General features: G+C 51.2%; 6 protein-coding genes across 23 annotated transcripts; 1 reads left to right on the top strand and 5 right to left on the bottom strand.

Moving 5' to 3' along the window:
* The first annotated feature begins 46,312 nt into the window (after positions 1–46,312).
* Positions 46,313–85,845, top strand: Sox13 (SRY-box transcription factor 13). Of its 3 annotated transcripts, none has more exons than XM_051204004.1 (14): positions 46,313–46,459; positions 77,130–77,325; positions 78,471–78,582; positions 78,666–78,752; positions 79,572–79,744; positions 79,948–80,016; positions 80,338–80,449; positions 81,653–81,735; positions 81,897–82,059; positions 82,506–82,615; positions 82,898–82,994; positions 83,349–83,492; positions 84,231–84,447; positions 85,044–85,845. In XM_051204004.1, the coding sequence occupies exons 2-14, from the start codon at positions 77,131–77,133 to the stop codon at positions 85,315–85,317; spliced, it is 1,836 nt and encodes a 611-aa protein (XP_051059961.1). In that variant the 5' UTR covers positions 46,313–46,459; position 77,130; the 3' UTR covers positions 85,318–85,845. The 3 variants fall into 3 exon arrangements, with proteins under 3 accessions (XP_051059961.1, XP_051059960.1, XP_051059962.1); XM_051204003.1 differs by having other exon boundaries at positions 80,335–80,449; XM_051204005.1 differs by having other exon boundaries at positions 80,335–80,449; positions 84,231–84,491; positions 85,044–85,110.
* A 3,771-nt stretch (positions 85,846–89,616) lies between these two features.
* Etnk2 (ethanolamine kinase 2) lies at positions 89,617–104,558 on the bottom strand. Its single transcript, XM_051204080.1, has 8 exons — positions 104,020–104,558; positions 102,186–102,445; positions 99,187–99,309; positions 95,721–95,863; positions 94,407–94,490; positions 92,356–92,501; positions 91,006–91,079; positions 89,617–89,767 (listed from the first exon to the last, which is right to left on the bottom strand). Exons 1-8 carry the CDS (start codon positions 104,272–104,274, stop codon positions 89,695–89,697), a joined length of 1,158 nt encoding a protein of 385 aa, XP_051060037.1. The 5' UTR covers positions 104,275–104,558; the 3' UTR covers positions 89,617–89,694.
* Positions 104,559–107,414: 2,856 nt separating this feature from the next.
* Positions 107,415–113,595, bottom strand: Ren (renin). The gene is made up of 8 exons (XM_051204020.1): positions 113,461–113,595; positions 112,875–112,998; positions 112,162–112,280; positions 111,275–111,471; positions 109,293–109,412; positions 108,755–108,899; positions 108,414–108,512; positions 107,415–107,653 (listed from the first exon to the last, which is right to left on the bottom strand). The coding sequence occupies exons 1-8, from the start codon at positions 113,593–113,595 to the stop codon at positions 107,492–107,494; spliced, it is 1,101 nt and encodes a 366-aa protein (XP_051059977.1). The 3' UTR covers positions 107,415–107,491.
* A 16,541-nt stretch (positions 113,596–130,136) lies between these two features.
* Kiss1 (KiSS-1 metastasis suppressor) lies at positions 130,137–132,230 on the bottom strand. Its single transcript, XM_051204057.1, has 2 exons — positions 132,122–132,230; positions 130,137–130,509 (listed from the first exon to the last, which is right to left on the bottom strand). The coding sequence occupies exons 1-2, from the start codon at positions 132,228–132,230 to the stop codon at positions 130,211–130,213; spliced, it is 408 nt and encodes a 135-aa protein (XP_051060014.1). The 3' UTR covers positions 130,137–130,210.
* A 4,301-nt stretch (positions 132,231–136,531) lies between these two features.
* On the bottom strand, positions 136,532–145,392 carry Golt1a (golgi transport 1A). The gene is made up of 5 exons (XM_051203985.1): positions 145,271–145,392; positions 138,937–139,028; positions 138,094–138,272; positions 137,455–137,518; positions 136,532–136,856 (listed from the first exon to the last, which is right to left on the bottom strand). The coding sequence occupies exons 1-5, from the start codon at positions 145,293–145,295 to the stop codon at positions 136,818–136,820; spliced, it is 399 nt and encodes a 132-aa protein (XP_051059942.1). The 5' UTR covers positions 145,296–145,392; the 3' UTR covers positions 136,532–136,817.
* A 7,001-nt stretch (positions 145,393–152,393) lies between these two features.
* Positions 152,394–265,838, bottom strand: Plekha6 (pleckstrin homology domain containing A6). 16 transcript variants are annotated; one of them, XM_051204155.1, is made up of 28 exons: positions 265,523–265,838; positions 259,602–259,678; positions 256,293–256,354; positions 188,813–188,893; positions 187,631–187,742; positions 185,312–185,416; positions 184,629–184,701; positions 182,521–182,621; positions 179,107–179,309; positions 176,927–177,409; positions 175,166–175,682; positions 174,682–174,768; positions 173,652–173,705; positions 169,992–170,072; positions 169,035–169,103; positions 167,635–167,715; positions 167,276–167,425; positions 166,266–166,361; positions 164,567–164,678; positions 164,186–164,325; positions 161,944–162,073; positions 161,679–161,785; positions 159,214–159,390; positions 158,405–158,572; positions 158,191–158,324; positions 157,564–157,709; positions 153,042–153,165; positions 152,394–152,456 (listed from the first exon to the last, which is right to left on the bottom strand). In XM_051204155.1, exons 1-27 carry the CDS (start codon positions 265,596–265,598, stop codon positions 153,050–153,052), a joined length of 3,738 nt encoding a protein of 1,245 aa, XP_051060112.1. In that variant the 5' UTR covers positions 265,599–265,838; the 3' UTR covers positions 152,394–152,456; positions 153,042–153,049. The 16 variants fall into 16 exon arrangements, 15 of the variants coding, with proteins under 15 accessions (XP_051060112.1, XP_051060111.1, XP_051060110.1 ...); XM_051204154.1 differs by having other exon boundaries at positions 256,297–256,354; XM_051204153.1 differs by lacking the exons at positions 256,293–256,354; positions 259,602–259,678; positions 265,523–265,838 and adding an exon at positions 211,854–212,050.
* Positions 265,839–283,117: the final 17,279 nt, after the last annotated feature.

Below are 283,117 nucleotides of genomic sequence, written 5' to 3'. Positions count from 1 at the left end.
TGTTGGCCCAGAGTTCATCTCAGGGATACAGGGTTTGCTCAGCCAATGTGAGGCCCTAGGTTCTGTCCTGAGCAGGATAAGCATGAATCCCTTCACCCTTGTCTGATAACCCAATCCTGGTATTTCTACTCAACATATTTCCATATTTATTCCCCAGTCAGAGGGAGAAGACTGTAGGGCTCATATCAACCAAGTTCAAAGGTTTCATGTTTTGTTTTTCACGTAAAAAGGGAATGTGGTGCCCATTAAAGGGAGTTAGGTCTCCCAGTAGTTAGTAAGTTGTGTTTTTAGTGAAAATGACCCCCTTAGGCTCATCTATTTGAACACTTAATCACCAGGCGTGGAACCCTGATAGGATTAGAAGGATTAGGGGGTTTGACCTTATTGAAGGAGGTGTGTCACTGGGAGGGGGATTAGATGTTTTCAAAGCCCACACTCTGGCCTGCCAAGACGATAATGGACTAAGCCTCTGGAACTATAAGCAAGCCCCAAATTAAATGCTTTCTTTTCCAAGAGTTGCCTTTTCACAGCAATAGAATACGGACTAGGACACACATCAACCAGCAGGCATCTAGGAGAGCCCTGACAACCTTCGTCAAAAAGTCCCAAGAAGATGGGGCTTGGAGAGATGGCTCAGTGTACTTGCTGCTTTTGCACAGGACCTGAGTTTGGGTAGCAGCACCTACATCAGACAGCTAACATCTGCCTGTAGCTTCAGCTCCAGGCAATATGGTGCCCTCTTCTGACTTCCACAGGACACTACACTTATTTGCACAAACCTACACACAGACCCACGCTGATGATGAGGGATGTCCTTCTGTATGTATGTTTCTCTTATTGGTTGATGAAAAAAAAAAAAAAAAAAAACCACTGTTGGCCAATAAGACAGGAAGATAGGCAGGGCTAGGAGACAAGGAGAATTCTGGGAAAGGTAGAGAGATGGGGGCCTACCAGAACAGATGTCATGTAGACCATAAAGGAGTAACAGGTGTGGGCATTCTCCAGTAAGCCAAGACCATATGGAAACACATGGATTAATAGAAATGGGTTAATAATTAAGATAGAGCTAGCCAATAAGAAGCCCTAGCCACCAGCCAACAGTTTAATAATTAATATAGCATCTGTGTATTCATTTGAGGTAAAGGAGAAGAGCAGCGGGATCTGGCCGGACAAGAAAACTGTGCAACACACAGACACATAATTCAAAATTCAGCCAGGCAGTGGTGACTCACATCTTTAATTCCAGCAGAGGCAGATGATTCTCTGAGTTCAAGGCCAGCCTGGTCTACAGTGAGTTCCAGGACAGAGAAACCCTGTCTCAAACAAACAACAACAACAATTAAAAAACATTAAAAAAAAAACCCCATAATATTAAAATAAAATGAATCCTGAAAAGTCCAGGAAGCAGGAAGTCCCCAGGAGGGTAGACAGAACAAAGCCTACCAGACTTAAGGAGCTCCTCCCATGTGACCAGGACTGGTGCTCCACAGCAGGATCCCTGTGCCAGGGACGGTGCTGGGGTTGGCACCATGACTAAGACCTACGGAGGACTTTGGAGAAATGGCATCGGGACCTGCCTACCACTTCAGCTGAGGCTCTCCAGCCCTTGAGGGGTTGAAATGGCAGGAAGAGACCAAGAGGGGATCCAGAAGCTGACATCTCAGGGACAAAGAGACCTGGACGGAATCGCTTGGCAGTGGGCAGTTGCCAACAAGAAGTGTTAGAGCAAAGGGAGCCGGGGTAATAATACATTTGGAAACCAATGAAACAACAAAGGTGGAGAGTAAAATAGACAGGGAGCAGAACTCAGGCCTCCTCAGCTCAAGGGGCACGTGTATGGGGGGCATGGGGGGCATCTATGTGTGTGGAGAGATCTATGTGTGTTGGGGGGTCTATGTGTTTATGAGGGTCTCTGTACTGGAGGGTCTGTGGGGGGAGGTGTATGTGTTGGGGGTCTCTGTTGGAGGGTCTATGTGTGCTGGGGAGGTCTATGTGTGTGGGTTGGGGGATCTATATGAGTTGGGGGATATGTGTGGGGGGAGGTCTGTGTGTGTGGGTTGGGGGTCTTTGTGAGTTGGGGGTCTATGTGTGTGTAAGAAGGTGTATGTGTATGTGGAGTCTTTGTGCATTGGGTAAGTCTGTATGTGTTGAGGAAGTCCGTGTGTGTTGGGGAGGTCTATGTGTTGTGGCAGGTCTGCTCAGCACAAGTGCATGGTGAATTTTTTTTGCATGGTTTTGTTTTGAACAAAACCTCATTATGCATTCTTGGCTAACTTACAACTTGCTATATAGGTCAGGTTGGCCGCTAGCCTGCAGCAGCCCTCCTAGAGCTCTTCCTCCCAAGTGCCAGGGTTATGGATGGGCACCACTACGCTGGTTTACAATGGCACATTAGCATTGTAGTTAGAAGGGCTGGGGTACGTCTCAGTGGTAGATCAGCACTTTCCTAGCATGTGGGTGACCCTGGGGTCCGTCCTTAGTGTGTATGGGGTTGGCATTTACTAAAGGTAAAGTTGAGGCTGAGGATATAAAATAGGGGCAGTGTGCCTGCCTAACATGACAACAACTGGATTTGATTCCCAGCACTGCAAACATAAACAACATAACACTAAATTGAATGAAAAATTTGAAATCAATAAAAAAAATTAAAGCTTTAATAAGAAGACACAAAAATGGTGACAAAAAAAAAAAAAAACAAAACCAGGGAACCATAAAGTTGAAAGTGATAAGAGAAAACAAAACACATGATTGATGGAGAACAAAAAAAAAGGTAAAAAACACAAAAGAATTAAATAGGAACTCCTGTGACACACTAAAAACAACTAAACCTTGTTGAATCAGCTCAGATTGAAGGGAGTATTTAAAAGGACCACATAATGAATAAGAACAAAAATAATAACAGCAACTACAATGTAAGAAAGGAGGAAGGAATGTCAGGTTGTGAAGCTGGTCCGGGAGACACGCTCTCCAGTTCAGCACCCAGGAGGAAGAGACAGGCGGTCTCTGTGAGTTTCGGGGCTACAAAATGAAGTCTTGTCTAAAGAAAAGAAAAAGAGGGCTGGAGAGATGGCTCGGCCGTTAAAGGCTAGGCTTTAACCAAAAACATAAGAAAGGAAAACGAAACTGAGGTAAGGATAAGCAATGATGCTTACATCTGAAGCAACAACAATTGGCAAAGCTTTGCGAAGTCGGGCTAAGTCAACTAGAGACATCGAAGCTGCCACAGACTCAGCATCCAACATGCCTCCATGAGTGTCCTCAGACAGGGCCCCTGTCACACCCCAGGCACACACGAAGCTATTCTAGTGACTCTTCGCTTTCCTTAAAGATGAGACATAACAAATACTGTTCACACCGAATGAGGAGTCTTGTTACTGCTGTACACTGGCTGCCCGCAGCGGCCCGGCTAATTCCTCTCACCAAACTGGCTAATCTATGTCAAAGCGCAGAGCAGGGAAGAGCAATCGCCTGGCCCCTCACAGCTCTGGCTTTGAGAGATTTGTATATTACAGCTCTGGGTACCTTCTATGTGAGAGGTGCAAACAGAAACCAGATTCCTGCAGTACAGCTCCCTTAAGGGTGCTTCGTCAGACAGCAGAGCATAAACCAGTCCCAGGGGCTGATTGAGGATCACAAAGCCAGAGCATGCAGCACCTGGGGACTGGTGTCTTTTAAAAGAGAAAGAAAAAGAAAGAAAAAGACTGGGGGGGGGGAGGGGAGGTAAAAAAAAGAAAGAAAACAAGAAGATGAGAAGGAAGAAAGGAAGGAAGGGAGAGAGGGAGGGAAGGAGGGAGGAAGGAAAGGAGGAAGAGAGGGAGGAAGGGAGGGAGGCCCTTTTAAATTCCTAGTTCAGTGGGAGTGAGTGGCTTGGAGTGGTTTCCTAGCTCACACCCCTACCTCCATAGTAGTGGCCCTTAGTGAAGAGCAAATGACTTGAGGGTTACACACCGTTGCTTTCTGCAAGAGCCGAGTTAAACTTAGGAACAATCCAGCAGGACACAGACAGAAGACAGCAGCCAAACATTCGAGGACTAGAGAGAACAAAATGACCCGCAGGATGGACCAGAGGAGCAATGGAGGCAGGAAGACAGAGGAGCTGTTAAACATCGTCGTCACGTGTGGCAGTTTCAAAGAAAGTCCACAGATGGTCTGCTCTTCCTCCCTTTAAAAACGGATGCGTCAGCCAGGGACTGTTGCAAAAGCAGAGTTAAACTTAGGAGCAGTCCAGCAGGACACAGAAGACAGCAGTGGGACCCCCCTAATTGCTTGGTTATGTCCTATCATGGATCACAGTTCTCCAAACTTTAGTGACCTGTGACAACAGACACGTCGGGTGTTTCTGAGAGGCAAGAGTTCCACAGTGACGTATATTCTGATTTCACAGTCTCACTGACTGGCTGCTGGGACAGCTAGAGTCTGCTACTGTTGGATACCGAGTCCCTGGTCCTGGGTCCCGCAGACATCACTATACTATCCAGTTTCCTCTTGGTGTGACAGCAGCTTCCCTGACAGAGAGGAGAGGTCCGTGGCGTCTCCATATCCACACGGGTCACTTCCACTTCGTGTTGTTCCTCAGAAATGACTCACTGTACTATGTGCAGCCCGCACGCCAGGGAAACAGATCAGACATCCATACTGTTTTCTTTTGTGTCCGGGTCTCCCTGTATGTCTTTGCTGGCCTGGGACTCACTATGTAGACTAGGCTGGCCTTGAACTCACATATATCTTCCTGTCTCTGCTTCCTGAGTGCTGGGATTAAAGGCGTGTGTACCACACCCCAGCAGGGCTCATCATGCTAGACAAAGTTAACTGATCCAGTTAACTTATCCCAGGGCGCGTGGTGCTGGAGTAGAGCCCAGGGCCTCGGGCTTTCTAAGTGTACTCTACACCACTTGGCTACATGTCTAGCCCAGGCACAAACTCTTCCTGAAAGAGCCATGGCTTCATGGGCCATGCAGTCCCTTATAAAAACTCAACTCTGCTGCCATTGTGGGTGAGCGCCATGAACAATATGGCAATAAAAGTCTTGACTGTGTTCCAATAATACTTTGTTTGCAAAACAGGCTGCCAGCCTGCTGGGCACGGTTTGCCGATCCCAGGATAACTCACCCAAGTCTCTGAACCCCTCTTCCAGACTCCAGTCCCTTGGGACCCGTGATGCATGTCCACTGCACTCTAAGCATTGCTCCTGAGTGTCTCTGGGGGCAGAGTTCTCCTCCCCACACTTGGGATTTCTCTTCTGTTCTTTCTCTTCTAAGTGACAGCTCCAGCTCGTTAGCTGCCAGAGCCAGAAACCTACATGTGACCCCAGCTTGTCCCTCTTCCTCACCTCACACGCCCATCCAATCTCTCACCAGCCTGGCTCCCGTTATCCTAAGTCACACCACCACCACTGGCACCGGATTTAAGATTGCACCATCTCCTGCCTGCGATACCTCAATGGTCTCCTGGAAGAAAGAATGAACAGCTTGCTGAAGTCCACATCCTAACCGCGGCACAGCCTGGGATCAAAGGGACTGGCGCACATGAGGCCAAGTTAAGGATCTGAACACGGGAAGATCGTCCTGGATCGGTCAGTATAATCGCGAAGGACCAACCAGAGAGAAAGTGTCGGGGAAGCAGGGATTGGAGAGATGCCATCTGAAGATGGAGGCAAGGCTACATGGTCCAAGGGATGCCAAAGACATCCAGAAGCTGGAGAAGAGAGACAAAACTGTCCCCGTGGACCTGCGGAAGCACCCAGCCCTAGCCTGTCCCTTGACATCAGCCCATCGAGTCTGACTTTGGGCTTCTAATCTCTGGAACTGTAGCTAGAACAGCTGTGATGTCTGAAGCCACCGAATCTGCAGTGAATCATTGTAGCAGCAACAGGAAGTGACCTTATCTCCCAACCCTTCCTCCCAGCTTGTTCCACTCCAGCCTGTTTGTCCACACCACCCCAAACACAAATGTGACCTATCACTCCCCAAGGAGAACACGTCAGTGACGACTCCTCCCGCTTCCACCCTTAGTGCAAACTCCGAGCTCCTTGCAAGACAGCACCGTCAGCCCCTGTTATGCCCCTGACCATAGTGAAGTTCATGGCATGCTCTTTCCCGGTGAACTGGACGCTCTGCTAAAGAAGTCTTCTCCTCTCTGTCTCTATCTCTCTCTCTCCAGGACGGTTCTAGGCCTCCTGCAGCTTCTAGCTTGAGTGTCACCCCCACAGCGCGGTGGCCCCTGGCCCCTGGGTGCCATTCTGAAGTCAGTCCTGTTGAAGGTGACACCATAGAGTCCACTGGTGAAGTTGAAGGCCGCACATCCGTGTGGGTGACTGACGCGGTACATGTAGCCCCTGACATGTTGGCTGATGCACACTGGTATGCAATGTGTGAATGAGTTGTAGCTCAAGGGATGCTTACCGGGGCGACTGGGGGTGCTCCTTGTCTGTCTTTCCCCTAGGGAGAGTGGGAATGGAGCCCATCAGGGGAGAAAGGCCGTGCAGAGGGAGCTGAATTGCCCTCATTTCCCTGTGTGCTCAGCCATCATGGAGAAGATGCTGGAAGGAATGCCAGACACCACTACCCCCCTGCTACAATTAGCTGAGCCTTTCATTCCCCTCTACAAAGAAGAGCAAGCAAATCAAAGGGAGATAAAAGTGAATGTCCCACAGAGGTCTTTGAGACGAGGGGAGGGTGGTTGGCAGCAAGAGGCAGACGCAGAGAGAAAACCCCACAGTCCAAACAAAGACTAAAGCCAGCAGATCCCAAGGATCAGACGGGGAGACGCACGGGCAAGAAGAAACCAGGCCGCGCGGGACAGCAGCCGGCCAGCCAAGGAGGAGGGTTGAAGAAAGATAAAAAGCCCGTGTGAATGGCCAGAGAAAGGGTGGAGAGGGACCCCTAATGGAGCTGGGACAAAGGCGTGGAAGGACAAGACTGCCACTGTCCCAAAAGCCACCAGGGAAGACAAAGAGGAACTGAGACAAAGTCAGAGGGAAATGGAAGGGAGCCCCGTGGCCCCGTGTTGGTGACAGGGCTGTCAACAACGTGAGGACCCTCCGTCCTGCGTGCAGTGGCTGGGAGAAGTCATCATGGGACCGGCCTCTACTCAATGCCTTCCCCCTGCTTTTGGACTTTATAGAAATGGAACTTGAAAACCAAACACACAGAAACAAGGTAGCAGGCAGCTTTCAAACAGGTAGGGTAGGTCTTTGTCTTCTCTCTCAACGCCATGTTGCTTGTAGTTTCGCACAGCCATGTGTATATAGTATTCCACTGCGGTCGTACCCAGATTCCTCATCCATCAGTGTGTCTGGTGAAGGATTTTAGTTTGGACGCACTACCCCTCATCTGGAACGTTAGGTCGGGTGTGTTTTGAAGTTTTGAACGATTAGAAAGATCACACGCGCCGTACGCCGCATACAACTCCCACGCGGGCCTGCTGCAGCTTATTTTTAACCAAACACATTCACATTTCTTCGGGGATATGGGTGTAAATCCAGCCTGCAGATAGCTTCTCCTTGGTTGGGGTCAGGAGTCAAGTGTTGTCATCACATGCGCTCTGGCTAGACCAGGCCATGCCTCCAAATAAGAGTTTTGGGGACATTTTGCATTTCAGAACTGAGACTGAGGAGCTGTGGCAGAGAGACGTGTTAAGGACCAGCCATAGCCAGAAGTTTGGGGAGGGATTTGGAGTTGGCCAATGGTTCAAGTTCTGGCTCTGTGGGAGACAGGGAGACAGCGTGGCCTTGCTGAGCTTCACTCCCCTGCAGCGGCTGTTTAGACATCGTAAACCTCTTTGTTTTTCTAACCTCAGTTTGTAATCCTGTGAACTGCTGATTATATTTTCGTATGGTTTTTTAAAAGCTCGCTTATTTCTTGTTTCCTTTAGTACTTTACTCCATTCGTTCTGGTTTACTTATCTTGATCATTCCTTATCTCCATTTTCTCCTCTATAATTTTATATTACATTCTTTTATCTCATCTTTATCTCCTTGTTTTTTATTGCTATTGTGTTATTTCTTCCTGACTGTGAGGAGACCCCTGGGGTTTGGAGGAGAAAGTTCCCCCTCCACCCCTCCCTGGAGCCAATGTGCTCTGGGCCTGGGAAAGTTTCCTCCCCCAGGGAAATTCCTGGATGGTGGGGAGCCTCACAATTCAAGTTCAAGCCTTAACTATTAATTGGTGGTGGGACTTTTGAAGACTTGGGAAACGCTTGGTCTCCATGCAGGAAACTGTTCTAAGTGGCAGGGATTTAATTTTAAGCAAATATTTCTTTGTCCTCGACCACGGACCTCGGCGGTCCAGCACAAGTACCCCTTCCTGTCCGCTGAACAGCATTCATCTCTTGCCAGCTCTCACGAGTTTGAGAAGGTGACAGGCTACCATGGTGGTGAGGCTGAGGTGGTTCTGCAACCTTTCCCCTAGGCCAGGCTCTCCATGTCTGTCCTGGGAGCCCTGTTCCCACACATTCAGGGAGATGTAAGTGCAGCTCCTTTCTAGCCAATGCCGACGGGAACTCGGACAAGAAGCTACCAGAAGGATGTCTAGGCCTCCTGCTCTCCCAGCCTGGCAGAGGTGACCTCTAGCAGCCAGACTGCAGAGACCAAGAGGAACGCTGGGGTCTCCTCCTTGGGCCTTGTCAGACGGAAAAGCCCTAGCTTGGGGAGGAATGAAGTTGGTGTGAGGACAGAGGAGCCGTTACATTGTAGCTCAGAGCTCTCTCTGTCTTTGCTGATCCTACTGTCCCAACACTCCACAGGGGATTGAGACCTGCAAGTGGCCGGAAGTTCCTGGGGGGCTCAGGGTCCCCTCACAAAGGACTAAAGTCTCCTGGGGGTGGGGGAGGGGAAGCAGGCTGGAGAGAGCAGTGTGCAGCCTCAGGACTCACTACCATGCATGTCTCCTGTCTCCAGGAACCCTTCGGAGGCCAGAGCTTCCCTCACCTTTCTTGGCCCTGTGTCTTCAGCCTTGGTTGCGGTGAGCAAGGGCAGCTATCCACTCTCTCTGGGGGCTGCAAGGGACACAGCCCAGCTTCTGCAGTGCCCTCCACGATGGTGCAGTGGGGACAGGCCTCATGGGGACCAGTGGGTGTGTCTGGCCAACTCAGAGTTGCCCAGTTGGTGAGCTGCAGTGCTGAACAGGGGTTATTTTTAGTCCATTTAATCATTTTGCTGTATATTGCCTTTTATATTATTTTAATAATCTTTTCACTTATTCTAATTTGCTTCATCTTTTTATTGGCTGCTCTCCTTCCCCCCCCCACCTTAATAAACTGGATGGCGGGGAGCACAGGCCTCAGAGGACAGCCAGGAGACAGGCTTCCTTCCACGCAAGGGAAGCCTGCGGGTCTCTCCTCTCTAACTGGCTCCAGGTCTCCAAGCCAGAGAGCTCATGCCCCAAGGACCCTTCTAGACTGTTAAAAAAAGTTCTACTGTGGAATGTGGGGCCTCTGGGCAACGGTTCTCCCCAAGGGAGACAATGATGCATTCACCTAAATAGCAATGCTGCCTAAATAGGCAAGGGATGGTGATACTTTCACTGTTATAATTGAAATGATAACGCATGTCCGAAACACCAACACATGGGCTATGAAGGCAGTTCAGTGAGGCTTGCTTCGCATATCTGAAACCTGGGCTCAATTCCCCAACAACAAACAACCACAACAAAACCCGGGTACACCTATGACCCCAGCACTGGGGGGTGGGGGACTGTCTAGATGGCTGAGTGGGTGAATGTGGTTGCTGTGCCAGCCTGAAAACCTGAGTCCAGTCCCTGGAGCCTATGTAAAAGTAGGAGAGAGCCAGCTTCACCAAGTTGTCCTCTGATCTGCGCACAAGCACGGTAGCATACATGTTTGCAGGCACATCATGTGTGTGCACGTACACACAATAATAATGAGTAAATCATTTTAGACAGCAACAACAGAAGGTGGATGAAAGAATATGAAGGGAAAACAGCGGTCCTCACCCCCAACTCCCCCTCCCATCTCAGAGTAACTTCACCAGCGAATGCAAGTGTGGGTTACATATAATAGGCCCACAGCTTTAGCTCTGCACAGCCCATTTACAACAGTCGGCTCCCAGGCTAGCTGGAGTCAAGCAGGGGGTCTGTATGAGCAAGCCTGGTCCATTAGTCACAGGAGAGGCAGGGTCCTTGCTGGTCAAGACTCCTGCCCAGGCTCCATCATATCAGGTGGCTGTTATCCCTGTAAGGATGTGCCTAGAGGCTCTTTAGAGCCATCCACCCCGCCCCCCCCCCACAGTTATCTAGTCAAGCAGGGACACACACCCACTCCCCACAACCAGGCCTGCTTGAAGATGGATGGTGCCTGTCTCTGGCTCCACACTTAGAGATACCCACCGAGCATCGCTATGAGTCAGCCCTGAAAATCTGTTGGGATTTTTCCCCCTCCAGTCCTGCCCCTCTCCCAAAAGAAGATGGCAGTAACCATGCTCCTGTCGTGTCTAAATCTGGAGAACACCTTCAGTATGACATGTGTAACCAGCTGGGGGCTGCAGTTTGGAAAGCTGGGCTCCCTTCTAGGATCCTGCAGTGAGGCGGGGGAGAATGTAAGAGGGTTAGCAGGGTCGTCATGGCACAGACAGCTTCTTAGAGCCTCAATCTGCATGTGACCGAGGATATAGACTGGAGGGGAGGGGAAGAGGTAATGGAAAGGAGATGGGCTACTTGGATCCCTGGGCCTGAATGACACCTATCTATCTATCTATCTACCTCTGGCCGAAGGATGAGAGCCATTCACCATCCCAGACACCAATCTGACTTTCCTCTGGCTGAACCGATGCTTGTCTTTGCCTCAAAGACACAGCCAGGGATTTTGGCTTGAAAAGTAAGCAAAGCAGAGGACGGTGAGTGTTGTTAGGCATCTCCAATCTCATTGCAACAGAAGCGAGGGGGATGGTCCCCAAGTCCTTGCTGGGGACACCTGCACTCATCATGCACACAGCCCCACATAGCCACGCATACACATAACTTAAGATAAATCTTTTTAAAGAGAATAAAACTTAACTGCAAGAAAGAGAAAAAAGAAAAAGATCAAAGCAGCTGATGCCAGGTTTGAAGCGAGATCATTTAGGGTCTTTGAGCACAGTGGGTGAAAGATCCCTGCCCCGGCTGACTCCCAGTAAAAGATACTTCCCTTCAGGAGAGAGACCTTGAATAAGCAAACATCTCTAACCATGGACTGATGCATCCCACGCCATCCAGAGCCTCCTTTAGCTTGCTGGCTTCTTCTACTCTAGTGGCTGCAAAAATAAAAGCCGACTTTTCTCATCTTCTACAGCTGAGGCAGACTTGTGACAGGCGGGAACTTATTTGAGTTTGGGGAGATGCTTCCTTTTAATAAATGGAACACATGTGCCTGACACCATTTCCCCTGCCAGTGGTGGGAAAAATTTTTTCTAACCTTGAATGCCAGTGTGTTGACATCCTTATTGTGACTTTAAGAGAGAGAGGGGAGGGGTCAGCAAAAATAAAGTGTGCTTTCCCTAACATCACTGTGCCCCGAGCCAGTGCCAGCCACTGATAACCCCGAGCTGTGTGAAGAACACAGATCCCAAAGCCCTAGTAGACCAGCTTCCCTGTTTCTTGTCTCTGAGAGATCAGGTAGCTAAGGCTGACGCCTTAAGAATGGGTCTTCATGGAGCCACTGATCCTTCCAGCTGAGATGTGTCCCCAACACCCGCCTGCCCTCTGGGAAGGAAAATCTGAAAGTCTGCCCCAGAGCCTCCTTCCTCGAGGGCTCTGAACTCCACAGCTCTGCTCGGTGGCTGCCTGTGGTCTTTCCCAGGTGAAGGGCTTCCCCACCACCACCACCAATACTGTTCCCTCTGTAGGAATCTAGGCTCTTGGCCAAGTGCCAAGGAAGTGAAAAAGGCAGCTTCCCCCTCATGGTACCTCTACCCCTTCCCCCAGGACTCAGGAGATGCTGGGGCGATGGGGTGCAGCCTGCTGTGAGCCAGGGTTGGCCCTCTCCCAGGACATTAATACACCTGAATCCAGAGCTTATGTTTGTCACCTCCCCTTTCTCTCAGCCTGGGACTCTGGGAACGTGCAACCCTGTCTCCAGAGAGACTCCCTAGACAAACTGGGGATGTAGACAGCCTGGAAAATAAAACTCACCCCCCACCCAGGGACGAGCCCTCCACCACGGCTGAGGGTAGGGGGTGATGTAGTTCATCTCCAGCGGTTGGATGATCCCTCTGCCCTCCTGCCCGCTCTTGCCGTTCTGAATTCTTTCCCACCGTCATGCCCTCCACCTCACTCCCACCCCCCACTGTCCCTTTAAATTCTCACACCTAGCCTCACCCCCCCAGTCTCCCCCTTCACCTCTCTCTGCCCTCACCACCCCTACCCCGGTCTTCGCCATCCCCCATTTCTTCTTACTCCATGTCAGAATGCGTTCCTACAGCTCCATGTCCCCTAAACTTCTAATGGTCCCTGGGTCTCTGTCCCCAGCAAGACTGTCTCCTGAGCTCAAAAAAGCCTTGCGCATCTCCCCTCAGGCATTGTAAACCCAACAAGTTCAGATCATAACTCTTTCTTGTCGCCGTCTACCTGAATGTCACCGTTATCCACTGTGTTAAGCTCCCAGTTCTGCTGGAATAGATTGCCAGAAACTTGCTGGTTTGTTTGTTTCGAGACAGTGTTTTGCTATGTAGTCCAGATTGGCTTCAAATTACTGATCCTCCTGCCTCGTCCTCTGTGAATGCTGGGATTGCAGGCATGTGACACCATGCCTTGAAAACTCGGTGGTTGCAACCCCACAGATTTCTCTGTCTGAAGGCCTCTCACTAGTTCAAAATCAAGGTCTAGGCAGCATTGAGCCCCTTCTGGAAGCTCTGGAGAAATTCAGTTCCACCCTCCCTGTTCCAACCTCCTCAGTCTGCTTGCATTCTCTACTGCACACCTTGCTGTCTATTTCCTGTGTCGGGGGTTGAACCCAGGACCTTTCCCTACCACCTGCCTTCATTCTTGGCCCATGGCTTCCTTTCATTCTCCACGATTGCATCAGGTCTGCCTAGATAACCCAAGACTGTCTCCTGTACTCGGGCTCCTGGCTGGCACATCTTCGAAACGGGATATATTCACATATTCCATGGGCTACAGTGTGAACAGCCATGGGAGGGGTCATTTTTCTGCATACTCCTAGGCTTTGCATTTTAAGAGTAATTGCTGCTATCACCGAATGCTTTCTGTGGGTTTTTTGAAGATAGAATTGGAGGTTGAACTCAAAGCCTCGTACACACTACAGTCTTTTGCTGCCCTCTGAGTTTTTTCAGACATTATAGAAAAGACACCAAATTAAATGTGGCCTTCGGACTCTCCAAATCCCCCCCAGCAGGGATCAAGCTGACACTGATCAGCTGCAAACATGGGCTGGCTTTCATGAGAAAGGAAGGATGAGTTAGTAGTCAGAGGGGAAAGCCAAGAGCCGTGGAGATTTATACTCTTTGCCTGGCTAGAGTTCAGAATTACTGTGGACCACTTGTCCTCTCTTGAATAGGAGTGTGCATAGCACAGCCTCCATCACATCACATATTGAGTGTTCGCGGGTCAGACAACATCTTTGTAGCTGGTCAAGAGGAAGCCATTCTGGGGGAGAGGGCCTTGAAGAATCCGTAATCACCTGATAAGGACCTCTGGGCATGCCTATGGGGGATTATCTAGATTCTATTAATTGATATGGTAAGACTCATCTTAGTTGTGGGCCAGGGATCCTGGACTGTGTAAGGCGGAGAGAGCAAGCTGAACGCTAGCGCGCACACATCCATTGTTCTCTTCTGGCTGGGGGCTAGTATCACCCGTTTCTTTCTTCCTTAGGTTGCTTTTACCAGAGGGTTTTATTGCAGCAACAGGAAAACAACAATAACAACAACCACTAAGACACTTAAGCCACCATATCTGAGGAGCGTCATCCGCCTGGACTTGGGCAGTACTTAATTTAGAGGATGCAATACAGCAGATGATATGATGGGCAGGACTTTGGGGTCCTTAGGATGGGGGGATGCATTTTGCCTTCAGGAATGGATATTTGGCACAATGAAAAAACATGCAAGTTTCTCATGGCTGTGACCAAATAATTTGAGCAAGACAACTTAGAGGCGGAGGATTAATTTTGCCTCGTGGTTTTAGAGGGTTTTGTATGTGGCTACTTGGCCCCATTGCTAGGGCCCGAAGTGAAGCCTCATCAGAGGAGAGCATAAGGTAGGCCAGTTCACCTCCTGGTGGCCAGGAAATGGAGAGGAATAAAAGGCAGAGGCCAGGGACAAGGTTGATCTCTCCCAGGGACACTGTCCGTGACCTACCTTCTCTAACTAGGCTCTAGTTCCTAAAACTTCCATTATCTTCCACGATAATGCTGTTCACTGGGAACATACGGGAGCCTGTGAGGGACACCCTATAACCAAATCAACACAACGGGAGGCAGAGGTAGCCAGCCCCTAGTGATCACCACTCTCCATGGACTCACTCTTGTGGGCCTTCCCACATAGCACAAAAAATGTTTGGAGCCGCACAGGGTCAGAAGGATGGTGGGTGCTGACTGGGTATGCTACCCCCACATCCACCCTTTGGATCACTCACTCTGGGGAAGACAAACTGCCATGTGAATAGCCCACATGCTAAGGAAGAAAGACCCGGGACCAGAACTGTTTCTGGAACCAGAGATGATATCGTTCTTGTTTTTCCTTGGCCTAGCCTCCGTATGATCTTCTATTGGGCAAGAACTACTTTAAGAGCTAGAGAGGCAGGATCGACTCATTGAAAGCGTTTTCCCTGAAGAAATTGCCTTAAGTAGCTGCGTTTGCTTTGTGCCTCTTTGATGGTTGTTTTTTCTGCCTGATTCAAGTTCCCTTCCGCTCGCTCTGGAAATCGCTTCCAGTGGCGTGTGTCCTCCCCCGCTAGAATAGGATGGAGGCACCATGAGCGTCTTCATCACCTTTTTACCGCTGTGACAAAACACCATAACTAAGGCAACTTATGGAAGATAGCATTTAGTTTGGCTTATGGTCTCTCAACTGGTTAGAGTCCATGATGATGGCGTGAAGGCGCAGAGGGGTGAAGGCGCAGTTGGATGAAGGAAGGCACGGTGGCAGGTATCTGGAGGAGCACCCGAGAACTCACATCTCACATAAAAGAGGGCAGAGAGAGCTAATTGGAAATGCCACAAGTCTTTTTTGAAACCGCAACCTCACCTCCAGTAACGCCCCTCCTCCAACAAGGCCACACCCCCTAGTCCTTCCCAAATAGTTCCATCAACTGGGACTAAGGATTCAAACATACCAGCCCTTGAGGGCCATTTTCATCCAAATCACCGCAACGAAAGGAAGAGCTGTCCCTCCTGCTCAGTCTGGGCTCCAAGGCACTTAGGACAGTGCTTGGGGTGAAAAGTGACACCAGTTGTCACCTGCCATCGCTTCTCCGCAGTCCATACTCCCAAAGAGCTGCTGCACAGGCTCTTTGAAATTCTGTGCCGCCCACATTGCTCCTTCTTCTAGAATGTTCTCCCTTTTCTTCCTCAGATGACAGAGCACACCATATCTAAAGGAAGTTCTGGGCCTGGGTTCATGCCCATCTGGGATGGGGGTGCTGCATGGGACTGCACAGGACTCCACACCCTATTATGCATGGGTGCGGCATGTTGTCTGCTGAAGAGTCCAATGTGCAGCTGTGGAGGGCTTGGGCCATGTCTACTTCAACATCGTGTCCAGTGTTTGCTGAATGGGCTAGAGTGGGCACCTGGGGGACATTATAATAGCTAATATAGCGGAGATGCTTTGTTGTTTAGGGGGGATGTCAATTTTTTAAAAAGTCTTAAGAGTGGGTGTGGTTGGAAAAGTCATATGGAGCCTACAACTACAGAAGATTCTTACAATACATACATACACAAAAAGCTTAAATGGGATTGCCCTATAATGGGATGACAATGCCCTACTAGACTAACCCCACAGGCTAACAAATAAAATCACAGAACCAGGGATGGATTACCTCTTTTGGATATTTTGAAGTCATTGGCCAGTGAGGTTCCTAGATCTCCCAACATTACAGTCTAGTGTCAGTGTTTGTGGTTGTCCTCCAGAACCCAACAGCAAGCTGCATTTGCTGAAGACACCACATACTTGAGTTATAGAACACGCAGAAACCAGGCTGGTATTGACCTGGAAGCTGCATCCCTATTGGCTAGCTTTCACAGGGATAGAAGGTGTTATGTAGGCTACTAGAAGAGAAAAGTAGTAAATTTTACCCAATTGTGAACCTCAAAAGCTACAATAACAACTGGCCTGGAAAGACATGCCCACTGCTCCAACAGTGACGTGGACATCATGGAAGCAACCAACCACCTCCTGATTGGATTTAAGGTCCATGCCACCAGATGAAACCCATGCCTGGCACCATTACTGGGACCAAGAACCTGAGACTAAGCAGGCCTAGGAGAGAACCTATGACAGTCATTGTGCTAAATAGACAGAGTGAGCTCTGGTGACTTATTGCCACACCTCCAGATTAGTGCCTCTCACAACCCTCATCAGAGAAGCTGCTTTACGAAGTACATGCTGATTAACACCGACCTACAACTGTTCAAGGAATGCCTAGGCCTAAGTGGGACATCTGTAATACATCCCCTCCTCCCAAGGCTCAGGCATCATTGCAAAAGAGGTTGCAGAAGGACTGGAAGGGCGAAGGGCAGTAGATGACTCCAAGGAGACAGTGTTTTCCAGACACAACAAGACAGTTGCCCCTATGAATTCATATCGATTCTGACAGCACAGACAAGACTTGCACAAGCTCAAGCCAAACAAAATCACAGCCCGGGGGACGAGGATGAAGTCCCACTCTTACCTAGTGGCAAGTGATAGCTACTGGGAGAGCAAGAGCAGTTCTCTTTAAGGGTGTGGCCGTGGTAGATCCACCACACTTCAGTAGAAATCCACACATCTAAGAGTATATGGACGGCACAAATCCTACTTGATGGCTTTGGGAGTCGGGGACACAAAATTGAGTGGATCTGGGAGGAGTTGGGGAAAAGGTGAATACGATCATCACGTGTGAAATTCCCAAATAATTGAAAGGAAAAGGATTGAGTGTGGAAATGCATGCCTGTCCTCCCAGCACGCAGGAGGCAGAAGCAAAAGGCTGGCAACAGGTTCTAAGCCAGCCTGGGCTCCATACAAGTTTCAGGCCAACCAAGAGTACGCAGTGAAACCCAGTCTCGAAAAAACCAAAACCAAAGCAACAATAACCAACCCAATGATAATAATAATAAGCGAGTCTATGTATATGAGTACATAAGGAATTAGTAATTAAAAAACACCCCTTTCAGTCCATGGTTGGGTGAATTCATAGTGTATAAACTGTGTGTGTAGAACACTGACCCGGTAGGAGGAGGGCGACCTAGGAACAACCTCCGTGGCTGGGCACTGGGACCAGAGCAGCTTCCTCTTCATCTCTAAGTGGGTTGTGGTGGCTCATGCTACCTCAGGCTGGATCAGTGGGTTTCACCGATCCCTTCTCGCTTAGTGGATGCACACCTTCACTACTGGGACTAAGGAGGGCAATGCTGTGTGCCATGCTTTCCTACCATGGTCCAGGGGAGAGACAACATGGTGGGTTCCGGCACCGGCGGTAGGAGAAAGTATGAATTAAGGGAGAAGGCAGAGGGCAAAGAGGAAGACAGGAGAGAGGCTCCGTGCAGCCTCATGTGACTCCACTTGAGGCTCTCCCACACTGAGGCTCCTAGCACAGCCCCCTGGATAGGGCACATCTTCTTCCCCAGCAAAAAGCCTTCCCCAGAACAAAAGACCTGTCACCAAAAGCACTTATTTAGCAACAATAATAGCAAACATACAAGGTACAAAAACATGTTTCTCAAAAAAAAAAAAAAAAAAAATTCCAACTCAATTCAACAAATATTTATTTTCCTGAAAAAAAAAAAGCAGAGATATATAAAGAAATAGAAACATGGATTTTTCCCCCCTTTGGTTTTGATTGAAAAGCCTATTGGTACAACCAGGAGAACAGCTTTGCCCCCGTGAGCCAAAGCACAATGGGAAAGCATTTTTTAAATAGAAAAGAACACTAATATATAAATACACCAAGGTAATTTTAAAACACAGTGGTGTCTCGGAGCTCCCGTGGGGGATGGGGCTCATACCCAAAGGCAACTTAAACTCTGTCTTGCCCATGGGCTACTTGGGTGAACGTCCATGTCATGTAGTGGGAGGGGTAGCTCAGCAGCTCAGAGCACTTGGGGTTCTTGCAGAGAACTTGGGCATGGTTCCCAGAACCCACACATGAAAGCACCATCACTTTTATCTCCAGTTCTAGGAGATCCATGGTCCTCTTCTGACCTCTGAAGGGATGGTCATGCACGGTGCGTACATACACATACATGCAGGCAAAACACTGAGACACACTAAATGAGTAAATAAAAATGTGGTGTGGGGACAAATGCTAATGATCATTAATATATAGCCAAAGTGCCAAAAAAAAAAAAAAAAAAAAAAGATACATCAGCATCAGTAGAGACATATATGGCTAGCAAAACCCAACGGCAAAGAGCCAGGTATCATGGTATAACACTTGTAAGCCCAGGACTCAGTAGCTGGTAGGAGGAGGATCAAACGTTTAAAGCCTTTACTCCCGGCACTTGGGAGGCAGAGGCAGGCAGATCTCTGAGTCTGAGGATAACTCGGTCTGTTCCAGGATAACCTGGGCTACACAGAGAAACCCTGTCTCAGAAACCACAAAGTTCAAAGCCAGCCTGAGCTACATAAGGAATTTGAACATTGGTAACTAACCTGGGCTACATTGCTTCATGAGACAGCATCTCAAACAAGGAAAAAGAAGAAAAGGCAAAGGAAGGGAAAGATGACTTAGAAGCCAATTCCCGTGAGCCAGTTTGGAGTAGGGAGAGAGAACAAAACTCTACTTTCCTCCCCTCTGCCTAAGCTCCCTCCCTGTCTTAGGGTTTCTGTTGCTATGATGAAACACCAAGATCAATAAGCAATTTGGGGAAGATAGGGTTTATTCGGCTTACACTGCCATATCAAAGGAGTCAGGACAGGAACTCAACAGGGTAGGAACCTGGAGGCAGGAGCTAATGCAGAATCCATGGAAGGGTGCTGCTTACTGGTTTGCCCCTCATGGATTGCTCAGCATGTTTTCTTGTAGAACCCAGGACCATCAGCCCAGGGATGGCCCCACCCACAGTGGGCTGGGTCCTCCCCATCAATAACTAATTAAGCTGGGAAGTGATGTCACACTCCTTTAATCCCAGCACTCCGGAGGCAGAGGCAGGTGGGTCTCTGTGAGTTTGAGGCCAGCCTGGTCTACAGAGTGAGTTCCAGGACAGCCAGGACTACACAAAAAAACCAAGAACAAAACCCAGAACTAATTAAGAATGTGTGTTATAGCCAGATTTTTTTTTTTTTTTTTTTTTTTTTTTTTTTTGCTTTGTTTTCTGAGACAGGGTTTCTCTGTGTAGCCCTGGCTGTCCCCTGGAACTCTCTTTGCAGACCAGGCTGTCCTCAAATTCACTGAGATCCTCCTGTCTCTGTCTCCCAAGTACTGGGATTAAAGGTGTGTGCACCACCACTGCCCTTACACAGCTAAACCTTATTGAGGCATTTTCTCAATTAATGTTTCCTCCATTCAGATAACTCTAGTGTGGGGGTCAAGCAGACACAGCAACAACCAGCACCCTCACATCTCAAATGGACTCAGTGGTCTCTTCCTTCAAGCTGTCGTGAGCTGCGATTCTGAAGGGGTTGCAGAGGAACCTGGGGTTGAATACCATGGGGGAGATACGGAGATTTTGCTGGAAGCTCAGGGGCACTCCACCGTAAGGAAGTCCCAGGGAAGACAATCTTGGCCAAATGCCCTAAAGAAACCCACAGGCTCTGGGCTGGGGAGGTGGCTCAGTGGTTAAGAGCACTCCAGAGGTCCCAGGTTCAATTCCCAGCATCTACATGGTGGCTCACAATTGTCTGTAACTCCAGTTCCAGGCGATCTGACACCTTCACAGGGATGCACTTTCAGGCAAAAACACCGATGTACATGAAATATAAATATACAAACAAACCCTCAGCCTAACCCCAGCAGGGATGTTTACCGTGGCCTTGCAGGCTAAGGGGAAGGTAACCCTGCGTTAGCTGAGTGGGGAAGTATAGTACAGTACCCGGACTTCCTCGCCACAGGGAAGGAGGACCCCAGGGTGGCACCAGACAGGCACAGCCTCCCCATGGTGACCACCTTCCTGCTTCCCTCCCTGCTTCGTTTGGGACCATGGCCAATTGTCCTGAGGTCTCTAGCGGGGACTGAGGCAGTTAGACGGTGGCCATGAGCACTGGAGAGATCTCCAGGTTTGTTTTTCTGTTTGTTTGTTGTTTTCCTTTTTTAATTTAAATTTGAAACAAGGTTGTTTTACATGTCAATCCCAGTTCCCTCACCCTCCCCTCCTCTCCATACCCAGGGTTTTGATTCCAGGGTATCTAGGGCTGCCCAGCATCCTGCCTGGCTAGTAGGGAAAGAGGCTCTCACGTCTCATTCAGCCCTTTCTCCTTGTGGGAGCACTTGTGGGCCAGCTGCCTGGCCTCCCCTGCTCTGGGTCTGTGTTACCCACGCCCACTTGATGAAGACACATGGGGGGTGGACCTGCCACACCCCTCCACCCTGACCCCCATGGACACTTCCACACTTCTGTGGTGAAGGCCATTCCCTGGCTTAATTACTTGCAGATCGTCTTTCTCTTTGGAGTCTCCCAAAGTCCAAAGACTCTTCAATGATTAAACCCAGAGGCATGGAGAGGAAGGGGCCCACCCCTGGGCCTTTGGAATGGGTTGGGCGATTAGGTCATCATTGATCTCTATTGTACAGCTGAAGGTTCTTCCTCTCCCAGAGGAGCGGGTGTCACCATCTCCCCTCCATCCCCGGAGTCCTCAGCCTGCACCTGGGTGGAACGGGGGGCCATGTTGGGGGTTTACTCATCTTCTTTCCTCAGAGGCTGTCTTGCTGCTCCACATGAGTTCCTCCCTGTCCCCAGGCTTCTGAACTCCTGGGCTCTTGCTTTCCCAGGACTGGTCAGGAAAGGAAACAGCCAGAGGCAGGGGCATTCCTAAAAATACCCTGCTATTTCCCAGTGGCTGGGAGAGTGGGAAGTGGATAACAGGACTGTAAGCTACAGTGGACGGGACGGTCATCTTCACTGTCCCCTGGGTGCAGAGGAGGCCCCAGGAAAAAAAAGAGAGAGAGAGAGCTTCCACACGCGTGTCTCCTAGACTGTCCCAAGCCACGGAGATCCACTGTGCAGCTGTGATAGCTGCACGTTTGTCTTCATAGGTCTAAGACATTTTTGCTGATTTCATTTTCCTTAGTAGCAGGACCTCATCTGTCCGGGGTGACCGAGCAGGGCCAGACAGGAGCGTCCCTTCAAAAGCAAGAGGCAGCCAAGTCACTTTTCCCAGGTCAAAACCAGAACCTGGCTGGCTCAGCAAGTAAAAGTACTAGCCTGGTGGCCGGAGACCAATGGCCAGAACCCATGAAAAAGGCAGGGTGTCACGGCACCCATCTGTATTGACTGGAAGCTCACAGCCTGCCGCGCCCCCCACCCCCGCCCCCGCCTGAGCCTGGAGTGTGTAGGCCTGCGGCAGGAGAGAGACCCTTGCCCCAGCTAATTAGCAGGTCATAGCTGACTGAAAGAACACCATTCTCTTATCTTCACGTACAGCCCATTGGTGCACCCACACTCACACAAACATTAAATAGCCCAAACCAGGACCTGAGGCCCCTGGCTCACATCAGGGTGCCTGTGGCTTTACTGAACCAGTACTGGGGTCTCCTTCAGGGATAACACTTTCTCTTCCCTTTTGAAATCGCCTAGAAAGAGCACCAGTTCAGCACCCCCATCCCACCACGAGAGATCTGGGCCTCAGGCCCTCTGATAGGCTGCAGGTCCTTCTTGTGTCTGAATGTTGTCTAGCTCAGAGCAAAGTGGTACCCGGGTAGAAGGATGTTCACAGTTGCCATCATGTGGCGAAATATTATTTATGATTTATTAAAGCTTGCTAGCCACAAGCCACAGAGCCAGGCAGTGGTGGCACACACCTTTAATCCCAGGATTTGAGAGGTATAAAAGGAAGAAGCAAAATCAGTCTTAGAGCCACGCTGAGGACAGGACAGCCCTCTCAGCCTGAGGGAGAGGTAAGATCCACTGGCTTGGCTGCTTTGCTTTTCTGATCTTCAGCTTGAAGCTTGGACCCCAGTATCTGTCTCTGGGTCTTCTATCAATTGGGTTACAATAATACCGTTTCCTGAATACCTTGTTCCCTCCATAGTGCCCTCCCGTCATAGGAGCCAGTCCACCCAGGACTGACTCCCCTCACGCTGCCTTAGGTTGTGAAGCCTTGTTTTCAAGGAGAGATGAGATTGGTGGCTGCATAGTTCGTTCAGATTCTCTGCTTCTGGATCACCTAAACAGATCCAGCGTAGCCCCGTGGCCTCAACAACCAGGCATCAGGTGGCTCCTCTGTTCCTTGCTTGAAAGTCTTCCGCAGCTCTGCAACATCTCTGGTTACCGTAGTTTCCTGAACCAGCCTGTTGCTAGCCGAGTGTGCTTTCTCTGTGTTATGGGCCACACCTGAAGAGCATCTCTATGTCATTCATTTCTTGGCCACTCCCTTCCTCATCACTCTTCCCACAGGTTCTCAGTTTTGAAGTCCCAGGAGAGGGCCTCTATCCCTGATCTCATTTGGACTGCCTTCTCCTTTTGATAGATAGCCTTAGCAGTTAACAAACAAGCAAGACCAGAAGGCCAACACCTCCATTTCTCCTCTTTTTCCAACTTATGCACTGAGTCCGAGGCCAGTACAAAAACACCCATCACAGCGCGAGGCTGTCTCTGCAGCGCCTTTGCTGATGATACCTCTGCTCCCTCATGCCACACCCAGGACACATAATGCTCGCTCTGGATCCTCACCTGTTCTCAAAGCATCTAGCCTTAGTTACATACCCTAACTACCCTCAGCCCTACCCTTGCCCTTGCTGCAAACCGACAAGTCACCCTGTCAAAATTTCCTCTGTAAACTAGCCTCCACACAAGCTTCAGTTTCATTCCCTGCATCAGGGGCAACATGGTTACTCTTACCAAACTCACCCTCTCTTTTTCTATATCCTGGAAACTGACCTAAAAATTGCTAAAATTACTTCCCTGGGTTTTCAATAATCACAGTGCAACTTTCAAGGACTAGAAATTTGCATTCCATTGTAAAATGAGCTGCATAGGTACAATACCTTGAATAATATTAGAAACTCAAATACAGTATGTTTTAACAAAATTAATCTCAAATTTGTACCAACATTCAGAATTTGTATACAATGTACAAAAGTCCAATCCAATGTAAAGCATTTAAAAGTAATAGTTGCCAGTATTTAGGCATTTGTACTGGCCTGCCTTGGGGTTCTGAGGCCCTCAGCTGCTGCCGCTAAGAGCACCACCTGTGCACATTCACTATGGTCTCTTTTAAAGGGGCCCACCCTCCTCCTGCCTGCCTGCCTGCCTGCCTGCCTGCCTGTCTGTCTGTCTGTCTCTGCCTCTCTGCTCTGCTGCTGCTCCTGTCCCTAGAGGCAAGTCTCCCCCCAATCCTTTCCCCCTAAAAACAAAAACCCTCGGCTTGAAGTCTGCCTCGTGGTGTCTCTCTCTCTCAGCCACTTTTTAAAATTACGACACTAGTCCAATACTCTTATCATATCTGTATCCTCCATTCAATAATCTACCCCTTTTATGCTCCCATCATCACTGTGCCCATGCTTTGGGCTCGGGTCAGTGCATGAGGAATCTCATTCAACATCCCCAGGGACCCTGGAAGGAGGAACCCCACCCCAGTTTGGGCCACTGTTACAAAATGCACAGACTGGGTCTGTCTGAAGCAACAGGCCTATCTCACAGTTTTGGAGGCTGAGAAGTCCAAGGTCAGCTGCTAGCTGCTTTCTCCTCTAATTTCACCATTTAACCCCGCCCCCAACCCCCAGCACACACACTGCCTGCCACGTCAAAGGTCACCAGAATCAATGGTGAGAAGCCCCTTTTCCACCTATAAAGAAATTTCTTGAATTAAAATGAAACTCTGAAATCAAGCAAACAAACATTCCTCAAATACTTCTAAGGCCTCTAAGAGTCCACCAGTGGGCATGGCGGCACCTGTGTGTCAGCTCAGCATTTGGGAGACAGTGAGTTCACAGCCAGCCTGAGCAACATCGCAAGACACTATTATTTATTATCTATTTATTTGTAAAGGGATAAGAAAAGGTATCTGGGGAAAAGGCTCAGAGGTAAAGTTCCTGCCACTGATCCATGAGGACCTTAGTGGACATCCCCAGCACCCTGGAAGCAGCAGAGAGGGTGTAATTCCAGTGCTGCAGAGGCCGAGGGACCCAAGGATCCCTGGAGCTCGCTGGCCAGTCACACACACTGGCCAGGCTTGGTGACAAAACTTGTCTCAAAAAACAAAATGAAGAATGGTTGAAGAAGATTCTAGATCCGACCTCAGGCTCCATGTGCACACATATGCACATATGCCAGCACACGTGCACTGACACGTATGGATACGTATACAAGCATACACCACACACACAGACAGGCACCACAGTTTTTTAAAAAGGAGAGGAGAGCATGATAAATGAACTGTGTTGGGGGGGTCGGGGGCCGTGGAAGGAGGGGGGGGGAAAGAGAACAGTGTTATATTCAACTCTGTGACTCCCCACCCCATTACCCTCATCTCCCAGACATAATCCTCCCACTTCCTGTTGCGCTTGAACCAAGACAAAGAATCCCCCAGAGCAACGGCCATCTTAGCATCCGACATCCACCACTCTCCCCAAACTCGCTCGTTAGGCTTGGGAGTTTTGAGGGCTGGTGCATCACACCGGCGTCCCTTCCTGGACACCTCCACCGTGTCCAGAATGTCCAGAACTCGGTGTGGTACAGGAGAGTAGTTCTCTCCCCAGGAGGGGGTTCCAGCATCCTCTCCAGGCTGCTTCAGTAATCTCCTTAACTGCCCAGGCCTTTGCTCTCCTGGGGTCTGTGTCTACAGGGCAAAAGAGCCACACTTGGGTTGGGATCGCTCAGTGAGGTTCAGAAGGGGAATTCCAAGGGATCCCAGCAGCCCAAGCGAGTCTTCCAACCAACTGTCCCCATGCTACATGCTAGGACACCAGATCTCGAGTGACATGAAATCTGTAGTTTATTGATAGCGGTGGAATTAAGACTTCTACAACCACCAATGACATTAAGACCTCCAGAGCGCCACTCTGGGGAGTTTTGAGGGCTGCTGTGCTGTCACCAGCATCCCTTCCCATGCACCTGTCTTAGCTCCCAGATGTCTCTGATGCAGGGGCATTGTGGCTTTGTCTTAGTCCCTGGCAGGTGTCTGATGAACAGTCTGGGAAAACCAAACCCAGACGGTACATCTCCCCCGAGCACCCCTGTTCCAGCCACAGGGGAAAGGGGCAAACACCGGGAAGCCTTGATGTCTGAAAGGTTTTTTTTCTTCTAAGGAGTTCAAAGTAGTTCTGTGTCTGATCTTACCTTAGCCTCCTGGTACCCTGGGGGTGGGGTGGGGGTGGGGAGAGACAGCAGGACTGATTTCAGTATACCCTGAAAGATGGGGCCACTGAGGCCCAGAAATCTCAGACAGCTGGTTCAAGGCCACTAGCAGTGGGGAACAGGAGGCTGCTGAGGGAGCCATAGCAGCAGCGTGCCCTTCCCCCCCTCCACCTGCTCATGACCCACCGAAGGAAGCCTGGTTGGGGAGGCACGAGAGCTCCCTGTGGTTTTCCCAGACAGAGCCCGGGTCTCAGCTTCCCATCTCTCCCAGTGGCAGACCACACACCCTCCGTGCCTCCAGGGGAGCTGGCCCGACAGGCTTCCCTTGGGGCTGAGCCAGCTCATTCTCTGCTCATTAGCAGTTCTGTTTCCAGGTGGATCTACCACTGGGTCATTAAAGCAATAAACAAACTGCTGATTGTCGGGTGGGCTAGACCTGGCACCCACGCTCGCTCATTGTGCTGAGTTCCAGCGGGCCCACACAGCCCCTGAAACAATGCCCCACTTCCTCCCAGGAAGCGGCAGACCCAAGCCAGCCTCCTGGGCTCGCCCACGTGCTCTGGCCAACCCATTGTCTCGGAATTCTTCGGATCTAGCCATTCCCATGGCCAGGGTAGTTGCATCCTCTTTGCAGTCCAAAAGGAGGGGGTCAAGTGTTGGGGACAAAGAGCTGTGGGTGCTATTGCCAAATTTCCAGACTCCTGGTCAGAAGTTCGAAGCTCTGGCTATTCAGGGTTCGTGTCCCAGCCTCTCAATGGAATATAGATGTGAAGTAGAATCTAGAAACAAAAGCAGGAAAGGAGCTGGGACCAAACCTCATAGTCAGAAGTTCTCAGCCTTCCTAATGTTTTGACGCATTAATATAGTTCCTCGTATTTTGGTGACCTCCACCTCTGCCATTAAATTATTTTTGTTGCTACTTAATAACTGGAAATTTCTACTATTATGAATTTTAATGTAAATATCTATGTTTCCTGATGGTCTTAGGAGATCCTTATGGACTTGATGGGGACGCGACCCACAGGTTGAGAACTGCTTCATTTATTCTTCCGACTCAGACCATTTTCCTTAGGCTTGGCTAGACTCGCTACCTGTCTCCAGAGTGTTTTTGTGTGTATATCCCCTACACACACACACACACACACAGACACACACACACACACATGCACATATATACATACACACACATAAACACACAGACACAGGCAGACACACACACACACATGCACATATATACATACACACACATAAACACACAGACACAGTCAGGCAGACACACACACACACACACACACACACACACACACACACACACACACGTGAGGCTGAGGTAAAGATTGTTAGTAAAAGAACAAGAGGAGCCTGCCTAGTGCTGGAGGAACGCTGCACACTGGGGTTTGCTTTCTCAAAAGATTCATCCCCAGAACTGAGAGGACAACCAACCTGGGGCTCCCTCCCTCCCTCCCTCCCTCCCTCCCTCCCTCCCTCCCTCCCTCCCTCCCTCCCTCCCTCCCTCCCTCCCTCCTTCTCCCAGTGCTAGAGGTTGCTATAAATCCTGTATATGCAGGCTGGGCATTGGTGGCACACAGCTTCAGTCCCAGCACTTGGGAGGCAGAGGCTAGCCTGGTCTATAGAGCTAGTCCCAGGACAGCCAGGGCTGTTACACAGAGAAACCTTGTCTCAAAAACCCAAAGCCAAAACCATAAAACAAACAAAACTTCTGTATATGCATTCTACCACTGAGACCCTCTTCAGCTGTTGGGTTTTGCTTCCCCCTCCCTGTCTCTCTCTGTCTCTGTCTCTCTCCCTCCCTCCTTCTCTCTTTCCCTCTCATTTCTGACACAGGGTGTGATGTATCCTCGACTGGCTTCAAACTGCATAAATAACTGAGGATGACTTTGAACTCCTGTTCTCTGTGCTTCCACACTTCCAAGAGCTGGGATTACATTTTGTGTTAACCAAACCCGACAAGGATTTCGTCACTTGGTATATGGTTAGGTCTATGATTAATTTCTCCTCTATTTTTTGTGTTTATTGTGAGGTCAGCTGAAGAGGGCATGGTAGTGCGATGCCAGCGCTTGGGTTGTCATACAAAAGGATCAGGAATTCAAGGTCCTCACTACTTAATGAGTCTGAAGCCGGCTCCAGCTACCCAAGGTTGTATCTCAAAATCAAAGCCAAACCAGCAAACAAACAAAACCATTGGGAAGACATGGAGGTCTATTTCCAGACTCTGTCTTGCTCAGGGTTCTGCAGAGGAACCCTCCTCTGGCTACAACGTTGATGAAAGAGTTTCATAGCAAGTTTGAACTTGACACGAAGCCTACTTTGCTCTCCTTTCTCAATACAGCTTTGGGTAATCTAGGTCCTTTGAGTTTCCAATTTGACAATTTTAGAGTTACCTTGTCATCTTTTGCAAAAATTACTGAGTGATTGTGGTTGCACTGCATCCATAGTTTCATTTTAGGAGCCTTAATGTCTTTGGGAAAAAATACTTATTATTTTATGTGCATGAATGCTTTGATTGTATGTCTATAAGTGCATTATAAGCATGCCCAGTGCCTGTCAAGGTCAGCAGAGGGGTGTCAGATCCTCTAGAACTGGAGTTGCAGAGGTTTGCCAGCCTCCATGTAGGTACTGGGAATTGAACCTGAGTCCTCTTCAATAGCAACAAGTGTTCTTACCTGCTGAGCCAACCCTCCAGCCCAAGAATATACATCTTAATGATACTGACTCTTCTTGGGGCTGGAAAGAAGGCTGAGGAGTAAAGCGCATCTTCTGATCTTGCAAACCACTAGAATGCATTCCTAACAGCTCACAATTGTGTATAACTCTAGCTGAAGGGAGGTAGAGAGTTGGCGTATACCGCATACAATGGGCACATAGTTACATTTTTCATATTGGGGCTGGAAAGGTGGCCTAGTGGTTAAGAGCACTTGTTGCTCCTCTAAAGAATATGAGTTTGGTTCTCAGAGCTCACGTCAGGCCACTCACAACCACCCAATAATTCAATTCAGAGCACCAAATAGCCTCCTCTCCCCTCCTTTGATACCTGTATTCATGTAGCACACACAGAGACACATAGACAAAAATAAAAAGTACAATTTAAAAAATAACCATTCCCTCCCCCCTCCATAAGACAGGGCCTCACTATGTAGCTCTGGCTGACCTGAAACTTGCTCTGCAGACTGGGCCTTGAACTCACAGAGATCCACCTGCCTCTGCCTCCCGAGTGCTGGGATTAAAGGAGTGGATTAAAGGAGTGTGCCAACAACGCCAGGCATTTATTTATTTATTTATTTATTTATTTATTTATTTATTTGAGACTTGATTTTAAAAAAAAAACTTTAAAACAGCTTGGTGGCTCTCTGAGATAAAGGCAGGCAGATCCTGGTAAGTCTAAGGCCAGCCTAATCTACTTAGTAAGTTCCAGGCCAGAGTGACAGTGAGATTTTTGTCTCTTAAAAAGAAAAAAAATATTGGGCTGGACAGTGGTAGTGCACACCTTTAGTCCCAGCACTCAGAGGCTGAGGCAGGGAGATCTCTGTGAGTTCGAGGCCAGCCTGATCTACAAAGAGAGTGCCAGGACAGGCTCTAAAGCCACAGAGAAGCCTTATCTCGAAAAACCAAACCAAACCAAAAACAAACAAAAAGACATTGACTCTTGCCATTACCTGCATGGCTTTGGACTTGACCAGACTAGGGCAACAGGAAATGAAGAAATAGCAGACACACTTATAGAGAAGCAGGGATCTTGTGGGCTGTTCATGACAAGGATACACATTCATACAGGATACACTATCTCCCCACAGATTGTCACCCATGAACATGATACATCTCTTTACATATGTAGACTTTTCTCTCAGAAATGCATTGTAGTTTTCAGTGTAAATGTCTTACAACTCATGTATTAAATTTATCTCTAAATGTTTCAAATTTAGTAGTACTATTGTAAATAGTACTTTATTTTAGTTTTTCAGTGCATACAACTCAGGTATGTGTGTGTGCCCGTATATGTTTGTGAAGTTAAAACCTGGGGGTCTGTGATGCCAGGCAAGTAATCTAGCACTGAGCTGCATCCCCAGCCTTTTACAACTGCTTATTGTACCTTATATTCTATAATTTATTATTATATTCTATAATCGATTACTCTATCTTGTATCTATAATCTACTTGAGTCACTAGGTCTCAAAGTTTGTTGTAATTTGTTGATAAATTCTTAGGGTTTCCCATGTATACTGTATTAACTGTAAATAAATGCAATAAAATAATAATAAAAAAGATAACCAATGTCTTTGTTTTACCATTTCCTAGCAGAGCATATTTATAACATGTAGAAATACTGATTAACATGGAGACACAGGACTCAAACTTTAGCATAAAACATACAACAGAGACTGGAGTGACGGCTCAGTGGGTTACATGAGGAACTGAGTTCAGATCCTGACACCCATCTAAGACTCGGGGTGTTCCAGGTTTCACCTATAAGCCCTAGCACTGTGGGAGCTGGAGGCCGCCCATATCACTGGGGTTTGCTGGCTAACAGCTGAGCAGCAGGTTCAGTAAGAGACCCTGTCTCAAAGGAATAAAACAGATACTGATAGAGTGAGCTCACAACATCCTCTTCTGGCCTTCATGAACATGTACATGGATACAGATACATTTATAACCACCCTCCCCAAACACACACACATGCATACATAACATAAACTTGCATCACACACACAGACGCACATACACACATACCAAACAATTGTAACTGTTTGTGAGTTCTGCCTTCCTGGATTATTCTACTTGATCCTAATATATTACACACATACACACACACACACACACACACACACACACACACCAAACAAGCAAGCATAACTGTTTATGAGCCCTGCCTTCCTGGATTACTCTACTTGATTCTAGCCTATTATTCTTTTTATATATTTCTGAGTTGAACTTAAAAATAGTTCAGTCTTTGTGTCTGTGCTCGTGGGAGATGCTAGTCCGTGGTATGATTTCCTCACGTCATTGGCTTCCCTTCAGGATATTGTCTCACTAGTAGAATGACGGGGGATGTTTCTTTTTCTCGGTTCTGAAATGCTATGTGATTGGGGTTATTTTCAACTTCAACCGTTTGATAGAATTTTGTACTTTTTTGTAGTTATTGGATTTGGGGAGGGACAGTGAGATAGGGCATTCTGTGTGTAGTTCAGGTTGGCCTGGAAGTCACTATATAGCCCCGGCTGGTTTCAAACTCATAGTAATCCTTCTGCCTCAGGGTTTTGGTCATGCTTCAACGTGAGGCATGGCCCAGTACGAGTCACCAGGCCCAGGCCACGTTCTTATTGTGAGTACAAGTTTATATAGGTAGAGAACTATTTAAAATCTCTATTTTCTGGAGCCAGTTTGGATAATACATGTGTTCAAGTAGTTTGTCCATTTCATCTAGATTTATTCCACAACACTGCTAACAATACTTTGTCATTGTTTGGTTTGGCTTGGGCTTTAGGGGTTCCGAGACTGGGTCTTACATAACTAGGGCTATCCTAGATTTGCTATGTAGCCAAAGAGGCCCTCAGATTTCTAATCCTCCTGCCTCTACTTCCCAAGTGCTAGAATTGCAGCATTCGCCGCCATGTTGGTGCCTGAGATGCTGAGCTTCACACTTTCTGGGCAAGCTCTCTACAGCCTGAGTCCCACCTCCAACCTCAACACCCCACCTTACCCTCTCTGCACCTGTAGGGTGTGAAGTATCGGCACCCTGCCTTTTCGTTGCTGATATTGGAAATCTGTCCTGTTTTGTTGTCAATCAGTCTGCCAGAGAGTTGTCGATCTTATTGATCTTCTCAAGGAAGCAGCCTTGGGTTCATCGATTCCCTTTATTTTTGGTCTGTTTTTCGTTTCAGTGATTTCCATTCTTTTCTTCCAGCATTGCCTTGGGGTGGGGGAGACAGGGAAGGGTGCAGGCTTGCGCTGCCATCTCCAGTTGTAATCCACAGAGGGTCTCTGTGAGAAGTCTTCTTAGGCAGAGCTCTGTGCAACCTCCCTGTTTTATAAGGGAACGCAAATCTCGAGTGGAAATCAGTTTTGTTCAGGTCACTTAGCCACCTCATTCCTCCCTTCACTAACACACACTTGGAGGAAAACATGTAAGATGTATTTGGGGGAGTTTACAGTGTACGCCAGGGGCTGTGTTCTAAGGGGGGGAAAATGCACAAATCACTCTTTGCTTTCAAAATCATTCCAGTAAAAATAAAACAAAGCAAACAAACAAAAGCAAAACCACTTTGCAGCTTAATGAGGAAGACAGGAAGTTCTCAGCCAATCCACAACAAGTGCCAAAGCGGAGTCTTCTCGGGGCGACATGAGCGCTCTGGGGGAAAGATGGGAACATCGATGGCTGATGTGGATGAGGATGATGAGGATGACGGATGGTGCAGGGGTTTCAGAGAAGAGAGTGCCAGTAGATCCACCAGCTGGTAGCGCTGGCACACATCTGTGGTCCTAGCCCTTGGGGGGCAGAGGCAGGAGGATCAGGAGTTTGAGGCCAGGGTGGGCTATGTGGGCTATCTCAATCAATGAATAGGAACTAGGGATGGAACTGAGTTAGTAAGAATCTGTTCTGGCATGAAGAAGCCCTGGGTTCCATCCCCAGAACTGTATAAATGTTATGTTATGTTATGCAGTCCCAGTGATTGGGAAGTGGAGGCTAGAGGACAAGATGTTCCATGTCATTGCCAGCTGCAAAGCCAGTTTTAGGCTAGCCTGGAATGAATGAGACTCTGAATAAATAAAATCGATCCAGTATGGACCACAATTCCCTTCTTGAAGAGCGGCAGGGACTTAGGGACTCTGTGAGATCTCTTCCCAGGGCTGCGGTCTCTTGAACTGGAAGAGCACCCTCCAAGCTCACTGTGACAGGTAGCTTCAGATACTCACTGAGCAGGGCCCCCATAGAGCTGTGTGGCACAGCAAGCGATCCAAATGCCATTCTTTATTTTGTGATCTGATCTGCCATACTTTGTAACTTCTGTTCTAGGCATTAGAAACGAGTTACAAGACCAACAAATGCTCAGTGTAGTGGCCTGAGCACTCAGAAGTAGGGATCATTGGAGACCATCTTGGAGACTTACTACCACAATATTCTCATGCACTGACTACAGTTTTTAGAATCTGGAAGCTAGGCTGAGTGTGGTGGCCCACACCTTTTATCCCAATACTCTTCTAGAGGCAGAGGCAGGTGGATCTTTGTAAATTCAAGGCCAGCCTGGTCTACATATTGAGTTACAGGTCAACCAGGCCTACACAGTGAGATCCTGTCTCAAAATAAATAACTGGACAAATGCTAAGACCCTGCTTGCTTTCCCAGACTCCAGAGAATAGCACATACCCAGCAAAGCGGGTTTGTGTGGCTTCAGAAGCCCAATGACACAGTGCTCAGGTCACCTCCCATTAAGCACCCCAATGACAACAGAGGTCTCTCCTTGTTTACAATGACCCAATAGGGACAGGTCTAATTATTTTCTAAAAGTTTCAGAGTGATATGGTGTCAGGCTGGCCACTCTTTGGTTCTTAAAATTTAGGATGCTTTTAGGGTAGAACTAACTACATGTCTGAGAGAATAGATTCCACTGTTGGAACAAAGGCCACTGTCATGAAAGCTTACACAACATCAGTTTATTGCCTCTCATGTGGCTGTTGAGGGACAAGCATTGCAGGGTTTTCTGAGGGCTCCCTGGCAGCAGGGCCCCAGACAGACTCCTCACTAATGTTCAATGCTTTTCTTTTATCTCATGGCCTTGAAAAACTGCCACAGCTCATGCCTACTTTCTAGCCAGCAACGGGAAAAGGAGAAGGGAGAATACCCCCCTTTCTTTTGTGAGACGTGACCAGGAAGTTGCATATGTCACTCTGTGCAGGTCTTGCAGGGGCAGAAACAGGAAGTATGCATCTGTCAGATTTACTGGGCAGAACCAGGAAGCTGTGTGTATCTTCTGCCTAGGGCAGACTCCAGGCACTTGCCCATCCTCAGCAGTAAGGAGGGGCTGAGCAATGCAATCTGCTAATTGGCAGTCATTTTCTTAGCTAAGCTTATATTACCCAAGAAGGGAAAAATTGATACCAGGGGACAACCAGCAGCATTTGCCACAAAAAAACCCCATAATCTTGCCCCAAGAAAAAGACTTAAGCGTTGGTAACATAATCAGGCACATAGGTTTGTAGACTGTAACTGTTTATTGTTTTGCACTGCTGGAGACAGGACTCAGGGGTCTCACACTTGCCAGGCAAAGTTTCGTCACCAAGCTACAGTCTAGCCCCTCAGATAGTGAGCCATTTGGTGGCTTGTGACGTGAGAAAGCTGGGTCAATTTGACAGATGTTTGTTTAGTTTAAGAACAGTATCTCTTTGTTGACATGCCCTATACAGAACAGGCTGGCCTGCAATTTGCTGCTCTCTTCATCCTGACTCAGCCTCCCAAATGCTGAGATTGTAGGCATGAACTGTGCCCTATGTTGACAGGGTTTTGTTTGTGTTTTTGAGACAATGGATTGCCTAACTGAGTCTGGTGGGTCTTCAACTCCTGATCCTTTTGTCTCTACTGCCCAAGGAGATTACAGGCATGTCTCGTGTCCAGTATCCATGTACATAGCAAGTCTGCTGTGCTGTGCTCAAAGTAAGCCCAGTATCTTCCTGAGGGAATGTTATCCCTCGGCATCCTATGGTACACAGTCTCACAGCCAGGAGAGGCCAGCCTTGGGGCCAGTGAGGCAGCTGGGAAAAGCAAAGGGTATGCAGCCTCCTCCCTACCGCATCTGGGCTAGCCTGGAAGCTTCTCCCAAGGGCTGTGTTTCCATGCTCCACATTTAATAAGCTGAGGGAACTGAAAACAGTTAAGAATTGAAGATAATACAACAGACAATAAAAAGATAAACTAAAAAGAAATAAAAAGAATGGTTAAGAACAGTTAAAGGGGAGAGGGGACAGCAGGCAATAAAGTAGGAACTAAAAATAAGCCAAATATACTAAAGAAGAAATTAAAAGATAGAACAAAGACATGATAAGGCAAGGGTTAGAAATAAAAGACAGTGAGAAAAGAGATAATATAATAACAATAAATCTAGAAGATAAGATGAGATAAAAGGGAATAATATGAAATAGCTAGGAGAAAGACAAAACAGATTAAAAATGTCAGAGATAAGTAAAATCATTAAAACCCGAACAATAAAAGACTGAAGAGATGAAAATAATAAAACGCACTAAGAGGCTGGCAAAAGCAACGGAGTCTCCAGCAGGTGTGGTAGCACACATTTATAATCTGAGCACTTGGGAGGTAGAGGCAGATTCCTGGTCATCTTCCTTAACAAATGGAGTTCCTGCCTAAACTGGACCACATGAGACACTGTTTCAAAAGACAAAACTAAGAAAAAAATGCATAGATACATATATGTATGTACAAAGACTGGGCTACAGGAGAGGGTAACAGGGTAATAGATCAATTTCCTCTCAAGTTAATACAGCCATGAAAGCACACAAAGCCCAGGCTTCCACCAACAAAGCCTGAGTGGAGGCAGCCCACCCACAGGGCCCCTAGGTGCTGAGCATCTGTAACAACCGCCAAGGTACCACACTGTAACGCTGTAACATTGTAACACTGTAACACCTAGAGCTAGGCAGAGTGAGGGGCTTGCGCAAGTTAGTTGACTCCCAGCTCTGGAGACTGAAAATCATGATCAAGGGGAGAGTGAGCTGGTTCCTTCCAAGGCCCTGAGGGAGGACCTGTGTCAGGCCTCTCTCTAGCACTTGAGGATGCCCTCTGGCTCTATACAGTATCAGACCCAACATGGTCAAACTGAATCAGGGTGTGCTCTGGTGACCACATTTGAACTAAATCACTTCTGTAAACTTCTGGTGGCCATGCCTTTAAATCCAGCACTTGAGAGTTAGTGCTAGATGGGTAGCCCTGGCTGACTTGGCACTTACTACGAAGTCCAGGCTGGCCTTGAACTCATAGAGATCTGCCTGCCTCTGCCTCCTGAGGTCTGGAATGAAAAGTGTGCCTGACGTGATTTGAGGTTTGGATGTAATTGACTTTCAGTCTCTGCTTTTCATTTCTGATGCATATTCTTCATTTCACTTGAACCCACGTGGCAGAAAAGAGGTCCTATAGGCACAAGGCTATGGTATTACACCCCATCTTCCTTTATGAGGTTAAAACTGCAGATAGCAGGGAAAATCCTGGCCACAGTTCTCTTACTGTGACCATGAGGCTAGGACTGATGGCCTTGGGTTGTCAAGAAAGTACTCTGATCAGAAACACCTCACAAGGCCCCAGATGTCTTCTGAGGAAATATGATCCCCACAGTTTGGGGATCATACCTCATCTCTTTGTCTGTGGGTCTGGTCACCACTGGCTATTAGAACATACTTTCATCTTTTTTTTTTTCTTTTCAGTTTTTTTTTTTTTTTTTTTTTTTTTTTTTTCAAGACAGAGTTTCTCTAAGTAGCCTTGGCTGTGTCCTGGAACTTACTGTGTAGACCAGGCTGTCCTCGAACTCAGAGAAACGCCTGCCTCTGCCTCCCGAGTGCTGTGATTAAAGGCGTGCCCTGCCACCACCACCTGGATAGAACATATCTTTTCCTCTTGTTCCAAAGCATATGTTTCAGTCTGCTGGGATTCTGCAGACTAAGTAATTTATAATAAACAAAAAAATTTGTTTATTATTATTGTTTGAGGCCAGCCTGGTCTATGGAGTGAGTTCCAGACAACCAGAGAAGAAAAACCCTATCTGGAAAAACCAACCAAACAACAACAACAACAACAAAATTCTTTATACGAAATTGTGAAAGATGGGAAGGAAGTCCACCATCTAGGTAGCAGCAAAGTAGAAATCAGGTAAGGGTTCCTTCCCCAATGACAGCAATTTCCATGCATTCTGGTGTAGTGGTGTGTGTGGGGGGGGGGGGGCGAAGAGACACTTCAAAGACTGTTTTATAGGGTTACCATCTCATTCAGGAAGGCTCAGCCCTCACAGGACAGTTAGCTTCCAAAGCCCCTGCCTCTGCGAGCCGAGCTATCATGCTATCACGTGAAGTTGCCAGTTGAAGGGTTGGGGTGGAGTACAAACACCCAGACCACAAAAGCACACTAGCACATGAGCAGAAGCGAGAATTCCTTTCTCTTTGGAGAAGCACAGAACCCCCGTGAAAGAGGGCGGCCAAGGATCGAATGGCTCTAGCTCCTCAGTGGCTGAGGAGACATAAACCCAGGGGGCTGACTTGGATGGGCCCCTCATACCTGTACTTCTGGCACTCTAGAAATGGAAGCCGGAAGATGCCCTTAAGTGTGAGATTAGGATGGACGCCATAGTGAGCGAATCAACGGAGAAGAGATCTGCCCCAAAGCAGTGTCCCGTGTCTGCCCCTCACTCAGACTAAGTAGGCCAACAGAGCTCAGGCCCCAGGCTGCCTCCTAGAGAGTTGATGTTGCCTCGGGGAACCTTAGAGGACCTTTGATTAACACTCTGCTGTCGCCATTTAAAGCCCCTCATAATTCCTGATCCAGGGACTCTACCCTGCAAGTTCTGTAGCTGGCCCCTCCCTACTGCCTCATCCTCCAACCAAGTCTTGAGAAGGAAGCCGGGACTGTCGAGATGGCTCTGACTGGGCGCTGTCTATCCAGGGTGGGTTTGGGCGCAGTTCTCAGGACAAAGTGAGCCCTTCAGAGGAAGGGCTTTCCTGATTCCCGGGTGGGCTCTTAGGGCTCAAGCCTTGGAATCACTTTCCTCCGAGCTCTTGAGACTTGGCTAGTCCTAGCCCTGTTCCCTCCAGGATCTCCCTGGCAGAAACCCAAAGTGGTGTGAGAAGGGAGGGTTGAAAGAAATCGAAAGGACCAGCCTCTCTGGATGGCCCCTACTCCTCCTCCTCCCTTGCCACCCCCCCCGTTGTCATGGAGACCAGAACAAAGCCTCTTTTTCCCCTCTTTTCTGGATTGTTAATTGTCTTTACTCCATGGTGCCTTTGTTAATTGTTGCCAGGCCCTCCCAGGATGGGGATCTAGGTTTCCTCCAGACAGGAAAGAGGGTTTTAAAAAGTTGGGGCTGGGGGTGGGGCACTCCACGCTTGGCAGGGGTGGATGTGCCCCCCCACACCCCACACCCCAGTCAGGGCAGCATCTCCTACAGTCTTCATCAGCTGCCTTTCAGGTGGGTAGGAAGAGATGGGAGAGAATAAAGGAGAAAAGCAACCCTGCATTATGTGTACGAACGTGGGCATTTGTGGTGTCCTCTGAGACGCACGTGGCCTGCCCTTTCAAGTGGGTCAGTAAAGACCCACTGCTTATTATGACCCCAGCATGGAATTTACACACACGGGACTGGGGGAATGGCACAATGGTTACAAGCACTTGCTGCTCTTGCAGAGGACCCAAGTTCAATCCCCAGCACTCATTCTCACAAACATTCCTAGGTTCCAGGGAATGTGATACCCTCTCTGCCCACAGTGGGCACCAGACATACGTGTGGTGCACATACATGCAGACAAAACACCCATAAAACCAACCAATTTAGTTTTTAAAATGTTGTACACAGTGGCTGGGCATGGAGACACACACGCCTTTAATCCCAGTACCCAGGCGGGAGAGGCAGGCAGATCTTTGATGCCAGCCTGATCTACAGAGTGAATTCCAGGACAGCCAGGGCTACACAGAGAGACATAAACAAAAACACAGTTGAGAGGGGGATAATGTGTGTGTCTGTGTGTGTGTGTGTGTGTGTGTGTGTGTGTGTGTGAGAGAGAGAGAGAGAGAGAGAACACACACAGGCCAGGCCCTAGAGTAAGAATAATCAACCCTAGTTCCTCATGGTGACTAAGATGTGAATGAAATTTTAGAAGCATGTTAGAAGTGTGTGTGTGTGTGTGTGTGTAAGGCTCACCCATCTGTGTTAGGGGTGGCATGGGTTGGGTTTCCTAATTGGAAGGCAGAGAGAGAGCTGACTCTCACGTGGAAAGTAGAGAAGGAGAGAGCTGTTTGTTTTTCTGATGTGGCTTATTAGTAACACTCAAGAGCTGGTCTATATGGTTCGAGTTCTGAGCGTAACCCAATGTGGCCCATTTTGCCCACGATACATGTACTGAGACACCAAGTTTTGCAAAGGAGTTTATTCACAAGCAGTCACACGAGGAAGCGGGAGCTTCCAAGTTTCAAATGTGTCTCCCTGGCGATACAGTTTGGAGCATTTATGTGGTCTGAGGAGAAATGTGACTGGAATGGTATCCTTAGCATGCTCAAGTTAGAAATCCTGGCTTTGTGGATCAGTGGTAAGAAACAATGACATCTTTAAACTTGCAAGCAAATGGACAGAACTAGAAAAAAATCATCCTAAGTTAGGTAACCCAGATCCAGAAAGACAGATGTAGTATGTACTCCCTCATGAGTGAATACCAGACAAAAAGCAAAGTATAACCAACCTGCAATCCACAACCCCACAGAAGCTAGATCCCTCTGATGTAAGCAGATGCAGAGATCTATAACTAACCATTGGGCAAACCATCCAGTGAGGGAGGAGCGATAATATGAACAAAGGAGTTAAGACCATGATGGGGAAATCACAGAATCAGCTGACCGGAGCTAGTGAGAGGTCACCAAGTCCGCACTGTCAACTGGGGAACGGTACAGGACTGAACGAGGACCCGAATACAGGTGACAATGGTGTGGCTTGGGCAGTATATGAAGCCACTGGCAGTGGGACCAAGATTTAACTATAATGCACAATCTGACTCTGTGGAGCCCATTCTCTATGGAGAGATACCTTGCCTAGCCCAGACATGGGGGGGGGCACCTTGGTCCTCCCTCAATGGAGTGATGGGACAAACAAATTGACATCCTAGGGAAGCCCTTACCCTCTCTGAGGAGCAGATGGGAGGTGGGACTGGTGCGGGGGGGGGCAGGGACGGGAGGAGGGGGTGGGAACTGGGATTGAAATGTAAACAAAATTTTTAATAATAAAATAATAATAATAAGAAGAAGAAATCTTGGCCTCCAGAGGTCACCTATTAGTCACCAGCACAGGCCCAGCTGAAGGAGTGGCTGTGGTGGTTCCAAACCTTGTTAAACAGACTACAGAGCACCTGTGACTCCCTTCTCCAGAAGCCTCCCCTTAGTAGTAAGAAGACTGGGCGGGCCGCCCAATCTAACCCAGCCTACACGATGGATGCCTCCGATGGATGCCTCCCCTGCCAGCTTCACACATAGGACGGGACCACAGGACATGTGAAGTGGGAAGGGCAAACCAGAAAAGAACCCCAATTCTCCCTCCCTTCTCTGTTCCTCTCTTTGCTTTCTGTTTTGGGCACTTTCTCAGGAAACTGGCCCTGACTAAGGAAAGCAACCCAGAGCTTCTCCAGATTTAACCCTTTCGTGGCTTCCCGCAGATGCACAGATGTTCGCTGTTGCAATCAGGCCTCCAACCTCGACTTTAAAGAGAACTTCCATCCCCAGCTACTCCAAGTCCACCAACATTTTTAGGTGCTAGCTGCATGCGACACACGTTGGAAATTGGAGTGCTGGTCCGTGCTTGGAATCCCAGAATTTGGGAGGACAGGGCTGGAGTGTTAACGGTGGTAGGTAGGGTCTGGATTGGGTGTGTCCAGTATCTTGGCATCTTGTTCAAATAACTGAAATAAAGGCCAGTGCTTGCTTCGGCAGCACATATGGTAAAACTGGAATGAAATAAAGCCGAACACAGATCGAAAAGCTTTAAGGAAACTGTTCAAAAGAAAAAAAAAAGATAGTACAGGCAGCTAAGTCATGACTGTCGCTTGGGTGGTTACAGTAAGAGCCCACTCTGGGGCTTCTTTCAGGGGTTCCTAGAAAAGGAGGAGTTACTTGCTAAAAGCATAGTAGAGCAGGTCTTTGTTTTGATTGACTGTTCCCATGACACATCTTTTAGAAAAATCACCTGAATACCTAATTTTTTAGAATTACCTTGCAAATATTATCCATAGGTATAAGATGGTGAGCAGAAGACTCTCCCTACAAGTTCACCAAATGGTCGTTTTGCCTTGTGAATGCACCCGAAACTAGTTGAGGCAGGCTCGGCCCCCTTACCACTGATATGTCCACCTTCGGGTGGAAAGCCATCATCTTACACTAGGGAGACTGCCTGTCCAGGAGACAGCAGCGCTGTCTTTGCTTCATAGGTCATTCTAACCGCCTGTTGTTATGAGCACCTTATGCTCTGCTTCTGTAACCCTTCCCCTTTGCCTGCCTGGTCCCCCATTTGGAGCCCTACTCCTGAGCTAGAAAAACCCTGTCTTCCTCACAGCCAATGCTGACCCCTTGAACCCCATCTTAAAAAGTTCGCTTTAATTGCTTGCTGTAATTAATTTGGCCATGAAGAGTTGGGTTGGTGATTTTTTTTTCCCTCCTTGCGTCTTTGGGGTTAACATTCGGAGAGTTTAGGAGCAGGGAACCTTACGTCCTTGTTCAGAGTGCTGCCCAATGCACGTGAGGGTCCTAGGTTGTTAAATATGTTGTCAGGAAAGGGTGCATGCAGGTGGGGATGAATTGTTAGAAGGGGAGTGTGGTATAGACCAAACCAAGTGGAGTCCTAGGTTGTTAAACTGTGCTCTATAACTCTGTCTGTCTTATGAGGATCAGGGGTTCAAGGTCATTTTTATCTACATAGAGAATTTAAGGTCAGTCTGGGCCATAAGAAACCCTATCTCAAAAACCAAACCAAATCAACCCAACGTACAAACACATTAGAACATCTGTACTTCTGGCTCTTGAGAGGCTGAGGCAGTTTGAGACTAACCTGCCAACTTAAACCATCATTTGAGTAATTATTCTTTTTGAAAGTGTTTGGGAGGAGGAAAAGATGGTGGGACTTGGGTAACTTTCCTGGCTGATGAAATGGTCCTACTCCATCCCTGCTCTGAGATATCTGAGCATGCTGTGACCGTGTTAACTCCCAGACTGTGTTAATATAATTAACCCTGGATCAGGGGTGGAGCCCTGATCCAACAATTAGCCATAGAGCATATGGAGGACCCAGTAAGATGGATAGAGAGAGGCACAGGAGGGAATAGGGAGGGACTCAGAGATTTGAGGGCTCTTTTGGTTTGGGATGGGTGGAGCGATGGTCTCTTGCTGGGTCTCCCACCAAAAGGGAAGGCCAGCTGATTGCTTCTCGGCTTCTCCGACCCAGGAGGTTTTTCTCTCTAACGTCCGACTCCTGAGTCTTTATTGGGAAATAGACAACTTAGATAAAAACGAGGTTTGTGTACCCTGGATGTACTTAATAGATTGTGATCCTCTAATCTTTAGGAGATCTGCTGTACATGACTTTAAAATGTTTAAGTTTTCTGCACCAAACCATAACCATTTCTAGCAGTGACTCTTGAGGTCTCCTGAAGGATGATGGGACCCTGCAAAGATAAATCCACCTAGACTGTGATAATGCCACTAAGCTGACAAACATCAAAGATCAGTTTGGGACTACAAACTGCTCAGGACAACTTCAAAGCTGCTAGCTAAGGTGGTCCCTCCTCACAGACTACTCCAGCCAGGATTTAAGATAAATTCTGCACTTTCCCATCACACTAAGACTAGAAAACAGCTATCTCTCCCAGGACTTAACCATTATTGCAATTTTCTAAAGTGTCCCCTAAGATGCCATTACCCCTAGTAGTAGGAAGTAATTTTAAGAACACAACACTCACATTCCCAAGAGGTGGGGTGGGTGGTATTTGGTCATTCAGTGGGTTATAGATGTTTGTCATTGTTTAGGGGAGTTAGTTGCTAGTGTGTTATTGGTCAAGGTCAGGGAGGAAGCTAACAAAGAAGGTTAGCTTCAGGGATCTCTTTATGAAAAAGGATATAGGAATATCGCGGTTAAATAAGGATCAGGATAAACAAATAGGCCGGATAGATGTTTATTCAGGGAGAAATAACTTACAACCTAGACAGATGAACACCAGGAAATTCAACCCAATCCTCTCCTGTCCGAGTCACACCAGCAAGAGAGCTTTTCCCCCGCTCTTTGAACTCCTTCCACAGGTCACTTCCTGTGGAGCCCATGGCTCCACCCCCCAATGGGCGTGGTCAGTGCCACAGAAGGACTATCTCACTACATAGGAATGATAAAATAAAAGGGTAGATTACTGAATCTACTTTTAGACTAAAGAGCAACTGCTAGTCTCAAATATTTTACTTCAGTATGGATTTTTGTGCATCTATACATACTTAAGGTTATTTTTGTTATAACATACTATACATATATTCCTAATCTTGTTTAAAGTATGGTACCTATGCAGCTCATTTTAAAATGTAAAGTTCTAGTCCTTGAAAGCTATTATTACAAACTGCTGAGGATAGCTAAGAAATGCAGGTTAGTGGTTGGTCATCTACAACAATCAAGCTTTGTAGTCATGTTAGGTATGTTTTCAGGGTTAAGCATATATATTAGACAGATAGAATCTTCAAATACCTCAGAGATCTACAGAATATGGCATTCCAAGTGTTTTAATAACATGAGGATTTTCATGAGAGTGAGACATGTCTGTTCCTGGCAGCACCAACTTACTTCAGAGAAGACGATGGGCGTTGAAGAACCTATATAAGCAAATTTGTTTTTGTTGTGGCAAACTTAGCCACTGCGTAAAAAACTGCCCTTGCCTTGACTATGAACAATATGTTGTCCAAATTGAACGGGCAGGACAAAGAAAGTTGTTGTAGGGATATGTGTAGTCTAGCTACATTTGAGAAAGCTTGCTACAGGACATTGACTGCTGAACTTTGCCAAGATAAGGCAGGTCAGCCCTTCAAAATTCCTGCTCCACAGAAAAGTCTGTCAGACTGTAGGCCTGTAGGTTGAAGATGGATAACCCCAATGTTGCAGAGAAAACTTGAGTGACTATCCAGGCAGTCAGTTGTCTCTGTCATTTCTATAGTTTTGGAAGTTGTTTGCCCTGCACTTCCTGTTTACTCAGTAAGTATTTTATCCTTCTCAGGTCTCTAAAGGGGGTTGAAGACTAGATCGTTATACCATTTTCTATTCTTTTTGTTTGTTTTGATTTTTCGAGACAGAGTTTATCTGTGTACCTTTGGAGCCTCTCCTGGAACTCACTCTGTAGACCAGGCTGGACACAAACTCATAGAGATCCACCTGCCTCTGCCCCCCTTCTCCCTGAGTGCTGGAATTAAAGGCGCGCACCACTAATGCCTGGCACCATTTTCATTGTTACCAAATTCAGAAAAGAAACTTACAAGAGAGGTAAAGTTTATAAAGTTGAGAGACCCTAAAAGCTTTAAGTTGTTTATCTAAGAAAATATTTTAAGGTCTAAGAAGATATTTTTAGGTTGCTAAAGAAGTTATGATAGAAAGTGGTTTAGGTATAAAACTTTGGATTCACTAAGATAGGATAGATAATAGAGTAGTTTCTCCAAATTTTTCAACAAATGAATTGGACATTTTGAATATAATTCTTCAATGGTAATTGTTCTGTTTATAGTTTTACTGTGTTAGAGTTAAAACATTTCCTTTTTATTTAGACAACACCTGGTAATTGTTCTTATTGCATATAGTTTTACGGAGTTAGAGTCAAAACCTTTTTTTTTATTTAGACAATACATGATAATTGTTCTTATTGTATATAGTTTTATTGTGTTAGAGTGAAACCTTTCTTTTTTTATTTAGACAAAAGAGGGAAATGTTGCGGGATATTTGATCATCCTAAAAACAGACCCTTAATAGTTAATGTTGACTTTTCCCATCTTTTTTTTTTTGTTGTTGTTGTTGTTGTTTCTTTTTGATGCTGGTCACTGGCCTATCTCCATACCTCCCACTAGAGTGACCTCATTAGAGCCTTGCTTAGACCCTGTTCCCTTTTTTCAACCAACTGACAAGCAAGAATGTATTAAGAACCTCCCCTTTGCCAAGTCCTGTCTAGACCCCAGATCTAACCATAAACAAGAGGTATATCCCTGTCCTGTAGAGTTTACCATCCAGTGGGGTACACAGGCAAAGGGATTGGGGGATTCTCAGAGTCCGTGCATGGAGTTCCTGGCCCGGATTTGACCCCTCCCTCCAAGAAAGAATTCCTGAAGAGTTGATACCAGACTGAGTTCCCAGAGGCAAAAGGCAATAAAAGGACTTGTCACCCAGGCAGGGAAATGGGGATTGGTGAAATGTTGTCCTTAGAAGGCTTTGAGAGCTCCCTGGCTGGCCATCCCTCAGGACAGTTAGTTATACAGTTCCACAACTGGCATTCCTTCAACCTGCCCTACTCCTGCAAGTCCCCAAGCCCCACTTCAGACAGTGGCCTCTTTAAGGAGACTCTGATTCCAGTCCCCATGGCTTGCCCTGCCTGAGTTCTCTAGCACCTTCTGGAATTGAAGTTGACCCATTCCTTCACACCACGTGAATCCTGGAAAGGTTGCCACCGTGCCATTCATCTTGGTGGTCCCTGGCACCTGCTTGGGTCAGGTCTGTTGCGGACATTCAATAAATGGGCTGAATGAGGAGAATCCAATCTTCATTCACGCCTTCTTCCTAAATAGGGCAGGAGAAATGGAGAGACTCTGAAAAGGGCAGGACTACGGGAGTGGTCAGAGATGCGCAGAAGCTATCTGTCAGAGATCTGATCAGGTTAAAAATAGATCTGTCCCCCCCCTCAGGCTGATTTCAAGTGAAGACCCTCCTGCCTCAGCTTCCCCACGGTTGGTATTCTAGGTATGAGCCACACCCGGCAGCTCTCAGCTCTCAAGTCCAGTTTTTTTTTTTTTTTTTTTTTTTTTTTTTTAATCAATCTAAAACTGGGCTAGGTAGAGCACGCCTTCAATTCCAGTACTTTGGAGGCAGAGGCAAGAGTTTCGATGAGTCCAGCCTAATTTACAAAGTGAGAAAAAAAAATACATAAAGCTCAATACAGGCTCTCTGTTTTAGCGGAGGCTGTGAGCAGGACCAATAACTTCTTAGGGCTTGCTGACAAGGATGAGGATTCTCTCTGGCAAATCTCTGTAGCAACCTGGCTCGAGGGAGTGGGCCGAATTCACGTCTTTCTCGATTTTCTTTTTCCAGTGGTCTCTACATCTCCACTGGCCTTGGCTTTGGAGAACTCCACAGTCCCCTTCTCCGCACCGGTCCCCAGCTGTGGAGGCCTGGCTGGACCAGCTGCTGGGAGGAGGAGGAAACTCCGTCCCTCCCTCCTCCTCCATCTCCCCACCCTCCCTCCTCCCCCGCCCGCCCGCCCGCCCGCCCGCGCCCTCCCTCCCTCTTTCTCCTCCGCGGCTGTCGAGTGGCTCTCGCAGAAGCCAGTGGCGAGCTCCCTGCTCCGCTCCGGGCTGGGAACTCAAGTGTGCGAGCGCGGCTACTGGAACCCGAGCTCCGGAGCGACCGGCGCGGGTCGAAGGCCAGGGCGGCGCGCTCAGCTTCGGAGGCCCTGGCTCTGGACCGAGCGGGCTCGGAACTGCGCGGGGGGACAGCGCGCACTACCCGCCGGCCTGGCCCGCGCAGCAGCGGGGACTCGCGGAGCCGGATCGCGGAAGGCAGCGCGGCGGCGGCCAGCCGGGGGCAGAGGGCAGAGTGCCGAGCGGCCTGGCTCGGCGGAGGGCGCCGCCCGGCCCGGCCCGGCCTCAGCTCGGAGCCGGCGACGGTGGCCAGCGGAGCCCGGCGGGTCCCGAGCGCCTCCAGCCCACGGCGGTGGTGGTGGTGGGGGGCGTGCCTCCGCCCGGCCGCGCCGCCCCGACCCGCTGCCCGCCGCCTTGCCCGGGCATGTGAGCCGGAGGGCCAGGCTGCTGGCCGCCGGGACGTACGGAGCGGGAGCGCGAGCGCGGAGCTGCGACCCCGGGCCAGCGGCTGAGCGATCCGTAAGTGCGTCCCTCGCAGCGCGCGCCCCTCTCCCCAGCCTTCGGGAAGTTTGACACGCGCGCCCCCGTGTTCCTGGGGACACGCTGGCTCTCCTCCGCGCTACTTTCCGTCTTGGGCAAAGTTTTGCCGGGCGGAGCCGATCCCGCACATCGCCGGCCGTTGGCGCCGGCGCTGACCCGCGTCTTTTTGGAGAGCAGTGGCTGCAGACCGGGGAGGGGGGGGGTGGCTGGCGTGCGCGCGCCGCGCGAGCTGGCCTTAGGGAGTCCTCAACCCTCCCGTCCTCCGCGACCCGCCGGCTCCGCGTCTTTCTGACCAGCCCGCCCTGTTTTAGCATTCCCAGTCCCAGCTCAGACGTCCGCTGTGCGCCCCGCGTGGGGCTCGGGTGCCCGCGACGCGGAGCTCCGGCCCCTGGGTGCATGGAGGTCCAGCGCGCAGCCTTCCCACGGCTCCCGTTCCTTCCCCGCGGAGCAGCCGGGCGCCGCCTCCCGTTCTTCTGCCGCTGCTGCTCGTGTCCCCTCTGCACGCCGGCCTGCCCCTTGCCACCGCCGCCTCCCACGGCGGGGTGTCGGAGGAGCGTCCTTCAGCCCCCTCTTCACGGTAGAAATGAATTGAGCACAGGGCTGATGGGATGAGGAAGGGGGTGGTCGCTTAGTCCCCGCGGTTCGCCATTGTTTTCCCACCCCACGTTCCGTACGTAAACACACACTCACGCGAGTGTGTGTGTGTGCACGCGTGTGTGTGCACGCGCCGGCTGCGGCTGCTCAGATTCCCCGCATCCCCGCTCACATCTCCCCGCAGCCAGCTTAGATGTCCCGGCAGGAGGTGCCCCCATTGCTTGGAGCTTTGGGGGAGAGGGACGCGGGAGTGGGAGTTGCCCCAGAGTCCCTGGCGGGGCCGGGAATCTGGCCCGGGCTGGACGGGAATTTTGAACTTCAGCCCTGGACCTTTCCGGGAGGACCCCGGGCGCTTGAGCGGCGGCTCCCGCCTGGGAGGGTCCCCAGCAGCTGGCGCTCTTGGCAGCGATCTCCGTGACAAGGGCTTGGAGGAAGCCGAGGAGTTTTCCTGGGAAGTTTGCTTTAGCTCTGTGGGAATTTCCGGGCCCGGCGCCCCCGCGCTGGCGCTGGCGCTGGCGGAGGGGTCTGACCTACTGCAGTCAGATGCTGCTGCCGCTCTGAGCCGGGTTTCCAGAGAAGAGACCCTGTTTCCAACGCCTTCGCGCCTTAGGAAGCACGCTTGAGTCTTGTTCCTCACCAAGAGGGGCAGCTTGAGTTTGGCTACTTCCAAACAGCTTCTCTACTTTCTCCAATTTAAAAAGGGGGGGGGGGGCGGATCTGTGCACCTATCTTTGAAACTGGCATGTGTTGATTGATTGGAGGATACTGTTTGGAAGGCTTTAACCTAAGTACCACGGAGAGCCAGGTAATGCAGAGGGTAGAACCAGGAAGCTGGGGTTGTAAACCAGTGCAGCAGCTGGTGGGGTCTGGCCATCACTGTGGTTGGTTTAACACAACCCTCTTGGTCAGGTTACTTATCTATAAAATGAGGATAAATTCTGACAATATCCACCTGGTGGGGGTGGTCTTGAGATGAAAAGTTTTAGTGTAGTCTCAGAACGCTGTGCCTGGCACATAGCAACTGCTAGACAATTGTTAGCTGATGGGGTCAGGGTGTATCTTAGTGGTAGAGCACTAGCCTCACATGCAGGAGATTCTGGGTACCATATTCAGTGTGTGCATTTGGGACGTTAGCTGTTGTCTATTATTATTATTATTATTATTATTATTATTATAACTATGTATTTTAATTATTGTTATTACTTTGCTTTTCCATCCAGGGTCTTTGCAACCTTGGCTGCCCTGGTACTCCTTTTGTAGAACAGGCTGGCCTCGAACTCAGATCTACCTGCCTCGGCCTCTGGAGTGCTGGGACTAAAGTTGGCCAATACACCTAGCTAGCTGCTGTCATTATTGTAATAACAGTATTGTGGGTCCCAGAGCCTAGTTCATACTAAGGAAGTTATTACCATCTCCAACGTGGGCCATTACAATTTAAGTGACCTTGTACTGAGGCCAGAACTCTGGGGTTGTGTCCATTTAATTAATTTTGGCAATTTTCACTTCTGGGGAGGAAGAGACCCCACACTTCTTCCTACCTCGAATTGGTTGTGATCCCTCAGATCAAGCTTCTCGCTATTCGTCAGCTTCAACCTTCTTGTGCATTTATTTCTTTCGTCTTTCCTTTCTCTTCCCAGTGCAAGGCATTTCATTCCCTCCTTTCCTCATTCTTAAAAATTAATCTTGGCACCATGGAGCATTCTCCCTGGAAACAGCCCCAGGAAGGAAATGTCTTCAAGAGGGTATCCCTGGACACCCTGGTCTGTGCCACAGACTCAGGATTGGATGTGCATTTGTGTCTCTGGGACTGGATGGATTTCCACTGAGAGGAACCCAGGTGTCTTGGGCTCAGGGGCAGTCAGGTGGGACAGGCAGGCTGCCTGCCCTGGAGGGTTCTATTCCCTAGGTAGTATCTGTTTCCTGTTGCTGGGGCTCACTTGAGAACTTCTTCTAGGCAGCCTGGCTGCCAGGGTATACTGCATCTGAGACTTAGATAAATGAGGGGCGATGGTGGCACCTCTAACTTTCCAGTGGCAGTTGGAGGGATTTCTAGGAATGTAAGGTAGGTACCGGTTCTTGTCTTTATTGCTGCATGGCACATTGAGGGAGACCGGGGCTCCGCTTCCTCCTCTGACCCTCACCAGGCGTGCCGGGGAGGGTGGCCAGCGTGGGAAAACTTGGTGTTGGGTAAGTCCCACAACGAGGCAGTTTGCAGATGCGAACCAGTGCAGAAGACATCTGCTTTGTTCCTTAACAGAAACTTGTGGAAGCAATGTGCCCGTTACCTGCCAGGTCTGTGCTAGGCAGTGGTAGGTGGGCACATAGGTGGACTGCTTTACATGTAGGGGGGCAGCTGTGCCAGATCATGAGAAGAAAATCCCCAGGTGGGGAGATAGGGCGGTGGGATCATTGGGAGGCCAGAGAAGTCTTTCCTGGGAGAACTCAGGGTAGGCCTGAAGACAGGAGCCAGCTGCGCACAGCTGGGAAGAGGGGCATTCCAGTCTGAGGCACCCGAAGATGCCCTCCTACACCCCCGTCAGAACCAAGTATTCAACTTTGTGGTGGGAGGATTAGGAGGCTCAGAGCCTGGCTGGTGGCACCTGGTGAAGTGTGGTGGTGGTGATGGTAGGTGCATTTTATTGTCAGCACCACAGGAAGCCATTGGAGAGTAGAGTGAAATGACGGACTTAAATGATTTTTAAAGATCCTCATGGCCCAGGTCAGGAAATGATGGCTGAAGGTGTTTTTGCTGTATGTAGTTTATTTTGTCCTTTGTAAATTCAGTATGTGTGCACACATATCAACAATGCCCCAACCCCAAAAATACATTTAGCAGAACAGCTTAGAACTTGGAAAAAAGTGAAAAAACAAAACAAAACTGATATATGTACAAACACGCTGTATAATACAACTTGGTAAATATAATTAATGTATATACATATGGTTTTTGTTTACTTTTAAAAATTACACTGTGTGTGATGGTTGTAGGGATGGTTGATGGGTCTCAGCTTTCGTGTGGAGGTCAGAGAGAGACTGCCCCAGTTTTAAAAAAAATCGGTATGTCCTGGTGCAGACTTACTTGTAAGGCAGGGCAGGGCAGGTGGGGTTCAGGAGAATCCGAGGGGAGGGGAGAGTGACTTGAATTAGGGTAGGGCAGTAAGGCGCTATCTGGACGGCTCACCTGCCTAGTACTAACTCCTTCATAGGTGTGTGATCCAGGAATGCCAGGAAGGGTAAAGAGATGCCCCCAAGCTCACTCAGCTCTTCCAGATGGGAAGAGGCCCAACCTAGGCGTTTTTGCTGGGAAATTAGCAGAATTGGGAACTGTGAGAAGGACCTCAAGACAGGGCAGATGTGGGCCATGTGTCGTGTCCAGTCCTGTATCTGGGCAGTGAGGTGACACACTGGCCCAGAGAAAGCCTGCCTGTTAGAGCTGTGCCCTGGGCTTGTGAGGCTGTCTGGGAACCAACTGTTGGCCTGAGCTGTACCCACCCCTCCTGGGGACCCAGCTTCTTGGTCTTTAGGGGCTGATGCTGGCTTATATGCGCTAAGGTTTCTTCCGGGATGTTTGGGTGACCTTTCTTGGGCTAGCGTGGGTAAGTTTTCAAGAAGCTGATGCCATGGTAAGAGGGTTCCACAGCCCGTCCTCACCTGCATCCCTACCCTCAATGCACTGATGAGTGAAGTTCAGTGTTTGAAAAGGCCTCTGGGCAGGGAGGGCTGCCCCCTTGAATGGAAGTTAGTTTCCTGTTTGCTTAAGAGGGCCTGCTCCTGTCTGAACTTGCTGCCTTTCTCACCCTCTTGCTAGTCCCCTTCCTGGAACATGAAAATGTCAACCAGGGTGGCTGTCAAAATGCCTGTCACCAGACGGGAACTGGCACTCACTCACGATCTCCCCGAGGCATGCTCTGAATGCTGGTCCTTGTCTGGTGACCCTCTTCTGGAGTGTCCCTCCCTTAGTGTTTGAGAAGACTTGAGTAGATCCATCGCTTGCCATTTGGGCAAGGCCACCTCCACTCTTTGCCGCTGTTCCCAAAGCGGTATGTGTCACCATGCTGTCTTAAAAGCCACTTGCACCCTCCTGGTCTATACCAAGGAGACACTAGACCCCTGCTTCTGCTTTTCCAGGAGAACTCTGGGCCTCGTGACCCGAGATTGGCGGGGGCTTTTCCGGCTTTAAGACCTCTCCTCTTTTATGACTTGGCATCTTCGGGTTTGCCTGGAGGCCCCTAGGACTATCATGCTTTGATGCCCTCAAGAGGGACCCACCAAGTCCCAGAGAAGTATCTGGGTGGAGAACAGACAAGTAGTAGCTGCTTGCGCCGCTTGGGTCCAAGAGCTGGCCACAGCTGTGCAGTGTGTGGCCTGGTACCCTGGTGCCCACCGGTGCTCCTGGGACCAGACCAGCTAGGAGAGGAGCCCCAGATACTGAAGAGGCAGGGGCTTATGGAGTACAGGACAAAGAAGAAATGGGGACAATGTCCCCAGCTGCTGCCTTTTTCCTAAGTAACATTCTTTAGCTAGGCCCTCTGGTCTCTTGGAAGCTGTCAAATCTGGAATTCCGTTCCCTGGATAGGAACGGTGTCCTTGGGGATGGAGCAGGGCTGGGGGAGGAGCATTATTATCTCCCGCTTCGTGGTCCCCGCAGAGCACAGGGGTCCTAGGTAAGGAAGGTGTCAGTGTTCTGCCTTGAGAAGAAAGGGGAAGGGGCAGCCCAGGGCGCTCCGCTGGCGCCCGGCCCCTGGTGTTTGGGTCCGGAATCCCCGCCAGGCTTGGCTCCCTGGGGACCCGCCCCGAGGCGGCCGGCCTGTCCTCCAAGCACCCCGCCTCCTGCCTGCGGAACCGGCCGGGCGGAGAACCGGTTCCTGTGGGCCGCCCCGCCCCTCGGCAGGACGAGGGGTCGGCGCCTGCGCGGACTCGGGGCTGAGGCAGGTGCCTTGGGGTCCAGGTGTGACAATTGGACTGAGCGGCTGGTGTGGGGGCTCCCTTTGCCCTGTAGGCCAGGGGCACCGCGGGGTGAGCCGGCAGCCCCAGGCTCTGGGTGGCCCTCCCGAGGCCCACGGCCTTTGCTGGCTTTTTTTTTTTTTTTTAAACTGTGGCTCCTTAGTTAATGATTTCTCTGTGCTGGGGAAGGACCCCCCCCCCCCCCGTTCCTTGATTGACCATGCCAGGCAAGCAGGCTAGCACTGACACACATTCAGGCATTTCTAGTCTCTTAAAGTAGTATCAGCAGTCCATTACTTTAGCAGAATGAGAAAACGGTTTAAGATACAGCTAGATTTGCCAGTGAGTCAGAGAAAGGAATGGATGCTTCCATGGTCGCTGAAAGGGTCCGTCCAGTGGGAGTGACCTTCACAGGACAAAGGACCTGTGAGGTTGGGCCAGGCCATCTTGTGGCAGCCCAGAGTCCCCTGGAACACTCAACAGCCCTGGCTGAAGTGGTCAGGAACTCCCCAGTTCTCCAGCTTTGGCCTTTGTGCAGTGAGGCGAGACCAGATGAGTCTGGCCCTCCCTGCAGGCTTTCTGTGATCCCCCCCCCCAACCATCCCTCCCTTTCCAGCGCTGCTATTAGAGTCTGAAGTTATTCAACCAACCCGGGGAGGCCTGGGTGCTCAGCCTGTGTCCTGAGGGGAGGGGTAGGGTAGGGAAGGAAGGAAGGGAGAGAAAAAGGCTGGCAGGAAGCCTGTGCAGGTACAGTGGGGCTCTGGGAGCTGGAGGGGTGTTGGGTGGGACAGGACTAGGAAGCCTTGAAAGCAGGGGGGGGGGAGCTGCAGCTCCTGCCTTCCCTGGGTCAAGGAACTACTCCTCTGCCCCTCCCCCCTTTTTTTGAGAGGCAGGAGAGGGGTTAGCATTCAGTTTACAGAGAGGCCGGGTAGGGTAGCGAAAACACCAAGACATCCTGGGGAGAGAGTCCGAATATCATTATGACTTTCATATTGTATGTTCCTCTCTCTCTCTCTCTCTCTCTCTCTCTCTCTCTCTCGTGTGTGTGTGTGTGTGTGTGTGTGTGTGTGTGTGTGTGTGTGTGTGAACGCATGTGTACCGCATACGTGGGGGCCAGAGGACAACTTTCGGGAGTCAGTGCTTTCCCGCCATGCCGGTTCCAGGGATTGAACTCAGGCCGTCAAGCTTGGCAGGACTAGTCTTTACCTGCTGAGCCACGCCTGCCATCCATCTTTGCTATTCTACAAGGTTTGCGTGGTCTCAGATCAGTGTTCCGCAGCGTGACGCCCAAAATTGGAGAGTGATTTTGATGGCTTGTACGCGTGGGATTGTGGGGGATCAGAGTTGAGGGGAGAGCTTGTGTCCCAGTGTGGTGCGTCTGGCTGTTTGGAAAGGGTCTGTGGACTTCTGGCTCAGTGGACACCGGAGTAGGACTCCTGATGCCCAAGTGAGGGCGGATTCGCCTCGGAGGGCTTAGATGGACCCGAACACAATGAAAGATGAATGGGGCTTGAGAAAGGGCTTGCCGGATGACTTCAGCACACGTCTTGGCATCAGAGCCTTCCTGTCTTCACCCAGCAGAACGCAGCCATCCGTGTCCTTCATGGGGAGAGGTCCACCATGCTGTGGCCTCCGGGTGACTGTCTGGTCAGATATGATCAGTCTAGGCACACTGCGTGGTGGCATCTTCACAGGTCACAGCATATGGCATTAACCTGGAAGCCAGCAGGGGCCGAGGCTGGGGTGGGGCTGGCTTTCCTGCATGTGACATACAGAAGGACTAGAGGGAGCTACCTTCCTTTCTGGCAGAGCTTGGGCACAGTGTCACACCAAGAGACTGGATGCCCAGCCTTGTCTCTCCCAGGTAGCACAGGGGTATCAATGCCAGCCAAACTGGCAAGAAACGCTTGTGCGGCTTGCCCACCTTTTGTTGCCCTCCCCAAATGCAACAACAGTGTCAACCCAGGAGATTGTGCTTGACCTGAGCCTCTGGGCTGCCAGGACCAGGCAGGGGCTGGCAGGGGCTGTGGAGCCCCATGCAGGGGTCAAGCCACCAGCGCCAGCCAGCACCTCAGGGTAAACAAGGCTGGGGGAGGGTGGCCACGGGAGGCCGGAGTGGGGAGCAGGTGTCTCGGGAGCTGCTGACACAAAGGGCCTCTTGTCCCATCCTCACCGACTCAAGGGGCAGCCCCCTCCCTTTCCCGGGCCTGCCCCAGAGTCCAGTGACCAGGTCAGCTGAGGTGTTGTCTCTGAGCCTATGTTTGTGCTTGCTTGAGACAGATCCTGCAGGTACACCCCAGGAGGAAAGGGGACCTGTGTCTGCGTAATCCCATAGCCCAGAGGCCCCTATGGGCCTGAGTTTCCCCTGCTGGGCAGTGAGCCCGAGAGGTGAGAGGTGTGTGTGTGTGTGTGTGTGTGTGTGTGTGTGTGTGTGTGTGGACTTGGTAGAGGATGAATGTAATGTCAGGAGTGGGGATCCCAGAAATCCATGGGGTGAGGAGGGCTGGGGGAGCGTAAGTGTGACACACCCCCTCCCTTCCTCCTTTATCATACACAGGAGACCTTAGCTGACCTTTACCAGTGGCTCTGAGCATTCTAGGGCCCGGGGAGACACTGCCAGCAGTCAGGCAGCCTCTGTACCCAGACTGAGTCTTATTTCCTCATCTGTAAAACGGAGGCAATAGCAGTAGTGCCCGCCTCGTGCTCCGATGGTTCGCCTGTGGACCAGAGGTGTGGACCAGCCTGGCCTGCGTTAGGAGAAGCCTGCTGTTGTTTCTGGACCTGGGAGAGTATCTGCAGGAGTGTGGGGATGAAACAGGAAACAGATAATTACGATCGAGTAAAGTACTAGGGAGCTGGGCTGCCCAAGGTCGGTCCATAGGTTGCCTCTTGTGGATAATTGACTCTTCTAGGGATTCTAGGGAAGGGCGTGTGTGTGTGTGTGTGTGTGTGTGTGTGTGTGTGTGTGTGTGAGAGAGAGAGGGGGGGGGCGGTGACATAAAAGGGGTTTGAGTGGTGTCGGCCATTGCTGCTCAGGAATGTAGGCAAGGCCCTCTGACAAGGCCTGCCTGAGAGCCAGGAAACGGTGGCGTGAGTTATGGCTTACCTAGAGTGCAGTGCTGGACGCTGACAGCCGAGGGTGGACTGGGCCATCCTGAAGGAATGTGAGGAGTTAGGGCCTGGCTTCTCCAGGTCAGGCTCCAGTTTTTGTCCCCTCTGTAGGTATCCTTTGTCCCCCAGCTCAGTATCATGGTAACGCAACTGCTTGCTCCGGGTTAGGGTTCAGTTTACAGAGAGAGCGGTAGGATGACTTCGTGAAGACACTGGTGCTGGGCGAGGGGGCAGGGTATTTTTAGACTTTTGGGTTCTGAGTGTTGGTTTTGGGCTGTTTTGGGTTTTTCGATTGTTTTACCTTTGCATCTCCCTTGTCTGTAACCCAGGGTCGTGGACTTTCCCATCCAGGGTCTGTGTGAGGACAGAGGGAGCACAGCCAGGTGTATGGCGCCCGGTGGGCACGGTGCTCCCTAAGGTAGATTGCAGTGCAGACTCGTCATGTCTCTAACAAGGAAACGATGGTCTGTGTCTTTTCTTAGGCTTTCTAAAGCTGGTGGGCCAGGCTGTCGATGGCCTGAGTGCGTGGGTGAGGCTGGGGGTCCAGGACTCTGCCTTCGTCCAGGGCTCTGCCACTTCTGCAAGGACTAGATGGGGAGGCCTTAAACATAGGCCGTGCCTGGGGCTTCCCAGAGAGGCTTCTTTGCCTTTCTTGCTGGGGAGGAGCCCTCTGGCATCTGTCTCCTTTGCAGAGGCTTGTGTTGGGGGTGGGGTGTGGGACTATGGGCACCCTGGTCTAGCTCCTGCTGCTGATGGCATGCGTGTCTCAGATCTACCACCTAGTCCCTTGGAGTTTTATTTTGAAAGGCTGGCTGCAAGACAGCCTGGGTGTATATAGAACTTTCTAGGCTCTGTGGGAAAGGCACAGAGCAGTCCCAGGCAGGCCCAGGCAAGGCCTGGTACCTAAAGCTGCCCACCCATGGGGCAGCCTGGGTGACAGGACCCTTCGGGTCTCCTAACAGCCACAGACAGCCTGTCCTAGGCATCTGGAAGGGCGTTTGCTAGGCAGGGGCCGCTGTTCCTTTCCTTGTCACTGCGGCTGTGTCCCTTGTGAAGATAGTCCTTTTATCTTCCTCCCTTGAGTTATGTTTCTGAGGTGTCCATGAGGTGAACAGAGACCCAGTTGCTTTGAGGGTGAATGCTGGGAAATAGGGCTGGGACACTGCTCTGGGCTCACATGGCCAGGTGGTGACGATGGCTTTAGGAATTCCGAACAGTGCACAAACAAGCAAGAGAAGAGGAAGGAGCAGAAGGGACCCTGGTGTCTTCCCAGGGTCTTGTCCATATTTAATGCAGTGTGAGCACAGCATTTACAGCCTGCGTGCAAATACTTAGGTTTTTCTCCAGGTGGGTGCTTCTGGGTTTTCTGACTTTCACCCCTGTTCTCTCCACCCTAATGGGGTCAGGCACCTTTAGGCTGTACTCCGCGGGTATCCAGTAACTGGGACATAAAGTAGAATGGCAAGGAGCAGGCAAATAGGGTCCCTGTGGTCTGGCTTGTGCCTATGAAGGAAGGCTTCATGGTGAGGGGTAGCTGCTAGCCTGGAGGGTGCCAGAAGTGAGCCAGCGGGAACCGGTTCCTCTGGAAGAGACTGGCCTAAGGGAGCCTTTCTCTCCTTGACCTCACAGGGACTAGCGTTGAGCTTGAGAGGAGCAGAAAGGAAGAGGCCCACAGTTTTGTTTTTCAGACCGAGTCTGTTAATAGCAATTTATTGCATCCGGGTCTCCAGCCAAGCACATTCTGTTCTCCAGTGTTGGGGGAAGACACTTGGAAATGGCAAGGCTAGACAGGAAGGAGGAAGGGATCAACAGTTGTGATTGACGGTGATGTCTTGGGCTATGGAGGCGCCAGCTTGAGCCTGGCCTGTGTGTGTGTGGGGGAAGCAGGGTGGGCAGCTCCGTCCTGCACCGTGCCGGAGAGACCTTGGACTTGAGCTCTCTGTTTGTCAAACGGAGTTTGGACTGTGATGCTGACCAGGCCTGTAATGTTCCCTGAGCTCTCTGGAAAGACCCCTATAAGGAAAAGGAGGGCAATCATGTAAGAGAACCCCAGAAGAGGGGGAGCAGGCAAGATGGCCACCCGTGGAAAGGATGGTGCACGAGCAGAACACCCCCTTTTTGCAGTGTGCTGAGCTGGCGGAATTTCAGTCAGTGGCTGCAAGATCAGGCTGCAGATAGAGCTCTGTGGGTGCCTGGACTGTGTGTGCGTGTACACTGTCATGTGGTGGCGGTCCAGGGCGGAGAAAGCAGGGCTGTAATCCGGGGTACCCCTTCCTCCCAGCTGCTCTCCATGCTTCTCTGGGCACATCACTGATCCCCACTCCTGGAGGCAAGCTTCCCACCCCTCTCCATCTCTCAGGTAAGCAATCTTTATTTTTTCCCCCTCATTTCTCCACCATCCTCCCAGATGTTCGGCATTGACCACAGGCGGTTAGCACACTTTCCTCAAGGTCATCCCCGCAAGCCATGATACCAGAGTCACGGTGGTAGAGCCTGATTCCAAGACCTCTCTGCTCATGGCTCTGGTTTGGGGACAGAGGTGGCTTCTTGCACCTCATCTGCATCCTAAGCATGGTGCCACTTGATGGTCATTGAGGGCCAGGTTCATTTTCTGGTGAACGCACTGTATGTTAGACAGTAGGATCCTGGACATGGTTTGGCCCGTTATTGCTCCGAGGGACAGCTGGTGGCCTCTTCACTCTGAGGCCAGTTACTCACCCTCTGTTCTCTGAGCTGATGACAGTCATCCATCCCAGAGCTCATGGCACCCAGGCTCCATAGAATCCCCACATCAGCATATGTGGGACGTCATTGGGCCAAGTACTGTGAGAACCAACCCAGAGACTCAGGAGGGAGCCCTGCTGGGTCAGAACAGAAGGAGCGGCGGGCATTGACGTAGACTCCAATTAGAGGGAGCCCACCAGTTCAGCCAAACCTTGGACTCAGCCACAATGCTGGGACTTTGTTGACAATGGGGAAACAGAGGGTATTTCAGAGAAGTTTCAGAATGGGTGGCTGGTTCATTCAGGCTGAAGCGTCTCTTATTGTCCCACGAAACTTCCCAGCAGCCCCTGTTCTTTCCCTTTCCATTTGAAGCCATTGTTGTTTCCTTCCCATTGTGCTGAATGGCTGGCGACTGAGAGCCTTGCAAGTTACTTGCCAAGGCTAGTGGCTCTAGAGTATAGGGCTCAGGCTAGCGGCGTGGGTGGGAGCCATGGTGCCCTAACCATCTGCCTGACCCATGCCACCCGTGATATTTCTGGGGGTCACCCCTTTGCTTAAGATGCCTGCGTGTCCAGGCTTTCTGATGAAGGGGCAGATGGCATTCCAGGCCGATCTCTGCATGTCATTTTTAGAAGGCGGTGGTTGGTGGCCAGGACTTGTGGGACAGGGTCTCATGTAGCCCTGACTCGTTTTGAGCTCTGTGGTTGAAGAGGATCACAACAGGTGTGTGTTACCATGCCCTGCCTGGTTTGATGTCTATCGAGACCTCATTGTAAAGGGGTTGGGTGAGATGGGAGACAGGGCAACTAGGCTCATCCGCAGAAGTTGGGGCGCCTTGGCCATCCCAGCGTCTCTGGAGAGAGCGACTGAGTGACCTGAGTTGGTGTCCTGCCTCTGCTTCTTCTGAACTGTGATTTTGGCAAACATCAGAGTAAGGCCCTCCCCCCCAAAAATTCAAAGACAAATTTATTAGATTTTAAAGGGAAAAAAAAAAAAAAAAAAAACCCAAAAACCAAGCCCAAACCCTGGGCAGGCAAGCTGTGACTCTCAGTAGCTTCTTGGGAGAGGGAAGAGAAGGGTGTGTGTGTGTGTGTGTGTGTGTGTGTGTGTGTGTTTGGGAGGGGGCTGTGCCATGCTATTTGAGTTAGGCCATCACAGAGGTCAGCTAGCCACATGGCAGACAAGCAACCACACGACAGGGAGGGCAGCTGTAGAGAAAAGATAGGAAATGCCGAAGAACCAGAGAAATCTTGCTTGCAACAGAGACGGAAGAAAAGGGCCCGTTAGCACTTTTTTGAGTGATTCAGAAAGGCAGGCCGACTTTGGAAGCCGCATGGCTGCCAGCCTGGAGGCTGCCTCCTTAGAGCGGAGTTCTCCCACAGTGGGGAAGGGGACCATAAAAGATGAAAGGACTCAGTGAAGTGATATGTGTGTTCTTGTTCCTCATCTGGGGCCAGTGCGGAGGCGGCTGGCACTGAGGCTTGTCCTGGGCAGGGATAGAACTGTCCTCCTCAGCCCTGACAGGATGCCACCCCGGCATCCCGATTACGCTCTCTGGAAGAATAGTTCCTCTCCAGGCACGGTGGGCACAGACTTTGGCACACCTTGGCCGAGTTACACCATGCACCAGGTACCAGTGTGTGTGGGGGGGGGGCACAAAAAGGCTCAAAAAGGCTCATGTGAGAAGTCCCTAGGATGGAGCCTGGCCTGGCCTGGAGGGATCTGGTCCAGGTGTTTGCTGCTCTTACTGCCCGCTGTGTTAATCAGTGACCATTTCACCCAAAGAAACCAAAGTGAGAACTGCTATTCAGGTCCCGGCACAGCTGGGCGAGGGGCGTGGCTCTGAAAGCATAGGTGTGACAAGAAAATGACAGCTCGACTCCCGACAACATTGCTTTTCCTGTCTCCTCTAAACTTAAGGTGGTAGTTCATGCCAGGTAGAACCAGCCGAGGCCTGGGATTCCCACACACAAATTCTGGAAGCTGGACTATGCATTTCAATAATTTATTAGTCTACAGCCTTTAGCTGACCTTTGGACTCTGATGCTGGACTCTGAGAGACAGGCAGGAAGTATAAAGGCTTCGTGGATGTGTAGATAGGTCTGCTTCCTCCTAGGACCATGGCTACATGCAGATTCCACAGATGCCAAGGGTTCACTGGGGCCTGGAGAGTCCATAAGAAGTGGCCCATCACAGAGGTTTGCTCTGTGGTTTGGGACTTGGACTCAAGCTGACTTGGGGAGGTTGCATCCTGCTCCCGATGTCTTGGCTTCAATTCCCTTGTCTGTGAAATGTGTCTGGCTCGAAGATCAGCCCGTTCAAAGATTCCAGGGATGTCCAAGCCTGGGGATGCATGCCACTGAAGATGGCTATGAATTGGGACAGACACAAAATCATAAACTTACTTAAAATGCCATGGGGTATTTGTTGTATCCCAGCACCCAGAATACAGAGGCAGGCAGAGATCTTTGAGTACAAGACCAGCCTGGTCTACAAAGTTAGTTCCAGGACTGCCAGGGCTACATAGAGAAACCGTGCCTTGAAAATCAAAATCAAAAATAAATTTAAAAAATACATATATTGAACAGCGACGCTGTTTAGTTTGAGATCACCCAGTAGATGGCTGTGCTGTTAAGTCTGTTGAGTCCTTTCCCTATGCGGCCTGTTCTGGGCTACACCCTCATGGTGGAAGTTAGGACCTTAGCATACTATCTCTCCCCGAGCCTCCCCCGCCCCATTTTGCATCAAAGGCCTGAGCCCTCCCCTCTAATTCAGTCACTGGGAGAAGTGATAGCTGATGCCCTGTGCAAATGTCTGGGTGATGTGTACCAGACCCTGCTGGGAACTAAAGAGTGTATGTGGCTGTGTGAATCGCTCAGCGTATCAAGTGCGTGGTCAGAAAACAAGTGTGCGGAGGAGGCCCTCCAGTGATCTCAGGCCGGGAAGGGTGTTTCGACTTCTGTTGTGCGAAGAGGAAAGCTGAGGCTTTAAGGCCTCAGGTAGCTCAGCCAGTCTTGCACCTGGTGGAGGAAGGCAGGCTCTCTCTAGTACACCGAACTCTCACCTTCTAGGTCTTCTGCAGTTAATTCCCTCATCCCTGTAGGCAGATCTGTGGGGAAGGATAGTCTTTAGCCGGGAGGAAGAGGGTTAAATTCTTCCTAAGAGCAGAGCTAGGCGCTTCCAGGTCCCCCATCATTGACCCCCTGGCCTCCCCTGGGTCAGGTCTGCAGACTGTGGGGGAAGGGAAGCCGCAGGAGGAGTCTCAGTGAGCCCTTGGACCAGAGACGCCCCAGGCTTGTCGGCCTTCTCTTTCATCAGAGATAAACGAAGATGCTGGTGGCTTTCCAGGGAGTCCCTAGGGCCCTTGGGGTGGGTGCGCTGCCATCTGAGGGGCCTGCACCCTTAAGCTACAGAGTGCAGGCCAGTCTGTGGACACAGCAAACTGTGCTTAGTCAAGAGAGAATGAGGATGCTTTTTGTCAGTAAAATACTAGATTTTAAAAAAAAAAATCAGAAAGTGGGGCTGGAGAGATGGCTCAGAGGTTAAGAGCACTGGCTGCTCTTCCAGAGGGCCTGAGTTCAACCCCCAGCACCCACATGGTGGCTCACAGGCATCTGTAATGGGATCCAGTGGCCTCTTCCATCGTGCAGATGTACATGCAAGGGTAACATTCATATACACAGAACAAACAAACAAATCTTTTTTAAAAATCAGAAACCGAAGTATCAGATGGCCCTTAGGGTTAGTGGGTCTTTGGGGCCAGTCTGTCACTTGTTGAGTAGGAAAGATACCCGGCTGAAGCCAATGTCCATGACCTCAAGTGGATCCTTCCCTGAAGACTGGCATGGTCCTGTCCTCCACAGTGACTCCTCGGCACAGGGCAACTGCTTCTTCACTGCCCTGGGTCCTCTGTAGGGGGGGGGGCACCGGGCAGTAACCCTACTTCGCCTGACCCACAGTGTACAGCAAGTCCATAGCAGAGCTGTTCTGGAAACCAGGCGTCGGTCTAGCTCCAAACAGCCACCCTAGAGGGACCTGTGAAGAAGGGATTTCTGGGAAAGACAACCTGGAGAGAAGACTAAATACCTTCCTCTCTTCCTGCCTCCCAGATGAAGAATCTAAGTACACCTTGTGTCTGCCCTCCAGGTGAAATGCTTTAATCTTTCTTAGAGGCTTTGAGGAAAGACCTGGACAGCAGAGCTGGGCTTACACTGGCTCTGCCCATTTCTACACTCTTCAATTAGTGACTTTAATCATGGCCTTGTGAGCAGCCATGCTGCTCTTCTGACGCCCCGTCTCAGGCTAGTCACCAGCCTGTGGGGTGGTCTTGCTCTTGCCTCAGCTTATATGTGGATTAAAGGTGTGTGAGGTGCAGTTTATGGACAGTTTCTTACTGATCTGTGTATGTTCGTGAGTGGGGTTACTAGGTATGGAACCCAGGGCCTGGACACACGCCAGGCAAGTACTCTACCGCTGAACTACAGCGATAGACTTTGCCTCTTGATTAAAAATAAATAAATAAAATAAAACAGGCGAGCCAGGACGGGGGCACACGCCTATAACCCCATCTCTTGAGAAGTTGAGGAAGGGGGATAATCATGTCAGCCTGGGCTACAAATCCAGGCCCTGTCTCAACAAAGCAAACACTGTGTGTTAAATATACATAGTATCAAATTTACCGAAAAATATACATAGTATCCAGTTTACCGATACACCATTGTAAAATGTAGTCTGGGAGCACTCTCTGCTTTTGTGCTGTTAACGCCATCCCCCCTCTGAGCAGGTCACTCTACCCTGAAACTGCTTGCTCCTCTCAGCGCCTGGAACCCTATCTGCGTTCCCAGTTCCCAGTTCCTCACAAGTGAAAGGGTACCGTGGTTGGCCTTAAATCTGGCTTTTTTCACTTAGAGCGTTTCATGGTTCATGTTGTAACATGCCATTTCCTCCATTTTTAAAGGCAAAGAATCCATTGTATTTATAAATTGCGTATTGTTGCTTTGTTTCCGTCTTTTGGTTGACATAGTGTTGTAGCGAGTCTAGAGATAGAGCTTGCTTTTGTTCCATTCTTGGGGCTCGTGTACACCTGGAAGGGATTGCTGGGTCACATGGAAATTCTGTGTTCCGTCTCTGAGGAGCCACTATGCTATTTTCCACTACAGCCTCGTTTCATGTTCCATACCCTAGTGGGTACTTCCATCTTAAAAAAAAAAAAAAAAAAAAAAAAAGCCATCTGAGGGCTGAGGAGAAGGTTGAGTGCTTGCTGCACTAGCGTCAAAACTTGATTTCAAATTCCCAGTGCCTTTATAAACAGCCACAGAGGCTCACACCTTTGATCCCAGCACTTGGAGGCAGAGGCAGGCGGATCTCTGTGAGTTTGAGACCATCCTGGTCTGCAAGAGCTAGTTCCAGGACAGGCTCCAAAGCTACAGAGAAACCCTGTCTCAAAAAAACAAAAACAAAACAGAACAACTGGGGTGTTGAGACCCTTGTTGCTGCAAGAGCTGTGAGCAGGCCACAGTGAGCTCGCCGCCTGTGCCATTCTGGTCTCTGGGAGTCAGTGATGGACACCATGGCCTGGCTCTTTTATGCCAGGCAAGACTCAGAGCAGCGCTAGGTGAGCAGGAGTTAGTGGGACTGGTTGCCACGTTCCAGGTGACAGCTCTCCCTGGTCAGGATGGGCGACTTTTGCCTCCTTCTATCTTGTGTCCTCATCAGGAAGAGAGATGATTAATAGTAACTGGTACGAGGGCTGATGAATCCACGGCAGAACTAAAGCTGACACTCCAAGTTGCTAGTCAGTGCAGTGCCTGTTCCCTGGTTGAGAGGTAGATGGCAACGCTAGCCGCCTGGGCTCACATCTCCTCAGTGAGAAATGGAGGCTAACAGCACGCCTGCCTCAGACAGCCCCTCTGAAGAGTAAATTAATCAGTAGGAATAAAACGGTTTGAATAATGCTGGGCATGAAGTAAACACGCAAGGAAAGTTAGCTAGAGTCGGGGGTCCTTAGCCACACGCACCAGGGTCACTCAGCCACTCCCAGTAGCTGCCATTTGAAGACTTGTCTCATTGCCTAATACTCATGTTTTAAAAAGTGTTGTGGATGTCACTGCTACAAGTCCCTTCTTGGTGCTGCCTCCAGATCGCTCCCTGGCTCGCTAGTCTTACTCTTCTGCCAAGTCTTGGTTGCTGCCTCATTTTCCAAAGAGAGTTGGTGAGGGAAACAGAGGGGCTGGGACAGGGCAGACTTGTTTGCTGAGAGATTTTAGATGGATTAGACACTGCCTGCGAGGCTGCCTCCTCCTTGCTTCCCTGTCCCTTTGAAAAGGAGCCAAAGCCAATAGAAAACAGCGTGTATAGAATTAAAGGTCACACCTGAGGAATGACACCCAAGATTGATCTCTGGCCTATACACGGGCGCACGCGAGCACACACACACACACACACACACACAGACACACTCTGAGGCATTCTCAGAGGTGTCCAGGTGCTGAAATAAAAAAGAAATGTCAGTCTTGTGGCTGGCCTGGGAGTAGATAATGGGAGAGGAGGAAAGGGAAGAAACTCTTCACTGGTGAATGAATGATGCATGAGTATAATCTGCTGCCCTGAGGGCTCTGAGGAGCTTAGTATTTAGGGAGATGGTGACAATTAGGGTTACTTGAGGCACGGATTAGTATCCCATCTATGAGTCTGGGATGGGGAAGAGAGGCAGAGGGGGAGAAACAGACTGGAGTAGGATACTGGTGCCAGGATTGGTGATGCTGGCCACCTACTTTGTCCTTTGTATCTGCTCAAGCTGGGGAACTAGACGCTTGAGTCCTGGGGCAGCTTTCATACCTGGAAAAGGGTAAATTTCCCATGGCAGCATAGACAGGTGGTCCCAGCTGACTGTTGCTATGACAACTTTCCTGTCCACAGTGCCAGTGGCTTTCTTGGTGACCAGCGCCAACTGACATCTTCATTTTTTGAGATGCCCACCCGTCTGCAGGCAGCAGAGTGAGAGGGAGGAAAAGAAATCGGTCCCCAGCCTGCAGGGATCCTAGGGTCTGTGTGGAGGTCAGTCATGGGACAGGATGTGTGGGCATATGTGGTGTGCAGGCTGGTGTTTAAATGCCTTTAAGGAGTTCCTTCAGAATATATCCTGCTTCGGAGCTACCGCTCTGGGCCAGCAGAAATGCACACTTGCATCAAGTTCATTCATTCAGCCAACCGACCACCACCAAGCGCTGCTCCATCTTCTGCAGACTGTGCCGAGCACTTTATATGTAGCAGCTTGATAGCTCTCCAGCCTGCGTAAAGTGAGTGTGAGCGCTACTTACTACAAGTGGAAACCTGGAAGCTTAAGGGGCACAGTATGGAAGTTCGCTAAGCGAGTCGGGCAGCTCCCGGTTCCTGCCCTCAAGCCTCCTAATCTGTCTGGTTGCTGTGGTTACAGTCATCACAGACAACTGGTTAGCAACTGGACTTTATATTACCTCATTTACTACCCAGAACCACACTCTGTGTGTGTGTGGCCATGTTTATATCGTCACAGTTACAGATTAAGTTATTAGCAGGCCTAGAGAGTTAATAAATTGGCTAATAAGAAAAGTGCCTACGGGCTGGAGAGATGAGAGCGCTGGCTGTTCTTCCAGAGGACCTGGGTTCAATTCCCAGCACCCACATGGCAACTCGTGGTTATCTGTAACCCCAGTTCCCAGGATATCTGATATCCTCACACATTTAAAGAAAGAAAGAGAAAGTGCTTAGCTGGGTGATGGTGGTACACACCTTTAATTCCAGCACGGGGGGGGGGGGCCGAGACAGGTGAATCTCTGAGTCCCAGGACAGCTAAGGCTACGTAGAGAAGCCCTATCTTGATGAACAAATCAAAAACAACCACAGCAAAAAGAGAACTGCTTGGCTTTGGATGCAGGAACCAGAGGGCGGGGTTAGAGCTAACCTGAAAGCCTCCTCCCTGGGGATTAGCTTTCGAAAGGGCGCCATGCAAACTCCCCAAGGAAGCGGGCAACCAGCAGTTCTGTCCGGCTATGATGCCTATGATGGACCACAGCAACAACCAGCACAACACAGCAACCTAAGGGTGCAGTGGTAGGCACACACACCTCGGCAGTAAGCAACCGCTCTTTAATTGGTTCAACAAGAGAGAGATCCTGACAACTCCTCCAGCCTAGTGAGTTGTGGGCCACGAAAGGAGACTCTACAACCACCACCCTTCTAAACCAGCACAATAAATCCCTAGTGACATTCTAAATATCCATCCCTATACACGCACATAGGTGCGGTTCATGTCGCTTATCACCGAAACGTCTCTTTGCAACAGATGGGGGCCATTAAAGAAAACTGCAGCTGATCAGAATACAGAGCTGTGCAGCCCAGGCCCAGTGGATACACCTGCAGCCCAGCTCCTGCACCCAGGGTTCAGGGGTCACTGCAGAAGTGATGGTGCAAAGATCGTAAGAGCCAGAGGAATGGGAAGCTGACTATAAGGCTATCTCCTGGAAATATCAGAAGCCACGCCCATGTCATCTCCCAAACATGGCTGCCTAAATGTGACGTCAACAAGGATGACACCAGTAGACCTGCTAGTGTGTGTGTGTGAGGGGGGGGGGGATGAAGAACTTTAGATAACAAGAGGAGGAAGGAGAGATATTCTTCCCCAGGGAAGGGCACGCCAATTGCATATCTGGTACCAAACGGTCAGCCCTGAACATGTTAGACGTTCAGGTGACATTATACAGACTGAGCAGGGTGTAATTATTTAAAAGTGCATTTGAAGCCAGGGGCAGTAACGCCTGCCTTTAATCCAAGCCCTCGGGAGGCGGAGACAGGGAGATTTCTATGAGTTTGAGGCCAGCCTGGTGTACATAGTGAGTTCTTGGATAGACAGGCTAGGTAGAGAGACACTGTTTCTAAAGAAAGGCGGGGCGGGTGGGAGCGTGCATTTGAAGTAAGAGGGATGCCACAATGTTCAAGAGAACTTCTACCACATGTCTTTTATCCACAGCGTACAACCTATTAGGAATAGATAAGATAAAGCGAACAGACAGAATAAACAGCACTATAAAGAATGGAGATAAACATAAGGGATGTCTCAGTGGTTAAGATCGTTGGTTGCTCTTCCAGGGGACCCGGATTCATTCCTGGCTCCCACATTGTACTCCACTGTAACTCTAGTCCTGGGAGGGCAGGGATCCAGCACCCTCTTCTGGCCTCTTTGAATCACACGTGTACATAGACATACATTCAGGCAAACCACCCATGTATTCAAAATAAAAGTTAAAAGGGGGGGAGGGTACTGGGGTTTCAGCCCTCTTTGATACCATCTAATATTTTGAAAGGAGAGCCAGAGCTTAGTCTGCAGAGCCTAGACTTATCACTGAGCTAAAGCCACATGCTGCCATGCCCAGACACGGTAGAAAGTCTGTGTAAGTAAAGGTGAAATTCCTCTTGCATGACGGGTAAACACAGCTTATTGTACACTGCCTTAATCGTCTTTCCCCCTGGTTCCCACATTCCCCTTGTTCTCGGGATGGGCGTGCCACTGCCCTGGTTAATGGAATGGCGCATCATACTGGTGGGCCCCAGAGGGACATGGTATTCTGAGGAGCTGGAGAGTCTGAAGAGACCTGTCATCCCAGGGAGGGAGATGCCGTAGTTGATGCTCCGTGAGTGACTGGCCCTCTGCTTACTTGGGCTTCACAAGTCAATGTCCTCACGGTGGGCACCTGAGGACCTACACTGTGTAGCATTTGTCGGAGAGATGCTAGTTGTTGGGGACATCAAACGGACATTTAGGGCGTCAGTTCTGGGGGCCACACACATGTGACATGAGTTGCTTAGGAGGCAGGAGCATTGAGGCCAGCCTGAGATCTTGTCTCAGAAATATCAAGTGCTAGGGGGTGCTTCAACTGGAACTGAATTAAATGGAGAGAGGAAGGGGGTATAGAGAGGGACAGCTAAAATTAAGAGCCATTTGAGGGACAGTAGGGAAGCCTACTGCAGTAGAAGCTTTTTAAAATATCTACATACATGAAAAAAATCTAAATGGAATCAACAAATGACAGGAAGTCACAGCCTTTAACTAGATAGCTCTTATCACCAAGTGAAGCCTCCAGGGTCAGGAATGGGTTTCATCTAATTGAGTTGTTGGCCAAAGAGACTCCATGGAACCCTCCAAACAACCCAGACTATTGCGGAGGCTGTAGGTTGCTCTCTACAAAGTGATGGTGGTAAGTGAGCGTCTTGCTCAGCCATCATCAGAGAACCTCCTGCAGTAGATGGAAACAAATATAGACACCCACAAATGGACAGTGTGCAGATGGTGAGAGACCTTGGAACACTCAGTCCTAAATAGGATGTCTCCAGCAAACCCCTTTCTCCAGAGCTCAGAGAACCCTGTGGAAGAGGAGAGAGAGTTTAAGAGCCAGTGCGGATAGAAGATACCAAAGAAACAAGGCCTTCTAGACACAACAGGACTGGTAAATTCATGGAGAGTGAAAGGGATTCCTGCAGAGTAGGGCTTCCTCCCAGACCCTGGAGTAGCACAAACCACACCCAAGCACCTGTTTTCCATAGAGAGCCCGTTTATTAAGCAGGGAAGGAGAGTTAAAGACACTGCTTTCTGACTCAGGCAGAAGACCAGCAAATGACCTTGCAGGTGTAGTTTTTAAGAGGAAAGGTGGGAGGTCTGTGTTAGAGTGGGCTAGGATGTGGTGGAAAGGAAGATAAGGTATGAGTGGATAGGGGACCAGGGAAAGCGGGGAGGGACAAACCACTGCCTCAGGGTAGAGAGGAGACAGACGCGGCCCATAGGCATAGGCAAATGGCGGCTTATAAAGGCAAAGGGGAAACCCTTTGTTAAGATGCGGGTGTTTAATTTTAAATTAGCATGGTAATTAGGTGAACCAAAGGGGGCTTCTGATTGCTAGACTTTGGTAGCCTCAGGAGGAGAAGGAAGTGGCCAAATAAGGGAATAGACCTTGGCGGCTAGCTTTAGGGAAGTAATCTGGTGGTGTTTTTTAGCCAGGCAGAGGGGATGGGGAAAAGGACAAGGCTTGCCAGAGCCTTGCTCGAGTGGGCTAGCGTCCTTTTAGAGACTGTGGCAGCATGCACAGGGCCTGCACAGGTCTAAGCCATATGGGGCCCTAGTGAGGAGAGAGGAAGTAGACACAGGGCCCCACCCCTAACCCAGGACCTATCTCCAGTTGATAACTGCTCAAAAAGGGCAACATTGTTTCCTCCGACTGAGCCTCACTGGGTGTCGTACCTGACTTAAGGGTGGTTCCCATGTCTAACAGGATGGCCAACGCAGAATGAATTTAATGTTTTCTTGTTGTTTGCCTTACAGGTTTTGATTACATATTATGGTTTCCGAATTTGTGTTTTTATGAGACTGCTGTGTATGCAGATGCATTTTTCTCTATCTTTATGTGTTTCTTGTTTCCTTTGGCTCTTTGTGTTTCTGTTTGTCTGTTTTGTTCTATTATATTTTGCTTTTATTATTTTTTTAGATGTCTGTTTTTTAATGAGATGATAGATAGGGTGTGGGGTTGGGAAGATGGAGGATCTAGGAAGAGTTTAGGAAGGGGAAATTGATCAGAATATATTTCGTGGAAAAAAATCTATTCCCAGTATTTTTTTTTTTAAAGGAAGAAAATGAAAAAAAAGCGCAAATATAAACTCAAAAAACAAATAAACAAAAAGGGTAAAGGGCTGGGTGTGCTGCAGGTTATTGAGAGAGAGCTCATAGTGACAAACTAGCATGCATGGAAACCTGGGTTCCATCCTGAGCATTGTGGGGGGGACGGGGCATACAGTCTTGGGTGAGACTGTGAGGCAGAGCCAAAGGATGGAAACCTGTGTATCCGTCCATCTAAGGATGGTGGGCAGGTTCAAGAAGTACAGTCCTTTGCTTTTTTTTTAGGGGGGGGGAGGTCGAGACAGGGTTTCTGTGTAGCTTTGGAGCCTGTCCTGGAACTCGCTCTGTAGACCAGGCTGGACTTGAACTCACAGAGATCCGCCTGCCTCTGCCTCCCGAGTGCTGGGATTAAAGGGGTGCGCTACTGCTGCCCAGGTTATTGTTTACCTTTTAAAAGTCCATCCCTGTCCCTCTCAGGCCTCTATAGGAAGGGTGTATTTGTTCCCTTTCATCATGTGCTTTTCTTGCAGAATGCAGAGCCTCACACCTGCGAGGCTAGTGGTCTATTGATGAACTCCAGAGGGTGGGGATGGAAGAGGGAATCCAGCCCCCCCCCCATCACTAGCACATAAAAAGACATTATCACTTTGGAGAGTACAAGGGTTTTAGGACTCATATGCCTGATGAAGACTAAATATGTAGCCCACAATTCCAGGAAAGGTGTTGGGAGTCCATCTTGCTTCTCTTACTCCCTCTGTCCCCAAACCATATATGTGGCCAGAGTCCTGAAGTGTACCATCCCCCTGTCTCTACAAAGAAAGTGTTAGACTCTTCGTATACAGGAAGAAGGGGGGGGGGTTTGCTGTTTTTAAAGGGATCTCATGTAGCCCAGGCTACTCTGGGACTTCTGATCCTTCAGGTCCTCTTCCAAAGCGTTGGGATTACAGGCATGCGCTGTGATGCCTGACTGAACTAAGGTTTTGAGAAATCGTTTTTTCCTCCAAGTTCCCAAAGCCGCCTTGGTTTCTTTTGACCGCTTTCTCATTAGCCAGAACCGACCTTGTGAACGGAGAACGAACGTAGTGATCAGTTTGTCTTTGTTGGGCTAAACCATAGGGGTAGTGGGAGAGTGGCTAGCATCAACCAATGAGTGTGAGATGTAGCTTGGCATCAAATGAGTGTGAGTTCAGATATCACACCTCTGTGAGATGGGCTGCCCCAGCCTTCAGCCTCTGTGGTGTGGTCTTGAGGAAGAGACAGTGGACCACCCAGCAGCTGAGTAAATGTATACGGTGGGCAAATGTTTACAATTTGCGTCTCCTTCCTTTGGTATAATACTCAGGCCTGTCCCTTAGTGGGGTTTTGACATTGAAGCAGTGTCTGTTTCAATGGGCTAGAATCCTTCTGTCGGGAGACTAGGATGGGCGGGCGGCATTCCTGGCACTATTGGGATGGGGCATGCCTGTAGACACCATCAGGTCTCCATAGAGGAACTTTCGGGGGACACATCGCAGTATGTACTCCAGCAGCTCCTCAGAGCTGTCGCCTCTCTCTTGAGTTGCCCTCTGTATCGACAGTGCTGGGGTACATCTGATGCTGGAAGGGCCAAGAGAGGTGAGGGTAGACCAACTCCGCTACTGCTCCTTCTAGACCAGCTTTCCGCTGTGCTCTTGGGGGCTTGTGTATTTGAGTGCTAGGGAAGAAAGCTCAGTGCTGAGTGGCTTCTAGGCTACAGGCACTTACAGGTAAGGGGCCACCACCTCTCCCAGGCCGGGGGCGGGGGGGCAGGAACCGGAATCTCGCTAAGCCCCCTTTCCCCCAGGTGGATAGATAGCGCTTTGGCCAGCCAGTGGTGTCTGTCAGTCCAGGGGCTGGAGTGGAAGCTGTTCTTACCCAGCTGAGACTTAGACGAGCCACAGCTGGATCCCATCCACCACAGGCCGAAAGGGGTGAGGTACTACCAGGAAAGCTTGGTCCTCAGCCTGCTGCGGCCAGCCCAGCTCCCAGCTCTGAGTAAACACAGAGATAGGATCGGGTGGAGCCAGGAAGGGTGGCAGGGTGCGGCCTGTGGGAAGAATGACAGGATGTGGCACGGGGCACCATTCTGGGCACCCACGCCTTGGGACTATTGTTCAGGGCAGCCTGAGGCTCTCAACTCTCTGGGGTTTCAGAGGAAGTGACTTCCCTCTGGGACTAGGACCTGCCCTACCCATGCTACATGGATCTCTTTCCCTGGCGATGCCCTTGGCACCAGCCACTCTGACAAGCCGGGGGACAGGGCAGCAGTGCAAAATTGCAGTGCCCAGTGGCGCTCTTCGGAGGGTCTTCCTGTGCCCCGGGTCTGAGTCAGAGTCATGCTGTGATAACTGGACTCTATCTCTCTACATCTAGACACGGGGCGGGGCGGGGCGGGGCGGGGCTGTGGTTATGGGAGGAGGAAGAGCTGAGTGAATACTTCCCTTGACTCCCATTCAGCTGGGTCTGTCTTGAGGAAGTTTGTTCGGGGGTAGAAAGAGCCTGGCAGAGGGTGGAAGCCTGCTTGTGGGGAGAGCAGGAGCCTTACATAACATCGTGCACAGGCAGCTCTGTGTGACCCTAGTCATCCCTGAAGGGGGCTTCTCTGTGCCTTTATCCAGACACTGGATTCAAAGTCCCAGGCACCAGTTCAGAAACTCCAGGGTTGGAGAAGATGGTTGGAGCCTCCTGCTCCCAGGGGATGGTGTCCTTCCAGGATACTTAGTGAGACACAGCTAAGGAGGAAGGAGAGAAGACCTGTGAGGAGGACTCTCTAGGCGAGAGGGGAGGGTAGAGGAGGGGTGTAATGATAAATACCTTCCGGCAGGCCCTGCCAAGGTATGTATGCCACTAAGCAAACACGCCGCGTGCAATGGAGTTAGTGCAAGGGGATTGTTGGGGGAGGGGGGAAGTGAAAGAGGGAGTGGGGTGTTAGAGATGGTAGACAGACAGACGGACGGAGAGAACGGGGAAGAGACAAGAGGAAGAAGAGAGGAGAGGCAAGAGAGCGAGCCGTGCCTGGCGGGTGCTTTTAACGGGGCGCACCTGCCGCAGGCAGGCAGGGCTGATGGTGGAAAGGCAGGTGATGTTGTAACTTGCCTGCTTTGGTGGCAGAGGCAGGCTGCTGCAGCATCCTCGCTGGCGGAAGGTCCCTGACTGTAGTTCTGAAGCAGGGCTGTCCAACAAGCACACACACTTGACGTCTCTAGACCTCAGTAACCCATTTATTTAAAAAAAAAAAAAAAAAGTGTGATGCTGGGGTGGGGTGGCATGGGGGACTTCCACGGAGTTGGGCACTGGTGGGCTGCCTTGTATGTGTGGCTCCTAACTAGGACTTGGGTTGCAGGATAGGGATGAACTGAGGGAGCCCATAACTGTCCCCTGTGCACTGTGGGCTTTGGGCTTCTGGGCATCTAGAGGAGGACCCCCCTCCCCCCCCCAGACATCATAGCATGTGCTTTGCAAGAAGGAGTAGAGGAAGTCTTTAGTCCCTACAAAAGGGGCTTGAGAAGGGAGGCTCCTGTGGGGCCTCTAAATCCGAAGAACCAGGAAAGGTTTCTTACCAGTAGGGGTAGGAAAACCAAGAAATGAGCTTGCTGTGTCGCTGGGTGTCATTCACACCCAGGAAGGGCAGGGAGCAGCATCCGGTCTCCTCCATGCTCCAGGCACCGTGCTAGGCTCTGGAGCTACAATGATGGGTGTAACGGGTGTGTTTTCACCCTGCCTTGGTCGGGTTCCCAAGCTACTGGGTGAGTCAGAGTCATCAGGCATTCGAAGGCCAAGTTCAAAGTGCCTTGAGAACGTAACATAGGCACATTACCTTCACCTGGATTCTATTATCCCCTGTTTTACCAAGGAGGAATCAGGCTCAGGGAGGTTAAGTTATTTCCCTAAGGTGGAACAGCGGTGTCTATTCCGAGTTCGGGTGCAGTTATACCCAGGTCTGCGTGACTTGGAGACTTTTCTGCCACCCGCTTGACTCTCTTGCATGTACGGATGCTCTAACCCTGGAGTACTTTAACCCTCTAGATTCCAGCGAGGCGTGCAGGATAGGCAGAGAGGCTACTTACCAGTGCTCACACAGGTCAGCTGGGGTCAGGCAGGAATTACAGTCTAGCCCCGAGACTCTTCCCTTTTCACCATTGCAGATAGGGGACCTTGCCGCCAGGGACAGGGCAGAGATGGGTAGGCAGAGAGGTGGTCCGGGACTCTGTTTCCCAGAAGGACAGCCCAAAGAGGTACCTGCCAAGGCCTGGCCTCTTCATAAGCTCCGAGCGGATCAACCATGAGCCCTGTCCCTGCCTGACTGTGAACATGGATATACCCTGATGGGCAACAGGGTCTGGTAGGGTTACCAGGCTGAGGCGACCAGGTTGACAACTCCAAGCCGGCCTGCTGTCACTGGGAGCCATTTCCTTAGTTAACCAGAGCTGGGAGCCCCAAGGTGCCACTTCTTATGGGCTGAGGATGCTGGGTGGGTGTGGGAGAGGTAGGAGGTGGCCTGAGGAACACACTGGCATTTAGTTGCAGAGTGTTGTGTCTCCTGGTAAACACAAGTTTAAAAAAGAAAATGTAATGCTGGATGTGCTACACTAGTAGAGTGCACACTAGCCTGTGCGAGGCCCTGGGTACAGCCTCCACCGCCACCCTAAACAAGGAGACAAAATTATAAAGACAATCATCTAAGGAGACTGGAGAGATGGCTCAGCTGTTAGGAGCACTGGCTGCTCTTCCAGAGGACCCAGGGTTCGATTCTCAGCACCCACATGACAGCTCACAACTGTCTGTAACTCCAGTTCTAGGGGATCAGACACCCTCACATGGGCATATGTGTAGGCAGAACACCAATGCACATTAAAAAAAAAAAATACAGAAAAGCTAAAGAATCAGATGTCTCTTGGGCACCGAGGCAGGTGGATCTTGGTTCAGTGTGGCCAACAGTTAGGTGCTGTCTCAGGGGGGATAAAAATGTGGAATGAGTCCTAAGAGTGTTTTGTCTAGAGTTAGAATGGCTCAGATTAAGAGCTGGTACCACTCTTGCAAGAAACAAGTAAGTCCCAGTTCCAAGGGGAATCCGATGCCTCTGGCCTGGGGCAAGAGAGCATTCATGAGGGCACACACATACGACGACACACACACACACACACAATTTAAAACAAAGTCGATCTTTAAAAGATGTAAGAGAGGGGGGCTAAAAGGAGGATGTTTCTTCCTAACCTAATCCATCAGTTGTGACCACACTGTTTATGAATGAGTTAGTGCACCTGTGTGCTAAGTTTTGGGACCCTTGGTGTGTGTGTGTGTGTGTTTGATACAGCACATTCCCACCCAGACTGGCTGCATTGCAAGGGCTCTCAGTAGCCAGATGTAGCTGGTGGGACTGGTCTTGGGCAGCCAGGACAGGACATTGACTCTTCCACCTCAGGGGGGTGGATGGATGTCCAGTGGGGCAGCATTTGGCCGCGGGCGCTCATCTGACCGGGCACTCTGGCTGCGGTGGCCCGGACTGCTCTGACTGAGGTAGGAGTTGGAAGCCTGAGGCTGGGGCCTAATGGAGAAGAAAAGCCCTGGGGACCCAAGTCTGGCCAGAGGAGGCGACCTGGTGGCAGCCGGTGGGTGTGGGATGAGGTGGCTGAGAGCCGAGGGATCAGAAGCCCACAGGCCTTCATTGTGCGCCTGTCACACTTCCTCTGGCTTTATTGCTTTTGTCCAACACCCTATTGTCTGGTTTCCTTTTGTCCCAGCTCTCAGCTCCGCTGCCTTTTATTTCCCAGCCAGCCTGGTTGTTTTCATTTCTTTTGTCTGAAGTTCCTGAGAGGAAGGTTTTATTTTCAGCGGTTTGATTAATTCACAGCTTGAGCCCGGGTTTGTTTGTTATGTAATTGCTGCCCTCAGCTCCAGGATAATGCCCCCGCCCCCACTCCTGTCCCCCGCGGGGCCCGGCTCCCAGCCCCTCCCCAGTTGGATGGGTTGAGCTGCCCGATTTCTGCTGGTTCTCCAGGTTGCCCCTCAGACCCCTGGGCCAAGCTGGGCTGGGGTCTGTTTTCTCTTCGTCCAGGTGAGAGAGATGGGGCCCAGCTAGGGTCAGCCAGCCTTGTCTTTGCCCTGTTCTATCCTGGGTTCCTTGCACTCAGAAAGTGGGTGGGGGAGTCTGCTGTCGCCTGACCTGCAGGATACAATCAAATCAGATACATATGCATATATCTTAATCGATTATAATATTGCTGTAGCTATTCATTAAGCACCTTATATATTCTATTGTATGCAAAGCTGTAACATCGTGTGGCTCAGTACACAGTACCAGAGTAGTTGGTGGAATCTATAGACTACGGCATACCCCGTACAGAACTTACGTGGTATACAAATACACTATTTTTATTCTCATTTAACAGGGTTTCAGGTGCCCGCCGTGACCTGAAAGTATTAGGTAGAAAACCTTAGAAGTAAATAATCCATAATGTTTTTTGTTTTGCTCTAGATTTATTTGTTGTGCATGTGCGGAAGAAAGGGAGATGTTTGTGTCTGGGCATGAATGGAAGTCAAGTGACAATTCTGGAATGGTTCTTGCCTTCTACGATTATGTGGGTTCCAGGGATGGAACTCAGATGCCCAGGCTTGCATTGTTGGACAGCGAGCATCTTTTCCTGCTGGAGCATCTTGCTGGCCTTATTTTGGGTTTTAGAAACAGGGTCTATTGGGCCTGGGCTGTGCCTTGACTTGCTATGTAGCCAAGGATGACCTGGAATTTGTGAACTTGCTGCCTCCCCTCCAAAGTTCTGGACCTCAGCACACCTAGTTTTATATGGTGCTGCGGGTGGAACCCAAAGCTTCATGTGTGCTAGGCAAGCACTCTACCACCGAGTTACATTTCCATCCCTGAATGTTTTTTAAATAGCATGTTATTCCTAGTAGCGTAACAGAATCTTGAAGATTCTGGGTTGTGACCCTCCTTTGTCCACAATATGTGGGTCAACTGGTGACATCTCCTTCAGTCAGCTGCTAGGGCAGTTTGCATTCAAGCTACTCCTGCATTACTCAGCAGTGGCTCCAACCTGCAAGCCCAGCGATGCTGCAGTCAAGGTGCTTGATTGGGAGGGTGACAGTTGAGGCTGCAGGGATGGCTCATCAGTTAAGAGTACGAGCTCCTCTTGCAAGACTGGGGTTTGGTTCCCAGCACCCACATGGTTACTTAGAACAGCCTATTCCCTGCTTTCAAACTCAGGCCCTTAGAACGCTGACTCTTGCTTTTGAGTCTTAGTAACTAGTTCCACTACGGATGTGTACACACATACAGTGCTCAGTTATCTTGGGCTCTGAAGGTGCCAGTTAACCCTCTCTGGCTTCCTTGGGTGAGCGCATCGGCTTCCTGGAGCCAGCATAGCAAGAGACAGGGAGTGTTCACCTAGCATGTGCAAGGCCCTGGCCATTGCAAAAGAGAAAGGAGGGAGTGATGGGTTTTAAAAGTTAAAAAATAAGAAAGCAGGCTTCAAAGTAGGCTTGTGCTGTACACACGCGTCTTTGAGGGGCACCAGGAGGTGCTTGGGTTGGGGACACAAAGGTGGGTTTGTAACTGGGCCACGGACCTCCTTCACTCTGCGCCCCCTGACCTTTCTCCTGCAGGATGTCCATGCGGAGCCCTGTCTCTGTGCAGCTGGCCCCGGACAGTGGTAGCACCATGGTGAACTGCACCATCAAATCTGAAGAGAAGGAACCTCACCACGAGGCCCCCCAGGACAAGGCTGCTGCAGTGGAGACCCAGCCTGAAGACCTAGCTCTGGGGCTGCAGGATGCTGCCGGTTCCCAAGCTCCAGCTCAGGTATCTAGTCATTGTCCCCAATCTGCCTTTGTGGCTTCACCTGCTACTGAGCTACCCTTTCCACCGGGCCTGCATACTCTTGTCTAGCTTGTGTGCAGAAGTGGTCTCTGCAAGGACGAGACGGAGCCCAGGTGAACCCTAGGTGAGCTGAGGGAAGGAGCTACCATGCTCAGGGCTAGAAGCTGGGCCACCTGTCTCCTTCCATCCCTACCTGAGTGGCTGTTCTCTTACCCAGGGGGGAACTGGGTTCGGAGAGATGGCCTGTTCAGCTTTCTATTAGGCCGGTCAGGTGCCTATGGTAGGCAAGGTAAAACAGCAGCACATCTTTACATAGTTAAACAAGTGCAACACATCTTTGCATAGTTAAACAAATATTCCACAACAGTTGGATCCTCTGGAGCTGGGATGTGGGCGCCAGGAACTGAGCTCTGGTCCCCTGCAAGAGTTCTCAACTGCTGAGGCATTTCTTCTGCCCCAGGGATGGTTTAGGGAGGCCACAGTGGGCTCCTGCAATCAAGTAACCTTGCTGGAGAAGCACATGGTTTGTAGTGATGACTAGCTGAGGGTGAGCTCTGTTGACTTGCTTTAAGGGACGAATCCTTAAAGGAGGGTCTATTTCGGCTCACAGTTTGGGGATGCACCTGGTGGAGAAAGTGTGGTGGCCAGGAATTGAGGCAGCTGGCCATACAGCATCTGTAGTCTGGAAGTGGGGAGATGACACAGGCCAGGACCCTCTATTCAGGGTTCTCTTTCTTTCTCAGTTAATTCTTTCTGGAAGCATCCTCATAGACAAACCATGTGTTTCCATGGTGATCCCAAAACTATCATCAGCCCATCTTGATGAATCCGCCCCTCATTCAGACGCTTTACTATATGGACCCCAGAGACAAGTCTTGACTTTCTTGACTTGTCTGGGGCTTGTGTGAGATCTAGCCCGCTGCGAGCCTTCAAGCCTGGACCCAGGTCTCTTGCCCCCAAGTGTCTGTTCATTTCTCTGTATCATTGCCAGGTAGTGTGAACCACGGGCCTGGGAATTTGAGAAGGAACAGCCCATAGAGTCGCAGGGTCCCTCAGGTGCTCAGACCGCCCTGTGCTCCTTTTCCTGGGCGTGGCAGGCACTGATGATAACTTAGTGCCTCTTGCAGGACTGTGCCTCACCAGAGAGCAGCGGGTCCCCAGACCCCAAGAGACCAGCAGCTTCTGAGGCTGCTTCGGGAAGCCAGGAGCGGCTGGACTTTAACCGCAACTTACAAGAAGGTAGGGTGCCTGCCCTGTCAAAGGTGAGGTCCCGGCCGGCCGCTCTCGGGGCCTCACCCTGCCCTTACCCTTCCGTCTTTCAGTTGTGCCAGCCATTGAGAAGCTGCTGTCCAGTGACTGGAAGGAGCGGCTTCTGGGAAGAAGCTCTGTGGAAACCAAAGATGTCAAAGGTACGGGGCCTGCGTGCAGAGACCCGGAGGGCGTCTCAGCCAGAGCCTCTCTGGGTGTATTATATATAGCACAGAACCTCATACACCTGGCTCTGAGGTTTATCACCATGCCTCACCTGGGAGTCTCTATACGCATCCCCAGGTGGGGGAGGTCTGCCTTGAAGTAGATCTCCTTAGCCCCCACTCCCCCACCCCCCCACCCCGCCCCGTGGGATGGATCTAGGCTCTCATTAGGGGCCCTTGGGACTTGGGATCCATCCTTCAACCTTTGAGGTCTCAGTGTAAAGTGAGCTGAAAGTTTCCAGTTACTGTTGGCAGTTGAGGGGAGGCTTCCCGGACCGTGTGAGGGCTGCTGCTTGCCTCCTCAGAGGCATCATTTGCTCACTGTTGTTGAGTACACCCACAGTGGGAGCTTTAAACCCATGCTCATGCCTCACCCCCTCCCTGCTGACTGGGAGCCCCGGAGATGGAAGCCTGATCTCTGCCCTTTCCCAGAGGCATCCTGACTATAAGTGGTCCCCTCTTAAGCTCTTGGGAATAAACTGTCCCACCAGACAGCCAGGTTGGAATGGAAGGCAGGGACTTGAGCAGACATTGTCAGATCCTAGACAAACAGCTTCCCACACATTAGCTCGTTCATCCCACAATGAAGTAACTGTCACTGTGCCAACCAATAGATTTTTTTTAAAAATCCGTTACAGAGATGTTGGGCACCGGGCTGGTAGGATCCTGGGCTAGAAAGGTTGTCAGATGGGCAGGTGGGCGGATAGACAGGTGAACTAACAAAACCTCTCCATGGTGGCATTTCCCTGTGAGCAGGGACCCAAGAGAGCCTGGCTGAGAAGGAGCTCCAGCTTCTGGTCATGATCCACCAGCTGTCCGCCCTTCGTGACCAGCTCCTCACGGCCCACTCTGAGCAAAAGAACATGGCTGCCATGCTGTTTGAGAAACAACAGCAGCAGATGGAACTCGCCCGGCAGCAGCAGGAGCAGGTGCCACCCGGGCAGGGGCTCCCGAGTCTCCGTGGGAACGGGCGCTGTCCATGGGAGGAGGCCAGGTTCCGTGAACTGGTGCTCCGTCGGTCCTGCGCCCCGGCCCTGCGTGGCCTCCTGGGGAAGTCGGGCAGGCTGGGGCGGGTGCTGGAGGATAGCCAGGGCCTTCCGTGATTCCCTTTGTCCGCTCAATGCCTCACCAGATCGCCAAGCAGCAGCAGCAGCTGATTCAACAGCAGCACAAGATCAATGCCCTCCAGCAGCAGATCCAGGTGACCATGGGAAGGCGCACAGCGGGTGACACTGGCCTGCTCTGGGGAAGGGGCTGCGCGACAGGCTCCCTCCAGGCTGCGCGACGAGGCCATACTCTTGCTCCAATTCCCTCCGATTCTGGGGTCCTGTTTTCAGGGGGCGACCCCAGAATGCCTCGCTCCCTCTACCCCCTATTGAGACTCGAGGACAAGGAGATGGGTCAGAGATGTGATATGGGGTCAGATGGAATCTTTGGAAAGTTGCCCCTACTGGACCCCAGCTGGATGGGCAGCTCTTTGGGTCCCCCAGAGACTTACAGTGGGTTTCTTTGCCTTCAGCAGGTTAACATGCCTTATGTGATGATCCCAGCCTTTCCCCCGAGTCACCAGCCTCTGCCTGTCACCCCTGACTCCCAACTGGCTTTGCCGATTCAGCCCATCCCCTGCAAGCCAGGTGAGTGGGTCCAGGCAAGGGCTGCCTCAGAGACTGCTGTCTTGAGAGGAGCCCAGCCCCGCTCTTCACCCCGCTCTTCATCCATCACTGCTCAATGGCCTTTCTGGGCCACAGTTTGGGGTCTGTCCTGTGGAAGAAGTCCTGTTTCTGAAGCTTGGCTGGGAGGATGGAAGGGAAGAACCCACTGCAAAGCGAGAGAGAGGGAGGGAGAGAGAGGGAGGGAGAGAGAGGCCTGGGGGTCCTGGAGGGGGAACTGGGGCAGGGGCTGAGGGAAAAGAGGTTGCAGAGGTGTGCGAGAGAGACAGGGATGAGGGATGCTGGGGTCTGGGGGCAGCATGGGGTCTGGGATGTGGGTGCACGGGAACACATGAGCAGTGAGAATAAAGGTGACTGATGGGATGATCCCGTGATTTCTGGTGCCTGTATCTGCCCCAGCAGGAAGGGTAGCCTTCCCGTTCCACAAGTCCACAGCAGAGTACAACCTTGCTTGCCGGCTGGGCTCATCCTCCTCAACATATCCTCATACCTTCCTACCCCATCTCCACCCCAGTGCCCTGACACCTCCCGAGGGCCCTTGTCCCTAGGGATCTGTTGGCAGGCTTATCTAATCTGTGCTGCATTTCCAGGCCTCCCCTGAGACTAGCCCTAGGGAGATAGGGTAGGTAGGGAGAGAACTGTATAGGCCAAGGATAGGTAGAATCTAGAAGACCTGGCTTCAATCAAGTCCTGCTGCTGCCATGTAATGGCTTGGTGGGCAGCCTGCTGTAAGGTCTGTCTGTCCTGATCTGCTGGGATCTCCAGAGAACCCTGGCCGATACACCTGTAAAATGAGATCGGTGTTTCGAGCATCCCTTACGACCGCCTGCGCTTTGTCGTGGCGGCAAAGCGCATGGGGCGTCCCTCCCAACGTAGTTGCTTTGCCCCCTCCACTCAGCAGGTACAAGACGGGAGAGCGCCCTCCCGTGACTCTTTAGATTGGAGAGGGCAGGCATGGCCATCCCGCCCGCAGGGGCCGTGTAGGAAGAGGGGATAACAGACGTCCCCTGTGCCGCTTGAGCCTGATGAGAACAGAGCCCTAGGCTCCGCCCACCTACTCCAGCCCTAGGCTCCGCCCACCTACGTGAGCACGGGGACCTGTCACACAGGTGCCTGCTGTTGGGGCTCATCTGGGACTTCGTCCCTTGCTTCTCTTTCTTTCCACAGTGGAGTACCCGCTGCAGCTGCTACACAGCCCTCCTGCCCCTGTGGTGAAAAGGCCTGGGGTGGCCACCCACCACCCTCTGCAGGTACTCCCCTGCCCACTGCCACCTGGGTCCCTCCCTTGCCGAGCCACTGCCCTCCCTCTTGTCTGCTCTGGGCGTGTGTGCTGACCTCACTTTCTCCCTGAGTCCTGGCTGTCCCACCATAGCGAGGATGTTTCTCACTTTCTGACTTTCTGGGTCCCCAGGAACCACCCCAGCCATTGAACCTCACAGCCAAGCCCAAGGTGCCTGAGCTGCCCAACACCTCCAGCTCCCCCAACCTGAAAATGAACAGCTGTGGGCCTCGTCCCTCCAGCCGCGGGGCTCCCACAAGGGACCTGCAGTCCAGCCCCCCAAGCCTGCCTCTGGGTAAGCTTGTCTATGTGCTCTCACCCAAGAGGACGGTTGAGTCAGACGCCACCGTGGCCAAAGTCCCTTCCCTTTCTTGGTTCCAGTTTGGGGTTTTAAAAATTCCAAACCACTCTTATCCCTAAGCTCCACTCCAGGCTCTGCTTTCTAGGCCAGGGTCTAGGCTTACATATGCAGAGGAGGCTGGCTTCCGCATCCCGTTTATCCTCCAGGACCGGATTGGACAGCCCAGGGTCTGGCCACTGAGTTGCAGATTTGGGGAGTACCGATTCAATCCCAGCCCCTTAGCACCCACCATGCACCAGGCAGTCCCACAAGGGTGTGTGGGAGTGGGCAGGGGCAGTACCACCACAAGGAGCTCCTAGGAGCCACATGGCAGGAAGTCTAAGAAGCGTGGGATGAAGCCCTCAGGCCTCCCGCCCTTCACTTGGCTCGCTCTTCAACAGGCTTCCTTGGCGAAGGGGATGCTGTCACCAAAGCTATCCAGGACGCTCGCCAGCTGCTGCACAGCCACAGTGGGAATTTGGAAAACTCCCCTAACCCTCCATTCCGAAAGGTATGGATCACACTAACTCTTCCCAGAGGGCAGGAGCGTGTGATAGAAGATGTAGACAGACCGGGCAGTGGTGGTGCACACATGTCTTTAACCCTAGCACACGGGAGACAGAGGCAGGATCTGTGAGTTCCAGACTAGCCTGGTCTACAAAGTGAGTTCCAGGACAGGCTCCAAAGCCACAGAGAAACCCTGTCTGGAAAAAACAAAGCAAAACAAACAAGCAAACAAACAAAGTAGACAGGTTGCACAGGAGGAATGATACGATGTCCCTGTCACCTGCAGGATCTCATCAGCCTGGAATCATCCCCAGCCAAGGAGCGGCTGGAGGAGAGCTGTGTACACCCACTGGAGGAAGCCATGCTGAGCTGCGACATGGATGGTGAGGGCTCTGGCTCTGGGTACCACTCCACCCCACTAGAGCCGTGTCTGTGTGTGATCCCTTCTCTCTTTTCTTGGGTCCTCCTGGGGTAAAGCCGTCAGGCCCTGGCATGCATCTCCTGTTTTGCGCCCTGGTGTCTTGTGGCTCCTCTGTGGGGCCCTGCAAGTCTTTAAAGTTCCCTGCTGTGCCTGTTCTCTGGCTGTGGTGGGCCTCTGCTCCCCGCCTGAGCTGAGCTGACCTCTGTGTGAGCCTCCTTAGTGCCCCCTGGTGGCCATGCAAGGGATGTCTCTGCCAGCCCTGGAGTCTGCCAGCTAGCTGACTCTGACTGCCTGACTCTGTCTACCCATCCTCCAGGCGCCCGCCATTTCTCCGAGTCCCGGAATAGCAGCCACATCAAGAGACCCATGAATGCCTTCATGGTGTGGGCCAAGGATGAGCGGAGAAAAATTCTCCAGGCCTTCCCAGACATGCACAACTCCAGCATCAGCAAGATTCTTGGTAAGGGCCAGAGGATGGGCCCTGTACAGTTTAAGGGGTTGAGTCCAGGGGTCATAGTTCAGTAGGACTGGGTCTACTCGGGGTCTACTTGGTGATATTGCAGGCCTTGTTGAACCCTGGTAGAATCTTAGAGGATGTGACAGTTGAAATGTGATGGGCAGCTGGAACCTTGTACCAGTGCAGGGCTCTTCTTGCTCCTTCCCTTGGAACTTTGTGTGTTCTCCAATGCCTCCTAGCCTGTGCTGTGGCAGTAAACGGGAGATTGGTATTACGGACCATCAGAATCGAGACTTTAAATGCCACATGGTGTCAGGACTGAGGGGGCGGGGCAGACGAGGCTGAGTGGGGATGATGCTCCAGGAGCAGTGCGGGGTTACTGTCTTCTAGCTTTGTTGGGCTGGGGGTGCAGCCTAGGACCTGGCCCTTGCTCTGCAGCTGCTCTACCACAGAGCCGCATCTGAGACTGGCAGTGGACACTTGGTGGCCCGGAGTGGCTCCTGTCTTGTGAATGGCCTTGGGAAAACACCTCTCGGGCAGGAGTTGTTCAGCATGAGGATGCTGCCTGTCATTATCAGTCTCATGTAACCCTTGCCCAGCATCCACACTGGGCCAGGCGCTTGCTGAGTTCTTACACCTGTATCACCTGTTGATCGCACTTGGGGACCAGGATCCAGTCAGGGCTTCTAGAGCTTGGGGCCTGGGAGTCTGACCCTAAGTTCTTGCCTGGGTTTGGATCAGGCTCTCGCTGGAAGTCCATGACAAACCAGGAGAAGCAGCCGTACTATGAGGAGCAGGCCCGTCTGAGCCGCCAGCACCTGGAGAAATACCCCGACTACAAGTACAAGCCACGGCCTAAGCGTACCTGCGTTGTGGAGGGAAGGCGGCTGCGCGTGGGCGAGTACAAGGCCCTGATGAGGACACGGCGCCAGGGTGCTCGCCAGAGCTACACCATCCCGTGAGCAGGCCTTCCCTGGTGGCCAGAGGCAGCTTGTGGCTATTGTGAGAGGCTGGGTTCATGTGTGGCTGGCATGGTTCGTGTGTGAGGCAGGCAGGGTTTGTGAGGCTGCCAAGTGGGCATCTGTGTGCAGATTTGTGTGTCATCTGCCTGTGCATGACGCCTGATGGATAATGACTACGTGTGAGACTTTGGTGACTAGGGGTTGGGTCATACCCAGAATGACTGTGGGACACTCGCTGCCTGACAAATGCAGGGCAAGGCCAGCTGCGCAATAGGGATTCACCCCGTAGGAAGGCTCCTTGACTATAATAACCCCGGCAAGTACAGTAGTGGAACCGCGTGGACATTGGCGCTAAAATGAAACAGTATTCCCGTGCCGCCTTCCAAAGATAACCCAGGACCCCAGATTTTCCAGCCAGAGCTGACGGTTAATTTGGCCCTCGGGATACACACACACAGGGCCCAGGGTATGGCGATTCCCCAGTTGGGAGAGGAGTTGGATGCGTGCCTGTGAGGCTTAAAGGACACCTGGTGGGGTGTGCCGGGAGGCCGTGTGGGTACACCGGTAACTGCGCTTTTTCTCTGCCTCTCAGCCCGCAGGCTGGCCAGGCAGTGAGCTCCTCAGATGTCCTGTTCCCTCGGGCAGCCGGCATGCCCCTGGCGCAACCATTGGTGGAGCACTATGTCCCTCAGGGCCTGGACCCCAGGATGCCGGTCATTATCAATACATGCAGCCTCCGGGAGGAAGGGGAGGGCACCGATGACAGGCACTCAGTGGCTGATGGAGACATGGACCGGTACAGCGAGGACGAGGACTCGGAGGGCGAGGAGAAGAGTGATGGGGAGTTGGTGGTACTCACAGACTGACCCCCAGCTAGCTGGGCCTGGCCTGTTTCCACCCAACAGGCGCAGCCAGCCATCCTGAGCTATGTTGGTACTTGGACTTGTGTGCCCAGGTGATGGGTGAAGCTGTGCACTTGTAGATACATTCCCAAGGTGTCTGTGGGGGGTTGTTTTCCTCTTCGGGCACATCTGAGGAGTTGATGGCCTGGCTGGGTGGGATTCCCGTGGCTGTGATGGGCCAAGCTGGCTGAGGTCTTTGGGCCTTGGGGCTAATGCCCAGGGAACACTGGACATACTCCCTTTTGTGGCCTACCTACCTGAGGGAACGGCAGGTACACGCCTGTCCCCAAACATGCTTTGTTTCCATTTTGTCCTGGCCAGACCAGCCGTGGTGGGACAACATGTCTGCCCCAGAAGCTCCTAGCTCATTCTTCTGTCACCTGGATCATTTCATACTCTGTACAGAGGGGTCTGGCTCTCTGTCCTGTCTTTGTCTTCCAAGTCCATGTGCCTCTGGCTGCTGGGAGCGTGTGTGTGTGTGTGTGTGTGTGTGTGTGTGTGTGTGTGTGTGTGTGTGTGTGTGTGTGTGAGAAGGTATGTGCTAAGTGGCTGCTGGGAGCCAGGCATGTTGATGAGCTCTGTGTTGTGTCTCTTGATGCTTCTCTGGGGGCTTCTTCTGTGCTTCTTTGTCCCCAAATTGCTACCTCTTTGTCAGTCTGGTGTCTCAGGTTCTGTGTGTTCTCTCCCAGTGTGCATCTCTCCCTCCCTCTCTCTCTCTCTCCCTCCCTCCCCCTCCCTCCCTCCCTCCCTCCATCTCTCCCTGCTCTCACACCCACTGGATTCTCTGGGTTTCTGCAGGGCCCAGCCTGCCCCTGGGACTGGCAGTTTCCTGACCCTGTGCGACCCCTTTCCTCCCCGCTCCTGACTTTGCCAGTCAGTTCCCACGGAGCCATTTTTAGCTCCTAGTACTGTGAGCACGTGCCTCAGCCTCCGAGGGGCCATGTCCTGAGTCCCAGGCATGGGGGCCAGAGGACTGATGGCTCCTCTTTTTTTGGTCAGTGACAGCCCTGCAGAGGGGACCCCATGGCAGCTCATCTCTAACCCTTCTTCATGAGCTTGGGACGGACGGGTTCCTTCCTCCCCGACTCTGTCCTGAGGAATGGGCTTCACTCCTAATAAACTTCCTGGCTGCTTCCCAAGAAAATCAGAGACCATTAGCACCTAGTTCCAAAGATGTGGGACAGTCCCAAGCCAGGGAGGTGACCCCAAACCCCACACAGCCAGGTGCCCCCTCCTCCCATGACCCTATTTCTCTCCAGACTGTTTCTTTTTATGACTGTAAACATAGATAGTGCTTTATTTTGTTACTAAGAAGATAATGAATAACTTAACCAGCACATTTGTTTTCTGATGGCATAATAAAGACCGACCATTTCAGAATTCAGACCCTTGCTCTGCTGAGGCTGACCTGAATCCATCCCCAAGCCTGGCGCCAGCCGGGCATGGCTGCCCCCTGCTGGTGGTATAGGGAATCACCGGGCAAAGTGTCAACTGGCTTTGACCAGGAGATGAGTGACACACACTGATGCTCAAGAAGGAGCAGCCACTGCAGCGGCCTGGAGGAACAGCATTACCAGTGGCTCAGCCCTCTCCTTTAGCCTTCACTACCCCACCTGAAAGCAAGAGACGTAAGCTTCTCCATGATTCTTACCCCCTTTCTGGGAGAGGGAGCCCCCTTGAATCCGGTGAAGGCTGTGGGCTCATCCCAGAAGAACCATCACACACACTCAGGAGCTCTCTTGTGGGCTCCCTGCCATACTTGTTAAGGGAACAGGGTCTCTAGATGTTCTCCAAGACTCCGTGATGACCTTGCACTTTGAGTGGGGGGATTTCAAAGGCATAGCTGTGACATACATCATCGCTGGATGGAAAACCCAAAGTCTTCAAAATTAGTGGGATTCTATAAGACGAGTTGTGGTTAAATTAACACCATCAGCGAAGCAAAATTGGAATAGCAACTCCAGGGGATGGGCCAGATGAACCGGGTCATGCCCTCAGGGAGGGAGGCCAGGGGGCAGAATCTATTCCACACAGGCTGAGTCCAAACCCCCTCTTTAGAAAAAGGCACCATGGTCCGGAAGGGCCCAGAATCAGCCTGTGAGAACAGAAGGTAGTTATATCCTTAGAGGAATGGTTCAAGGGGGCCGGGGTCATCAAGAGGGAAAAGATAGTGTTCAGTTTCCCAGTAGCAAAGAGAGATGCTGTGTATTGTGAGACTGAACCTGGGCTGCTGATAGTCTCGAAGATATCTCTCTCTCTCTCTCTCTCTCTCTCTCTCTCTCTCTCTCTCTCAGAACCCAGGGACTAATGGTTCAGACTTGACCCTGAAAAGGGGATTTCTTAGTTTTACATGCTGGTGAGTCGGTAGTTATGGCGGGATTAAGACCACCCACTGCCAAGAGCTACTGGTAGGGAGTGACCTCATTGCCAGCCCTGCCCTTCAGAGCTCTGGCTGCCTTTCCTTGCTGTCCTTACACCGTGGTGCCCTGACTAGCCCTGAGATAGAGGCCAACAACAAAAGATCAGCCCAGGGTTCTGGAAACTTATTTGGGTGCTGCTACCCGGCCCGGTTAAGTGGCCACTAGGGGGAGCTGCTTGGCTCGACGCTCCTAACTTCCCACTTTGGGTCTTGTAATCTCCCTGGAAGTCTTCCCAGTCCTGACTTCTCCCTCTTGGAACCTTCCTATGAGAAGCAGGGCATGGCCAGGTGGGCAGAAACGTCTACCTGCCCGCCCCAGCCACTCCCTACTCAATGCTGCATACTTGTCTACAGGGTGATAAGACAAAGGCCCAGGAAGCTGGCTGCCCATGAAGCCAACTGCACAGGATTCTGTCCTTGGTTCCAATGTAGCTGAAAAACAGTAAGAATATGGGCATTTGCTGTGTAATTGTGCCCATGGCCACCAGCATCTACAGGTGACTTTGGGGACCCCTCCTTCCCAGCTCTGGCACCATTTGTATGCCTGGGCACGTCTTTTCCCTTGGGTTCTCCATCAGCACACTCCGGAGGCCTGCTTCTAATGGAGCGTGTGACCTTGAAAGCCCTAGCCGCCGGGGACCACTAAAGCTGTTGCCATGACGCCTGGTACATTTACAGGCAAATGCCAGACAACCAGATTCTTCCCACCCCTGCCCCGGCCAGCTGCGACTAGTCAAGATGCTTGGAGTTTTTCTCACTTGAGTTTTCCGCTCTGGCTGCAAAAATGGCCTAGCTGTCTGTAAGTCAGAGTGGCTCTCTCCCACCCCAATAGCTGAGGGCCGGAGAGGACTGTGGAGGGAAGCCGAAGTGTTCTGTCTTCTGCGGGCCCTTCCTTTGATTGGCCCAAGTTCTGGTAGTCTGCATCACGGCTCCTCTGTAATCAGCGAAGTGCAGAGGCAACTGACAGGGTGGTGAGTGTGGAGGGCAGCCTCGGCCTCGCCCAGGTCCACAGGGTGCCAGGCAAGGATGGCATCAGAGATGTAACTGGAGCAAGAACAAACCCCAAAGGCGCAGAAGGGAGGCTGAGGCTGGCCCAGCTTCTCCACATGCGTGGCGGTCACACGGTCACACGCCAAGCCATTCCCCTTCTGCAGACAGCATTCCAGAAGCATTTTAATGCAGAAAAAACATGATAATTTACAAATGAATCACAGAGGGGTCTACAGCTGCCCCCTAGGGACTGTTAGGCCTGGGAGGTGGAGACTGAGCTGGTAATACTTCCAGTGGCTCGTGATGCCTGGGTGCTGGCCTCTTCTGCTGCTCATTCCCAAACGGGAAGGCCTTGGTTATGTTCACAATAGAAGATACGTTGGACAGATCCTTGGAGGGAAGAGAGGTGGAGGCTGCTGCTCGCTCTGGTACCTGCCACACCATCCAAGGCCGCACAGATCTGTGTGTTCCCTCATTCCCTCTCCTCAGAACCCAGGGAGCTTGGAGAAGTTAGCAGCTCAGATGCCGCAGCTGCTGGGAGCTCTGCCTCCAAGGTGCCAGTAGAGTTGGCTTCCTGCTGGCTGGGCACCTCTCACCTGGGGCTGGCTCACCAGAGGTAGAAATTAGCCCTTCCCCTATTGGGAAGGTCAAGGACAAACTGAGGCAGCCCAAGCTCCAGAGGGCCTGGGCTGGCAATGGTGTGCTCTCACAGGGTGGCAGTGTAGGCCCCAAGTTAGCTGCAGGCACTTCCTCTCCAGGCCTGGCAGAGTGAAGGGGACTCTCCCAACACTAGGTTTCAGCCAGTCCAAACGAGAAAATGTCTTCATTGGCGTTCCCCTGGGGCGGGGGCTTTAATGATTGCGCACCTGACCCACGGGTGCCCTGGCGAGCAGGTCCGGCAGCAGGAGGACATAGAGGAGCAGGAGGCTGGGTCACTTTGGCATCTCCAAGGCCAACATCTGAGGCTTCACCTTGAAGTACTGGTTGAATCGGATCACTGCATACCTGGCAGAGGCAGGGCAAGCAAGCGGATGAGCATGGATGCTGGAAGCTGGCATACCAATTGCTTCACAGTGGACCGCCAGAGCTCTTTTAGTCTTTCAAAGCTAAAACTGTTAACTCTCTGTCACTTTCTGGTCCCAGCCCGGTGACCGTTCTGCTCTGTCCCTGCGCACGGGACTCTGTCACCTCTCATAGTCCTAAGGCATCTATCTGTCTTATTCCACTTAGCAAACTGTCCTCCAGGTTTACCTGCATAGCACGTGACAGGGCGCCCTTGCTTTCAAAGCCAGAGTGATGCTCATGAGGTGAGGACACTTGGCTGCTGCGAAGGCCACTGTCCTAAAACAAGCATGGCTGTGCACTCACTACAGTGAGCCTGCTCTTCTGCGCTTTGGGACACACCCAGGGGGAGGGTTGCTGGATCGCATGGGCGGTCCAGTTTTCAATGTTTGAAGGGCCATTCTTCCACAGAATGGCTGGGCCAGTTTACATTCCCAGCAGTATGCAGGGTTCCAGTTTCCTTGCAAACGCTCTCCATTTTCTGTCTTGGTTTTGCAGCATACTCTGCTGTGTGTGTCCCCGTATCTGAGCCATGATGTCTGCCCCAGTGTCTGAGCCAGCATAGTGTTATACTGAGGGTGTTTGGGGACAGAATGGAGGGCTTGACTCCCTGCCTGCAAGGACAAAGGGGCCTCATTTAATGGCCTCAAGCTGTCACAGTGAGAGTGTGGAAATGGCCCCTAAGCCTAAGGAAGAGATAGATGTGAGTGGCTCCGGGGCAGTGTGGGTAGCTCTAAACCACCCGAGTGATCTGTGTAAGACCCTTGCACTCTGTAGCTCCTCTTTAGTTTTTAACAGTGCTGCGGTGTGTGTAGGGGTGTGTGTCCCACAGTGTAAGTGGAGGTCACAGGACAACTTTCAGGATTTGGTTCTCTCCTCCCCCGGGTTCTGGGGGTCAAACTCAGGTCACCAGGCTGGGCCACAAGTGCCTTTACCCACCAAGCCATCTCACTGACTTCCCTCGGGCCTGCCTTCATTTATTCCGGGCTCTGACTAAGATGGCGCCTGCAGAGTGGGCCCTGGTGCTGGGTAGGACAGCACAGGAGCTTAGTGGGCGACGGGCTCACTTTCACTGGGGAGCTGGGGTTGGGTGAGCTGTGCACTGGAAGGACCCTGGCATTCTGTTTTGACTAGCGTGGTTGTCGGGGCTGTCCTCCCCACACCCATCTCCCCACACTCACCTGAGGAAGTCGAAACTGATGGAGGAGTACTGGTTCTGTATGAGTGCCCAGAGTGCCCAGAAGAAATGCGAGACCTGCAAACAGGCCAGAGAGGGTCAGCCCTACAAGGCCACACTTGTCATAGCCTTCAAGAGCAAGAGCGACACAGCCACCTTGGGGATCTGACAGAGCTGGACGTGGGCCAGCGTAGGGAGAAGTAGAGGCCAGGCCATTGGATAGCGCTTGGGGACTCATTACCCTCTAGTAAAAGACAAGCAGAGCCAGTTGTAGCCAGAGCCCAGCATCCAGGCAAGCAGAAGGGGCTCCAACGATTTCAGGGTCCCCCAGACTACCTCTCCACCCCAGGCCAGAAAGACACGCTCCCCAGGTATCCCTGAAAGCTACCACACCATCACCTTCCTAGGCATGGGGGCGTACCTGTGGGCCTTCCCCACACACCCCAAGCCCCGGTCACACAGTTGCTAAGGAGGGCCCCCTCCACTTCCCTTTCCACGGCTTGGAAGGGAACAAGAATGGGGTTGTATTTGCTTAAACGTTGAGCAAGAGAAGATTTGCTCTTAAGGGAGGAAGAGGGTCAGGTTTGGGCCAGCATGGACCAGGACAGGCAATCAATCACAGAAAAGACAGATTTTCTAAGCTCTGTTATGGATTGTGAAACCTGGAGCTGGCTTGTCTTCCCATGCCTAGTGGCCTCGGCACACACAAGTGGCGTAGGGAGCCTGGGAAGCTAGGCTGGCAAGTTGTGAGGAGGGTCTTGGTGTAGCATGAAACACTAAGGTTAGCTAGCAGAGAGAACCAGCCATCCAAACGGGTTTGCAGAGCTTGGAAGCTGAGGTGTTTCTTGGAAATATTCTAGAGGGGCGAGTGGCAGGCTGAGTAGCAGAGGTGGCAGGGACATTAAGGGAACCCCTGAAATGGGTGTCCCCAGATCCTGTGTTGGTGGAGCGCAGTCCACAACTGGACTGGCTAGCCGTATGCCAGATCGACACAAGCTAGAGTCGTTTTGGAGGAATGAATCTAAATCGAGGACACAAACCCCACTGGCTTGGCCTGTAGAGCATTTTCTGACAGCTTCGGGAGGGCCCAGTCCACCGTGGGCAGTGCTATTCCCTAGGCTGGTGGTCCTGGATGGTATGAGAAAGCAGGCTGAGCAAGCATGGGAACAAACCAGTAAGCAGCTCTTCTAGCCTCTACAGTTTCTACCTCCAGGTTCCCTAGATGATAGATTTAAGGAATAAGGCAAAATAAACCCTTTCCTACCCAAGTTTCATCTGAGCAATGGAAGCCCTCACTAAGCACATCTGACCCTGGGCTGGGGGGGGGGGGAGACTGGCAGGTCCAGGCACTCACCAGAGCAAATTTGTTGACTTGTATATAGAGCCGCTCCACCTCTCTGGGGGTCGCAGCTGTCCCCTTTTGTGCCTCCAGATAATAGCGCAGCCACTGCAGCTGGAGCTCCCGAGCTGGATACCGGCAGTAATCAACATCATTCACACCTACGAGGCAGGTGAGACAGAAGTTGCTGGAAGAGTTCCTCTCAGGTTTGAGCCCAGGAAGTCTCCTACCCTGAGCTGCAGGCTGGCCTGAGGAGGAGCCCTGTGAGGGCAGCTCAGTCAGTAGAGCGGATTTCCTCTGCCCAGCTGGGTACCATTTGCCTAGGGGAAAGAGGAGGCTGAGTGGTCAAAGGCCAGGTACCGCCTGAAATGGTGGGAATCCCAAGGCAGTGCCTCTAAAAAGGCATGTCTGTTCCTGTATAAAGGGATGCCTGGCAGAAGTCTCAGACTTGGGACCACTTGACCTCAGAACAGCCCTTCCATTTGAGGGTCCTAATAATCCCTTCACATTCCAGACAAGAAGTCGGACTTGGCTACCATTTTTAAATGTCGCTGCTCGAACTGGCATCTCCCGGGGAAGTGTCCACATCCGCCACTCCCCATGACTGACAGCCCCGTTTGCACCCTCCTTCCCCGACCTAAGTGTTTTCAAGCCGCTTCCCACATCCTCCAGGTTCGTGCTTGGCACAGGGTAGGCCAGGAATTATAAACAGCTTAGCTAAGGTGGGAACAGACCTGGGCCACATCTCCAGGGTCTCTCCTTCCCCTTCTTACACCCTTCCCATGTGCCCCTGATAGCCCCAGAGGAGCACAGTGGAAGCGTGTGGGTAGTAAAGAATCTCCCTTGCAGATGAGAAAGCCCAGTTGGGTTGGACCTGTAGCTTCCTACTGCCCAGAGGCTGCCTGCCAGCTCCTAAAGGCCCCAGCCCACCCCTTTGGAGAAGGCCCAGCTCAACTGTGCCCTGTGCACTGGATAAGGACTTAACACCTCTTCGAAGGCCTCTCAGTAGCTGAGTACTGCCTGACATGTGCCCTACAGGCCAGGCTTCTGCTTCAGCTCATCACAGCCCAGCTGGGGCCCAACCCCTCCCTCTGACTGCCCTAAAGAGCTGGGCCCCTAGGTGCAAGCAACTGCACAGACCTGATCCTCTGAGGCTCTAGAAGAGATGTGATTCACCAACCTGGGCTGGGCCAGATCGGGGAAGGGCCAAGGGCATCCCACCTTTCCTAAGCCCTAGAGGAGACTAGCATGGCACACCGCTAAGCCCACACACATACCAGCCTGCAGATGGCCCTCCAACTGTGTCCAGCTCCACTAAGGATGTAGGTACTACATCATCTCTACTTTACAGCCACAGAGGCCAGTGACCTGAATCTTACCACTAGTAACAACAAACTTAGGGTTGGAACCCAGGAAATCAAGTTGTGGAAATATTTTTAACTAGCTCTGCCTAGGCTGTTTGCCTCAGGACACCAAGTAAACAGCTACTTACAGCTCATTTGCTCCTGTCTGTGCTCAAGGCCTTCAGGGACAACTGTACAAGTTGCACTGTATATGAAGGGTTGCTAGCCAAGCTGGTGGGGACTGTGCCTGTCCTGAGGATGGGGCATTTTTTTCTTTCTTTTTCTTTTTGGTACTCGATATTGAATTCGGGGCCCTGTACATGATAGGCAAGTGGTGTACCACTGAGATATATCCGTAACTATCTTTAATTTTACGACAGGGTCCTACTAAGTTGCCCAGATTAGCCTTGAACTGGGACCCTCCTGCTTCAGACCCCCAAGTAGCTGAGCCCCGGTTGGAAGGGTGTCTTCCTTAATTCACACGTCAGGCTGAGCAGTGAATGTGTCTTCCTCCTTTGTACCAAACTGCCTGTCGCACAGGCTAGCAGAGGTCGGCTCTGGAGAGGAGGGTTCCTTTCTGTGAGACAGGCTGCTCTTTCAAAGCAGGCTGTGCCCGCCTCACACCCATCACACCTCAAGTCTGGGACACCCGTGGCCCTCCCCCGCACGCACCCTTGGCACCCCATCGTAAGGAGGGCGCGGAGGTCAGGGTGATGCCCCTACCTGCAAACTCATTGAAATGGTTGCCAATGTCAAAAGCCTGGTAGTTGTACCCTGCGTATTCATAGTCGATGAACCGCACACAGCCTGTGAGGACAAGAAGTGACAGCTGCTTCCAGATCTGGACACGGGGCGTGGTCAGACCTCTGCAACACACCCTCTGACCCTCCCTGATCTCTGCCTCAACCTTCTAGGCCCCTCCCATCTGTCCCCCTGGTCCTCAGGTTCCCTCTCTAAAGGCATTTATCTGTCCTCAGCTTAGTCAAAGCAATACCATGTACCGGGTCCCACAGCCATGGGTTCAACTACTATAGACTGAAAATCTTTAAAATTTGATCTGAGGGATGGAAATATGGCTCAGTAGATAAGAGTCAGACTAATTGGGGGTGGCGCATGCCTTTAATCCCAGCACTAGGGAGCCAGAGACAGGCAGATCCCTGTGAGTTCGAGGCCAGCCTGGTCTACAGAGTGAGCACCAGAATAGCCAGGAGTGTTTTGCAGAGAAACACTGTCTCGAAAAACAAAACAAAACAAAAAACAGGCTACTCTTGCAGAGGACCTGAGGGTCAATTCCCAGAACCCACATGGTGGCTCATAACCAACCATAACCACAGGTCCAGGGCATCCAACACCCTCTTCTGGCTTCTGTGGGCACTACACGCCTGTGATACACAGACACACATGTAGGCAAAGGAATCACACACAGCAAATACTGATTTAAAATTTCATATCTACAGACTTTCCCCCTTTGTCATTCCTAAGACCACATGGCTGAACACCTATTCAGCTCGTATTTGTACTGTACTGGATATTTATTTTCACTACTTTCGGGGTGCTGGGGACAGGGTTCTGGGCCTCACATTCTCGCTACAAAGCTCTGTTGTTTTATAGGAGACTTGTTGACACTCTCAAATGTCCCACAACCAATCTTCGGTGTATATAACAAGGGACACCTGTATTCCCAGGGGAACACGAAGCAGGCAATCCCCCTGCCCCACTCCCTTCCTCATCCTCCTGCCCTCTCGAGGCTTGGAGAAGCCACGATGTCCTCAGAAGCTCATAAAGTCATCAGGACACATGGCCTGGGTGTCCTGCCGGGGAAGGCCTTCCCGCCTATGATTGAGTTCCTTCTTGCAATACGTTTTCCTAGGCGGTCCTTTCCCATTCCCTTCCCTGTTCTTTCTCACAAATTAAGATCACCGTAAGCATACCAGTGTTTGCCATGATGAGGGAAAGCCCTTGTCCTCAGACCCCTGAAGCCAGCAGACCAGCCAGCTGGCCCGCGCCCTCACATCTGAGGGGCTTGAGGGGCTGTACCTTTAGTGCTGTCATAGATGATATTCTTGCAGAGCAGATCATTGTGACAGAACACCACAGGGGACCCCAATTGGGACAGGTGTTCCTTGAGCCAGGCCAGCTCCTGTTCCAACACCTCCACTTTAGGGACATCTGCAGAAAGGCTAGACAGTGGCAAAAAAGAAAGAAAGGAAGGAAGTGGCAGGTTGGGAGAGGGCTGACTCAGACAGGCAAGCCCTAAACTCTGGTCCAATCATTCATTTACTGTACACAGAAGAAAGGTCAGCCTGGCAGAGGTCCGCTGCTGTCACACATAAGCATGCCCTGACCTTCTGGCTCCCAGGGTTACATCGAGAAGCAGGTTAAAACCTGCTCATACAAGTAGCTGGCAGAACACAAAAGTCGCTGAATAAGCAGGGCAATGGTGGTGCATGCATTTACTCCCAGCACTCAGGTGGAGTTTGGTGAGTTCGAGACCAGCCTGCTCTACAGAGCAAGTTCCAGGACAGGCAGGGATAGATACACCGAGAAATGATGTCTTGAAAATCAAACAAAGTCACTCCCTGAATGGCAACCCTGGGTGAGGAAGGGGACCCAGGGGGGGACAGGAGAGGTGACAAGTGTTGGAGGCCATGGGGCGAGACAATGGGGCCAGTAGAGTTGAGGGTGAGAGGCAGAATAGGCTGTACCAGGACCTCCCTAGGAGAGGTTGTGTGCCTCCAAGATGAGGCCCGCCCCCCAGTCACAGAACCCCAGGAGGGACTAGAGAAACAAACTTTCTCAACAAGGCAGAGGGGTGCTCTCATGTGGCCCCTCCTACCTCAGCCGCTGAGGTCACAGCCTGTGGTCTAGTCAGTCATCTCACTGGACCATAACAAGGCAAGCTAGGTCAGAGAGACACCAGCGCCCCCAGCACACCGTGTGTGAGACCCGTTTAGCCACTCCCAGCAGCTCCAATTCCTGTGACCTTGAGCTGTGAGTGCTTCCTGGTTCCTGATATCTGCTAGACCAGCTTGGAGGCGAAGCAAAGCTACACAAGGCTACTCACACACACACACACACACACACACACACACACCCATGTCACACCAAAGGAGCACTGTGTGCCAAGCATGCTGGGCTGGGGAATGAACCATTGTGGGTCCATCAATGCAGAAGTTGGGTAAGGACACGCTGTACTCAGGTTCTCTGAACTTTGACCCTTCAGTTACACAGGTCTGTGTACAATGGGAAAGCCAAACAGCATAGTATTTCAAAATTCAGAGCTGCCCTGGGGAGGGGGTGCTGGGCCTGGGCTCCACGCCTGTTTTCTCTGCCTAGGATGGCAAAGATGACAGTAAGATGGGTCCTGGTTCGCCTCCCCAATGGGTAGGGGGTCTAAGATGTCCCCATGCCCCCTATTGAAAAGGAAAGCCAAGGCTAGAGGGGTCTTCCATCCTACAGAACTGGGAAATGCAGGTTCCAGAAAGGGAAAAAGCCTCACCCCAGATGTCTCATAGCATGGGTACACCCAAACCCAACACCTCAGCCCAGCTGGGTTCCCAGGCTATCTGCCATGTTTCCTCACCACAGGACTATGCAGCCTTGATCTGACAGAGGGGACGGCCAAGCTCCGTCCCCAGCCATTCACACACCCCTCCCTGAAGATACTTTGGAAACTCCTCTCTTCCTCTGAGGCTATCTCAAGATAAAGGCCGAGGAGGGTTCCTCTGGTTTGCCCAGGTCTCAGTCTGAAAAACAGGCCTGTGACAGCCGGATGCCGGCTCCCAGTTGCTGGCCCCAGTCTGACCCTACCCTGCCCTGCCAAGGCCACTGTGATACTTCCTATGAGAACAATCTGGGCCTATCTCCAGGGCCCCCTTCGACTGCAATGTCCCTCCCTGAACAGCGGGCCTGGGCCAGCTTTGTTGACAGCACCAAACCCCTCCACCTCTGCAGGGTTAGCGGTAGAGCAGGCTGCCACGCAGAAACATCCTCACCCCGGAAACAGCAGAAGGGATGAAGGCTGGGGTCTCTAAGAGGCCTGAGGCTCCTGCTGGGGGAGGGGCTGCTGCTTGCCATTCACTTCCCACCGGAGGAATGACAGTTCTAAGGGACCAGCTCTACCGGTCCAGTCTCTTGGCTTTCTTAACCTTTCATCAGCCCGGCCACTCTTCATGCTGTCCCTAAGGTAGTCACCAGCCCAGATTGCCCCACCCAGGGCCAAGAAGCCACCGGTGCCACCAAGTCGCCGTCCACAGTCTCTGATGTAGTGTCTGTCCCCCATTCCCACCTACCCACCAGGCTGCCACGAGCAATGTTGCCTCAGATGTGTTCTGTGCATTGGGGGAGGCCACCTACATGCAGTCGGGAAGCACTCCCTGGCCTGGACTGGCAAAGTGCACTATGGGGGACCTGGATCTCCTAGCTTAGGCCTCCCAGTCCCAGAACCTCCCTACCTCGTGTGCACAACCAGCCCCCTCACCAAAGCTGCGCTTATGCCCATAAACCATAGTTGTGGCTCAGATGCCTTCATAATCGTGGCCATGGCGGCACACACTTGTACTTGGGGCACTGGGCAGTAAGACCATGAGTTCAAGACAGGTTAGCTCGGGCTACATGAGTTTGAGGCTAGTGTGGGCTACATAGTGAGACCCTGTCTCAAACAAACAAAAACCAAACACTCTTTCATGACTTCCTGGCTCCTTAGCCTGGTACCCAAGCCCCCTCCCTCCAGATCCTATTTCCCTCCCGTGGCCTCCCGAACATCTGCCCCGGCCTCGCTTACCTACTCGGCAACCTTCAACAGATCCACCCCCCCTGGCTGTCTCCTGAGCTGGAGCAGTCCCTCTCATCTCACACTGCCACCCCTGCCAAGGTGGCGTTTGCCGCCCCTCGCTACCCCGGCTTATGCATTACACGCCCTGCCTTCTTTTGTGCCAAGTACAGGCATGTTCTGTTTACCCAGATAGCAGGGTCTGTGTCACAATCGCCTTTTCTTTTCTACCGTCTTAATCCCAGTCAGTCAATGTGTGTGAAATGAAGGATTGAATAAGTCAGGGCCATGAGGAGTCCAAGATGCTCCATGTAGTTTCAATGACTGTTCCACACTGCCCTGCCGTGGGATGTGCGAGGCAGTTGTAAAGGGTGATTCCTTAGAGACCTTCAAAAAGGCTAAATCTGGATTTTCCAGAGGTCAAAGGCATGACAAGAACAAAGGAGGCTGGCCAGCTCTTCACCAAGGATCTCTCTCTTCGGGACAAGATCATTCACCACAGCTACACAGGGACAGCAGTCAACAGACATTACCAAACTGTACCTGCACTTGCTGAGAGGCAGCCGATGGCCTTCCTCTGCCTGCACTGTGGCTCAGGGCAGAAGGGGCCCAGGAGGGATTCCTCCTCACTGGGGCCTGCATCTCTAAACCTCCTCTAAGAGTTGCCTAGAGCCAAAAGTACAGGGCAGGGCAGAGCCATTGACGGCCTTGAGCCCTCTCAGATCTCTGTACCTGGGGTTGATCTCATCCTTGACCAGCGTGAAATAACGGTGCATCTTATGCCACAGGGTGGGCTGAGGCAGGCTGCCATTGGTGTGGATGGTGTGGATCTTTGCCATTTCTAAGGCGATTAACCTACAACAGAGACGGAAGGGATAGGGTGTCAGTACTGGGCTTGTCCTCTTGCCCAGCCCCTCCTGACCAGAGAGGGTTTGGAAGGTTCTTCTGGATATTCGCTGGAGGGCCACTTGTGGGATCTTGACAGGTCCCAGGGACCCCTTGGTCTCCCAAACAAGGTCTCAGCAGAAGGCAGGAAAATGCAGTAAGACCTTTTCTAGTCCTGGAGCTGGGCCAGTAAAAAGCAGAGGACCATTCCCCTCAGGCCAGCAGCTTGGCCTTCCCTAGCCTTCCCATCACCGCCCCTGGAAACACAGGGGCAACCAGGCATAAGAGCCATACCCCATCCCCAGACTTTGCCCCATCCTCTCTGGAGAGGTGGCAGCGGGTCCCTTTCCGTGAAGCGGTGTTGACCCCAGGCCAGGAGGGAATGTTAGCTTTTTATCAGTCTGGCCACAGTGGGGAGGCTGGTCCAGGGCAGCCCCTTCTGACACCACAGGGCGTTGATGCTGGCGACTGAATACCAAGGACGCGAAAACAAGCCAGCCTTCTTCTATCTTCAAGCTCTCTCCTACAGACATTATCCAAGGTCCTGGGGGAGAACGGAGTGGGCAGCAGGGAGGCCTGCTGGGAGTGAGAAGGGGGGGGGGGGTAGAGGACTGGCTACTGGAGAGGGAAGGGCCCTGATAAGAGCCTAGCACCAAGGCCAGTGCCAAGGTCAGCATGGAGGCTGGGGTCCCAGCTGGTCTCTCCCCGCTGCAATCCAACCCCAAGTGCCTGCCAAGCCTCCGAGCTTCCCTGGCCTGAACCTCCGTCCGTCGCTGGAATAATAATCACTAGGAAGGACAACAAAGGCTCTGGTTGTTTGAAACCTTGTAACAGAGCTGTCCTAAGGCTACCCCCCCCCCTTGCCAGGCCTGGGAAGGGCCGGGGCCATACACCATCAGGATAATGGCAATTTCAGGCTCCTCCCCAAGCCTCCCACTTCCTCAAGGGTGGAGGGCCATCAGCAGCTGGGTAGGTGTGCGGAGGGAGGTCAGAGGCCCTGGGGTCGGTGAGAGCCCACCAAGGACCTCGGAAAAAGGAAGACACAGACTTCAGGCCCAGCCCGTGTCTTCTGAACAGAGCGGCCCCTTCCTTGAATGTCAAAAAGGCTGACGTGTGGATAGCAACCGGAGCAAATTCAACACTCAGCATGTTCATGGCGCAGAGCCTCAGCGGACCAGGCTGGGGTGGGCTCAAGGGAGCTGAGGTAGGGGGTTGGGGTGGGGCACTTTCCTGCAGATACCCCGTGGTCACCATGACAGGATGGGAAAAGCTCCATCCTGGGAAAGGCCTTCCTCCTACACCCTCGCCGATTTCTGGCTCTCCTCCAAACACCAACATCTTATTATGGCACCTAAATCCCCCTTCAATCTTCCTGACAGTGGTAATTGTTTCCAGAAAGTGGATGAGGTTCACAGAGGCGGTGATCTGCCAGCAGTGGTGGGGATCTGCCAGTATGTGAGCTTACTGGCACAAGACTAAGGGGGGGGGGGGACAAAAGCAGCAGAGGGTCCCCTGTGCCCTGCTCCAACCTCACCTCTCCAAGATGGGTGTACTCATTGATTGCCTATGACCCCCACATAGGTGCACACCCTACACACGCGCGTGAGCGCACACACACACACACACACACACACCACCAGCAGCAGCAGCTATAACGCACAACTCAAATGCAATGTTCTGGGGGGCCCCAGCAGTCTTAGAGTGTGGAGGGCCAGCCATGTATGCAGAGAGCCAAGTGCACTTACTTGGGTTGGCTGGTGGGCAGCTGAGGGGTTACTGAAGAGCTAGGCCTACCCTTAGGTGGACATTACTACCCTCAGAATGCAAGAAAAGTCTCCTTCCTCTTGGGTTGGATACTGTAGATGCCAAGCAAAACACCTGGGCAGACTGCCCTGCTGGCCCTAGCATGGGGAGTAACCCTCAGCTTGCCCATGCCTCACTATGATGGTCTAGGGGCCCCTCGTCACATAGCTCATGGCACTGTGTGGGGAGTAATGCTGTAATGCTTGACCGCCCTTCCTGACCCAGCCAGAGCGGGGGGGGGGGGGGGGGGGTACTGGGGGCTGTTCGGTTCTCCCCATTTTGGGCCCTACATCAGTATCCACAGGGCTTGAAAGTTCAATGTAATTCCTAGGCCCTACATATCCAAGTCTTCACTGGGAACAGGGCTCAGTTCTTGGGGGCCTTATGAATGGAGGCTTCGGTCATACTCCAAACGTGGCTCTCTACTGTCAGGGAAACCAAAGGGCCCTCAGCTTAGGGGTGTGGGGGGAGACTATCTCTGGTTTGCTAATGTCAAGTTCTCCCCGGATAAAGATAGAAAGGGGTAGACATCCCGTGTGCCTTCAGAATTTAGCTCAGATTTCATTTCCAGAGCTTCTGGATGTTTCCACATCTGACACAGAGTGGGCAGAGGTTTGGGAAATGGGGGGGGGGGAACAAATACCTGACCTTTGATACATTTATGGGACTACTTTGTTCCCCTGGAACTCATCCTTCTAGTGGACACCACCGAGGAGAGCATATCAGCAAATACTTTGAAAGCAATATGAAAATATGACTTATGTTTCTTCTCCACGGGCACCACTGCACACTGAGGAAGCCAGCCAAGAACCTCAAAACCAGCGGGCGGCGGTGGCACAAGCCTTTAATTCCAACACCGGGGAGGCAGAGGCAGAGGCAGGGAGGTCTCTGTGAGTGTGAGACCAGCCTGCTCTACGGAGTGAGTTCCAGGACAGGCTCCAAAGCCACAGAGAAAAACCTTGTCTCAGAAAACAAACAAACCCAAATCAAAAGGACCTCAAAACCATAACCCTGGGGAAAATGATGTCTTGTACCCTACTCACCTGAAGAGCTGAGGTTCTCTGATGTGCTCCGGTCCCAGGGCCACACCCTGCATGTACTCATAGCACAGCCCGTTCTGAAAGGTGCAGTAGAGTTTGGGGGCACAGCCATGTGCTCGAAGCAGCTGGAAGTTCCTGACCTCATTTTCCCGGTCCACCAGCAACTCTGTCCGCTCCCCATACACCCGGACCAGTACACACTCCCGCATGTCCTCCTCCACATAGCAGGCCAGTAGCTTATTGGTGATGCCATCTTTGAAGCGCTAGCATGGGGAGAGGGCAGCTATGGGTAGGAGGGTGGGAAATAGTCCTCTGGTCTCTTCCCAGAGCTCCAATCAAAGCAGAACGTGCTCATTTGAATGTCGGATACAATCCCAAACCAGCCAGCACCATACTCTGCCTTGAAGTAAACTAAAACCCAAGCAGGGAGGGAGGTGGTAGCCACCCCGAGCCCAGGCACACTCACTCAGCCTAGGCCTGCCTCCGGGGCGTGGGATTTGGCAGGACCGGGATGTCCACACTTGGCAGTGGGCAGGGGCTTCTCCTCTCCTTTCTCCATCGTGACGGTGAAAGAACCCACCACAGGTGAGAATGTGGCCAAGGAGGGCTGGAAATTGCCCAGACAGACATGACACCCTAACCAGCTGCCTCTCACCAAGGCAGGCGAGGAGCTGTATCCCATGCTCCATCCAGTGGCAGAGAGACAGAGGGTACTGAGGTTGGCACTCAGCCCAGAGCTCTGGTGGCCAGAGGTCCTTGAGTCTCTGAATTCCACACAGACAACAGGAACAGGAACACGGACTCATGGCAGCAGGGAGGACGGGGCCATGAGCACAAGTTCTATGGGCACCAGGTGACAGAGCTGGATGGGCCTTTAGAGGCCACCTGAGCCCATGCTGGGGGAGGAAACAGGCTTCGTGCCGGTCAGCAATCTATACGCTAGTGCTGGATTTGATCTCAGGTCTGCCTTGGTCCTGACAGGGTCTTCTGAAAAACCGCTACACACTCAGCCCAGACTCTCCTCAGAGCTGTACCTTACCCACTCAGAAGGTCTGTGACGTGGGACCCTACCCCTCTGTGCCTTCCTGCCAGGCTGCGTGCGGGTGGCTGCATAGGTGTAAACATTATTTTGAAGAGAATGCAGGACATCTGAGGAGTAAGCCAGGGGCCAAAGTGGGCAGCTGTGCCCACAGGTGTGTGTGTGTGTGTGTGTGTGTGTGTGTGTGTGTGTGTGAGAGAGAGAGAGAGAGAGAGAGAGAGAGAGAGAGAGAGAGAGAGAGAGGTATCCAGCCGAGGGGAGGTGAAGGGGAGTTCCTCAGAACTACCAGCCTGAGGCCATGGTGAAGGTGCTTTGCAGGAATTCAGAATTCCACAGGGCTGGTTTCTGGGGCCCACAGGGAATGCTCAGACCCCTGAGGGCTTGGCTCTCCCGTTAGGGTGAAGGAGCAGCACAGGGTGTACGGGGAGCTTTCCTTAAAAGTTCGTGTCTCCTCGGGCTTCAGAGAGGCTGAGTACGCACTTCTGGGCAGCTAGGGGACGTGCACTCAGCGACAGGGGGTGGGACCGCACGCGCACCGTGCTGACAGTGGGCAGGTAGACCTCAAGCTGCATGCTTGGGGACCCCTGGAAGAGACCAGTAGGAAGGGTCCAGGGAAGCACAGGGAGCAAAAAGAGATGGAGAGCTAAGCACACATGCAAACCACGGTCCACACCTTTCCTGCGCCACAGCCGCGCAACCCTGGGACCCGCACTCGGAAGGATGCGCTGACGGGGGTCCACGCAGCCCCTTTGCAGCCCAGGCAGGGCCCCATCCCCGGCCTCGCGCCCGCTCGGCTACCTTGGTCCGAACTTGCTCGGGCTTCCAGTGCGGCCGCAGCTCCCGGATGAGGCGCAGGGCACCGGGGAGGATGTCGTCCTGATCCACCGTGACGCCGAAGCACGGGACGGCGGCCCTCGGGGGCCCTGCAGGCTCCCAGCAGCTGGCGCTGGCCGCCGCCTTCTCCTCCATGCCCCATGAGCACTGCGGGCAAGGCGCCTGCCTCGGCAGGTAAAAGGGCGAGCGCGGCACTGAAGCCGAAGGGGGCACAGCCATTCCCAGCAGCCCCACCCCCTCGGAATCGCCGCGCCCGCCTTAGCCCCTACGGGTGGGCCCTGAGAGGGAGTGGGAGTGGTCGAGGAGGGGCCAGGGGAAGTCCATGACTCAGGAGCGAGCTGCCCGCTACGATCGGGCCCTGCCACACAGCTGGCCGGGGATCGCCGGGGTCCGCCGCGACAGTGACATCACGGGCCGCAGTAACGCCCCCTGCCCGCCCCGCCTCCGCCTCCGGGCGAGTGCAGCCCGCCATCTCCCGCAGCTGGGCCTGTGGCTACCTGGAACTCTGGGTGGGGGTGATGCCCCGCCTCGATGACGCAAAGGGCGGAGCCTCCTCAGGCCCCTCCCCAGATCCCTGCTTGGGCATCCTAGTGTGGGATGACCCGGTTCCCACTGGGGCCCACAGCTCTTTGGCAGCTCTTTCCTGGTAGCCTAGGGTAGGGCGTGGGGCTGGGGCAGGGAGGACTCGTCCTTGTCCCCACCTCATCCTGGAATAGTGGAGATTGGCTGCTCCCAAAGTGTGGGCTTTGGCTTGCCTTCAAATCCCTGGACCCCTGGAAAAGCTTGGGCTGCATCTCTAAGGCTTCCAGCCTTCCAGGCATCACTCACCACCACACACACATTCTATGGAGAGCCACGTTGTGGCGGGGTGAATGTCCCATAGGTAGCCTGGGCTCTAACTAAACACTCCTGGGTATTTTATGAGTACATGAGTGAGTGACTCACTAAATCCTTAACTCAACCTCCCTATCGTCGTTCGAGGCTGACTGGGCACAGATAGCGGGTGAACAGGTGCCTGTAGCCCAGTGCTTTGTTGGGCAAAGAGGTGATCGAAGGCCTGGCACAACCTACGGACCTGTGGAGTGGCGGATGACACAGATCCTAGAGGAAGTCCCCTGGGGGACTTGCTGTGGAGAGGAGACCCATGGAAAGACACACGGCAGCCTCTGGAAAGACCCTCTCTTAACCGTGTGTTCCCCTGGACACCTTCACACCTTCAGAGCAAACCGTATTAGGGGCCAGCCCTCTGCTGTAGCAAAATGGGCTTTGCCTCAGGGACTTCACTGCTTACCATCTCACACTGCTACACTTGAAACATACCCACAAAACAGATGTGTCTCTGTGTTCCCAAGTTGTCCCTTTGACTATTCAGGGACCTCTCACCCACAAGGCCCTTTGATTCTTGCTGCCCAGGACCCAGGTCTCCTGGTACAATTTCTATGCTGATGCTCTTACAGTGGCCGCTAGCCCCACGAGGCTACTCAGCAGTATGGCATTTTGTGTAACTTTAATCTTAATAAGTACGTAAGTGACAGTTTGCCGCCACTGTATGGGATGTTGTCGCAGATGATAGAGGAGGAACCGCCTACTTAAAGTCATACAGCCTCAGGATGCCAGAGCCGGAGAGGACATTGCCTCCAGCCCATTCTTTTGCAATAGGCAAAGAGAACCGTGCTGGACCAGGGATCAAAATCAGCGGGAGTCCGGGCTCTCGCTCTCAGCTCTGTGCCAGGACTCTGCAAACAGCTCCTGTTACGCAAATACCACCTCAGAGACGCCCTGGGACCCTTAACCCCATGACGGTGAAGTCCAGACACCGCGGGCTTCTTTGGAACACTCAGTCCCTTATACTTTATGGTCAAAAGAGGGTTGAGAAGGTACAGGTAGGGAGTGACAGGATAGCCCTCAGCCTGCGGCGTCAACCTCAGGCCCTGAGGTGGAAGACAGCAGCCTGTGTGTGCACCCGATCCAAGGCGCTGGAAATTCTGTCCCTGCACCAGCACCACTCATGTGGGATGAAGGTGGAAGTCCCCAGGACCTGAGTCAGAGTTTCTCAGGATTCTTCCCTGCTTGATTCATCACCAAGTGATCGTGGCCAAATGCCTTTCTGTCTCTACGTGTTTCTCACATGTGAGGTAGGATTGTCAGATGCCTGAAGTCCTGTGTCAGGCGGTGATGGCTTAGGTTGCCTGTGTCAGTGGTCACATGGGGCAGGGGAACATAGAGGATGCAGAGGCAGCTGAGAGGAGCTTCCCAGGGACCTCTATGTGACGTCAAATCGCTCTGCAGCACAGAACCTGGGATCAGTGCTGCCTTCTATGAGCTGGAAGCATCTCTCTGTCTGTCTTAGTTAGAGTTACTATTGCTATGATGAAACACCATGATCAAAGCAACTTGGGGATGAAAGAGCTTATTTGCTTGTACTTCTGTATCACAGTTCCCCGAAGGAACTCAAGCAAGGCAGGAACCTGGAGGCAGGAGCAGATGCACAGGCCATGGAAGGGTGCTGCTTACTGGCTTGTTCCCTCTGGCTTGTTCAGCCTGCTTTGTTATAGAACCTGGCCCCACCCACAATGGGCTGGGCCCCTCCCACATCAATCACTAAGAAAGTTTCCTACACCTGTAGCCCCGTCTCATGGAAGCCTTTCTCTTAACTGAGGTTGCCTCATCTCAGATGCCCTCAGCTTGCGTCAAGTCGACATAAAACTATCCAGTGTATTTACCTACACTCTACTGCCACAGCCCTATGGCTTTTTTCCTCCCAGTGGCCCTTGAGGAACATGGGGCCTATATCTTTGCAAAGTCCCCAACCAAGGTTGTTGTATGAACAAACTCTGTGTGAACCCTTTTGACAGTAGATGGGAGGCATTGGCCTTACACACAAAGCATGTGGGGAGGGATGTCTTTTTTTTTTTTATCACATTCTCCCTCTCTCCCTATGCCTCTCTGTCTCTTTCTCTGTGTCTCTGTGCTCGTGTCTGTCTCTCTGTGTGTGTGGTGGCCAAAGGACAGTTTCAACAAGCCCCCAGGACCTGCTTGTCTCCGTTCTCCATCCTCCTGGGTTGCTGTCCTGCCTGGCCTTTTTAGTTTTTGTTTTTGATGTGGGTTCTGGGGATCAAACTCTGGGAAAACAAGCACTTTACTGTCAAGGCTACCTCCCCAGCTCCATTTGCCATGTGTCTTCTCTCTATGTGACCATGCAACTGTCCCTCCTGCTCCAAACTCAAAAGAACCCATCCGTGTAACATGACGCCTTTATTTCGTGTTTCCTCAAAGCAGGGAACCCTGAGTGCAGACAAGGGAGCAAGCACTCATGGAGAGCTGTGTCCAGTGTCCCAGTGTGTGTGTGTGGGGGGCAAGCCCAGACAAAGTGGCTCTCAGGAGCACCAGCTTTGCCTCGGCCTGAGGAACTAGGGTCACTGGGTGACAGAGGGCATTAGCGGGCCAAAGCAAACCCAATGCGATTGTTATGCCGATCAAACTCTGTGTAGAACTTGCGGATGAAGCTGGCACCCAGGACCCAGACTGGCCCAGTGGGTGGCGGGATGTCTAGGCCATGGAGAGCCAACGTGCATAGGTCATCATTCCCGTAGGAATCCTGGCAAGAATTGGGAGGCTTGCTGTACTGCCCATGACACAACCCCTACCAACACCTGACACCCTCCCCACCCCCAACACACAACTGTCCTCAGTGTATGCCCCACCCCTCCTAGTCCCTCCCAGAGCCGGCTCAGCCCAGCCTAAATTGCAGGCTTCCTGGGGGGGGGGTGCTGGCAGGCAGGCACTGTGGTAGATAGCAGGCAAACAGTGAGTCTACCCTGTGCTCTCAGGCTTACTTAGCTTCTGACCCCAACCAAATCACGGAGCTTCTCCAGGCCCGTAAGAGTGCAAATGGCAGAGGACTAAAAGGAGGGCCAGGAGAGAGCATGGAGAGAGCATTGTCACTGAGTCACTGCATGAGTTTGTTGTTCGTTTGTTTGCTTTGGTTTTTGTTTGTTTTTCCTTTTTGATTTTTCAAGACAGCCCTGTAACAGCTCTGGATGTCCTGGAACTCTCTCTGTAGACCAGGTTGGCCTGGGATTCACAGAGATCCGCCTGCCTCTGCCTCCCGAGTGCTGGGATTAAAGGCGTGTGCGCCCACTGCCCACCTGAATCTGGGGAGTTTTGAAAACTTTGATTCCCAGGTGCCTGTCTTAGGTCTGACTGCTAGGCCAGGCAGCGGCCTGGGTACTGGGATTGTTAAAAAGTCTCTAGGTGGCACGGGCCTCCTTCATGGATCCCTGGCCTAGTAGGTGGTCTGTACTACACAGCTTCTCCCCTTTCCGTGGCCCCTGCCCACCCTCCTCATGGAGTCTCACCTGGAGTACGTAGTCCGCACTGGTGAGTGTATAGGCTCTGCCTCCCAGGTGGAAGGAGATGTCGGGGAGGCTGGGCACCTGACTGCAGTCCACAGCATACTGTGGGATGAAGGAAGCTCTTTTCAGTATGGAAATGTCTGAGAAGTCCAGAATCCCAAGCCAGAGAGTCCTGGACACAATCCCCGCTCACCCTCCGAGGGAGAGACACGCCACACATTCAAGGAGTATGAGGGCCGAGGGGGAGGGATGGCTCGGATGCCTTTGTTTGGGACCCAGGGTTGGAGGCTGGAGCCAGGTGATGATCCCCCCCACCCAGGCCGTTCTCTCCACCCACTTCTTACATCATCTGTGCTCCTCTCCTTGGCTCCCAGGGTTTGCATGACCAACTTCAGGGAGCTCGTAGGACCTGAGATGTAGGATGCACCAGTGTCCACCACTACCATGCAGCCTTCCTCACACAGCAAGGTGGCAGACCCCACAGATACCCTGCGGAGGCTACAGTTAGATGGGTAAAAAGACAGACGGGAAGGCAGGCAGGCAGAAGCCAGGCCCCCCGCCTCCCACCCCAGCCTGCGTTTCTTTCCCAATGTAGGGTAGTGATAGGAAGCCATAAGCGTGGCCTGCTGGTGCACAGGAGGGGAGCTGGGGCCCTGAGAGAAGGTGCCCACTGTCCCTGTCATCAACGCATCGTCTAGAGGCTCTACCTCCTCTCCCTGAGCCCTCTCCCTCCTGCCCTCAAATCGCATCCCATGCCCCCATCCTGGCCAGAGCCGGCAGAGAGCAGATGGTGGCTGTGCCTTCAGGAGTGGCTGACCCCACCCCACCCAATCCCAGTGACAACATCTGGTTTGGGGGGTTGGGAAGGTGATGCTCGCTCACCCCTTCATCGTGATCTCCCAGGAGCCAGTCTTGCTGAGGCTCACATAGTGAAAATTGCCTTGGTAATGCTGGGGGTCGCTGCCTCCCAACACCACTTCCCCCCCCAGCAGGTGCGAATCCCTAAAGTAGAGATCAGCGGGAGTTAGAGACACGCAGCCTTTGGAACCGGAGACTTCAGGGATGAGGGAAAGCAGAGAAGCCCAGGGTCAGGTAGAGGGCTTTGAGGTAGAGGGAGGGTTTAGTGGGTAAACGGCAAGGCTGAAAGCTGTCATCAGGAGGCACGGAGAACCCATTCCTTCTTTCCCTTGCTGCCCCCCCCCAATGCAACAGAAGGATTTCTAGGGCCTTCTGGCAGCCTCCAGAAGACCACCAGGTTCAAGGACACAGGGTAGATGCAAATAAGTCCTAAATGTACGTGTCTTCCTCACATGGGTGCAGCAGGTGTGTGGGATAGACTCCAGACTCTAGAGTCTAGGGAGAAGCCAGGCATCTAATGGGCCTGATAAACGGGAGTCTTGTGGGTGGAGTCTAGGAGTGCTGCAGTTAGGGGCCCCCGTCTCCATCAGATTTCTGTTGAGGCTGAGAGGGACACGGAGGAGGCCTTCTTTGTGACAAGGCTCAGCAACTCGGTTGTTTGGTAGGTGTGGAGGTTAATTTTTGCCCTTCAGGCAACTGAGCCACCAAATGGTGAAGCCACTCAGAGCTTGGGGTAAACCCGTGGCGGCTGGAGCCAGGCTCTTTTTCCCAGCCAAAGCTAATTACCCTCACCTTCCTCTCCATGTCCATGGTTACCTCAGCCCAGGGCTGCCTGGGGCTGCTTCCCAAGGTACTTACATGTGTGTGAAGGAGTTTCTCAGAACCCATGACATGCACGTATGTATGTGTGCATGTGTACACTGGCTAGGTGTGCACGTGTTCTGTGCAAGAGTCAGTTACTTATATGAATGTTACTTCTTCCTAGCCCAAGAGGGCCCCTGCTTGCTGCCTGTTGCTGGATCCTAATCCCTTCCATGGCCCCTATTTCTGAGCCCCATGTATTTTAAATCTTCCCATCAGCTCTTCTCCACCCACAACATTGCTCATGTACCCTCTAGCATTTGGAACACCCACCTCCCATTCCCTGCCTTCCTCTGGATCTTTACCCCACACCCTGCCCCAAATCCCTTCCCTGTCGAATTTCCCAAAGCAGCCTACGTTTTTGACCTACATTTCCTGACACCCACTTCCACTCTTAACCACTTTTTTCTTTTTCTTTCTTTTCTGTTGGCCTCTACTCTTTGAAACACACACTTCCCAAGAACACAGCCTGTAGAAGCTTCTGATTGGTATAATTCACTCAAAGCCTCTCTTTGTATGGACGTCTTCCTGAGTCACGGTCCAGAGATTCCCCGCTTCCACTGAGATTGATCTAGATCCCACCCCTCCCCCACCTCTGTTCTAACCCATAAGGTTTTTCACCTCCAGCTAAGACCATCTTTCTGAACCCAGGAATTTTGGCAGCAGATCCCAGCCCCACTGGGACCCTGACCACAACTTCCCCAAGGCTGAACTGCACCAAACCCTGGCCTAGAATCGGAAAGCTTCTGCAGTACCAGGTGCCTGCTGTGCCCGGGGCATTCATAGTGGCACATTTCTCCTCTCCCCTGCTGGACAGCAAGCTCTGTGAGGATGGAAGGGACAGAATGTCTTGTTCACTGTGCACCCCTCGAGCCTCCCGTGGCACATGGCACAGAGCACCAACCGGATCAATGAGAGAACAAATAAACAAAGGTACCAACAAAGTCGTGGAGCTGGCTGTGCTTGTGCGGCCAGTCCCTGAGGACTGAACGTTTGATTTCCCTTCATTTTAACTGGCTAGGGTGCAGTTCTAGATATGGATTGAGGACCACCTCATGAGGAGCATGGAAATCCTGGCCTGGACTCTTACCATTCCCCCAGCTCTCTGCCCCTCCCAGCCTTGGCCTTGGGAATCAAAGGCCCACCTGCTGTAGTAGACAGAGAAAACTTCCTCCTTCAGCACACGCTGGGACAGAATGTGGTCAAAAACAGGGGTCACCCCACCAACAGCCTGAGCAGGGAAGCCCATGCCCAGAACCCCATCAAACTTGGCCAGCATGAAGGGTATCAGGGGCAGCTCGGTGACCTCTCCAAATGTCTGTGTCACGATGATTCCACCCACCTGTGAGATAAGAACCAGAGGAGATGGAAGTCACCCCAGAGACACACAGGTTCTGTTCAGCAGTTAGGGTAAGAATACCCCAGCAAGCCTGCACATGCCTTCTCCACACATCCATGCTTGGAGTCAGAGAGATGAGGTTGAGTAGTGCTGTGAGGGCTGAGAAAGGGGTCCCACCAGGCAGGTGATCTGCAACCCTACCGTCATAACCAGGGCTCCCCCACCCCCAATTTCACAGGCATGGCGAGAGGAAAGGGCTCACACCGATTCCCTCTAGAGAGCTACATGTGTCTTTCCCTACCTCTGGCACAGCCGGGGGGGGGGGGGGTCAAGCTACTCCACAACAGGAAGGGCGTAGACACTGGCCAAAACAAAACAAAAAAACCTTGCCCTGGCACAAAACCCTGACCCCCAATGTCAGCGATACTCTGAGCCCGGTCTGAACTCATAAGTTCAGGCTCGTCACAAGGTTGGAAACTGTGGGATTTAGGCTTGCCCACACACAACTTAGATGCAAAGCCTTGTCAAGCAGTGTCGGCCTATTTGCTCCACTGCAACTTTGGTCTTCATATCTTCAGCTAGACGCTGCCAAGGAGGCTGTCCCTCAACTTCCCAGGCTCCAAGGCAGGCTGGAGGATACCTGCCCTGCTCTGCATGGGCCCCATGGGTATAAGTAGGGCTGGTCTTACTTACGCTCACTAAGTCCTGGCTGAGGAAACCTTTGACCTTCCCTGATCCGTAGTGGATAGTGAATTCGGTCCCATTCTCCATGTAGCTGGAGGATTCCGAGGAGTCATAGAGGCTGTGGATCTCTAGCAGAGGGACACAGGCTCAGATCAGCGTAAGAGTTATTGACTGTGCAGGAAGTTCAGCCGTGGGGCAAGTGGTGGACATGGCTAGTACTGCCGAAGACTCAGCTCAGCTCAGGCGTGCATGCGTACATGCGTTGGCGTTCCTGAGTCTCTGGCTTGGAAAAAATGTACACCAGTTCCTTGGTTTTGTCTTATGTGCTTATGCTTCTGAGACATTAGTTCCAAAGAATTCTATAGCCATTGCTAACAGGATACAGTGCCAGAGAGGATTCTGGGTACAGAGTAAGTGCTTGGTGTGAGGGCGTTGGCTAATGTTATCATTAGAAGAGCCTCGGGACTTGGAATGGGTTTGCAACATTGTTTCCGATTGAATCCTAGGGACCCTGGGAAATGCCTTCCAGGTGCACAGGCACTTCCCTTAGCTGGCTTACTCACCTTGGTGGCCAATTCAGGAAGATGAGAGACATTTCCTCTCTTTTTCTAGGATCAGTGGCATGGGGCTGAGGGAAAGCAGTCCCCTGGAGGATGGGAAATTGAGCTAGGTGCAACAGGAAGGGCTTGGTGAGGGGGTGAGGGGCACATGCCGACTCTTACCACATGCAGTGTAGAGAGGGCTGCACTTGGTGGAGGGTACCCAGAGGTTGGCTGAACCTGTGTCAAAGATGACTTTGAAGGTCTGGGGTGGGGTGCCAATGCCAATCTCGCCATAGTACTGGGTCTGCAGGAGTAGATGGGAAGTGAGGGCAAAGCACATGCGCCTTGGGTTTGGGAGCCTTGTCTGGTCCCCCTCTTGACTCTTGGCTTTCCGTTTTGCTGAAGTGTGGGGGCTTCCTATTATCCTCTGCTGTCCTGGAATATAGGAGACCCATTGAGGTAGGAAAGCCTAACAGAAGCAGTTAAAACAGCTGGGCATGAAAGCACCCTGGAGGCAGAGGCTTGTAGAGCTCTGTGAGTTCAAGGTCAGCCTAGTCTACCTAGAGAGTTCCAGGCCTGCCGGGTCCGCACCGTGAGACCACGGAATGAAATGAAACTAAACAAACACACCGACCACAAGGGGAAAACCCTAGACTCCTCAGCTGTACGGGGGTTCTATAGAGTAGGCAGGTGTCGAGCGTGGCATGGGAAGAGTGCCTGCTAGTCCCAGAGAGAGAGGGTAAGAGCAGCTGAGCCAGGCACTCACGTCCAGGTAGTTGGTGAGGACCACAGGGGAGGTGCTGTTGCCAAAGGAGAACCTCTTGGTGAATTCACCCCATTCAGCACTGAGCTTGGTCATGTCCACCCCGCGCTCCTTCAGGATTTCCCGGACGGAAGGCATTTTCTTGAGCAAGATCCTGCTCCAGGGTAGAGAGGCAGAAAAGCAGGAGACTCATGTAGACCCCCAACATAGGCAGAGCCCAGACTCCTTGCTTTTGGTGTGTCTACCACTAACCCTTCCCCCACGCTCCCTCGTGCACCCCTGGAGTTTCTCGGGGAAATGTACAAGTGTCTTGAGTCACTTATTATGGCACTAAATAATTCTCGAATCCCTCGGTTGTGTCTTTCTAATTAGATAAGGCAATTTGTCCATCCACCCATCCACCACCATCACGTGCTGAGCAGCACTGTTCCTCTCTGTTCTGGATTGGGACATAAAGGTCATTACTGCCTCTTGACCTCTCCCTTTGATTGATGGGGAGACAGTTCCGTGTGGGGCCTGTAGGTGGCAGCAGATGCCCACAGCAGGCTGCAGGGACTTGGGGACCCCTGGGGTAACACGTACTGAACCCAGCCACACTCAGACAGGCCAGTGTCCATAGATTGCCTGTGTGCCTCACCTGGGGAGTGTCTTGGGCCCGAATCCCAGGCCCTTCGCCCCATATCAGCCACCCTCCAATCACCTTTGACTGGCAGAATTAAAGAGGTGTAGGGACAGTGACCCACTGAGCTGCCCCTGGGCCGCAGGGCAGCTGCCTGGCTAGCACCTCCATACAAACCACACAACAGCCAGCTCCCTGTTTTCCAGCTGAGACACAGAAGGCTCACAGGGTGAGGGAAGGCTCACAGAAATACCAAACAGAGTCCATGCTGTCTGGCTGTCTTTCCTACCCAGAGCTACCCAGGCCTAGACAGCCATGAAGACTGTTTTTGCTCAAATTCTCAGAGCAGGACTACACCTCCATGACTGACTGGCCATAAGCACTGGGTGACCCAGAGCCGGGCATTGGTGGCGCACGCCTTTAATCGCAGCACTCGGGAGGCAGAGGCAGGCGGATCTCTGTGAGTTCGAGGCTACAGATCGAGTTCCAGGACAGGCTCCAGAGCTACACAGAGAAACCCTGTCTTGAAAAAACAAACTAAAACAAACAAAAGAAACGGCATGACCCCACATATCTGGAATTTGAGAGCCTTAGCAAAGACACCAGTCCCCATACCCTGCCTCCCCTTCTCTGGCCGAGTTACCGTTCAAAGGCGGCTGTGTCTGTAGGGAGACTGAAGGCACCGGAGCTCCAGAATACCAACAGGAGTCCCCAGAGAGACACCCTCCCGTCCATTGGTTCAGCCAAGGCTTTCTAAGGCCTATATGCCCCAGAGCCCCTGATCCTTCTTTTATACACACGGCTGTGCTGATTTATTACCTCCAAGGCCCATGGCAGGGCAACACTCATAAATCCTACCCCGTGAGACCAAGCTAGGTGGGTGAGGGATAAGCGGGCCCCGGACGCAGAGCAGAGTGGCTGGGAGTGGGGGTGGGGTGGGGGTAGTGTTGGTGTGGGAGGTGTGCCTAAGCCCAGTGACACTACAGTCCCTGCTGGCCTGGCCCTGCCACCTCTAGCTTAGACAGTGGCCGACGAGGAGCTGTACTGCTCAGGCATGAGATGAGGTCAGGGTACAGACAGCATAGAACCTGGGCTTCTAAGTCCCAACTCAGATACCTGTGCTCATAAGGCTGCACCCTCTGTGTTAACCCTTGCATTACCCTGGCTGCCTCCCCCCAGCTTGGCCTCCTTCCCAGTCTTGCATTTCCATCATGGGTGATCGATTCCTGTTGGCTGCTGCTTGGTGAGGAAAGCAACATCTCATCTAACCTCTGGCGTCAGGGTGCCCCTTCCAGGGGTTGGTGATGGTGGGGCCAAGGTAGTTCTCCAGGGCTGAGAAAGTGTCTCAAGGGCAACTGGTTCCCAGCTCACCCCCTCCTACTGGCCGGCCACTCCCTTACACCCTGCCTCCCTCACAACAGCCCTACAGAGCTACTTAAACTCAGCTGGCCCCTAGGTCCCCCAGGCTGGCAGTACGTATGCCTCCTAAGGTGCCCTTCTCCCTGCTTATCCCTCAGGGACCACTTCGCATTGCCCATCAGTTCCATGAGGTAGAGCCTGACTGGCACAGGCCCTCTTCTGCTGTGCCCTCTTGACAGCTCTCCTCTGGCTTGTCGCTTATTAAATGAGAGAGCCGGTGACAGGCAATGAGCAGGAGAGAGGCCTAGGCTCTACCAAGAACTCTCAGTGTGACACCGAGACACTGAGTGATGGGAGCTGTCATTCTGCAAATATGTTTCTCTTATTGGTTGATGAATAAAGCACTGTTAGCCAATAGGAAAGCAAGATAGGTGGGACTAGGAGACAAGGAGGATTCTGGGAGGGGTAGTAAAGACAGAGTCAAGATGTAGGGACTTGAGAGAAGAGGTCTGGACCCTCTCTCCGGGCAAGATAAGACCATGTGGAAACACTTAGATTAATAGAAATGGGTTTATATTTAAGACAGAGCTAGCCAATAAGAAACACTAGTAACAGGCCAACAGCTTTATATCTAATACAGCATCTCTGTGTGTAATTTGGGGCTGACGTGGTTGTGGGTCCAGGCTGGTGGGAAAACTGCTTGTTACAAAATGACGCCTACAACGTGGGTACTAAGAACTTCTACTTAAAACTTGAAAAAAGCTTAAAAAGGGATTTTGGAAACAAAAGAACAGAGACAAGCAAGGCTTCTCAGTGCAACATTTTTCTTGGTTGGGCTCTGTTTTGCTAGAGACAAATAGAGACTCACATGGCTCCTTTAAGGGAGGTTTCCTGACTCAGCATAAGCAGCAAACCTTGCTAACAATTCAATGGTGTATACGAGAGCTGGCAGTAGCAATGACCGCATCTCCAGGCCGGCAGCATGCTGCTGGTTGGCAGCATAGACCAAGGTGGTCAGCACAGCTCTCAGTGCTGGCGGTAACCGTACCCCTGCCATTTTGGATAGATGGCTGCTAGAACAGCTGTGCCTTTCATTTTAGCAAGGTTGTTTAGCAGATAAAAGACTTGTGCCAGAAAAAGACAAAGATTTACAGTAATGACAGATTCTGATAAAGAAAAACCTCTGAAGGTTTACAGTGTGTTTTAAAATATACGTAGGCTTGGGAGAGAAAAAGAAACAAGATAAAGTGGTTTAAAATTGGTTAGAAAGAGAGTTGCTGGATGTGGTGGCACATGCCTTTAATTCCAGCACTTGGGAGACAGAGGCAAGCAGAGCTCTGTGATTTCAAACTGAACCTGGTGTACAGAGTGAATTACAGAGCACCCAAAGTTTCATAGAGAAACCCTGTCTCAATAAATGAAAAAAAAAATAGAAGTAAAAGAAATAGAGTAATAAAAAAGCCAAGTAAAAATGAAAAATACACAGAGAATCTGGATACTGTATGCTATTGTGTTGTCTTTGTATCGTTTGACTGCTGAGGAAATAGCAGCAACTGTTAAAAGAAATGCTGCTGGATTAATCCAATTTATAGATTTTAAAAATGCCTTGACTTCAAATTTTAAGTCTAAGGACAGGTTCTTGTGGAAAAGAATTTCTATTTTTGTTTCCACAGAAAATGAAAAGCTGTGGATTCCTTAGAGACTAACAGGATTTGATCAAGCAAGACCCCCTGAAGCAACACCCTCTCAAATGTGAGCCCCTCGTGAATTTTTAGATGTCTGGGGACAGGGAAGGTGAACTTCCTCCAAAGAAGGTGCCATGATAGATTAAATAAACATGGATTATGCATGTCTCCAGGCATCAGAGGTCTCTCTCTCTCTCCAGCATTCACTTAGCATTTGTTATGTCAGGCTCTTTGCTAGTGGCTGGAGATTTTTGTTTTCTTTTGTTTACTTGTTTATTTAGACAGGGTTTCACCATATAGCCCTGGCTGTTCCAGGGGACTAGCTTTGAAGACCAGACTAACCTTGAACTCAGGGATCTGCTTGCCTCTGCCTCTCACATGCAGGGATTAAAGGCATGCAAGAACACACCTGACTTAGATGCTAGAGTTACAAAGTTGACAAAAGTCAATTTCTGCTTGCGAGCCCAGAGTCTGGGGGGTGAGGAGGGGTGAAGGATTGCTATTCTGACACATGAGTAGCCAATGCCCAGAACTAAAACAACAAATGAAGGAAAACAGTAAGTAGACATACAGTTGACTGTGGCGAGGACTTCCAGAGGGCTACCCCACGGAAATCACACTTGGGCTGTGAGCTGATGGCTGCACGGGCAATGAATAGTCAAAGAGGGGAAGAACACAAGACTCAATAAAAACCGCCTGCAAAGACCCTGTAGAAAGAGGAGACGTGGTGACATAAGGCTCAGGAAAAAGCCTGTGTTTTATAGAACAGAGAGACAGAGTGGAAGGAGATGCTCCACTTCTGGGGGGCAGAATGCCTCTTACCAAATGCCTCTGTGTAGCAGGCACGGCCATAGGTGCTTGATAAACTTGATGGCACCGTCCCTCACATGTGAGATAGTTCCATCTTTAGATAGTTGAGGTAACTTGCCCAAAATCATAATGACAGTGTGTGTCAAGAGTCAACTCTAAATTGGGTGGGGACCCAGAACCCATTACGGAGCTGAGTTGGGTTCCAGAACAATCTGGGTTCACCAAACACATGTTAAGCTGTTGGAGGTTTTACCTACAAAACAATAAGGAGCCTCTGATGGCTAGGAAGGGAATGATGTAATCAACACATTTTGCAAAGATATCCTGTCTTTATGGACTAGCAAGGACTTGGGGTGGGTCCAGGGTGACATAACCCATGCCAATGAGAAGGCCATACATAGTACTGGAGTGTGCCTGTGCTGCCATGGGTGGGCTTGGGACTTGGAGGGTTTGGGAGGAATTTAGGCAGACAAATCTGCGAGGCCCAGCAGTTCATGGACATAGAGACTGAGGGGGTGACAGCTGAGGGAGACCCTGGGTTTGAGGGTCTCTTGGAGTGGGCTTCCTTTAAGAAATCCCAGAGGATGGGCTGGAGAGGTGGCTCAGAGATTAAGAGCACTGGCTGTTCTTCCAGAGGTCCCGAGTTCAATTCCCAGTAACCACATGGTGGCTCACAGACATCTGTAATGAGATCTGGTGCCCTCTCCTGGAGTGCAGGCATACATGCAGGCAGAACACTGTGTCCATAATAAATACATAAATAAATCTTTTTAAAAAGAGGAGGAGGAGACAGGAAGCAAGTCCAGAACTTCAGCTTCAATGGAGCAGTATGGAGGAGCACCCTGCAGAAGAATGACCAGATGGGCAATTGGTCTTTCTTTTTTTTTCTTTTTGGCTTTTCCAGGCTGGCTTTCTTTGTATAGTGCTGGTGTCCTGGAACTCACTCTGTAGACCAGGCTGGCTTCATACTCAGAGAGCCACCTCCCTCTGTCTCCCGAGTGCTACAATTAAAGGGCAGTGCCACCATGCCATGAAGTGACTTCAAACAGTGACTCAGACCAGGATAAGAAGGAGAGGGAGGCAATCCAGTAAAGCCATGCTGCACACACACACCCTTGCTCCAGAGGCTGTGATCTTCTTCAGCCCGAGGTTCGAGGAAACATCGAAGGTCTTGAGATGATTATTGGAGTGTAAATGCCGACCGGAAACCAGAGGATTGCCCAGGCTGATGTTTAGTGGCTGGAGCGCAGAACTTCACAGGAAGTGGGCTTGCCTGGGCTCTACTCTCTTAGCACCTAGGGCACACTGTCCGGTGAACACAATTGCTGTTGGCATCTTCAGCTGAGGCTACTTGCTAGCAACCCTCAAGATTGAGCCTGTTGACATTCTTTCCCAGAAAGGGGCAGGGGCGGGTGGTGAGGTCATTAGATCCTCCCCTGAGATTCCAGCTGCTCCTTCCTAGGCCTCCCTTCTGGATGTAGGTGATTCAGCCCAGCTGCAGGTAGTTGTGTGGTCTGTGGAGAAGCTGGGGTACAGAGACTGTGGAAGATTACCTGAAGGGGGCGCTCTGCCTGTGCAGCTCTGGGGAAGCCATCGGCTGTGCTGTGGTGAGATCCTTTGATGGCGTAGCTGCTTTGGGATCCCTCATGCTTTGTAAGGAAGCCTAATAAACTTGGTTCACCGGGATGGACTTCAATGGAATCATACTTTGGCCTGCTGGTGGCTTATCTGGAGTGAGTAGATAGATATTCATATCTCCTTAGGGAAAGAAAGATCATAAAACAGTTCCCCCAGTTGCTCAGACCCAGATATAGGAAATATGTATCTGGCTTTACCCTAGGGTTGAGCCAGTGATAAGGAACAAAGGAATTTACAGTCTTAGCAAAAGTAAAAAAAAAAAAAAAAAAAAAAGAAAGAAAAGAAAAGAAAGTTTGAGGCTGAATCTCTCTATAGGCCAGTCTGGCCTCAAAGTCATGACCGTTCTTAGTTTCCCAAGTACTAGGATTACAGGTGTATGCACCCACAGCCAACACAAAATATTATTGACTGGAGAGCTGTGGGCCTAAGGAAGGAAGCCAAGACAGGACAGGCAAAGCCAAAGGAGAACATAGAATGAGAAGCGTGTGCAGGGGTGGTGGACCACAGCTAAGGCCCAGGCTGGGGTAGCCAGTGGGGCGTGTGGGGCACTTGCTGGCCTGAAGGTGGAGTGGTGTCATGTGGTAAGCGCAGCCTTGGATGTGGGTGATGGCTGAGGTAGAACAGAGCTGCGGCTGTTGGGAAAATGGGATGCCCAAGGAGCTAGAGAGTTCTACACCAAGTGAGCAACACACGTCTAACGGTGTAGTTTAAGACAGCCGTGAGCGTGTGGCCCTCCTACTCCTGCTGTGCCAGCATTTCTTACTGGCATGCGCTGTCACAGTCAGCCACCCAGGGGACCGGGAGGTCAGGGTACAGCCAGGTCACCATCTGCGTGGTTAGTGATGTCACTGGGGAGGATTACAGGAGGCACGGGGTGGAGGGAGTCTGCAAGTTGGGAGCCAAAGTCTGTAATAAATGACAGGGCAGGACCTACAAGTCCAGTAATAACACAGTGAGTGGGCGGGGAGGGTCCAAGAACACAAGCAGGGCTGGAAGACCAAGGCCATCTCCTGCCGTCTACGTCATCCTGGGAAGCAAACGGACCAATGCCCCCAGGGACACAAGAGGGAGCCAAGGCCTAGACGGACAAACAGTGTATCCTGACTCACAGACCACGGCTGCAGCCACCCAGGTGGTGGGACCCTGCCCCCAAATCTCACACCTTGAGACCCTGCTGAGATAGAGTTCCTCATGAATCTCAGCCGAGCAACTGGAAACCGATGGTGTCTTCCCCCCCCCCCATCATGGCTGTTATCTGTCATGGATGGAAAGAGGGCTTGACCCACCTACCTTCTTTTCTTCCTTCGGCCTAGAGGAGAGGGAACAAGCCCAAGGAGAGAACAGATGGGAAGGGGCGGGCCACCGGAACCCGTGATCTCACCAGCTCAAGCTTTGGCCCCTTAGCAGCCCCATGACATAGGCACAGCTTACCCCCACCGCTCAGACTAGGATGCTGATGCTGCAGAGTGGAGGGAGAACAAGCTGAAGGCTCCACCTTGTTACCTCCCCTGTGGCGATGGGTGTTAGGATGGGTGGACAAGCTGACAGGAGTCAAAAGAGATAGATGCTGAGCTTCAGCCCGGCTAGAGGGAGTGATGCCAGACCTCCACACAGGGCCATAGCTTCTTGGCACTCCTCTAGCCCAGGTTGGACCACAACACAGGTAGGCAGCAGGTCTGGGCCTCTGTGGACCCGGCACCCTGTCTCCCCAGCACAACCTCACTCTTGGTACCCGTCCTTACCTCTTGTCAGGGTGTGACGCACACCTCCACCTGTGTGAGTGCGTGGCCCCAGGACAACCAACACACACAAGTGTGAAAGGGCCGCGTGAATAGTTTCACTAGGGGAGGGGCAGAAAGCAGCTCCTAGCTGTGGAAGAGGATGGGGCGGCAGAGTTAAGCTGCCAAGTGGGCAATTAGCCCAACAATGGCAATGCCTTTTATTTATTTTTAAATTGCAAAGATTGTTCTATGTGTATGGGCGTTTTGCCTGCTTGAACTATACGTACCATATGTTTTAGTGTGCTGGAGGCCAGAAGAGAGAGTCAGGTCTTTCGGGAACTGAAGTTAGAGAGGGCTGTGAGCCACCACGTGGGTGCTGGGAACTGAACCCAGACCCTCTGCAAGGGTAACAAGTGCTCGTACGTGCTGAGCCATGTCTCCAGCTGGACTGTGTCCTGTTTGCTCCTTTTACTTGCACATAACGCAGCGCCTGGCAGTGGAGTGCTGGACATGGTCATCATCTGGTTTGGACGCTGGGTATCCCCTCTGAGCAACCTGTTGAGGCTGTGGAAGTAACACGAGCCAAGACCCTGAGCACAAGTCTGGATGACTGGTAAAACCTCCTGAGACACTACAAGGGAGACCCGAAGCCCTTGCAGAACTTTGATGAGGAAAGCCGGGCCAGATGCTCTTGTGCAGCCAATGATGCTGAGGACAGGGTTGAGACACATGACAGGGTGGCTCCTGGCTTTGGTTCTGCAAGAAGGAGCATGGATGCCTGGAGCCGTGTGATTGTCCTGGGGCCCTCGCTGGTCATAGGTTAGGAGGTTCTGCAGGTGGGAGGGGTTGAGCTGACTGAGGGCCTTCCAGCATTACAGCTGACCCTTTCTGTCCCTACTGGGCTCTCTGCCATTTCCATTGCTGGGGAGGAGGGAGTTTCAGGCAAGCCCTCTCTCCCTCTGGCATCTTGGATCATGGGACAGAGAGTGTTCAAGATCCTTATCGAGTCATCTCCCAGGCCCTTAGTTCAGGGGTCTAATTCTTCTCATAGACTACCCATGATGCCATTTCTAGGACCCAGCTGTATTACATCGCCTCAAGGTCAAGGTTAAGGAAACGGAGCAGAGCAGGGGCAGAGGAGAGGGTTTTCTTGGCCCACATTCTCTGCGCATGGGGTGGAGTGGATGTGAGAAGCAAGCAGCAGAAGCACAAATCTAGCTGAATCCAGCATTCCCAGTGTTCAGAAGCCGCAGTCAATACATCCAGGACTGGGCACGGGCCTTTGACATCCAGGGAATCTCTCTCGAGACAGTGATGTCAAGGGTTGGTCTTAATTTAGTTTCCAATCCCATCCACCTCCATGATAATGATACAGTAGTTTAGATGGGGGCCATGGTGGCTTGGGAAGACTGGGGTGGAGGGAGGGAAGGCTGAGTGCTAGCAAAAATCTTGTTTGTGGTTTTGAAAGGGACAAGGATTCTCTCCTGGCCATGAAGTGTGTAATAGGACAGGGTGCCCAGGGTGTTAAGTCAGTGGTGGAGAGAGGACTCATCCAGTGTAGTGTTTGGGAGTCAAACATCTCCGGGCCATCTCTGTTTCAGTTTGTAAATAGCAAATGGATACAGAGGAAAATGGAAAACAGACTTGACTTCCTCCCTGTACCCTCCTCCATGCCCCTGCCAACGATCTGCTTTGTTTCCCATCCTTGCAAGGACCCAGCTGGCTCTTGAGAAATTTTCAATCAGAGAGCTGATGCTGGACTCTGCAGGGATGAGCAACCAGGGCCTTGAGAGAGAAAAGCCCAGAATAGAGTTGAAAAGCCACCCAGGGCTGCCTTGTGTGGGTGGACTCGAGGATGATTACTCAGAGCCCCAGGAAAGGTGTTGCTGTTGGAACAGAACCTTGGGGCTGGGCTGGAGGAGAGCCCTGTGTCCTAATCTATTCATTGTGGGGACCTTGGTGGGTTCAGGGTTTAGCCATGGGGTTGGGATCATCCTAACCTGAGACCTGGTGAAGCCATGACTCACAGAAACTGAAGGTAATTCTCACAGCCCTCAGGAGCTGCAGGGGTTGTGGAGGAGAAGGTTGGCAAGGGAACAGGGAATGGTGGGAAAGCCAAGTGAAGGGTTCCTGGGGCAAAGAACATTCTGTGTAATGGAGCCTGACACTGCATCCCGGCACAGGAAAGCTAGAAACACAAACTCTTCCCAACTTCCATTGGGGATCTTTGGTATTGAGTAAGCCAGGGGCAGGGGGGTTACAGAGGAGGATGTGGCAGAGAGAGGGCTCATCAGTGTCCACACAGAGACTGGTGGGCGATACAGGGGGGATCTGTAGGAGATGCTGGGGGTGTGAGCTGAGCTTCACCAAGCAGGAAGCTCGCTAGGGAAAGAATAGAAAAAACTGCTCCATTGGAGAACCAGCAGCATTCTCCAATCTGTTCTTACTGTTAGCCCTGATCCCCAAGGACCATAGCTCCCCCACCCCAAAACACACACCCCTCCCTTCCCTGGCCATTCTGCCCTGCTTGGTCACTGGGCGTTGAACATTGTTGGTCACTGAATGTTGTTATATGCATCCTGACATTTCTCAATGTTAATTTTCATGAGTTTTAATTGCTCTCTCACAGTAGAAGAGCCTTTCTTTTTTTTTCTTTTCTTTTTTTTTTCTTTTTCATATTCCACCCTCCAAGTTTTGGCAAGACAAACTCTTGTGGGTTTTGTTGTTGAAGACAGAGTCTCTCTATGTAGTCCTGGCTGCCCTGGAACTCACTCTATAGACTGGCCTCGAACTCACAGAGATCTGCCTGCCTCTGCCTTCCGAGTGCTGGGATTGAAGGCGTGCACCACTGTTCTGGGTCGGATCGTGTTTTCCTCCTGTGTATTACGGTTACCTCTGTGGCGTATGCTTTTCCTGTCCTCCACTGATGTCTCTTTGGGTCTCATGACCCTGTGAGATCTGCCGGATTCTCCAAAGCCCTTTGCACCTGGCCCCACACCTGGCCTCTGGACTGCTGAGTCACGAGGGGCTTTTCTTTGCTGCTGTCCCTGTTGCTTGGGGATTTCTTCAGTTTCCATTCTCGCCTAGGGCTGGCAGAGGCTCTCAGAGCTTCTTGAAAAGGGAGAAATAAATGTTTCTAGGCCTGGAGAGTCAAAACATCTCACCGCCTGTGCTTACTCTAGGCAGTCTGGTTGCAAACTGAATTTTACCATGATCTGGATGCGCTATAGGCACACACACACAGACACACACAGACACAGACACATGCAGAAACACACACACATACACAGACACACACAACACACATACACCAAGCCTGCAGACTATACTTCTCTTTTGAAATCTTTCTGGAGTCAGTTTTCTTTTTATATCTTTTTAAAAATTTATTTACCTTTATTATATATGCATTGGTGTTTGCCTTCATGCATGAAGATGTCAGACCTCCTGGAACTGGAATTACTGGCAGTTGTGAGCTGGGAATTGAACTCCGGTCCTCTGGAAGAGCAGTCAGTGCTCTTAACCACTGAGCCATCTCTGCAGCCCCCTAGTTTTCTTTCCTTTCTCCTTTCTCCTCCCAGAACTAAAAGGATTTTGTAGCTTCTGCTTTTCTCAGATCTTTATATTTTATTTCCTGGTTTCTTTTTGTTCATCTTTCCCAGCATTCCTTAACTGTATGTTCTAACTCTTTTTTTTTTTTTTTTAATTTTGCTGTAAGGTGTTTAACTTTCCAAGTTTTCGGTCTGCCTTTTCTTACTTTTATTCCATCTATATTTTTATAGATGAGAAATTTTCCTCTTACCTCTTCCCTAGTAAGACATTGATTGTAGAACAATTTTAAATGCCATCTCTGATAGGAAAAGTTTTGTTGCACAAAAATGGGAATATACTTAATACTACTGAGCTACTACCCACTTAACTCATGATTATGATGGTAAATTTCATGTTTTAATTGGACATTTAAAATGTCCTTGGCTGGGTATGGTGGTGCACACCTTTAATTCCAGTACTGAGAAGGCAGAGGCCGGTGAACCTCTGTGAGTTCAAGGCCAGTTGGGTCTAAAAACTGAGTTCCAGCCAGGGCTATGTAGAGAGGTTCTGTCTCAAAATAAATTAGATAAAAAATAATAAACAAATACATGAGAAGAAAGAAAAAAGAAAATGTCCTTTGCACTTTGTGCGTTGTCCATTTTCTCCGTTTGCTTTCCTGGGGTCCTCTGCCTCCTTATCTCTCTACTCATACAGTTAGCGCCAGGCAGGTAGAAGGGTCTGGAAACTGCACTAACAATGCTCACACCTGGCTGTGCCCACAGCTGGTCTCTGCGCTGCCATTGTCTGGGGCACTCTCCAATATGGCAGGTCTGTTCCCTGGACTTGTATCTCCTGTCCAGAGACATAAACCTTGCTGCTTGCTTGGGTCCCTGGAGCAGAGAGAGAACAGGAATTCAGGCAGTACAGGAATTCAGGTGTTACCGAAGCATCCACACAGCCCCTCCCCACAGCCAGTTTCTACCTGCCCAGACAGGGCTCTCCCCAGTCTCATGCAGCCCTCAGGAGAGGAAGCTCTGTGTTCCAGGGAAGGTTCCTAGCTAGCAGGAAAGGCTGGGCGTGTTGGCTGGATGTGAGCGGAAGGGTACCACACTAAGGAGGTGTGATGTCTGGATACCGAATTTTCAGCCAACCTCCTGTTTGCAGCCAAGTTTCCCCTAACACCTCCCATCCAGAGATGCAGCTCTGGGTCCTGGGTTCAAGAGTCTGGAGTGCTTCTTGGCTTTGTAGTAGCAGCTTCCTTTGCTCCGCCCCTTCCACCGGATGTAGTTTCCAGCCTCAAAATCTTGACATTGTTTCCCTTCTTTGTAAATGTGTGGTAATTACCTTTGTTATTTTGTTGCATGTGTGTGGGGAGGGGGTTGAGTGCTAGCATGCATGCTTACCTGTGGAGGTCAGAGGTCAGCCAGTGGGAGGCTTTACTCTCCTACCAAGTAGGTCTCTGGAATAGAACTCAGGTTGTTAGATTTGGAAGCAAGTGCCTTAGCCCACTGAGACATCTCTGTTTTTTTGTTTGTTTGCTTGTTTTGTTTTGTTTTTTGCTTTGTCTTAATTACATTTATTTATTTCCCTTCTTAAACCTTCTCTCTGTCCTTGGGAGTTGTGGCGATTAATTCTTGTCCTGAACATGACTGGATTTAGGATCACCATGGAAACACACCTCTATGTGTCTATGAGGACATTTCCACAGTCTTTTAGCTGGGAAGTGAAGACTTGCTGTGAATGTGGGCTCCAGGCTGAAGTGAGCCGATGTGACAGCCGCTTCCAGTCTTTGCCATCCTGCCTTTCCCGCCTTCGAGGACTGTCTCATCCCAAACTGTGAGCCAAAAATAAACCCTTGCTCCTTGAGGTTCTTCCTGTCAACAAGTAACACTGCTCAGGCAAAGCGGCGAACACAAGGGCTTGCCCCCTCCCTGCCCCCCCCCACTCCTCCACTGGCTTTTGAAAGACTAAAACGAAAGGCCTAGAATGTGGACAAATCAGCAGGCACAAATGGCTTTTTACTTCTTGTGATGGGATGTGCTAAAGGGATAGTGGCTTACTACGTCAGACCGATACTAAGGAAATCTCAAGAAAGCACAGCCTGAGGTGATGACCGTAACTACTCCCATCCCACAAGAGAAGCCAGCAAGGAGCCAGGTTGGGCTCTGACATCTTTGAAGAGGAAAGATGGGAAACAGAAGCAGTTGGGAGAGAGAGCACACTAGCTCTTTGGACTTGATGTCCTTAGCCTTCTTGTGACCATACACGAGCCCAGGCAAGCTGCTGACAGAGAGAGGGCCTACATGGCAAAAGGCAGGTGTGAGGTGCTCCTGTCCTGAGGACCAGGAGTCTCATCTGTGGTGTCACTCTGGCTCCTGGGTCTGCATCCTAAGGCAAATGCTTGGGCAGACAGGAGTGGGGTGGAGGGTGTTGGGTGGGGGCTGGAGAAGGAGAGACTATAGGAAGACCACCTTGAGTGCAGATAGAAGGTGGACATGTGGGAATATGTCTTCCTCTTGACTGTATGCCTTTTCAGGAACAACATGTGGGCACATTTCACCTACCTCTCTGAGCCTGTTTTCTGTTTTGTGAGTGCAGCTTGTAATTCCCATCTCATATGCTATTGTGAGAACAGAATGAGGTACCCTTTGCTTGACAAACTATAGGTACTCAACATTGCTTGTGAGCATATTAAGCATGATGCTAGGGGCCAAAATCTCCCTGTTCCCCTCCTACCCCTGGCTTTCCCCCTCAGGGATGGGAGGACCACCCAAGAAGGGTGGAGCCTGGACGAGTCACCCCCCACAATGAAGGATGCTCTGCCCTCTAGATGCCTTGCCCTAGGGAATTAGGGTCAAGAGCCCCTATGCCTCTCTGCCTTCAAGTCTTTGAGCTCTGGAGAGGGCTCTGGCACCCTTGGGAGTGTGTTATAATTATACCCTTTGCATTTTCCTTCTGCTTTTGCTCTTCCTTCAATCTGGAGACCAGGTTGGCAGTTACGGTTGGAGTTACACAAACCCAAAGAGCTCTTGTGTCCCATAGAGACCCCAGCCTTTCCAGAGACACGAGGCTGAGAACTGGGAAGCCCAGAGTCTTGCAAGTATGCAGTGTCTCTCATCCACTCCAGTCCCACACAGAGAGAGGCCTGCTTTGCCACAGCAGAGAACATACCACACTGTCCTGGCTCTAAAGTGGCAACCCTCCTGTCTGCCCCAACAGCAAAGGGATGGGTAGAGGGAGTCACAGGAATTTCACAACAATTAGGCTAAGAGTGGAGTTCAGAGACCCATATAGGCTTAATTAGCTACAGGGCTCATCAGAAAAAAGGACTGGCTCCCAAGCTATCAGAGTGCCCTTCCCAACCAATAGCAACAATGTCATGATACTGACACACATGCTTCAGTGCGAACTCACAGCAGACCCTGGAGGGCAATTTCAAGGATAAAGATGGGGATGGGGGCAGGTTGTCATGTTCTCATGACAGCCTATTGTGTTGCCATAGCAACATAGCTCTGCCTCCATCCTGTGTAGTTCTGGTTTCTGTGATGGGCAGAACTCTGTGTCATTTCACAGCATGGGGGGGGGTAAGGAGACCCTATAATCCCCTGGAAAGTTAACTAGGGAACCCCAAGGCTGTCAGCTTAGGCTGACACGTCTTGTGGGCAGGAGGGTAGATTTCCTGGGGTTTCCTAATGACAAGCTCTCCTTTTTTCTACCCAAATTTGTATTCCCCAGCTATTGGGTTCCAGAGAGTTGACTGAGATGGGAACCCTTTCCTCTTAAAGAGGCTTGAAGGTGCAGCTGTGACTATTAGGCTCACTGTCACAGGCTTGTACCTGATGAGTCATTTATCATTCAGGTCCTCTGCATGCTACTATGAAGGCCAGAAGAAGGCATGCCCATGCTGGGATAGTCCCAAGCAAAGAGCTTCCTTGGGAGAGAAGGGTACTGTAGATGTCCCTTGTACCTCAAAGTCTTACAGAAGCCTGGAGGTGGGCTCAGGTGATAGTTAATCCTCTGCCAACAGGGCAGTGACTGGCACTACCTTCCAGACCATTCTGTCCAACTGACTGGCTACCAGGTGGAAATGAAGGGAAGGAATTTAATGGGTCTGTGTCCTACTCCACCGCAGTTCAAAGTGTGCAGCAAGGCTTCTACCAGCAAACAGGGGACATCTCAGAACTGTAGTTCTTGCCATTTGCTCTTGTTACCTCACTGGCAATAGGTCTTAAGTTTGTATGCTCTTAATTTTCCCTTTCCTAGCGCACACTTGATATTTAGTGTCTTTGTGTATAGTTTTGTATCAAGCCTAAATCTTTTCTTTAGACTAAAAGGGAAATTGTAGTGAGACATCCACCCTGTTGCAATGACCACGCCCATTGGAGCATTGGGGACGGGTGCTGGCGTGAGCGGGAGCCGGGGGTGGGGGAGGTGGGGGTGGGGGAGGTGGGGGGTGTCCCAGACCCCAGTTTGCTCTTGTACTTCCTGGTTGGAGACGGAGAGCATCCTTGGGACAGGAACCTGCGGCAGCCATCTGTTTCTGGTGTAAGTGATTTCTCCCTGAGTAAACATCCATCAGTCTATCATTTTCCAGGTTCTTATTTAGCTTGCTATACAGAACTAGGAGGACAGCTTCAGAACATTTTAGAGAAACTTGATCTCCGGCTTGGGAGCAGTGGGCACACCTTTAATCCCAGCACTTAAGAGGTAGAAGCAGCCTGTCTAGCTCCTAGTGAGTTCCAGGCCAGCCAGGGCTACATAGTGAAACTATCTTGAAACAAACAAAAAACTCCATTCTAATAGACAGGTATTTTTCAAAAAAGAGCAAAACTTGATCTTGCTGAAGTATCCAAGTGGTATCCAATTTGGGCACCTGTTTAGGTTTTAAATTTTTCAGCAATTCATTTTTTTGAAAATGTAAAGATTTAGTTTTAATTAGTGTATGTCTGTCTGTCTGAGTGTCTGTCCTTTCGTGGGTAGATGTCCAAGAGGCCAGAAGAGGGCTTTGGATCTGGAGTTACAGGTGGCTGTGTCCACTGAGTGTTGGGAGTTAAACTGGAATCTTCTAGAAGAGCCACAGGCGCTCTTAATAGCTGAGTCATCTCTCCCACCCCTTATTTTATTTTATTTTATATTTTCAAAGAATTGAGCTGCAACAGACTGGGGAGCAGCAGGGGCGTTCCTTAACTATTGGTGTCAAAAGCCCCGACTTTGGCACCAGCATCTTGAAATCAGCTAGGAGACAACTGAGAGAGGAGAGGACCTGACCCATGTCAGGGAGGAACTGCATGCAGTGAGACAGCAGCGTTACTTTATTGCCACAGTCCCGAAGTCCCCTGCCCCAGCCCTGCATGCTGGTGGACTGGGGCGGCAATCCCCCCACCGCCCTGCACTCAGCCCTGCGCTGCACGTGCTGCCCGCGCCGCCTGCCGCCTGCCATAGCGCAGGCCGAAGGAGTTCCAGTTGTAGGCTGACAGGTCCTTCTCCCGCTGCACCAGCACCGCTCCGCGGGGTGCCGGGATCAGGCGACTGCCAGGGGCGCACACCGGCCGCTGGCGCCCCGCGGAGCTCTCGACTGGTGGGCACGGGGAGGTCCGACGTGCTCGCAGTCCTGCAACCCCAGGTTTCCTCTCTGCGCACCGAGGGCCCTTTTCCCAGGCATTGATGAGTTCCTGGGGTCCTGGCCGCTGTCCTAGGACAGAGAGCACAAGCAAGTGAGGCTGAGGCGACAAGGCTTGCTTTGGACACCAGCTCCGACCTCCTGATGCTGGCCCTGGGTCCTCAACCCCAGAAGCTCGGCTCTGACGCCAGTGCGGAGCCAAAGCGCTATTTGGTTAGGGTGGTTGGGCTGTTTTCTCCTCCTTCCTTCAGTAGCTTTGCTTTCAAGTTCTTGCCAAAATTCTCCTAAAATAAACTTTATTAAATTGCCTCTCTGAAGAAGCAAACAGTTTGGAAATCAAGAAAACCTAAGTATGAAGGGGGACACCCTGCTCTGGCCCTCTTCTGGGCTCTTGGTCCCTCAGTTGAGTGTCTGTATCTGGAGTTTGGGTGGCTCAGGAACGCCTGGAATGTGGGGTGGGGTGGTAAGGGAGGGAAATCCATTTATCAGAATGCTTGTAACAGTCCTCTGCACATAGTAGGGCCTCAATAGGTGCTCATTAAATAAAAGCTAACGAAAAACTTGGCAAATCAAAAAAGTGGAGCCAAGGTCATCGTGTCCTCACACCTGCGACCACCAGACATCATCTACGTGGCTCTAACAGGTACAACTCCTCAGGCAGCTGTGATGCCTTTCCTGCCTGCTGGAGGCTAACAAGATCGGCTCTGAAAACACTTCACAGGCAAGGATCATTAAACTCCCCGCGCCCCTCCCCATCTCTCTTTGGCAGTAAAGCAGGGCAAGTAGCTCAGCGTACACAATAAGTCAAGTCAATTATAGCTGGTTAGTAGCAAAGAGGCCTGATGTGAGTGGGTGTTGGATGGCATTGAGCCTTGCTCCTCAATACCCTGGCACACTTTGGAGATGAGTGTGGATGTGGTCCAGGATTAATAATAACCACCTGGGAGGCCTCTGCTACCGTCACTGTGTGGGAGAGAAGACCTCAGTTCCTCACACTGTGTGGCCAGACAGAGCCAATAGCCGGAGTCCCTGGGTGGGGGTGGGGGTTATTCCTTGCCCTGGAATGACGACACCGTTGGTGAAGTGTCCGCGGCCCTGCCCCCTTTTGCTTTAGATGACATTCGCATGCCTAAGATCTGAGGTCCAGAGAGGCTGAGCAAGCTCTAATATGTACAGAAATCAGATGACCAGCAGCCATACCCTTGGGGTCCCCTGGCACCTGCTGGGATTGGTCAGCATTTGGCTGAATAACTTTGGGGAACACTTGGCCTCTCTGGACTTTAGTTTTCCCAGCTCATCAGTTCCCCCAGTGAACTCCTAAGGTTGACAGGCATTAAGGTCTGTGTGTTGAGGTTTTTGTTTTTCATTTGTATGTTTTTCAATCATCCTTAAGGGATCTGAGGTCATGAATAAAAATAACTCACACATTCAGCTCCTTCCCAGCATCCATACAGAGAAGTGGTTGGTATAGAACAATAGAACAGAGAACACAGCAGGAGATGATCACAAAGGGGCTGGGGTGAATAGGCCCCCTGCCCCCAGATGAGCCTTCTGTGCTCCCGGCACCCAGCTGTCCATCAAGTCCAGTAATTAAACTCATGTCAGTAGCCTGGCTACAGTCTGGAAAGCATGGTAAGTAAGTCACATGTGCAATGACTCGCGTGCCCCCTTTTCCTGGGCCTACCTGTGGGTTCAGGGTTTGCCTTCGCCACAGGTGCCACCTTCACCAGTGGCTCCCCAAAGGTGGCGGCACAGAGGAGAAGCAGCAACTGCCAAGACGCCCATGCAGTCATTCTGGCGGCAGGAGGCACGTCCACGATGTGTCCAGAGGCTGAGCGAGACAGAGGCCAGAAAGAGTAGGTCAGAGTGAGTACCAGGCTCCATACCAGAACCTTGGTCAAAGAGAGAGCCTGGGGGAGAGGAGAAAGTCCTGTGACCAGAGTCGACCTGCGGAGGGATACGTCCGCCCGAAACAAGTCCGCGCACGGGGAGCAGGACTGAAGGATGGAGGAGGGAAGAGAACAAAAAGGAAGGGCCAGGCTTGGTGGAAGGCGTGAGGGGCTTTTCTGGACAATTGTGGGGTTGTGGGGCATGGATTTGCTGGAGAGGGATGCAGGAGAGTAAGTTGCAGTGCATGGGAGTGGTCAGGGAAGGGGAGGTAGATGAGGTCAACGGAGTGTGCTCTGAGGCTCAGCTGTTCTCCTGGGAGCCTGGGACCAAGCCCTTCTTCTCCTCTTTGTGCTGGGTTCTGTACACACTTTCCTCAATCTGGCCCTGTCCCTCCTGCTATAATAGAAACACACTTCCTTATCTCTTCCAGGAAAAAAAAAAAGGAAGAAAAAGGCAATCATCTTGCACATTCTCAAAGCTCTCCGCAGCTTTGGAGACCATCATCAAACTGCTTTATTGCCTATGATTCAGGACAGGAAGAGCCTTTCTCTCATCTAGCTGCTTCCATTCTCACGGGCTCTGGGAGCTTGTCAACTAAACTGGCCTCATCAGTTTGACTGCTGAGCTAGGAGCTGTGTACCCTGACCCTCATCTAGCCACTCTGCCTTTCTCCAGCTCCAAGGCCAATTTCCCTTCGAAAAAGTCGTCAAGCACTTTGAAACTGTGCAACGAATGGGATTAAGGACAAAGTGCCCAGGAGGCTGGTGGTACAGTTGCATCTAGATTCTGTCTGAGGACAGGAGTGGGGTTGGTCATTTTGACCGACTGGTAGGACTGGGTTCTCAGCACCATGCACCCCCTCAATCCAACTGCAGACTTGCGCATGTGGAGGATAAGAACCCTAACTTGAGGCAGAGATTGTTCAACAGTTAAGAGCACTGACTGCTCTTCCAGAGGACCCTGGTTCAATTCCCAGCAACCAAAAGGCAGCTCACAACTGTCTATAACTCCAAGATCTGACACCTTCACACAGACATACATGCAGGCAAAGCACCAATGCAAATAAATTATTTTTTTTTTAAAAAAAATCTTGCTTTTTCCTCATCCCACCAGTCATGAGTAGGCCACACCCATCTCCAGGCACCATTGATTAGCCTGGCCACCAGGTGCCTGCTCAGATGGCTACTAAGATGAGCAGACTAAAAGACAGATACATTTTGCAGCTGCCTTAAGTCCTGAATAGAATATGGAGTAGAGACCAAATCCACTAGGCAGAGCCTTGGTTATCAGGGCCAGTATAAGGCACTGCTGGAAACTATCTGCAGACTAGGACTGTGCTAGGTGCTGGGATGCTGAGGATGCTGAGGATGCTGAGGATGCTGAGGATGCTGACACAGGGTACTCCTGATCTCAATCCAGTGTAAGAAGTTGATGCATAGCCAGCTTAGATTAGTAGCTCATTTCAAAATCACACCAGACACATGTTAAAGTGTAGGGGATGGCAGCTGAGAAGCCCATCCTGGAGGGCCCAGGCTGGTGGTATCATCTGATCAAATGTGCACCAGATGAAGAGGGCTCGCAGAAGCCACTCACCTCAGGGGATCTGCCTGGGCTGGAATGGCAGTCAGGGCTGGACATGGGGGCTGCTGGATACAAAGCTAGATTTCCTGTGGAGAGAAAGCCATCCCAGGTTCTATCCCAAAGGGGAGGGGGGAAGGCAGGACTATATCGGCACGCTCTCAAGATGGTGTCTCCTGGCTTCTCTGGGCAGAGCAGGGTGGTAAGTGAGGGAGATTGGTGACCCTGATGTCTGCCTCCCTGTCCCTGTAATACTCTACCCCATCATGGACAGCACAGTGCTTCTCCTGTGTAGCATGCAAGGACTCTGCCTGCCCCTAACACAGCCACACACACACACACACACACACACACACAGAGACACACACACAGAGACACACACACATACACATACCATGCACATACCCCAAATACATACTACACATATCCCCCATTCACTATACACATGCCACACACACGCCACACATACAGACACCCCAGGCCCTGATAACTCTTAATTAACTGCTTCGCCTACAGGGCATGTGATGTATACGGTAAAACTGAACTGTTTGAAAATCGAAAAGAACACACACCACACACAGCTCAGGCCAGTGTATTCAGCCAGGCATCCCAGGATAACTCGGCTAGCCTGGCAATCAGGAGCAATCAGTGGCCCTTGCTTTCAGCTTACCTGATGCTTCAGGTGGCCTGGGTCAGGGCATAGCCCCAGGTGCTGTCAGCGGCATACCTACCTTGCCTGGGTTCTGGCTTGAGGGCTGGAGGGCAAAGAGCCACTCGGATGGTTGGAACAAACCGAGAGAAGCCACTGGCTCCTGGGCTTACTCCCTCTGGCTCCCTGATCTCAGCTTCTTTTATGAAGTCTAGGTGGGTGACGTCTCCAGGCACGGTCCCACCTCTGCCCTCCCAGACCCTCCCCGGGATTCCACACCCTGCCACTGGCTTCCACCTCCTGGCTTTATGTCTGGAGCCAGCAACTTCCTCGCCCCCAGAAACCATCCAAGGCTGCTCTCACGATCTCACTAATTTTTCCATCATCTCCATCCTCTTCACAGCCCCTCCCTTGTGGCTGGAGACTCATTCTGCCCCCAAACAATGAAGAGAAAGTGCCTGGGAAGTGCGTCAACGTCTTGTCCCTCTCTGCCAACACACACACACACACACACGCACACGCACACGCACACACTCTCACACACACACTCACACACACACACTCACACACACACTCACACACACACACACACTCACACACACACACACACACTCACACACACACACGTGAATAGGAGGCACAGGCTGAAGGAGGAGAGGAAGGGCACAGCCTGACCCAGAGGCTTCCTGAACCCACATGCTGCCTTCTCAGAAAGAAAGCCAGGTCAGATCAGCCTCCATCAGGCTGGCTCTTGGGCTGTGAATTGAGCGTGGGGGCAGGGCTGTGGGGGGGGTCTCTCCTCCTTTCCTCCTTAATTACGGGGCCCCTGCATGTAACACAACATGGTCAGGTGTGCTGGGCAGTTATATAAGCAGTTGGGTATAAGGAGGGAAAATAAAGCTCATCATAGCATATTGTACATGAAATTCTGCCTCCCGGGTGGTTGAGGCAGAAGGATGATTAAGTTTGAAGCCAGACTGGGACATACAGAGAGTCTCAGGCCAGGCTGGGACACATCCCCAGCACTTGGGAACCATCGGCAGGGTGTCCATGAGCTTGCAGAAGCCTGTTCTACATAGTGAGACCTTGCCACCTCTCAGTGATTACAATACTACTACAAAAGGAAGGTACTGTTTTGTGCTTGGTGTTGCTGAACTGGCCTTGAGAAAGTAGATGCAGAGAGTAGGGAGCCCTCGGCCCTGAAGGGAAGGGGCAGCTTCCTCGTTGGTAACCCTGGCACCTACCCCACTGCTAGGCAAATGGAGGAAGGGGGAGAAAGGGGCTCCTCCCCTCCACCCCCTTCCTTCCCTTAAGGGTTTTGCTCTTGTTGTTTCTTTATTTTATTTTAGACAGGCTCTGGCTGCAGCCTTGGCTGGCCTTGAACTCACAGAGATCTGTTTGATTCTGCTTCCCAAGTACTGGAATTAAAAGATGGCCACCATAGCCTGTCCTTTTAAGCCAGTATGGTGATTAAGCTAGTATGCTCACGAGTTCCAGGCTAACCTAAGACCTTGTCTCAGAAAAACAAAACAAAGAAAAACTCTTTGACCATGAAATGTCGGGCTGTGCAGAACAAGGACAAGCTCCTCTGTGGGTTTGGGTTCTCTGAAGGCAATGGCACCATCCATCTCCATACAGAAAGTGGATTCTGCACCAACCCTACCTGTTATGCTCCGTGTAGAGTGGTCCCCTCACAGCTGAGATTCTTGTCCCCATCATGGCTGAGAATCTCTTCCTGATGCTGTGTGGGGTCAGTGCCCATAGTTTGTCTAAGGTTAATTGAGGCTTAGAACCATAGCAACCCCTTCAGGATGTTAAATACCAACATGAAAAATACATCAAGGACAGGGTCTGACTCTCACGGATTGCACCTACAGCTCGCAGGATCGGGGTGGAAGGTGGTGTTGCAAGCCCACCCTAGGGCTGGGGTGGATATCCTGGACTGGAGACATCAACCCCGAATCTCAGACACGTTCAACAGCTTGGGGATTTAATCTTCACTCCCCTGCATAAATTCAGGTTGGGAATGTTGGTTTCAGCCTCAGCTGGGTATCAGGGCCAGGATCTCAACTCCTGGCCGCCTCTTGAGAGAACTTGGGGGCTTAAGATCAGTCACTTGGCTCCGTCTTTCTTCTGGACTTGGGGATGCCCATGTGGGATGGGAAGTCAGTCAGTGCTGGGGAGGGGGCTCATGAAGATAACCCCCATGCCCCTTCCAGCCCCTCCACCAACGATCCGAGTTCAAGGAGCGCATCTCCGCGGTTCAGACCATTGAGCTGGAGCCTTGAAACTTCTGCGACAGCTGTGGGAGCCAAGAATCATTATTCCAGACAAAGAGTGGGACGCGGATTCAATATCGAGGCTATTACCCAGCTGGCCTTGAGATGGGGGAGGGGGCTATGCTGCACTACACCTGGAGAGTGGGGGGGGCACAGCTGCCAGGCGCCCCAAGATGTGGGTTCTGGCCCCCTTCCTGGGTGTACCAGTGTTTGCCTGTCAGGTACTTCAGAGGTGGGCGTGGGCCCAGAACAGGCTCTGCTCCCTGCTTTACTTGATGTCAGCAAGTGTCGTAAATGCCCGTGGCCCAGACTCAACCATGTGTCCCAGAAATACTTGTTGTCTGGGTCACCTAGAGTTATCATCATTTCTTTGTCTGGGCAGCTGTTAATGGCTGCCCCTCTCCACCCACACCTTAGCCACTCCAGCCTACAGAGCCCTCGCTTTTGATCTAAGCACATGGAGAAGGGAGCGGGGAGGGGCGGATGGTGAAGCTGGGGTGGGTGTGTCTCAGATAGTGGGGTGGTGTGTGTGTGTGGGGGGGTCTGCTGCAGTACTTTAACGGGTTCCCTGTGACCTCCCAATACAGATAGCACCGCCAACCCCCCGGCTCATGTCCTCACCGTGCTCAGGAAAGGGATGTTAGAAGCGCTGCCCAGGAATCCAAAGGCCACAGGGAAGAAGCCCCTAGGAATAGAAGAGAGGATGGGGTCAGGGGTGGCCCAGGAGGGGACGGGGGAGACAGCAAGGCTGACATGTCCCTGCTCAAAGGCTCAGACTTTGGCTCCTGGGACAGCGGCCACTGGGCCCTGGGGACAGACGTGCCCTGGGCTCTGTGGAGAGAAGTAGTGGAGTAAAGTAATGAGAATTGTCGGTTGGGCTTGGGTCTCTCGCGGTCACATCGCGGCTGTGCCTCTTACTGACAGGTCCTCACTCCTCTGAGCCCGTGGCCAGTGTTCAGTCATGCTTAGCAGTACTGGCACCTGCGATGGAGGGCTTCCCACAATGCCAAGCGCAAAGGGCACACTTCTTGTGAGTTACTGATGCCCTCTTTGCTAGATGGGGTGGGGGACATCTGCGCTAGTGGCTGAGCCTCTGGCATGGATGGCGGCTGGAGGTTGTGTCCATGTGGGCCCAGCATTCCCTGCGGAGGCTGCCCCAAGTGTCCTCCATGAGTGGGGAGATGAGAGATTTGAATCTTGGCCTGGGCACTTCTTCCTAACCCAGAGTGCACTGGGGCTGAGGGGGGGGGTGATACTCACTTGAAGAGGCTAACAAATCCATAGGCCTCCAGGAGCATACCCAGCAGGGGCCATCGCAACAACACCATGGCCACACCCCCCAGGAAGAAGCTGGTCCCCTTGAGCTTGTGTCGTTGGAAGAAGAAGGAAAATGTCCTCCTTAGGCCGATGATGAGGGAGAGGCCGGTCACGAACAGCAGCTGTAGGCCCAGGGAAGCGAGGACAGAGAGAGCGAGCTCCACCCCAGTTCCCCAGTTTCAAGCTCTTCCCAGGTAGGCTGCTGTGGAGTGGGACCCTCCCCCTTTACAGCCAAGAAGTTGGTACCCAAAGTCCCTAAGGGGACCCCACTATGTGGTTCTGCCAGAGCCTTCAGCAAGGTTCCTAGTGGTCCCTTTATGGGGGCCCAGGCTCCCACAGGATTGAAGTCTTTCTTCTAGTATGTTCCGTGTCCCACCCACGCCTCCATCATGCATTTTCTTTTGGCATTCCAACCACCTGTGAGGGCTTTACCCTTCAGTTCCTTCCCAGCTGTCTTTCATCCACTCCTTCCTCTCAGCCCTGGTATCATACGAAGTGTTTATCTTACTCTGGCTTTCCCCATAGCTACCCTGGAGGTGCCGGGTAGAACCTTATCTTTGAATGCAGGGATTCAATGGTGGGGATGGGGTCTAATTCACCACAGGGACACCAGGACCTCACCTGGAGCTTGGTGTAATCATCTCGGGTTTTCCATGCCCACAGATCCCGCTGTCGTCCCCCCTGCCCCTCCCCCACTCATCTACCCTGAATGGTTATGATCTGAATGAACTTGGGGCTGACCCTCCTGGGCCATCCAGGATAGGTACTTAGTGCTGGGGGACTCACATTTCCAAAAGCCAGGAGTACGGAGTCAAAGTACAGGAGTATCCCAAAGAGGATGAAGAAGGTACCGAAGCCGGTGATGCCCACACCGATCTCTGCAAGAAGCAAAGAGACCCAGCTTTCCTTCCTTCCGCACGGCGCAGGTCAGGGGTTCTGTGTAGGCTCTCAGGGGAAGGCTGGCCAGGGGAAGGAAGATAGGCAGGAGCTGTTGGGCTCCTGGGAAGCTTTGCCCTCACATTTTGTCAATGCTGCTCATCTCTGCACCTACAGCACATTGTCTTCAGGGCTGAGCCTGGGCTGGACACAATAACCTTTCTATTCTTCCTTACAGCTGAGTGCTCCAGGGCAGCACCCAGTGAGGAGACAGAAATGGCTGAAAACTCAAGACCGTGAGCTCCAGGTCCTGGCTGGCTCCCGGACCCGTGTATCCTCTCCTCTCTCCTCAGCCCCCAGTGCTGACCTGCCACAGGGGACTGGGAAAATAGAAGCCATCGGTTAGCAACACACTCAGCCATCCTGCGGCAGCGGCCTAAGTACCTCCCCACCCCTGGCCTCCCCTAACTTCAGCTCAGTAGAGTCATTGGTTCACAGTGTTGACCGCCACTAACAGTGTTCCCACTCATTAACAATGTCCCACAGGCATCCTCAAAGATAGGGGAGTTAACAGAACCAATGAGCAGCGGCGGAAGTATATATGGGACTTGTTTGGTCAAGGGCTAGCCTCTGGGCATGTGACGTGTACTTCTGACCCTTCCCTCAGAAATAATAGATAGCACAAGGGCTCTTTGGCCTGGTGTCCTTCTCATCTCATGGAGACTTTGACTCTGCCACTGTGACAGACAACAAATGACCGTTCACTATGCTACCTTTAAAAACTAAAAACTAAATTAAAAATTGGGCTGGAAAGTTGGCTCAGAAATTAAGAGCACAGGCTGTTCTTTCAGAAGACCAGGTTCAATGCCCAGCACCCACATGGCAGCTCACAGCTGTCTGTAACTCCAGTTAACTCCAGTTCCAGGGGACCCGACACCCTCACACAGACACACATGCAGGCAAAACACCAATGCACATAAAATAAACATAGAGGAAATGAAACATAAAAAGTTACTTCTGTTTGAAGTGCCATTAAACACACACACACACACAGGCACACACAGGCACACATGCACACACACACCCTTTGAGATCCTGCTTTCAAAGATGAGCATGTCAGTACAGGTCAGTAATATGCAAGCACTTGGGAAGCAGAGGCAGGAGGATGGAGAGTCCATATCGTCCTTGACTATTTTAGATCATATGGGCTATAGGGCACCTGTCTCAACAAACAAATGAAAATAGCCTTCTTCCAGACCTTCTGGTTTATATCCTGACGTGTGATTTCTGAGCCACATGGTAATTCCCCTCTCTGATATTTGAGAAGCTACAGAGCTGTTTTCCAGAGCAGCCAGTTCCTTTCCCTGTCCCCAGGGCATGAGGTGTCCCACATCCTTGGCAAAACTTGTTTAAAAAATATTATTTTTAGTTTCATTCCTACTTATGTGTAAGTATGTGTGTCTGTGTGATGTATGGTTGTATGTCATGTGTGGGGGAGTCTGCAGAGGCCAGAAAAAGGCTGTCGGGTACCCTGGAGCTGGAGTTTCAGGCCATTATGAGCCCTCTGGGCTGGGGCTGGCACATGGGTCCTCTGGAAGAGCAGTGAGCACTCTCATCTACTGAGCCGAGGTTGGTCTTGAACTTGTAATCTTCCCTCCTTAGCCTTCTGCATAGCTGGGACTGTGGATGCTCACCCCCATCCCTGGCATGTTTTAAGTTTGCATACTTGTTACAAAATAATATATACAATGTTATAAAAATATATCAGCAGGGTGTGGTGGCACACACCTTTAATCCCAGCACTCAGGAGGCAGAGGCAGATGGATCTCTGAATTACATACAGCCTGGCCTACAGAGTGAGTTCCAGGACAGCCAGGGCTACTTAGAGAGACTCTGCCTGAGAGCAGCCACAACCACAACAAAAGTCTGTTATTTCCTTACACTGGCCAGAAAAGTATACATCATGACTCCAGTCTCATGAGATACCCTTCTGCCATGTGGACACATGATCTGACCGTGGTTTTGCTATTTGTTTTGTACTATTAAAATATCTGTATACCAGCCCTGTGTACCTTAAGAATGGAGTCAAATAAGTTTCTCAGGTTTGATTTGTGTTGATGTCATTAGAGGTAGTCAGGACCACTCTGAGTCCCTGACAAGATTCTGAGAACCGATATGAGGAACGCTTTGTGTTGAGGATCCCGAGACCATGGAAAAGTCCGAAATGATCCACCGGCACAGGCACATGAGAATTCATGCCCTTCTCAGTGTGAGTGGCTGCATCCCCGGCGCAGGAGGCTGAGGCAGCAGGGTTGTGAGTTCAAGGTCAGCGTGGGCTACAGAGTGAACACTGACACAGGACAAAATGGTGGTGCATGCTGCAACCCAGCCTCAAGAGACAAAGGCAGGAGAATTTCTGCAGGTCTGACGCCAGCCTGAACTACATACAGAGGGAAACTCTGTCTCCAAAAACCTAAACCAAGGGACCAATCAACCCAACACTCTGTCTTCTCATATACACGTAACAATTGCTTTGGAGCTTGTGAGGTTTAATGTTGCTGTGTAGCCCAGGAGAGTCCTCCTGCCTCAGCCTCCCCAATGCTGGCATCACAGGTGTCCCCCATTGAGCGAGCTCATTTTCCTTATTCTCTAATAGTGGTTTGTGCCATGATCACTTTCTGGCTTCATATTGGTGCAGTTCCAGAATTTTCCTCTTCCGGGACCATCCTTTTTTTTTAATAGGACACATTTAGTTAGTTGCTTCCAGCGTTCAGCATCACACACGTGCTCATGGACAAGTGTCAGGAAGTTTGGTTCTCAAAACAACCCCGTCGTTTGCTTCTACTGTTGTTGGGTGATTCAATCAAATTTGGGGAGTGGGGGGGGCTTGCATCTGAAGTTCCTTTCAGGATAGCAGCCAGGATAGAGAAGGAGGTGGTTTTGGGTGGGTATGTCATAGAGATACACAGATCCACAGGAATGACAGAAGTGCTTGCAGGTGATGGTCCCGTGATCCAGACAGAGGTCCAAGTGCGCCCCCTGCTGCACAAGTTACAAAGCAGAAAGCGAGGAATAAGGGAAACTTGAGAATGGCCTGGCTGGCTCCAGGCCACTGCCAAACAAGGGTAGAGACCTCCCCGGCTTCAGAATGCCCAGTTTTGGCTTTCCCTATGTTGAGTGTCATCTTGTGTCTGAGTTCCAACTCTCCAGCGTCGGGTCCCTAGGTCCTGAAGTGTCCCAAACTATTGCTGGGAGGAGCCCCCAGCCTGCAGCCCTTGGGGACAGCCCAGAGCCAGGTGACCAGGGCATAGCTTTTTAGGATGCATCAGGCAAAGCCCTTTTTGCTGCAGGGCATGGCATTGTCACCTGGAGCAGGTGGATAGGTCTCTTTGGCTCAAGCATGTGTAAGAAATGATATAGTAATCGTTTCTCCAACTCATGTGATCTTCTTGTGTCAGCCTGGAGCCGTTTTCTCTTTTACAATCACAATGTACCAGCATTTCTAAGTACTCTACTAAGACACTTTTGTCCTCACATACTTGCCAGTAGGTGTCACCCTGAACTATTTGGAGTGTCCTTCCGTCACCCTTCAGCTAGACAAGATACAGATGTCAAAACAGAAAATGAACACATATATTTTTTCTGTTGTCTGGATCCCACTCAAACTGTACACATGTGTGCCTGTAAAGGCATCCATAGGAAAAGAACACAGCCCACCAACACATGCCATCTTCAGTGCGCCTGTCTGGGATACTTCCGCAATCGGTACTCAACATGACTTTGATCTACGCAAGATTCAGGCCAGTTATTTTGTCCCTTCATAGGGTGAGTCTAAGACTTTCTCACGACAGAGTTCACTGGCAGAGCCACTTGCCAGATGTTAGCGTGCACACCTACAGCAGCCTGGGGGCAAACCTACTTCTAGCCTGACCACCACTAATGATGCACCTTTACCCTTCAGGTGACACACTGGTGCTTCTACCCCATGGGAATGGCCTTGTCTCATCTTGTCTAGCCATGGAGCACTCTGTCCACCCACCTTGAGTACCCCTTCATGTTCTGCCAAATGACCTTCAGGCAGAACTGTTGGAGAGAAAGAAGAGGGGTTGGCAATAGTGATGGGTAGCTAGCTGATGCTCATGCCAGAGTGGGCAGAGTGCACATCTTAACTCCACATAACCGTCTGTGAAAGGGCTGTGCTTAACTCCACTTCACAGAGGAGGTATGCCGCTTACCTCGGCCTTGAATACAGTTGAGACTCTGGAAAGTGACACTGACCACTTCTACATAAACTGTCCCTGCTTTGCCTTTAATAACTGCCAGTAACAAATCTCCAAGCAGGTGCCGGTCCTTGGCAGCGAGCACCCGGCCACTGGTTGAAGTCTCCTCTCTTGGCTCCCAGGATGCTCTCTGATTGTCTTCCTGCTGGCTAGCTGTCTCCCCCTTCCAGTACCTCTGCCACACCCCTCCTCCTTTGCCAGCACCTACTTCCTTTCTTTTACGGTTTGGCTCGCTCAGGGTTTGGGCCCAGCTCCTGTCTGTCCTCACTCTGTTTTCCCATGCCTTCCTGTGTTTTTAAATGCTGCATGTGTACTGACAATGTCTACATTTATCTCTCTCGCCCAGGACTTGCGAGATCCCACTGCTTGCTTGGCTGTTGGCTTGGCTTTCCCTCTGGCAGGCTGCACGCCACTGGTCCCAAGCTGTGATCAGCCTTCCTTTCTTTATCCTGCACCTCCTGTGGAAGTGTCCCCACTGCCACTGTCTGCCAAGTCACGTGAGACGCCTGCCACCCTCCTGTCTCACATCTCAGGCGGCTGCTTCCAGAACAGAAGCGTCCAAGAACTGCCACGCTCCTCCCTGGCGCCCCAGCCACCCTCTTCTCTATCCTGGATCCCCTCCAACACCCCCTGCACAGCCTCCATTAGTCTCTTCGAATCTGGCTCCCGCTTCCAGTCCACTGCGTGGGTACCGGGGAGGTATCCTTGACTCTTCATCCCTTCATACCTCACATCCCATCTCCCAGCAAATTCCTCCAAACAGTCACACAGGACTGCTTCCCATCTGCACTGCCCATGTCCTGACTCCTGCCTTCTTTCACCTCCAAAGGCCTCCTCATTGCTATCCTACCCCCTACAGTCTATTCTTGAGAATTCCAGCAAACAGAGTGCGCTCCTAAACTGCAAAGAGGTCAGACCTCTCACACGCAGCACCCTCTCCGCTTTCCCATGCATACAGGGCTCCACCGTGGGCTGCCTTTGCGGGACTTCCCTTACCCGAGCTCTCCCTTCAACCTGTTCTCAGCTGCACCAACCTCTTCGTTGGGCCTCCACTCCACGGGACGTAATGCTTCGGGATCTTTATGCTGGGTGTTCCCTCTTCCTGGAACACTCTCCTGCAGACAGTTGCATAGCCTACCCTCTGGCTTCCTGTAGTCATCGGCATTAGGGCCTTTTCCAGCAAAGCCTTCCCTGGCCGATGGAAATGAACACATACACACACACACACACACACACACACACACACACACACACACACACACGGGCGCGTCAAACCCCAGGCCCCTTCACTCTGTTTTGCTTTAGGCTGGCAGGGGGTACCTATTACTATCTTATCTGCTACAGTCACTTTTTCCAGAGCTGATGGCCTGCCTTGTCTTGCTAGAAGGGAAACAGGAGGCATGCCTGTCTTAGCATTTTGCTCTGTGTTGGCACAGTGGTTGGTACACCGCAGACAGTTATCATGGGGCCACTGAGGAGAAATTAGGAGAACGTTGGCCCAGAGACTAAGCAACTCACCCAGTGAAACCAACAGCTCTGTCCTCCCCATGATTAACTCATTCTTCCCAGGCGAGGGGCTGCCACCTCCCTTCTCCCCTAAAGAAGTAGGGGTGTTTGGAGTGAGGCTATAAACCCAGGGCCACAGGGCACCTTGAGGGTTTGGGGAGATGTCTGAATGGGCAGAGGCACCATTGTTTCCAGAACTATGGATGAGAGGGGCTCAGCCTGCCTTGTGAACTTGCCTCTGATGGCCCAAGAGCCTGGGCTGGCCCCACCCTCTACAAGGCAGAGGTCACAGTAGTCCTGAGCCTGCTGCTTCAAGGATGCCAACAGAGCAGCTTCCAACTGCTGGTTCCAGAGGTCACACTTGTAGGTCCCAGCGGAAGAGCACGTGTTCACTCATCTTACCAGGGACCCCCTCTATAGCTCACATACCCCTGCACCCCGACCGTCAGTCCACTCACTCTGCCACTCGGTGATGGAGATCATGCTTCAGTCCACTGGGGGGCCTTCCTCATCAGCTGGCTAGTAGTGAGGCCAGCGAACCGATCCTGGGCATGTTCCCGGGAAGTTGACCCTTGGCAACAGTGAAGGAGCTTCTGGTAAATCATTAACTCCCGCCCTTCCAGTTCCCCACGAATGGCTACTTAAAGATACAGGCCTGTTGGGAAAGTAACGTTCATAAGGCCCTTTCTGGCTCACCTCCTCCGAACAGTTTGGACTGGGTATGGAAAGGCAAGGGTCTAGGCACTCCTGGGGTTTCTCACCTGTTTTGGTAGAGAGTATGGGAAGAAATGGAATGCCTCACACTTTAGCTTTCATTAGACAGGGTCTCTGCGCGCTTCTCTGGAACTCGGTATGTAGACCAGGCTGGTCTTGAATTCTCAGAGATCTGCCTGCCTCTGCTGAGATTAAAGTCATGTGCCACCACACTCAGCCTGGCTCATCTCTGAAAATGTGTTAGTCATTGTTTTCGTTTGTTTGGTTTTTTGTTGTTTTGGCTTTGTCCTAGTACATATGAGAGATGCTAGGGGCCCAGACTCATCAGAGTAAAACCTATAGCAGACCTAAGGGGAGACTATGTCATATTCCACTCAAGTTTCTTCTCAATAACCTTGCTGAACTGTTCATGAAACTTGTTTTCAAAAGCTTAACGTCTCACACAAACTTTTTAGTGGTATGATGAATTAATGCAGGGTCAGCTTGTATGAGAAGTACGTTTTGGTTCAGGCATGCACCCTAAAGTGGTTTGCGGAGGACTGGGTTTGGAATCCTGTCCTGTGCAGTGTGGCAACTAAAAGCTAGCCAGTTTTCCATCCATACTTGAGAAAACCTAAGACTCCCTTGCAAATCTTCCTACTGCCACTGGGGGGCAGTATGGCAGCCACTAAAATCCATGAACTCCAATGTCATGAGACCTTAGACTTTCTATTTAAAATTTCCGTGCCTCGGTTTCTTGGCTAAGAATAGTAGCTATCACTTGGAGGGAGGGGAGCTATCATGAGCATTACTGGGTAGCTATATACCTGTGTGTAGATCTGGGTACCTGTGCCAGAGTAAGCACTTAATGAATTATCGCTATTAACATTCTAATACAGTTAAAATAATTCTATTGATTACTATTAATCCTACTAATTCTATTAATTTTATTAGTAGGCGGTTATACCCAAAATTGTGGCTCTAAACTTCTCTCCAAAGATATCAGACATCAGCTAGAAGTACTAGGTCGTCATTCCCATCAGAGGCCACCTGGGACCTGGGAGAAGTGGACTTTCCCTGGCATGATTTTCCGGACACTGGAGCTGGGCGTTCACAGTCCACCCTCCTGGGGAGGGCATTTCACAAAGGCAACCGCAGGAAGGAGTTTGGCCATAGAAGGCCAGGCTGATCCCCAGCCTGTGGCTGTCTCCTCAACTAGCCACCTCGGGAAAGAGTGACATGGCTACAGACCCATGGCTGAGCAGGAGAGAGAGCCCTGGAGTCTGGCCAGCCAGAGTGTCTTCCAGAAAAAACAAAACTCATAGGCTAGTGCAAGAGGGATCTTATTGAGCATGATGTCCTGTCCGGTCGTCATGCCCAGCAGGCAGCTCAGGAACATTCTTAGTGTCACCACTACCCTGTTCGGATTGTAAATGAATTCAGGTTTTCAATGTGCTGTGGCTCTTTTCATGGGCTTTTTTTTCCCTTCCCTGGAGAACGTCTTAGGAGCAGTCGCTGTTGCCAGGTGAGAAATCTGAGGCTGCAGAATCCAGTCAGCTGTCCAGATCTTTGTGCCAAGAACACCCCACACTGCACCACACCCGAGGTTATGGGCAAGAGGTCGAGACCCCTTTGGAAGTCAACGACCCTTTCACAGGGGTCGCCCGAGACCGTTGGAATCACAGACACTTCCATTACAAGTCATAGCGGTAGCAAAATCACAGTTATAAAGTAGCAACAAAAATAATTTCATGGGTGGGGGGCGCCTCAACATGAGGAACTGCATTAAAGGGTCTCAGCATTAGAAAGGCTGAGAACCACTGGCCTACAGGGACCAAGGGGTTGGCCGAACAGGGTCTGGAGCCTGCATGATCCGCCACACCTAAGAAATAAACAATCATACACACATTTCCAGAGCAGCTACGGGAGGCTTTTGTGCCGCCCCTGGAAATTGCCGGGCATCTTCATCCCAGGAGAGGCACATGCTGTGGGCGCTGGGGACCTAACTCAAGTCCCCTGGGAGAATGACTTTTAACTGTGGAGCTATCACTCCTGCCCTGAATTATTGAAGATGGATTTTTACTTTAGTGTGTATTTTGCTTGTATGTGTGAGCAGGCATGCCTGGTGCCCACAGAGGTTAGGAGGGAGAGGGCACTGAATTCTCTGGAACTGGAGGTCCTCTGCAAGAGCCGCAAGTATTCTTAACCACTGCACAACCTCTCTGGCCCCACAAGTTTTTGTCTTATTGTTTTGGAGACAGGGTCTTGCTATATAGGCTGACTTCCAACTCGTGATCCTCCTGCCTCGGTTTCCAAGTGCTGCGATGGTAGATGTGTGTTACTGCACCTGCCCGAAGGTGTCTGCCTTAGGCCCATGTTTGGTCCCAACACTTCCTAACTCACACCAGGTTCACAGCTCCCTGAGGCTGTCAGTAACCTATAGAACCTGCTAGAAAGAACACCCCTGCTCATGCTATAGGGGCGAGACTGGGTGTGACAGCCTTAAAGGTAACTGCCTGGGTGTTGTTTTGTTTTGTTTGTGTATTGAAGACACAAACAAACCTCTCTGTAGCCCAGGTTGGTCTGGAACTTTCAAACCTCCTACCTCTGTTTCTGTGGACTGGGATCACAGGTGCGCACCATGTCCTCACTCAAACTTTCCACTGGAGGCTGAATAGAGCCCTTCACACCGGGCAAATGCCAAAGGTTTAGCCTAGAGAACTGAGGTGCTCTTTCTGGTTCACCAAGCATCACCCCAATACACCCTCATGCCCTAAAACGGTCAGAGAGCACTGTGCAGTGACTGAGAATCGCTGGCGTTTGTTTTCCTTCTGTGATGCTACCATCCACGTCAGAGGCAAACCAAGGACAGTGCCAATAGAGAGCCTGATGCTCCCATCACCCAAACCTCAGTCTGATGAGGCTAGCCCACCGCCCCAGCTCCAGACTGATGAGGCTAGCCCACTGCCCCAGCTCCAGACTGATGAGGCTAGCCCACCACCACCCCAGCTCCAGACTGATGAGGCTAGCCCACCACCACCCCAGCTCCAGACTGATGAGGTTAGCCCACCACCCCAGCTCCAGACGGAAGGCACTCTACTGCTAACTCTGAGTACTCACTTTGGAAGGAAGCTGGGAAGCTCATCAGAGGTAGCAACAAAAGAGCCGTCCCAGGTGTTGCTCCTGTCCCAGCCCTCAGCCCTGCCCCCTTTCCCATCAAGTCTGTAAACTGTGGATCCCTAAGGGTGGACACGGATGCAGAAAGGGACACACACCGTAGGTACAAACCATTCATTTTACTTCCGGTACTGATTTATACAAACTTGCAAGAAACAAATGCAGAGCTCATAGGGTTTCTTTAGTGCCTAATCTAGTAAGATCACCACTGAGAGGAGGGAGCAAGCTCTCACCTACCTCAGCCAGGCGCCCCCTTCTCCAGGGGAGGATGGTTGGCTAGACAGATGCTCAAGGGATGCTACAGCCATGTGGTCCCAACAGAGACGCTGTTCATCTAACCTTAACTCTTTGTCTAAGGTCACTTTCATACTAAATAGAGACACTGAGATCATAAATTTCCTTGTATGATTTATTGTCTAACACTAGCAAATCAAATTGGCCCCAAATATGTGCATAAATAGATATGTATATATATATATATTTATATATAGTATTTTTCCTTAGTTTTTAAGAGCTGCCAGGAGGAGGGTGCCTGATGGGGAAGGAAGGGATTCCATCTTGCAATAGCAGCCCTGACCCCAAGAACATGCCTTCCATAAAGGCAGGAGAGCACACTTGCTGCTTGCAAGCTTGCATCCCCAAAAGTCTTTAAAGTGACGGTAGCAGTATTTGATCGCAGCCTCTTGGTTTTTGGTGGAGGAGGTAATGTGTTAATCGGGAAGACCCTATGAGGGTAGCCAGGACTTTCTCCATAAGGGCTGCTTAGCCCTGGGCTTACATTGGGCCCTGTTCATTCATAGCAAGAGGCTTGCGGCTGGGAAGAGGGCCAACAAATGGTCTGGCATCAAGGGCTGGCCAGGATGCTGTAAAATTCCCAAACACATCAGTTCAGATATGGGGTAAGGACTCCATCCTGCCCAAGTCCCAGCAGGGCTAGAACCTCCTTGCTTACTTCACCTGTCACAAAGCAAGCGTGGAAGGCTGACCTAGCACAGGCCAGAACTCCAGCCTGCCAAGGGTTTCTTCTTGGGAAAGACTAAGGTATGACAATGACTGGACCCTCCCAAGCCAAGAATGAAGCTTTCAAGTCTGGATGCCAGACCAATGTGCAGAAACGACCGACTCCCAGAAGGGAAAGTCCTAGAGGGAGATGGGTGAGAGAGAAAGTATGCGAGAGGCCTGGAGCTCATGGTTCACCAAAGAACACAGACGTTCCAAGCCACTTTCTCTGCTTCACCTTGCGCCTTGGGTCTGTCGGGGAGCAGACTGACACCCTTCAAACTGGCTAGCACATGCTGCCAGCAATCTGTTGGCCTGTTCTCAGAGGTGGTCCAGGGGGGCCCATGTGAGGACTGCGTGTGTGCAGTTGTAAACATTTCCTTCAGGAGACTCACAAGCCTGACAACCCTTGGGCTGCCTCCTAAAGCTGACAGTGAAGTCAAATTCTTAGATCAGGACTTTCAAAGGAATGCACTGTTCCTGCAGGATGCAGTTGGGATGAGCCTGGGGACCGGCCCTTTACAATAACAGGGGAAGGGGAAGGAAGCCATTGGAGCAGAGGGACACCCACCTCAGTCTCCTCACGCACCACCGGTCCCCTTTGAATATATATCTGCTTTTAAACAAAAGCACGAAATAGGTCTGCCTTAAAGTAAATCTTTTCTCCCCTTCTTTGGATCAAAAAGGCAAGGGGTGTGGCTTCAACATGCTAAGTATGGCGTGGACAGAAAACGGGTTGGGGCAGGAGCTGAGAAACGGTTGACATCCAGACAAATAAATATATACATATATAAATATATATATGTATATATATATATAAAAATTACATGGGTCTCTATGACATGGTTACTTCCATAAAACATATATTAAGGCATGTAAAGCAACATAAAGAACCAGCTTTATGAAATACGGGCTGAGAGTGGTAGAATAGGCGTATATGTTTCTTGGTATTTTACATGTATTTCTAAAAAATACCTTTTTCCATATATATATGAAGGAGACACAAACACAGGGAAAGCCCTAAAAACGTTGTTTCTCGTGGAGAGAGGCTCAGCTGAGAGCCAGTCCCACCCTATCATTCTTTGAGGGTTTGGGTGCTTGGACTGTGTAGATAGAGAATGTCACCAAGGAGTACTTTCCAGAAGCCTGACAGGGTGAATACAGGTGGAACCCTCCCGATCTGGAGTCCCTCTGAAGCAAGACACTATCCTAAGCACCTAAAACAGTACCTGATACACAAAAAGTGCTTGACTAGTATTTGTTGAATGAATTGCCATCTTTACTTGCGTATGAACCAGCGACTGTCCAAACCATGAAGGAGCAGCGCTGAACCGATGGGTTATGACACAGTTGCTTCTTGGGACCACCACTGATGCTCAGGCTGCAATCTGTGGGCAGTAACCCGGGCAGAGCAGGCCCGGAGAGCGGGGTCTGCAGCCGGCCTTGCTTCACTGCGCTCTGGCTACATTCACTCAAGGCGGGTGGGACAGAGGAAGACTACATACTCTGCTCCCGTCTCTCCATGTCCTGTCCTCCCTGGGTAGGTGGCTCGTAAGAAAGCCCAGCCTCCCGTCCTACTCTGGATGCCTGAGATGAGGGGTAAGGACCTAGAACCTGGTCTCACACTTAAACCCCCATTCCCTCCTCCCAGGGCTAAACCTCAGCTGGCTCACAATACTCTCCAGGTTTGAATGGGTCAGGGAACTGGCTAGGTAAGGCCCCAAGGCTGACAGGCTGACAGACAGACAGACAGACAGACAGACGGTTCTCTCTGCCCATGACGCTGGGAGAGAGACAAACGGCAGGCCTTGACACACATGGGCCATCTCGCAGGCTAGCTCACCCTCATACTCTCTTTCTCCACGCCTTGCTATCAAGCACCTCGACTGGGGCTGACGCGTGCCTGGCGAGTGCTCCTGGGGCCACCTGCCCCTGAGGAAGATGTGACATCACATAGGTGACAGTCAGACCCTCTGCTTGGCACTAGCCTAGGGCTCCACCCCAGGGAAGCCACTTCTCCTCTCCCTCCTTCCTTACATCCCCGTTGCTTGTGGAAAGCATCCACCTTTCTCTTCCTTCAGTCTCCAAGCCTCTCTCCTCTCCCGTATGCTCCTGCACAGACACTGCACAGACCTGCCGTCCGTCCTCTATCCATACCACGATAGCCTGACCCCTCCAAGGAGCCCAGGGGCCTCCCCCTAGCACTCATCATCTTCTCTTTGGCTCAAGCAGGGCGTCTGGTCTCCAGTGAACTCTGGGAAATCCATCAGCAGAGCCACGTCAAAGCCTTGGGCATCGCTGAGGCAGCTGGGGCTGAGGGGGAGGAAGATGATGGCAAGAGTTGGCCTCTCACTGTGTTGTGTGGCTTCCAAGAGATAGCGTCTGTCTTGTCTTCACTTCTACCCCTCACCCATAGTAGCTGAGGGCGTGGTCCCCACCGGGACACAGTCTCCACCAGGGCATGGTGCCCGAGGGCCACACAATGGCATCCAGAGCTGCACTTGAGCTCCCTGCGACTTCCTGGGGCATCAGAGAGGATGACACCTTGGCCTTGCCATTGGACCATGGGATGACAGTGCAGGCTTCAGGGCAAGGGCAGCAGATGTGGATTTCAAGGCATCTGTGCTCCTTTCTAAGCCCCCAACCGGGCTCCCCGAGGCTTTCCCATGGCAGGTACAAGGCCAGGAGGCCAGGAGGAGGAGCCAGAGTCCTGGGTGTGCTGTCAGAAGGTGGCCCTGTGGAGCTTCGCAGCGTTGGCCTCAGCCAGGGCTAGCACTAAAAAAAAGAAAAGCAGGTAAGAAGAGAACACAGGGCTACAGGCAGAGAGCGCGGGAGGGAGGGTAGGAAGCCAGGTTCTTTCCCATCCCTAACGCAAGACTCTGTGCTGCCCAGGCAGGGAAGGTCAAAGCCAGGCTCTAACGCTGCCCCAGCTGCATTAAAGTCTGGGAGTGGGGGCTCAGCGTCTAGGGGCTTCTTAGGGTTCTGTGGCAGGGTTGCCATGGATCTCAAAAGATGGAAGCCAATTAGCAGATGGGGAGTATAGGGTGGCAGGTCCAGAGGTAAGGGGCCAGGGAAGTACCTTCCCAAGCAGCAGACAGGAATGGATTTGGCACCATCCCCTTCTGCTTGCAAAGAAGCAGAGTGATTAGCATCTAAGAAGCAGCATGGCCAGCCACCCACAGCCAGTACTGCTCGGTGACATTGGTGGCTCAAGCGGACAAATGGAGGGGGACACTGCGCACAGGGCACCAGGGTGGGGAAAAGCAATGAGAGGACATGGATGACTCAGTGGGGTGAGGGAAGGGCCCGGCCCCCCTCCCTGGGAGGGGGCTGCATAAAGTACCGTAGAAAAGTGCTTACGTCAGAGCTCAGACCCGCATGGTATGGCTGCTGTCGGCGCCCCGTGGGCGTTCAGACGATAGGGGGTTGGCTGGTGGAGTCGGGGAAGCTGGGGAGGTGGGAGGGCTTGGGGTGGCACATTGCACTGGAAACAGAAATGAACAGGGCAGTGAATAGAAGACAACGGGTATCGGGGAGGACACTGGGCGCCCAGAGCAAGCGAGGCCACTTCCTGGACAGGAAGCAAGGCAGGGAGGCAAGCAGAGAGAGAGAGAGAAGAGCTGGGCTGGGGAGCTTGCTCAAGCAGAGGCAAAGCTGTCTTTATTCCCAGGGTGCAGTGGAGGATAGCGAAGCCCCAGAGGGGACCTGGCCAAACCCAGGCTCTGCTAAGAACCAGGGTGATGGTGCACGAGGCTGCACCCCGTCCTGGGACAAAGACTGCTCTCCCATCCACACTGGGAGAGTCGTATTCCACCCTGTGCAGGCAGAGTGTCACATCGCATCGCCTTGACAGTTTCAGTCATGATAATGATCAATAGTGCAGCAAAACCACATCAGGCCACAGCATCGGGTCCCCACTCAGCAGAGCAGTAGGACAGCCACCATGATAAATCATTTCCAAAGAGCATGGTTTCCCAACAGGCATAAAGCCATCTCTTGTCAACGTTGGTGTGACCAAGGGCTCAGAAGTAGCAACCACAATCGCGAGAGACCCTGCTCTGACAAACCCAGCAGAGGACCTTCAGCCCACTCCTGAGCAAGCATTTTGAACTTTGAAATCGTGACATTTGGGCTGATGGGATTTTACTCTATCATCATTATTTCATGTGAAGAACAGCAAAGGGGTCAGACAATGACAAGGGGGGCCCTCTAAGTGGCCACTAGAATCTTGCACATCCTCAGAGTAGCTGAGGCAGAAGGATGGCGGAGCCTCCTCACTCACTTAGGCTCAGAGAGGAACCAGACCTCAGCCAGGAGTCCCGCTGCTTTTCCAAGCGGTGACATCAAACTTCCAAGTCCTGCTCCCCACCCTGGCATCACCTTCTCTGACTTCTGTGCAACTCAGGACCCATGTGGCTCCCACTATTGCTATGGGCATGTCCCCAAGTGTGTTCATAGCCCAGCTTGCTCAAGTGGATGTGAGATCATGTCTACCCTCACATACTGCCATTTGTGCCTGGGATCTGACAACGCCACATGGTCGCACTCACTTTACACAACTTAAATATGTGTTTGTGCCCTTTCAAGCCTCGATGTTCCCATATGACCCAACGTCCTTGTCACACCATAGGCAAAACACTCACAAACGCTTTCCAACACACTCATGTAAATGTCCGTATCACTAAAGGAGGGTTACTTATGGGCCATGTTCAGATTCTAAAACCGTCAAAAACCCAACAAGTAGACAAGGAGGCTCCCAGGGAAGCCAAAACAGATGTTACAGCATCTGCCTAGTGCAATGGGTAAATAGAGGCCTGTGGAGTCCAGTCATTGCTATTCACAATACTAATAGGTGTTGACCTATCGGTTTTCCTACCCATAGATTGGAAGCAGGGACTAGAAAGGGAGAGAAAGAGGGGAGTTGAAAGCCCCGTGTAGCTCTAAGAAGGCACAGCTGAAGGGAATCCCTTTTCTGAGAGGTAAGGGTAGCAGGGAAGACCACACCTAGTTACAGAGAGAGCCACACAGAGGGGTTGCTGCTCCTGGAGGCCACGCCTTCAGCTGGGCCACGCCTTCAACAGAAGTCAGGAACATAAAGACATTGAGAGCAGTAACAGGCAGGGAAGGGTGGTTATGTGGACGTTATCTCTTTAAGGAAACAGACCTGCTAAATATATATATATATATATACATACATATATATATATATGTATATATATATTTCAAGACTACACCCACTGAAACAAGTTCACTTCAAATGTGTAGCAAGTACACACCGCGCAGGTGCGGAACTACAACAACATGTACATCTGCATGCGTGAGGGGCCACACACACTTGTGAGTGCAACCCTCTCTCACCTTGTACACAGACTTGCCCATAGTGCTGGAGTATACACTGCATACAACATATGGGGCAGGCCTCAGCCATTCCTGACACATGTAAAGCCAGTTCACATGTAAATATGCACACTCGTAGATGTCACCTCCACCCGCATACTGTGCACACACGCGTGTGCACACACACACACGCACGCACGCGCACACAGCAATGCATTCTTACATTCGCCCTCAAACATTGCTTCCACCTACACAGCAATCATCTGCGCGCACACAGACACACATCTGCAGATATTACCAGACACAGATAGTGTACACGACATCCGTGCACAGACTCAGAATTGCTGCTTCTTCTCACTTGGTACATTCTGAATCAGCATGTAGCAGCCAGCTGGACTTGGAGATAGAGCACTCTTCACCGGTTACGTTGTCCACGAAACACACGCCCTTTCAGCTCTACCCGCCATGCCTGTTGTTCTTGGGACCTGTGCCCAACTGTTCTGTGTCCTGGGCATGAACCTACGCATCACTGCATGCACTCAGGGCTAGCTCTCGCTCTGAGGCCTCTGGGCCATGGGCCAGTGATAGCAGGGACAGCGGGCTAAGTCTGAGGTCTGGCCCTACTACCATAGCCACGTTTAGAATTGTTGGCAAAAGCACAATGGCCATTTGCTTTCCGCACACAGACCCTGAAATGTAAGCCCATGTGTTGCCAGGAAAAAACCTGGTAGGTCCTAGAGGTTTGTTTTCACGAAACCTGGACTGTTGCATAACAGTGGAGAAAGCCAGGTGCGTGGCAAGCCGGAGGGGAGTTTTTAAGCATAGTATGGGCTGCCCTTCTGAAATAGGAAGTGCTTTTGCCCAAAGCATGTGGGATTTGGTTTAGTTCCTTCAGTGACTAAAGGAGAGGTCACAGGAGGTCTCCCTGCCTGCAGCCAGACGGGTTCTGCCGCCTGAGCTGCGGGGAAAGGAGATGGTTCTTCCTGTACAGAGCCCATCACTGGAACATCTGCAGCCTCCTGGGCATCCCCCAGTCCTTCAACCTGAAGTCCCTAAGTGACAGCAGGTTCTTTAGGTGTAACTGCTATCTTCCTGGTTGTGACTTTCAGCCCTCTGGTTGTGATGTGCATATATAAGGTTAGAAACAGGATGGAGGAGGGTGTTGCGTGATTTCCCACCCGGTTCTGCAGCCGCCCTTCCCCAAAGAACACTCGGAGACTTTTATACTAATTATAATGCTATTGGCTGGTGGCTTGGGCTTCTTATTGGCTAGTTCTGTCTTAATTACTAACCCATGCATTTCTACATGGTCTTCTCTTACCAGAGAAGGCCTGGCTGGTGTCCTCTCTTCCAGGCCTGGCGTGACGATGACTTTCTGCCTACACTTCCCAGAATTCTCTTCATCTGGTAGCCCTACCTGACTGCCTGCCTGGCCACTAGCCAGGCTTTATTCAAGAGAGTTTGAGAACCCTTCAGCCCTTAACTGACTCACATAGCTCCTACCAGCATTGTGGCACCTGCCATTGTCACGGTACTGAAACCCCAGCACTGTGCACTCGAGGAGCTGCCATCTGCTGCTTCTGACCCGTGTGCCCACCGTCTGAACCAAAGGCAGTGAGGAAGAGGAGGTGTCCCATTTGCCACCTTGTTTGCTTGCCCCTGCCTCGTCGGGACTGCCGTGCTACAGCCTGTAACCTGGACCTCTCATTTGTGTTGGTCACCTTGAGCCATGGCTGATTTCATGACATTCTTCCTAACGTGTGGCCGCCAAAGTTCACACTTGGCGGTGCACAGCACTAATGCCGGCACTCGCGAGCCAAAATCGGGAAGATCAAGGGTTCCAGGCCAGGCTGGGCTACATAGCCAGACCCTGTCTCAAAAACAAAACAAAATTAAATGCTCCTACCGTGCGGGGATGAGCTAACTACTGCCTTACCTTCCCCTCCCGTCCAGACAGCCTCCCCCTCACTCAAAGCCCAGCTAGCTGCATCCCCTCCTCTGGGATGCTCCTGCTCTAGCCTGTGGAAACCAGTCGTGGGGACCGCACCCTAAGGTATCTAAGTGGGACTTGCTCATTTCTTCCTTGTCTCTTAGCCGGAAAGTGAATTCGGGTCAGTGGCCAAGATGGAAAGGGAATGGCTCTCCTGGTCCTCAGTTGCTTTGTCTGTCAACTTATAGCAAGGAAGAAAATCAGACGGAAACCTGTGAACATCTGGCCTCACCCCTGGGAGCAAACAAGCCTATGCTTCCCAAGGAGGCACCAAGCTCTTCTCCTCTCAGGGGCAGATGGCTCCGAGCTCCCTGCAGCCTCTGACCCGTCCTCCATACAGAGGCTGTGAGCACCATGAGAACGGAACCCTGGAGGTCAGCCCCTTTGTACTGAGCCTAGCCCAGACCTGGTGGCTTTAGCGAGTGTTCAATGTGACCCTGAGGGCCGCCTTTGGCCCGGCATCTCTCCGAGCCTGCACCCCTGGCAGTACTGCATTTCCTCCCCTAGACCTGGTCAGCTGGTGTCCCTGGCAGAGCGAGGCCCAGCCCCTCTCACCAGACAGCATGCGGCCCCTGCGGGAGGCCTCGGTCGCCAGGGCACAGGAGATTTCAATCCGCCTCTCCTGCTCCTGCAGCTGGTTCTCTGAGTCCTGGGGCACGTCCACAGAGTCCCCCTCGCCGATGGGCACCACGTTCTGCATACTGAAGAGGCACAGACACACAGACATGGAGGGAGGGACAGCATGGTCCAAATGGCTCGGGGTGGCCTGCAGCTGAGGTCGGTGGGGAGGGCCAGGGGCCTTTGTGTGTGCAGCCTCTGTGCCCAGCAAGGCTGTCCCTAGGAGCGAGGGAGACCCTGGCAAGACTGTTGGGACCCCTACCCTCAATGTTTTCAAACACATTTTCAAAGGTTCAAGTAAACACGTGGGGCAGCCTTGAAGTGGGGGGCGGGCGGAGGACGAGCAGGGGCATCCTCCAGTTTGTACACAAGCCCAGCAGGTCTTTCTGGGTCCCAGGGGCAGCATCCTCATTTCTGCCAGATGCCTGGATATAGTCTGCTGCCCCTGGCCACTGCTTGTGTTTTCGCTACCCTGGGGAGGCACGGTGCCTCCAAGACATCTAGTTCCCAAGGAGCCTAGGTGGAGGGAGGGCGGTGGGATGGAGGCTCGTCTAGGCCTATCACCTGGATTTGGCAATGAGCGTTTTGATCCTCTCTACTTTCTTCTGCTTCTCCTTCAACTCCTCAGGGCTCAAGGGAGTGTCTGGTTCCAGGTCAATGTACCGTTCAGGAATGAGAACTTTGTCTGGAGTGGAGAGCTGTGGAGGGCCTGAGGTTACCACCTACATCCCCTCCCTGGCCATCACACCCCCCTCGGCCCCATCCTGGATCCACTCACCTCCTTATTGATGTCCACATCGTAGTGCTGGGGCTCCAGCTCCATCTTGCGAAGCCGAGCAATTTCCTCCCGTGGCGTCTCATAGGCCTGGCCACCAGGTTCCTCAGCCCTCAGGGCTGCCTCCAGGTTGGAGATGTCTACTTCGTGGATGCTTCGGTGACGGCGCACCTGGGGGAATAGGACTGTCGTGACCAAATAATTTCTACCTATGTCCTCCCTCCAGGCAGTTCTTACTATTCCTGTATCCTTGTCCCCATAGCTGTCTTCAGGGTACCTGGGCCAATGCCCCCCACCACACACAAAAGGCATCCAGAATCATGTAAAAGTGATGGTTCTTCCTACATGATGGATTTTGCACTATTATCTACCAAATTAATTTTTTCTTTTAAGTGTGTGTGTGTGAGCATATGCACATATATTATGTATATGTGGGTGCGTGCTGAGGCCAGGAGAGGTTTGGATCGCCTGTGATTAGAATTACAGGCAGCTGTGAACCATCTGATTCGAGTGCCAGGAACTGAGATCCAGTCCTCTGCAAGAGCAGCAAGCGTTCTCAATTAAACACTAAATGAATGTTTGAGTACTTCCTTTCAGCAGAAAACAGCCATCATTTTTTCTTTTGCTTTTTTTGGCATTACTTTTCATTAAACATAAAGAGGAAACACGGGCTGAGGGAACTCTATGCAGGGGAGTTTCCCAGGAGCCCGGCTAGGCTCTGCTCAGTCTTCTCTCTCCTCAGGCCTCCCTGGCCCAGGCTGGCCATGGGCTGAGAGCAGGTGCAGGTCTGTGGGCAGCTGAGGGGACATTACCACTTTGTAGGCAGGCCGGGTGCTAGGTTCCGGGGCTGGGCTGGCTGGGAGCTGCAGGCTCCTCCGCTTTTCCTTCATGGAGCCGCTCTGATGCCGCCGCATGCGGTCGATCTGCTCCTCCACGCTCATCTTCACCTTGCCCTCTCCAGAGAATACAGCACTCTTGGGGCGTTCTTGCTGTAGTGAGAACAGTACAAAGCTCGGCCAGGTGTCCCCCACCCCACGGTGTTTCCCATCTCTCCAAGTGCTCAAAATATTCCTCCGGTAGGTAGCCTGCCCATAGAGGGCTGAACGATTGATTCCAGAAAGATATGTCAGGTTTATTCTGGCCCCGGGTGCCTGTGAATGTGATTTTATTTGGAAACATGAGGTCACTCTGAATAAGAGCTGACTTGGATTCAATAGCAACTGTCCTTGTAAAACACAGAGAACATGACAACACAGAGCAGGAAGAGGGTGATGAAGATGGATTCATCTACATGCAAACAAATGCCAAGTCGATTAGCTGGATCCACACGTAGGAAGGAGTCGGGGGGATCATCCCGTAGCCCTGTCTGCACCCCACTCACAAATGAAGAACCGATTCCTGTTGTTTTAAGCTACATGGAGGTTTGTTTCGGGAGCCCTGGAAGCCTGTAAAGACTGGGATACTAGGAAATGGGATGTCAAATGATTCTGGTGAAGGAAGAGAAAGTAACAGAAGGGAAGCTGGGAGGGATGACCCACATCTTTTGTCCCTGCACCCAGGATGCAGAGGCAGGAGGAGCTCTGTGAGTTCGAGGCCAGCTATACAGTGAGGTGCTGCCAATAGGAATAAAAGTAATAAAGGAAGAACAGGGGAAGGTTTCTATTATCTTAGAGCCAATTCATTCCACAACAGAACACCGCAGCAGAGGAGGTAGGGAGACGGCTCAGTGGGGAAACGGCCACATGAAGACTTGAGTTTGAATTCCCAGAACGCACACATGCATGCAATCCCAGTACTCCTGTGATGAGACGGGAGGCAGAGACAGAAGAATCTCCAGCAGCCCGAGGACTGGCTAGCCCGGGGTATACAGCAGCTGACCAGAAGCAGATTAACTTGGAAGAATTCTGCCTCATATAATAAATATGACCTGGAGTGTTATACATGCCTGCTATACATGATTCTGATGATGACTTACCTTCTTTGTGTGGGTTAGGGGTGCATGTGTGCACACAATTTGTGTAAGCATACAGACACTTGTGCACACATGTGCAGAGGCTAGAGATTGATTCCAAGTTTATTCCTCCACGGCTTCTTATCTTTCTTTTGAGACAGGGTCTCTCACTGAACCTGGAGCTTACTGTTTTGGCTAGACTGGCTGGCAGTGAGTTCCCCGACATGCCTGTCTTTACACCACCAAAGGTAGAGAGGGTTGCAGAAAACACTTCATGCCTGGCTTTTACATGGGTATTAGGAATCATGTCCTCATAATTGCAAAGCAAGAAATTGACCCATAGAGCCTTCTCTCTAATCCTGTCTGTCATTGTTTCTTGAGACAGGATCTTATTCTGCAATCTAGGCTGGCCCAGAGATCCCTGTATAGCCTGTGTAGCCTCAGCCTCTAGAGTCCTGGGGGTACAGGCATGAACCATCGTGCCTGGCTGGAGATGTGGGACTTCTGAACTAATAATAGAAGAGGTGTTGAGGTTAATGATGTCATGAGTTGAGATTCTGGGGTTCCTGGAATAGAATGAGTACTTTTTCAAGTGGAATGCCATGAAATTGGGCACTACAGTTGTTGAATAGTGATCCCCGAAAGGTTATGTCTGAACCATAGCCCGTTATGCCTGAGACTATGCCCCGTTTTGGAAACAGGTTTCTACAGTTGTAATTAAGAATCTGAAGATGAGGTCATCATGAACTACAGTACCCAAAATCCAATGAGGAGTGTTCTTTTTAAAAAAGGAGAGGACAACAGGCATCAGTGGGGCTCGCCTTTAGTCCCGGCACTCGGGATGCAGAGGCAGGCGGATCTCTATGAGTTCGAAGCCAGCCTGGTCTACGGAGTGAGTTCCAGGACAGGTTAAAGCTACAGAGAAAATCTGACTCAAAAAGCAAAAGCAACAACAAAGAAATGGATAGTGATGTGAGTGATGGACACTGAGCCCGTGGGAGACACTATTCAGGAACCAACATTGGCGGTGTCCTGACTTAGGACTTCTGGCCTCTGAACTGGGAGCATACTGTTGTGCTGTTTTAAGCCACTGTGTGTGTGTGTGGTAATGCGCTAATTCCCAGGAGCTCTCGGGAACTAACTGCACTCTGACCTCTGCCCTCCCCGCTACATCCTGCCCACAGCATGCTAAACACTCTCATGTGTTCTGCTCAGCGTGACCATCTTCCATGACTCCCGCGTGTTCTTACTCCCTCCCCAGTTCTGGGTCTTGAGCGGTCGTGACCACTGGACACAAGCCCTCAGAGCCTGCAGGCGGGCACTTACCCGTGAGGACAGGCCATTGGTGAGGCCATGGGTGGCCCTCCTCACCACTGCTGATGGAATCATCTCTTCTTCAGCAGGGGATTTCGTCCGAGGGGGCACGATGCCAACTATAGAGAGACAGAGCAACCAGTGGGCCCTGGGGGAAGCAGGGGCCAGAGCGTCTGCTTCTTGGAGAGAGGCTGCCCAGGCTGAGGATGGCGAGCACCCTCCTCCAGCATGAGGGAGTACCTTAGCCTTACCTAGGCAAGTATGGGCTGAGACATACCTTTGTTGAGAGCTGCCTGCTTCTCTGCCTCCGGCTCTTGTCTGGTGGGCACGAGGCTGATATCTCTGGCCGTGTCCAGGGGTGATGTCAGATCGGGGTCTTTCTTGTTTGGCTCATAGCCTGTTTTGGTCTGGGGAGGCAGGATGAGAAGATGGCTGAGGTTAGGTTAAAAGGCTAGATACCTGGCCTCCTTCATGCCTTCTTTCAAATCCTTTAAGATACAGAAAGCAGGAAAATGGCATAGATGCTGGCCAGGAGGGGGCAAGGATGGGTTTCACCTATCTATCATAGACTGTGTTCTCTTGGAAATGAGAGCCAACGGGGGGTTTCATTTGGGGCTAACCTAGGTGTCTTGGAAAGTTTGAAGAAGCAAAGACTGTCTGTGGGCTCTGGACCACAGGAGGGGTCACCAGAGGGGACCACAAATCCTGCGGGTCCTGCCGGGATTCATACAGACAAGGTAAAAAGAACCAGGCGGGCCTCGATACCAGGATTCCCGGGACGTGAAAAAGGCATTTGTTTGTGGGTTTCCAGAGCCTCAGGCAGCCTCTGAGCTACTTTTCCTATTGTACAGTCGAAGATTCTAAGCCTCATAGAAAATTCAGCAAGTCAGAAATAAGGCTAGAGTCTGAAACTGTAGCAATCACCCAGCAGAACCCTGGGCCATAGGCAAGTCTTGTCCGTTTCTTGGTGTAACAGCTACATGCAATGGTAACTATTCCTTCCGTGTGTCTCACTGGTAAGGCCTCGGCTACACAAACTGTATATGGCCGAGTCTGGATAGAACATGGGTCTCCCTATAACATACAACCCGTTTAAGTCTAATCATACACCTCTTTGTCCTGACTAAGGACCGGGGTGCAAAGCCCAAACAGGAATGAAGAGAGGACAAGACAGAGGCAGTACAAGATCACAAGAGGACGGGGGTCTGAGGTGGGCCAGGGACAGAAAGGGCCTGGGATGGCACTGGGGAGGGTGTCACTCCACGTCCTTTGGTTTAATCCCATTGTAGGGATCTGCACACACAACCATCAGATGCTCAGATGCTCATGAGCCAGGATTGGGCAGGGCTGTAATTCACCGCCCACAGAAAGCAAAAGGGATGATGGCCTGTGAGGCTGTTGCCCAGAAGACATACAGCTTTAAGGGAATGAGTGGGAAAACAACCCCAGGGCTCTACCCTGCCCCTCGCCTGGGTTTTTGTCCCACGCTACACCGTCCCACCCTCCAAAACCCAAGGAAGCTGGGTACCTGAGCCCTGGCTGTCTCGCCACCGCAATGCCAGGAAGGGGAGTTGGGGTATGGCCAGAAGCGGCTCTCATTAGGGAGTGGAGGGATGGTAGGAGGTGAGTCCAGGGGGACGTAGGCTTTGGGGAGGGGCGGCCGAGGTGGGCCAGGTTCCTGAGGCAGAGAGAAGCCGGAGCATTAGGAGGAAAGAGAGCGGCCACTGTGAGAGCAGGAGAGAGTTAGCAGGAGCCAGATAGTATTATCCTACGAAGCAGCAGCGCCAGGCCTGAGCACCGCACCCCAACCCTGGCCTGGCCAAGCTCCACCTTTGCCGGTAGCCCTCTGCCTGGCTTGTAGGCCCTCCTGCCCACCCCTCTACATCGCTCCTCACTTTTCCAAAGTTCCCTCAGTACTGCCTCCCATCATGCTAGGACTTTCCTGTTCTGTATCTTTGCCTCTCTCTCCCTTGTACCCCATCTGGCCTTACCCTGCCAGGGACCCTGTCTAAGTTCTACCCTCTCCTCATTTGGAGGCCTGGAGTCTTTACAGCCGGAACCACATGACTCATTACTTATACGCTGCCCATTTCTCCTGTGGGTTATAGCTTGCTATGAATTGGTCCCTGTTGGATTCTGACTCTCTGAACAAAGGGCCTTGGGGGACTGCCTAGGTACCTTTCTAGGAGCTTCATTCCATCCAGTGACATTGACTGATTGGCTGGCTGACTAGTAAACAGCTCCCTACTCAGCCCCCTCACCCTGGTTTAAATTCCCACCAAGTCCAGGGGATCTTTGCTAACTATCTTGGCTCTCAGGAAGCAGCTAGAGACGACAGGTAGAGATGGGAATGGGCGCAGGGGAAACCCAAGGGGAGGTCATAAAAGTGCTGTGGCAGTGGCTCCTAGAGCACTAGGGTGGGGTCCCTGGGGAAGAGCTGGGGAGACTGTGTGCCCTTCCCAGTGCTCAGGGTCTGCCCTTCCTGTCTCCATCAATTTTGCACTGTTTCCCCAGCTTACCTCGCTGGACCCTGGCTTGGTTGGAGATCCCTGAGAACCAGACACCATTGAAAAGGGACTCAGGGGACTGGTAAGGCTGGCAGAGCTGAGAGGGCTGGCTGGGCTGTTGGAGGTGCAGGTGGCTGAGGGGCCGAGTCCTCCTGGGGAAACAGAAGAGAGGCGTAAAGAGTGGTATGGTGTGCACATGGCTGGCTCCTAAGAGGTCCTCCAGGCAGAGAAGGTAGCGAACAGGGGATACTGCAACCTCTGCAGTGTTAAAGCAACCCAGCCTGGAGCCCTGGGCTCTGGGGCAGCTCCAAAGTGACTCATGCGTCCTTTAGTGTAGCCCGTTAGCTGTCAGGGGTGTAACAGAGTCCAGGAGCGTGGCGTGGAGGTGCCTACCCCTGTGCTTGGCTGTGTCCGTGCCCCGGGACGGGTTGTTCTTCCGAAGCCCTTCCATGACATCTTGGATCCTCCAGATCTCCTTCTGAATTTGCCGATTGAGCACCTCATTCTGAAACAGCCACAGAGTGTCTCAAGGATGTGCCAGCCCTACCCTGAGCCCGGACCCGGCTGATCCGGAGGCTTTGGCATCTCCGTGTTCCGGCCCACGGCCTTTCCCAGCACACATATCTTTCTCATGGGAAGTCTCTGCCTCTTGAGCTAATATAAAATTGTGTCTCCAGAAAACCCAAGGCCTCAGAAGCAAGAGCGAGGAAACCCTACTGAGCCCGCATGGGCAAGACTTTCAGGGTGGTTTTTGTTGTTGACGTCTTTTCTTTCTTTTTTTTTCATTTTTCATATTCCAACAACCTAGCTATGAGTTACATTCCCCTACAGCTTACATTCTGAAATTTAACCCAGTGACACTGCAAATGCTTTGCATGTACTAACTCGTCTCATCTCAGGATTTCTCACCAAGGTACTCAGAGGCAGTGGTCCCTGCCCCAGAGAGACTGAGTCCAGGGCCATCCACTAAGTAAGCCACACAGCCAGTGTCTAAGGACCACCTTTTTGATTTAGAAACTGATGCTTATGCCCATGGCCCCTCTCCCCCCTAAAATGTGTGCACCTGAAGTGCAGCTGACCCATGGGATGTAGCAGTATCTAGGTCCTCTGGGTCCCCGCTTTACCCTGCCCAGCCCAAGGAAGGGAGGTGAGTTTTGTTATCGAGAGGAAAATGGTGTTAACTGCATCTGAGGAGCAGAGCTTGCAAAACCAGCTAGAGAAGAGGCAGGGCTTGGTCAGACAAAAGACAAGGGGAAAAATAAAATAAACGAGAAGTCTCCACCATCTATCCCTGCTGGAAGATGCCATTCAGTAAGTATGTTTTCTCTTATTGGTTAATGGATAAAGCACTGTTGGCCAATAGGAAAGCAAGATAGGCCGGACTAGGAGACAAGAAGGATTCTGGGAGATGTAGTAGGAGAGAGTCAAGATGTAGAGCAGAAGACAGTACTCTCTCTCTGGTAAGATAAGACCACATGGAAACACTTAGATGAATAGAAATGGGTTAATATGTAAGACAGAGCTAGCCAATAAGAAATGCTAGTAACAGGCCAACAGCTTTATATCTAATACAGCGTCTCTGTGTGTTATTTGGGGCTGACGCAGCTGTGGGACCAGGCTGGTGGGAAAACTGCTCCTAATATATCCCTCTCCCCCAAGCCGCCCACTTCTTCCCCGTCCCTGGAAGACAAGCCTTGTTTCTAAAGCGTCATAGATGGCCCTGCACTGCCAGCTTCTCTAGTGTCTGAGAGGTATTTATGGCCACTGATCTGTTTTTAAATTCAGCCATAGAATATCCTGCTTCTAACCTAAGTCTCTGCCTCATCAGCTCCAGCCCTGTGGGTTGGGCTTTGTCTTCAGCCTCTGTGTCTCTCCCCATCCTTCTCTGGCTCTGTTTCTCTCCATCTGTCACAGGACCAGCGTCTTGCCTTATATTTGAAACGGCTACATCAAGAAAGGCGGCCACTTTGTTCTCCTTTGCCACAAAGGACAAGGAGGAAACATGCAGAGCACATCATGTGTCACCCCCCCCCGCACCTACACCCCCCCTCCCACCCACCCCCACACATGATTAGCCCCCCCCCCACTTCACCTGGATGTCCAAGTTGAGCTGTTCCCAGAGGTCGTCGTGCAGAGCCGAGACTTCAGACACAAGGTTCTCATACACCATTGTGCTGTTGGTCAGGGCCTGCAGGGGAGAGGATGGTTTTAAAAATCACCATGGAAACACACCTCTGGGTGTGTCTGTGAAGGTGTTTCCAGGGAGAAGGAAAGTGTGTGGTGGCACCATCCCACAGGCCTGGGCCCAGGACTGATTATAAAGGGCGTGGCAAACTGAGCACCCCAATCCCATCTCTGCCTCCTGAATGTGGGGTGCAAGTTGCCAACAGCAACCATACCTTCCCCCAACCATGGACATATTCCCTCCAAACTGAGTCCAAAGCCCTCCTCCACAGCAGCGAGAAAAGCAACTAATCTAAGGAGGAAGCCTCCATCAAGGCCTCCCTCCCACTGCAGCAAAGGGGTCTGGGGCCAGGATACCTGGGGTCTGAAGTCTGGCAGGAAATGAACAAAGCTGAGGCATTCTGATGATGGCTCTCTCTAACCCTCCTAGAGGGGCCAGGGCATACCGTACCCTCTTGTTCCTCTCAGGAAGTGTGGGTAGGGAGATGGGCTGCCCATAGAGACCCTCCTCCTCCCAGCTCTGCTCTCCTAAGCCTCTTCTGCTTTTCTAAGCCACTGCTATTGGAACAAGCAGTGTTGAAGGATCTGCCCTTGCCTCCCTGGCTGGGCAGCAGGAAGCCAGCCAGGGCCCTGCTTCCCCACGGCGGAGGGCAGAGTGGACAGTGTATGGGTTAGATAAACCGTAGAACTCGTAACCCTCAGCTATTTGCACAGCCTCAAAGAGACCCCGGTGCAAATGCAGCCTGTGGGAAATGAGCTTGCTCTCTGGGCGGAGACACTCTGGAATGAACAGGTAGGCAAACCTGCTACTTGTGCATGCCCCCCCCCCCCGCAATAGGCGGGGCCTTGCAGCACTCTGCTTCTACTGACTTAGGAGCTGTCTGGGCCAACAGCCACAGCCCCTGTCCCTGTGGTTACCGTGGTGGCCTGCGACAGCTCCACCCGGATGTTGATGAGCTGGTTTTGCAGAGACTCCTTCTTGTGCAGCAGCTTCTCCGGGTAGGCAGGCTGGTTCCCAAACATCTCCAGCTCCTGGTGGGTCCCCATCAAGGCACTTTCCAGGCTCTCCTAAAGAAAGACGGGGATGGCGTGAGCCGCTCCAGTGACCTTCTCTAGAGTTCAATCAGGCAGCTTTAGCAGAGGTTATCCTCATACTGGCTACTGTCCCTGGGAGATAAGAAGTCTGAGGAAGAGTCTCCCAAGCTTTGTACGGGCAGAGATGGCATCTCACACCATCCCCATGCCAGCCCCACCTCCAAAACGCCGCAGACTCTGACCTTCTCTGCTCGCAATTGCTGCACCAGCTGATCCTGCTCCCTCACCACCTTGCTCTGCTCGCACAGCTTGCCCAGCAGCTTCTAAGGGTCCAGAGAGAAAGGGAGGGGATGAAGCACATGGTTTGATGAAGACTTGGGAGCCGGGGTTGGCAGGGCCTGGCCTCTGGATACCGCCACTTTCCCCAGCCAAAGCCAAGGAACCTGGGCCTTCACCATCACCTCTGGGAAAGAGCATGATGAACCTCTCTCCATCTTAGGAAACGAGATGATTCTCTAAGTGGAGGTGGTAAGGAGTCAAGTGCATTCCTATCCAACTGTGGGGGCACAGAGCCCGGAAGGCTGAGAAGACATTATGGGCTCACGTCCCGGGCTCGGGTAGGGGACAGGCAGGGTATGGGAACAGGCAGTCTTTAAAAAAGAACCCAACAATGTAGTGTGAACGGGGCCCTCAGCCCGACGGACCCCAGTCTCTCTCATGCTGAGATTCTGAGTTCTCGTCCACTAAGGCTGTGGTTCTCAACCTGTGGGCCATGACCCCCACAGGGGCCGCATATCAGGTATTTAGATTATTTATTATCCATAACAGTAGCAAAATTACAGTTATGAAGTAGTAACAAAGTAATTTTATGGTTGGAATCACCACAACACGATGATCTGCATTAAAGGGCTGCAGCCTTAGGAAGGTTGACCTGAGACCTATTCTAAGGTCTCAGGATGGCTGATGGGAGCCCCTCTTGGCTGGCCCCTGCCCGGACCCCCCTCCTTGGCCTCTGCCTGCCAGAGGAGGGCCAGCAGTAACGGAGGAGCAGCAGGCAGAGCCCACTGTCATTCCGAGGGGTCTTCTTTCCTTGTCCTTCTCTCCTGAGTACTGAGGCAAACCATGCCCTTTGGGCTTTTTCATCTCAAGGCCTTTCTGATTGGCCACCTATTTTGTCCTCAAGACACTCATTGGCCCCATTCAGTACATGAATCTGATGCTGCCAACTGATGCTACTTGGGGTCCTCCCACTGCATAAAGCTGCCCGAGGGCAGAAACAGGCCATATTCACTCTGGTATCTTGCAGTGTCCAACAAAAGTTGGCACAGAGGGGACTGACTGACTGACCTTCAGTCTAATAACGCCTAAGGCTTGGCCCTAAGGAGATCACACTGATGCGGAGGGGCCCACAGAAGCATAGAGCCAAAGCGGGAGATGAGATAGTGTCAAGGCCAAGAAGACAAGGGGGAGGAGGAGGAAGCAGATGCAAGGCTGTGTCTGTGGTCCTGATGAGAGGACACGAGTCAGATGTATGAAATGCCACCAGGGGAGGGGGGATGGAGAAAAGGCCCCACGAGGGAATGAACGAAGATGACAACATGGGTATGTCGTGGTCAGAGGGTGCAGGGGGAGCTGCCCTTACATCCGTGTCTTGCTCGTTTAACTTGAAGGTGTGGAGGCCGTCCCGGAACACCTCTGGGTATGCAGGGACCTGCAGGGACATGAGGCTGGTTACTGCAGCCGGGGCAGATGAGGCTGTGTGAGTAGGAAAGCTGACATCACAATCCTGCTTCATTTCTGCCAGAGACCACTCCCCATCGTGCTTGATGGGGGCTTCCGCGCCAGGGACTCGAGCTAAGTCTACGTCCTCTGGCTGGGAAGTCTGTGATGGCGCGGTTTAGACGTCATCCTGATTGTCCGTGGCTGATTCTGGAGAGGTTAGAACTTTGTAGGCCACATGACCTGTGTCTGCTGTCCCCTGTTGGAGGCCCGCTGGAAGGCAAAGCTCTCGATGGTAACAATCAGGAGAGCACCAGTGGCTCCTGGGCAGTTTGTCGGGACAGTACATGAGGCTGGCAGGAATGAGGACCAGAAACCCGGAGAACCCGCTGTCCTCACGAACACTAACCACAGAGCCCACTCTAAGCCAGGACTAGCAAGATTCCAAAAGCACCATGGGGGCCAGTTAATGCTGCCATGCCTTGCCAACACAGCAGTCATCCTAAGACATTTCACAAACCCTTGAGCCCCTCCCTTCATGCCCCAGTCCCAGTACTATCTGTCAAGGACAACAGCAAATAAGAACTGGGTCCTGGGCATTCGAAAGCAGGTTTGTAATCCCCAGCGCGCATGAGATGTTGCTGCTGGCTGTTTGGATGGTTCAGGAAATGCATCCTGGCTTTATCCACGACCATGAAGTATGGGGGCAGCATGATAGGGCTGACCGGGCAGGATCTGTCTCGGGGGAGATGAGGCCGGGCAGATGAATGGACTGGGTGAGGCAGGCCTCATCCCACATGGGGTGACCCAACCATGCACAAGCAGCTGAGATGGCACTGACAGGGACCATGCCGGCAGCAGGCACACAGAGAGGCCTTACTTGCATGAAGAGTTGGGCCCTGGGGGAGGAGCTCTCCACCATGCGGTTCACCATACTGATGAGAGTCTCGCTCTCACTCATCTGCAGCAGAGGAAGGAATGGACGGACGATTCACTCAGCCCCCCCCCCCGGGGTAAGTCTCGCTATCCCCCCACACCCCGCTGTGGTTCTCTGCAGTAAACGGGGAGGGGCACCTGGTGCTTGGCCTTGCCATGTGTCACCCTGGGAACCGGTTCGGGACTGGCACTGATGGGTGCCGCACCAGGGTGCTGGGAGGTCACTAGACCGTCACTGGCAGCTCGGAAGAGGCCCTGCAAGGCCAAAGGACTTGCCCTAAGGGTGCCTGCCCACACTGTCCCCTCCTTCCCACTTCTCACAGTGCTTTGGATGAAGACCACACGGTGGGAAGGCCAACCTCCTCAAAGTGACACTAAACCGACCTAAAACAGCAAAGCTGGGACCTACGCCCTCGCGGCACACCCCTCCCCACCTCCTGGAAGATCACTAGGCAGTTTCCAGAGCTGGGCTGGCAGCATCCATGAGGATCTGGGATGGCACTGGGAAGCAAACAAGGAGGCCGAGACAAGTGAGCCGTGTTAAAGGGACACCAGGTGTGGGGACACTGCTCTCCCATGTCATCTCTTAATTTCAAGGACCACTGGGGAAGTGGAAGGGGGAGGGAAGGGTGGGGAGAGAGAGGGAGGGAGGGAGGGGCCGACCAAACCAATCAGATTCGCCCTCCTTTGTCCACGGGGTCCACTGGGAGCGAATCAAGACAGACTGTCAGGGACCGTCCTTGGCTGTGTCCCTTTAACTCTGTGTCCCACAGCAGATGGTGGGAGAGGACAGGAGGGAGGTAGATGGGGAAAGCTGTGGGGCCATAATGTAATTAAGCAAAGGACAGGGCCACACTGGGGATGATCTTGTGAGGTCACAATTGTATCTTTCTTCTCCCCGGTCTAGGTCAGTCCTGTGTCTTTTCTTCCTCTTCCTCTCGTGAGGCAACGCCCCAAACATAACTGTTTCTGCCATGATGTGGACAGAGCAAGGTAACCCGCGCCCCCATTTGCAGGGCCTACAGCATTTTAATTTAAAAAAAAAAAATCTACTTTATGCATACATTTTGACTACATGTATGTCTGTGTAGCATGTGTCCACAGAGGCTGGAAGAGGGCATTGGAGGCCCTAGAGCTGGATTTACAGGTGGTTGTGAGCTGTCGCATGGGTGCTGGTAACCAAACCGGGGTCCCCTGGAAGAGCAGCCGGTGCTCTCAACTGTGGGGCCAACTCTTCATCCCTAGGTCTGCAGTATTTTAAAAGACTTTCTAGCATTCAATGCCCTAGTCCTGTAAGCTTAGTTAGGGTTTTTTCCGTGCGATGTGAAGTGTGATATAACGGCTTCAAGAGCGCCCATGGTATGAGGGTGAGCATAAGAGTTACAAATCCAGGCCCTCCCTACTTAAAGAGACCACGTGTGCATGTGTCCATGTGCACGCTTTTGTCAGTGTCTAGTGGGCAAGGGGAGGTCAGGCTCTCCAGGGGCATTCGTTAACATGGGCTCTTTCCCATAAGTGATTTTCTGTAACAACGCCCCACAGAGAGCTTCCCAATCTGATTCTCCCACTACTCTGAAGAAGAGCAGACTCCACTAAGTTTGAAAACAAAGAACCAGGGAGACTAAATGACACATCCCCCAGTGCTGCCCAGGCGGCGTCACCTGCTGTGCCAGGCCCCTCATCACACAGGACCGCCTATAAGAATGTTAGGCAGCTGGGCGGTGGTGGCGCACGCCTTTAATCCCAGCCGTTGGGAGGCAGAAACAGGTGAATCTCTGTGAGTTAGAGGCCAGCCTAGTCTACAGATCGAGTTCCAGGACTCCAAAGCTATAGAGAAACCCTGTCTTGAAAAACAGACAAACAAGAATAATATTGGGCAGGAGGGCAATCCAGAGGTGACTTCTGAAGACCCTAGCAGTCAGCCCCTCTGGAAGAGCAAAAGCCACTCTGATAAATGCTTGCACAGGCAGCCATTGTGGACAGGGCAGAGTAAGTCACAAGGCTACAAGGGCGACACCTGCTTGGGAGAGGCTGGTGGTGGATGCTCTGAGCCCTCCTCACTTCAGGGTACCGCAGGTCTGGGAGGACCTAGCACTCCCAGCCATGCTTGGGGAAGGGCATCCTGGGATTCATCCCACATGGCCCAGAATGTTTATGGCACGGATATGATGCACAGCTTTTGGAACAAGAATGCAAGGTCCTTGAGGGTCAGGAGCTGGCCCTGCTGACTAAACTCTAGCAATCAGAGCTTCCCAGTGCCTCAGACCTCTTAGGGAGATGATCTCACCATAGCAGGGAGGCCGTAGGAGACGACAGGTCCCATGACTGTTACTGGAAGAACATAAGAGTCATAGTGGTGAATATAGCCACTCCAAGGTCACATTTCTGCCCACGGATTTATGAGTATGAGCTTGTCCTGATGAGATGTGATTCCAGTCTCGTGTCCCAGCTATAAGCTGGGGTAAAACCTAAGTTCTGCCATTCGATGGCTGTGTCCTTGGCATGTTTTTTTAAAACCTCTGGGCTTTGTCTGTAAAATAGGATAGTCACAGTTCCTATACTGTGGAATTATTATAAAAATGAAAAGGGTTGTGATCTATTCCAGTCAGCCTATTTTAAGGAAGCACCAGATTATGGTGGCTGCTATATTATTATTATTATTATTATTATTACTATTGAGACAGGGTCTCACCATGTTACTTTATCTGGCTTGGAACTCATTATTTAGGTCAGGCTGGCTTCAAACTTATAGAGGTCCAGCTGCCTTTGCCTCCAAAGTGTTGGTAATAAAAGCATGCCACCTCAGGCTGGCTTCGCAGGAAAATGATAAGGACTTCCAGATTCCTTTCGAGTTGTAGCACATATCTAGGTGCATGGGTTCACCTGATGCTTGTCTAGACGGGACGTTTTTAGATAGTCCTCTTTGGAGTTAAAAGGCAGAGGAGCAAAAGCCTGGGGTAGGAACCAGGCAGCCAGCAGCTTGTGTCTCATTGGAATATTCACTGCCTGGTCAGCTTGCTTATCATCCCAACAGAGCTGACATTGCTGCCTCTGTCAACCACACTGAATTCTCAGGACCATGGGATGTATATGCGAAAGAGGGGCTAACAAATATATGGAATTGATATCATTTTCTAAACCATACTAGGGCAAATCTATAGGGCCCCAGTTCATAGCTACAGAGCTTATCTATAACTATAGCACAGGTGTGATTTTCTCAGGTCCAGGCTAACTAGACCCATGACTTAACTAACTCCCTAGCATCTTAGGCACAAATCTTGTCTCTACTCTCTTCAGCAAAAATGCCAATTCCCACCTGCCCTTGAGGGTACTTTTGCATGGGCTGAGCACTGGGGAATGTAGGTAGAGGGAATTAATTATGTGTCTTCCCATTTATATGCTTCTTTCCTGAGGACCATCCCAGCTGCCCGTAAGGGCTTCACAGAGAAAGGAGATGAAGGAGCAAACCAAAACACAAGCCGCTTTGTTGGGTCCCAGTGAGGCCAACAAAGGTTGTCCGATGGCTGGAGGATGTTAGGGATGGGTGGAGGGTGGGAACAGGACAGGAGGGCATGGGATGGCGAGGGGCACCAGCTCTGCCTACCTGCTGGTCCAAATACTCTAGGTTTCTTTGCAACTGAAGATCTAAAAGGTCATCCTACCCGGAGCCCGAGGCCAAAGGGCCAACCAGCAACACAAACAAACAGGAACACACAAAAGAAAACGGGAAAAAAAAAAAAAAAAAAAAAAAGAAGCAAAGTAGTTAAGAGTTAGCTGGGCATGGACAATGAAAAGCCTCTGACTTGTCCTTTCAGTGGGTCTTGGGTAGAAGGGGATGAGGCCACAGGCAGTTGGAGAAGGGATGGGGGACATACTCTCTCCCAACTGTTACCTCTGTTCCACCCTGAAAATGCGATTAAAAGGGTTCCCAAATTTTCTGGGGAAACGAGCTATTTCTGGAAAGGTACATTTGCTATGGATCAAGGCTATGAAGTCTGAACAGTAGTTCAGGGTGAGGAGTGGCTGTCCTCAAATCTGCCAGCCTCCTGCACCCTGGCCTCCCTTGCCAGGTATGGGACACAGATCCTCTAGTTCCCAACCCACCAACGTGGAGTGTCTGCATCTGACCCTCTAACGGAGGTACATTTCTCAGGGAGGGACACATTTTAGAAGTTAGAGATAGCAGAAGAGGGAACGAGCCCAATGTGGTATGCCCTTTCTTCCTCAGTCAGAACTCTGTCCCTTCCAAACCAAGGCAAGCTTGAGGCAATACACCAAGAGAAAAAGTTCATAGCTCTAGCCTGGGAGTCCTAGCCTGACTGCATTCAGCTCATACACCTAGCTAGCCCTAGCCCCTCCTCTTGCGTGCTGGGGAGAAGAGCTGAGCCAAGGGGCAGAGGGGGAGAGCCTATGCACTCTGTTCTGTGCCATGGAGAAGGGGCAGCTGGCCCCAAACCCTATCTTGGGGCCTTGAGGGTTGGTGAGGGAAGGAGGAGGTATCCAGAGGCTTCTAAAGATACATGGGCCAGGCACTGGGCCCAGAGCATCCCTGGCACCTGCCCCAGTCAGCTCCACCTTGGGTGGATGCAGGTGAGGAGGTCCTGAGGTGGAGTGGAAGGGAGGAGAGGACATACCATCTTATCGTGAACCGTGGGGGATGGTGGGTAGTTGTAGGGGAACAGTCCTGCAGGGACTGGCCGCCTGTCTCCCAGGTAATCATACTGGAAGAGAAAGGGGATTGCAGAGATGAGAGGATATGGCGGGGCTGTGGATTCCCCCACCAACTGAAGTTCAAGGTTAAGGGTGTCTGTGTTCTATCCCAGAGCAGAGTTCAAACTAAAATGCACAGCAACCCCCTTCACAATAACCTATCCGAGTTCTCAAGGTCAGAGGACAGTCCTCTGTCCTTTTAGACACAGCACAACTTTTAGCACAACCTGGGAATGGGTAGGGTTCCTTTTTAGAAGCCAGAACCACTCCCAGGGCAGCTCTTGTAGGGATGGTACCACAGGCCAGGCTCCCTGGGACAGATCCCTGGCTGGGCAGGACACGTCCCGATGTGCCAGCCTTTCCAGCGGTCTCAGGGGCTCAGGAGGGAGGGGCGGACTGGCGGCTCACCTTTGGGGAGCTGATGGATCGCCTCATCACATAGGCAGCAGGGTCCGCGTAGATGTCCTCACTGCGAGGCGGCAGCCGATCAAAGCGGGCACTGGGCGAACGCACGGGGGAGTAGATTCGGGCACGACTGTAGGAGCCCTGGCTGGGTGAGCGGGGCACAGAGTGGGAACGGGGCTGCAAGGACAGGCGTCGCAGGGAGGCAGAGGCGGCATCTAGCTCATCGTAATAGACTGGCTGTCGGGAGGGGCTGGGGATCCAAACGGTGCCATCCTGGCGCCCGTAGCCGGCCGGCTCCTTCCATTCGCGAAGCTGGTAAGTGGGTCCACCCCCATTACGGAAGGAGTGCCGCTTGTCCTCCAGGGCCCAGGGTGGACTAATCCTGTCGTAGGCTGGCATGGAGCAGATGCTGTCTGGCCGCACGCCTGGTGGATAGTACTGGTAATCCTCGGGGTACTGGGAGGAGTAGGGGCTGTAATACTCAGGGACTCGGCGGGATACAGGGTAGAACCTGGAAGGACTAAGAAAAAGAGAGAGGGGCTGTTGTAAGGAAAGTTGACAACATGGACATATCTCTACCCTCACGTGCACCCAGTTCACTTCCCAGTCCTCCAGGCGGCTTGAAAAGAGGCTGGGGCCCCGCCCAGAGCACCCAGGAAGCACCCAGGGGAGGCCACTGCCAGGGGGTTCTAGGGTTAATCTAGAGGTGAGAAAAAGTCCCACCCTGCACCATTCAGAGTTCAACCTGTGTGTCTTTAAAATGAAGTCTCCTGGAAGACAGCTCTAGGCCTTATCTGCCATCTTCATCTGAGTGTGAATCAATTTGCCAGGTCCTTTCCAAGACGAGCGGTGTAAGAAAATACTCAAATGTGCCATGCTCCCAAAGGATCAAAGCATGTCCAGTAGGCTCCCAGGACTTATAGCCAATTGCCCAAGGGCCCAGTCACCAACAGTGAGATGTTAACTGTCTAGAAAGGTAGGCTTCTTCAGGGTCCAAGATGCCTCGCTGAGGCTGTACCCACGATCCCTGGAGCTCCCTACATCCCTAGCTCATTTGCCCTGACAAACACTATCAGGCTCGCTAAGTACCACCAAATATTTGAAAGCCAGTCATCAGATAAATCCCTGTATTTATCCATGGTGCAAGGTGGTCATCAAGGAACAATGGGACAAATGAGGTGCCTTGTTTCCTTAAAACAACAACACACACACAATCCCCCCCCCCACCAAAAAATATGACTGGCTGTTAACAGTGGCTTCGAATCAATAGGGCTGTTTAAAAGGGCCTGAGTTGTTTGGTTCCCTGTGAATATGAGCACTGGATTCAGATGTTACAGGACCTGAAGCAAGGATTGGTATTTAAGCTAACCAGCTTCAAGGCCTGCCTCTACGCCTGTATGACTCCTGCCTACCCCAGGCACGGCACTGTGTCTCTCTTCTCTCCCCCCCCCAGCCCCCGGAACAGGTCTCATGTAGCCTAGGCTATCCTACAATTTACTATGACGTAGAGGATAACCTCAGAACTCCCAACCCTCCACCCCTGCTTCCCGAGAGTCGAGATTACAGGAATGTGCCACCATGCCTGGGTCTATCCTTTTCTTTGAAGGCGGCAAACAGAGAAACAATCAGAGGCAAGGATTTGGTCAAGCCGAGAGTCAGGAACGGTGTTAGCTTCCCAGCACAGTCAGCTTCCAGAAGGTTCCCCATAAAGGGGTGTCCCATAGGCTATGCCCCTTCCCTTGCCCTAGCTATAGTAGCCCTCACCTCCGAAGGTCTTCGGGTGGAGGTGCTCCTCGGCGTACGTTCACCCACTGCTGAAGCTGGTTCATGGAGCTTTTGCGTTGGGCAATTTTGTCAGGGTCATTTCGTGGTGGAAAGCTCCGCCGGTGTCCCCCACTGTCCCCATCATGAGGTGGGAAAGCCATGCTCCCTGGTCGACTTGGGGAGCTATACTGCCAGCCATTGGGCTGGGTGGGCTGCTCCCCACCTCCCGGGACCCTCGGGCCATCAGGGTAAGGACTGCCAGGCTCTGAGGCTGGTTCGGGTCCAGGCGGGAGGCCGTTGGCTTTCACTAGAGGCTCTTTCTTGACTTGGGGCCTCTCAGGCCTTCGCTCGGCCTTCTCACAGCCTCTGCCGTCCCCTTCCCCTCGAGTCTTGGCCTCGGGCTCTGGCTTGGTGATGCTGTTGTGAGGCGGCTGCTGATGAACTTTGCTGGGCGGGATGTTCTCTGAGTCTGGCTTCTCCTGGCTGCAGGGTGCCAAGGTAGAGGCCATCAGGTCAGTCGCACTGGCCCAGCAGTGTGGGGAGGAGTGGAGAGGAAGAGGCAGGGGTAGGGATGGACCAGGCCAGGGTGATACCCAATTATGCTTCCTAAACCCCAGGCTTTACTTTATTGCTGGGCAATGATGAGATAAAGTCAAATAACCCTCCAGTGAACTTCCTCTGCCCTCCAGGCCCCGTTACCCAAATCACTCCCCCTTCTGCTACTGATATGGAGTCCAGCTCTTGGCTGTGGTGGCCCGTCATTTCTGTTATCTGTCTCCAGTCCAGCCCTCCAGACCTGGCTGGCACTGTAGCCCCGTTTCAGGGCAGAGACTGTCCTTAGCAACAGAGATTTGTTACAGCTTCATCCTGTGTCTTTCCGTGAGTCCCGGCGACTCTTCATTGGCAGAATGCACAGAATACCATCTGCCCTCAGAGGGTTGCTGTGAGATACACCACGGTGGGCAGCAAGGACTCAAGTCATTGTCTCCTGGCAGGTAAACACAAGGTCCCTCTCCAAAGCTCAACCCTTCTGGGTCTAGCATCATCGGAATGTGGACTCCACAGGGCAGGAATGTGACAGGTTTTTATCCAACATGCTCCTAGGATCTATATCCTGGTTACTTTTGTTTATTGTCAACTTGCTACACACTAGAGTTATTTGGGAAGAGGGAGTCTAAATTGAGACTATTCTTCTATAACACAGGTCTATGGGCAAGTCTATTGGGTACTTTTTTTTTTTGATTGATGATTGACATGGGAGGGCACAGCCCGCTACGAACAGTGCCGCCCCCTGAGCAGGTGGTCCTGGATGGTCTAAGAAAGCAAGCTGCACAATCCGTGGGGATCAAGCCAGCGAGCAGCACCCCTCTGTGGTTCCTGCTTCAGTTCCTGCCTCCAGGCTCCTGCCTTGAGTTCCTGCCCTGACCTCCCTGGATGGTGGGGAGTCCCCGGATGAACTACAAATTGCAAGAGGAAATAAACCCTTTCCTTCCCTCGTTGCGCCTGGCCAGGGTCTATCACAGCAGCAGAAGCACCAACTATACAGTCTGCTCTTTGTGGTGAGCCTGCGAAGCAGATGAGTAAAGCTCTGGCAATGCTCAGGGATGGACCCTTGACAAGATGGGCCCCCGGGAGCTTCCTGACTGTCAAGCTTCCTTGCTGAAACACTGTCCAGGGTCTACACTGTAAGGAAGGCCCTTTCTTCTGGATCCCCATTCACCTAAGTCAAGGCTCCACACAGGGAAAGGAGAGGTGGGCGTCGTTGGGATTTTATGTACACCCTGCAGTCCTCATACAGGACAGGACAAATCCAACAGATTTGAGACGAGGAAAGTCAGGTTCTGAGAGGTTAAGTCACTCACCCCGAGGTCATACCGTGGCCAAGCACCTAACCTATGATTCAAACCTGACTCCATTTTCCTCACCAACAGCCTGAACAATGAGTAAGGTCCTAGTCTTGGGCTGCCGGCCAAGCTTCAGTGGAACTCACTGCGGACGAGGAGGAACTGGTCAGGGGAGGTGAAATTCAGGCTCTGCAACCTGCTGGCCAGACCTTCTCTGCTTGGATGCAGGGCAATAGTCCTCACTCCCTCCAGGGGTTCAAGCCGGCACAGTTGGCCCGGCAATGGCCCACAGCTGCGTCCTTTCCTCCCCTCTGCGCGAGGGACCCTGGTACTCACCTGGGCCGCGCAGGCTGAGGCGCTGACTTCTGGGCTGGAGGGATCTGTACCCGAGCAGCCTCGCCCATGGCCTGGATCCAGGCCTCCTGCTCCTCAGGGCTCTCGGCACTGAAGAAGTAGGTGCGGACCCCAGCGTGCTCGGCCTGTGGGGAGAGGCAGTGCGTGGGACTGGCCTCGGCCTCATCTACCCAGTAAACAGTCACCTGCAGGGAAAGGGACACCAACAGCCACAGTCAGGCAGGCTGCTCACAGCCCACAGCTCCTCCCCAGAGGAGCTTAAGGGCCAGGCAAGGACGCTGGCCTGCAGCTACCTCTCAGGCACTGCTTGGGCTAGGTGTCTGAATAAGACCTCAAAGCCCAGTAACCAGGAAAGCAAGCCTAAACTCTCTGGCCTGATGTGATTATAAGCAGGAGGGACAATTACCCCACCCCCTCTCCCCTTCAATTCCACCTTAGTGCCAAGAAAATTACCCCAGGGCTGGGGGGGGGAGATGGCCCCCTAAACAGGCCCATCTCAAGCCCAATTTTAACTCCTGAGTAGCTGGCCCTACCCCTTCCTTAAGAGGAAACACCCGAGGCCCTAAGCATGGCATGCAGGGCTCGCACTAGCAAACAGACGGAACACACTACCTAGTTGATGGCCATGAGCAGGCTGGAACCCGGAAGAGAGCTCCTGTCCAGAGGAGAGGGTCCTCATGCGGCCAGGAGGAGGAGAGGCAGAGACAAGTCAACCGACACCAGAGGAAGAGACAGACCAGACAGTGAGGAGCAGGACATGGGTAGTAAGGGTGTTTCTGGTCACTGTCACCGCCCTGGAGGACGGCACTCAGCAGTGCCCAGCTCAGCCCCACAGGGATGGGTATAGAGGGCGTGCACTAGGGAGTCTGGACTCCTGCGGGCAGTGAACGGGGGTATCCCAGGTTAACCCCAGCTCTTCCAGCAGACAAGCTGTAACTGTTCCACCTGAAATGATGCATCCACGGAAGGGCGGTAGGGAGAGGACCTCTGCCTAGTAAAACTCATGGGGGAGGGGGGAGAAGGCGATGGGACTGGCTAGGTTCCTTCTGAGGCCTTAGCTCACGTCCCCTGGTGACGCCCTCAACTCTTTAAAAAGGTACTCAAAATTTACATCACCTAACAGGGGCCTCCAGATGTGACGAGGCCCCCTTGGGTGCCAAGGTTGAGGAGGGTTGAAGGGGAAAGGCCAGGCCCCCTGGCTAAACTCCAGGCTCTCCTGAACAAGTCATGCTCACGCCCTCCCAGTGTCCCCTGGCCCATCCTTCAGGAGACTCCTCCACTATTCACCCCTTCAATCTCTACCTTCACCTCGGCTCAGCCTGGAATTCTCTGGGATGGGACCTGGACCCAGCATCTTCCCTCTGGCTGGACAGCCCTTCAGCAGAGGGCCCAGTAGGAGGCAGAGCTGCTGAAGGCCCCCCCCCTCCCCCCCGCGCGCTAATGGACAGCAAGGGAGCCGTAAACAGGGCAAGGAGCATGCTGGGACTTGAAACGGAATAGCAGTGCCCAGAGCCCAGGGAAGCCCTCTGGCACAAGAATACAGGGTTAGTTTGGTGGCGTGGGAGACACAGGCAGGCTGGCGTGTTGTGGGGTCGGTGGGAGTCAGCAAATGAATCTGTATACTCCGTGAACAACCTGTGTGTGCAGCTTGCTGGCTGGGGCACCAGTCACAAGGACGATAAAGATTGCACTTGAGTTTAGCCACACTGGGGAGAAAACATGTGACAAGGAGCAAACAGACCCAGGACCGAGTGCTTGTGACAGGACAAGGCAGAGGGCCTGGGAAAAGACAGGGCTATTGATGGGGTGCAGGGAGGGGCAGCAGCCTCTAATATGAAAGGAGCTGGGGGACTGAGGAAGGGGGTAGAAGAAGCTAAGCCATTCAGCCATAGCCAGGCTCCTCATTATCTGTCATACAAGACTTGTGCTCGGTGGCCACAACAGGACAAGCCTGATGTCTGTCTGTCTCGGCTCCCCTCCCTTCCCTGGGGATGGGACAGTGAATAGCGGCAGTCAGAACCCTTTGTAGGCCATTGAACGTGGCGATCACGTGGGGCCCTTAAAGAGGCCGCGCGTAGGACTTGTGGGGGGGGGGCGGAGTGTGAGCGCCTGGTAGGCACAGTAGTGATCTCTAGGCTCCACAGAAGGGTGTGCATCAGTCATTCTGGGACATTTATCTGATGCCCGCAGCTGTCACAGCTCCAGTTTGGAATGTGTGGCTCTGACAGGTCTGGTGTGAAGGGCGAGACAGGCTGTGGATGGCGTGTGGGTGCGAATGTGTCTGCGGAGCGGGACTCCTTGTTGGTTAAACAGCCTGTTCCTGTTTTCCCAGCTAGAACCCAGCTCCCTGGAGTCAGAGTTGTATTAATTGTTCATTCTGTTCCCACCTCTGGCACACGAGACCCTGGGAGGATAGAAACTAATTATGTGCCAAATAGGCCCCTCCCTGTTTCCTGGCAAGCCCCGTGTGCCTTTGCCCACCTCTTTTACCAGAACCTGCAGGGCAGAAAGAACCATGCCGGGGAAGCTCGGATACCAACACCGTGCTACCGGCAGTTCCTGTCACATTTTTAAAGCTGTGGCGTTGGGTTTTAAGGGTCCTGGACAGCAATTCTCACCTGGGGGAGGGAGGGCTTTAAGCTAAGACAAGAAGAGTCGATATTATTATTTCATATTTTGAAAAGGAGCCTAGGGTTTTTTTTTTTTTTTTTTTTTTTTTGCATCACAAAACACAAAGGGCATGGGACTTCTATAGTTTTTAGTGGGTCATGAATTTTTAAATGTGGAAAAATACTGGCCTAGGAGGAGCCAGCTGCAGGTACAGCTCTGCTGAGTAGGTCCCCCAGGGGTTCTGAGGGAGTGTGGCACTGAGCGAGTCCCATTTCCCTGTGCACTTGTCCTCTCAAATTGTTGTCGGCGTGGCCAGGGGTGCATCTCCAGGGCAGGACACTTGCCCGGGAGCCGTAAAGCCCTGGGTTCCATCCCCAATACCACAGGGCCAGGGGTAATGCTATCCCCATCAGATTTGTAACTCGAGATTAAAACAAAATTTAACTCCTAATATTTTCTAAAGGTTAAAATTTGAGTAAGTTTAAATGGGGGGGGGTGCCTCCATAGGCCTAGGCTCAACGTAGAAAGGAAACCTATTCAGAAAAGACTTCAGAATGAGCCCACCCCACCACAGCTTTGCTCTGTAGAGGGGTGGGGGCAGGCTGCCAGGCAGTATGGCCTCACTTTGCCTCCCAGCCATCCAGATGAGTCTGCGGGTCACTGCCTGCTCTCTTCTCTGCCACCACACAGGGGCTTCCTAAGGGACACGCTCTTTAGCCTGCTCTAGCCTCTACAAAAGCAGACTCTCCTCCTCCCCCCTCCCCCAGAAGGGGAAGCCCAGCTGACCTTAAACGTGTGCTTCCGGCTGATGTTGTCTGAGGGCTGCACAGAGGCAACCCGGAAGCTCAGCAGGGGGATGCTGCCCAGGATGCTCTCCTCCTTCTCATCTGTCACGGAAACAGAGGCACAAAGGTGCATGCGGCGTGTGTGTGTGTGTGTGTGTGTGTGTGTGTGTGTGTGTGTGTGTGTGCGTGCACGTGTGCTCACACTCATGTATGCTTGCACAGGCCCATGTATGTGAGCAAAAGGTGCTGAAGCAGAGGTAAGGGCAGGGAGCTCTTCAACCTTACTAGGATATTCATTTTGTATCAGGCTGGTTCAATGCCTTATTAGATCCAACACTCCTAACTGACCCACTCAGAGCCTCTACTATCCACCCTCACCCCACCCCCTACCCCCCACCCTGGTCAAGTGATATACTAAGTGATTTGTCCAGGTTCCTTAACCATTAAAAGTGAAATCAGTCTTCAAATTCGGGAAACCTGACTCCAAAGCCAGCGTCTTTTACCCCCATTTTATCTGCCCTGTGTTGACAAGCAGCCCAGACTGGCCTTGGGCTCATGACTCCCCGCCTTGGGATCCCCAGTGACAGACAGCATTGCAGCTGTGACACACCACATTTTGAGAGTAACTCTTTCTAGGATCCCAGTGGCCTGCTAGGCCCATCTTGCTATGGATGCCATTAAGGCCCCTGACCTCCACAGGAAGGCAAGAGTCAAGCTGTACACCCCAGGGTCAGGCTGCTACCAATTCATCCTAGACCCTGAAGAATTACCCAGCCAGGACCTAGAAAGGCTGGGACAGATGTGGGACATCTATGAAGCCACAGCAGGCCCTTCTTATCTTCCCCGGTATTTTTATTTGTTTCCTAGGCCACAGATCCTGAAAACCATCTAGGAGTTTTCCACACAGAAATACAAATGCCCCCCCCAGAACCCCACCCAGCTCATCACGCTGGCACCGAGCTCTCAGACACCCTAGCTTCCAGATCCAAAGGCCAAAACAAACTCCCTCCTTTACCAACTACCCAGCCACAGAAAATAGATTAATGTAAGGTACCCTGCGACTGTGGCTCATAAGCATCCTTTGGTATGCCCAGCCCTTCTCTTCCCTTAGTCCTGTCCCATGCTCCTTCTAGAGCGGGGAAATTTCTTATTCCGTACTTTCCTCTGTCCCTGTCCCTGTTATCCATAGCCTCTGCTTGACTACAACTCAGGAAGAGCAGCTCCAGGGCAGAGGGTGAGCCGGCACAACATGTATTTGCCGAAGTTAATGTTTCACCATCCTGCTCTCAGGAGGCGGGAGGAAGCCATCACTGCAGGTTAGTAAGTGAAGCACACAGCCTCTCCTGCTTAGAGATTATCTCAACCTCTCTCTTCTCATCCCTCCTACCTCCCCCCACCACGACCCTACCCCTGCAGCAGCCTGATGATATGAGGTCACCATTATTGCCATTAATTAGCCTTTGCTTGGGTCTGCTGTGCTCACCCTGACACATGTTGCTGTGTACACTTTAGAATAACTTCCTGGAAGAGGCTGAGCCAGAGCTCATCAGATCTTTGTCCTCTTGTGTTGGGGCAGGGGAGCCTCCCGTGAATGCATGGGTGACAGAGGGTAGAGGCCAGGACCAATTTGTTTATCCAGCATTTCCTGAACATCTTCCCTGAGGCCCCGCCTTTATGCTGTGGTCTTCACAGTAAATAAAATGGTAGACGGTCTTACATGCCAGGCCAGATTGCATGTTCCGTTGGGCCAGGAGGGAAATCAACACCAGCCTCCGTTAGGAGGTGGCTCACACACAGTAACTAGGGACCTCCTCCTCCTCGTTTTCCTCCTATCCAGGAATCTCATCGTGCAAATGTTTGCCCTGTTTACCCACTGTATCATCAGTTGGTACCCAGAGCTGTTGCCTCCTGGATACGTATTTACAGCTAGGGAATCAAATGAGCCAGTGGACGAATCAGCTATGATGCCCATTGCCACACCCTACTAGTGCTAGGAACCTGTCTGGAGAGACCTGCCTTCCAAAGCAGAGCCCAACAGGAAGAGACAGTGAGTGGTCTATAGCTCCCCCTGCCCTGGCAGCGCTGGGGGGGGGGGGAGGCGACACTCACCTTTGTAGTAAAAGAGGCAGCGATCGACCAGCACAAACCAGCGCTTGTTCCATTGTTTGACCCCTGAGCTGGCCTGCAGGACACAGAGAGACAGATGGGGAGGCCGTGAGCTGGGTGTGGAAAGGAGGCAGACACAGTCAGAGCTCTGCGCTAGGCACAAGGACATCCGGGCTCGAGCTGCAGCGCTGCCAGTACCACTAGCACGTGGCAGCAAGTCCCTTGAGATCTCAGATGCTGGGAACTAACATCAGACTATTATTGCCCGTGACTTTCCAGTTCTGTCATTCCGAGGCCCCGGACCACCCCCGGGGGAGGGTAAAGGGGGCAAAAGGTACCCGAGGATGAGTGAGCAGAAGAGCGGATGAGGATACAGCAGTGTCCATCCGGGGAAAGTTGTCAAACTCTAGGACTTGAAGCCACCCCACCCCCACACAGCAAGGGGGTGTGCAGGCCATGTGCCCTGAGTTGCTCTGGTGGGAGCTGGCATATTTCAAAGTCATTGCATCTGCCCGCCAGGAACCTCATCTTGGCTCCCCAAATTTGATGCTTGTTAACTTTGGGGAGGTTTTCAGACCTTTATACAGTGGGGAGACATTCAGAGACAACAGGAAAACATAACAAAGAACACACGGGCTACTGTGACTACAGAAGACCCACAGTGCTGTGCTGCAATATGGCCTCACCTGCTTGAAGAGCCAGCCAGCTTTGGTGACAGGGGCATTGGGGTTCCGTTTCATGGAGTGTGAGCGCTTACCAAAGGCAATGGCTTTTCGGGAAGTTCGAGTCGCCTGGAGGGGCAAAGGCAGCAGTTAGCCCAGCCCCCTTCCCCTCCTTACAGTTTTGTTGGCCTGGGAGCTACCCCAAGAGGCAGGGTGTGGCTCAGTAGCAAAGCACTTGCTCTCGCCTATTGTGCAGAAGATACCATGCAGGTGGTGGTGACATACCTTTAGTCCCAACACTTGGGAGGCAGAGGCAGGTGGATCTCTGTGAGTTCGAGGCCAGCCTGGTCTACAGAGTGAGTTCCAGGACAGCCAGAGCCGTTACACAGAGAAACCGTGTTGGGGGTGGGGGGGGGCAGGGAGAAGACACCAGTTTCCATCCTTGGCAACATCACACACACACACACATACACACACACACACACACACACACACACAGTGCTCTCACATTTACGATATTAAAAACATTTAATTTTCTCAGCAGCACTCATCACGTAGAACTGAGATTTCTCTGTACACACAGATCAGGTCTGCAATATGTGGCCGGCTCTATGACCCAATTTCTGCTCCCTTAGTACACAGGCCCTATCAGCTCTCAGTGCTCCCATGGGGTAAGGCTATCCGCCCTCTTCCACCCACTCCAGACTCAGTCTCTGAAGTCCAGCACAGCCTCCCGCTAATACTACAGAACCATCCCATATGTGTGTGGGCACACATATGAGGACATACTCACACAGACACAGACACACATCATTAACATAAACATGCATTTTTAAAAGGCGGAGCCTGTGATCTCAGCAGTAGAGAGGAAGGGACAGGAAGGTCCCTGGGGCTTCAATGAGCTCCAGGTTCAGTGAGAGAGCCTGGCTTAAAAAATAAGGTTTGAAAAGCACATGAAGATGACATCCCTGGGGTCCACAGACACATGCATCCACCCAATGTTGCAGGTACCTCCATGCACACTAAAAAGAAAAAACACCTTTCTGAACTATTTCAAGTGTTTCACAAAAGCAGAGAATATCACTACAATCATCCCTTCCTGTTGCGGTTGTTATTTATCCCCCTAATAAGAAAAGGCAAGTAGACCCAGACCTCCCTTTGAGTTCCTCTGGGTCTTGTTACCTTTCCTTTCCCTAAAGGCAGCCACTGACCCCGAACCAGTCTGCTGCGCATGGTTCTGCGCTTGGACTGCAGAGTGTCTATAAATACACAGTCCCACTCGCCATCTTTGTGCACTTTATGTAAGCAATACATTGTTCAGAGTCTGCAACTTGCACAGTTGTGTTTCCAATGCACCCTTGTTACTACACACACACACACACGCACACACACGCACACACACACGCATACACACGCACACACACACGCACACACCCACACACACACACATACACACACACGCAAACACACACACGCACGCGCGCACACACACCCCTACACATACACACACGAGCACACACACGTACACACCCCCACACATACACACACGCACACACACGCACACACACGCACACACACGTACACACACGCACACACCCCTACACATACACACACGCACGCACACACATACACACACACGCACACACGCACGCGCGCACACACACACGCACGCACACACACACGCACGCACGCACACACACCCGGCTCTTAGGGAGAGCGCTCTGCATGAACACACTGCACACGGTCTGGGGCTGCTGCTCTCTTAGCGGTTTTCCCTGCATTCCCCATCCCCTCTCAACCTTCTGTGCTCACCACGCCTCTCAAACTGCTTGTCCAAGTCTCTAAGTTCCACAGTCACTGAGCCCAGAGGACACATCCCATCGCTCTCTCAATGGATGGCTTCTTCTTCCCAGGGTCTCCTTTGCTCCTCTTCCCATGCTGACCCCCCCCCCCCAGTCCTTTTGCTGTCCCCTGAGGTCAGTGGTCCTTAGGAGAATGGGAGAGATTTTGTCCCCAGAGGACCCTGACAACAGCTGCAGACACTTTTGGTCGTGAGAACAGAGCAGGGGGTCCTATGAGTAGAGATCAGGGTGCTGCTTGACAGCCTATACCACTGGAAAGCCCCACCCACAAAGTGTCCGTCTCAAACACTAGTCAGCTGAGGCACAGAACCCCGTGTGTGGCGCCCCATCTTCTGTGAGGTGCTTGCCTGGTTTTCTTCTATCCTTGATTGCCCCCTGGAACCTACAGATGTGCTGGGCGGGCAAGGATTTTCCTAGAGACCCTGTGACCCTCCTAACTGCACCATTTCTTCCCTGGCAGCCTGCCTAGGGCTGGACTTACCCGGATGTTGGGCCGCTCTGGAGGATCCTCCGATACCATCCTGATGTTGGAGTTCTCCGTGACGGTACCAGAACGTTTCCCACCTGCTTTGTTGGACATGTCCAAGGCCGATCTGAATTCGAGTCAACAACACAGGGAAATTAGTCAGAGCCACGAAGCAACCGGAAGCACCAAGCCTGCCCCTGCCCTGCTAGCCACTGTTCCCCGCACCAGCACAAAGTTCTGGCCTGAGGTGCAGCTCAGAAGTCATCCCAGCGGCTCCTTCTGGAATAATCTCCCATTTCTTCTCTGTTCACTTATGGATTTGGCTTGTGTTTTGTTTGTTTTTTCGTTCTGGTTTTTTGACACAGGGTTTCTCTGTGTAGCTCGTGGAACTCATGGGGTAGCCTCGAACTCAGAGACCTGCCTGCCTCTGCCTCCCGTGTGCTGGGATTAAAGTTGTGCGCCACCAATGCCTGGCTGGCTTATTGTTTTAAAAGATAGGGTCTCGCGTAGACCAGCTTGGCCTCAAACTTTATATGTAGCTGAGAGTGGTCTTGAACTCTGGATCCTCCTGCATCTTTGTACCAAATTCTAGGATTATAGGCATGTGCCACCCCATGCAGCTTTCTCCTGTTTAAAAATCTAGACTCTGAGAAAATAGATTACCATTGCTCTTATCTTATTTTGAGGCAGGGCTTACTATATAGGCAAGGTCCTCCAGCCTCAAGCTCCCAAGAAGCAGGGATTCCAGGCATGTAATCAACAGGCCTGCGTCCTATTTTAAAGGTTCAACAGCATATATAAAGCCATGTATTTGATCCCAGAGGTGGGGGGATTCATTGATCAAAGGCACAATAGCTCCGTGGTCTCTGAATTATCCTCGTCTTCCCTTCAGTGAGGCAGGACTCCAAGTGAAGCATGATCATTTAGACCTCCGGATCACATCATAGCCCCTGTGAATCCTTCAGCGGCTCCCAGTGGTATCGCCCCCCCCCCCAGAGCCAGTTTCTATCCCTTCAGCTCCGCCTGGGGGAAACACCAACTCGCTCTCCGCCATTACTCAGGAACAGTGTGAGGGGTCAAGAGATGTGGCCCAGAGGTTTGTGGTCCTTGAAGCTGAGGTAAGGGCCCCAAATACTTCCTTGGTAGCAGCAGGGCAGTCATGGCAAAGGACAAGAAAGCAAGCAGAGGGAAACTTACATTTTCAAGTTAAACTTTTTGTTCTCCTCTGGGACCTGGCCAGTCACTGGGTGTTGAAATGTGTTGCGTCTTCCATTGTGGCTGCAGAGGACAGAGAAGGAAGAGAGCTACCATCAGCTAGGGAGGTCAGAGTCACAATACAAAGGACGGTGGACCACAGGAGCAGCTGCGGCACATCCCCAGTGGGGTCTTTAGGGACAGGGGAATGGCTGGGCTGGAGTACTGGGTGGTGCAGGTGGGTGGGGTCAGAGAGAGAATAAAGCCTGGTCACCTCTCGCTGGCTCAGCGTTAACCACCTGCTACAGGTCCCAGGCTGGCAGCAAGCTGTAGTCAGTTCATCCCGTGGATGGGAGGGAGGCTGAGATGGGGCTCTCCAAGCCTGAGTTTGACACAGTCGAGATTTCATGCAGCAGCCTCCCTCCCAGGGACAGAGCCTGTCAGTTCTCCACACAGAAAATGCTTGCTCCTAATTGGCTGAAAGAACTCCCTTGTGACCTTGAACTCCTCTCCTGCTCTAAGCGCCATCTCTTTCTTCAAATGTTATCAGGAAATTCGGAAACTCCGTGATTGAGCTTGGGCTGGGCATTGCAGAACCTCCAGGAGCTGTCTAGCACCAAGGTCAGTGCTGGCCTAACAGTTGTACCTGATGGAGGGCTGCTACAGGGATTGGGTGTTGAGCAGAGAGCCTGCCAAGAAGCCGGGGAGCAAGTCCCAGGGGCTGGGAATGAGGCAGAGGGGAGCATCAGGAGAAGGCACCTCTGGCTGACAGGATGTCAAGCCAACTCCTGGGTGAGCTCTCAGGGGACATGCAGAAGGGAAGCAGCAGAGAGATCGATCTTCCAGGGAGCCCTGGTTTTGCTAAGTGGGGACCACTTGGCGAGAACGTGCTAGTGTTTAACTCACAAGGGTGAGACCAGTTTAAAGGCCTTCCTCCCTGCCACCTGCAGAAGTTGAGAGCCAAGCACAGACTCCATTTGACCGACCATAAGCGCAGGCATGGGGACAGAGACTGCTAAAGGTCCCCAAGTACTCCCACAACCCAGAGATGGCTCTCTGCTGAACCAACCTCAGGCCAGCCAGCGCCTTAGCAAAGGATGCTTAACTTGGTCCCTTCTGCCCTCTCCCCCTACTCCAGGACACATCTCAGCCCTCGGGATGCCGAGCTAAAGATAATATCAAATGATGCTTCCTTTTATGCCCAACCAGTGCTGTTCAGATCAAACCCAGATGGGCAGGAGAAAGACACACAGCAGACAACGGCTCTGGCCTCTGGATACCTGGAGTGTGTCGCTTGGACTGGACCTAAAACCTGACCAGCATACATCAGGCCTGAGTTTAAACTCCGCACATTCGGTAACCACCTTCTAGTTCCTCAGCGAGTCCCTCCTCCTTCCGGAATCTTATAAGGATGCTCCCTTGATTCCATCACAGGGAATCTTTGCAAGGAAAAATACCTGCCTGTGACCCTCATCCTCGGGCGTTGGCTCCCAACAAGGCCACGGGCAGCTATCTGGGACAACCAAGGTTCTTAAAATGGCAAATTCTTTGTTTTCCCTATGTGTGAAGTGTCTACCTGCTTCCCACCCACTCTAGCCCTCCGGGCTCCTTCTGTCTGTGTTCCTGGAGCACCCTGCAGGAAACAGTTCAGACAGTCTTACACAGAAGCAATCTGCTGTTGTCCAGCTCAGTTTTCCAGGGCATGGCACACACCTCTCCCAGGCCTGAGCCTCCTACCCAGCCACCCCACAAACAATGGCCTCTTTCCACCCGCTGCTAACAATTTCAAAATAGCTTTTCCTCCACAGGCACTGCAATGCAGTAGCCACTGACCTAACTATTCCCCTCTCAGTCCATGGTCATCTCCGACAGACCCCCTTACCGCCAAGCTCTGAATTCAAACAGGATGAGCAACCAGCTTGGCCTGCTCTGATTTCACTGGGCTCACGGTCCACAGAGGAGATTCCTACCTGACCCGTCGATCAGCCCGAAACTTCAACATCCTTTTGGAAGCCCAGTCCCCAGTTCGGCAGCCTCAGAGGAGCCACCCAGCCGCCCTGCTGCTACCATCCCTCTGAGAAGGAAGTCCTTGGTTGCAACTCTTAATGCTGTGGCAGAGACACAGGGCGGGCTGGGGCAGGTTCCCTGGGCTGCCCTTTCTCCTGGCGCTAGCACTGGAGAACAGGGACAGGGTTCCCTGTGGGCAACGGGAGGGGTTGCCCGGGTGCCCTAGTGGGGCTGGGGCTTCCTAGCGTTCGCCTTCGATGCTATAGTTAGAGGGTCAGAGGCAGAATAAATGAAGAGAGAATCTCCTCCCAGTTCAGGTTCCCTCCCAAGAAGAAAATGCAGAAATGGAGAGAGGTATGCACGGAGCAGGTGTACGGCTTCCAGGTAGTCCGACCTCACTGAGCTAAGGACACCGAGCAGCTGGGCGGGCGGAGGAGCACGGGCTGCATTCCCATCTGCACAGAAACGCATGCCAGCCCGACCTGCAGGGAGACGGTGCTCCAGCCTCTCCAGCTCTGCCGAGCCCAGACACAGGCTCTGGGGCTGCAAACCAACTTGCTTCAGAAACCTTCCAAGTCCTTCTGAGGGTTAAAGGATGCTTCCGGTTCATTGGCTGTTATTGCTGCTGTTGCTGAGAAGCTGCGGAGAATCGAAGAAGTCTCCGTGCCCACCTCTCAGCCTGCCCAGCTTTCATCTGCACGGACAGGAGCAGCTGTACAACCGGCCTGACACACTCCCCTCTCCAGCAGCAAGGCTTGCTTGCCGGCCCAGCTGGTAAGAAGCTGTATATAAGCAGCCCAAGCGGGATGGGCGGGATGTTTGTGGAGCCCCAGCTGCCGGCAAAGATCAGCTTCTTTACTCAGGAGTGGAAGGAAACCTCTCTCCCAAGGCTGGTGAGGAAGAGGGCAGGGAACAGGGCTCGAGGGGAGGGCATTGTGTATCTACTGCTGCGAATCTTCCCAGATGCCAGATGATAAATTCCAGCTGGTACCGGTCAGATCTGCTGCTCTGCTCAGCTAGGAGGTTTGCATGGATGCTCATTCTCCCGAATAGGTCAGGGCTAATCAAATCTCCTCTTCCTCACTGGCCTCTGTGCTTTAGGATTCTTGGGCTGCAAGGCCTTCTGAAGGTCACCTCCACATCCCCCTGCCTCCAGACAAGCTTATTCTCTTATCTATCAGGCCTCCTAAGAGCCTTGGAGGTTTGTCAAGGGCTCCAGCAAAGGAGGACCCAGGCTCAATGTCATCTTAAACAGCCAAGATGCTCTTCCTGATGCTCTCAGGTCCTCTGCCTTCCATGCGTTTCTATTTCACATGGCAGCATCCTTTCTGACCAAGGCAGTTTCTTTTTGCAGCACAGGACATTGTGTTGACATCATGGTCTGTTGTTATGCCAACTCTGTGACATCACAGTAGACAAAGGGTAGGACTGATCTAATTATTTGGGCTGAGGTCAGCGGAACAATGGGATCAGTAAACAGAAAAATAAGTGGGCAATGTTATTATTTAACCCACAAAAAGACCGGTTGGCCAGGTGTAACTGGGAAGGACTGTGACTGCTGATATTGAAACAGCTAATCCTAAATCCCAAAGGTCAATATATTCAGTCATTTAGTGGGATTCTCTGGTCATTGATTTATCTTGGTGGCAGGAGGCCTTAGGTCTGGGGTTGAACCTGTCTCCTGTCATTTGAGCCTCCTTGTTTGCCCATCACAGATACTCAATAAAGTTTTGTTGAATGTACAAATGAACAGATAAGAGAGACGCCAGCGTCATTTTTAGCCCCCTGCATTTGAAGGTTGGTATTCTGGTACCAAGGGTTTCCCTATCTTAGCTCTCGCTCACAATTAATTACTTCCTCTCTGGGAGGGAAGCTCTGTTTCTGTCCCCTGACTTCGCCCCTCACTCAGCTTCTCTGACTGCCCCCCCCCCCGATTGTGTAGCTTGGCTTTCATCCATCTTCATTAAGAGGAGAAGAAAATTAAGCTCATCTGAACAGGAGGAAGGAGGGATGGGGTGCACTGGGAAAAAGAGTTTTCTTCCTCTAGGAGGCAAAAATATCCCCTTCTCTTCAAGCTGAGCTCAGGGGCCTCCCACAGCCTTTGCTCAAGTTAAATTACTTCTGATACTGTGTGAAGACATCACAAGGGAGCGGGAATTGAGGGCACAGACTCCTGTGCACCCAGAGCCCCCAAATCCTTGGGGTTAAGTCAGAAGGCCTGGCTGGGGTTCCTCGCCATTACCCTGCACAGAATAACAGTTTTCATTTTAAGTAAGCCAGCAGGGAAAATCAGCCAGGTATAGAATTAACCATTTTTTTTTCTTCCTATTTATTTCCTTTAGGGATGTCAGAAGCTTCCCCTTCTCGAGGGCAGAGGCCTAAGACCAGACCCAACGTGACCTTTCAAATTCCACTCCCCCAAAAGTGAGAGGCTCAGGAAGACAAGACTTAGCGGCAGAAGAAAGAGCATCCTTGATTTCCAGAGTTGCCCAAGAGGTGGTTACTTCGCTACTGGGACTATGAGGTAGCTCACTCGGGAGAGCCATGAGCAGAAAGGTCAGTCTTCACCGTGGGCCACATCAAGTCTGCAGTATGGCCTCACCTGTTTAGCCCTTGGTTTGTTCGTGGGCAAACAAGGCCTCTTCTAATTCTGTGAATTAATCCCTGCAAACTGTCAAGGAGAAAATCTCATGTACAGCACAGGGTGGCTATAAACATTCTGCTTGAAAACGATCGAGAAAAAGGCTGCATGCCAGAGTTGAGAGTGTGGAAACCAAAGACAGATAAGAGAGAATGGCACTCGAGATTGGGGGCGGGGTAGAGGCCAGGCATCCCCAAGCATCAAGACACATCCCCTCCACCTTATTAGATCATTTCTGGGGTCCAACACATCCTCAACCTCTATGTGGTGTGCACCTGGCACCATGCAGTCAAAATGCAGTCTTCATTGCCCTGAGCAAGCATGGGTGCGTGTGTGTGCGTGTGTGCGCGCGCACACGCACACACACGCACTCACACTCACAAGTGCACGCATGCACACGCATGCACACACACACACACACACCTCCCAAGAGTATCACTGTGATAAATACTGAAACCTAAGGAATACACTCCACTCCTACCCCCAGTACCACAGCTTCGTTTCCTGAGAATCTGCCGACAGAATGCCCGTCACCAGCACTGAAGTTCATAGGTGGCCAGGAGAGCCGGGGAGAGGCAGGGGACTAGCCCCCCTCCCATCCCCCCAATTCCTCCTTTCTCCCAGCCAGCAAATTCCAGCAGGGACTGATGGCAGGGAGGGCTATGCAGCCAACAAAGGGAAGCTTGACTCTTCTAACCCTGTTTCCCTGGGTCTCATCATTATTGTCAAAGAGCCTTATCTACCCCAGCATTCTGTCCCAATTAAAAACCAGCTCAGTTTACATCTCCAACTCTCTAAACTGCTGGATTCCTGAAGAGCCCCCTGGCTGTCCTAGGAGAAAACACTTTCCTAGCCAACCACTGCCTACAGAAGCCCATGCTCTACCTATCTATGGCTGCTGCATCTAGAAACCAAAGGGGCTGGGCCGTGGTGGCGCACACCTTTAATCCCAGTATTTAGGAGGCAGGAGCAGGCAGATCTCTGAGTTCGAGGCCAGCCTGACCTACAGAGTGAGTGCCAGGACAGGCTTCAAAACAATACAAACCCTGCCACATGGGGATCAAAGGGAGGGATCCAGGTCCAGGCACAGGACCCAGGGTTTTCAGATGTAGACAAAACCGTCTCTCCCCTGTCCACCTGCAGAGCAAAATACTAGTTCCAAGGTGCTAGGAACAGCTTCCAGCTGCCTCCTCTCATCAGCTTGTGCCTGTGCCTCCCAGCTTGCTCCATCCCAGTCTTGGATGCTACTGTTATTTCCAATAGGGTGTGAATACAATGCCCTCCCAATCAAGTCTGCGGCACCCTAACCTGCTAGGACCCTGCATTGAATTCAGCAGGATCCAGCGCCTGTCCCTGCCCATTCCTCTCTAGTCCAACAGCCCCACTGCACCCTGAGAGGTCAGCAGCACCTTCCCAGCTGTGGTGGCCAGAGCAGGGCGGGAATGCCAGAAGTTCACTGAGCTCAGTCCCTACCTTAGGACAGGGAGTTGGCGGATCTGGGGGAGTGGGTGGGTTGAGGGGGGATTGGGAGGTACACATTGGGAAAGCATAGGCCCTGAGTGTGCTCCCCTCCACTCCCTCCCAGCCCATGCAGCTGCCCTCCTTGAGGCACGGGCAGCTCATTCCTACCACAGAAAAGGGGCCAGCCCAGGGCACAAAAGAGAAATACTCCAGTTAGGGCGGAAGGAGGTGATGCTGGCAAACTCAAGCAACTCTCCTACCCTATACCCCTCAAATGATCTTCCCTTGTTAGTTATTTTACTTGGTGGGATTCCAGCGGTCTTTTGAAAAGTGGCTGTAACCTGGGTAGGTGATCAGTGTCATTCCTCCCTGTTAGCAAGTGAAGAGCTGTTTGTCACACCTCTCTAGGGTCAAGCTAGTTTCCCTGGCCAGTGCCTGGGACCTGGCTCCCTCTCCATAACATAGAGCCCAGGAGGTTAAGCCTGGCCACAGATCCTGCCACAACACCAGGCCAGCATCCTCTCTGGACAATGATGTACACTGTTGCAGTGCCGGAGATGTCTGACTCTAATGCTCACATACTGACAGCCTGTCAAGGGGCCAAGGAGCCACTGTGCACGGAATAGGGTATGTCCCCTTAACCCAGCCCAGGTTGGAGAAGTGGAGAGAGCTCCTTTTCACTGTCCCCAAGCTGTGCTGTGGTTGCTTTGAGAGGAGAAAAATGGAGAGGAAAGAAAGCTACCTGCAACCCCGAGTCCCCACTTTCCTCCCCGCTGGCAGGGGGAAGCAGATTCAGCCCCCTCCACCCCCCCCAGCTTCTTCCCTTCCCCATTCTTTTCCCTGGCCTCCAGGGTGCCTTTTCCCAACAGTCAGCAGGATCCCAGGGGTGACAGGCAGAGCAATAATTAATTGGGCTTCTTTCCTTTCCCCTCTGGGTTGAATCCCAAACTCTTGCCCTTCAGAGGCTGAGGGCAGTATGCTTCTGCTTCCGGGGCTACTGAAGGTCACCCAGACGATATTTCTTCATTCCTAACTCAGCAGATCTGATTCTGATGTCCCACAGGGATCGGCAATCCCCACCCAGCCTGCCCCATGGGAAGGAATTTTACAGTGAGTATTTGGACAGTAACCAGCCAGACTGACAGTGTTGCTTCTGTACCCTCAGAACATCCCATGCCTTCTTGTTCCCCACCCAGTGATCTGAGGCTGGCTGTTCGATGCCTGCTTCCTCAGTTTTACAACAGTAGGGAGTGAGGCCTTGTTCCTCGGGCTGCTCAAACTTTCCACCAGACCAGATAGCAGAGGGAATACAGGCTGCACCACTGCACATGGGGTACGGAACAAAGAAAATGAAACTCCCTGCCGTCTGGTGCCTGCCCTGGACTGAGGCAGGTAAGGCTTAGGGCAGAGTCAGGAGGTTTACCACCCTGGCCACAGCCACGGGCAAAGCAAAGCAGGAGCAGTCTCCTTGGGCTTCCCTAGGCCCTACTGTCAACCTCTCTGCTCTCCTCGTTTCCCGGGAGCTGCAGTTCAGTGTGAGACTCTGGTTTCACAAGGCTTCAAGAACACAGAAGTCACACACCCTTCACTGCTAACACCTGTCAGCTGCAGGTCTGGAGGAAACGCGTGATGTGGGGTGGGGCGATGAGGCCTGGGTGCAGGGGTGAGTTACAACAGGCACCTACTAACTGCCCACGGTCGGAGTCTTTAGGGCGGTGCCCAACCAACCAATCCTCACCTCCTGCACAGAGCTCAACTAATGCCTGGTGGGGCAGTGGGACAGAGATCCGTTTTGCTCTGCTGGGTTGCTGAAGGGTGGCAGGATTGCTCAGCATCCCACCCATTTCTTGCTCCTTCTCCTGGCCAGGGGGCTCTGACCGGTCATGAAGCTGAGACTAGAGGAAGATTGTAGTGCTAAGCCTCCTAGAACCAGCAGGCAGGAGCTTAGACAGCTGCTCCCGGGGGAGGAGCCTCCCACATGATGGCGCCATGAGGACCAGGAGGGTGAAGTCGTAGCTGGCATCCCCCCTCACCAGCCAGGCCGTGAGACTCCACTGGGAGTGGTAGGGCAAGGTGACATGCAGATGGGTGGTGGCAAGTTCCCGCTGCCTCCTTCTGCAAGGAGAGAGGGGTTTGGGACTTCCTATGCCCCTCGGCACATTGCCAATGGCCGAAGTATCTCTCTGCTCCAGTAAGAGCTGGAACAAGGGTCAGTCCTGGAACCAGCCAGAATGCCTGTACCCAGGAGATGGGCCCCCTGTGAGCAAAACAACACTCATGTAGCTTCAAAGTGACTAACCCACTTTGCAGCTCTGGGTTTCAGTTTTTCGCTCCATGACACACAGCAATACCGGGATTGCGGAGAGGGTTAAGTCAGATCGTATAGTTAAAGCACCTGGGAGAGAAGGAGCTTGCACCCAGCAGGTGCCCAGTTAGCGGCTGGTGTGACAAACTCAGATAAAGGAAGCACCACACCTGACCCATCTAGTCTGATGGTCACTACAGCACCTTGTTGTGGAACATCTGTATGCTCTGTGAAGATGCATTGCTCTGATTGGTGTAATAAAAAGCTGAACGGCCAATAGCAAGCCAGGAGGTATAGGCGGGACTTCCAGGCAGAAAGGAATGCTGGGAGGAAAAACAGGCAGGGTGGCTAGCCAGACACAGAGGAGGCAGGACATGCAGGAGGAGAGGTAATGGCTATGAGCTACATGGCAGGACATAGATGAATAGAAATGGGTTAATTTATGTTATAAGAATTAGTTAAGAACAAGTCTAAGCTATAGGCCAAGCTTTCATAATAATCAAGAAGTCTCTGTGTCAGTATTTGGGGGCTGGTGATCCAAAGATAGTCCAACAAGAAAACTTGCTACAGCATCCCACATCTGAACTATCGAGCAAGATAGTTTCCACGGCACCCCACATCTGTATCATCCTGCCTGATGGTCACTAGTCATACCCAGATTTTCATTAAGTTTTAAAAACATTAAAATGTCAGTGCCTCAGACTAGCCACACTTCGCTGAGACGTAGTAGCCATGGAGGTAGCAATACTAGATAGTATAGTCATGGATCATTTCATCACTGTAGAACTTTCTAGACAGCACTCAGCTAGTCCTCTAAGTCACTAACACTGTTGGATTATATGAGACAATTCCAAGCCACTTTATCCTTCTAGCAATGGATATGTGCTCAGAATCCTCAGAAACACAAGGCCTGTTACAGTCCTGAACTATACCAACAAGAATGTAAAATTTGCCCCCAACCACAACAGAAAGTTAAAAATCAAGGCTTGGCATAGTGGGGCATGCACACCTTTTAATCCCAGCACTTGGGAGACAGGGGCAGAAGGGTCAAGAGTTCATGGCCAGCCTGGAGCAGAAATCCTATCAAAAAAAAAAAAAAAAATCAAATGACACATTCCAATAAAGCTCTAATCTCAGCAGAGGTGGGGAAGGAGGTTCTCTGTGAGTTCAAGCCCAGCCTGGTCTACATAGTGGGTTGCAGGCCGGCCTAGTTTACACAGTGAGACCCTGTCTTGAAACAATAATCCAATCACAACGACTTTTAATGATCTATTGGCTTTTAAACCAATGCATTAAGACTCCACAGTCAGAAATTATTATCACCAAGAGCCCTTTTGGCATAGGGCCATAGTGATATACTTGGAAAAGGTTCTAATAATTGAAGGAGGTGCAAGATGGAGCAAGAAACAGCAGAATTATCTGGAGACAGAGGAGCCTGACTGGTCCTTACCCCAGCCTCCTTTTCCTGCTGGATCAGCCATAGCTTCCAGGTAATGCTGATGGGTTAAGAGGAGGCCTCTGGTCCCAAGGGAAAGGAAGACCTGCAGGGAGTCAGACAGAGGAGCCACACCAGGCAGGCAGCCTTAGGATTCTCTCCTCCCTCCTTGTACCTCCAGCCCCTGCCCCTGCTCCCATCCAGACTTGGAGCCCTCAAGAGAGTCTCCAGTGATGCAACCTGCAATCTATTCAAAAACAAAGAGCACAGGAAGCAGGTGCCAGGGATAAACTCGGGAAAGGGTCTCAGAGGAAGGAGAGGGCTCCCAGGAGTAGTGCTCAGGTCACTTTCCAGTGCCTCCCGGTGGAGACAGATGTCAGAGCTGGTCAGTGACCCCCGAGTAACAGGTGAGTGCCTACACCTACCTGTTGGAGCAGCGCTGCGCTGTTATCAGGCCGGTACAAAAATAAACCCAGGGCTCTGGTTCCCAGCTCAAGTACAGAAGGCAAGCATTTGTGCCAAGCTCACCCCACTGGGTACAGCAGGTCCCCTGAAATTCCCCTGAGAGTGTTAGATAAAGGCTGATTGCACTAGTGCTGACAATCTGAACAGCAGGCACACAGGACCTGTCTGTCCATTCCTCCCCTAGGTTCTACTAACCCTTCTTTCTTGGCCTCAGCTGCCCAGAAACTTGGCTCCTTCTGCCCTTAGCCTCCTGGTCTAGTGTCCAGCACCTCCCTCTTATTGTCCTGGTTTCTGTTTGCCTCCCGGAAACCCCACCAGAAGGAAGCATTGTAGCAAAGCCACGAAGGGCTGAGTTTACCCTGTCTCAAATCCGCATTCAAGACCAGCATGGCAAGTGCCCTGTTCCAGACGGTCCCTGTGCAGGTGGGGCTCACATAACCATTATGTCATCTAATCATTTTCCTCCCAAGAGAGACCAGGGAAACAAAAGAGCTCCTAGCAAAGTGTGTGTGTGTGGGGGGGGGTCAACATTTCCTCTTTGATAACAATTCCTTTTGAAGTCATATGACCATATAAGTGTAACTAACACACACACACACACACACACAATCTGCTGAGCAGGCAGTGCACCCATTACCTCCCACACGGCCAAGAACTTTTGTCCATCTCCTGATCACATTACCAGAAGGTGTCAAAGAACGTGACTGCAAAGGACACCCCTCCAAAAGGAAGCCAAGGACACCCACCCTAAAAGCAAAGGATTGTTCTCTCTGTCCTCTCTCTGCCTCTCTCTCCCTCTCTCTGTCTCTCTCTGAGATTTCAGTTTTGCTCCCAAATGACAACTTTGTCTTTTTAATGAGTGACCAGCTCATCCCCAGTTCTGCCTCCGGTCTGTCCCACCGGCTCCCGGCACCTGCTCCTGGCTGGCCTTTACAAGTGGCCTCATCCCATCTGCCATGGCTGTGCCCCTGTGAGCCTGCTCTGCTCCGAGCTCCTAGCCCCTCTCTGGAGACAATGGCTCAAGAGAGGAGTGATGGAGGGAAGAGCCCAGGCTTTGTGCACAGGGGTGGCTACGTGAAGCCATTGTTTCCTCCCCAGGACAGGCGGCCCAGCCGCACTCCACTGTAGGCTGTCCCCTTAGGGGAGACGTCCTTCTCATACAAGGGGGTGAGCCTCCAATCTGGCCCTGATATTTGTTTCTGACTGATGAAGAGAAGCAGCTAGCACTCTCTCACCTGATCCAGTCCCACACAGACAAAATACACCAAAGCCCCTTACTCACCAGCTGGGCAGGCCCCCTAGTCTCTCTGCTGCTTCCTTTCACACTCAGGGGTAGGAAAAGGTTTCCCTTTAATACTCAGCAGGTCCCTGTGGAAAGCAATCATTAACAGCCACACATGCTGATGGACCTTAACCCCTTCAGTGCTGGGCTGCCGCCAAAATCAAGCCGGTGGACTGCCCCGTCCCCTTTGCCTAGCCCCGAGCCAATGGCAACTCTTTGCTTGCTACCATCTACCTTCATAACCCTGCCACCTCCCTGTGGAGAGCGAGCCTTTAGTCCCACCCAGGCCTCCTCACCTAATTGGAGCACGCCTACAACCTGAGGCGCTCAACTCTGGCATGATGCCCAATTGGATGAGCCCACATTATGAAATATTTGCCAGGCAGGCCAATAGAGAAGCCAGGATCCAGGGGAGGGATGATATTTTTATTTATTCCTGGAGGAGGGTGTGCAGACAAGAGTAGTCATAGCATCCATTGCCCTGGGACAGAGGCAGAGAGGCCAACTCAGACCCCAGGACACCTCTAGCTCTTCTAAGTACAGAACCCTGGGGGACTAAGCAACCGAACACTTGTGCTGAACTAAAGGCTTCCTCCTCCTCTTCCTCTCCTCCTCCTTTCTCTGCCCTACTCAGGAGTTTGGAGAAGGGAATTGGGATAAACTAAGACGGTGAGACAGCAATGGGCAAAGGACCGTGTGAGCACAGATATCCTTTATATCCTAAGGTTGCAGGCAGCCTTTGTACATCTTTGGGACATGCAAGTTGACAGCTGGGCAGGTTTGGGTGAAGACAAAAAGCCCGCTTTTTCTCTTTAAAAATAGGTAACTGATTTAAGGAACTCCAAAGCATAAACGCATCTCCATGTGGGACACATGCAAATCTATGCAGATATGCACAAATGAGCAGCTCCGTGCATGCTTGCAGCTTGTCAGCTTGTCAGGGCGAGTCCTTGCCAGGGTTTTCCTAGTTTAAGGAAGGAATCAGGGGGTCTCTAACTCAGCCTTCAGGCCGAGGCAGGAGTGGAGTCAGAGCATCTTCCCCTAGGACAACAAATGCAATTGCCTTACCTGAATGAATATTTACTGCCTCTGGGGGAGAGCGACTCTGTGTAAAGCCTACTGGAGGTTTCTTCCCATGAACATAAATAAAATACCACAGGACAGTAGAACACACACACACACACACACACACACACACACGCGCGCGCGCGCGCGCGGCACCCACTTCCCATACAGCCCGAGATGCATAACTAGATGGGAACCTCAGCCAGCCAGCTTTAGTAACTGGCACCTTTCTTATCATCATGGTTCCCGTTTGCCTATCAGTAGGCCAGCCACTCTGGCTCAGGACCCTCATTCAAAACAGCTAGGGGGCCTTATCTTATCTTCTGTAACGCCTTCCCAGTCGCCCAGGAGGCTAGCTCACCCTGGCTCCTTAAAGGGGCTAATACTACATCCACATATGCTCCCTTCGCTCTCAAGAACATGCCAGAGATCTGAGGGTTAGAACTTACTGTAACACCATTCCTCCTCAACCTTTACCTCCATGGCTGAAAAGATTTAAAACACAGCAAGGTGCAGGTGCTTCAAAGGGCCGTTTAAACGCTTATGGTTCAGGCTGACACCCAGCGCCTGGGGTGGAACTGAGGTTGGAGGGAGTGGGGTGGGGGGTGGGGGTGGGGAGGTAGGGGGTTGGGGGGTAGGCAGAGGACATGAATATGTTAGTTTTATTTTCCACACACTAGCAAGAAACAATGGAAACACCACTTATAATAGAGGGGAAAATACTAAATGCTTAAGGCTAAGCTTGACAAGAGATGCAGCAATCTATGTGCTGAAGGGTGCTGAGAGGAATTCAATAAGATCTAAAGGAGAGATTCTGGACAGTGGTGGTAACTCTTTTAATCCCAGCCCTCAAGAGGTACAGTGAGTTTGAGGCCAGCCTGGTCCACAGAATGAGTTCCAGGACAGCCAGGACCATTACACAGAGAAACCCTGCCAACCAATCAATCAACCAACCAATAAATAAATAAATGAGAGAATGCTTTCCTGGGTCAGTGGACAATATTAAGACATCTATTCTTCCCATATTTTCCTATAGATTCAACACAATCCCAATCAAAATCTATGCAAATTATTTATATAAATATTTATATTAAAAAAAAACCAAGATGAGATCTAAAATTCACATTGAAAACGACTTAGAACGTTCTAGCCAAAAACCTTTGTAAAGAAGACGAGATCCTATCACTCAGGCGGCAAGGTCAGGAAGATCACAAGTTTGGGCCAGCCTGGACCCAATGAGACCTTGTCTGGGAAAACCAAAGCCTGAGGCGTCGTCAAGTGCAGCTCATTTGGCAGAACGCTTGCCTCGCAAACATGAGACCCCGGGCTTGATCCCCCAACACGGGGTGGTACAAGCCTATAATACCTACAGGAGAGGCGGTGAGAAGTTCGAGGTCATCTTCGGCTACATAATAGGCCTGAGAAGGGTGGAAGACGGCGGCGGCAGGGCTGAGGATGTAGCTTCACGGTAGAGTGCCAGCCCTACCAGGAGAAAGGCCCGGGTTCAAGTACTACCACAGAAGAAGAGGAGAAGGCAGTTATTTATTAATGGGGGTACTGAGACTAGGGATAAAGGTGGTACTGCTATAAAGTTACATATATAAATAAATGGGGGGACAGAAATTATTGTTACTAAGAGCCCCTTTGGCACAGGGCCAGAGCGATATACTTGGAAAAGATTCTAATAATGGAAGGAGATGGGGAGACACAAGATGGAGCAAGAAACAGCAGAGTTATCTGGAGGCAGAGGAGCCTGACTGGTCCTCACTCCAGCCTCCTTTTCCTGCTGGGATCAGCCAGCACCTCCAGCTAATGTTGATGGGGAAAGAGACAGGAAGGGGCCTCCTGGAGGCCTTTGGTCCCAAGGGAAAGGAAGACTTGCAGGGAGCCAGACAGAGCCCCCACACCACACAGGCAGCCTTAGAATCCTCCTTGCACCTCCCTCCTCTACCCCTGCCCTATAAATAAACCTATCCATTTGTGATCAATTGATTTTGACCAAAATATAGAGATGATTTCAATACATGGTCCTGGACAAACCATAGTCCCATATTCCAAACAAACAACTACTACCACAAAAAGAACCCCCACAGGGCCAGAGAGCTAGTTCCGTAGTTGAGGGCACTGGCTGCTCTTACAGAGGACCAGGGTTTGATTCCCAGAACCCACGTGGTTTCTCCTAACCACCTGAAACTCAAGCTCCTTGGGATCTGATGCCCTCCTCTTCTGACCTCCAAAGGTACTAGACATAGGCACACACACACACATACACACAGAGAGAGAGAGAGAGAGAACCCTCTACTCAACCAGACCATAGGCAACTTAGAATAGACCATAGGCCTAAGAACAGGAGCTAACAGTACATTTCTAGGGAAAAAAAAAAAATGAAAGAAAAAAATCTCAATGATTTTGCAGGGTTGTCTAAGAAAACTCAATAAAATGAACTTCATCAAATAAAAGATATTGTTCTTAAAAGGACATTGTTCCAAAAACAAAAGGCCAGTAAAGAGTCCCCCAAACATAGAGCTGACATGAGACTTCCACAAGAACACATAAATAGTGCACACTTAGATGGGGACAATAAAACCCCAGGAAGTGTGGATGAAAACATCCATGAGATGCCAATGTGTGGGAGTAGTTTTAGAATGTCTACATTTGAAAGGCCCGGCCAGTGGCCGCCCAGTGTGGTCCAGCATGGAGAGGTACTGATAAGGATAGGAATGGAGCATCTCACAGGAGCTCCCTGAAAAGTTAAAGATGCAGGAACCACAGAGTCCATCCATCCTACCCCTACATATTTATGGGGAGAAATTACAGCCCGGGTCTACACAAAGGCATATATGCCGATGCTCACAGCACGCTTCAAGCTGAAGCCCACAAACCTGTGAGCACATGAGGAAAAGCATGCCATTCAGCAAGAGAATAAATTACTAATGTAGGCAAGGAAAGGAGTTAGATGGAGCTCAAAATAATTACACTGAGTGATTACATTGAGCCAGCAGACCTTCCAAAAGAGAGTACACACTGTAAGGTTCTACAATAAAATAACTTCAAAATTGCAACCTAATCTATAGTGGCAGAACGTAGCCCAGTGTGGCCCAAGGACAGGGTACAGCAAGGATTATGAATGAGGCAGGAAACAATTTGAGGGAGTGATGGGGACTTTTTTTCCTTATGGCTGAACCAGAGACGGAGCCTTCCTAAGGCCCTGCACTGAGTCATACCCTCAGCCCTTTATGATCTTAATTGTGACAGGAAGATCACAAATTTGGGCCTGCCTGGGCTACATAGTGAAACTGTACCCCCAAAATAGAATAAAGCCAAAAGAAAATCTCACAAAAGCCACTGCTTTGGCCTCTAAATCTACGCCATTTTATGTCAATTACAACTCAGTAAAATTATAAAAAAGAAAAGCCTTCACTTGAGAAGACTCTAGACAGAACTCCTCTTATATATGCCATGCTTTAGGTGTGGATGGGACTCAGAGATGAGCAGGTAGGCAGGATCCAGCCTTGCTTTCCTAGCGGCCTCTTCCCTCATTTGGAAGTGGCTCTGAGCAGCCGGAATGGACAGGGGTCCTTATCAGCCTATGTTTTTCTCATGGCTTTGCAGAAATTAATTCAGGCAAGCCCAAAGGCAGTACACATAAAAAACAAACAAAAATAAACAAAAAACCAGCACTGTTTATGACAAGAGAGGAAAGTCAAATACGACCTTATGATTCCGCAGACACCCCCCCCCCCATTTTTCATTCCATTTCATTCCATTTGATCCTTTTAAGATCTGTGAGGCTGGCAGGAAAGTGTTATCAACTCCAATCTAAATCAACACAGAAATCAGGGGCCAGTGGGTAAAGGCACTGGCTCGTGCAAGCTTGGCAACCTAAGTTTGATCCCTGGAACCCAAGTAAAGATGGGGGGGGGGGTACAGCCAACTCCACAAAGATGTCCCGTGGCCTCCACCTACAACCTAAGGAGCACAAGCATCTGCAATCCCACTCCAAACACACACAATAGTAAGGGGCAAATGAACAAACGTGGCTGCAACGCTCCGAGAGCTTAAGGGACTTGGATGACACAACCTACCTTGGTGTCTTTCCAATTGCAGCCTTCCTCCTAGCCACAGGACCTGTCCTCAGCAAGGCTGGGTCCCTCTACCCCAGCTTGGCTCGCAGAGGCCAGGGGAATGCAGACCAACATCTTGAGCTCACTCGGGCCTTGGGTGGATGTTCCGGGGACAGACAGGGACGACACCCCACGAGCTCTGGTACAAACGGCACAAGACCTAGCTGGAGCTGGGTGGGAGCTGGATCATCTGAAAGGAGCTCTGGTATCAAGACAGGGAGGACTGAGGGATCCAGGGTCCTAATTAGATCGCACATTTGATGTGAAGAGGGGAAAAGGCCATCCAAACACCACTCCCTAGCCGGAAGTCTGGTGGGTGTGGAAGCAGCTGGAAACTGTTAGGCTAGAGGCTCCACGCCAAAGGCCTCTGTACCCTTCCTTCCCGCTCCCCCATCCCCACCCTCCCTCTGTTCTGGCCAGGCAAGAAAACAGCTTCTGGCTGGGAGCCCTACCTTTCTCTCCCTTGTTCTAAGGATAGGATGCCCGGAAGGGGGAGAAACCAGTTCTGCGGGGTACAAGGGTACAATGTATAAGGGTACGCAATCCCAGCAACTAAGACCTATACCACTATACCACTAATCTGCAGTGCTTGTTTGAGGATGAAACCCAGGACCCTGGGAGTCAAGCAGTGTGCCACCCCACCACCACTGTAATGACTAGAAAGGCTCCAGGGACACTGACATGTCACGCCAAGACAGTCATGTGTTTGGTGCATTTTTCCCCTCGGGCTGCAGGGTGGCCTGGGGTAGCATTGCTGTTGATCCTGACTTGATTCAAAATGGCAAAGGTTTTACACAAAATGTTTGTTTTTTTTAAACGTTGTGCTATGGCATCTGTCTACGGGACAGGAGACACAGCATGGATATTAGAGCACTTGTTTCTGGGTTCCATTCCCGGCTCACAACCTTTGGGATCTTTGACACTCTCTTCTGACTTTCATGGGCACCTGGCATGTACGTGGCTCACAGACATACATGCCGGCAAAACATACACAGGGAAAAAAGAAATAAATCTTTTAAAAGTTAATAAAAACAAACAAACCATTATTCATCTTGGTGAAATTTTGGCCTGCCTCACCCCCACCCACATTTAAATTTTATGCCTAAGAAGCATGCCTTGATACCATTCTCCTAGGCAACCCAGCTGAGGGATGAGGTAAAGGGCAGGAGGAGGAAAGGACCAGAAAAGCCAGTGTATGAACAACGGGGAAGAGCTGAGGCCAGGCAAGGAGAGATGGAGGAGTGGTGGCCCCGGAAGTCTTGAATGATGTGTTTTGGTTAATTGAGAAGTGAAATACGGACTGTATATCAACTAAAACCGTACCAATGTTATGTTTCTAGCATTTGCTAATTGGTCTATGGTTACGCAAGAAATATCCTTGTTTTTAAAAGTTAAAAAAGAAAAAAAAAAGGAGTCACAGCTGTCTGACAGCTGTATTAGCCAAACTCTCTTCCCTCCCCAGCTCCCATGAAGAGGAGGCGACAGTAGGAAACAGCAATGACAGGCAAGACAAAAGATTGTGTCTAGACGCTTTCTTCCTGAAACAAGGGTTAACGGGAACCCCCAAAGCTTCCTCCTTTTTCCCAGGGAAACCTGACAGTTGGCACAGAAGTAATAAAGACACTATCCTGAACTACAGCATCTGCCCTCACGGCAGACCCAGGCACTGAGGCTCTGCACCCCACCAAGGAGCCTGGTCAGGTGACCCGCCTCCACTCGGCTAAGGAAGCTGGAGACCTGGAGGAGGGCCTGGGATGAAGCCACTCCCTTCCAGCCTGGTGTCAGTTACTCAGCATGAAATTCCCTTCCTCTGCTCCATCTACAAGCTAACCCTTCTCTTTATTTGCTCTGCAATGAATTTATGTTAGTCTTGAGGTGTAGGACTTTGGAACAGGCCACAGTCCCCATCCGAGCTCCTCCAGTCATGGCCTACAGAACTTCAGGCACGTGACTCCATTTCTCTCTGTATTTCCTTTCCTCGCTGTAAAATGGGGATAATGCCAGGACCTTCACTGATGGATGGGTTTGCCACAGGATTAAAGGAGATTGCACCAATACAGAACTGAAGACAATTAATAAACTTTCAATGGATGCCCAATGACTGTTGTCATCCGCCTGCATCTGCCTTAACTGTTGATCCCACAGAGATGGCCATTCTCACTACAAAAGCTCTTGGACTATATCTCCTTCAGCACTCTGTCACAGAAAGATGCATGTTTAAGGAGTAGTCCAAAGCTGGGCATGGTGGCATCTGCCTTTAATAGCTGCAGTTGGAGAGGCAGAGGCAAGCTGATCTCAGTAAGTCCTAGAGCAACCTAGCCAAGACTACTTAGTGAGACCAAGGAGGGAGGGGGGAGGGGGAGGGAGGGAAGGAATGAGAGAGGGAGGGGGAGGGAGGGAGGAAGGGAGGGAATTGGCCCAAAAGAACCATCCAGAGAGAATACATGCCTGGCCTGCAACCCTACCAATCAGGAAGATTACTGTGTCTTCAAGGCCAGCCTGGACTACATAGAAAGTTCCAGACCAACCGGAGCTACAGTAAGACCCTGCCCCGAGAAAGAAAGAGGGGAAGAAGGGAGGGAGGAGGAAGAATACCCAGAAGTCACTAAATAAATCCTTTTTGCGATTTAGCCCCCACCTCAGACCAAAGGCTCACCAAAGGTGGTACATTCCCTTGTCTCTAGGAGCCAGAGTAAGCAAGGATCTCAGGGAGATGGACATTTCCTGTGTCCCTATCTTACTTGGGCGTTGAAAAGCAAGTCACCCGTAGCTACACCATCCCTGTAGGATGAGCAGAAAGAGCTAACTGCCAAGTTCCACCCCCCCCCCACCCCACCCCAGTGCCTTTGCTGCAACTGCCCAGCTGCAATATGGGCAAGTTACTGTTCCCAGGGGTGACAGGGACAGTGCACAGGAGAGAAGGAATCCCATTGCCCCATTGTCCCTAGAGTGGGTGAGGGGACAGAGGAGGCCACCCCCCTTAAGTGCTTCAGGGAACCCTAACTTCTCCTGTGTCTTCAGGGCTGAAAAGGGCAGGTCAAGGGCAGGGTGGACAAAGGTCAGGAAGCAGTCGATTTAGCTCAGATGGTCCTTCGGTGACAAAGCCAGAACAGGCAATTTTCTAGCCATAAACAGCCACTCAACAATCCGCAAACCACCCACACGCACAAGAGAGAATAAAGATGAAATGCAGCTGCTCCTGGGTGAGCTGACCGGTGTGGGAATGCACGGAGGGGAGGCGGTGGACACCCCTGTTGTGTGTTTCCAGACACACTGGCTGCAGGAACAGATTGGGTTTCCTGAGACCCCCAAGCTCACACAAATTGGTAGACTACACATACAGATTTGTATGTTCGATGAGTCTTTGGGGGTGAGGGCTCCATGTACAGCTGCAGCCTCTCTCCCCTGCTTGTCCTGACCACTGGCTTGTGCCTCTCTGCACTCCCTTGCCCCCCCCCATCACCAATATTCCCCTTTCCTCTCACATCAAGCTTGGCTTAACCTGATTTCTTATGGCAAAGAGCGCGGAGAATCCCCACACCTGAGGTTAAATTCTCCACTTCCGCTCAGCCGAAGGTCCGGGCTTTGCACGCTCCCTTCCCTCTCCAGCGGGCAGCACAGGGCAGGGCATTACAACTTGCAGGGTCGAGTCCCTCCCCACTAGATAGAAATACTAGGCTTTGACAGCCCCACCTTCCCCAAAGGGCACTGCAAAGCCTCCCAAGCTGCCCGGAAGGGTGAAACCACAGCTCCACCCACTGCCTGGCCCCTTGCATTCCAGCCCTGCGCCCAGAGTTTGACCTGCTCTGTGGCTGGCTGCAGATATATTCTGTTTTTGAGAAATAGTGCAGCTTACTCTCACAGACCCCTCCAGACCACCTTCTAGTTTGCTCCTCTCCTCTCTCTCTCTCTCTCTCTCTCACACACACACACACACACACACACACACACACACACACACACACACACACACACACACACACACACACACAGAGTCAGGCAGGATGGGAGGGGAGAGTTGCCTTCTGCAGCACCCTCCTATACAGCCCTTAAGAGACAGATCCTAGTGTGCCTGCCTCCTCCTGCTTGCTCTGTCTGCACCCATGGTGGACAAGGGGCTCCGGGTCTGGAGGCGGAGCACTGGGCAAAGGAAGGAAGCCCCACACCACACCCTGGAAGCTTCTCCAGGCTCATCCCAGGAGAGTGGGATCAGTAAGCATAAAGCTATTACCACCCACAGAGAAGTCTCCAGATTCCTCCCTCCCAGGCAAAGGAGAAAGTAAAAGAATTCAGAGACAGGGTAGAGATGGAGAAAATGCACATGGACAGCGTCACGGGCTGCCTCATTAGCATACCCGTCCTAAGCCTCCTGCTGCAATTGGACTTGTCTGGGACGAACCAAGGGACTTGTTTGTTTTGTTTAGTTGGTTTCTCTGTGGCTTTGGAGCCTGTCCTGGAACTCACTCTTGTAGACCAGACTGGTCTTGAACTCACAGAGATCTACCTGCCTCTGCCTCCCAAGAGCTGGGATCAAATGTGTGCCGCCACCACCGGCTGCACCACGGGACTTGTAAGCACACCCTTCTGGAAAAGCATGACTTGTCGAAATATGAATTGGTCTTCCCGCACAGGAAATTCTCAGAATGAAGACTGAGCCCCTGCAGTTTCCTTCTATCCACCCTGAACTTCCACTCTGGCTAAGCTCAGGTCAGCCCTGGAAGGGTTCATGAAGGCAAAGCTTTTCCTCCCCAGCAGAAAGAGAAAAACCTGCTTCCCTTGTGGGGAGGGACCCTGCAAGTTCTGATGCCGGCGCTGTGCTGCCCGCTGGAGAGGAAGTGAGGTAAGGAAGGGTACCATTGCCCCCTGTACTATTGCCCAAACAACAGAGCCGTGTCCGTCTTTCCAATGAAGTGTTAAAAGCTTGCTGTGTTGTCACCAGATTGAATTAGCACATCCTTTGACTGTTTTTTTTTTCCCCACATCACTAATGAAGACCACTGAGACCCTCTAATTAAATTTCCTCCACTGCAAGATGCACATCCCTCCCATGAAGCTTGAAAACTCCTTTACAGATGGCCCTACTCCATGCAAGATTTCTCCAGACAGGGCACAGAGCTATTTCCACTGCCGATGGCTCTTTTCTCATTACCTGTGATCACGCTTATTCCTGGCTCCCACTGGTTTCTTCTTGTAAGCCACAAACTGAGCTCAGCTTTAGCTTCTCTTCTGAGATTTTCAGCTACTGGGGTCCCAGAAGTCAATGTACAAACCGACAAATGATGCCTATCAGAAACTGCTACCAAGCCAGAGATGCCCATCCCGCCCTCAACAATCTTCCACTCATACCCAGAGAGGGAAGATTCATGCCACAGAGGAAAATGCCTGACAGATACACTTGGCTTGGACTCACAACTCAGACAGGGTTTCTCTGTGTAACTTTGGAGCCTGTCCTAGAACTAGCTCTTGTAGACCAGGCTGGTCTCAAACTCATAGAGATTTGCCTGCCTCTGCCTCCCAAGTGCTAGAATTAAAGGCGTGCACCACAACTGCCCGGCTACAGCTCAGATTCCTGCCAACCAAATGGCATTATGAAGAGTCCTAATCCCCTCTGAGGCCTTGCTTCCCCATCTGTGAAATGGGGAAATTAGTTCTGACCTACATTACAACAAGGCAGTATACAGTCACAATGCCTTCTCAGCATTGTGGATTCCAAAATCCATGAACACCTAGACCAGGCTTTTTCCTAATACGGCTAGCATAAATGCCATGCAGACTTGAGCCTATTTGGCAACAAAACATGACCTGACCTGGCCAGAGTCTCCTTACAGCCTCTATCAACTTCTGTGACTCTTGAGATCAGTATTGCCACAGATATGTTGAAATGACTGCGGAGGACAGGCATGGCGTCACACGCATTTAGTCCCGGCACTTGGGAGGCAGAGGCAGGCAGATCTTTGAGTTCAAGACTAACCTGGTCTACAGCATAACCAGGACTACACAGAAAAACCCTGTCTCAAAAAAACAAACAGCAAACAAAACAACTGGGAAGCTAATCCAGATTGCTGGAGGTTTTATGTAGTATAGAGTAAGTACTGTGCCTATCACCCTAAAAACCCACAGAACCTGCAGAGATGGAATGATGAAGTGGGGAGCTATGCAAACCCCTTCTCTAACCCCTTCCCCCCAGACAGAGATTTCAGAGCAATCACCAGAGTTATTTAAGTTGAAGATGCTGACAGCCATCTGCCTTATCACCAACCTGGAGAGGGCCTCTGGGTTCCTGGGACCGGGGGCCGGCTCTCTGGAATTCAAGTTGGCATGGGGTTGGGGAGAAGACGCAAAGTCCAGCCCTTTATAAGAAGCCTGCTGCTCGTCTACCCTGAGCAGAGCTGGCAGAGGCAATGCGATGCTATTATTTGGTTGAACCTCAGGTATAGACATGCCTGAAGATTCCAGACATGCCTCCCAGCTCCCCACCTCATTGGGCATCCAATGCTCTCTCCACCTTCCCACGGCCTCATCGGCACCGTTTGTACCCTATGGGTATCCCCAGGGCGATAAATGGCCCAAATATGGCAAACTTGGAGAGAGAGGGGGACCTGAGTTTGTGGGAACTTGGGCCAATAGGAGGAAAGGATTCTGAGCATTAGGAGGTGCTGAAGATGGGGTGTTCCCTGAGTGAGTAGGGAGCAAACACACCAACATCCAGTGGAACAGGTTTGGCACGTTTCTCCTGATGCCATCTCATGGCCCCAGGGGATTTTTATATGGGAAGCCAGCCCTAGTCAATAACAGCAAGTAGTGTTGAGCAATTCCTCTACTCAAGTCTCTTGGTTCTAGTCATACGTTTTAGGGACTTACTGATGACTAGTATGTGATCAACTTTCTTAAAGACCCAGTCATCTCAATGGGCTTCCCAAATCTGAGCCTAGCTCCGTCCTGCTACCCCAAGCCACCCTCCCGAGAGACATCATCATTGGACAGATAGATGACCTGAACTCTAACTCTGGTAGCATACACTCCTTCTTGAAGAACATTAAGGTCTTCCTGAAGCTCCTGGAGAGCTCCTGTCTATTACATGGAAAACTACACCCTGTATGGTTATCAATGGGACGACAGTGATCAAATTCAGTTCCCTTTCTGTACAGAGGAAGCATCCAAAGCCAGGAGAGAGAAGATGAGCTACTTGATACCATGTATGAGATAGAGACTATGCTAGCTCCAGAGCCTCAGATACCATAGCAAAGCTTACAAAGCTAAAGCAAGCCCTTGTAGACCTTTGATTTCACAAGAAGCCATGCTGAATGGCTCACGTCTGCCCTCCTAGCTTGAGTATCTTTGAAGAAACTCTTATCTCCAAGAATTTGGATGGACTCTCTGACTCTGCAACCTAGACCTGTTCAAAGTCAGGGGGAAATCTTTATCAGTCAAGCTTGGTGCTTTATGTCTGTTACCCTAGCCATTATGGAGGAAGTAAGAGGATTACAAGTTCAAGGCCTCCCTGAGCTACATACCATGTTCAACGTCAGTCTGAGTAGTAATGTAAGAGCCTATCTCAAAATAACAACTAATTGGGGGGTGGGGGGCTGGAGAGATGGGTAAGAGCACATACTGCTCTTGTAGGAAACCTGAGTTCAGCCCATGTCATGAGGCTCAGAACTATTTGTAACACCCTCTTCTGGACTCTGTAAGCCCCTGCACTCATGTCCACACAAACATACATAGAAACACTCCCATACACAGTCTTTAAAAAAAAAATTTAAAGCAATATCTGGGGATGGATCACCATGGTGGAACACTTTCCTAGCCAGAACAAGGCCCTGCGCTGAACCCTAGCAAGGGGCTGGGAACCCTTAACAAAAAGCAAGTTTTAATTTGTTTTGTTATTTTGAGTCAGGGTCTCGCTATGCCTCTCTACCTGGCTTGAACTCACTGCGTAGACCAGGCTAGGCTCACAGAGGACCATTTGTTTGTCTTCCTAGTGCAGAGATTAAAGGCTTGCGCCACCACAGCCTGCTCAATATCAAAAACTTTTTAAAGAAAGCCACCAATAAAAATGACCAGAGACAGAGTTAGAAGTACCTGTTGCCATCACTGGCCTTCCCCAAACTCCAGTAAACCTTGAGATGGGCCTGGCGGGCTCTATCTAACATGGCTGAGGTCTTTAATGTGCAGTCCTTGGATCCCTTCCCATTTTGTGCCCCTGAAGTGTGGCCCATAGTATCTTCCAGAAGCTCCAGGTTTAGGCTTTGCCATATCACCATTCCAGGGACCTTGTGGAGCACAGACTCTCCGGCACCTGGGATCGGAGCCCTGTGTACCTCAGACAAGCTTGCCATACATACTTCTCTGTGCCCTAGAGGAACTTGTTGTCTACCACATACTCATCCAACTTAACAACCTGCCTAATTTAGGAACATCAACTGCTTTCTTGGACTAGAAGAGCCAGGCCTTGGGCTTCTGAAGGATGCACCTCAAAAAAAAAAAAAAAAAAAAAGCACCTGATTTGACTTTAATTTCCAGGGTGGTTCCAACTTAATCTCCCCCAGCATCTCTGTTCCTACAAGTCCGCACACATGTTCGGAGCAACCACAAGCCTGAGGTTCTGGTAGCTGGGGCTCTGCCGGGGAATCCCACGTATTTGTTAGAATCCCAGGCCTAAGTCCTTAGAAGGCGCACAGTTCAGACACTGTGATGCCTCTGGAAACCTCCAGTTTGGAAGCATTTCAGTCTATAGTCAAGAGTAAGAAAAGCTGAGACGTCAGCACTAGCAATCGAGCTGTAAATGTCCTTGTCCCTAACCATCTGGAGATGCTTCTAAATGATTGACATGGGGCACCAAGACCCCAGGTGCAAAACGGACATTATGCTGCTCTCAAAATACGATCCACAGATCCCCTCTGTGGTTCCCAAGGGTAGATGATATCATTTCCAAAAGCTGACTGTGTGAGTCAGAGCTGGAAGACCCAGCCCATAGCTTGGAAAGGCAAGTCTCCTCCACATGTGTCATTCAGGACAAGAAGAGGAAGTGAGACCTGACCCTTGGCCAGTGGCCTTGTCCTGGAGGTTGAGACCTCCTTCAGCTTGGGAATGCGGAAGCCAAAACTCAGTTTGAGCTCATCAAGCATGAGGGCCACGGGGCAAGGGGACTGGCCTAGGGTCAGAGGCTGAGCCTGCAGGAGGCTGCCTGAAAGGGCCTTATCAGAGGGTCTGCTTAGAGAAAATCCTGGAGGCAAAATTTTTGGGTTTCATGGGCCAGTAAAACTTTAAAAACTGAAATTTGAGGAACCAACACAAGGTTGCCAACTTTCTGTTTTTTTGCCAAATAAGGAAATTGTAAAGCCCAACTACCATCTTTTCCCATCATCCACCCATCAAACGACAGAAAGCTGTGACCCCAGAATATTTTAACACATCTCCCATTACTAAGAGAAGTCCTTCACATGGAACACATTTTGCTTTCTTAAAAAGAAGAAGAAAAAAGGTACATTCTCCTCGCTTTTCCTTATTTTAACTGCCACAGACCAAAACTTGAAAACCTGGGACTACCCCTCCACGTCTGTTTGTAGCTTGAGCCTAAAAGTTATGAAAAAAGACAGTAAACTTGGGAGATTTAGACCTCTCTCTGTTCTGGGTACAGGTGGGGTGGGGGGACCACCAGCTGGTTGGTTAGCTTGGCCTCTGGGGAGATGCCATGCCAGCTAGAGAACACCAGAAAGGGTTTGATTATTTCATGACTTAATGTTCACTGAGTCTCTGTCTCCATCCTGGACCCCCATGTTTCTGTGAACCCCTGAGTTTTATGGTCCTCTTGATTGTCTACTAAGTTGAAGACAGAAAGACAGCTTGGCCCAGGTGGAGAATTAAATGCCTGAGGTATACGTTGGACTGTGAGTGTGGCAGCCAGTGTCAAGTCAAGAAGACACAGGTAGAGGCCTCAAGGGATGGGCTTCCCCACCCTGCTAAGCAGCTTCTCCACATGACTGGGAATGAGTTGGGGGGGGGGAGCAAACAGAGGAGGGCTCATTCAGCATCAAGCTGTAATGGGGGAAACCTGAGTTTCCATTTGCATTAATTAAATAAAATTAACCTTGGATCAAGAGGCTGAGTTAGCAACTAGTTAACAGAAAGAATCATAGAGCATCAGAGGGCATCTGGGAGAGATGGACTCACCAGAAGGAGTAGAGAGGGATTTGGACTGGCGAAGCTTTGTTTGTTTGTTTGTTTGTTTGGCAGAGAAGGGATGCAAAGAGCTAACAGGTTTTCACCCCGACCTTTGAATCTCAAGTCTTACTTATAAATAGAACAATAGAGATTTAGTGAAAGCTACCTTTAGCAGCAGCTGCAGAGTCGGTGTCTTTGGGAACCGAATTCTTGCCAGGCTGTAGCCGCCTGAGTGGCTGGGCCACTGCCGGAGCTGGTAACTGCGGGGTTGCAATTGCTGGCTGAAGCAGCGTGGTGGATTAAGGCGCAGCCACTGAGAGTGAGTGACCAGAGTGGTGTGCACCAGCTCTGCAGCAACAGCTGGGAACCAGGTCTTGAGTCTACCCCTTCTTGCCGGGCGGCAAGTGTCTTCCAGTTTCTTCCTCATCTGCACTAGGGAAACAGGAGCTCCCTGCCTTATTACAGGGAACCCATGCAAGCTCAGAGTCGTCTCCTTTCCATCTCTCCATCTCTACCCGATGCAGTGCCAGCAGAGGGAATACATGCCCTGAATACATGCCCTGAATACATGCCCCTCGCTGGCTGGGACAGCAGAGTGGACCCACGGCACTCATGACAGTCATGTGGACACACAGTGCTGATGCCCCTCGCTGGCTGGGACAGCGCTGTGGGTCTAGGCTGGAAGACTGATAGAACCAACACTTGTTACTGCTACCTGTGGGTCAAGACCACACACAGTAGCTTCTTCTTCTTTTTTTTTTTTTTTTTTTAAGATTTATTTATTATGTATACAGTGTTCTATCTGCATGTTTGCCTGCACACCAGAAGAGGGCACCAGATCTTATTACAGATGGCTGTGAGCCACCATATGGTTGCTGGGAATTGAACTCAGGACCTCTGCAAGAGCAGTCAGCACTCTTAACCTCTGAGCCATCTCTCCAACCCCACACAGTAGCTTCTTCATAGCAGTCAACACTGGAAATTCTATCCTGAAGAAGCTGGTGACACAAATGAGAAACATTGTCTTTAAATTCCCGTAACTTCGAAAATAACTTCAGCATACACACTGCTAATTACACTGTTAATGAAGCAAGTTTGCTTCAGCCTCTCCCTGTCCCACCAGTTCAATGACAATGTTGTGTTCAAATGCTTTTGCCGGACCCACACTGCCTATCTCTTTCCTCAAAGGCAGCAGGCAGCCCTGGTTTTCAGTCCCAGATTACATCTGGAGAGATCTCCTGGGTAGCTGAACATCAGTGTTTGGGTTCCTCCACACCCTCTCCTTTTCCAGGTCCGTCCGTCTCTTACTCCTACAATGCATATCTCAACACTCCCAAATCTGCCTTTCAAAACTCACCCCCATGCTCTTGCTGAGTATTCTGGCCCACCCACCATCCTAGCCGGATCCTTGCTAAATCCTTCCTCACAGCCCACAAGGTCAGTTGCTGCTCAAATGGGCTTGGCCGCTAATCAAAGCTGTCTGCCCATCCCCGGCTATAGTAGGTGGTTTGCCGAGCTCTGCCCCTTTGCAGCTGATAACACACAAACCCATAGCAGCATTCAGCCAGCCTCACCCTCTGCCGCTAACCACCCATCCAAATATCTGTGTCCAGGCATAATGCCAGCCCCACCCACCTAAGGCATTGGCCTCCCTCCTGCCCTGCACTGAGAAGAAAGTGCTCCTGGCATTTGTCTGACTCCTCCAGTGGGGTTCAAAGCAACTGTACATGGAGATCATGCCGGAAGCCAGACTTGTTACTCAGTTAGCTACACTAGAGGGGAACCAAGTGCCTGCCACACCAAAGCTCACCCAGGGACATGAGTTTGCTAGACACTCCAGTACAGACCTGCCCCTGTAAATTCCCTCTGTGATTGCTACCCCGAGTACAGAAATATGCATATGCCCTTCCAGAAATTTGACAGCTCCATGGAAGACCCCAAAGGTGAGGGATCTAGGATTGTATTTGTTGGGAGGGAAAGGGGACACCTGAAGGGAACGGGGATGAAAGGAGACTTGCGTCCTTCCTATGAATGGGTACCCCCTCACTGTGACACAGTCCTCTCTCTGGTGTCCCCTGAAATGTTTGGGTAGCCCCAGCCCCTCCTACCTAAGACCATAAAGATCCCTATTTTTACCTCTTCCATGCTGACACTCAGAACCCAGCTGAGATGCAGAGCACTGACCGAGAAAGAGGCACATGCCTGTGACGGCAGCTGTGACCGCTGCCTTGGCTTCAGCCCTGGAATGAAGAATTTCCCCAGCCTCCATGCCAGACTCTCTTCTCACATCAGCTCTCTCCCTCTGCCCCAGTGCTAACTGAGGAAACCCTGGCTGAAAACCCGGGAGAAAGTCTTTTGAAAAAGCCGTGTATGGAATCTGAAGCGGCAGGTTGGCCTGGCCCTACATAAACGAGCACACCCTGCTCCTCAGGCTGCTGCCAGCTTCCGGTGCTTCTGGATAGCTCCTGGGTACCAGACATCCCCTAGGCACAGCAAGCTGAGCAAGCACAGGGAGAGAGCCCTCTCAGATGCTGTCTGCCAGCCTCCCAGCCCCAGTGCCCTCCAGAAGCTCAGGTCCGGGTAGGTACCAAAGTGTTCATAGCCATAAAAGCACTGGCCAAACTCGCAGCTTAGGAGCAGAGTCTTGGAGACTTTATTTTGCATCAAGGAAGAATGTTCTTTTACGGGTCTGGTTCTAGATGTGGGTCTGGCATACAGAGATTTCTAAGCATACCTCTTTCCTTTTCCAGTGTTCTGCCCAGCACCCTCCCTGGGTCTACCTCCTTTCCTTACGTTTGCACACAGAACACAGCCAGGCCACGGGAGGACAGCAAAAGACCGCAGCAGTCACGGTGTGGAACCCAGAAACAAAATGGCCTGGCAAAGCTGGGGAGGGCCAACCAACCCATCTTGGCTGAATGGAAAGAGAAGCCTTTGAGGTCAGATACTCTACTCGCTCATTTGGGGGAACGGTCCTTGGCTTCCCTGAGTCCGAGTCTCTTCATGATGTTTATGATGCCACCTCGGAGTAACAGTTCAGATTTGGAGCATGTTTCAGGCAGGAGGCGTGCATTAGACACCCAGTAGATGGCCGAGGTCCCTCCCCATTGCAACACTTGGCTTACTATTTACTGCTCCTTCAAGAGTTGGTGTCGTGTTTCTCCACCAGCTTTCTGACAGTCGGCCTGGTGACCTCCAGAGTTTCCCTGGCAGAGCAGTCACAATGCAACGCTTCATTTCTGCTGGGGGACATCTCTGATCTGCAGGCCAAGGTCACAGACTCTCTTGGACCTCCCTGCAGCTGTCTTTCATATCTCCATCCTCAGGTTCCAGGCTTGCTCTCCATGAGCTCAACTTCCCACTGAGCATTTCCAGGAGGGGCAGCCAGGCTTTGTCTTCAATTTAGCGATTTGAAAGTCAAATGTAGCTGGACTACTCTCTGACAACATTATAGGGTTGATATGACGTGGTCTCCAAGAAACAGCGAGAGAAGGTGGGAGGCATTGAATATTTTACTCTTTGAAATAAAACAACAGGGAGTTTGTGACTGGAGATTCCAGGGACCTGTGCATACTAAATGAATACCCTGCCAATGAGCTTCATCATCCGCATTGGGTTAAAAATGGTTTGTGAATACCAATATGATTGCACTTGCCTAGAGCAGAAGCCAACAGCTGTGTCAGGTAAAGGGTTAGAGTACAGATATCTCACTCTGGGGCTTAGGGTCTCCGTTACACCCAATCAGCTCTCCCAGTGTGCAACAGCAGCCAGAGAGACAGAAACAGGCCAGTGTGGATGTGTCAGCCAAACTCTCCCGGTGCTCACTAAGGCTTCAATTTCATATAGCTTTTATGTATATGAAACGATGTTCAAGGGCTGGAGAGATGACTCAGCAGTTAAGAGCGCTAGCTGCCCTTGTAGAGGACTCGGGTTCGGTCCCAGCACCTGCAGAGCTGCTGACAAAACAATATTCTTATTTCCAGGTATTTGAAATATGAACACCGTTCTTAGCTTGCTGATGACATAAGATTAGGTAGTAGGCTGCATTTGTCCCACAATCATACTCGGCTGACCTGCTCCCCAATTTAGTGCATCTTAGGCAGTAGGCACAGCGGATGGCAGACATCTCTGAGGAGGAGGCTGGGCCAGATCTGAGACAGGCAGGAGGGAAGTTTGAATGGGCTAATCTTCCTTTTGTTGTTGTTGTTCTTGAGATAAAGTCTGTGTAGTATTGGGTGGCCTGGAACTTGAAATGTAAACCAAGCTCATCTCAGACTCAAAGAGATCCACCTGCCTCTGCCTCCCAAGTGCTAGGATTAAAGATGCATGCCATGAAATACTTTGCTAAGCCATCTGAGCACCGTAACCAACATGGCAGAAGCAATCTTCGGAGGATTCCCTATCTGTTTTCTCCCATCCCCCTGTGACAATGTCTTGGTAGCCAAATGTACTCACAACTGACAGCTCAACTGTGACTTACTCCCTTTCCAGCCTCTAGCCACAACTGTAACCAGAGCAAGACCCATCAGCCCCGACTCCCTGGCCCTATAATCTCAGTGTAGCTTATTCCATCCACGCTCATTCAGCTGTTCTCGCATACTGCCTGCGTGGACTTTTTTTTTTTTTTTTTTTTTTTTTTTGGAGACAGGGTTTCTCATTCATTGGCTTAGAGCTGCCTATTAAACAAGGCTGGTTGGTCAGCCAGGGAACCATAGGGATCCCCTATCTGTACCTCCCATAGCTGGGAATACATGTATATATGACCGCAAGCAGCTTCCGTCAGCAAGCTTTTCTCCCGTGTGAACATCGCTGGCAAGGAGAGACCGTCCTAGGTACCACATGCACTGGGTGTGATAGCACACACTGGTAAGTCCAGCACACCGTAGCAAGTGGATCAGAAATGAGGTCATCGCCGCTATGTAGTGGTTTGAAGCCAGCCTCTGCTGTCTGAGATTGCGGGGAGGGACCTGAAGCATCTTAAGGAATGAAATTCCCTTGCAACTCCTCGACTTCCCTCTGGGCTCCTACACCTGCACCTAGTAGGATGCAAAGTCACTTGGTCTCCATCTCCCATCCTCCTGGAGACAGGGACACAGGGCAAAGACCCACTTAGAAGGGGCCTGTGAGATGGCTCAGTGGGAAAAGTCACTCCCAAAGCTCAGTGACCTGAGTTCGATGCCTGGAGTCTGCGTGCTGGAAGAAGAGAATTCTTACGGAGCAGGAGAGTTTGAGTGACCCAGAGTCACAAGACAGCTTGCCTGTCCCAGGTGTGAGGTACAGGACAGCAGGCTCAGAGCTTTGGGTTGCAACGTAGCCATTACTGGTGAGCATGGCCAAAAGCGTGTTTGCTTCTCCAAGTTGCTTCTAGTTCAGGAACTAAGCAGTAAGATTTCCTGAAGGTGTAAGTGAAAACTGCCAAATATAGTAAGAGTTTTCAAGTATTCATTCTAAAACACTCAAAAGATTCTTAAACACAGATTCCTTGTGTCTTGGGATCTGAGACCATCTCTGCTCAGAAGCGAGTATTTCAGACCATGGAGAGGGCTTGGTGAGGAGAGGCCATCAGGCACCTGGAAAGAAGATGGAACCTATTCCAGGGGATCCTGTGACTCCTTCTGTGCCGGAGAATGGGAGGGGTGGGGGTATTTGGGGAAGGAGAGCCAGACTCCACCATTCCCGGCCCTTAAAAATGAACAAAGCTGTTCTTGATAGCCACGGGGCAGGATGGGGCTAGCCCGAGGTCACAGCTGCCCGCAAGGACAGCAGGAGGAGTCAAATGAGTGATGCGGACAGGACAGGTCTCGACATGAAGCGCTGCTGAGCTGCTGAGCAGATGCCAAAGGTCCCATTCTGACCCCACAGCAAATGCTGTGCACGCTCGGGCAGGCTACAAAGCCACTCTGATCTTCAGCTGGCTGCACACGGCCACCACAGGACCGAGCTGGAGAGGACAGGGAGCACGCTGACTGTGCCTCCTGCCTGCTGATCAATCTTTGAAGGATGAAGTCCAGTTCCCTGGGTGGGCATCCAAGGCTCTCACCGGCTGTCATCATCCCGTCTCCAAACACGGCCCCTGCGGGTCCAAGGTTCCCAGACTGCCTCGCACCTCTTGTCCATAGTGCCTGCTACTGTTCCCACCTGAACTGTACAGCTTCCCTCAGACCCACCCCGAACCCTGTCACACCCCTGCACCCCGTCCACCGGGAGAAGGGGTGGGTGGAAGGTGAGGTCTTCCCTTCCTCTGCAGAGGGCTCCTTGTATCCCGCCTGCCTCCCTAATCCTCTGCCAGGCTGAAAACATCGGGAGACAAGGACCTTGGCTGCATCTTTCACTTGTCAAGTCTAAAAGGCATCCACTTTGTGCCTGTCACAACACAAGGAGAATAAGGGAGGTTTGTGCCAGGGACAGTGTGGACATGGCAGCCCCACCCGTCAGTCAGAAGGCTGGAGTTGCCCTGAGGTTTGGAGGGGCCAGTAGGCCCCTCCTCTTTAGCAGGAGGCTGAAAATTGAGAATAAACTGAAAACACAATCACCCTGGCTCCGGCTCCGGCTCCGGCTCCTTCCCACGTGTATGTGGGCATTGTTCTCGTTACTCAGATCTCTGGTAAAATCTTATGTTACTTTGACTTTATAGGTTAAGGCAGGTAATGCCAGAGAGGTTAGGAAAGGTGCTCAAAGTCACAGAGCAGGCAGCAGAACTCACACAGGACACCTCAGGCTTGTCTGGTCCTCAGCTACCCTGAGCCTTGTGATGCGTAATTTAACGGCAAGTGTCTGCGTGTGCCCAGGCTTCCTGATCTATCAGCCTCAAGCTCTAAGGCCATGTGTCATCCTAGGAATTCTCTCCTCCTTCCTGTCCAATGCCAGGCCAGTTTCCACCCTACTTCAGGAGCCCAGTGGGTTGACACAGCGACTGCTGCCTGCCCCAGCCTCCGTCCCTGCACAGTGCCCACATAATACTTGTCTTCACACGTTTGTTCCTTTCTTTCAGCCGGCCGCTCCTGCCCCAATGCACGGAAACAATCCTCCACTCTTAGGGTTTTGCATATGCCTGAAGGATGCATATTCTGCCACCCTAAATCTAAGCCGCCTCTTCCGGGAAGCCCTCCCTTGTTATCCGGGTCCACATTCTGACCTTGCTGTACTTTGTTTCCTTGGAACTTACTCTCCTCCCTGCATTTAGTGTCTGGAACCTTCACAGCACACGTCCACCTTCCTGGGAGAGGCTCAGGTCTGTGCCTAGACAGCACTTCCCCAAGGACTGTCCCCTCTCTGTTCCACTGAGCACCGGATTTCCACAGAACTTTTGTATTGCCTCCACACCTTGTTTTTGAATGCTTAGCACTCCTACAGTGCAGGACAGGCAGAAGGTGTTAGGCCACTGGGAAGACAGGAACACCAAGGCCCTGAAAGACAAAACAGCCTGCCCAAGTGCCTCCCACTGGCCAGCCTGGTCATCCAGAGAGCTCAGGCTGCATGGCCTGGGTCCCACACCATGGAGATGGGACCAAGTAAACCCCTTCGCATCTGCTGCCCCGGCCAGATGAACAGAGTCAGGGACAAAGCTGAGGTAAATAAAGACAGTGTTGTAACCGGCCTAAAGTCCCCACCGCGGTCACCCCTGTCACATGTATGATAGACTGGTGGAAAGACAAATGGCAGAAGGTAGAGGCTAGCTAACAGAGTGTCACCTGTCTTGATGGCCTAGTCAGGCAGCCATACGGCCACCTGCCTTCTATGAGGAGTGAAGAAATAGACAAAATGAAGTTAAAATCCTTCTTCTAGCCAGAGTAGGGTGGCATCTAGGCAAAGAGGCTTCAGAGTGGGGTTCTGGCCCTGGCAGCCAAGGGTTAAGGCATGCCAGCCAAGTCATGGCAGAGTTCAAGTCACAGGCGTAGTGACTGAGAACTAAGTGAGGCCTGGCACACGCTCCAGCCCCGACCCCAAAGCTCTGTGGGTGTTCCCATTCCCTACTCCTAACCTCTAATAGTGCAATGTAATCCAGCTGCACTAGGACCCCGTGAGCGAGTCTTCCTTCAAGGCCAACCTGAGGTCCTGTCCCTCCCAGGACAGTTCTCGCTGGGCTGGTGTGACAGCGAGTGTGCCTAGGAAGAGTCAGGGATGTGGACTCGAAGGGAGTAGATGGAAGGATATTTTTGGTATCGCAAACGCTGAAGTAGTGGACAGGATTAAGGAGGGCAGGTTAGTGTTTGTCACTAGGGACAGAGACCGGCTGCAATGATTTATAAATAGGATAAATCAAGGAGCCTGTGTGAATAACCCTTTGTGGTATGAGAGGGGAAGGGCAGGGCTGGATGACAGGAAACTCGAGCTCTGGCCTCTCTTTGGCTCCATCAGGGAAGGAACAGACACCAAGGCAAGAAAACAGAATCATTAGTCAGGCGAAGAAAGGAGCCCAACACACTGGATTATGGCTCAGTAAGTCGTCAGGGCTCCGGGTTTCTTCCCCAGCACTGCAAAAACAAACAAACAAACAAAAACAAACAAACAACAAAAATCTCAGAGCAAGCTAAGAATAGAGTGGAAGGTGATCTGGAGCGAAGAGAAAGCACAAGGGCTTGTGTCCAAGGTGCCGAACTGGAAAGTAGATTCTGAGTGCGATGACAGTTGGGGGCCATGCCGGGAAAAGAAGGCTGGAGAGCAGATGAGGAGAAGAGAAGAGCCATGGACATGGGTTTGGTTGGTGTGCTCAGCCACTGGCACGCAGGCGTTTGCTCCACACTAGGCCTCGGCTAACCCAAAGGCGTCAGACGCAGATGTCTCCCTGCTCCTGTGAGACACGAAGGGCCTGCATGAAGCATCATGGGTAGGTAACATCCCTGTCCATCTCTCAGCTCAGATTTCTGGGATCAGCACACGGAAGACGGAAACTAAGTGGAGAAAGGACATGTTTTTCCTCAGACAGCAAAACAGACGTGGGAATGGGCTAAGGGCTGGCTGAGGGAGAATCCCTGAACAGCTGACTGCCATCTCCATCTCCCTGGGATTAAAGGGAGTTCCCACCACACAGGCAGACTGCTTTCAGGAAAGTCCTGGACAGACCAGGGTGACTTGCTCACCCCATTAAATAACTTACATGTGATAATGTCTTTGCTTTGATAAAGAATCAGTGGGTACCCTATGAACAGCTCTTCTTACTCAGAGGCCATCTAGAACTCTGTCCCCGGCGGAGCAGGGAGGCCTCAGGCCCAGCTGCCTGTCTTCTGTGTCCTGGGCATATCCAACCCTGTATCAAAGTGCCACCGGCCTGCTGGAGAGGGGCTTGTTCTTATCCAGAGGATGAGGACCTTTAGAGACGTTTTGAACGTCTAGAACGTTCTTTTTTGGTAACTGTTAAGAGTCATCTGTGCACAAACTCTACAGTAGCCTCCGAGCTGGACACTGGTGGCCACTTGGTGCTGTAAGGACATCAGCGATCAGATGCTGGAAGGGAGGGACCAAGAAGAAACAGCAACAGCCGTGCCAGGCTGTCAATGCCAAGCACAGCTAGGCCGCCATGAACATGCCCACCCTTTGCCCACGGGAGTCCAATATGAGCAGGCGGGCCGTCCCTGGCGTGGGTCTACTAACTTTCCTCTATGCTGCTTTTGGGCAGTCTGAGCACCTGTGGCCAGTCCCTCAGTGGCCAACTTTCTCTACAACTGTAGCTCCATGCCTTCTTATGCCAGCTGAAAAGGAGCCCAGCTCCAACTGTGCTCTTGAGCTCGTGCAGGCCAAAGGGCATCAGTGGGTACCCAGATCCCCTGTCCCCAGAGCAGGCCCGCCCTGTTCTAGGGCCAGAGAGGAGGAACATGACTTAGAGAGTCGAATGCATAAAGTTCCCCTTTGCCTCTGCCTACCGAGTCGCATCTCCCTGAGCCAAGTGTTCCGTCAGTACACACAACATGTAAAGCGCTAGAAACCCAAGGGAAGGGGCAGGGAGCACAAAGCCCATGAGGTTCCCTGGATTGCCCCGTCCTGGCTCTAGCACAGCTGTCCCTCTGTCCCTCCTACACCATCCAGTGAGCAACGTGGAGACAAGGACAGGAACAACCCAAAGCAAAGCCGACGCACACAGCAGTGTTCACATGCTCAGCATCGGCTTCTGGTCCGGTGGTTCTCACCCTTCCTGACGCTGCTTCAGCCCCTTAATACAGTTCCTCACACTGTGGTGACCCCAGCCATAACATTATTTCGTCGCTACTTCATAACGGTAATTTTGCTGCTGTTATGAATCGCAGTGTAAATGACACGGGATGTGTAACCCCAAAGGGGTCACGACTCAGGCTGAGAACTGCTACTCTACTGAGTACGTTTCTAGCCAATTGCTTTTGCTGCCAGAGGCCTAAGGATCCATTCGTGCCTTCAATAACATTTTCACTCCAAGACAGCTTTCTCTGTGCTAAGTGAGGCATCGGGACTTGGGCACAAGTCCAGCCTGACTTCATTGAGTCCACTCACCCCCATCACTCCCATTTGGCTCCCTCCTTCCCTTATGGTACAGACGAGTCAAGAACCACCCGTGGCTCACACCCTGGAGCTCTGTGCCGAGGCAGAGACCCTCCAGGTGGAAGCCAGCTCTGCGTAGCAGCCTGTAGCATGAGGTGAAACGGTTCCTTCTGTTTCTGCTTCTCTCTAGTTTCTCTCTGCCCTCCCGTGCCCGGGACAGAAAGATCATCCCTCTCCATTCATGTGTGTGAGTCACATGGCCAAGCTCCCAGCAGAAGTAGCTCTAAGGATGCTCTGGCAGGAAGGCAGGGAGACAGCTATACGGTGCTCCGTTTGCTGCTTCCTCCTGGGGTGACCAAGGCAGCAGTGTCCGGGCCCCCTCATCACCTAGGCTCCTCTCCTCCCAGGCTCTCTAATCGCTCACACGCCTATCTTTCCCACATGGTGTTATCCTTCTCCCTCTTTGTACTTCAGAGGCCAGCGTGTGAAAAGGCTAGCCAATGAGAAGGAGCTGGGATAAGGGTCCCTCATGAGCTCTGGTGTCCTTCTGGCTGGAGGCTCTGGCCCACATAAGTTCTGAGAGCCTCCAGAGCCTCTGGTTGATTGGTTCCCTCTCCTGTCCAGCAGGTAGTTGTGTTTCATCTCAGTAACAAATTTCTATCTGATCTGCAGGGGCAGAGGGGTGAGCAGCTGAGCCAAGCCTCAGGGACCTCAGTCTTCCGGGAAGGAGACTCATCCATCCAACTCTCCAGGCCCTCTGGGAGGGTAAGAGACAGTCAGGCCTCTAAGAGGGAAAAGTACCAGGAGCAGGTCTAAGCCAAGCCCTGGGTCCTCCCCCCTCCTTCCCTGCTTGCTCCCATCCTCAGAGGGCAGAGCCAGGTTCCCTGGCCCAGGTCAGAGGCATACACTGTGATTCAGGGAGGAAGGGCCCTCTCTGACTCCTCCAGACCTAACGTCACTGTCCTCAAAACTGGAGTTAACTTTCTGATGAACATGACCATGGCAAAAAGAAAAGAAATTGCTCTTGAAGGCTGCGTGGACCTCCTTGGTGATAGACACCAAAACAAAGAAGGCAGACTCTGTCTCCACAGCACACAACCAACTGTTGTCTGACACCGGATTGTCAAGAGATGGCTTAGGTAACAATAAGGAACACACTGAGTATCTACTTGTGCCCGGTGCTCTGTGCTGAGTTCTTCATTAATGGGTGTGACGGGACATGCCTTTGACCCCAGTACTCGGGAGGCAGAGATGAGGGGATTTCTGTAAATTCAAGGCCAGCCTTGCCTACAGAGAATGTCAGGCCATCTGTGATGCATAGCGAGACTCCATCTCAAAAAAAAAAAAAAAAAATTATAATAAACCTTACAAAGTCTATACAGAAACTAAAGCAGGCAGGCAGAATTTAGCTTTTTTTTTTTTTTTTTTTTTTTTTTTTTTTCCAAAGCTGAGTAACAGAGTGGAGCCATACCTAAGCAAGCTAACCTTGGAGCTCAGCTCTTAGTCTCTAGACTGGACAATTCTCTGTCCGTGTGTGTGTGTGTGTGTGTGTGTGTGTGTGTGTGTGTGTGTGTCCTATAGATTAGGTCACAGGCAGCAGAAATCACTAGGGACAGTCAGGGGAACTTCGTGATTAATCATTAATTAAATATAGCTGAACCGTATTTCAGAACTAACGAGAAAAGTTATTAATGTCTCAGGTTTGACTCCCTCCACCAGTATGACGACTTGAAATTTGTCTGTAGAGCAATGCAAAGGGCCCAGTCTAGACTTCTGACCTAGCTCTTGCAGGGTCCCGGCTTCCCAACCCACAGAGGCCAGAATGGGTGGAACTGAGCCACTCCGGTCTCAGGGTCCACAGCAACACCTCCCGGAGGAAGAGGACTCTTTCCAAAGCAAGTGATCACTTACTGTGAAATCAAAGAAGCAAGGTCTAATTAGAGGGGATAATTAATGGGCAATTAGTCTGCAATGAATTAATGGGTATAGGCAGAGATCATCAAAGCTTCTGACATCTCAAAGAAACAAGCAGACACAGTGTGTCCTGATAGTGTGTGCACAGGGCAGGCCCTGCCCGGCACCCCAAGTAAAGCCACCGGGGTACTCTTTAGTCTTGATTGATCAACAAGGGCAGCAAAATGTGTCACACATGTGCTGAGGACCCAAGATCCCGAACCCAGGATGGGAAAAGTGCAGTGTGACAGGTCATCCTGTTTCTTCAGCGACGTCACAGGAGAGGAGGAGAAGAGCTGTGGACAGGAGCGACCTGAGAGCCGTAAGAACCCACCACAATGTACACACCCGCACCTTCCTTATTCAGGTCCAGATGAAAAGGGACATGGTTTTTAAATATGGCAGAGAAATGCAAATACTAGCAAGACGTGTTGGTTTTTGTTTAGGCGTGATGATGATGTTTTGATGTTTTTCTTAGAGATAAAATGATCAGTTGTCTAGGATAATCAGAGGGCAGAAAAGACTGTGAATGAGCCTAAAACAAGCCTGGCCACGAGACCGCTTCCAGATGATTAAAACATGGGCATATGAGGATTACTACATTATTTACTCTGATCTTACACGTGCTTAAAAGTTTTAATTAAGTTTCTTAAAATTAATATAAATCACCAGGCTAAAGAGATGGTTCATTCAATAAAATGCCTGCCATGTAAGCCTGAGGGTCCCTGGCATCTCTTCAAAAAGCTGTCGGTAGGAGGAGTCAGAGAATGGGGCAGGCAGACATCCCTGAAGTCCATTGGCTGCCCCCAAATGATGAGCTCCTGGTCCCACTGCAGACTCTGTCTCCAATAAATAAATGTGTTTCAATACATAAATCAGAAGCTAGATCTGGTGGCACAGGCCTGTAATCCCAGTAACTCCTGAGACAGGAGGGTGGTAAGTTCACGGCCTGCCTGGGCTACAGAGTTAAAGGGGTTGGGCGGCAAAATAACTCAGCAGATAAAGGCACCTGAGTTCAGTCCCCAGAACTGACTCCCACAAACTGCGCTAGGCATACCTACCTCCCTATCATGCACATGTGAACATACACACAATGAAAAAGAGTAATTTTTTTTTTAATTTAAGAAAGGGAGTTCAAGACCTAGGCAACTTAGTGAAATTAAGTTGTCTCAAATTAAAAAAAGGAAGGAAGGAAGGAAGGAAGGAAGGAAGGAAGGAAGGAAGGAAGGAAGGAGTATCAGGCACAGCGGTCAGTGCCTGTAACCCCAGCACTTAGGAAGTGAAGGCAGGAAGAAACCTCAAATTCAAGGTTATCCTTTGCTACTTACTGAGTTGCAGGGCCAGCCTGGGTACAAGTGAAACTATCTCAAAAAACCAAATGAGTAAAACAAATGACAAATCAGATCACTGTGAGCTTGTGGCCATGATGTAATGAACTCCTCGAAGTTGACCAAGTCCGAGCCTCTGTACACATGAGCGCACACATGAGGCCAGAAACCAGAGTGTTCTCCCAGCAAAGCCACTGCCGCTCTCTGTCTACAGCTGCGTTACATCTTTGACAGCGGCCCTGCTAGCCCAGGCAGCCCCTGGCGAAGTCACAAAGTCACAAATCACACCACCGGCTTCAGCAGGCAAGTCCTGCCCCACCCCCCCCACCCCACCCCCTGCAGCATCACCAACCCCAGGTAAAGTTCTGCTGTCTGTACCTGAGGCCTGAGAGAAGTACTGTCTCTCTCGGTAAAGCGGCACCGGTGGCAGCTGGGTTGGCTTTGCTGCCTCTGCCTCCATCAGGCGACAGAAGAGAGTTGTGGGTAGAGGAGAAAGGGTAGGTGTGGGAAGGACAAGGCCACACAAGCACAGAGAACCGAAGCCTGTGCCCGAGCCCTGCCCTGCCCAGACAGCCAGGCCCCGCCAACCCCACCTTGAACAAACACCCCACACATTGTAGGCTGCTCCCATCTCGACACTTCCTGGTGCTACTGATCACCACGAAGGCAAGTTGGGGGGACAGCGTTCTGAAGCTAGGGACTGAGGGAGAGAAGGGGGCATAAATCTGAAGGAAAATGGGGCATGGGACCAGCTAGGGTCCTCTGGAAGGGAGGAAACAGGAGAGAGTGTGCTGTGCACACTCTGGAGTTCAAATTTGTTGAGTAAATAATTGACTAAAACGAAGAGGAAAGAACAAGAGGAAGGATGGGAGGGGAGAATCAGCCCTGGGGCTCGGAGAGAGAGAGAGAGAGTAGAGGGTTGCTGCTAGAATATGTGAGCCCAGCCAACAGCCGGGTCAGCCAGTCTCCTGCCCAGTCCCCCACAGCCCCAGGCCTGAATTCACAGCCCTTACCAGCCAGGAAGGGTGTGTGAGGACCACCTCGTGCCGCCAATAGACCACTTCCCACGGAGCAGCCTGCTCAGGTGGGAGCAGCAAGCGCCCTCCTCCACCTGTTCACAAGGTGTGGAACACCAGGAGATGCTCCACCCCAGACGCCGACAGCCAATCAAAGAAGCTGGCCCAGAGCCCGCCTCTTGGGACACACTGCTGTAGGGGATAGACCACAGTAGTCAACCAAGATGCTTATTCCATATTCATGCCCATGCTGGGCAGTCACGAGATGGCCACAACAAAATTGCCTCTAGGCCAAGTCCACCTTGCTCTCACTGATCTTCAGAGACCAACCACAGGGCTCAAGGTCCCCTGCGATTCAGCGTCCCTCAAAGCCAGGACAAGCAGGCACGGTCCTAACTCTTAGACACGGAGGAAGGGGCCAGCAACTCAAGGGACCTTACAACTCATCCTAGTGGCAGCCCTGCTGCTAGAATGAAAATCTCAGTTCTGCCACTTCCTTGCATGGCTTCCGGCAAACCACTGAATGCCTCAGAGTGTCCCAAGGTCACAGTGACCTTTCCATTCAGCATGCACCCTCAGGATGGGAGCATGCACAGAGAGAAAGCTCTCAACAGCAAGGACGCTCTGTAAGTACAGGGTATCGCTGTCTTAAACAAGAGGCCCTGCCCACACAGCAAGGAGGGCCCAGGTTTCTGTGAGGCTTGGCAGTGCTCTACTGAATAAGGATTAGGCAAATACAGACCAAGCATCAGGGCTCTAAGCAACTCTATAGGAGGGAAAGGAACCCTGTGAGGGAAGCCCGGAGGGAAGGAAAAACGGACGTGAGAGGGATGCTCTGGACCTATGGTTTGTATCTAGGGGTTGACAGATGTTTATCTGACCATCCAGGACTTGGAGAAGCAGGCAGATCACAGCCCATTGGCCCTTCCTTCATTTCCCCTGGAAGAAAGCACGTCTCCATGGAAGTAGGGCTCCAGTCTAGGTCTCCAGCTGTCATTTACCCCTCACTAGAACAATTACTGTAACAAGCTCTGGGCTGGGGGTGTAGCCCAGTTGGTAATATGCTGGCCTGGCATTGTGAAACCCTGGATTCTGCCTCAGCACTGCACAAACTAGGTGTGGTAGCTCATGCCTGTAATCCCAACACTTGGGAGGCAGAAGCAGAGGCTCATAAGTTCATGGTCACCGTCATCTTCTTGACAAGTTCAAGGCCGGCCTGGGATACACGAAGCTCAAAATAACAACAATAATATTCTCTGAACATTTGCATAGCTTTTTAGACACAGTGACTATTTTCCACTGTAGCTTCGTATAAGCCCAGGGAGGAAGCCCTAGATGATGATTATTATTCTCATTTCCCAGCTGATATGAGCAGCTGGGATCCGAAGGGGATGGGAAATCATCTGGTTATACATCCTTAAAAGAGAGGAGAAACCAGGTGAGAACTGAAATCTGCTGTTCCAGCCAGGCTCACATTTCTCAGAAGCCAGGGTTCATCTTGCGAGGGATGGATGTGGGATGTCAGGAGTCCTAGGCCTGCTTTCCAGGAAGAGTGTCCTGTACATGCTCTCTGGCTGTCCCCTCTGGGGCTAGAGACATAATGACCCACTTCCACACCAAGCATGTTTAAGAGCCTCAACCCAGGGTTCCACTGGTAATACCCTCCCTTAGAAACAACTGGTCAACCCACTTTGCTCCCGGTCACTGGTCCTTCCTAGCCAGGTGATGGTGCATACCTGTAATTCCAACACTCAGGAGGTGTAAATAAACACACACACACACACACACACACACACACACACCTCTCAACTCTATACAAATGGAGGCCTCTGATCCTCCAAGCCACTCTTCAAATAGGCTGTAAAATCCACTAGAGCTCAGTGAGTTATTTGGGGCTGGCGCGGCGGCAGGCAGGACAAGACCAGCAGCAGGCGGAAAAACCTTACTCCTTACAGACAGGGCGTTGGGAACAGGGTCTCTTGGAGATCACAACATGGAGACTTGCTGTGCAACACCTGAGAGATTACTGAAATTAATTGATTCAACAGAAGGGATCCTGACCAATACCGGAAGAAGACCATCAGAGCAGGGTCTGAAGGTGTGAGGAGAAGGTCCTGCTGCGCCCTGACCTGCGTCCTATGCTATGCCACCCTCAATGCCTTGCTCTGCACAGCTGGCTCTGGTCCCCTGGGGCTCAGACAGGAAAAGCTGGGGGAGGGCTACTGTGTGCATGTATTTGTGTGTGAGAGTGTGAGCATGTGTGTACCACAGAACATGTGTGGAGTCAGAGGACGACAAGTCTCCCCTTCCGCTGTGAGATCTAGGGATCGAACCCACCATCTCTCCAGCTCCTCTCAGTCTCTTTTTCCTGAAGCCACTTTATCTCTGCTTTATCTAATGTGATGCCATCTCCATGACACTGCCAACCTTGGAGCTGAGGGATTTGTGGTGTTTTCCAGAATGTTCCTTCGCTTTACCTAGCTGCTCTGGCAAAGAGGGGAGGGGGGCCGAATATCCACTGTGCCTTAGTCATGTTCCCAGAGGTGGGGTCCCCTGAGGACTCTGTTGGTAAGTGCAGCCACCCTCCCTCTACCTTCCAGAGGGGCTAGGGAAGGAAGGGAGGGGCTTGACCAAGGCCCAGCTTGGGTGTTTGAGTGGAGCTGCTGCCTGCAGTGCTGGGGTGACTCAAGCTACCTCCCTCCATCCCTACCCAGTCCCCCTTTCCCAGTGTCCATTTCCCGGCTTCCCTGCCCTCATCTGGTAAAGACAGGAACAATTGAGTGGGAAAGTGGCTCTGAGCGTGTAGGGCTTGACCTGCCAAGCCTACCAGAGGTGTGTCTGGGGAAAGCTACAATATCAGTCTCTGCTGCACACAGGAGGGGGTTCTGCTGGCATAGTGTGGCGACTGTGACAATGTAACTCTGTAGTTCACTGTTGCTGGAAGAGTGCACTTAATTGTTTTCGTAACAAAGATATAAGAATGTAAGGGGATGCGGATACTAATTAGCTCATTCTAAAATATACTATTGTTCTTGGAAAGCATATACAATTAGTGTGGTTAAAGTCAATTAAAAAAAAAAAAAGGGACAGGTAGGTGCTTACTGCCACGCCTGCCGATCTGAGTTTGATTCCCCAGGCAGGGGCACCAGGAAACAGGAGAGGTAACTTTTATATCTCCACAGCCCTGCCAAGGAAACATCCTCCAACAACCGCTGTCCCTAACCTTGATGGCCCTTACCCTGATTCAGCCAGTGAGACCTCACATGGCACAAGTAGTTAGAATGGCATCCCTGGGAGCTTTAGCACACACAGAGAGAGACAGGAGGGCAGGAATAGAACTGAGAGGCAGGGCAGATATGCATAAAGAGGAGGAAAAGGAAGGGAACTAATGAGCTCTTGCCGGAATTAATTTTAAAAGAACAAACAAAAGCAATTAACATGAGAGAGTGGGCCTCCCCAGCTCAGCTGCTCCAGAGGAGCCTGCTGGGGGCCGGACAGCTGTCTGTCTGCCTTGCGGTTACAGAGAAGAAGGTTATCTCTGGGGGACAAGGAGCAGGACCCCTCAACCACACATCTGGGCTCCAAGGGAGGCATATGTAGACATATGGGCTACTGAACAACTAACTCTCACACCAAAAATGCGGAGGGCAAGTTCCCCAACCTTGCAAATAGCTATGAAGACTGCCAGATGTGCAAGACATTGTCAGGTGCTTAAGAAGACAAGGTGGCAAGGGGACAATGTGTGGGAAGCGCCAACTAATGCAAGTCTCCCTTCCGTCCAAACCACCCTATCCCATAGGGATTGTCTTCTCTGATCCACAGCTGGGAAACCCGGGGTTCCCGGAGGCTAAATGTATAGGAGAGAGTACGTGGTCTATGGTCTCGGACACCTAGTTTTGAGTCATGATCATCATGTGACCCAGCCATGCCACCTTGCACAGGTGATGACGTAACGCCTCTAAGTCGCCCGTACAGCACAGATACTGTCAATCATGTCCCCAAATTGTCCTAGCAGGTACCATAATGGAAAGCTCCCAGCAAGCGCCAGTAAGTGCACATAGCAAGCGTTCAGCTGGAGTCTGTTGTCTTCCTACTAACCCTCCTCACCAAGGCAGTGAGTGAGCCCCTCCCTTCAGCACGCAATGGAGCACCAAATGTTTGAAGAGGGGGCAAGGAAATGGAATTTATGGGCGCCTTTATTTATATACCAAGCTCTTTACTGGGCTTTAGGGTGGGGTATGGAGAACACAGGAGAGTCCTTGCCTTCGGGGTTTATAACTCGGCAGACCCAGCCCAGGAATAACTGAATGCTGGTGGCATGTGGCAGGAGCCACGTGAACAAGGCACAGCCCTAGACTAGAGAAATCATGAGCGGAGGAAGGATAAAGAGCAGAGCTCAGCTCCCGTGGGCAGCCAGGAAAGGGCCCAGCGAGCCCATATGACTCTCATATGACTTCTGAGCAAGGGTAGGATTCTGCAGTAGGGGAGGTCAGTAGGAGCTGATGGGAAGTGATGGGGTTGGGCCTCTCGTAGGTAGATTAAGAATTCATAAGCTACTACTAGCCAATCATGCCTCGGTCTACAAGTGCGGAGGAGGGTTAAATGACAGCTGCAAGTTCTTTAGTGCTCCTCACAGAGCAAGGTGGAGCCCAGGCCTCGATCTTTGCATCCCATTAGTCAGTTTGACAAAATATAAGAGATAGTGTGAGCCGGGTGTTGGTGGTGCACGCCTTTAGTCCCAGCACTTGGGAGGCAGAAGCAGGAGGATCTCTGTGAGTTCGAGGTCAGCCTGGTCTACAGAGCTAGTTCCAGGACAGGCTCCAAGGCTACACTGGGAAACCCTGTCTAGGCACATGCTCTGCCCCTGAGCTCCACTACAGCCCAGAATGCTCTCTTGAGACACTGCCTCTCAGAATCAAGTGACTTGTTCTGTCTCAAGGGGCCAGAATGACAGACCCAAGATCCTCAATGACTACCAGCATCCTCTGCTAGTCACATGGGGATCCTCTCTGTCTGTGTATCCAGGGGGTGCCCTTCAGATGATAACAAGGACATTAGAAAAGTCAAACAAGAGCCCTGCACATGGCCCATTGAGCTAAAGGCAGTGGTGTGCTGCTCTGAGCTACCATGTTTTGGGCTGTCTGCTATGTGGTAAAGTTAATCAGAACTAAGTCCATACCACAAATGAGTAGGAGCCAGGGAGAAACGGAAGTAGCCATGTGCTGGGAGCAGGGAGGAAGGCACCAGAACACTCTGTAGTGAAGGGACTTAAGCTCAAGCTCTCCACCCTCCTCAACTCTTCCAGCTGGTGCCCATCAATGACGTAAAACACATTTGACCCCAGGGAGATAATGATAAAAGCTGGTATGTGTGAAGCTGCTTAGAGCGCAGCTATTTGTAACAGTGACAAACTGTTTTAAAGAAATTTAAAACATTCAGCTAGGCATGGAGCACTGGCAATGAGGCGGATCTCTGTGAGTTCGAGGCCACCCTGGTCTACATAGTGAGTTCCAGGACAGCCAGAGCTACACAGTGAGATCCTGTCTCGAAGAAAAATAAAAACAAAAACAAAAGTTTTTAAACGTTAAGTAACTGTGTAGTGTGTGTGTGTGTGTGTGTGTGTGTGTGTGTGTAGATCAGAGGTCGACTTGTAGGAGTTGGTTCTCTCCTTCCACCGTGCAAATCCCAGGAATCAAACTTGTGTCAGGCTTGGCTGCAGGCACCTTGACCACCGCACATTAAACATGACCCAGAACCCTGCCTGGGCTAATGGGATCTCTTCCTGCGCACAGCGAGCCATCTTGCCAGCCCCACCCAAATTCCCTGTAGGTAAAGCAATACTATGGCAGAATTATTTAAGGTTATTTGAGATGGCAAACTTAAAAACTATTGACATACCTGGGAGTGTTTCTATAAAATAACCAGAGAGTGAAAGAATTCCACAAGGGGACAACAGCTGGGCGCCAACTCCAAGCGTGTAAGGAAAGACATTAAGAGAGGTCCGAAGGGGACTCGGGGCAAATAGCCATGCTTTCAGACAGCATCGATTAAGCCCAACCCCACCCCTTTCGGTTGTATGAGATTTTTGAGACAGGGTCCCTCTAATACATAGCTCTGGCTGTCCTGGAGCTTGCTATGTAGAACACGCTGGCCTCAAACCCATTTAATGCCTCTGTCTCCAGCATGCCACTTTTTAAAAAGTACCAATTGAGGGAATGGAGCTGGGTGATAGAGTCTTGCCTAGGGTATGCTCCATCCTCGGCACACATCCCACCCCCACCCCTAAATAAAGAAGCAGCCGTCAGCAGTCCCAGCTACAGGAAGGCTGAGGCAGCCAGATCTCTTGAGCCCAGGAATTCAACACAGATCCTAAAAATGGGGTCATAACTGTGTAACAGGAATCAGAAACAAACATGGTTTCTGGATATTTGAAGATTGTTTTGCTTTGAGTCAGGGTTTTCCTGTGTAGCTCTGGCTGTCCTGGACCTCGATCTGTCCCCATGCTGGCCTTGAACTCAGCAATCCACCTGCCTCTGCCTCCGGATTGCTGGGATTAAAGGCGCCCAATAAAAATACTTTCTATCACCGAGGAATTTAAATTCCCAGGCCCTTGGCAAGTGTGAGGGGCGCAGGGCGACGGGGATGTGAGTGGGGGAGGGGCCTCAGCAGGGGAGTCAAATGTTAGAAAACAAACCCACCAGTGTTTGCTGACACGTGCGAAGAGAGGGACTCACACAAAAGCCACACATTATCCCATAATTATTGTCTCTCCCGTGCCTGCAATTAACAGCTGTCTGAGAGGCGGCTGCTGGGGTAAATAAATGTTCACCCCCATTACAGTCAATCAGCCAGCTGAAGCGCCAATTAACAAGCCCACTGCAGAGACACTTGGGGACCCGGCAGCTACTGCAGGAGGAAGTGGGTAGGAGAAGATTCGTGCATCCTAGGCACCATCTGAAAGGAAAGGACACTCCTGCATCCTAGGCAGAAAGGATGCTCGAGGTGACTCAAATGAGCCACTCTGAGCAAGTCTGTGTCCCTAGGAGCAGCTCCTGGTCTGTGGGAGGCTGTGAAGGAGTATGGAGGCTGAGAAAGCCTCCGAAGAGCTACCACCTCTAGAGAAAAACAAAGGGCAGCCAGAGAGGTGGCCAGCCAGGCAAGCAATGAGGGGAGACAGCCCTTTGCTGGGGCTGCAGCTCAGTGGTAAAGTGCTTGCTCAGCAGGCGTGAGGCCCTAGATTCAATCCCCTGTGCCAGGAGGCGCAGCGTGGGGTGCAGGGAGTAACTTGTGAGGCTGAGGCCTGCACTGGACTCACAGGTCACAGAGCACCATGTCCACGGGGCATTGGGCTGCCCAGCCTGATTTGGGGTTGGTTTTGCTTTTGTTTCTTTGTTCTGGTTTAGTTTTGAGGCAGGGTCTCACGCTAAAGCCCCAGCTGGCCTCAAAGCCATGATCCTCCTGTCTCATTCTCCCAAGTGCTAGGATTACAGGTATTACAAGTGTCTGTAGTCAAGAACTAAACAGGGAGTTTGCGACTAAATATTTAGAAAACCAGTTTTATGGCTGTCCCCAGGGACCTGACCAGCAGAAGTCTGAGACAGGCAGGGATCAGAGATGTTACTGAGCAATAGAGATTTGCCTGTCCTAGGCTCCATGCCCAGCCAAGAGAAAGACAGAGACAGAAAGACAGACAGACACAGAGAGAAAGAGAGACAGACAGAGTTACACGCAGAGAGTGTCTTTAGAAGCTAGAGGCTCCCTCTTCCTTCTACAAGCTGACTTACTAATGCTTCTCAGATTTTGACGCACACCATAATCATCTGGGGATCTTGTTGAACTGAAGGCCTGGGATCCTGCATCCTGAGCCACAGAGATCTAGGCAGGCACAGTGAAGATGTCTGCAACACCTGTGTCCCTTCCCCCATGAGCCTGGAGACTTCAAAGTGGAATAAAGCCAATAGGAGGTAAGGAAGGTCCCAACAGCTCATGCTCTGCTCGGTGAAGAACCATAAACACTGAAAGAGACTCTCTAACAGAAGAGTCTGAGAGTGCAGAATTTTAGCTCAGCCCGCTGCAGGCCCAGAGATTTCCCCATAGAATGGCAGGTAGCAGGATGGCATTTGGAACCAATATAAAGGACTTCTTCAGGCTCCCCTAACACTGGACTTCCTTCTAATTCGGATCTTTTGTTTATGTGGGATAGGGGAGACCTAAGCCTAACAGCTCTCCGTGGAAAAATAACCTGGCGGGGGAGAACAGGCAGGTTCAGCAATGAGTTCATTTTAAACACTATTATCGACGAACTCAGTCTAGTATTGCAGAAATATATTGTTAAGCTGGGAGGTATCAGAGCCTCATTGAACAGAGCATATAGGAAATAGTGTATTCAATGCTACAGTGCTCATCCTCAAGAGAGGGTTAAAAGATGCCATGGATTTTCCAAGTACCGTTCTAACTTTTTTTTTTTACATGTATGAGCTAATGTACCTCAACAAAAGAGGTATGTTCTACCATCATCCACGTTTTGCAGATGGCTAAACTGAGGCACAAAGAAGTTAAGAATTAAAATGAGGATCATAGTGTCTTGGGGTTTCTACTGCTGTGATTAAACGCCATAACCAAAAGCAAATTGGAGAGTAAAGGGTTTCCACACCGCCACTTCACAATCCTTCACATCCAAGGTTGATATTAAATCCCACTCTGTCCAGAGAAACAGGCTCTGACTCTTGAAGCACATATGACGCTTACAGTGAATTGTATCAGGTCCAGACTTGTCCATTGATGCTGGTGGGTGTGCAATAGCGAGAAAGGGACAGCTTATGTCCTGGCCAGGCGTAAGTTTGACCAGGATGCCTGTAAACTGAGCCAAAGGGAAGGTCACTCTTGAAGGCTCTGTGTTCCCCTGACCCACTATCTCAGGAGGGTCCTGTTGGAGTAGCAAACTCACAGCTGCCTCAAAAAGTTTGCGCCTTCTCAAGGAAATATTAAAGATGGATAAACCAATTACAAAGAGTCTTTAAGTACGGTAATATGTTATTTAGGATTTATTAAAGCTTGCCTGAAGACTCAGAAAACAGCCACAAGCCATAGAAGCCAGGCACACACCTTTAATCCCAGCAGCCAGAAGCTAGGAGGTGGTGGTATACACCTTTACTCCTAGGACTCAGGATTAAGAGGTAGATGGATCTCTCTGAGTACAAGACCACCCAGGGATACAGGAGATTGAATCTGTATAAAAGTGTAACAGATCACATGTCTTTAATCCCAGCATTACAGGGGTATAAAAGACAGAAGCAGGGTCTTCAGTGTTCAGTATCAGAGATTCATTCTCCAGCCACACTGAAGGCAGGCAGGCTCAGTACCATTCAGCCTGAGGCAGTGGTAAGAGCTAGTGGCCTGATACTTTGCTTTTCTGAGCTTCAGCTTGAAATTTGAACCCCAATTACACACTGTTCATGCTTGGGAGGCAAGAGAATTGAAAGTTCAAGGTCATGCATAGCTAGACAGCAAGTTTGAGGCCAGCCTGGGTTATGTGACTCAAGATAGATGACAGATGGATGGATGGATGGATGGATGGATGGATGGAAAGTATGAAATCTCCTGCATTTTACCTAAGCTGCCTAAGGGCAAAAGATGCTGCAGTGTCTCAAAGGAGATGGTAGAGAAGCAAGATGGGCTCCCTCTCCATCAGGCAAACCTTCAGCCAACAATGAGGACAGGGGACCCTGGCTCTGGAACGGAAGGGGGCGTGGTTAAGTATCTGAACTCTCAGCTCAGGAAGAGGTATATGTCCTTCACCTTATCTCTGTATGCAACTGCACCCCCAAGCCCAGGGAAACTGGCAAAGGTACCTATCTAGAACCACTTATGTAGACACATAAGTGTAGGAGACACATAAGTAGGAGATGCAGACTCATCAGAGAAACACCCATGTCCATGGGATATTTAGAGCAACTATTTTTCAAACCAGCTGTTTCAGACCATAAAAGTTCACTTTTGAGAAATAGCTTAGCTTAATAAACACGGGTTGATGACCTTGGCTGTGGTTCTGACCTGAGATTCAGAAGATGCAGGACCCAATCCAGGTATTTCCCATCTGGGTTGAAAAAGGTCTTGTCCTACCTGTGGTCTAGACTCTCTAAGTCTCACACTCTCTACCAAGGCTCACCAGGAGCTTGCACTGGGACTTTCCTAACATAAAAAGCCAGGACAGCTTGACCAGGCACTGCCTGTCCCTGCCTGCCAGGCCTCCTGTATTAGTCATTTATCCCTATTCCCTAGAGGTTTCTCCTCACTAGGAGACATTTGTGTTGCTCCATCTTAATGTCTCCCTCTTGGTCCTGACTTCTAAATGAGGCAGGGTCTTGAAGGCCCTCCATCTTGTTCCCTCAGAATCCGTGTGCACAGCACCTTGGTTCATCTCCCCAAGCACAGGTTCTAGAGAGTTGGCGGAGGAGTAACTGGCAGCACCTAGAACAAAGCAGCCACGCCTCTCCGTGCTCACTCCCCTTCCAAGTCACATCCCATCTCCCTCCTGAGGGCTGCTCTCCAACCCACTGAAGCCCCCACGGAGAAACCTTCCTTCCTCTGAAGAGTCTCTTGACCTCACTGTTGAGGAGAGGCACTGGGGAATCAGCCACCCTAGGCACGGTCCATCCGAACATCTGAACATCCGTAGCAACAGTAGCAGTGACTGCAGGCTACCACGGTGCCAGCAGCCTTACTCACTGCATCATCCCACCAGGCCTGCGGGCTAACAGGGAAGGGCGGGAAGGTATAGGAGCCGAGTACTGAGAAAAGGAAGCTGAGTTAAGTCCTAAGATCCTAAGGCCTTGCTGCAAAAAGAAGTGATGGCTGCTACCATAACTCCCATCCCATGCTGCCACTCTCCTGAGGGCATGTGAGCAGGAGGGAGCCAAGAAGAACAGAACTAGGCTCTGACTCCCTCACTGCTCCCGCTTTGCCTGTACAGCCTGCCTCAGCATCCTCAGAACTTCCTTCCTGTGCAAGCAGAGGTCCTCTAGATTAGGGTGAGGAGCTGCCAGCCCGGCGCCATGTGAATATGAACATGTGAGCCTCACATAGCCATGCTGGCCCTCCAGCATCTGCCTCCTCCTCCCGCATGCAGCCTGGACACCTGGGAAGAGCATCGTGAGCAGCCACAAGTGAGCCCTGACTGGCAGGAGCACTGTTATCTCACTGTAACTCGCAGCTTGGGTGAAAAGAGGGGCGGCAATAAGAAGGCTCTGGGAGAAATCACAAAAACATCCATAGATTCTAACTCCTTCCCCATCTCCCAATATGACCACCTTAGGAATGGTTTCTTCATAGGTTCAAATGGATAATCAAAGATTTTTAGCGGCAAGCTAAAAGTACAGTATCCTGGCTGAGTACAGGGCAGAATATTTGAACGCAGAGATTGTGAGCGCCTGTGTGAAAGATACTTATGCACTTCGTAATGTGAGTCGGTTAAGCACTGGACAAACAACGTCTTTGCACTCCACCGCAGTCCTGTAACTGTCATCAGAAACTCATCATACCCCACCTCTATTCACCCAGCTAGAGGCAGAACTGCACACCCACCCGAACCACCTGCCACTCTGACCTGACCGGGATCAACAGGCAGAAGTCTCAGCTCTAACACCTGAATCAAATAGATGTCTCCAAGGCTGTTGTTATTACAACTGGAAGGGCTGCCGTTTCGATAATGAATCTTGATTGTGGTCCTGATTGGATTGAGAAGAACCCACAAGATAACCAAAGCACAGATACACCGGGTGTATCTGCTCGGCTGTTTCTAGAAGGGTTACTAAGGGGGCTGGAGATGTAGCTCAGTTGATAGGGTGCTCGGCTAGCACACGCATGAGCCATGAGATCAATTCCCAGCACCGCATAAACCAGGTGTGGTGCAAACCAGTAACTCAAAAACTTGGGAAGTCCAGGAAGGAATCCCAGGTGTTCAAGGTCATCCTCAGCTATATATGAGATCCCAGACCAGCCTGGGGTATAGGAGGGCTTGCTTTGCTTTGATGGAAGCAGACAAGAAGGAAGGAAGGATGAATGAAGAGGGAGAAAAACCACATGGGTTTACGTGGTGCCATCTCACAGATTGGATGGAATTAAGAGTAGGAAAAGGGGACCAGGCATTGTGGCTCACAGCTGCCAAGTGACCTGCACTATGTGAGACTGACTCTGTGTGTGTGTGTGTGTGTGTGTGTCCCTCCCCACCACGCTTCATTTGGTCCCACCCTTCTTACAATGATGGAGTGAAATTTTTGAAACCATGAGACAAAATAAAACCATCCTCTCAGAAGGTGATTATGTCAAGTATTCTATCCTCACGGCAGAATACTTGGTCTGGCACACTTCTGAAATCTGTGGTCTGTGGGTGCTGAGCAAGGTAACGAGACGCCACATTGATCCAGACACTGCCGAGGTCCGAGCCCCACCCAACCTCGTCCAGGCTGCAAAGCTGGCAATTGGAGCTATAAAGGGAATACGCCCAACGGTAAGGGGATGTCTTGGCTGCAAACAGCTGGGCCACTCTGTTTACAAAGGGCAAAGTCCCTGTGGGAAGGGAGGGCTAGCACCACCCATTCTTTAAGTGCCACCCTCCTCCTAAAAGGAAAGCTGGTCAGAGAGGCTAAGAAACAGAATGGTTTTTCAATGCTCACACAGTTCAAAGTGGAGTCCAGCAGTATGAATTTCTGCACGTGCTCCTAAGTCCTCCAGGTGAGTTGGGCCAGCATTCTGCCCGAGTATTCCACAGCCACTTGGGCCCCATCCCTCTAGCCCCTGCTAACTTCAGCCTCTAGCCTCTGAGATTTCCCATAGTACCTGGTGTGTGATGGATCTCACCACCATGGTATTGTACAAAGGAGATAGGAAATGAGAGGCCATTTTCTCTAGGAAGTGGTTGAAGTCTTTTCTGTCAGAAACGTCTCTCAAAAGCTGGACACTCACAGGCATGGCTCCAAAACCTCAACAGAGAATCTGCCCTCCATCACATCGACTGAACTAAGCAAGCAGAAGACATCAGGAGGGTTCACTACTGCACAAAGCCCTCCCTCCTACTTTCCTTCCCCAACTGACTCCCCTCACACAGGGAGACCAGAGCAGCCTCCTTTTTCTCCATCATTCCTCAGTCCATCCCTTCATACCTCAGACCCTTCTCCAGCTCCATATCTGCCTGCTTGCTGTAGGCCAATCCCAGTTAAATGTTTTCCTTTATATAAGAGTTGCCGTGGTCATGGTGAATCTGAGCAACATACCTCTGTTGAGGCCCAGACTCTTGTGACATCCTCTGTGACCCTAGGTAGTAGTGTGACCTCTGAGCCTTGGTGACCTCACAGATGGAGCTTGCAAGGTTCCAACAGGCAATATTCAGTGCAGAAGGTAAGAGAAAGCCCGGAGTTCAATACATCCTCTTAGTGTTCCTCAAACTCCATGTGATGACTCACTAGTGGGTGTGAAATCAAGCGAAGGGTCAAGGCTATATTTAGAAGAAGATGGGGGTGTAGGGGTAGACCTTCCTGGAATACCTCAGGAAGCTGTGGCAAGCAGAGGTAACACTTGCTACTGGAGCAGGATAAAAAGCATGACTTCATCTCACAAATATTCCCCTTAGGGGTCACCTTTCAAACTTCCTTGATGGCAATTCTCACCTGTGCAACTTGTTCTCTGTCCTCGGCAGACTAGGATGGTAAGCTCCTTAGGGGCCAAGAATCATATTTCTAGGTCCCAGACCCAACCCCAGCCCCTGCCACCAAACTGGGCTCAGACCATGAAAGCAGGTGACAGCTGGGGAATCATCTACCAACGAGAAAATCAAGGTGGAAGAGGGGACCCACTGTGGACTGGGCTGGTCAGGCAGATGGGCAGATCCAAATCAGTCCCTCTGCTTTGCAGATGAGGAAACTATGTTTACAGGGTGAGAGAGGGGATAGGTCTGAGACCTGTGCTTGCATGGCCTGTGCCAGGAAACACACACAGAGTGAAAGCCTATGTGTGAGCAGAGACAACACAGCATCCTGTCCTGCTTGTCTCTGGATTTCCCAGTCCCCTGAAGGAAAGAGGGGAGGGCCAGCCTGGAGGCACACACGCCTCCCACCCTAGCCTTCTCCATCTCTTTTGAGGTTGGTCCTCCACCCCACCCCTGCAACTCAGCACCCCCTCCCCCAAATACCAGCTAACTGGTTACCCAGGCAACTCAGCTGGGAAGCTGCCAGTTACCGTGGCAACCCAGCATGGCCACCAGACTGCCTTGCATAGGAAGGTCAGGGGACCAACCAGGCTACTGAGCAGCTGGGATGTTGCTGGCAGTATTGGCCCAGAGCTGTGAGGCCTACATGCCTGAGGGAATTAAGTTCCCGCTGTCTGGGACCTCTGTTTCCCATGAAGCAGCCTCCTCCAGCGAGGAGCATGAGCCACACACTAAAGCCTCCCTGGTTCAGTCACCCAAGCCTGATCAAGCCTGCCCCTGCATCACACCCCCATCCAGAAGCCACCAAAACAGCTTTTGCAACCCCACTACTATCATTTCAGATCTGCAGTGAGGTAGCCCAGGTTCAGGGGAGGGACACAGGCTTACTGCAGTCTTCAGATGCTCATCGATGTTCATGACAACCCAGGAAACAAACAAAATCAAGAAAATGACCTCAACCCCAGAGCCAGCTTAACTTAACAAGCTAATTGCAAGCATTTGACTAATTAGAAGCAAATTAGCATTTGTGATTAAAGACACATGATCTTCTCAGGTAAGGATGAGTCAGACCTGGTGGACAGTGACTTCGATGCTAAGGCAAGGCCCCACCTTCACCGAGGACTCTGGACCAGCTCCCTAAGAGCAGAGAGTTCCTGCCAATCCCAGGAAGGCACAAACAAAGCCGGAGAAGCAGAGCAGCCCTGAAGCCTAAGACCAAATGTTTATCCTGCAGGCACAGGTGTCTCCACACTGCCTGAATCCACACAATAAGGACCAGAGTCTACAGTCTACAGAGACAGACAGGCACCTCAATACAACGGTCCCATCGCATTCCCAACAGCACACCTGTCTTGTGTGCTGTGAGTGATTGCACAAGAAACACAAAATGTTAGATCTTACTATTCATCCAAGGAGTTGAAACAGTGAGGAAAAACAAATTAACAACATAAATGATGTTATAATTTATTTGTTGGTAGTCATGCCACAAAATTCTCTCTCTCTCTCTCTCTCTCTCTCTGTGTGTGTGTGTGTGTGTGTGTGTGTGCACATTCATGTTTGTGTATACATATATAAAGGCCAAAGATCAATGTTGGATATCTCTTCCTCTACTGCTCTCCACCTAACTTTTGAGATAGGGTCTCTCCCTGTATCTGGAGCTCATGGATTTGGCTAGACTTGCTGGCCAGAAAGCCCCAAGAATCCTCTTTCTACCCAGTGCTGATTGCAACCATACTGAGGAGCCCTGGGGCTTTGCCAACAAACACTTTACTGAGCGAGCCATCTCCATTGCCCTACAAGATGCATTCCTTAAAAAAAAAAAAAAAAAAAAAAAATTTAATTTTTAAAATCATCGAGGGTGGGCTTCTGAGTTTACGCATGTGAGAGTGATGCTTTTGAAGGCCAGAGGTGTCAGATCCTCCTGGAGCTGGAGTCACATGTGGCCGTGAGCACCTGAAGTCAGTGCGGGGAATTGAACAGGGTCCTCTGAAAGAGCAGTGCGTGCTCTTAACCACTGAGTCATCTCTCCGGCCCCACAAAATGCATTTTGTTGTTGTTTGTTTTGTTTGAGACAGGGTTTCTCTGTGTAGCCCTGGCTGTTCTGGAACTCACTCTGTAACCAGGCTGGCCTCGAACTTGGAAATCCTCCCAAGTGCTGGGATTAAAGACATGCACCACCACAGCCCAGGTATAAAATGAATTCTTATACATAGATACTAGGAATTTAAGTGCTTTTGAATATGAAATTTGGTAAACTTTATCCAAATATTTTAAATAGACAGCAATTTTACTTTTAGAGATGTAATCCAAGGGGAAAATATCATTGATATGTATAATGATTGGAATATGTATATTTCATAGTATAATTGCTTATAAAAGGTGAAAAATTGGAAGTAGCTACTTTAACATAAAGGTGGACAATTGGAACAAATATGTAGTGAAATACTAGAAAACTAAAATTGTAAAAAAAAATAACATGGAATGCTTATATGATAATATACAACTGGCTCAAACTTTGACTAGTTCAGGCATATTAGAACATACTTTTAATTCTAGCATTGGATGTCTATGAGTTTGGGGACAGCTTGGTTTATATAGCAAGTTTCAGGCCAGCCAGGCCTACAGTGAGACCCTGTCTCAAAACAAAAGCCAAACAAACAAAAAATGTTTTGGCATATACACGTTGTTATAGCAAATCTACTCATATGTTTGTGAGTGAATTCTAAAAAGATACATCAGCCAAAATGTTTGCGTTAGATACTAAATCTCTTTTCATGTTTCTATGTTTAATAACTACTTTAATACAAAGTAGAATTTTTGAAGTATAGACCATATTAATTCTGTGCCTTAAAGTTTATCCTACAGAAAAAAAAAATCCTAAATGCCAGGGGAACTTGGGGAGACCCTTATAAACAAACCAAAAAAAATGTACATATTGTGTTTATTTGTAAAAGGAAAATAAAGCTGACAGCCTAAAGTGTCAAAAATGGCTATGTAAAATACACCGCACCCACATGCTGACTATAAACGTTTTCAAAAGCGACACATTTTTAAATCCCATATGAAAGAGAAGCCTGTGTGTTTTGTGAACCTCTAAGCACCAGAACCAAAGGGTGGATGGAATTCAGGATCTGACTCAGACAAGGGAATGTTCCCACCATGCAGGAAGCTCTTGTGCAGTGAGGAGTTTGGGTCCCCTGGATTTCCCCAGGCTGTCGGAGGGCTCAGGGGCTTGGAGAGGGGCAAGTAGAGACAGGTCCTCAGAGAGTCTAAAGAGCACCAGTGGCCGGACACACACCCCACTAGAGTCTACTTGAAGTGGTAGATCTTGCTGGACATATTCACAATTTCCCTGCTTCCCGCTTAACTCCCAAAAGTTTAGTTCTGAGAGCACTTTAACTAGAGAAACATTCAAGCCAGCCCAGCCAGCCATATCAGCCTCCTGCTTGGGCCTTGTCCAACAGGCCAAGCTCTCACTGGCCAGGCCACTTTCCTCCTGCCCTACCCCAGTGACCATCAAATGGACTGCTGGGCAGGCCGCAAGGAAACAGGCGCATTAACCCAGCCTGCCCAGCTCCCAATCCGGTCTGGGGTGCTGCAGGTCAGTCCTAGGAGCCGAGCGCGCCTCTGAGGGGAGGGGGGCCCACCCTTGGGCGCCCCTGGGCCTGGATGAGGGGGGTTGTGAGGGCAGCTCTCCCAGGGCAGGCGCCGGGCTCCTCGATTTCCTCAGTAATTACTTCATTTGCACCGAGCAGGAAGAATCCAACTCAATCATCCAGGCAGACATACTAAATGTAATTATCTATGTAATGCGTCCTGCACCACAGCCTTCCCGTGAAAAAAAAGGAAAAGCAGCCGAATCGGGGGGAGGGAGGCCTCTTTGTCTCCAGCCCACGCAGCACGCCACCAGGATTAATTACACACGGTGCTAACACGTTTATCACCTCGTCGCCCGATGGGGAAAGCAAGGGCTTTTAATAATTCATATCTGCGGCCCAGCACTCTGCGCGGCTGTGCCGAGACACAGAAAACCCTGCTCCTTTCTTTCTGCAAGGAAAGCGTTTGTGCAGGTGCTGGGGCTGCTCTTGCCACCGCTCTGGGAGCACTGCCGCCCTGCCCCCCTTCTCGCTCTGGTCTCCGGCCGGAGACTCGGTGACAGGGGCCCGCCCCTCTCCGAGGGCACGATGGACTCGGCTCTAGCCCAGGCTACAACGCAACTGCCCAGGGGTGGAGGCTGCAGCTGGACAGTTGCAGCCGCTGAACCCTCCCCACTTCCACAGGGCTCAGAGGCCCGGGGTTGGGGACCAAGCCGGCACCTGCAGTGCCCCGCAGCCATCTGGACATGGGCTCCAGCAGAGGCGTGCCAGCCTGGGCTCCGCCCACGCATGCTGTGGACCCGTGCCTGAGTGCGCCACTGGAAGATGCCAGATGGAGAGCGAGAGGTCTAGAGGGACTTGGGAAGAGCTGCCCAGTCCTGAAGGCCACTCTTGGGACTCTTCTCTGCCCCCCGCCCGCCTCCCTCCTCCCACTATGCCCTAGCCCACCTCTCCCTGCACCCAGAGTTTCCCACCCCTCACTCTCCCTGCCAGACTGGCCTGCAGAATCAAAGGGCATCTCCCAGTAGCCGCTTCTCCCTCCTCCTTTCCCCCCTTCCCTCGCCCCTCCCCCCTCCCTTGCCCATCGCTGGCCACTTTATCCCCAGACTCCTCACACAATAGCCTCAGGGCTCTAAACGGCGGCAGCTTGCTTTTCCAATACCAACACTGCATGTTCCCTCACTCTTTATCACCCCCTGCCCACATACCCTTCAGCAGCTACCGCAGATGCCCCCTGAGAAACCAAGAGCCTCTGACCCCTCCCACTAAAGGAGAGCCTCCACCGACCTGCACCCGACCCCTGAACTCTTCCACCTCTCTCCTTCCTATAAGGTTAGAGGTAGGGTGCGGCTGGACCTTGGAGGTTGGTAGCCCCAAAGCTGCTCTCGCCCAGGGACGCAATTCAAATGTAACCAATTCAGACGGGTGTCGGCCGCTCTTGGGGATTCTGAAGGGGGTGAGGTCACAGAAAGGCTATAATTAGCATTCTCAGCGTCCATGATCCCCAAGTAAGGCTGCCAAGGCTGAGGATGAAGAAGGCAGTTCACCGCAGTGCACGCAACCCTGGCCTGTGCGGCCAACATCGGCTGCCAGCCCTGCCCCAGCCAGCCCTGCCCCAGCCCAGCCTTCTTCCCCCACCTCCTAGATCTGATGCACCTAAACCGACTCACCGGCTGGGTCTCGGAGGTGTGATCCCGCGCTGAGAGCGCTAAGTGCGATTCCGGAGGCACCCCTCCCCCAGCTCGGGCCAGCTGGGGTCGTCCTCCCCCGCCCCTGGGGACCCCTTCGGAAGAGCGGGGGCACTGGATCTAATCTGATCTAATCAGTCATCCTTCCCGCTGACAGGTCCCTGGCTCCGAGGGGGAGGATGCTGCTGTGGTTACTGCAGGATCCAGCACCTTTCCCAGCAGAAGCAGCTGGGCATGCTCCATCGGCTCCCGTGGGGATTTCAGGACCACGTGACTCTCCCTCCCCAAGCTGTCACTTAGGATCAGGAGTAAATAGTCCCCGGAAAGGTTTAACTCCATCCACACCAGTGACAAGCTGCTAACCACCCTTGCTACCCTCCCCACAGAGAAGAAGGGGTTGGTGGGCGCAGCCTTCCTGATCTCCCACAGCCAGGGCAAGGCTGCCCCCCAGAGGGCATCTGGGCCTGCTTATTGGGTAAGCAGCATTTTCAGATTCAGAGTCTTCCCCACGGGAGACTGCAGAAAGCCAGACCTTTTTTTTTTTTTTTTTTTTTTTTTTTTTTGGCTCGTGGGCTTGGCACTACAGTGGGACATCATGCACCCAGCCTGTTCAGGGGTGGCCTTTCAGCTCTGTGACGGCCCCCATACAGAGAGACCATCTCCAAGTATCAGGAGGAATCCTGATACTTCCATATCCCCAACACAATGAATTTAAGGAAAGAACTTAGGAGAGAGCTGGGACTCATTTATAAAACACCAAGATCTCCTCGTCTTCAACCCAGACTGGTCTCTAGCGACCTTGGATGAGGATGCTAGCCCTGACCCAACACCTGTGTTCTGCACAATGATGGCAGAGGCAGGGAGCTTTAAACAATAAGGCTATAGACCCATTTCTGCTGTAAACAGTTGTCGGCTTCCCACATCTCTCCCCTCTCCTATGCCTCAGTTTCCTTCCTTTTACATCTCTCTGGAAAAGTTGATTCTCTATGGCAATGGACACGTTCGTAACCAAGATCAGAAACACCCTTAACTTCCAGGGTTTACGTCTCCGCTGTGCCTTAGGCCTAAAGCTGGAGACCAACTATTGAGGTCGCTTCTTTTGTTTTGTTTTGGTTTGGTTTTTCAGACAGGGTTTCTCTGTATATCATTGGCTGTCCTGGAACTCACTCTGTAGACCAGACCTCAAACTCACAGAGATCCACCTGCCTCTGCCTCCTGAATGCTGGGATTAAAGGCAGGGGCTACCATGCGCAGCCCCCGAGCCTGAAGTCACTTCTGAACATAGAAATATTCCAAGAAGCAGGGATTAAATGGCAAGTCCCTGTAAGACCCCACCCACATGGGGGTGTTTGGGGGGTTTTTTATTGTTTTTTTTTTTTTTTTTTTTTTTTTTCCGAGACAGTTTCTCTGTATTTCTTTGGAGCCTGTCCTCGAACTAGCTCTGTAGACCAGGCTGAACTGGAACTCACAGAGATCCGCCTGCCTCTGCCTCCCGAGTGCTGGGACTAAAGACATGCACCACCACCACCAGGCCTATCATTATTTGTTAATGAACTATCTTGACTAAAAAATAAAAAGCAGCCTGGGCTAAGGATATTGGCTCATTTGGTTGAGTGCTTGTCCAAGACACATAAAAAGTCCTGAGTTCAAAACAAATGCCCCATAAAGTGTGGCACAGGCAAGAGAATCAGAAGCTTAAATTATCTTTGGCTACTTACTGAGTTCAAGGGCAGCCTGAGACCTTGTCTCAAAAGAAAAAAAAATGAACAAAGAAAAGTAACCTTTCCCCACTCAAACCTGAGTGAGTCTTATCACAGGGTGTGAGCATCCCCGTGTGAACATCATTTTTGCCACCTCGAGTACTTGTCTTAAGAAAATCTATTTTAGAAGGCACAAGAGAGCACCACCCTCCCAGCACCCAGGAAGAGATAGACTAGAGGAGTGAAGATATAGGTGGGATTTAATGGGGTAAAGTCAGGAGCCTGGGAGGTACCTAAGAGACAACCCTTCTCATCCCTCCCCCAAGCAAGTCAGCACACGGTAGCCTAGGGTTTCCCTCCCCTCTCCTCAGCTAGATGAGCTGCCAGGCTGGTCCTCAATGACTCAGGAAAAGCCTCTTAGCTAAAGGGGCAGGGAAGTTGTGAGTAAGGGCCCTGTGCCAGGACCAGCTCACCTACCCAGCTCTCCAGGACTTGGCAAGGATGCTTGGTACAGGTGGGGCTGGATCGGCTTCTAGAAAGCTAGGAATGAGGGGCTCTTAGGGAGTCTCAGGCCTTGAGAAGTGGATAGGGCAAAGTGGGGTTGGGAAAGAGAGATCCCAGTATGCTAGAGGGGAATGGAAGGAGACAAGGACCCCAGCCCACATGCTACCCAGTCCTCAGGCAACTGGAGAGGGCAGCCAACAGACAGGCCTGCTGGGCGGGTTTCCTCTTTGGCAGACAGAGGGCCAGAGCTCCAGACAAAGCTCGGGTACACCTAGAAGCCTGAGCCAGAAGGGAGGCTGCTTCTAGGGGACACGGGCTCCAGGAGGTATGAGAAGCCAAATGGATGACTGTACTGGGCACACTGCCTTCCTGCTGGGGAGCAAAATGGGAGATGTGCAAGGGCTTATGGGGCAGAGCTGAGGAAGCAAGTGTTCCCTGCCAAGTCTAAATCTTTCCTCTGTTAGCCCAGCCGAGAAGCAAACTGCTCCCTGGGAAAGGCTGAGGAAGGAGGCTCTCTCCCCGCAAAAAAAGCGCCTCTGGCCCTGGCTTCTGCTCCAGGTCCAAGCGTACCTCACTCACTCTACACTGCCCTTCAAAGGTCATCACCACTACCCACATACACTCAGACAACTCAGGTCCCAGACTAGCCCACCCCTGACTAATGCGGTGCCTTTGCACTGGGCACTTGACTGCTGGGTCTCAGTTTTCCCCATCTGTAAATGAGGTTTGTCCGCACCTCAGACGATCCCTTGTCTTCTTCTCTGCTTATCTGTCTCATTCTTTCCTGTCCCCGAGTGACGTTTGCCTTTTTTTTTTAGGACAGATACACAGGGCCACTATATCAGAATTGCTGTCCTGTGGCTTCTCTCTTCCATCCTGTCCAAAAGGGCAGCAGAACAGCTCTTGGTGGCTCCTCCTTGGGACCTAGCGTGTCTCCTCTGGCGACCCATAGGCTGAGGGTCTGCTGAACAATTGACGGCCTGCACGGCCTCTAGGAAACTACACTATGCCGGCTTCATCATTCAGCTCTTGAACACCAGTGGACAGAGCCCTGGCTTCTGTATGCCTGCCTCCTAGCTGCTCCCGAGCAGCTCCTGGATGCACCAGAGGTCCCAGTAGGTGTCCAGTTGCCCACTTGGCGCCTTCCTGCAGGAAGTATTCAAACCAGAATAGGAAGGTGTGCTAGGGTTGGGTCGGGCTCCCTGGGTGGAGGACCAGGAGTGGCAAAGGTTATCAGGGTGTGGTTCTGTAGGCCACCTCTCTGCCATGGCTCCTGCCCTGACGACTCTGGAGGGAGAGGCACTCTTGAAGACAGGAGAGGCCTGATCCACAACAGGCTGCTAGTGAAGGAAGCAGGAGACAGTGGCCAGACTTCCTATTGCCTAGGGATTGCTTTCACACAGCCAGTTCAGAAGTCCACCAAACCCATGGTGACAGTAAGGGAAGGTCAAGATGCCCCCCCCCCCCCCCCCCCCACTTCCTAGCAAGTGATACAATGGGTCACCACCCAACAAATCCTTTTGAAGGCCTGGTCTGCAGACGATGTGTGCTCTGCTACCCTCCTGTGGATTAGTGTGGTAGTGCATGCAGCCCCACGATGAGCTCTAGCCACCTCTCTATTAGCCTTGTCTCTTCTCACATCCCTTCCATAATTGGTGAATGACAAAATCGCAGGACACTGGAACAATACATCAGTAGCAGGTACCATGAGCCCTACCTCCCAAGTACCAAGAAGGGACAGGCTTAATGAGATATAGTTGTCATACTTGTTAAAAATCCAGTATTTATTTGCTCCTTGAAATGCCACTCCCCGTGCTAGAAGAAACATCTTACCAAACTGTCTGGACATCTGACTTTTCTTAAATTACTTCTTGAGATCCAAGAGCAGAGTCTTCATAGATTCTACTTTACCCCCAAACCAAACGTCAGAGGCCGTGGTGAGAACCGATTGTTCATAGAAAATAAGATGTCCGGGAGCCATTCTTCCATTGGTGTGCTCATTCGGCGAGGGGCAAGATGCCCTCCAGGCACAAAGGATGCCGAGGGCAGCTGTGACATCATGGTAAGCACACAGCAGTAAAACCACCCGCAGCATCCCTTCCCTGGTCAATTTCTGACAGCTCAGTTTTCCTATTATTTGCTAAAAACAGAGATGACTCACCATTCTTTACCAAAGTATTAAATGAGGCAATGTAGTAAAGCCCTGAGCTCTGAGCGTGGCTACTGCTGTCTCAGGCTGTGGGCATTTTCATTACAATACACAATAAGACAACACTGTCTCTCTCCAGAGTCCATTAGGCATCCCTGCCTCTTGAGGAATCTCATGGTTCTCAAGATGGTCCCAGAACAGCAGATCCCCATCAGCTGGGAGCCTGTTCAACTTGAGAAGTCAAGTTGAGTGAGGAACTCTGGGGGAAAGCCAGCGATCTGGACTTCAAAAACTCTGCAGTGACTTGGGTGCATGCCAGGGATGGAGAATGGCTGATGGAGGAAACTAGCACGTGTGGACATAGACAGCTGAGATGCGCACGGGCTTCCCCACAGGGGAGAGGACATGGGAGGGACAAGGAGGCTGGCACAGGCCTTCCTCAGGCAGAAGGGAGGAGTATCAGGAGGGAACCCCAGAGACTTGGTATGGCTGGAGGAGAGTGAGGTTGACAGGGACAGCGCTGAGCCCGGTCTGGTAAGGCTGGAAGGTGGAATCTACCTTGCCCTGTAAGCAATGGAAATGTGTTAAGGCTTTCAGTGGGAAATGACACCTTATATTGGGGCCGGGAGGACTCCTGCAGCATTCTGATCCGGGACAAGAAGATCAATGGAGGAACTATAAGAAATGAGCTCAGGCTGTAGTCGCAGAGATGCTGGGAACTAGGCAGCTTATGAGGCAGATGGATCCATGGGAGGGTAGGGAGGAAAGGGCGGGGAAGGCTCTCTGCTATGGTGGTCTGCCTATAAGAGGGACGCCGGGAAAACAATTCCCGTCAGCACACACGGAATGGAGGGGCTCTGGTGGAAGTTACAGAGCGGTATCTGCAGCAGTAATTAATTGTGTCCTTATTTACATCCCATCTTTTTTCCCACCTACCCACCCATTTCAGTAAATACTGGGTTCCTGTAGTGCAGTGGAAAGATACCAGGTTAACGGAAAACAAAGTGAACAGATGCTCTCCTCATACATTACTCAGCAATGGAACACTACCAAAAGGTCAGCAAGCTCACATGGGCTCGGCTGTGCTGTGCCTGGCCTGGGTTCCGGCCCCAGGATCACAAAAGAACCAACTGACAAATAGGAGCCAGATGCCTGGGTATAGAAGGAAGAGAGCATGCTCCAGGCAGACGGGACAGCACAGGCCTGCAGTGGCCACATGGCAGCTCACAGCCATCTGTAACCCCAGTACTGGGGGACTTAGCCTCTCCTGGGAGATATGGCCTCTGGTCGCACTGCACACATGTGGCACACACAGACAAACATGGGAACAAAGTAAATAAATAACATGTGTCTGGTTCATAATCAAGCTGATGCCATGGTTCCGAGACAGGCACTGAGAAAAAAGTCACCTAGTCCACCACTGAGCTTTATCTCCAACATGTTTTCACCTAGGGCTCCCTAAGTTACCCAGGCTGGCCTAGAACTCAGTGTGTAGTCTAAGTGGGCCTTTAGCTTGGGATCTGCCTGCCTGCCGGTCTGCTGAGTAGCCAGAATTACAGGCCAGCATCACTAGGCCCTGATAGGGATGAGGATTTCAAAAGAGGCCTTCCTCTCTAGAAGGTACCTTCCTCCTCTCTATCTCTGGCAGAGACAGTACCCCAGTGCCAGGGCAGTGGGCAGCTGGACTCTTTGGTGGCTACGGAATATAGGGGTGGTTAGGAAAAGAAGCCCACAGGTTTGGGCACAGAGAGCCACTTCTGGCAGGAAGCTAGAACTGAGCTGTCTTGGAGATGGAGAAAGACAGACACAGAGTTCCAGCAGAAGGAATTGGGTCCAGGTGTGTGTGTGTGCCTCTAAAATCAGAATTGCATCCTCTGCCTGCCTGCCTCTAGCCAGGCAGCTTCCCAAGGCCTCCCCTCAGTCACCCCGACTCAAGACTCATTGCTCACATGACCTGGCCAATCCCTTAGAAGAAAGAGAACACCCCACATCCCAAGGGCCACATGGTTCCCATCCAGGAGAACAAGAGCAGCTGGGCCTAGCTTGCCATTGCTAGCCTGTTTCCTTCCACCAAGAACTCGCTCCCTAACATTCCACACCCCACGCCACATCTCAATACCCCATGTCTTTCGCTTCAGTGCTTGCCTAGCATATTATGACACCCTCTCCTACACACGGATGAGCCGTCATTCTGAGGTTCAGTCCAGCCAAGCACTCCATGGACCCTACCCCAGAAACCTTTCCGTGACTGACGCTACTAGTCACACTTAGGTCAAATGACACACGTGTTATCTATCGGTGTTTCACAGCATCTCTGGGCCACTCACAGACCCAGTGGCTGTACCTAAAGTGATATACCAGATCCTTCAGCTACTTCCCCTCCCTAGGAGGCATCTGTGGCTAGGACAAAAGGCAGACCAAAGGCGAGGTGAAGAAGGAAATGACCTACTCACTTGATGAAGTATACAGCTCCTTCCGGGGTTGAATCCATCTCCCAGCCCTTAGGCAAACCTTCAAGGAAGCAAAAGCACAAGTTGAGGAGAAAGGCTGGAAGCAGGCACTTTTCTGTCCTCTACCCGAGCCTGGAGCCAGGAGTCCAGGGGAAGCCACAGTGTCTGAGCAGTCACTGCAGCTTTTTGCACTGTTTTTGCCCATTATTTCTAGTGCCCCGTGAGGATGGGAGATGACTGTAGATGGACAGGCCTTCCGGAGATGAGCACATCAAAGAGCAAGGCAACAAAATGAACCACTGCTCGATGCTCTTCCTTATTTACCCCACAAACCTCTTCTGAGCATCTACACTGGGCCAGGTCTAGAGCCAGACCCTGACACACAGCAGGGGACCCACAGGTGCTTGTCCTGTAAGGTCCTCGGGGTCCTCTGACCCCCTCATCGCAGAGGCAAAGCCAGAGCCAAGGGTGGGCAGCTCACCCAGGACTCAAAGGTCCTTAGCACTCGAGATCTAAGTGGGACCCAAGTCTCTGAATCCCAGGCCAGCGTTGGGACCTCCAAACTGCGGCTTTGCCACAGGACACTGAGGGCCTGAGAAACAGGTCCCAGAAAACAGATACTGTCTTTTGAATTTCAATGGCATCTCTGGGGAGAAGAGGGGGGAGTATCCACAGGGAAGCTCCAAGAGGTCACTAGCAGAATCTCAGAGTGACAAGGGTTGACTTGCTGAGGAAGTTCACTTAGGCCAGGAGGCTACGGACACTGCATCCAGAAAGCCTGGTGAGGTCGCAACTTACCTGCTGTCTTAGGGTCGCTTCTGCTGTGATGAAGCACCATGGGCTAGCTAGGCCTTGCCGTTGCTAGCCCAGTCCTCCCCCAGGGACTTGTCCCCTAACAAACATTCCACACCCCACTTTATGTCTCAGTGCCCCATGGGGAGGAAAGGGTTCATTTGGTTTACACCTCCAAATCACTGTTCATCATCAAAGGAAGTGAGGGCAGGTACTCAGGGCAGGAACCCGGAAGCCGATGCAGGCGTGATTCAGAGGCCACGGGAAGGCACTGCTTACTGCCCTGCTCATTACGGCTTTCGTGTAGGACCCTGGACCACCAGCCTCCAGGGATGGCACCACCCACAATGGGCTGGACACTCTGGCATCCATCACTAATTAAGAAAATGCCCTGCAGGCTTGCCCACAGCCTGATCTCCTAGAGACATTTTCTCAATGGAGGCTTCCTCCTCTCCAATGACTCTAGCATGAGTCAGGTTGACATAGAACTAGCCAGCCCGCCTGCTCACTCCACCAAAATAGGCATCCTAGCCAGGTCCCACCTTCCAGCGCCTTGGGCAGGGGGTTACAAGACACAGGCACCCTCTGTTAGTCTCAGTCTCCCACCCTCTTACCACCTGCTTCAGCGCACACACACGCAGAGCAGAGCCTGAGCTCGGAGAGTGGCTGGCCCAGCTCTGACCCATCGTTTTAGTCATTGTTGCTGCTTCAGCAGAGCAAGACCGTGGTGGGGCTCGGCCCCTGGCCCCCCTCCCCCAGGAATTGGCCCAGAGGATACCATGCCATCTCAGCAGCTGCCACTCCTGGAGTACCCCTTCTCAGACATGCGTGACACTTCCACTAACGTAGCTGATGTACAGTATGCAATGCACTGGGTGTGGGACCAAGAGGGAAGCTGAGGCCCAGACAGGGTAATCAAGTTGCTTAAGGTCACACAGGCAGCGTCTGGGCTGGGGTCTGCCACCTCCAAAGCCTACACTCTTGCCTCTGTGTGGCTCCATAAATGCTACTTGTCCCCCTCTGTCCCCGTGGGAGGCCGCTCCCATTCAGCAGGGTGTGGGTTGGCAGCCTCCCCACGTAGAGGGATCCCCATTGGGTCAGAGTCATAAATAATCCTGCCACTGTGGTGTGCTGGGAAAGAGGCCAGGGCGGGTTCTGTCCTCTGCCTTTTCTAGCGACTTCCGTCCACACTGCCCTCTCTGCCTGGGCAACACCAAGGGTGCTTATGTTCCTGTCCAGGCGGAGTGCCCGCTCAGGCAGCTGCCCTCCCAGCAAGCTTCGGGGGCATCTTAACTCCTTCCCTACCCATCCACCCACCGCAGGGCTCTTCAGAACCTTCCAAGTCCTACCTAGGGCGATGCTGCTCCAGTTGGAGCAGCTGAGGGCTTTCACCAGCCCCCGAGCCAGCAGAAGGAACCAGCTGTGACATGGTGGCAGGGGTCTCCCTTCTCTCGCATTGGAGACGGGACAGCGGCACCCGCAAACACCCCGCCGCCACCCCGCACCCAGTCACTTCTTATGGTGCCAGCTTTTTTTTTTTTTTTTTTTTTTTTTTTTTGCATGACACTTGCTACCACCTTGTAAGGTTCATAATCCTCTTGAACTTACACAAATACAAGAAACCATGTCCCAAAGGTGCCAGAGAGGCGACTAACGGCGAGGCCCCGCCACCGGAATCAGGTCTCTCTGCACCTCTGAATGTGCAGTTCACCATGACCCCTGCTTCACTTATTAGCCAGGTGGCCCTGAGCCAAGTACTTCCTCTCTGTCCCTCATTTTCCTCCCCTAAAATGCAAGAGTTGAACCCCATGGTCCCTGCAGCCCTAAGCCATGAATCCAGCCCAGACCTAAATGAAGCAGACTCCAGGCAAGTCAGTGCCTTAACCCAGAGGGTGCAGCTGAGCTGGTTGTGCCCTGCGAGGGATCAAGGCCGGTGTCGGGCCAGGCACAGGCTGGAAAGGGCCAGGAGACCGGCCCACAGTACTGCCCTCTCCCTCCCTAGAGGAAGGCCTTTCATTCACTTGCAGGCCTTCTGATTCCCAGGATCTTTTCCACTGTAACCCCAAGTGAAATATTTCTCGCGTGTGTCGTTGGGCTGTGCCTGGCAGATCTAAGAAGGCAAGAAAGAGAGCAGCCTTGGCCTCTTTTCCCCAGCTCAAGAAGTCCCGCCAACCAAGGGCCATTTGCGTTTAAATTGATTAAAATCTCTTCCGGCCCACTGTGGACTGGCCACGTTCTCGTCGCTCACTAGCACGACTGTATTAAGTAGCACAGGTGGCAAACACACCTTGAGGTTGATCTGTGCTCTAAGATCTGTCCCCGATACGAATAGTAGAAACGTACCCCTTACGGGTGACCTGCACTACTCCCCAGGGTCTGTTCAGATGCTAGCATGAGTCCACCCGTGGCAAAGCAGACGTTAAGAAGCAGGTCTAGGACCAGGGGTTCCTGTGACCATCTTAGACTGTTGTCGCCTCATTAACTGCAAAGGTTGCAAACTGCAGGTGACTCCTTACCTGGGCTGGAGGCGTATCCACTCTGGATGGCTGTGTCCGTACCAGGGTGCACCCAGCTGGTTGACTTCTCCTCATCACTGTGGAAGAAGCAGTAAGGAAGGGTCAAGTCCACAGACGGCTTCCAGGAGCAGAGCTCTGGCCTCCTGAGATGGCCACGCCCACCCTGCTATGCCATGCATTTGTTTGTATCAGCAAGGCTAACCCTGAAGCTTCAGAGGTAAGCGACATCTAATCCCTGGCTTTGAGGAATCCACTAGTCCAACAGGAACACAGACATGAGTAGGCTTACGGTGATGAAGACGCACCGTGACTCAGGCACACTGTGATGGTGCAGACGGCACACTGTGACAGGCTCCATAGGCTGCTGGTGCACAGCTACCACAGTGGACCCACTGTGGGGGGCCTCTAACAAGCAGTTCCTCGGGCGGCCGAGAGGTGGTCACTATGAGGAGTCCTGCATGGCAGCATCGGTGTACATTTTCAGGCACAGCATTCCCTCCATGGAAAAATCTAACAAAGCTGGGTGTGGTCACCCACGCCTCTAACCCCAGCACTTGGAAGACAGAGCAGGTACTCTGTGAGTTGGGGGCCAGCATGATCTACATACCAAGTTCCAGGTCAGCCAGAGCTACATAGCATTTTGAAATGCTATTTCAAAAAAATAAAAAAATAAAAAAGGATAGAGGGCAGATCTATAGTAGAGAGCTTGCCTTGCATGCATAAGACCCTGGGTTCCACTTGTGAATCTGAGCTTCAGAGAAGTTACATAACTTTCCCAGGTCACACTAGAAAATGACGAAGCCAGGTTTCAGAGACCTGCCCACTCTCCAATGCCAATATGCTTCTAGTATCTTACACCCAGTAAGGTGGGCTCCCCACACCGTCTATCTGAGGGCAAAGGAGATCGTAGATTTTCTTCAACCCCACCACCCAAGGGACACTAATTCTTCCAGATGTGTCCCAACATGAAGCTCCTGTCTGCCGGTCTTGGCCATATCAGGGTGGACAAGGAGAGGAGCGGACACTTCCAGGTGGCCCAGGCTCTAGGGTGGGGCATGAGATTAGACTCCACTCCACTCTGTGTCGGGAACAATTGGCATGCATGAACGCCACAAAGAAAGAGCCTACTCAACTTTTAGTATAGTAAGACTTACAAGAAACTGCACGCATGTATAAATTAATGTTCTGACAAATGTGAAGAACACCTTGAAAGCTGCCACCAAAAGAAGATAATGAACCCCCAACTCTTTGTGCCGGCCCCCCTCTCTCATCCTCCCAGCCCTGTCCACCCCCCCAGGTCTTCCAATCCCCCCCATAGCCACACCCATCTGCTTTGCACACACATCAGCGAGTGTCTGGTTACACAGAAGGAATTCCACTATCTTAGAAGGGATTCTCTATCTTAACTCCCTTCCCTTTCCCTTCCTTCCATGCTGTAGGGTTAGAAATTCATGAATGGTCCTTAGCAGCATCCCGTGAAGGACGCACCAGTGTGCCCATCCACTCCTGTGCGATAGACGTACAGCTTTGTCTCTGCTGGAGCTAATATGAGCAAAGCTGCTGTGAACACCTGTGGGTCGTGAGGGGACATAGGCCCTTTTGCTTTTGCTTTTGACTTCATTAATTGTGGTTTGTTTTTCAAGGCAGGGTTTGTCTTTGTAACAGCCCTGGTTATCCTGAAACTTGCTTTCGCTTTTTTGTTTTGTTTTGTTTTTGTTTTTTTGTTTCTTTTGTTTTGTTTTTTGAGACAGGGTTTCTCTGTATTGCTTTGGAGGCTTGCTCTGTAGACCAGGCTGGCTTCCAACTCTCAGAGATCCGCCTGCCTCTGCCTCCCAAGTGCTGGGACTAAAGGCATGCTCCACCAATGCCCGGCCTAAAACTTGCTTTATAGACTAGGCTGGCCTCCAACTCACAGAGATCTGCCTTCATCCCAAGTACTGGCATTAAAGGCGTGTGCCCCCCACATCCACCAACTTCATTAACTCTTTCTCTGAAGCTGAACCACAGAGAGACTTTCCCACTAACCCACCCCTGAAGCTGGACCACCTGCTGTACAGAGACTTTCCCACTAACCCACCCCTCTGTCAAGCAGAGAATAAACAAAGGCACAATTCTAGTGACCTCTTGCACTCTGAAGCCACTGGGAGCTGTAGGAGATGGCCTCTAATAGTGGGGCCTTGGGTCTGCGTTTGGTATTGGCTAGAAGCCAGAGAGGAAGGCCAGGAATGCAAAGGGCTGCAGGGAGCCAGCGCACTCAGCCTCCAGGACCCAGCCCTCTTCTCACACAGTGCAGTTACTCCCCCAGACTTCCCTCCATCTCCACCTCGCCTGAATGCTGTGGACAGCTCCAGCTCCGGCACAGGATGGCGTTTCCACCACAGCCTTCAGCTCCCTCTGTTTATCCCCTCCCACCTGCCTTGACAGCCCAGCCTGGCCTTAGTACTGACCTGGGAGGACTGGTGTCCCTACAGATCCAGTCCCCAGCTAGAATTATGTCCTTTGTAGGTTATCAGTGTGTGGCCACTCTAGTTCCAGGGCCTCCCCCACTGGTCTTGAGTGCCAGCCTGCCTCTCCTTCACACCCTGCTGCGCTGCACTCACTACGGCCTGTAACCCAAGAAATCATCACCAGGTTCTCGGAGTATCTACCCTGCCTGCAAGCATACACAGTTCCTCAACTGTCCTTCTTTCTTGCCTCTACACTGGAGAAGCAAGCCTTCTCTCCTCTGGGGCCAGCGCTCTCCTAGGACTGTCTTCCTACTCTTGCCCATCCTTTATAGCCTCATCTCCTGGGAGCCCCAGCTGAATCACAAATGGCACCTTCCCGTGGCATGCAGCACCTTCCCCCGCTGTCCATGTCTCATGTGGACACAATTCCCCATCTCCAAGTGACACCTCCCCTCCAGCTTCCTCTCTGCACCCTCCTTCTCAATCCAGCATCCCTCCAGCATCTCCTACTTCCCCTGCTTGCTGACATCCTGCCTGCCAATCCCCATTATTGTGTTCGCTGTTCCCAGCCTCCCCTGAAACCACTTTCCACTAAGGACAGACAGCCCTCCACACTCCTAAGACCAGTAGCCACTTCCTAGCCTTTGACTCTTTGGGCTTTTCTGCTGTATTGACCACTACCGACCACCCCTTCCTAATTCTTTCTCAAGCTCCCTCCATCTTCTCTCTTCTCCAATCCTGGTACTGCTCACCCCAGGCCCCCTTTGGTCTCATTCCCAAGCTGGCCGGTCTCTCCCTATTCTCGCCGTAAATTCTGATGCTGCCTGGATATCTTACTGTCCCCTCGCTCATACTCGGGGAGGTCCCACCTCTGCAGAACAACTCCTAGCGGACCCTCTTTAGCCCAGGGTTCTCTCACATGCCAGATAATGTAGCCAGCTGCTACAGAACCCTATAGATGACACACAGGGATCTCAAGTTGAGAGTTTCACCAATGAGCTTATGCCCGCTCCCCAACATACACACAAGCTGGTCTCCTTGTCCATTTGTCTTGGTCTCCATGGAACTTGAGCGAGACTTTGTAAGGTGCCTAGTCCCTTCCTTCCACACATTCAGCCATGGGGACACTCTTAATCCTCTCCCAAGGAGAGATGTTCCTCTGCTCACACCTCTTCCTCCCCATTCTCCCTGCTTTAGTTCAGGCCCCAGTAGTGGTCTCAGACTTCCAGCTTTCACAGCAGCTTCCTAACCATGTTCTTTCTTTTCTGGAGTGTGCACGCACACATGCACGCACACACATGCACATACACACACATGCAATCATAGGCACACACGCACATGCACACTCACGCGCATACCCACACACACATGCATGCACATGCACACGCACATGCACACACACAGGCATGCATGCACGAACCCTAACCATGTTCTATTCTGGAGCACATGCGCACATGCACAGGCACTCACACACATCCCCCCAGCCCTCACAGTTACCAGAGGAATCCTACTGGATGCAAATCCTATGAGGTAAAGTCACCTGGGGCTTTCTGTCTCTTGCAGGACAGAGTCTTGACCCCTTGTTGCTCATGTTGCCCATTCTTGCTTTTCTGTCTTATTTTCTCGGCAACCCCCAACCTTCCACTCCATCTCCACTGTGACCCAAGAGGGCTCTAAGCACCTTTACCTTGAGCCCACCCTGCCTCTCTTACAAGGCCTGCCACTGCCCAAGGGCGTTGACTCCTCGGATAGCATCCCTGCTCTCCCTTCACGGCCTGGGTTTTCCCATCTGGGTTCCCAGGTCAGCATCACACAAGTCAGTGCCTGGACATATCACATTACTCCTAGGTTTCTCCCACCACCGTCAAGGCAACGTGTATAGCTTACTGTGTTTATTTTTGTGTAGCTGGAAAGAGTGGATGCTCCATGTGAGGCTGTGAGATGGAAAGGGAAGGTTAGGAGGAAAAACTGGGAAGCAAACTCGGTCACGTTGGGACCACAGTGGGAGCTCCTGGGATTTCAGACCATCAGGCTGTCTCTACTCAGAATAGGTACCAGCAGGGGTGGGGTAGGTGGGCGAGGGTGGGGGGCTTGGGGGGGCGGATCAGTCCTTTTTGTTTGTTTTTGTTTTTTGAGACAGTCTTGCTATGTAACGTTGGCTGGCCTGAGACTCAGAGACCCCTTTCCTCTGACACCAAAGTGCTGGGACAGAAGGTGTGCACTGCCACACCCAGCCCGGAAGGAGTCTTTTCGGTGAGCTCATTGGATGATTTCTAGTTTTAGTTTATTTTTTATTTTTGAGGTCTCTACCTCAAACTCTTAGGTCAAGTCGTCTCCCTGCTTCAGCCTCCTTGGTAGCTGAGGCCACAAGGCACACTCCACCACACTTACACTAGATGATTTGTATGGGCTTTGAAGGCTCAAGCCACTTCGGGAAGGGATTCTCTTTTTAATCCTGGAGATGTTCTGTTACTTAGGATCCTAACCCAGGGCCAAGAACTTCAGTGAAATTACTGCTATGATAATGTAATTCAGCATCAATTATGATAAATAGTGGTGATAACGGCAGAAGAAAGTGTTAAGCAAGTGCAGAAAACAGAAACCCCAAACAACCAACCATGCATGGGACAAGCCCCTACAAAAGAGAAAGTGAGCTCTCAGACGGGTACTGTGCATCTCTCCAGACCCTGGGTCCTGCGGTTACAATGCAGGGGCTGCAACTCTGCTATCTTGAGCTCTAATGCTCTCTGAGTGACTATCTTGTGGAAGAGGAAGCCTGTCAATTGTGGGAACAGTCCAAACTGCTGTGCTATACACTTGCTATATCATTGGGAGATTTCTTTCCTGGCAAAGAACGACGGACTGTAAGAGAAGCCAGCCAAAAGGGGGCCAAACAGGCCACTTTGCTATAATGAGATTATGCCACAGCCATTTGGTTTATGAAATTAATAGAACGGTGCTAATTTATCACTGAGAGCAGCAAAGAATCAAGCATCGGGCTTCTCCTTCCTCCTGACCACAGACTCGGAAGCAGCAGGCAGGGGGGAGGAGCTGCTGTGCTGGGGACTGGAGCCTGGCAGCGAGCAGGTGGCAGGGGCAGGGGCTCCTAATACGTTGTCATTTTGCCCAAGTCTGGAGAAGTTGCCTGGCCTCCTGTTACTGTAAGAGCAGAAAGAGCTTGCGGTGGGGTGCAGCGGTCGGGGGGGGGGGGGGGAAGAGGCCTTGCCTGCCCTGCCTCTCTGGCTCAGGGAAGGAAGCCTGTGAGCCTTAGCTGGACTTTGACCCATTGAGGAAAAAGGCGGGAGTCATATTCAAACAGGTATCTTGGTAAACTTATTAGTCAGCCACCCCTCCCTTTGCCCCCCCCAGCCTGACCCCCAGCCCTGCCACCTTTCAAGTGGGACAACTTTAAAGAAAAAGTGGAAACGGGGTGGGGGTGGGGGCGGGAGAGAGGCGAGCAAGAGCTTTACATACTTGATGAAGAAGATTCTCCCGCCGCGATCCACTCCGTAGGTCCATCGGCCTGGCAGGTCGAGCCAGTCGATCTCATCGGCCATCTCGGTGTCCCCGCAGCCCCTCTGGCTCTCCGCGCCCGCCCCCCGCGCCAGGCTGGCGCCCCCACTTTCTGCGCCTCCTAGAGGCGGCGATGGGGGAAGGGGGTCCGGTGTGGTCCGGGTCCCGGTCCCCGGGCGGTGACTCCGGCCTCCCGAGGAAGGCGAGCTGGCCGCCAGCCGGGGACGGGCGGGCACTTAACCCTGGCGGAGCCCAGCCCCAGACACCTCCTGCCCCCGCTGCGCCCCGGAGCTCCGCTTCGGACAGGCTCCCGAAGTTCAGTGCCGGGCAATTAGCGTGCTGAGTAATTAGGAGGTTGGTTCGTGCCGCCTCGGCTGCTAACGGGCAGCGCCCGCCGGCCTCCGTCCGCTCCCGCCAGCCGGCGCGGCGGGGAGGAGGCTGCCCCGCAGCCCGCAGGTTGCGCCGCCGAGGTGCGCCCCGGCTCGCCGCTCCGAGCCTGCACTTGAACTGCGGGCCTGGAGGCGGGGCCTGGCTGCGCCACCGAGGACACTTCGCAGCCCCGGGATGTGCCCGCGGCCCCGCGCGGCCAGGAAGCAGGCGCCGAGGGCGAGCCTCGAGCCACGCGCGGCGCAGAAAGGGGGAACTGATAACGACACCGCTTCGCCTGGTGGGAGGTTTGGGCAGGAACAAAGGTCGAACGCGGCAAGGGTGGCAGCCCGGGATCTAGGAGGCAAGGCGTCTAGCCTAACTAGTCCGGCTAGTCCTCACCTTTCCGGCGCGACACCTTCTCCAAGAAGCCTGCCATGACTGCAGGGCTTTCTCAGACTCCGACCGCCTTGCGGTCCCTCCAACTCATTCTTCCCACCAGACAGCAGGACACAATGGAAGCCAAGGGAACCGAATGCGGGTTTTTCAACATTTCAACGGACGAATTAAATATGATGCTGTTGGAGCCCATAGTTCCTCTGCCTCGGGGGGGGGGGGCAGTGCCAGAGACCACTCAGCTTTCCAACCTCCTCAAAACCTGCTCCTCCATTTTAATTTCCAGTCACATTCCAGGCCCGAGGAATTGCTAGTTAGACGCTAGGAGAAATGTTGGTCTTTAAGGGAAGAGACATGTAGAATGACAGGTGGCAGACAGGTTGAGCACACACACCGCGTTCTAAGAGAATTGATCCCCATTCCGTTCGCTTCACGTAGGTGATGCATCCCCCCCCCCCTTCCGTGTCACTTCCCCCAGGAGACCACAGAGGGCTCCACCCCAGGTTTATATGGCCATTCTCCGCGTGTGCCTTATAAACATGCTATAGTAGTGTTTTTCACAGTGCAGTGAAGTAACTGATTGACTCATCCGACTCCTTGACTCAGCTGTGTACAGCCCAAAGGGAGGCTTCCTTCCATCTTACTTAACTTTAAAGCCACAGCACTTGGCTGTGCTTGAACGCTGCCTGGTGCAGTGGTGGCTGGGGACTACTCTTAATTCCAATCATGATCCCGTACTTTTGAATGGAATTTACACAGTAAATAAAACACTGAGCAATAATAAGTTGTGTCCGTGAAGATCCTTTTGGAACACACAACAGCTGGGGACCCGGAAAAAACAGCTTCCATAATGCCTCTGGAGCCATCCGGGCCAATCCTCTTGCTTTAAATTTAGGAAACTGAGGCAAAGAGAGGGAAAGGGAGAGAGGGAAAGGGCTGGTCATGAGGTGGTGGCTAAGAAGGGCCTACCTATTAGTGTCCCAGACCTGAACTCTTTCCATTACATCATTCTGCCTCCAATGGTGGAGAGGAACTCTGCCAGTATTCACAGGCTGGCTCTAATTGCCAGGTCTATGTCAAGTCCGTTTTCCAGTTAAAAAAAAGAGGCAGAAATCACAGTAGCCAACTTGCTTGCCTCCTTAGTCCCTGTATTCATTTGACAGAAAAAGCTATGCTTGGTGGTAAATCGGGCCACATCTAAGAAGCAGAGAGAATGTAGATGTCCCTTAGACCCTGAGTTGGGGAAGTCAGGGAACAGGCTTCGTCCATGTGAAACACCTGTAAGACTCATCCTGTTGATAAAGTACAGCCACCTGCCCAGCCCGTGATATCCAAGGATCTAAACTGCCAGGAATCCTGCCAAGATGCTTTAAGGGAAAATACCAGCCACTAGCACACAGTCCTTGTCCAACCTGAGCAACCAGTAGGGGCGGCTGCCTGGCTACACGTGGGTGGAAATGGGAATGGGGACAAAATGAGGCCTATTCGAAACATGTAGAGCCCCACTACCTTCTCTGAGGACAGGGGCCTCAAGCTGGCCTCCTTCGATTGTTTCCCGTGTGTGTGTGTGTGTGTGTGTGTGTGTGTGTGTGTGTGTGTGTACAAAGTGATCCTGTGCAGAGGCCAGAGGAGGAACTTAGGTATCCTGTTTTATCGTCACCTCTGCCTTATTCCCTTGGGACAGGATCTTTCATTGAACAGGCTGTCCTTGAACCTGGGGGCTGGGCTGACGGCCCAGTAATCCTCCAGTGTCCACCTCCCTATCACAGTGCTGGGGTATAAGTGTGCCCCTAACCACACCAGACTTGTACCATGTCCTTACATTTGCACAGCAAAGGTGCTTACCTACTGAGTCACGTCCCTGTCCCCAGATACTGTCTTGTTTAGTTTCTACTCTAGCCTGCAGTTCCCAGAAACTGGAAAAAGCCAGTGGTTGATACTTCAATTTTTTCACTTGTCTGAAATGAAATATCAGGTCTAAAATTCTTTTTTTCTAACTGCAGTGTGTTGTCAGTATTGCTATTTATTTTGTATTGCTAGGGAATGGAACCTGGGTCCTTGAACATTCTGTAAGAGCTTGCCTCTGAGCCACACCCCTCCCCCACATTCTAGTGATTTATCAATTATGATTAATATTGAAATATCAGGAAAAGAATAGAAAGCCCCCCCAAAAAAATTATCCAAAAAAAAAAAATTAGCCCGGTGGTGGTGGCGCACACCTTTAATTCCAGCACTCGGGAGGCAGAGGCAGGTGGATCTCTGTGAGTTCAAGACCAGCTTGATCTACTGAATGAGTTCCAGGACAGGCTCCAAAGCTACAGAGAAACTCTGTCTTGAAAAAGAAAAATTACACAAGAATAGAGAGTCCAACCAAAGCATTGCTTGGTTCAACTGTTACCTGGGAGAGGGAAGGTTGAAATGTGAAGGAAACCTTATATGCTTTGTTAGTGGAGTCAGATATTTAACTGTATGTTTCCCCAGCACATTTTTATATCCTTTAAGGTAATAAACCTCATCTCAAATAAATAAATAAAAAGTAAATAATTTTTTAAAAAAGGTAATAAAGTGATCAAGCCAGACAATGGTATGCCATGTGTTTAATCCCAGCACTTGAGGCAGAGGTGGGTAGATCTGGTCTACAGAGTGAATTCCAGGACAGCCAGGGCTATGCAGAAAAGCCCTGTCTCAATACATACATACATACATACATACATACATACATACATACATACATAACAAAATAAAGGGTGATAAAATGACTGGGCATAACAGTGCATGCCTTTAAGCCCAGCACTCGGGAGGCAGAGACAGACTGATCTCTGAGTTTGAGGCCGGCCTGGTCTATATAGTATATTTCAGGCCAGTCAGGACTACATAGTGAGACTTTACCTTAAAACAAAGTTCAGTAGTAAAGGGACTTGCTGCTAAGCATGGCAACCTGAGTTTATTCTCTAAGATCCATATGATAGAAGGAGAAAACCAACTCCAAAAGTTGCCCTTGAACCTCCACGGGCGTGCCATGTTGATATTCTTTGACCCACCTACACACACACACACACACACACACACACACACACACACACACACACACACTTTATTTTGTTTTGTTTTGTTTTTCCAGACAGGGTTTCTCTGTGGCTTTGGAGCCTGTCCTGGAACTCACTCTGTAGACCAGGCTGGCCTCAAAGTCACAGAGACCCACCTGCTTCTGCCTCCCGAGTGCTGGGACTAAAGTTTCCACGCCGCTGCCTGTTTTGTTTCACAGATATTTCTGAGTCCTTCTGCAGGTCTTTCCTCTAGGAATAAAGCGGAGTGTTTCTGCTCTCATAAAGCTCACGCTCGGTGAGTATGCGATGGCAGAGGATGCTAAGCCTATGGAGAAAGAGGGCTGGAGGAGGACAGTCACTGCCGCTGCTGAGTCTCTGTTGTCTGCTTTATTTAGGGTTCTCACGAAAGGGCATGCTGAGAATAACCCTCAGAAAGGTTGGAGGGAGGGAGAGCAAGCCCTGGAGAAGCTTAGGCAGAGGAGACACCCTGGCCGTGCCTGATGAGCAGCAAGGAGGCCAGTATCGCTGGCAGAAGGTAAACGGGGAGAAAGGTAGGAGACAAGGAAGAGCGGAGGGGGCGCTGGGGGAGGAGCGGAGGGGGCGCTGGGGGAAGAGCGGAGGGGGCGCTGGGGGGAGAGCGGAGGGGGCGCTGGGGGGAGAGCGGAGGGGGCGCTGGGGGGAGAGCGGAGGGGGCGCTGGGGGGAGAGCGGAGGGGGCGCTGGGGGGAAGAGCGGAGGGGGCGCTGGGGGAGGAGCCGAGGGGGCGCTGGGAAATGCGCTCAGGCTCGGCCACTGCTCTGCACTTTGCTTTTATACCAAATGGAAGGAAGGAGCATGGGAGTGTCACAAAAGCCATGTTTGGAGTAGGCTAGATGCTGATTCCAATGGGGAAGCTACTGCGCCAGTACAAGCATGATATGAGGATGGTGTGGTTCAGGGGTTAGGGGTAGAGGTAGTAAGATAGGGCCAGATTTTTGTTTGTTTGGTTGGTTGGTTGGTTGGTTTTGGTTTTCCTTTTTTGAGACAGGGTTTCTCTGTAGCTTTGGAAGCTGTCCTGGAGCTGGTTCAGTAGACCAGGCTAGCCTAGAACTCCCAGGGACCCGCCTGCCTCTGCTTCCTGAGTGCTGGGATTAAAGGCATGCCACATCCTCCCGGCTTGGTACCTTTTGAAGGTAGACTCCACAGGATTAACTGATAGACCATAATTAGAAGAGTCAAGATAGCTTCAAGGTTCCCAGCCTGAGTCGTTAGGAGGAGTTACCACTGACTGAGAGGGAGATGGGTTGGAGGGACAGCAGGTATGTCTGGGAGAAGGAGAAGAGCCTCAATCCTGAGGTATCCAAGTAGAGAGGCGTGAATACAGGAGACTCAAGCCTCTTGGGAACATAGAGATGCACCCTGGACTTGCCAGGACTGCAGGGTCTGGCAGCCGCAAAGCTGTCTGCGGTCATAAAAGGGATGACCATCGGTACAGAGAAGGTAGAAAGCAAGGGCTGAACCGGGCTCTCCAACATCTAGGAATGAGAAGGAACCTGTAAGGGAGACTGAATACCAGTCAGTGAAGTAGGAGGACGGGGAAGCATCGCACGGGAAGTGTGCCTTTTGAGTACTCACCTCACTCAGGGCAATGGAGAGGCAGACACAGGCCGAGAGACAAAGAGAAAAAAAAAAAAAATCCAGTGTGCAAAGCCGGGTATGGCGGATGCAGGCTATGTTAGCACTGGGGAGGCTGAGACAGGACAGGAGGAGTTACTGAGAGTTCAAGGCTAGCCTGGCATACGTAGGGAGATCCCATCTCAAAAAGAAAAAAAGGTGGAGTGTAGCAGCACTCAGGGGCAAGGCAGGAGGATCTCTGTGAGTCTGAGGCCAGGCTGGCCTGTGTAGAGAGTTCCAGAACTACATAGAGAGATCTTATCTCAAAAGAAAAGAAAGGAAGGAAGGAAGGAAGGAAGAGCTGAGTGAGGCATGGGGACAAACAGAGCATCTCAGCAGGTAGATAGATGTAATTGCTGCCTGAAGTCTGGTCCCTAAGACCCACATAGCAAGCAAGTAAACACGGTCCTGCACGCTCAATAAATAAGTAAGGAAATGAATAAATCGGGTGTGGGTTTTGGTTTTCTTTAAACCAGGAAAAAAAAAAAATTGTGTGCACGGCACCTACATTCTAGAAGGACTGGGGTGAGGGTGGGTTCTGCCTGAGCAGGAAGCAACTTGTACTGCTGTGCTGGGGAGAGGGTGGAGAGCCCGCTCAGGTTGTTGTTAAGTGAGTCTGGGAACAAGCCTGGGAGGACGATGGTTTTGGCTAATGAGCCCTTGCTCACCGGAGAGCAGCGAGCCCAGAATTGTGCTTCCTTCAGCTCCATTTCTTAAGACCCGGCGCTGGCTCCTCCTGGGAATGATGCCAGCCCAAGAGACATGGCTGATTTTCCCTGCCGGAACACTGTCCTGAAGCAGAAAGCTGTCACTGGTGGCCCCAGAAGGGAAAGGAAGGACAGAGATGGCAGGGACAAGAGATGAAAGCTGGGTGGTACTCAAAGGCCCACAGTCACCCTGCTGGTCCCCGGCCTGTCCTTGACTCCTTCCATTCCGGTCCTGTCCCTACCAGTTTCAATGTCTGTCCTGGATTGTTGGTGGTGGCGTTCTCCTGGGACTAACGCAGCACTTGGCTTGTTGTAGTTTAGTTCCATCAGCTCAGAAGGCACCGGGCTATGTAAAAGAAATAGTTCTGTTTTCAATCAGCCACCTCTTCCCTCCCTGTCTCTGTCCCTACCACCCCTTGTCACTCCATTGGATTAGGCCAGGCCTTCCTTGGCTCTGGGCTCAGCTCCTCCCTCTCTTCCTCTCTCCCCAGTCAGGGATCTGAAGACATTCTCCACCTATCAACCCATCTCCCTTCCTTGGCACACATCTCTCCAGCCAGCTACTACCCCTCAGCTCCAGGCTAACCGGGAAATGGCCCGGGGATCCTCTCTCTGATTCCAGCGAGGCTCTACCCTCACTCACTCCTTTCTGCCTGCATCTTGTCTTCCCATGGAGCCTTTAGTCTGACTCTGCTCCTAATCTGTCAACCAAAGCCTATTTTATGCCCTTCACCATTCAGCAACAATGCCCAGATGCTCATTGCATTGCAAGAGCAATATCCAAGCCCTCAGCTGTATCCACACTCTGGATTAATCTACCTACTTTTCTGCTCCTGTGCCCAGAAAAAATATCATGCCAAGCCAATGGCAGAATTAAACAAATTGATGCTCATACAAATTTGCACTGGAACCTTCCACAGGGTTCCTACTGTGTTTCCAGTCACTCTCAGCACCTGGCTGAATTTTTCCTGGGGGAAAAAAAGATGAAGGTGATCAGGAAGGAGCCGTCTAGCCAGCACTGCCCAGCCCTACCCCACCCCCACCCCGAGTCAGTCTTACCCATCTCTGCCCATCTGTCTTATCCCTCCCAACCACAGCTAAATAAATGTATGTGTGCTCATCAGGCAAGAGTCATTCTCTGGCCAGCTCCTGGGAAGGAAATCCCACTCCATCATTAATCTCCTCTCCTCTCCATCCCCACCCCTCCCCCACTTCACTTGCTTTTTGTTCTTCGGGGGTCTATAACTAAACTCAAGATTTCTACCATTAAACAAAAAAAAAAAAAAAAAATGCAATACTGCCAAACCTGAGCCCGTCCTACCCTACAGCTGCCATTTTGTCTTTTCCCTTCCATTTTCTTGGAGGAGTGATGTGGTCACTCCGGGTGTCTTGCCCTTTGTCCCCCAGTTACTCATAATCTAGGTTACTAAACGTTGCTCTTCTGCCCTCGTCTGAGGGGACATGGCTGATGTAGGCCATTAACCCTGCTCTCTGGCTTCTGTATACTCCAGCCATCCTGCTGTCTGCTGAACCTTGACTGCCTGTGTGTAGCGGCTTCCAAAGCCTGGAGAGACCGTCTGCATTATCCCCCATTGCTCATCCTCCTTCCAAATGTGGCCTCCCTGCTTGCCTGCCTTCCTCCTGTTTGTCAGTGCTGCGGCCTTCACAACTGCCTGTCTTTCTCACTAGACTGAACCGAGTTCCCCAAGCTGGCCTCAAACTGAGGATCCCCCTGCCTCAGCCTCCAAAGTTCAGGGATTACAGGCATGTGATGTGCTGCCATGCCCAGATCAACTATTCCTTTGGGCAGCTGATTCTGCTTAAAGTCCTAAGGTTAGGGTATCCATCTCAGGCCCTTCTCCATGCTCTACTGGCATGGTCTTCCTAGACACTTAAGGTTGTAAATACCATAAAGATGCTCTGGCTTCACGTTTCTGTCTGAATCCAGTCTCTCCTTCAGGCTTTGCACACGTCCGTCTCCATGGCACAGCAGAGAGCATCATAAACTTTATGTGGCCAAAATAGAGCTGTTTATTTTCACCCCCAGTCTGTTAGCCCTCGGTTTTTCTCTGTGTCTGTGTAAGGTGCCCCCCATTGCTGGGCCCCCAAAGTCTACCTGCGATAGTGATGGTTGAGCCCTGAAAACCTGCCCCAGGAAACATCTCTATCTCAGGCCATGGGGACAGTCGGTCGGTCCTCTGCCCAGGAGTCATTCCAGATTGCTTTTAGCTTGTTTGGATTTTGTTTCGGGAGGGATCTCCAGCCTCAGGCTGTTGTAGAATCCCTTCTTTCACTGAAGATGACATTTTGTTGAGTGTGGAGCACACTCAGAGGTCAAAGGACAAGCTGAGGGGATCAGTTCTCTCCTCCCCTGTGGACCCCAGGGATCAAACTCGGGTTGTCAGTCACGACACCAAGGGTCTTTACTTGCTGAGCCATTTTTCTAAGCACAGTGTGAACTTCTGAACTCTCCTGCCTCTATCCCCTGGTTGCTGGGATTATAGGCATGCACCACCATAACCAGTTTCTATGGTGCTGGGGATCTGTCTACCCTAGGCAAACACTCTACCAAGGGACTTACTTACACCCACAGCTCCCAGCTTCCTTTCTGTTCCTCTGGTTCGCTTTCCATCAGTTAGCTCTCCCTCCAGTCGGCCATCTCTTTACCTCCATTGCTACCTGGTCCTGACCCCCCCACACACACCCTGGACACCACCAAGGCACACCTACACCATCTCAACTATCTCTTCTCTTATTCCTTGAATGCATTTTTACATAACAGCCAAGAGAGCTATTCAGAGAGAAAATATAACGCTCCATGCTCCCATCAGTGAAAGCACATTGCTTGTACTTAAAATAAATGACTCATTTGCCTGACCTCTATCATTTCATCTTCCTGACCTTTAACCTCCATGTTCATCGTGTGACCCCCCCCCCCCATCACCACCATTCTGGAGTCCTCACCAAGCTCTACCACCTAAATTCATGCTCCAACCAAGTCCTTCATCTACTGCTCTCACAGCATATCCTGCCCTGAATGTTCTTGCTTTATCTTCTCTTTCTTTTTTCTTTTTTGTTTTTAAACTCTCTACCACTTATGATATAAGCTTCTTGAGAGCAGAAACCTTGCCAGTCTTGTTCAAATCTGTGTTTCTTGCACTTGGCCCAGAGCCTCGCGCACGGTAAGTGCTCAGCAAATATTTGTTGAGTAAATCAATATGCAGTATATGGAACAGAACCTGACCTGAAGTCATGACTGATATGACTGATAGAAAGTGAAAGAGACAAGAATCAACCGAGCTCAGTCATGGGCATGGGTTCGCCTTAGGAACTAAGATGATGAGGGTTTGTTTGTTTGTTGCTTGTTTTTGGGTTCATGATCTAGTAAGATGCATAAAAAAAAAAAAACCCTCTCTCTCTCTAAGAAAAGGGCTCCCTAAGTAGACCAGGCTAGCTCTATACTCATGGAAATCCGACTGCCTCTGCCTCCCAAGTGCTGGGACTAAAGGTGTGTGCCACCATGCCCAGCCAACCTTTTTAACTACATTTGGATTGTAGTTACAGATGTGCTGGGTAAGAAACGTCATGTTCATTTTGAAACATAACAAATTATGACCTGCTCTAACTCCCTATGCCAGCAAGTGGCAGATTCTGTGTCAATTGTTCTGAGCCTCTCACTCCAACTTCTGGAGCCATCTGGAGGGCCAGGCAGAGCCCTTTGGTCTTTCCTCCCATCTGCCTCTGGCTGCTTCTCAGCTAAGCTTGGACTTGAGGAAAAGGATCAAGGAGAGAGGTTGGTGGGAGTTTTGCAGGAACAGGGTGACCCCAGTGTCTTCACGGGACCTTCTCAGTCAAGAGAACTCTCCAGCTCTCCTCTGTCAATTCTACCCTTCCTCCTTTCAGGCCTTCCCTTTCTCCCCACTAATCTACAAATTTCTCTCAGGTGGCCAGGTCACTTCCGAAAATGCTCAGTTGCCGATATAAACCGAAATCAATTTTCTTTTCTTTTTCTTTCTTTCTTCCTTCCTTCCTTCCTTCCTTCCTTTCTTTTTCTTTCAGTTTTTCAAGACAGGGTTTCTCTGTGGCTTTGGAGCCTGTCCTGGAACTCGCTCTGTAGACCAGGCTGGCCTCGAACTCACAGAGATCCACCTGCCTCTGCCTCCCAATGCCCGGTTTATAAACCGAAATCTTACGTCAACTGCCACCAACCCTACTCCTTTGTCAGAGTCCCTTCTCAATTACATCATCCACATCCCTCCTCGTCACCAAGCATAAGAAGTCTCTTGTGGCGTCTCCTTCCCCTGGTAGGTGTCTGAATCCCGCCAACAATTGGGTCTGACACATACTTTTGTCTATTCATCCCTCACTCGTTCATTCCTATGCTCGCATTAGAACATTCCTTTTTAGCTCTTTATTCTAATTACACCTCTGGTCAGTCCTCTGTCAGATGACTGAAGCATTCCTAAGGGACCGTTCTGACCACGTCATTTCCCCGTGGCTTGTCATTTCATGTACGTTGACACAGACCCAATTTGTTAGGTCACCATTCAAAGTACCAGATCGCCCAGACCCCATGTAGAGAAGCTAACCCTCACCTGTATTTTCTTTCTCTTTTTTTCTGCTTGAAATGTCCTTTGTCTCCCCATTTTAATGCCCCATTGTCCCCAGTACTCATCTGATCCACGGCACTTACTTTCCAGAGTCCAAATTTCATTCCATCTAATGCAAAGAGAAGGAATAAACATCCCTACAAAAGAAAAGTGAAGCATATGAGTCAAAGACATGGTGGGCTCCGGACCCAACCTGGATTTAACCCCTAGAGCTCTGCGGTTCTCTAGCGGTGTGCTACGCGTAGGCTGAGCCCTCATCTCTAAGCTGGGAGATACACCTGTTTGCACACAATAAGCACAGTATGTCAGTGTTTGATAGCGCACTAAAAGCTTTTCAGTTACTATCTAATTCAGTCTTTCCAATTACTCTGGAAGACAGTATTCAAATTTTACAGATGGCCTCAGAAGACGAAAGTAGTTTACCCAGAGCACACAGCTCTGGATGGCCGCGAGAAGCCTATTTTTTCCTGAACCAATGTCAAGTTCTTTCGACATTGAAAGAGCCATAGGAAGGAAACCAGAGAGAACCATCTCTCTGACTGCCTCTTGGGTTAAAGCCTTGTGAAGACTGGAGAGAAATGCAGAGTAGTGAAGCAGGGATATTAGGGTACCCGCTTGGTGGTGCACACTGGGAATTCCAACACTTGGGAGGCAGAGGGGCCTCTCTGTCTCCCTTCCAATGGCTGCTTCACACTCTGCCATACCTGCCCTACACGTCCCCACCCACCAGCCCTGCCATGACTTCCTGTGCCCTCAAACTGTAAACACAAATGTTTACCTCCTTAATGGGGGGGAAAAAACAATCTACAGAATATACTGGAAATAGACCTATGTCATAAATAAAGATTCTTTTCTGGTTTTGTGTTTTTAAGGTTTAGAAACAAAAGCCAGGCAGTGGTGGTGCACATCTTTAATCCCAGCACGTTTGAGACAGAAGCAGGTGAGTTTCTGTGAGTTTGAGGCCAGCCTGGTCTACAGAGAGAGTTCCAGGAAAGCTAGGATTGTTACACAGAGAAACCCTGTCTCAAATAAAACAAAACGAAAAGGATTTAAAATGAGCAAGGAGGCCTGGGGAGATAGCTCAGCAGTGAAGAGGGCATTCTTATATCTGAAATCCATAGCGGGGCAGACGGGGGCACGCACTGTTAATCCCAGCACTCGGGAGGCAGAGGCAGGTGGATCTCTGTGAGTTCAAGGCCAACCTGGTCTACAAAGAGAGTTCCAGGACAGCCTGGGCTACACAGAGAAACCCTTTCTTAAAAAAAACAAAATGTCTAAATACTGAAATGCATAGAGCAAGATTTTATGAGATATTGCATGTAATTTAGCACAGTATTTGTAATTGTAGCTAAATTTTGTACGATTATACAAGATAAAGAAAAGTCACTTTTGAAAGAAAATTCAACATCACTGTGTTGGAAACTCATAATTTTTGTATGCACACATAAGTAAGACACTGTGTCACATGATATAATATTGCTCAATGTTTCACTACGACTATTGTAACAACCAAAAATGTCTTCAATTTTCCTAAGCATGCCTTGGGAACAAAATCTGGAAGATAAAGGCAGGTGGTGGTGGTACACGCCTTTAATCCTAGCACTTAGGAGGCAGAGGCAGGAAAATTTCTGAGTTTGAGGCCACACTGGTCTACAGAGTGAGTTCTAGGACAGCCAGGGCTACACAGAGAAACCCTGTCTCGAGAAACCAAAAAAAAAAAAACAAAAAGGAAAACCCAGATTAACATTCCTCCAATCTCAGAAACAAGCCATAAATTAATATATGCGTCTGAGAAAAATATTAAAGGGCATTATCAAGAACAGTCAGCAACCAATCAGGTTGTACATAAGCAGGGCACAGCAGCTGGTGACCTTTCAAAGGTACCAACAGACTTACCTTTCAAATGGTCAGCTGACAAACATGTCTGGGTTTCTCTGTGTGACAGCCCTAGCTGTCCTGGCATTTGCTCTGTAGACCAGACTGGCTTTGAACTCATAGAGATCTGCCTGCCTCTGCCTCCCGAGTGCTGGGATTAAAGGCATTCGCCACAACCATCTGGCGAAGAAAGATTTTTCTAGCACTCAGCAACAAGCCAAAGACATTATAAGGATATGTCCTACTTATTCTCTGTACAACTGAACTCCATTGCCTACAGGAAGCAATCCAAAAGGTACTCAAAGAAATTAAAATTAACAGATGGACGTGTTTTATGTTGTGGAGTTTGGAAAATTAAAATATGTGCACTATACCATAGATACATATTCAGGATTTCAATGCTCAAATGCTGAGTTCTGAAAAGGCTAATTTTATAATTACATATTTATTCATTATGGGAATATCTGCATAAATTAAGACTGACAATGATCCAGCATATGTCTCTAGTAAAATGAACAGCTTTTGTCATATTTAAAGCATATTACAGGAATACTATACAATTCTAAAGGACAAGCAGTTATAGAAAGATCTAATCATTTTTAAAAGATATGCTTAATAAACAGAAAGGGGTAATAAAGACCCCCCCAGAGATAGATCACACAATGCCTTGTTAACTTTAAACTTTTTAAATGCAGCAGGGCAGTAGTGGTGTATGCCTTTAATACCAGCACTTGGGACGTAGAGGCAAGCAGATCTCTGTATACTGTAAAACAGTATATAAAATACTAACTATTCTATAAGTAGGCTTCATCTAGCTTCCTGTACATGATTTCAGGCTTGAGTCTGAATCAGGTAACTAGGAATTAAGTTTGTATACCTTGGATGTATTTAATGGATTGTGGTCCTTTAACGTCTCCAAGATCTGCCACATGTGTCATTAAAAATGGTTAAGTTTTCTGCATTGAACTGTGACCGTTCCTAACCAAGACACTGGACTCTCCAAAAACGATGATGGGGCCCCATGACGATTGCACCTGGACTGTGGTAACACCTTAAGCTGACAAACACCACCAACAGTCAGCGTTAGACGCAAACTGCTCAGGACAATTTCAAGGCACTTAGCTGAGGTAGTCCAGCCTCACAGACAATGCCAGCCAGAACTTCAGATAAGCCTTGCATTTCCCCATCACACCAAGACTGGAAAACAGCTATCTCTCCCAGGACTTGACCATTATCTTGATTTTCTCAGGGTTATTTTTATAGTTTTGGAAGTTGTCTCTTCCTATTTACTCGGGTAATATCATATCCTTCTCAGGTTCTGATGGGGTTGAAGACTAGACAGTTATAGTTTTCTTTGATACCAAATTCAAGAAAGAAACTCACCAAAGGATAATGAGAGATGGCATTCTGTAAATATGTTTCTCTTATTGATTAATGAATGAAGCACTGTTAGCCAATAGGAAAGCAAGATAGGAGACTAGGAGAGAGGAAGGAGTAGGGGGGAGATTCAACATGGAGGATGGAGAGAGCAGAACGCCAGCCCCTCTCTCAGGTAAGATGAGACCATGTGAAAATATTTAGATTAATAGAAATGAGTTAATATTTAAGACAGAGCTAGCCAATAAGAAACTAGTAACTGGCCTACAGAATTAGATGCAATACAGCATCTCTGTGTGTTATTTGTGGCTGACATGTCTGAGGGACCAGGCGGCGGAAAACCTACTCGTAACAAAAGTGAAAAAGGTTGAGAGACATAAAAACTTAAGTTATCTAATAATATATTTGGAGGTCTAAAAAGATAGTTTGGAGTTGGTAATACAAATTAGAATAGAAAGTGAATTAGGTACAAAACTTTGAACTCAGCAAGATAGGATAGATAATGGAGTATTTTCTTTGAATTTGCCAAGCGCAAATGAACCGAACACTGTGAATATAATTCTTACCTGATAATTGTTCTTATTGTATGCAGTTTTGCTGTATTAGAGTTAAAAACCTTCATTTTTTATTTAGACAAAAAGGAGGAAATGTTGTGGGATATTTTGATCATACTCTGCACTCCCAAGAGTACCAATAAAGTTTACTTTGAATCACAGGGTAGGGCTACCTACCAGCTCCTCGTAGGTTTTAGAGGACTGAGGATGGATGGGAGAGACAGGAGGGACTTGGGAAGATCTAGGAAGGATCTAGGAAGGAGAGAGAGGTCATTGATTACTTTGTCATCTCTTCTCTGGTCATTTGGCTTCTTACCCTGATATCTGACTCCCAAGTGTTTATTGGTAAAGAATAATTAGACAAATGCTGAATATCCCATAGGATAAACATATGCTATGACATAAAAATGGGTGGCAATAAACTTAAAAAGATGAAAACAAAACATAGAATGTTTACTACTCACAACAATATTAAGTTAAAAATCAGTGAGGAACTAAGTGGAGATATTGCTCAGTTGAAGCCTGGTTGCCTGGCAAGAGAAATGCCCCGGGTTCAATCCCCAGCACCACTAAAAAAGAAAAAAAGACAAAAGAACTGGTTCTAAAAATAGTTTGCTTAGTGCAAGCTTAGAAGCAAGCCTAGGCTACATATTGAGTTTGTCAGCCTAAGTTACATAGTGAGACCTGACCTGAAAAATAAGATTAAATAAATAATCAAGCAGTTAATTTTAAGTAGAGCTAGGCATAGTGGTACCTGCCTATAATACCAGAATTCAAGGCGGCTGAGGCAAGTTTAATCCAGCCTAAGCAATACAGTGAGAGCCTGTCTTAACAAACAGGGCTGGAGAGGTGACTCAGGAGCTAAAGAGCTGCTGCTGTTATTGCAGAGGACATGGGTTCTATTCCTAGCTCCCATCTCAAGTGACTCACAGCTACCTATAACCCCAGCCCCAGGGATCCAACCCTGTCTTCTGGCCCCAATGTACATGGTTATCGGCACACAGACGGTTATCGGCAAATTGTCTTAGAGAAGGAAATCTATTTAGGGGAGAATCTCTCTCTCTCTCTCCTCTCTCTCTCTCTCTCTCTCTCTCTCTCTCTCTCTCACACACACACACACACACACACACACACACACAGAGTAGCAATAAGAAGTATAAAAGGGAAACCTTCCTATGTAAATTTCTGGACAAAGGAGAGTGCCCATTCTGTTTCTAAAGTCAAGTCAAGCAAAACAAGAGAAGAAAGCATGGGTTGAAACTGAAGGAAGGTGTGTGTGTGTGTGTGTGTGTGTGTGTGTGTGTGTTTCCTGTGTCACAGGGAAATCATACGCAAACACACAGTGGAGAATGGAAGGGCACAGGACAGTATCTCATCAAATTTGACTCTGGCTCGTTTGGAGCCAATACTAACCCACCAAAGAAAATCCCTAGGACTGCTTGGCCTTGGCTGTGTAGTTGCCACAGTGAGGGAAAACAATCAAATAGCTCATGAGAGTTCTTCCTCCTCGCAGGCCAGTCATGTGTACAACTTCCTTATCAGACTTACAGATTCTCCATGTGAGAACAATAAGGCATCACCGCCACCCCCGTCCGTCACTGCCACATTGGGGGGTGGGGGAAATGCATTCAGGAGGCAAGTACTAGCTGGGAAAACTCAGGAGCTCAAGCCCAAAGGTAGGCCTCACACCAGTGTCCCAGCTCCCTTCCTCATTTACTGTGTGTATCAGGAAGAATGGGCTCGTTTGTTTGTGTTCAAATATAATTCTGGGTCTCTGATAAGAACCAGCCCCATTTCCGGGTAGTCACCACAAGAACGTGGAGTCTGAATGGGCGGGCGGGTCAGAGCAAGGCCAGGCTTGTGCACACAGGGAAGGAGACCTTCCAAGTGGTAACTGCCATCAGATTGTCCGTAACCACAGGCATCCCTCGGTTACGCTGACCTGGTGAGTCAGCGCCATCTGGTGGATTCACAGAGCACTGCTGGAAATCCAGTCAGCAGTTCTAAATCTATGTGATGGTACTACTGTATTCTTCTCCATACATTGTATTAATTTGCTGACGTTTAAATTCATAAATTAACAGGAACCCTATTAGTGACACTCAGATTAATTGATGTGGTGTCCCCAGCCAGATCGACTTTTATAATTACACTCTGCAAATTAGTTAGATTTTACTGTAGCTTCTCTCTAAGGACCTGTAAGTTCTATTTCCATCCACAGTTGCGGCCTGTTTGCTTCTCATCAGACATTGCTGCATGGATCAAGTTGCAGTAAGGGCTGTACGAGAGGTAACTTTAAGACAGTTAAGCACGTTTAACAAACACGTACTTGTTGACTAGAAGGTCCCAGGCACAGTACTGGACTCCAGCTCACTCTCAAGAAGTTTGCCAATGGGTGGGAGAGTAGCCAAGAAACTAAAAATGTTAACAAGATGAGGTCAGAGAAACCTGTAATTTTAATTGGTAATACGAGATGGAAAGGAAGGAATGGGGAATAAAATAAGGTCACCAACTGTCTCTTAAAGGTGGTATTTGAGAACCAAAGAGGGAGTAGTTTTCCCCTGATAAAATTTGTGTGTGTGTGTTGATTTTTGAGTCCAGTTACTCTGTAATCCAGGCTGACTTCTAACTTGTAGTAATCTCCCTGCCACAGCCTCCCAGTGTTGTGATTATAGGCATGAGTCACCAGGCCTGGCTACTGGAATTTGTTTAAAATGAAAACAAAACCCACCAGACATGGTAGTGTACACCTTTAATCTGCGCTTGGGAGGCAGAGGCAGGTGGACCTCTGTGAGTTCCAAGGCGGAAAGTCTCACTACACAGTGATAAACTGTCTCACAAACAAGGCTGGAGAGATGATTCATGGGTTAAGAGAACTGGATTCTTCCAGAGGACCTGGGTCCAGTTCCCACCTCGCAGAAGGCAGCTCACAGCCATCTGTAACTCCAGTTCTGGGGGATCTGACGGCCTCT

The sequence above is a fragment of the Phodopus roborovskii genome, unplaced genomic scaffold, assembly GCF_943737965.1.
Source record: "Phodopus roborovskii unplaced genomic scaffold, PHOROB, whole genome shotgun sequence".
Classification (NCBI taxonomy): Eukaryota; Metazoa; Chordata; class Mammalia; order Rodentia; family Cricetidae; genus Phodopus; species Phodopus roborovskii.
This window is presented reverse-complemented; position numbering and strand designations above follow the sequence as displayed.

Excerpts from the sequence above, each read along its gene's own strand:
- Golt1a (XM_051203985.1), bottom strand. The coding sequence starts at position 145,295 with ATGATCTCCATCACCGAGTGGCAGA. Across the intron at positions 138,273-138,936 it reads TACTCCTGGCTTTTGGAAAT|CTGCTGTTCGTGACCGGCCT; the intron begins GTGAGTCCCCCA and ends CTGGGCCTACAG. Across the intron at positions 137,519-138,093 it reads GGATTTGTTAGCCTCTTCAA|GGGCTTCTTCCCTGTGGCCT; the intron begins GTGAGTATCACC and ends TTCTATTCCTAG.
- Kiss1 (XM_051204057.1), bottom strand. The coding sequence starts at position 132,230 with ATGACTGCATGGGCGTCTTGGCAGTTGCTGCTTCTCCTCTGTGCCGCC. Across the intron at positions 130,510-132,121 it reads GGCAAACCCTGAACCCACAG|GACAGCGGCCAGGACCCCAG; the intron begins GTAGGCCCAGGA and ends TCTCTGTCCTAG.
- Sox13 (XM_051204003.1), top strand. The coding sequence starts at position 77,131 with ATGTCCATGCGGAGCCCTGTCTCTGTGCAGCTGGCCCCGGACAGTGGT. Across the intron at positions 77,326-78,470 it reads GTTCCCAAGCTCCAGCTCAG|GACTGTGCCTCACCAGAGAG; the intron begins GTATCTAGTCAT and ends TGCCTCTTGCAG. Across the intron at positions 82,616-82,897 it reads CTAACCCTCCATTCCGAAAG|GATCTCATCAGCCTGGAATC; the intron begins GTATGGATCACA and ends TGTCACCTGCAG.
- Ren (XM_051204020.1), bottom strand. The coding sequence starts at position 113,595 with ATGCCTTCCGTCCGGGAAATCCTGAAGGAGCGCGGGGTGGACATGACC. Across the intron at positions 109,413-111,274 it reads TTCTCTGTCTACTACAGCAG|GGATTCGCACCTGCTGGGGG; the intron begins GTGGGCCTTTGA and ends TCTCTACTTTAG. Across the intron at positions 108,513-108,754 it reads AGGAGAGGAGCACAGATGAT|TATGCTGTGGACTGCAGTCA; the intron begins GTAAGAAGTGGG and ends TTCATCCCACAG.
- Etnk2 (XM_051204080.1), bottom strand. The coding sequence starts at position 104,274 with ATGGCTGTGCCCCCTTCGGCTTCAGTGCCGCGCTCGCCCTTTTACCTG. Across the intron at positions 92,502-94,406 it reads CCATTTCAATGAGTTTGCAG|GTGTGAATGATGTTGATTAC; the intron begins GTAGGGGCATCA and ends CCTGCCTCGTAG. Across the intron at positions 91,080-92,355 it reads AAGTCAACAAATTTGCTCTG|GTCTCGCATTTCTTCTGGGC; the intron begins GTGAGTGCCTGG and ends GCCTGTTTGCAG.
- Plekha6 (XM_051204154.1), bottom strand. The coding sequence starts at position 265,605 with ATGGCCGATGAGATCGACTGGCTCGACCTGCCAGGCCGATGGACCTAC. Across the intron at positions 185,417-187,630 it reads CAGAGCGGCCCAACATCCGG|GCGACTCGAACTTCCCGAAA; the intron begins GTAAGTCCAGCC and ends TTGCCCCTCCAG. Across the intron at positions 170,073-173,651 it reads TAGAGTATTTGGACCAGCAG|ATGAGTGAGAGCGAGACTCT; the intron begins GTAGGCAGAGCT and ends CCTCTGCTGCAG.